Raw genomic sequence first — 288,358 nt, 5'->3', positions numbered from 1 at the left:
CCCCAACCTTCTACCTACTGTCTGAACTCTGCAACCATTGAATAAAGAGGTGGTAGTTGCTGTTTGGGGCATTTAAAAAACATATTCTATCAATTTTTATTTTTTTTCCCCTAGGAAAGAAGTCAAAGTAGAAATCTAGGGCTTTATTGTTTTCTTTTAATCATGAAAACCTGTAAATGTTTCATATTAGTTCATTGGGACTTGTCAGGTTTTGTCCTCAAATTCAAAAATTTGTTACTTTACATGATTTCTGACTTATAATTGGTGGGAAAGTATCAGGGAAAGGCAAGAAAAATTTGCAGCTTTCTAAGGTGAAGATCAAAAAGCACTGTTTAGAAAGATGATGTTGGCAGTTTTGAACTCCTGATGATATAAGATCAAATACAGTAGGATTTTTTTTTTTAATTGAGTATGAGTTTTCTTTTCCATTTATTGGTAGGCACAGAAATTTCTCATGAAAGTTGTTTGGTCTGTGAACATGGGGAGCAGACCTTTCAAATAAGGACTATTTCTGAACAAATGCTTCTCAGGCTGTTTTAGAAATGACTTTCTGGATTTCCTTGAAACCTTAACATAAAAATATCTCTCCTGGCCATTCACCAAAGTACCTGAAATTTCAGCCTGTTGGGGGTTGTTCTGTCTCTATTTTTTGATCAAAGTGGGAGTAAGAGGTTCACCAACTGGTTTGTTAAGAACAATATCTTAACAGCTTTAAATGTAACCCTCTTAGGTTTTTTAGCATTTTACCTTTCTGGTTAAGACTAGTTGCAATTCATGCCAAAAAATGCCCTGCTAGCATTGAGGCTCTTGTTTCACTGCTTTATTAGAGCTTGAGCTACATGATTAGCCTGAGGGATAGATTCACAAATAACAGCTGCTCAGCTGGGGTGATTCCTTAATCCATGCCTCTCCCTTTCAGAATCAAAGCCATACTGAGGTATGAGAAAATTACCTCTACCCTACAGAGCTCCATGGAGTGACTAGGGAAGGGAATAAATGGCCATGTCTCTACTGGAAATCTTGTAGAGATTAAGATGAGACAACTGCACTTTGCTGATGGAAATACTTTCTCTTGACACATTTAATCTAAATTATTTTTTTCATCTTTATGCAACAAACTTAAGCTGTCTGGGGCATTGGAAGAAGCAAGCCACAAAAAATAGCTGTAAGCAAGCTGCTATATGAGCAGTACCTTGGAAATGCTGAGAATGTTTTTAGGTCTAGTTATTGTGCATAATAAAATTCATCTATCTTCCTGTTTAGGAAATCCTGTGAATGTGCTGCATTCATCCATTCCTACCTCTCTGAAACTTTTTTCATATATACTTAGCAATATTTTTCATAAGGAGAAGTATAATAAAATATAAAATATGGAACCTGATTGTTTCCTTATTTACTATGGTACAAATAGCAGTAGTTTAACTGGGCCCAGGAAACTTAAACCTCAATTGATGAAATCACTCTGGAGCTATTGGTTGCAGTAGAAAATTACTGATTTATATTAGTTGAAAAACTGGTTAAGTGAAACTGAAGTGGTATGAAACTATAGTAAATGAGAAGAAAATCAGTACCATTTGTATGTTTTCATACCTACTGTGATTTTCTGATACTGCTATGTGAAATAATGAGTATCTTACAGTCAACAAAGTATAATCTGATGGGGAAAAAATTTCTGTTTTCTAGCTGTAATGAACAAAATTCCTTTAATGCTAAGACCTATCTTTTCTATCTGAAAGGTTTTGGATGTGTTTGGGATATATTTTGAGACAATAAGAACTATTGTGCTGTTACAGAAAGACTTTCTGTCCCTTCACCACCTGGGATTTTGAACACAGATCCATAAGGTAAGTAGGGCTGCATGAAGGGGTGAAATATGAAATTTAAAGGAAGAAAAACTTGACTTAATTCTTGGGCTATGGGACTCATGGGTGTATTTACCCTTCCTGCACACAAGTGTTTTGGTAGATAACTGAAGCTTGACAGGAAGCTGAGGCAGCAAATGCAAGATAAATGGTTCCTATAAGAGCAATATATCCAGTACTATTTTTTGAATTTTAAAGTGTCTCTCTCCTCCAAACAAATTGTTATTCTTATTGTCCCTTTCTTACTCTAGAGGTCTGTTTCTTTCAAAAATTCAGAATACAATATGCCACTGCTAGTGACATAGTGTTTTGTTTCTTCTAACTGTACAGAACAGTATTTAGGGAGAGTGAATCAGGATTCTGCCCTTCCTTTTGCATCATGGAGGGAACATCTGATTTGTTTCCCACCAAGACTTCACTCTGTATAGCTATAAAAGTGGTGGAATTACAGTTGTATTTCATTTATAATGCTTTGAAGCTTTGCACAGCTCAGTCAGGCCATACCCTCCATCAGCTTGAAGGAGGTGGGTAAAAGCTAGCACACATCTGTAGGTCTGAGGTGTGCTTACAGGGTCTGTGAAAGGCACCTGCAGAAGTTCACAGTCGTGAAAGGGTAGCCCACCAGTCTGACTCCCTTTTACCTCTTATACTTACTGGTTTTATAAAAGATATAGCTTCTGCCTACGCACCTCTCAGTGTCAGTTGTCTTCATGGTAGATACACAGGTATATCTTTGCTTCCTCAAGATATATTACAATTTTAATAGCTGACTTATTGATAATGTTTTCTCATTGTATTCTACTGATCCTCATTGATTGCAAGGTTTGTTTTTGTTTTTGTTTTTTTTAGTTTGAAGTGAGTTGGAGTTTTTTGCTGTGTTCCTGTCTCAGGAGCAAATTCAGTGTTGTAATAATACCAAGGTCATGGGCTCAATACCCTAAGTGGGCCATTGACTTAAGAGTTGGACTCAATGATCCTTGTGGGTCCCTTCCAACTCAGAATAGTCTGTGATTCTGTGATTCGCTGTTTGTGATTCTGTTTGCCTATTTGTCTTCTGGTGCTCCATTACTTTGGTTGTCACAGCTTGGTGCTCAGAGATATATATATGCCTCACTGTCTGTGGGTGATACTCCTTCAGCTAATTGCTTTTCCTCTGACTGAAAGGAGAGCTTTAGGTAACTAAGTGCTGCCTCAGAGATGCAAACATTAAGAGCTGAGATCATTCTATTTTTAAAATTTCATTGCTCTGAATTGGCGCACTGAAACAGAGGAGTCTGAAAGCGATGCTCTGGGCTCACAGATGTCAGTGGGAATTTTCACATTGCTGTTAAGAAGGTTCAAGACTCCTTCTCTGATTGCTCAGAAGGATTGCTCTGTTTGCTGGATTTCAGGTACTTACCCAATGAGGCCTTGTTTAAATATAGATCTGTTCTCTAAGTGCCATTTGTTATAGTCAGGCATTAACAATAGAGAGACATGGAGCTGTTGCACAGCTTACAGAATGCAGCTACCCCTTGCCCTGCAGCAGCCCCCTGGGGGTCTGGATGGGCATATGGCAAGAGATTGCGTTCTACAGTGAAGCTGATTCACCTAATCCTTAAGTGAAGTAACACCACACAGAGCAGGCTTGTTTAAACTGCATATTTGTTTTTTACTTTACAGCTTACAATTATGGTGGAGCATATGGCAATGCAGATGAGCAGTCAAGGTCCAGACCCCTGGGATGAGTGTAGCTGCAGTCCTACATCGGGGAAACCAAATGACTTATGCCAGAGATGACTGTGGTCCCAGGAGCCATCTGCTTCCTTGCTGGGGAAAGCTGTGTTGGCTGCACAGAGCTGGCTGATCAGAGAAGCAGAGCCCAGCCCAGACACATAGTCAGCTTGGAAATGTTTGGAAATGCTTGGAAATGCAGGGAGTAGCACCACCAGATCTGCTTTTGAATGTCTGCAGTAGTGCCTAGAAGTAGTTGAATCCAGGCTATAAATCATTAGTTTGCTGCAATATCCTGGGCAAGGGAATGAAGGAAAACAATACTGTTGCCAGAATGGTCACATTTCCTCGCACTTCTCCCTGTTGCTCAGTGTGCTGCCATCCCATCTGGTCTAGGAGTAGCATGACAATAACAATAATAATGATAGTAAAAACCCCCTCAAATCTATGCTCTGGCTGGTCAAATTTGCATAGACAATTTGCATTTCAAAGCATATTTGCTCTAATACTTACCTTTCAAAGATCTACCTTTGGAATGGTATGTACCATTAAACTCCTACCAGGTGAAAAAACATGGCTTGGGTTGTCTGCCTGCTTTTTCTGCTGGAAAGAACTGTCTGTTAGCTCATTTTCTAGGGACAACTAAGTCTGCCATGGTTTTGACCACCAGAGCTATTTCTTTGTCCTCTGTTCACTCTTGCTACAGACATCACTCTCCTACCAGTATTTAATTCCTATGCAGTCGATGGACCACGCCTTGTGCCCCTTTCCCCAGGGGGTGTCAGAGGACACCAGTTGTGTCAATGTGCTGCCACTGTTGTTCAGGGCAACTCCACATTCCCAGTCTCAGGGTCTGATTTTCTCCACCTCCTGAGGTGGGGAAAGGAAGGGCCCTCAGGTGTTTCTTCTGCACTGTGTATGGCCTTACTACTACTTTACTCAGTGCAAATGGTTGGTAAGATGCAGGATAGTGTGACTGAGTGCAGCTGCTTTGAGAGGGGACATTGCAATATGGAATTTATCCTGTGTTTATCTAAATGGCAGCAACTGCTCAATGTCACTAAAGGACAGAGAGTGTAATTTTCAAAGGAGAAGGATGGAACGACTGGAAATGCTATGGAATAATGGGATTTGTATGGTGGAAATGTCTAATCCTTTTCATAATAAACAGGTTTATGAATGACAGATGTGGATAAATAATGAATACTTCCAATTCACTATCAAGGATTGAATGAGCAGAAGAAAATGCGGTTGCAGCTCTGACTGAATTTTAAACACTACTTAAAATCTCAGAGTTCAGCATGAAGAAGACCTATTTGATTATTTGCTTCAGTTTATGCTCTTTACTTCATTAGTTTTAAATACTTATAATTCTGAAAACACAACTAAAAACAGAGGTGGGCTGAGAACAAAGAAAGGCAAACAACTAATTAGATTTCATGCTTTATCCAAAGTGTTCTTTAAAGCTATTTCACTACGAACATTCAAGCACAAACAGTTAAGTGTTAATTGAGTTGAAATGAGTGTGAATGCACATATCAGTCTCGTCAGGAGAGACCTCAGGAATATTATAACCAGAGAGAAAATTAGTTTGAGAGGCACCCTGGGCCGGACGAGGTCTCCAATTCATATAATATGCTTGGGATTTGGGCACATCTGCTAAAGTCAGAAATTAGAAAAGGAACCAAATTTTTCTTATTAGGTCATCTACTCAATCTCCTTGTCAGCGTAGCATCTTTGAGATATTCCCTTCAGGGTTAACATTTCAGTGTTTTATTAATTCTAATTTGGGGATTTTATCTGCACTGACACAGTGAATAATTAACTCAAGGAAATCCTTGCTGAAGGTTAGCCTTGGAGCAAAGTGCCCAGTAGTGCTTAAAAGGGCCTGGATGCATTTGTAAAAGCATCTGCACCTGCGCTACTGGCAAATGGAACAGGGACTATCAATCTGGCACTACCTAGTCTCAAGACAATTATCTTAATGGTATGTTATAGCTGGATTATAAGGCATTTGTATCAGTGTCTAAAGCATCTCTCAGTTCACTAAGAGGCAGGAAATCAGGTTTTCTAACCGAGCTAATGTATGAGGTTTTCTAGGGTATCCGTCAGCAGTCTAGCTAAACTGTCTGTGTCAGTGCAGCAATAAATATGAATGCAATCATGTTAAAGGTTGCACAGCGTGATTAAACCCGCTGCACGCTCAGCACAAAAGATGTCCTCAGACCAGTCTCGCAGTAGATAGGTCACATCTGCCATGTGCTGCAGCAGGGAATTATAGAGAGGATCCCTGACCGGGGTGAGCTGCTCCCGACTGTGTGCCTCACCATAGCTAGGGCAAGGTGAAGGGCTGTCCTCACACCAGTAATTTAAATGATGTCAGGGAACTGTTCTACAAACTGGAACTTGATCATTTGTGCTGAGAAAATACTAGCCCTTGTCACTGTTATGGCTTGGCTCAAATCAGCTGTCTCTTAAGTCTCCCTTGGGTGTGATTTGGGGAACAGCATGGGACAGGATCCTCCTTCACAGGTGGTTTAAATGTGGCCACCCTACTCTGCAGGGCAGACCCAGGTTATTCTCCAAAGGCTGAGAAACCACTCTGGGCACATGGACATGGTGATGCAGGTGTGGTTTAGGGTGTACCATCCCCAAACCTGCAAGCAGAGAACTCTGGGCTTGGGTCCAGCTCTTGCACTGCTCACAGCAGGCTTGGAGCATCCAGGAGCAGAGTGTGCAAGAAGCAAAACTTATGAGAGTTCATAGGAGGATTTTTGGATGTGCTTGCTGTCAGGACAATATTGCTACCCTCGCATGCAAGGTCCCATGTGGCTAGTTCCTGCCTCTTTGTCTTTTCACAGAGCTTTTCACACTTGCTTGCCTGCCACAGCAATCCACATCACCCTCTCTAATCTCTGGGTTTGTACCCATACAGCTCTCTGTACCAAAGAAAACTATAGCATTGTTCCTTTGCTTTTTTCTATAACCATGCCTGAAATTCACCCTTTCCTAAAGGCAGCACAGTTCCCATACAGAAAAGTGTAACTCAGTAGTGAATCACGTAAAAATAATTAATTACAAAATATATAGTCTGTGTATTTGTGTATGGATATGAATGTGTGCATGTACCTCCTCTTCTCTCTCTCTCCACATACATAGATTGAGAAAAACATAAGTCAAAAGAGAAAACCTAACAAAATATTTGAGGTGCTTCCATGGCCTTCCTCTCCCATAACAACTGAAGTCCTAAAAGATTTTGGGTCATTATCCCAACAATACTTCTGTGGCATAAGGAGAGGCAACAGGTAGGAAGAAATACCAATTGGTGAACGAATGAGAGTAGATCCAGCTTGCCCAAAGCCTCCTCACCAAAGCATTCAAGTGGTGTGTGATTGACTCACATACTCCTCAGTGCTGTGACTGAATAAACAATTATAATAAAAAAAAAGAGCCACACATCCAGAAGATAATATTTTACAGTTCATTTCAAGGGATTATATTGGAGATTTTTGTTGAATAAAACCCTCTCAAACCTAACGTCATATAGACTGATGTGTAGGACTCAGGAAAACAGTTACCACTGAAGTGAATTAGGATTTGTAACCTGGACCACCTACAATTATTGGACTGAAAAATGTCCAAGTTCAGTTTTCAAAACACTTCTCTTAGAGTAGCCTGCATGCCATATGTCTGCAAATATTGCCTTCTACAGTACGTACAAGGAAATCCAACAGCCTTGGAAAGCTCATATTTCATTTGATGCTGCTGCTGTGTTTATAAGAAACAGAAGAAAAATAAGGATCTGATGGCAGAATATGATTTATAGCTCTATGTGTAGGAGTGGGATGAAAACCCTGCCTCCTGGCAGACAGTTCCTTGTCCTGCATCTTTCCAGTCGATTTCAACTCGGAGACAAACATCTAAAACTAGTGGAGCTAGAGTTGACTGAATTTTCCATTTAGTAAAGTGGCCAGATAACCTAAAAATGATTTTTGACTGAAGAATCTAGGAGCAGACAGAAGCATTTCTGTTAGCCTTCTGCATTTAACTACGTTTTGGTTTTGTTTTAGGCTGCAATTGCTGACTTTCTGCAGGGCTGACAGAGATGTAAATTCAAACCAGCACCCTGGATTGGACACTTTGCATGTGAAACTGGCATAAAATCTCAGTAAGAAGCAATCACAGAGAATTGGAGTTGCAAACTGTGACAATACAAGTCTCTAGAATTCACTGAGGTGTGCAGCCTTGAATCTCTGTCCAGGACTGAGAGCAGCTTACACCAGATGTGATATACAAACCATCAGAGAGGCTTTATTCCCAGTTTTCCAATGGAAAAAGTGTGAGATACATAATTTTATATCAAATGCCCAGTCTTGTTCTCAGCAGGATGATGTTAATTAAATGGTTTCAGACAGGACAAGCCACTTGCAAGCCTGATTTTTGACTTTACACGAGATTTAAGATCTAGCACCTCCAAAGTTAAGTTTTTAAATATCTAAGACATCCAGAACACAACTACCTTCAAATTACTTCAGTGAGAGTTACATACTTACCTGCATTTAAAGATCTGTCTGAAGTGATATATAGAAATGGGATTTCAGTTCTGAAAGTTCTTCAAATTTTTAAAATCTATTTATTTTTCAAACTGTGAACCATATAAATGTGGTTTGGCAAAACTTTGTCATAAAACGAAATACAAGGATAAATTTGGATTTTATTTTTTCATACTTTCCAGCATCAGTGGTAACTTCAGTAATTGGATATGGTTTGGCCCCATTCCTAATTCTGACACAAAGCAGAAGATACAAACCCATGAACATTTTTAGAGAGTATAAAAGAAATCAGCTACACCAGTGTCTGCTGTACAGCAGAAAGCACTGAAGGGTCTTTTACAAAACTATATCAGGTCTGGAGGAGGGAGATATGTTTTCATGACTTGTAATCCCAGTTACTGAAATATGAGAATTTCCTTTACATTTTTTGTTCAGGGCCAGAATCAGTGACTCTCACATGACCGTGGACATGAACAACTACCTATGGGTGAATAGAATTGTTCCTGAGGATCAGCTGAACTGATCTTTGTAGGCTGTGGTACAGTCACTGCTTCCCTAAAGTATAAGAATGAGAAGTTTCTTTTGAAAGTAGTTCCCCAAATTGACCCAGGGATACGAAAAGCCTGTCATAGCATTGTCAAAACAGAATAGAAATTAACTGCTCAACCAACCCAGACACCATTTATCTTTATTATTGGTGCTCCTGGTGCCTCGAGCACCAGTGCAGCTGTGTATGAGATGCAGAGTACAAGGCTTTGTCCTGTCCTTATACAATGTAACTAATCAACATTTCAAGATCATCAGTCACCAGAAGTCTCTGTTGTCAACTAAATCTGACCCTGCTTCACAGATGATGTTGTTGATGGTAGCTGATCTCTGGTAAACCTCTGCCTAAATGACAGATGCAGTTATGCTTAGTGGGGTAAGCCACAAAACCAAAGACGTAAATGACTTGAAGATAGAATTGTTATTTTCCTACACTGTGGGGTTTTCTGTAGGTCAGGGCGAGGGCGTGTCAGCATGGACACCATGGGTCAGCCTCAGGCTCACTAAGAGGCAGTTCATGCTGTAGCAAACCCCATGTATAAGGTTGACTGGTGCAGAATATGTGGAGATGTTTCCACAAGTGTTGAAAACCCTACTCCCACCATCAAAAATCCTCCTACACAGAAACCCTCAAACATGCAAGCAAGCAAAACAGGGGCAAAATAAAAGTAACTAATATTTAATATTTTGTCTATTTTTTATTCATTTAGAAATAGAAAAAGATTGCTCTAACATTGCAACAAACTTTCTGTGAATATTTTTCTTTGTATATTTTGTATTTTGTTTCCAGACAAACAGTACACCCTTTAATTAAAAAGGGTGGGAAACACTGTCCTGAGGTCAAAGCAGTGATAAAAAGTGCACAGCTCTGGATTCTGTGATGAAACGCAGGTCCTACATCTGCCAAAAGCCTATGTGTGATATTTGGCAATTTGCTTTGCAACTCCCTGATATATATGGTTATTTTTCTTCTTCAGTGTTTTGTTTATATACTTGGGACATCAGAGAAGCAATGAATTGCAAGTACAGTCTCATGTTTAAATAGCTGCAAAAAAATTAATGCCTGGCATTTGAGCCACTGGTCTGAAGTCAAATAGGTCCAGCTTTTTAACAGTATCCTAGTTCTGCAAGCCGGGACCAGTTTTTAATGGAGAACCTTTGAAAATATAGATAATGATTTTTGAGAAGAAGTTTTTATGCAGATAAACTATAATTGATTACTCCTGGCCTTGAGCTTGTTGAACTTTCAAGGGTGTCTTCAATAATTGCCAAAGGTAAAACACTGACCAAAAAACACAGATCAGGAAACAATGTCACCATTAAAATGACAATATCTGATTAAATGACTAAGTGGTTCAACTCAGACCAGAAAGGGCCTGAAAAATAAATAAATAAATAAATAAATAAATAATAAAAAGAAGGAAAAAAGAAAATATCTCAAATTTTCTTATTGCTGTTGGAAGGTGTCTCATCTTTTTGGTTTAACGCGAGAGCTCTCTGCCCCTGGAAGATTCCAGAATCACCCACTGGCATTGCTGAAGTGAAAGTCAAGCCTGCCTTTCCGTTAAAAATCCCTCTGCCTCCCTCCCTTCTCGATTTTCCAGACTTTTTCTGCCCTGAGTTTTATAACTCAGCTGTAAGAAATTGCTTCTGGCTGAATCTTGGCAGCTAAACTCTGATTTCAGGCCAGGAATGATCCCCCTCCCCTTTTGATTTTCAAAACCCTTTTCTTTTGGTCAGATTTGAGGCACAGAAGAGCAGAGCAGAGAGGGAGGCAGCATGGGGCGTTGGGCACGGGAGCTGGCTGGCTATGGCTGCTTTCATCATGCTTCAGAAGTTCTTTATTTTTCCAGCTGAATGAAGGGTGATTTCTGCTGGGATATTTTCGTGTATGTGTTTGTATTTAAGCATAAAACGGCTGAGTCATTTCTTCTCAAAAGCAATGTTACTGTGTGAGTCTCCTTCTTCCTTTCTGGTTCTCCTTCATTTTTCTTTGTGTTACAGTTAAAAAGGAAGGTCCAAAATAACACACTCCTCTTTGGGTCAGCAGAAACAGCTTCACAAATACTTGTGTGTGCATCCAGAGTGCTCCAGTACTGCTGGAGCTGAACAGAAGTATTGAAATGAGTATACTGATACTGTTGCAACAGCACTGACATACTAAAGACCTTGGAGTACTTTAGATGGTTTTCTTTGGATTGCAAGAGTGTTTAAAACCCCAGACTAAAATCACATCTCATTGTGTGAAAAGGCAGTGAGAATAAGTTCTAATTTAAAGTCACCAGCCTAAAAAAAAGCAACCAAGAGACAAAACACAAGGTGAGAAGATTCAGGGGCTCAGAATGACCCCCATAAGGTCACCCAGTGACTGTTGGCACCTTTAAGCCTCACTGGAGCAACATGGGAGGCACTATACTGGTATGTATTTTGTGTTAATGTTATATTCATGACTATAGTGTTACAGGAACGTGGCCGCTTCTGGAAGGTGCTCACACAAGGAGAGGCAACATTGATGTTAAAGTTGTCTGTGCAGCCTCTTCTCAAACACTCCATGTGTGTGTGCTGATTCTATGCCAAGCCCCAGCAGCTGTTTTTTGTGCTCTGAGCAGTTTGTGACCCCAGTACTGAATGTGCACATCCAGTCTTCATGTGACTTGAAAATACCACTTTCCTCTGGTGCTTCTTGGAGGATTTACTAGAAGGACATAATTGTCCAAAGCCTGTTGTAACACAGAGCAGGGTCCTTGAGGATCAGACTCATGTGTCAGGTTGGTCCATAGTGTGGTAACTGCTGACCTTAAGTTCACATGTTCCTCTCTAGACCTGAGAGTGTTAATCATAGAATCACACAATGGTGTGGGTTGGAAGAGACCCTAAAGATCATCCAGTTTCAACCCACCTGCCATGAGAGGGATGCCACCCAGCTGTTCAAGCCCCCATACAACCTAGCCTTGAACACTTCCATTAAGCCACATATCCAAATAAATTGCCAATTAATGACCAGTTGTGAAAATATAGGAATCAGTGATTTCCTACATGGTGTCAGAGGACAAGGGACAAGTCCTGCTTTGCTGGATATGTGGTTGTACTTTCCACAACTGTAAAAGTATCTTTGCTGCTGCTTGCCCAGCTCTGTCCTGTTGTCTCTGTAGCTGTTTCCTGACATATGAGTGGGACTGCTGGGGCATCAGCCTTTGTGCCCAAAACTACACCTACTCCCTGCACTGAAAATGATCTCTAGGGGCCCCATGAAAAAAATAGTATGTGGTCATCTAATTAAAGCTTATGCACAGTGGGGCCAATTATGGTTGCCCTGGCAACTTTGGTTCTGGTATTTCCAAACTTCAGGCTTTGGGTCTTGGGGTTTGTTTGTTTGTTTCCCTGTGCTTGTAATCGCATCGTCTTTCTCCTCCTAAACATCCCCATGGCTTCTGCAACCTCTTATCCTCTCAACTCCCACACCTTCTCCTCCCTGACACTTGGGCATGGAGATACATGTGGTTCTTGTTTCCAGTCTTTGGAGCCATAAATATCTGGGGTGGAACTGGAGAGAATAGTTTAGTCAACTCCTGCATGTGCTGCCCAGGGCACAGCCTGTGTGGAAAGACCCACTGCTGAATCCAGCTGACGCAGCAACTGTGAGAGGAGTGTGTGCAAAAGGAGATCTCTTAGAGATTTTCATGGAAAGCAGCAGAAAACATTGTTGCTCTCTCAGTGGACTCTGAGTCAAAAACTCTGCTTCTTCCTGTAAGGGAGGATGCATATCCCTCAAATGTGCTGGTTTGAAGGCGAACCAGCACAGGAAATGAACTCACCACGAGAGAGAGATTATAAGTCAGACCTAAAACTTAATAATAATATTACAATAAAAACACTGACACAAAAGGGAAATTGCTTTCAACTCACAAAAACCCAGCAGTACAACCCAGTGTCCTGGGGCACAAACCCAAGGGGGTTTGTTTACCCTTGTGCTGAGACCCCTGTGGCTCCCTCAAGTCCAGAGCAAAAGGAAATGAAAAACCTGTTGGTGCAGGCAAGGGCTGTGGTCTGGGCGAGAGCGGTGATCTCCTGCTGTAGAGGTCCTGCTGCTGCTCTGGATCCGACGAGAAGTTCCCAAAGCCTTCTTACCCACCACTTATGTACCCTCAGGGAGCACCCAGTCCCTCCCCCTGGGCGGGGACTCACACAATGGGTGATTAACTCTGGGAGCCAGGGGGTATTGAACTGTTGATGGCCCATTAGCAGCTCCGCCCCCTCAGGCTGGGTGTGAAGGTGATAATGACTCCCTGGGCAGCTGCTGCTAATGGCCCATTGTCCTTGGGGAATGAATAGAGGGGGTAGAATACACAGCTTTGATCACCCCCACACAGTGTCAACTGGTCCCTCCTGCTCAACTAGGACATCAAACCACCACCATAGCTTGTGGTTTGAAATACCCAATTAAAGGGACTTTTTTAAAGGCACTTCTGCTTGAAGCCCTGTATGTAAATTTTCCCATATATTTGTTAATTCATATCTGAAAGAATCTATTAACCTTTTCTCTGTGCAACAACAAGATCTCCTGCAGACACAAGGATGAATGTAGCAGATATTTTAGTCCATATAGCATGCTTTGAAAAATGAGATATGTATGAAGGGAAGCAGATTATCTACACTCTCCTGTGAGTAGGCTCAGGGACCAACTTCTTAGAGCTGTCTCTTAGTTGCAGAATCACTCCATGATTGCAGTAAAGATCTCTGAAGTCCTTGCTTTTGGAAGAGAGAACTGTTGAAGACATGAGGATTCAGCCTGGATTTATCCAGCCTGAGTTTAGGCACTTTGTTAATATGCCTACCTTAGGGTCATGGTCATTAATGAAGGCTTCCTCTGCAGACAGTGGAAGTATCTTCAGAAAGTCATTGGATTTACATCCCGAAGAGACCTTTGTCTTCTCTTTAATGGTTGCACAGCTTCAGCAGCTGATTCAAGTGCAACTGTTAAATGTTTACAGAGTCCTCCTGCACAGCCTATGTGCTTGAACAGTGAAGGGGAAGGCAACCTGGAGGGAAACTTTGAGTAGACACAGCCACACAATTGTATTCAAAGCATGAAGGGAGTCATCCCTGTGGACTGAGATTCTTCACAGGTGATACTTTGTTCATTTTGCTTTTTGCTCAGAACTGTTTGGCTTCTCGCTAGGAAACCTAGCCATCTTGGAAAGCTGGACGGCCAGCCTTGGGCCTCAGCCGTAGTGAGTCAGGTATCAGAACAAGTCTTAAAAGCAAGGAAGTGTTTAAAAAAAAAACAAAGAGAGAAAGAGAAAGAAAAGAGAGATATGGTTGTATGTTCCTGAGTTTCCTTCTGATTTCTGAGGCTTTTTGGGTTTGACTATGGCTCATGTTTTCCAAGCCTTGTCTTGCAACAGTGAGATCTGGAAACTTCATTTTCTCCAAGAGAAAGCTGAGATTCTTGTGCAATGAATGTTTTCAGGAGCAGGGTCTTTAAGAAAAAAAAATGCAATAATGTGAGATGTAATAAAAAACTTTGAGGTTGGCGGTCTTGCAGGAGAGATGTCAGGCTGTGGGTCTGTGAGAGCAACAATAATGAGCGAAGCATAGAGTGTTGGTCTGAACTTGAACTCTTGTGCTTATACTAAGTTGAGCAATGTATCTTATGCCAGACTGGGTGCATAAGAATGTTGAATTTGCTCTTTTTCTATGTATTTAAGCTCATGAATTTTCCTTCACATCCAATCCAAAAATCTCAACAGTGTTTTTGATTATTTAAAGGAGAAAAAATTGTCACTAAACCAGTGCTGCCCTATGTGGGCAGCTCAAAACTATTCCTTCTCCCTTATTAATTGGCATTGGCATTGTATTTATTGGATGTGGTTTTAATATCCTTTTCCCCTTTCTTTTTTTCCAATAGTAGTGGTCAAATGAGCTATCCTCACTGAGCTCCTGTGTCACTTGTGGGTGGAAATTTACAGCTTCTGAGACTGAGACAATGGGAGAAGAATGTCGAGATGTCACTAAGAGGTCATCCTCATAGGAATTGCTCTTATCCCCAGAGCAAAACCAGAACTGTCCCCACATGTGACCTGCTCACCTTTATCCCTAGCCTGTTGCAGGCTAAATTCCTGGTGGAAGGAGAATAAAAGGAAGAAAATGTAGTAGTTTAATGGGATTTAATCCTTCCATAAGCAGTGGTCAGTGCAGTCAGACAGGAGAGGCAGTGATGCTGCACAGACCCCATGAAGTTTGCATCTGCGTCCACCCCTACAATGCAGTACATCTCTATTAACATCTCTTCCCTGGCCTCTCTCAAGCTGTAATTGGTAAAGAGCACTTTAAACGTGCTCCAACTGGCAGTATAATTCTACTTTTAAAATATTGGATGATGCAGCTCATTTGTGTATTTTGAACAATAGTACCACCAGATCTCTGTGATGCAGTCATCATCACCCTGTACAAGAAGAAAGGAGAAAAATCAGACTGCTCAAATTACCGAGGTATTACTTTGCTCTCCATTGCTGGTAAAATCCTTGCAAGAATACTTCTGAACAGATTAGTACCCACTATTGCAGAAGATCTTCTACCTGAAAGCCAGTGTGGTTTCAGAGCCAATAGGAGCACCACAGACATGGTGTTTGTTCTCAGACAACTGCAAGAGAAATGTAGGGAACAGAACAAAGGTCTCTATGTAACCTTCGTTGACCTCACCAAAGCTTTCGACACTGTGAGCAGAAAAGGCCTGTGGCAGATCTTGGAACGTTTAGGATGTCCCCCCAAGTTCCTCAAAATGATCATTCTGCTACATGAGGATCAGCGAGGACAAGTCAGATATGGCGATGCACTCTCTGAGCCCTTTCCAATAACCAATGGTGTGAAACAAGGTTGCGTTCTTGCACCAACTCTATTCACAATCTTCTTCAGCATGATGCTCCAAAGAGCCACAGCAGATCTCAATGAAGAAAACGGCATCTACATCCGATATCGTACCAATGGAAGCCTATTCAACCTAAGGTGACTGAAGGCCCACACCAAGACCCTGAATCACCTTGTCCGCGAGCTGCTTTTTGCTGATGATGCCGCCCTCGTTGCTCACACAGAAGCAGCTCTGCAGAGCTTAACATCCTGCTTTGCAGAGGCTGCTGAGCTTTTTGGGCTGGAAGTCAGCCTGAAGAAGACGAAGTTCTCTACCAACCTGCACCTCAAGAAGTCTTCCATCATCCTCACATCACCATAGGCAATTCAGAGCTTAAGTCAGTCCAGCAGTTCACCTATCTGGGAAGTATCATTTCCTCAGACGGTAAGATTGACAAAGAGATAGACAACAGGCTAGCAAAGGCATACAAAGCCTTCGGAAAACTCCATAAAAGAGTCTGGTCCAATAAACCCCTGAAGAAAAGTACAAAGATTAGTGTCTACAGAGCCATTGTACTGTCTACTCTCTTATATGGGTCTGAATCCTGGGTCATCTACCGCCACCACCTGCGGCTTCTCGAACGCTTCCATCAGCGCTGCCTCCGTTCAATCCTAAACATCCACTGGTCTGATTACGTGACCAACGTGTCTGTTCTTGAACAGGCAGGGGTCAGCAGTATCGAGGCCATGCTGATGAGAACGCAGCTGCGCTGGGCAGGGCACGTCTCCAGGATGGAGGATCACCGCCTTCCGAAGATTGTGCTCTGTGGTGAACTCGCCACCGGCTGCCTCAAGAGAGGAGCCCCGAAGAAGAGATACAAGGACTCCCTGAAACAACACCTCAGTCTTGGCCATGTTGACTGCCACCAGTGGTCCACTCTGGCCTCCAATTGGGATTCATGGTGACACACCATTCACGACGCTGCTGCTTCCTTTGAGAATGCACAGAGAATCAGTCTTGAGGAGAAAAGACAATGCAGAAAGAACCGTTCCTTGCCAATGTCACCTAGGGAGACGTTCCACTGTGCCTTTTGTGACCGGGCCTGCCTATCCCATATCGGCCTTTTTAGCCACCAGCACGCTTGCAGCAAGCGTGGGTAGTGCCCTTCTCAAATCTTCGTTCGCGAAGCCTAGCCATGATGATGAACACGTGAAATTGTAGATGCTTTTGAGAAAAATTACATTGTGAAAAAGCCTCAGAGGATCTCTTCATGATCATTAGGGTTGAATTGTGGAAGGCAGAAGAGAGAAAAAAGGGAAGGACAGTAAGTAATGGACTTTTATAATGTTATGACTCATGTTGCCTCAGAGGTTCTGTTTTCAGCTGGTGCTGTGTTTATCATTATTAAGTTATTTTAGTATTCAATTTGGAATGACTTCTTATGGGGAATTTGGGCTTAAAATTACCAGGCTGGTACCCATGAGATATGTATAGAACATGCAAAATATTAAGAAAAAAGATCCAGTAATGAGAATAGAAATGTTAAACTAATGTAGAAGTATTTTTTTACCTATGTTAAACCTAAAGATAGAAAAAGACTTGGGAATTTATTAAAAAAAATCTCATTACCTAAAAGACAAGATACCCTGCTTGAAGAACAGTAAAAATTAAAAAGGAACAGATTTGGAGCTTCTAAAGGAATAAAAAAGCCCCAAACCCCAAATAACACACATAGAAAACCAAAACCAAAACAAAATACCCCCCAAAATAGCTACTTCTTCCCAAAAAACCCCCACAAAACAACAAACCAAAATAAAATCAAACAACCAAGGAAAAACCTGCTCTGAAAATTAAGAATACTAAAACGTGAAGTCCTATTTCAGCCTAGATTTATAAGGAATGCCTTGCACTCGTTCCACTGTTTACTCCCTCTACCTCATTTCTGATCTTAAAGCAAAGTTTTTTCTCTCTCAAAGAATCTAGTTTTGTGTCCTTCTTTATTATTTCACAGCATGTATCTCCCATTCTTTGGTCTCCCCTCTGGAACGTCGCCTGTAAATTTTTTTGGGGAAATGGGCTGTCTCTCATTATGTGCTATACACACTTGAGTACCACAGACCTCCAGAGGGTCTAATTCCTGCCAGATTCTTTGCTGGTGGCCCACTTCTGATTTCAGTTTTCAGCTCAGGACTTCATTTCTTGTTGTAAATCCACTTTCTGAAACTATCCTCAGGCTTTCTGGGAGTTTTGCAGCCCCACTGATGAGGGGTGAAGGTCAGACTACAGCCAAATGGGAATGAGAGAAGGGAAAAAGCTGGAACAGTACCATGGGAGAGGCTGTAAAAGCTGTACAAAGGGGATGGGAGGAGTGAAAATGGCAGATCTTCCACATGGGACATGATGTTCTTGTCCATCCTGTTCCCTGCTTAGCAGAAACTACCACCTCTAGCACCTCCCAGATCCTTCTCGGATGCAGCAAATAATGACAGTAGCAGTAGTAACAGAAGCAGTAACAGCAGTAGTAGCAACAGTATTAACAATAATTTATCTTATTTTCTCCTTGAGCGAACACAAGTGGGCTTTCACTGTCATGCCTTCTGAGGACCTTCTTTATATTGTCTTCACAATAAGTCTTTGTGGCCCCTCTTGTCTGTCAATCTGTCAAGCAAAGGCTGCATCAATGCTAATAACAAGGTTGAAAGTAAAGAGGGGAGCAATAGCTCAATTATCATTCCAGGCACGTGGTGTAATTGTGCTGTTGGCTGCCAGCCATGTGGCCCTGGTGGATGCAAACAGTGCTTTCCCTCAGCAGCCCCAGCCGCGCTGTTTTCATACGGGCTGGAAAGGTCAGAAAAATCAATTAGCAATATGGGATGTTAATGAAAGCCAAGACCAAATACAACTTCAGAAACACTTTTCTGAAAGATTAATGTAGCTCTAAAAAACAAATGGACATCTGTGTCATTTTTCAGAGCTGCTTGTGTTTGCTGCTTCTACTAGAAAAAGCCAATGTTCTCTGTTCAGCAACACTGTCTCTTGGCTGTCATAAAGTCATACGTCAGATGGAGATTGCTGAACTTCATGTTGTCCATACAAAGTCTACAAAAGTTATTTCATTTCCAGCTGAGATGGAGTTCAAGAAGCAAACAGACACATCAAGTTGGCTGGAGACAGAAACAGAAACAGAAACAGAAACAAGAAACAAGGTGTGAGTTCAGAAGTCAGCCTCCATAGACACTGTGATGTGCAGGTCTGCCAGCACTGCCAGACCTCAGGGTGAGTGAGGGACCAGACTGACACAGTTCAGGTTTTATAGTTAGACCAGTGAATAAACCTCAGAATTCTGAGGTTTATGAGTTATGAGTTCAATTTAGTGCTACCTTGGGCAAGTCACCTTCCTTTTAGTGATCTCTATTAGCAATCTGTGACAGAGGCACTGTAAAATTTAATTAAGTGCTTCACTATCCTACTGTCACAGATGCCGAAAACTATAAAGTGTCATTAAATTAATTGTCATCTGGCACATCACTCTTTAAATGGTTTAATCTAAATTACACTTCTTCTTTCTAATCTAAATATTTTATTTCTTTTATGCAGGAACACATAAAGTAAAATATAACATCGCTGCCCACAAACCATATTTAAAATCATACACATATATTAGATATTCATACTCTTTTCCTCACTGTTTCCTTTTCTTATTATAAGGGAAATGATTTAGAACTTCAAAAGATATTTGACTTGTCCCCTGGGCACATCTCTATATTTACATACCTAGTTGTATCATTCAATTAGAGTTCTGCTTTTTAATAGATGTTTTATATTTTAATGCCATGAACACTAACAAAACCACACTGGGCAAAATGACAATTTATAATGACTCTATGAGAAAACAATACTACTTTTCCTAGGCTGGGAACATGGTGGGTACACAAACCATGTCCACTCCAATGACATCTGTACCACTTGCAGATCATGCTGTGCAACAAAGGCAAGAAAAGTTGCCACCCAGCTGATGTGCTCCTTCTTCCTGGTACCCTGCAAAGACAGGAAAAAAAATCACTTCAGTTATTTCTGTCATTTATTTAAGTAGCTGGGAGTATTATTTCTACTGAAATGAGAAAGGAAAGATCATGTATGTCGATCATGGACCTATAAGGACCCAAACACAAACCCCAGCCTTTTAGGTCCCATCAGGCTGCGCAATGGTTGGAAGTGGCCATATGAGAAGGAACCTTGTTCTCAAATGTGGGGCCAACAAGCATCCTGGAATGGCCTAGAAGAAACTTGGTTAGGGGAGAGTTTCATAGGAAAATCATTAACAGTTATCATTATGTGGAGGTTATGAGTATTGTGTCTGCTTGGAAATCTTTTTCAAAAGAATTCTTTTCCCTCTTATTTTTATTAAGGAAGTATGGGGGGGAGAAAAAAATAAAAAAGATTTCCCATGTCTTTGAACCTCTTGATTATCATTATTCAAATAGATCACTGTTCTCAAGATGCTCAACAAGAGCAAAGCTGTTTTCTAACTCAGAGGCCAGAAAATTATCATTAGGAACACACCTCATTTCTGTAATGTAGGGACAGCCATGATAATTTCTTTAAAATTATGGTATTATGGCTGGGGAATAAGCAAAAACCTGTATGTGACAGCTAATTATCTTAACAGCATTTGAAGTTAAACTATTTTTTCTTACCAATCACACACGTACAAAAAGAGATCATCAGACTAGGGAAAGAAATGCAGCTATAACTGAAAAGAAAAAAGGAGGAGAAAGAATTATACCATTTTCACCCAGTAGAGTACAGATTGTCTGTATTCTTTGGCAACCACAGTGCAATTTGGTTTTGGTAAGTCCAGTAAAACAATTGTTCCTTTAACTATAGCAAAGAGCAATTTACCATTATCTGTTTCCTAAAAGCATTGTATGCTGAGTATCCTGTTCCATTTCCTGTCAGATATTCACATGCAATTAGATACAAGCAATGGGAATGTAATGTAAAATGGATATTTTGTTCTGAAACATGGCACTATGCCTATGCTCTTCTCCGTCTTCTTGAGCAAAGTTCAAGTGCCAAAATGAAAGGCATGTTTAATGCCAAAGGTGATTCAAGTTCAGGCCAAAAATAATTTCAGACAACTCAATTCTGAATTATTTTCCTTCTAAACATTTTTTTAGGGGGAAATGGAAATACTGCCAGGTGTTTGAGGGTGAGATGCTAACAGCAAAACCTCTTGCAAGCCTTACAAATATCAGCTGCTGTTGTGTACAAAGTCCTCCCTATAACTGTGGAATTTGGAAGAGGAAGCCAACAGAACAGCCAGATTTACAATGTACTTGTGGAATTTTCCAGAAACTTTAGTTTTCTTTAAAAATTTTAAAAAATGCTGTGAGAATGTTCTTTTCTTCTAATATTTTTGCCTGGCTTCCAGAAAACAGGTCGCACACAGAAAATGTATTTACTGATATTAGGTTTTGTATGATTGCTACTTCAGGAAGACAGCCTGGGTAGCTTAAACTTGAAGTTAAGAAATTATAAGTTAAACATTTGTATGAAATTATGTACGCAGAAAAACAACATTTGTATATTTGAAGAATCTTGCTTTTCTTGTATAGCATTGCAGAACACCCCTAAGCCTTTTTTCTCTTCCTTTTTTTATTTTTCTTTTTCCCTTGTTAGACAGCATCCAGTTATTTCAAATGGCTTCTAAGGTAAAGCAGTTGCTCACAGTGATAATATTTTGAACAGCACGTCCAATAGAGATGAAACATGAAGCCATGGACTGACTTCCCAGCCCATTCAGTGTGAATTCTTGGATAAGTCCTTCCATCTGAATAGTCTCAAACAACAGAATGGTCTTGGAGGCAGGGATGTGATATATGATATAAGTTAACCCTGATCCTTGGAGGGCCTTCAAAATTAGATTTGATAGCACTGTGTTGGAGTAATGAAAAAGAGTGACATACCAGTGGTTTTGGCCTTAACTGTTAAAGAAAGCCCCTTATGAAGGTGATACATTTGAAGTTTTCTGACCAATTAGTTCGAGCTCTGTGCAATGGAATATTTCAGTAAAAAAGTGGCAGGGAGAGAAGAAAATAAAAAGACTTTTTTAACAGGTTCTTCTCTGGCAGGGAAAAGTGAAGTCTTTTGTTCACATGAAAAGGCTGCTACTCATTTTGTCTGAAATGCAGGAATATCCAGAATCCAAAGACTGCACTTCTTGATTACAGACAAGTATGGAAAAGAAAGGTCACAGAATCGTAATGGATAAATTACTCCTCTCAAGGCCTTTGAAGACAAATGTACTTGCAGGCTTCTTGGAAAAGGGTAAACCAAGGAGTCAGAAGACCAAATACAAAATACTAAATGAACATAAACTAGGCATGAATGGAAGGTATAAGGGCAGCAAGAAAAACATGTTCTTGGAGTAACCACACCTTACAGAAAAAAACGGACATGGTTACGGTCTATGCGCGGCTGTTTGAAAAAAGTGAAGTCTGAAATCAGCTCCAGATATCATACAGTTGTGAAGAGTAAGAAGACAGTGGGGATTTCCACCTGCTGATACCTCAGAGCCCCAGGATTGGCACCAGGAATCCTAAAGGAGGCAGCTGCAAGGACAGTCACTTCCTAGAGGAATCTGTCTCTGAGGAGAAAGCCATGGGGTGCAGCTCTGTGATAGCACAGACATGTACTCATTCTGATTCTCTTCTGAGACAGCTGCACCTGACCTATCTCCATCAAGATGTGGGGCTCTGTTTCATGCTATGCTGAGCCAGGGTGAAGATGTAATATTGAGCACTTGGGATCCCAACAGCCCCAGTGGAACCAGCCAACTTTTTGGATCCAGCTTGTCTCTGCCTGGGTATTGTGAGTATTTCTACTTCTCTTAGATTTACTGTCAAAGAGTCTCAGTAGGGAGACCTGTGAGAAAGCTTTATAAAAATGATACATGAAAGAAAGATAGAAATCTATTCACCAAAATGGAATAGTAAGTATGAAACAAAAATTCATTAAAAATATATGACCAGAGTAATAGGACTAGCTTTGTTTTGGCATTGGCAGCCTGCAGAAAAAAGAGGAGGGAGAGAATCATATTACACAGATGAAAAGGAAGGAAGGCAGAAACTGGATTAAATAGATAGCTACACACTTTAGTTCTAAGGATTATCATTGAATACTATACAAATCTAAGAACATTAAAAAACCAGGAATGCCAAAAGAGGCAGTTGGATAATGCAGAATTAACTAAGCAGAGAGAAAGACAAAGACAGAAAAAAACACTTCATAGGAAACTGAAATATGTGTGTGAAATCTGCTGACTTCAGTGAAATCAGCATCTGGATCTCCTTGCTAAGAGAGAAGAGATATGAGCAATTATATGGAGACTCTACACAGATTACATTGCACTGTTGTTTTCAAACTACTCTGGCACAGTCCTGAGAATTGTTTCCCAGGCTTTTGAGAGCTGAGGCCCCCTTCAGAAAGATGCAGCCACCCACATCCCCACCTTGTAGCTCTGGCAGGTGCTGTGCCAGATGTTTTCCTATTGTCATCTGCACTACCCACTCTTTCCCTCCTGCTGTGAGAAGGGCTGGTGAACTGGTAAAATACTTCAAAATTGTGACACATGCTCTGATATATTTAGGGCAAGCAAACAACTAATTTTGTTTGTTTGCTTGTTTAGTGTTTTTTTTTAAGAAATTGTAAAATAGTCACCCATATTTCCTACATGGGAAGGCCTCCTCTGGCCTGACCTGGAGCATGCTAAAAGCCATGAAACATCACCATTTCTTCACTAAGCACAACACATCTCTCAGTGCCAACTGGCATTTCCCATTTCTTTTCTGTCTCCTGTTTGCTTATGCCTGTCAGTACAGTGGAGCAGAATCAATTCACATGGCAAAAAGTCAGCTCAGAAGGAATTGGCCATTAAACCTGGATTATACCTTCTGCCAGCTGATGGCTTCAGGATAACTTCTTTGGCCACAGTCGTTATTAGTTTGTCCTGCTCCCTGGTGCTTTGAATAAAGCAGAGGATTAGAGGGAGGCATCTGTGAAGAACTCAAGGCATCCTTTCGTGTCAATCTCTGATAAGGTGTTGGGCATAGCAGCCTCCCCTGCCTCCGGGATGCCTCTCAGCTTCCCAAACTGGGAGCATCCCGGGACAGGTTAACCATCCAGCAGCAAAGGTGGAAGTGATCACACACCCTATGTGAGAGTTGCAACCTTCACTCACTCAAGTCCAAGATATATGAGGTCATGGCATTAAATGATCTGGAAAAATAGTGTCTATCCTTCTCTTTTATGCCTCAGCAGAATATAGCACCCCTGTGCCCTTTGCTGTCCTCTCCTTCACACAGCTCCATTTACTTCTGAGCTTTGTCAGGATGGTAGATGATTATTTTCTTAATTAAATTGGAGCCAAAACCCAACTTTGTTCACATGGACAGAGAAGATTAAAAAGAACAATTGAGGTTAACAACACATTACCTCAGTGTGAACTTCAGAAATTAGCTATCTTGATTCCAAAATACCTTGGTAATTCTTTGAATGGATTACAGCTTCCTTTTAGGAGAGAAAACAAACCCAAATACTCCTTGGCTAGGCTTAACCATGTGTCACATTCTGTAGGCTCATGTTGAGCCAAAACCCCCATGTTCACTCCAGACATATTATAGAACCTAGTTAAATTTGGAGCTGGAGCTGAAGTCACTGTATGACTTTGAGCTGGTAGTCAAGTAGCCAAAGGATGAGGAGTGGGAGCAAGGCAAGTTTTAAAAGCTGCAGCAGAAGTGAGTTGTGAATCCAAGGATAACAGCACCCGTCCTCAGATCCCCTCTGCTGATGTTTGCCCCACTGCATGCAAGGCCAAAGTTAAGTTATCCGCCAAAATATTCTCCATGAAAGATTTTTGGCCTGGCATGGACTGCTTGGAGGCCGATAGAAACATTGCATGAGATTTTTCTGCAATAAAAGTTCCTAGAGTCTGTGTCTGGACAGAAAAAATACAGAGATGGTCTGAGCTTTAGGTATGTAAATACCTAGGGACTCCCATGGTAATCCTAGCATAGCCAACACCCAGCTTAATGTAACATGCTCAGCGTGTCTTAAGAAGAGCAGACTCCTTAGGGTCAACTACAATCTTCATCTTTATCCTTGAAGTAGAGAAGTAACATCCTTAGTCTTTCCTTGCAGCGAGTCCTTGTGATGAAGTGGCCCCTGAAGTCTTGTTGTCCGGGAGATGTTTCCAACCTGTACTCCACCTGTTGCCAGTGTGGCTCCCACAGCAGCAGAGACACTCAAGAGTCTCTGCATTGAACTCATCATGCACAACACGGTCAGTGTTCAGACCGATGGTTGGCAACAGTCAGAAATACATGCAGAAGGACATGATTGTTTACAACATAGCACAGGTCAGAAGCTGCAATCCAAACCTTGCTCCTGTTTAGCTCCATATGGAAGGATAGATAATGTTTTTATTTTGTAGAGTTCACCATTGAAATAAACAAGACAGGCAAACAGTGGGTAACCCAGATTTGATTTTATTCCATAAGTTAGGAATGACTGAATCTATAGGTTATCACATTTATTCCAAACCATTGTCCCAGATGTAAGGCCTCAGTGCAGTGCAGTAATTATTTTTGTTCCACTTTTGCCCATATAAATGTCCCAAAATATTTCCAGAAAAAAAATCAGTAGGCTTCCCTGTTAAGTTTACATTTTGATGAAATTACTTTTTGTTTTCAACAATTCACTCTGCACACCAAGCATCACTTTGAAAAGTTTCCCAGAATTCTGAACTCCTCTGTTCCTTCTCTGCCTCTCTGGTCCATGGTGTCCTGGGAAAAGCATGCCTGCTCTCCAGGAAGTTTTAGCTAAATAAGACTAGGCAATTTGAGGCAGAACTATGGAAAATTAGACTATCATAAACTAGCCCAAATAATTATATATAAATATATATATATATATATATATATATATTTGTGTGTGTGTGTGTGTGTGTGTGTGTGTATGTATGTAGATGTATATATGTATATATATGTATGTACACATATATATGTGTGTGTGTATGTATATATGTATATATATGTATGTACATATGCATACATACACATATAAAAACACACACACATATATATGTAGCTATATATATATATATATGTAGCTATATATAAAATGTTTACTTCATTCCTACTTGAAAACTTTGCCTATTTACCCAGGAGGCTAAATGATTCATTTTGATGCAATCTGCAGCAAATACTTGAACCTCTGAGAACTTCTTGAAAACTTAGTGGTATTTACAAACTTTTTCATAGATCAGTACTTGTGCTGTTTGTACTTGCTGCTGAGATCTCTAGTGGAGTTTTTACATTCTGGTTGATAAACTGCTTTGAAGCTCTAATTTCCCCAAAACTTAAACTTACATAGAAATTGAATGTACTGTACCTAAAGTCTGACACTGATGCCACTAATGTAAATTTTAGAGCCATGTTTGAAATCAATGAAATTAATGCTGATTTATTTTCATACTTGTGAAACAATAGCCAGGCATTTAGTTATTCAGTCTTTGAAGCAAGTAACTATTTAATCAGATCTTGCTGTGATTAAGTAGGAAGTCAGGGAAAGAAGGACTGTGTTTAATTTTCTGTTGCAATGGCAGCAATTAGAGACAGAGGCTCTTGAATAAATAAAAATTTATTGCTGACCTTTCATATACATATTTAAGACCCTTTCATGATTTAAAAGAAGTAGTTGATTTAGACCTAAATTAGAGTCTGTATTTTGACCATATCTGAAATACCTGCAATAAATTTTAAGCTCTTCTCCAATGTGCAAAGCAATTAACCACAATTTAAATTTTATATTTTCTTAATTCAAACACTTGCCTACGTGTCAACAACCTTATCTAAACACACACTTCTTCCTTTTTCTTATGAGTTTTCAGAAAAAGAGAAGGAGAAAGACTCAGTTTTCTGAAGAAAAGCAGTGTGTTGAATTTGGTACTGCTTAGTGACAATAATCTGAGCTGTTGCCCTTCCTCTGAGTTGTCATATTCCCAAGTGGGATCCTGGGCCTCCAGGTGTGGCTGCAGTCTGCTGGGAAGAGAGGAAAATGACTTTGCTTGCACTTTTGGGACCAAGCCAGATGGCAGAGTGACATGTGGGTCAGGCATGATGTGACAGCCAATGGTGCCTTGCAGCCCCTTAACCTGCCTCAGCAGCTTGGCCAGTCAGGGACTTGAGGACATGCTTAACTCTGCTGTTAAAAGTACAACTTAGGCATGCCCTTAGCTGTTCTGTTAACCTGTTTTGGATTTCATCATATGTTTTGCTAAATTAGTGTCTAAGATCTTTTGATTGTTGTTGGTAAGACATATAAGCTGTGCAACAGAGGCCCTGTCCTTTGAAACTCTTGTTACACTCCCTTCAAAATGATTAAAGGAAGTAACAAATGTCCAGACTTCTCCAGGACTGGGATTTTAATAATTCTTTTTGTTTGTTTTATATGTATATTTTATTAGTTATTTGCAAATGTATTTAAATTAATAAAGCATGTGACTGTACCATAATGATCAAGCCATAAATATTCAAGATGCTCATACTGTAGAAGACATTCAGCATGGGGGTGGAATTACAGTCAATTTTTATTTCAGTACAGGCTGACTAGAAACTGATGACATGTTGAGCATAGATGTTCACCTTATATTTCATAGATTGCCCCAAATTATTTCTTTAAAGTGAGCTGTTTGCTAGATAAATCTTTACCATCTCCTTGTTTTGACAATATTTCTTCAATGCTCCATCTGTCTGTCCTCTATTAAATTTACCAATGGAAAAAAAATCAGTAATCTATTACTCTCCTGAAGACCCTGTTGTTGCATTAGAAGGAAAAACATAATTACCTAGGTATGTAAGGGCTGAGAGGATGTGAATTTGAGATTTCAAAACTCCAAGTGCCAACCTATAGAAAAACCAAAATAGCAGTAGCACTGTGACAGTGAAAAATTACAGTGGCAATAACCAGTGTTTTAGTTTGTCTTTACTTGCAGGGTTGTGGTGGGCATCTCTGGCAGCTGTTAGTAAGGAAAGTGTAGTTTTCCCACAAAGACTTCCCCTTCGGTTGTTTTTTATCCCTTCCTCCACGTGTACCAGTACCCTTCACTCTGAGAACTTTGTCTGAGCAAACCCTAATGCTCTGCCCACAGCTCAGCTCTCTGGCAACACCCATTGTGGGGCAGAGGCAGCCTCTGTGCAGCTTCTGTCTGGCACTATCATCTCGTGACTGGGGGCATGTGAAGCAGCGTAACTGGAAATCAGACTGGCAAAATGACTGTTCCAGTCTTTACACTTCCCCTTCCTCCTCTGCTAAACCTACTCTTTCTGACTCAGCAACAGTGAGAACCCCATAACTGGGTATATAAATACACTTCTTCTGCCTCAATTCAACACATGAGGCAGTAGGAAACAGAATGAAAGTTTCAGATACTGTAAGCTTTCTATGTCCCCTTTCCTCCATAATCCAAAGCACTGAGTCCATAGATAAGAAAAGAGCCTGCTGGGATCATGGTGAAAAATATTCTGTTCATGCTGCTGTTCACTATGATACCTCAGAGAACCTGATGGATCATGTACTTGCAAATAATGTTTACTCCACCAATTACTGCTCACAATGTGGTTACTTCAGTAGCTATGGGTATAATGAAATGGATCTTGGTTAAAAAAAAAAAAAAAAAAGATCTGTGGTCTTTGTCTGCTCTGATTACATTAAGAATGTAAAACTTTGGAAATTTACCCACCAAAAAAGTCAGTTCACTCAGCTGGAGACATTAGAGATGTGCCAAACTCAAAAGCTGATTATCTAGCACCCCTCACTGAATGAAAATACATAAGAATTCTCTGAATTTCAACTAATCCATATAAGTACATGGATTCAAACCCTCACAGGTGTCTTCCACTGTGTTCTGTGTCTTTAACTCCAGTAGGTCAATGGCTGCATTTTCTGTCTTCATTGAGATGGCCATCTGCATCTCAGACCAGCCCCACCACTGGACCTTCACTAGTGTCCTAGTTGGATTTAGGTGGAGCTGGGATATGCCCACCAGAGCATGTAGAATCATGTAGCAACATTTTGGGTCACATGTTGCTGCCCAGGACTTTTTCATCAATGCACAAGCTGCAGGATATGCACAAGGTTGCTGCATGGTGGAAGGGAAACTAGACATGGATATAAACATGGACACATCTACAACACTTTCAGCATTCCATAGCCTCAATTAATGACATCTGGGGACACACACCAAGGCTAAGTGAGGAATAGCTACTCATTCCAATGACTACATTCCTAATGAATAAATAATATTTGTCCAGGAAAGGAAAGGGAGCTTGGCGGCGTCTCAAGTCTTGTTGTTTGGACTAGGGTTCATATTCCTACACCAATAATTATATAGAGAATGCAGAATAGCTCTTATAGAAGATACTAAAACATGGTCAGCTGAGAACAGCAAATGGGCTGCTAAGTTAGTCAACCAGATAACTGGGCAGCCAGGTCCAAATAAGTACTCTGGGTATGGATTTGGGGCTGAATGTCCTGACCTCAGCAGCTGCCCTAACAATAGCCTATTGGCTTTCCTAGAGAAGGGAAAACATCTCTCTTTCTCTTTGGCATTTTGACCAGAAATCCTATCCTACCATGGAAACCTTTCTTATGAAAATTTCATCAAAACTGGCATATTCCCAAGAGAAGTCTCCATTTCAACAAACTGGCATTTTCCAGTGATAAACCATGTTCCTGGAAAATGGCCAAATAACTCTACTGCTTGGCACCTGTTTAAGTTGCTAAATATTGGATCAAGTGATGCACATCACCATGGAGCACCACAGATTTCTTTCATTATATGATACTTGGAAAAAAGACCCTCTTTTGCAGTACCAAAGAGCACTCAGGGTAGGTTGAAAGCTTAGGGGTGATCAGGCCATTAAACACATGAAACTCCCACTGTATGATCAAAACTCTCAGGCTTTGGTTTCTCAAGATGAAGCACTGGCAACAATGCCATCACCCCAAGGTGCATCTATCCTTTCCGCTCTCATTCCCACATTACCCTTGACAAGTTTCCACACACTGTCTGGAAACTGCACTAGGGAACATAAACTGGTTTTAGAAAAATAATCCAACCCGTTCCCATGAAAGTGGGTTTGGTCACCATGGCTTCACAGACAGCTCTGCTCACACAGCTGAGAAAGTCTAATGAGAGGTCAGGATCAAATGCAAGTGGGAAAAGGGGCAAAGCAGACTTGCAACTTGCCTTCTGACTGAAAGGCAACCAGCAAGCCTGCGGGGCAGAAGACCAAAGCTAAAAATTGTGACATTGCTTCTACCTGAAACAAGTAGTTGGTGTAAAGATCTGATTCAGCCTCTTTTTGCAGGCTGGATTAAAAACTCAGCAATGCTCACAGAAATTCCTTTTACTGACTTCAGAGGTTCTGGTCTCTAAATTATTCTGTATTCTACTCTATCAGTAAGAGCCAAACCAAATTATGTTTGCTTTTAGTAGAACAGAAATAGCAAACCCCTGAGGATATTTGCTTTTCTTCAGAGATTATGAAGATTTCTCACTCAGATGGAAACCTCAATGGTAAGATTCATCCTAATTTTATGTATCTAATGTCTTTACATAACTAATGATTAGGCATAATTCATCTCAGTTACCTGAGATATCTGCTTTGGATGAGACAAAAGGCACCCCAGGCAACATTGATTCTGTTGATTCTCTCTCCTCTGACCATTACAGATGAATCCTCTCCCAAGCGCTGTAAGGAGAAAACAACATCTCTTCACAGACATGTTAACATTTGTGCCATGATGCTCCTAAAAAATACCTCAAGGACTCAGATGGCATATCTTTGAAGGGATGGAGCATGGCTAGCCTGAAATGCTTACTGTCTCTCTGTCTATGCACACATATACACACAGAGCTACATAACTGGTAGATACTTCACTACAAAGACAACTCTTTGAGCCTGACACCCTGTAGGGTCACTTACGTGACCGCAAAGTGAATGCTTCCTCCTGTTGTGAGCTTAACATCTGCTTAGCACAGCTGTGAATGGCCAAATTTAGTACAGGGTGGTGGAGAACTGAGTTCTTAAGGGTTTTGCTCTCTTTGACTGCAGATTTTTTATCCCCTCAGTGCACAGCTGCAGCAAGGAATTTCCAACAGTCAATCAAAACATGTACTTAACCCAATGAAACTCTGAGGAGAAAAACATTCTCTTTGACAGTAAAATGCATGACTAACTGAGCACAGGTCTGACAAAATCATCAAGAAATCATGAGATATATGCATACAGATGAATCTGCTTCCTCCTTGCTCCCATTACAAAAGATACAAATCAGATGTAAATGATTATTAAAAAGAAATAATTCTGTGTGGCAGTTAGTGACTGCAGGGCCATTGGAAGCTAAAGTTTTTTATTTATTCCCTCAGCATATGGAAGATAAGCAATGTCACGGCAGGATATGGTGCTGTGGAAAGACCCCATGCCATTTCCAGCTGGTACCCTGAATCAATGCAAATTCATTGACCTCTCTGCTATGGCCATGAATGTGAGTTCTTGTGACATGGGTTCCTATGCACTGGAAATGAGCACTCTTCAGGTTGGCAGTCTGAAGTGTTAGGACACCCCACTGAGCAAGAAGTAAATCAGTGGCTTTTCCATAGTTTCTTCTCTCCTTCCTCAGTGGTGGGATAATTATAAATCACTGTTATTATCTTAATGACGTGTTGTTCAGGAGACGAGAATACTGTGAGGAGATTTACACTGGTTCTGGCAAACAGCAACTGTCTGGCCCACCTCAGGTGCTGGAGGCTGCAGAGACATGGCCTGGCCATTGAGAAAGCCCTCATACTGGTGGACCTTATGGTGGGTGAGTTTCTCATTCTCTCAGAAGTTTTCAGGGGCATCCCAAAATGCAGAAGTTAAGGTCTTGTAGATAACTGAAGGCCTTACAGGCTTTTTCTGCTCAAATAGAATGAATACTGAACAACTGAACTATCATTTTGGAACGTTACCACAGAAACCAACAGGTTTTGGGTGTGGGTAGGATAGAGATTTTAAAAGACTTTTTTTTTTCAATACTTTTATCACTCTATTTAAATTTGGGCCAATAAGGTAAGTCCACAGTAGTATGTCTGCAGAGTGCTGTGAGACTGAGATGAACCTTGTGCTCTTCTGTACAAAGGAGACATCATGGGAAAGTAAAAAGCGAAAGGTCATTGAAGAGTAGGCAAGGTTGGGATTCGTGTTGTCTGATTATGGATGTGGCACTTTCCTTACACCACACAGAGGTCAACATCTGAGTAAGTCCTTGTGTCCTGACAGATTTACTTTTCAAATCTAATACCTGTTTCCCAGAAGGAATCAACTGCTCTGTTGAAATTCCAATTTCTTTCTGCTGACTACAGAGAGAGGCTAAGCAGTTCACCTGCAGACATCTGCTCTGAAGCCCTGACAGTAGCCAAGGCAGCATTTAATATACCAAGTGAGCCAGGAGAAGCAGCAGCTTATGGAGAAGGGAAAAGGATCTAAGCTAACACAGTTGACAGGACTGTGCTGCAACATCATCTTTTCACAGCAAGAGCTTGTTCCATAAGAATGTCCCACTCTTGCAGCTGAAATAAATCTCTCTATAGCTTTCTGCAATGGTGTTGATCAAAATGTCAAATGAAGGAAAAGCTGTAGTCTGTGGGGCTCACAGAGTCAAATGCACGGTCACTTTCTGCCCATTATTTTCTGCAAAGACTCCAAGCCAGGACTGGCTTATTTCCAATTGGGAATTTGTAGCAGTTGAGTCATTGCTGCTGTGGGTAAGTCTCAACCTGAAGGAAATTCTTTTGGGAAGGAAATCAGTGTTAGTAACTACTGAAAAACCTCAGTCTCAGCAAAAATGAAATCTAATTTCCGTGAGGAAAGCAAGGGTTAAACACGTCATTATTCCTTTGTTACATTACTTTCTTTCAGACTCTAATTTGTCCTGCCCTTGGGAACAGCTGAATGCCTTTTCCTTGGAAGTCAAGGCAAAAGATGTGAAAATATGAGCATAAAATGAAAGGCTCTTCAGTCAAATGCTTAGTTCACAGAGAGAGGGGAGTACATCCCAAACATATAAATATCTAGGAGACCTCCCTAATATGCCTTGATATGCTGTTGTACAGATCTATCAAAGGTGTTAAAGAGGCAGCTAAAGTGAAAAGGAAAATCCTGAAGTTGAGTAAAGTAAAAGTCACAGATGAAACCTTATTAACACCTGTCACTTAGAACACCTACGTCAGAGGAAGAAATTGGCACCTCTTGACACGAATCCCACGTGTACGAAAAGCAAGTAATGCACAAGAAAAGACATAAAAAGGGATGAATATTAAAGCAATCACTCAAAGGAAGGATTCATCTCTTGCTCTTAACTACGCATGAAGCAAAAAATAAAGTGCCTATAGAGAAATTTTATAGGCAGAAAAGCAGCTGAGTACGCCGGGGACCAGAGTGAAAGCATGGAAGCTGTGAAGAACAGATGAAGAACTCAGTTTGATCAAATGTGGATGATTAAATATCAGTGAACTGAGAAATAATGAATACTTAGATGAGTAATGGGCTAAACACTGATTAAGCACCTGTTTAGAAAGAAAACCAATCATTTTAAAGTACCAACAAAAGGAAAGAGACTGAAATCAGAGCAGTGACAAATATTGCTGTGACACAAAGACCCTACAGTACTCTGGTTGGATAGATAACAGAGGTAAATAACTTACAAGTAATGAATTCAAGGGATGTGAGTGTTTGATTCTCTCTCTTCTTCAGTACAGGTCAAAAGGACTGGAGCTTGCAACGATGTTGATGGAAATGAAAGGACCAGAGGAGAGATAGGGAAAAGGAGAATTGTTCTGTCTAATTTCCTGTGAGGTGAGGGAACACATAGTGATGAGCTATATAGTCATCTTTCACTGTTTTGCTGCTCTGTACAGGTGCAGTAGCAATACTGATCTCTGCTTATCCATTAGCTTTTCATGTCTATAAATTTGCCATTGCCCCTTGCTGGCAGTAATGATCAAGTGTCTGAAATCTTTCTGATCTCTAACAAGACTTTGCTGGTCACCCCACTTTGAATGGCTTATAACCCTCAATATAAGCAGAAATATCGAGTCTGGGGACCCACAGCCTTCGGGAATCCACTTTTCCAGCTTACCTTATCTATGTTTGCTGGACTTCTCCCTCATCCAGCCTGACAGGGCTCACTTTCTCCTTACCATGTGAGGCCAAGGATGAAAGTCTGTATGCCATGTGTATGTGTCTGTGTAAAGCAAAGGCGGGGACTGTATGTTTTTCTGATGGGAGTACAGATGCCGCAGCCTACTCACTTTCCCTCTCTTCTCCTCTTATACTCCTACCCTCAGAAGCAGCTAGAAATACTCCAGAGACTGCAATAACCTACACTGGCTGGGAGTGATGCCAAAATGGCTATTGGCTGAAGGTTGCTGAAGTCTGCTTCAGCCTGGCCTTTCATACCCTCTGTTTGACCCTCCTAAGCCCTGGGGAATTAGTACCCCTCTGAGTCCCATTACACCATCAATCAAAGAGTTCCCCACATGAGGGTAAATCTCAACTGGCCAAGGAGAGCTGGAGGTGAGGCAGCACAAAGATCTTCCTTCACTCCCCAGTGGAGGCTCTTAATTTTTCAGACTGACTGACTGCTTGTATACAGAGTGAAATGCTCAAAGTGACTACTTCCTGGGATTAAGAATTAAAAGAAATAACTAAACAGAGAGGCAATGTTAGTGTGCTTCTGCACCACTATTAAAAACAGTTTTATGACCTGAAAATGGTACACAACTGATTTTGGCAGGGATCACTCATCTGATTTATTCTGCACATAAATGCATCTGTCCTCTTACTTACAGCATTAGCTGTCACCATGGGACTTTATTTCCTTCAACAGATTTTTGGTGGGTTCTTTAGCCTAAAAATAAACAAGCTCTCTTGGGTTTGTCTCCTCATATCCCATGTGCAGGTTGCCACATGATTACTGCTGGCTGTTTGGAGATTTATATTCCAGAGCTCTCTAAAAACCTGCCAAGTGGCAGAATGAGATTGGAAGCCAACAGATGAATTACGGAAGTTACTGGATGCTTCCAAAAAAAGGGACACTGTCTTCCATAGAAACATGAAACCTGATCTTGCTTATCCTTTTATGTTTGATACTGAAATGATCAGCTCATTGTGGGGTACAGGACATTTTACACTGAGGCTCCTCTATTGGCCAAGGGCCTCAGGACCAACTCTGTTGCAAAATATTGTGAAAAAATAAACTGATCTGAGTCACTTTGTGCACACTTGTATCAAATATGGAAACTCATTCCTTTTTGTATGCACCTTCAGGTCCGTCAGATTCAAAATGTTTGTGCTTGTAAAATGTGCTACTAGTTCCACAACAGTCTAGCAAGAGAGTTACGTCACTATTAGAGTCCAACTTATGAATCTAGGGGATTTATTTTTTTAATTACTGAACTTGCAGAATTGGATTACAACAAGAACTCTGAATCACAACATGACAAAAGAAGTCCAGACCAGAAGAGACCTATGGAGATCATCTAGTCCAACCTTCTATTAAAAGCAGGTTTAGATTAGGTTATCAGGGCCTTGCCAAGTCAAGCTTGTGAATATGTCCAGTGAGAAAGACTCTGTTGCTTCTTTGGGCAATCTATTTCAATGTTGAATTGTTCTCCCACTGAAGATATCTTTTGTATCCAGGAGGAATTTCTCCAGAAGCCAACTGTGCCCATTGCCTCCTATCTTCTCGCTGTGCAACCTTGTGCAGAAAGTGCCTTCATCTTCTTTGTAACTACCATTAAGTACTGGAAGATTATGATTGGATTCCCACTAATGTCCCCCTCTCAAGGCTGAACAAACCCACTTCCTTCTTTCTATCCTGCTGATGACTGAGACTGGTTCAGATTTTTTAGCAGCTCCAAGAAAAACTGCCTTTGTCTTCATTTCTGTTCTCATCTTGACACTTACTGGTCATGTAGGGTCAGGCAGAAAACACAGCCATGCATGAATATGCTGCAGAAAGTTATCTGTCTCCTGCTTTATATAGCCTGAGGCAGCTTTGCAACAGTGATGTGGTCACAGCTTCTTGGGCTGTAGATCCAGCTCTAAGTCATGTACTCAGGTCTCTGAGGCAGCCAGGCCAGCACACAGCTCATCTGTGCTAAGTACAGACATGCATTCACGCTTAAAGTCCCTCCCTTGGAAAGCTGGTTTAACTGATCTTTTTAGAATGCTTAGGCCATATGGTTCTGATTATTTATAGAGATAAGAGTGTGTATTTTTCTCTGTCTAAAATAACCAGACTTAGGGAAGGAAGATGCTTTTGTGTAAATTATTTAAAAATAGGAGAGCTGTTAATCCCTGGAGAAAACCCTTGCTAGTGTTGGACGCAGTTCCAGGAAGCCCCTGAGATGACAGGACATGGGGCCTGTCTGCTCAACCATGCTTCAACCACCTCGTTCTACACCCTCAGTGAGACCACCCTGGCTTCTCCCTCTTGGGCTTGTACACATTCCTGCAGAACAGCTGATGAAAGGCAGCTGCAGGATGAATATAACTCATGGCCTTCTCTGTTGTGGGTTCTTTTCTCCCCCTACACTCTGAGTTTTCAACATCTCTTAAACTCTCACTGAATGGGGCTCTAATGAGGCTGGAAGGCTGAAGTCTGACATCTGTGATTGCTCAGACTCATCTGTTTCATGGATTCATGGTTGAAGTTACCATGGTGAAGGTTGCTCTAAACTGCCCAGCATCCTAGGGCAAGAGGAACAGTGTGGATATATGTGGTGAGGAAATTCAGGTTTAAGATGGGTAGGTCTATCTGAGGTCTACACTGCTGGATGAGTGGCCCTCTAGTATGGTTGAAGAACCATGCCTCTCTTCTTCTCCCTGTCTGTTTTGAGGCTGATGTCTTAAGCAGGGCAAAGTATTACCCACAGCTCCTTGAAGCCACCATATTTCCTCTCCATCTCTCCCACCCTTGGCTGGCTGTGCTGCATCTTGGCATAAGCACAGAAGGCAGTTAGACCATGGTTGCCTTTAACTGGGGATGTTTGGCGCTTGTCTGTCCTAGAAACTGTGTCCTCCAACTGTACCTATGCCTGCGAAGGATTTCATGAGGTTAAACAAACTAACACTTAACATCTCGGATGCAAGTGTGAGCATGATGGAAAATGTACATGCTGTTCATTCTGGTACAAATAAACAAACAATTAAACTTTGAATTTCTCCTTGGTTATGGCATCACTGCTTGTGACTTTGTCTTTTTGCTGATGCTGAGCAAAAAAACCTGTTTATAAGATTTATATTTATAGAGAGTTCTCTCCAACAAGGATTTTCTATGGCACAATTCATAACCCTTCTTCACCCCTTTCCATCCCCAGTCTCATGCTGTAAGAAACTGTTTCTTCAGGGTGAAATTGTGAGGTGACCAGCTATTTCTGTCTCCCTGACATTTTTCATTACAATCTTCCTCATTCCCCTAAACAGTTTGTTTCTGAGTGTCAGCATTGCACTATCTCTTTTATGACAGTGGAGGAGATCTGACATTTAGCTGAGCTTTGCATGGGTTATTTGGATGTAACAGAGCAGTGAATTGTTATTATTGATACTATTGTCATTTTCTGAAGGTGCTCTGGGAATGCAAAAAGCCATCACTCTGCATCCATGTTTCTCTCCCGTGGTATGTGTTATTTTGGAAGACCACTGTCTCATTCTAGCTCCTCCCAGTTTCACAGAGGATCCAGACTTATGTCCCATTTAGATCTTCATATCCTACAGGCTTTTATGCTGCACTATGGGAGTACGTCCCTATTTCATCCTCCCAACAATTCTGAAGAAGGGAAAATGCAATTGCACCCATGCTATGCATGGGGACCTGAAACATAAGTAGATCCTATAATTGGTCTTTGATTGCACACTGGAAGTCTGTGAGTCTGTCAAGAGCTTAGCTCACATTTCCTCTTGGATGACCTCTGGATGACCTCTTCATCCCTGAACTACCTTCTTTCAGCCTACAGCGACCTCAACTTTTGCTTCTGTTTCTCAATCAGTGTTTCAGAATTCAGGTTCAAGAGTTTTTCTCTGGGCTGCAGTACAGACCACTGAACTGGCACACGCATAGGGAGGTGGCTGCCAAAGAGGGGGGTCCAGAGCCTCTCGGCATCTTGGTGGATGAAAGCCAGCCCCAGCCACATGGCACTTTCTTCCTGTGCTTTAGAAGCAGGGAGGCGGGATTAGTCTTTCTCACCTTGCCTTCAAGTGTCCAGCAACACGGAAATAATCTGGCTCATGTCTCACGGGAAACCAGATCCCCTTGTGCATCCCATCAGCTGCCTGGATTCAGGTCCAGCAGATGAGTGCTGCACCACATCACATGCATAATAATGATTGATATGGTGCACAGAAGTTTTTAGATAAAAATCCTGGCATGTGGCTTGATCTATGGTAGAAGATATCAAGAAGTGTTGAATCAGGATTCTTGGTTCATTTGAAAAACGTTGGTGGGGAAACAGTTCCACTTGCCACCTTCTCTTCCTCCAAAGGGCCCTGTGATTAATTACTGACTGATAGTCAGGAAAGGAGGTTTCTCTGCTGAACAACACCTAGATTCTATTTGTGTGATGGTGGCAGAACTGGTGTTACTGTTTCAAATCCTCCTAAGGTATATATTAATTAGTAGCTATGGTGAATTCCAGAGATCCAGTGTTCATTCCTGACCCATTTCTCCAACAAACGGATGTCATTGGAATTTCTCTTGGGAGAGTTTAAAAAGCCCCAAACAAACTAAGCCTTCAAAGCAGTGTGTTCCATGTCATAAGGGACAAGATGATTTCTGTGGGAGTCTGAGAGTCAATCTGGGGCTGAAAGAGCATCTCAAAAATAAAGATATTCCCTTGAGATGTCCTCCTGGTTACCTTCTTCTATCTCAAATAATTCCTGATTGTCAGAAATTGTCCTTTTTTGTTGTTGCAGTTGACTTCAAGGACTCAGAAGAGTAAGGAATTTTCCTCCAGGCAAAGAAAGGTAGCTGGAGATTTACCCATGTTTTCAGTGGAAGTACACTAAATCCATATGAGTACATTTGGAAGCATTCTCTGTTGGTTTTGGACATGAAAATAATGAAGTTGAGCTTCCTGTTTTGCAAAAAAAAAAAAAATAAAATCTAATGAAAGAAAATCTATTCACGGAGCCAAATTTGGATTTTTCTCCATTTTCTCCATTTTTTTTGGATTTGAAGAACTACGAAAGGCAGGTTAATTCCAGCCCAGAGAAAACGAAAAACCTGAAAAACTTTTATTCCACTCCCAACTAACTATGAAAAAATATGACTGTCTTGTTTCAGGTTTGTTCCAAATACATTTACCAAATTCTCGTTTGCTCATATGTTTTGCAATACTTTTCTCTCTTGACCTTTTTTCTCTGTAGAACTTTTAAAGCCTATCACTAAGTTCAAAAGTAGTATGGAGTCCTGCTCTCCTCAGAAAAACCTCACTAATTTTACTTAAAAGCTTCTGTTTAAGGGTTAGTCAACTTAAGGGTCTGCAGGCTGGGAAGAAAATATATGGATTTTACAGAAACTACAACAGCAGGTCAGGTTAAAGCTGAATTTAAGTTCTGTGAAATGAAGATTCAAATCAATAGAAATATTTCCATATTAAGCATTCCAATGAAAACAATTTTAATTGGATTTATTCCCTTGCTAGGTTTATTAGCCAAACACTGCATCATTTTGCTAGAAGAGCCAGATTTGTTAGCTTCCAGTAAGTTTCACAGTCTATTTGCATTCTTTATGTGGAGTGCAATACAAAAAGTAAGTATGGAATGACAAAAATGAAATGCAAATTAAGTTTTAAAAATTATTTTCTGTGAGCAACACAGAAATGTAAATGCACTGATAAATATGATCTCAGGGTTGAACGTTTCCCCTGCTTAATTTCAATTCAGAGAGGAATTGCTGTATTTTTGAATTGCATTTTATGGTTGATGTTTGCAATGCTATCCCTGGTGCATAATACAAAGGAGTGTTAATTATTTAATGATGTGTACAGACAGTGGGAAAGGGAAGAGTGGAAAATAAGAAAAATTAGTAGATGGAAACAAAGGCAGTAACTTAATGTAAATAATGAAACTTGTAAAACTGTCTTAAATAAACTTTGGGATTGCCATAGCAACAGAAGACAGGAGCATGGCTGGGCAGCATCTCCATCCCCCTCAGAGACAGCTGCTGCTGAAGGGAAGTGAGTGTTTGGGATGAGCTTTGCAGAGGGTTTTTTTGGGTTGCTTTACCTAGAAGGTTGGAATCTGCTCTCTTAGCTGCATATGCCTTCTAGGAGATGCATAAATGTCCCTTCTGGTACTCACTCCTCTTCTTTGGCAGACCTTGGATGCTTCCCAAACAGTGACTGCTTCCTGGAAGACAACTGTCTATGCCAGTCCTGAGGAATGATCTTCCATATCCAATTCAGGCTTAAAGCCAAAATAGACCTTCACAGCATGTTGTTTCTATACTTAGACCATAAATATCATACCAGTGCCCTCTCTCAGACCCTGAACCATAGCTAAGATAGAGTATGAGTGACCAAATCAGAGAACCAAAGAAGGTGAGGTTCCAGCAATGCTATAAGACTGCAGAGGCAGGAATTGATTGTACGAGTTGAACCTGCAGATTATTTGTGTTTCAACATGGGTCTTGAAAGCTGACTCTGTAGATGATACTGAAAGTCACCATGGTAATGAAGCAATTTCCATTTAAACAGTCCTATAGGTTAATGCATCTTCTACTGAAATTGCCAGGGGATGGGTTTTTGTCTTCAGTGGAAGCATGTCTAGATCTTTATTGCTTCATAGAATTTTTCATACATATTCAAGCTTAGGAGAATTAAATAATTTTTATACCAAGTAGAAATAATAATCAGTGAAGGGGGCTTAAAATTCACAGTACATAAGAAAAGATGGACCATTATAACTTATTATAAAGTTCTCCTTATAGCCAAGCCCTGGGGTTCAGTGCCATTATATAATAAAGCCAGAGAAGCTCAGTAATTAAACTCTGCCTCCCCAACTCCCTGAAATTCAGATGGGAAAAATGCAGGAAGGGATATGATTCAAATGATGATGGGAGGGAATGGTAATAACACAGAGTCAAAGAGAGGTCATTCTGAAACACACCTTGGGGACAGCAGGTGTGATAATAAATTATCTGTATATACTTCTTCAAGGCAGGACAAGAGAGACAGAGAGGAATTCCAACAAAGAGTAACTTGCACATGGCAGAGCCTGCCAAGCAATAAGCTGCTGATTTAGGGCCCATTCTTGGAGGTGCTCCATGCTCAAAACATCTACAGACTACTGAGCAAACAGGGCCAGACTTGTTAATGCACTGTAGCTCCTTTCCCACACTGGTGCCTTTTCAGCATGGTGCATCAATCTACCAGTGACTGGAGTGGTTCACCCTGTCTGGTGCAAGGCACTGAGACACAAGGTGCCCTTGGGGAGGTTTTGGATCCACTTCTAGTTACATACCTACACTGAAATAATCACAGTGCCACATAACCTGTATAGTGGTCCATGGCTGGACCTGATCTCCCATTACACTTGGGGAACTGCAGTAGTCTGCCCTCCCCAGCTAATCCAGGCAGGAGGGTATTTTGTCCCTTGCCTTCCCTTATATGGTGGAGGGTAACTCAGGGAAGGGATCAAGGGTTTGAAGTACACTAAGACTCATGCTGCCCTCCTGTGTGCCCTCAACCTGAGAGAGAATAGCACAGAAACATGGTGTTGCAGCTGCTAACAAAGACCTAAGACTGCAGTAGCCTGACATTTTCACCCAAGACTCAGATTCAATCATGCACACAAACAGGCTCATCGCTTCTCATTTTATCCTCCTCCAATGCTTTACAAACCAGGTATTGAAAATCCATGTGTGAATTGCATCATTTTGAAAATTGTGTGGAGAACCCTCCAAACAATCATGAGAAACCCAATCCAGCATCAATACTTGGTGAACAGACAGTTTTATGGCTACAGCTTTGAGGCTTTGGAACAACAAAAAAAAAGTTTTTACTTATAGCAATTGCTGCAGTTGAATGTTAATCACCCCAGACTATAAGTTTTGTTGACATTTGTAGACTCTGAAATTATGTGACCTAGATTCTGCATCTCCTTTTATTCACTTCAGGAGTCCAGATTTAAGAAGCAGATCTCTGTGACACTTTAATGATCTGTAATTTACGCAGAGGGATTGGAGACTCAACAGACAGCTTTCAACATTGCATTTTTTAGTAGGAAGTTTTACTGTGAAATCCTTCTTTTGATCCTGTATCCATGTGCAGAAAGTGAGGGTAAGATTGAATCTGAAATGAAAATCAGAGCACAATTCTATCTCTCCTCCCCCACTATACTTTGTTTATGGAGATGTCATGGTATACTCAAATATAGCCTTCTACTTGTTAACACTTACAAAATACATCTCAGCTGAGGGAAAGTGGGTAAGTTGCCTGTCTAGATTTCTGAAAAGAAGAAATTTTACAAACATAGCTAACCTTCTCAAAAAGATACATTTTGTTTTTGGTCAGAAACATCAGTAGTTTGTTTCAATTTTCTTCGAGAGAAAGAGATTATTTAAGAATTTTGTCTGCTCTTTCCTGCTTGAAGGTTGTAAGGGGCTATGGAAAGAAATAAGATCTCTTTAGTTAAGTGATTTTACATGGGAATTAATGGTGGTCTTGCTGTCTAGGGACAAGTTTAATTCACTATCAAGCATTGATAGAGAAGTCAATGGTCATGACATACCTTAGAAATTCCTGCCTGAAAAGAGAGTCTTTGCCTATAAAGCATGGAAGAATTATGTTCTTGAGGAATAGGTGGTCATCTTTATATATATCAGAAGTAGAGACCACTTCCATGACACCCAGATCCACACAATAGCACAGCTCAGGAACTGAGATTGTATCACAAGGATGTGGAGTAAAAAACAATTTGGAAAAGGAAAGAGAAGAAAATGATGTCTTGATGTGGTTAGATAGAAGACAACAATATTTAAGAACTAACTGGAGTACAGGTTCAAAAAAAATGGAAAAGAAAATAAGTTCTGCCTAACTCAAAATGGGCAACTCAGAAAGTAGCTAGGATTGCCCAAAAGAGGACAAAAGTCTTAGAAAATTTGAGCAGTTGCTTGCAAAGAGAAGAGTAGAATAGTGCAGCAACTTTCCAGGAGAATGCAAGCAAGCTTTTAAATACAGATGAAGCCTGATATATGGATGGACACTCCTCTTGTAGTGACCTGCAGTATAACTGGTGGAATCATAGGAAGGTTCATGACACAGATCCTGGGAGACATGGCAAATGGGATGAGACATCCCTCTTGGTTGCAGAGAAGAAGGATGATGGGGAAGATAGGGAGACCCTTTTGGTTCTGCAAAGTTGGAAGCAAAAGGAGAAAGAGGAGACACTTTTCATCTCATCTCATGTAGCCATTGTGTGGTTACATATGATTCTAGGTCAGAGAAAATGCTGGAATATGTACAGATTTGAAATACTAGAGTGTAAAGATGTTTAGCAATTACCTCTTCTGCCTGTCTTTCTTTTGACAACACAACTGCCTTCTTAAATATCTGTTTGCAATATGGGAACACTAGTGGCAAATCTTAATGAACTCTGTAAATTGGTTATTAAATACCCTTGAAGGTCCATAAAATCATGACCTTCCAAACTCAAAAGAAGAAAGTTCATGTGGTAGTTTTGGCCTTAGTTTTAGCTAGGCCTAGATTAGGCCTTAATTTTAGTAGGCCTCAGTTTAGCAGTCCCAGATAGTCTTACGTAGATTGGAGGGGACAAGCATCACCTGATTTAAGGAACCAAAGAGATATTTCATGTCATCTGATGTCAAAATGGTATAAAAGCAAGTGTAGCAGGTGCTTAGTACAGTTCCTTCATGGATACTTGTCTGGGAAGGACATATTGGGTTGTTCTCCTGCACCAGGCCCCACTGCCGCTTGCTGCTATGTTATAGAAGGGAAGTAAAATGTTTATTCTGATTTTTCTGTCTGTTTAGGTCTGTCCCTTGGGAGGCTGAGCTCTTTTGGGGTGTTTTTGTGGGTCTGGGTGTTGGAATCTGTATTAGTGGGTGGGTGACTCAGTGTAGTGTTATTGTTTCTTTTTACCTTTGTATATGTGGGTTATATTGTAGTTTACTTTTAATTTTCCCTCTTTCTATAAACTAGTTAAGTGTAAATTTAAGTCCTGGAGTTTTCTCTCTCCCTTTTCTCGGTAGGGAGAGAAGGGAGCTTTTGTGGCTTTGGTTTATACTTGGCATTTTGCCAAAGAATTCAAACCAAAACTGTTTGTTTGTTTGTTGGCTTTTTGGTGGTGTTTTTTTTGTTTGTTTTTATTTGTTTTGAAAAAACTTCCTGCAGGAAAAAGCACCTGTGAAACATAAACATTTCTCTAAAGTAAAGGACAGGAAAGAAATGGGAGCTAAAAACCATAAATGTAAGTCACAAGTTTTAAAATAAGTGCTTTGTAGGAAACCCAAAGAGCCAGTAGAATAGCAGCAGTTGCCAGCATTGTGAACAAGATGTAGAAATATTTTAGGGGAGGAAAGAAAAGCTAAGATCTGGTATACGTAGTTTACAGGATAAATATGTAAAATCTTGCAATAAATTTATGTAAAATCATAAATAAAAAAGAAAAATTATTCATCAGATATTTCTATTCTGAATTTGAAAGATACAAAACAATGAAGAAAATCTGAGCCCAACTGATGTTGTGGATGCAAAAAAAATTTTACTATCCATATCAAAAGAAGCTGTGAAGCAGCATTTGATATCAGACTTCTTCAAATAAACAAATTAAAAAATCCCTTACATTAGGAGTCAATAAGGGCTGAGGGAAGAATTACTCAGATCTGCTGTGGTTAGTTGGTAATTCATCTTGGTAAGTAAGGCAATGCTGTATCATGAGATAATCCTCTTGTGAGTTCTATGTTAAGAAATAAAAGAGAGAAACCAGAGAAAATCAGTCAGCCTGATGTTCCTTACAGGCCAGACAGTGGGGTAGTAAATTCAGGACTCCGTCAGTGAAGAGTTAGCGCTTAAGAAGGTAATTGACGCCACGCAAAATGGTTTTAATGGAATGTACATCTTGTTAAACAAGTCTGTTATCTCCTTTTGATAAGTTTGGATGATTAAGATAGCTGTGCTGAGGATGTACCTTTGGATTTCTCCAAGGCACTTCACTTAATACTGCCTGACATACAGAATGAAATCTTGCATTAAAGGGAATCAACAGGGCACAAAATAGATGGATGAAAAACTGGCTTACTGACAGAACTGGAAATGGAGTTGTTAACGTAGTTGTTCCTGAGTGAGGGCATTGGGAGAGGACTTGTCTGATCACCAGCTCTTGGTCTGGTACCACGTGATGTTTCGTCACTGATATAGCAGGTGAAAATAAATATTTGCTGTTTAACACATGTTTTGAGATGGATGATTGGAATGAGATGGACGAGATGGATGAATGGATGAGATGGAGATGGTCTGTTTCTTTAGTTTTCAACCAGAAAATTGAGGTTCATAAGGCTTGATTTGGTACAAGGACAGTAAGGAAAGAAATCAAATGTCTCTGCAGGGTGTCGCCTGATGTCCTGAATTCCTGTGAAAATAGACATTCAGAAACAATTTTAATGGAGAAAGACAGATGGGTTACCTTTACTAGAAGCTTCTCTGTGCACACCGGAAGGTCTGCGCACACATGACCAGGGATGTTACAATTTTATAAGCTCTCTAGCAATTTACATATGAGATATCTATAACCAACCACGATCCTCTTCTCCTTTAGTGTCCCACCCATTGAGGTCTTCAAAACTACCCCTTGGAGAAGCTCCAGAACTTCAAGGCTTTCTTCTTGTGTTTTGTCTTCAAGTTACATACAGGTGGTTTCTCACAAACATCATGGCCTGGGCAGGGCACGGAAAAGATTCAAAATCTGTAAGAAAGGCCCTTAGTATCTCATCTAACAATGTGAACAACCTAGTGGAATCCATGTAACCTATATGATTCTAAGAATCTAGAAAAACACACACAAATCCTTAGGCACCAAGGGGACATACAAAAGAATAAAGAAAGCATATTTGTAGGGGAGTGATATTGTGTGGTTCCTTAACAAAATATTTCATTCAATTGATCTAACATCCTTCCAAAGTGATATGGAAATAACAGCAGTCCAGATGAAGCCAAAACTTTAGCTCAGAACTAGGAAATTAAGGTTTTAGGAGCACAATCTATTCAGGTTGTTCAAGAGGAAGTGGGAATGAGGGATGACTTAAAGCATTTTGAGCCTTCTACTCTAAAAAATTATGTTAGAATTGAATCCTCCTATTTAGCTGAAAGGTGAATAGACTGGAGTTTTGGGTGTATGCTACAACGGGCTGATACAGAGAAGCATCAGCACTTCTGGTTATCCCTTTCTTGCACCCATTTCTGCAACAGTGGCTTATCTCTGATGTATGAAGAAATGCCAATCATCTTTAGTAAATCTCCAAGAAAGTAAGTGTCTTAGAAGGAAAATAACATGCCTTTGCTTCTGAACAGTCATGTAATTATTATAATCCAACCCTGTTTTGTAGTTATAGTTTACTACATTGTTTAATGTTTATAAAGCAAGTTGGAAGTAAAGTGCCCACTTTTATTACTTTGCAGAACCTAATGATTAGAAATATTCACACAGTCTAGTTCCAACAAATAATTGTCTGGTTTGGGTTTGTTTGGAATAAGTCAATCCTAAATTATTGTTATTTGCGCATCAAAGAATTTTCTCTTCATGTTTTCAAGTGATATCCCAAGCACTATCATCCTGTAATAATTTAGCAGTATGGCAAGGCTAGACTGTAGCACTAAGGAAAACACATGGAAGCTTTGGATAATGCCACAAATAGTATGTGGAGAATACAATAAACAAAATTCATCCTCTCTGCAGTGACTTTTTTCAAGATTTACTAACAGGAACTCCTGAAACTGATATATTACTGGGGATACCAACAGTGATTTAAGGGACCAGCAGGTTAGAAGGGACCATTTTCTCTTCACTGCAGCTCCACTTGGCCCTTTTGACTCAGTTAGAAAATGTAGAACTGTTATATTGCCATTAGTATTTTGCTTTTTTTTTCCATCTAGTATCAACATTTTTCCCCTTAGAAAACAGACGTTACCACACATGGCTGCTTAGTTAGTAAAGCTATGGGGTTTTTTTCAGAATGGATGGTGTCAAATAATTGTGCATGCACATTTTATTCTCTGAATTCATTATCAGGTCTTTATAAGCATCTTCTAATTTATTACTGCAGAAATAATTAGAAATTAGAAATATTAAGGCTCATGGTGTCTTGTCTCCTGGTGATAATATTTCTATTGTGACCATCTTAAAGAAAAGTTGATAGCTTGATACACTGTATGCTACAGAACCTAATTCCCACTGATTTCAGTGGGAGCAGGGTAGCATCAGTTGATTCTCACTGATTTGAGTGGGACGTTAGGAGCTGTCTAAATATGAATTAGAAACCTAAATACTTTGCTGTAGAAGGGACTCAAGGAGTAATAAAATGGATTTCTTCTTTAACCTGGGAGCTCATCAGCAAGAAAAAACTAAGGAGAAAAAAGACTTGTGTGTAATAATCAGATAAAAGCTGAGCAGAAACTACAGATGTAATGAAGGTGTGAAGAAGGCAAAGGCAGTTCTGGAATGTCTCAAGAAAAGTATTTCCAGCAGGGAAGTGTTAAGTTGTGCTTTATACTGCATAGTTCTCATCACCCATTTGAGAAAAAAGATGAGTTTGTACTGCAGCAGTCACAGAGAGAGGTCATGGTGGTGGCCAGGGAAGGGACAGTTCATCACTTGAAAAGAGGCTGACTGAGCTGAGAGCTTGTCTAGCCTTGCAAAAGGAAGAGTGAGAAGAGATATGACTGTTGGCTATAAACACACCAAAGAGTGAACACCAGGGAAAGATCAGAATGAATTAATTTGAGGAATATAACTAGAAGAAAAATTAGGGACCAACTGCTTATGGATAAATCTGTCTGAAGTTAGAAGAGTACTCCTAACTTTTGCAGCAATTTCTGAGATTCTGCAAGACCCTCCAGTTGCAGTAATGAGGAAGAAAATCCCTCTTCGTGTTTTTGGTTTTTTGTTGGTTGGTTGTTTTTTTTTTTTTTAATTTGAAACATGATAAGCTTATAAACAGAACTTGATCATGTGTAGCAGCTGGGGATGAGATTTGGCCCAGAAGATTCTTCCCCCTGCTCCTAGGGAGTTTTAAGGATTTTTTTAAACATATGATTGTCTCAAGCAGGCAGGGATTTCCAGTGGAGACTAATTCCTGTCAACATTTTTTATGTGACAAGAACCTTGGTCAAAACAAAGCTTGCCACTATCTCCAGTGTCAGCAGTTTAGGGAGATGTCTCATTTTTTTCTGGGGTAAAGAGTCATCTCTGTGAATGACTGAGGAGTGTAAATAATGGTCAGTGCCATTTTTAAAGTCTCAACAAAGATGCCACTGCAAGAAGTAGGACAAAAGAACAAAGAACAAGTATGAAGCCAGTTCTTTTGCAAGGTATGGGAAAAAAAGATGTTCACTCTGCATGTCCCTTTGGGATTATTTATCTTGTGAAAACCTGGCATTTTATTTCAGTATTTATTACTGATTTTCCCTGAAATAATCAATACTGAATCTGGAGCCCAAGGTGAATATGCTGGTTTTGGCTGGGATAGAGTTAACTGTCTTCACAGTAGCAAGCAGATACATGGTGCTTTATTGCCAGCTAAGGTTAAATCATCATAGTGAGATAAAACTTTTTTGTGCATTGAAACAGTCTCATGGCCATCATTCTGTCCTGCTGGCTTTTGTTCTGTTATCTTGGGAACATGTCAGAGAGTGGTCAAGTCAATCCTGGCTTCTGGGACAGCTCTCTCAGCTTGAGAGACCTGTGTGTGCCCAGAGGGAGTCTGCTGATATCTTAGCAAGCTGAATACAGCTTGTGAAATCTCATAATTTCCACTGAACCTTACAGTGCTCAGACTTGAGCAACTTCAGTGCCTGTGAAATGAGGCTTTAGGCAGATTTGTTAATGACCTTGAGAGATGGACAATACTGGAGCAGCACTGAATGAACAACATTTTCCATTTCAATGTCTTTCACCCTGCAGAGCACTGCTTTGCCATCATCTCTTTGTTAAAAGAGGTAGACTAAGGTACAGTGGCAGCTTGCAAGAGCCTTCTTTAATTAAAAATAAATGTTCTGTATGAAGGTATTGTGCTGTTTGTTTTGTTGGACACATCTATCCACTCCCTTCAGTAATTTTTCTCATCCTGAGCTGCAGCTCAGGCTGTTCAGCTTCCAGAACCTGAAATTTGCCTTTAGGAATAACAGCCAACTAAATTCTGTGGTATTCATTGCAGGAAAGATATTTACAGAAGTTGTTCATGGTTGATCATATGATCCAAGTATCCACTAGAGGCAATGTGCCTGGCCACTTTATCTATATTTAGAAATAATGAAAATCCCATTTTAGTCTAGAATTATTTCTTAAGTCACACTCTTGGGGTCCTTAGGCAAACTAGACACCTTGTGCTGGAGTCTGTACATATGTAATGTAGGAGTCAGGAGTCTGGCTCAAAGGCTTTCATGATCAAAGGTATAAAAATGTGAAAGTGGGCCATTGAGGCTGGTAATTAGCTTATTCTCTGAGCTGTGCTTAGGTGTTCTATGAATTCCCTACTGTCTGTGAAGATCTTAGGAAATGAGTCCTGATTTGATTCTTTAATCACCCTCTCTGTTTCTGATGCCAGAGTAGCTGCTATAGCTGAAATCAGGTGTCTATTGCAGCTCTACATGACTCTGAATGGGGCTGTAATTGGAGAGAGATAAAATGAGATTCATCTCACCCTGCATTAAACACCTACACAGTAGAGCACTGCCCACCACAGAGGCAAGCCCTGCTTCTTTCAGTCATTGAAGATATATGGCATCTTTAGGGCATGTCATGCCAAGATAGATACCCATAGAAGACCAGGCAAAACTCTCCCTGAAAGTTCGCATTTCCCTCTGTTCACTCTAAATGTGTCCAGTTGTTGATATCCCTGCATGTGCCCTGGTTTTGGCTGGGATAGAGTTCATTTTCATCTTAGTAGCTGTGACAGTGCAGTATTCTGAATTTAGTGTTGACAGCACACTGATGTTTTAGTTGGTGCTAAGTAGTTCTTACCCTGAACTACTCAGTGTCCCATGTTCTGTCAGCAAGCCAGTGCACAGAAGCCCTGAGGGATCTTGGACAGCACAGCTAACCTGAACTGGCCAGAGGGAAATTCCAAACCGTAGAACACCATGCTCAGTATATAAACATTCCCATAAACTCACCAACGCAAGAGCCATGTGCTTACAAACAGCCACTGAATGGCTGGAAACAATCTGTGCCTCATTCCACCACTTGGAACATTATGCTGGGCATTGAAAATCAAATTTTAGGGAGACATGGCACCCCAGAAAGAAATGAGTCAGACAGTGGGACAAATTTCCAAAACAATCTCGTAGACACTTGGTGCTCAGTGAGTGTATCCTAACCCCCACCATGCACTGGTCTTCAGGAAGATCCAGTGATGCAAAGGATTGTTAAAGACTATTTTGAAAGCAGTGGGTGGTGGGACCTTCAAACTTGAGGATGCACATTTAGCAAAAGCCACCTGGTTGGTCTACACTAGAGAATCTGCCAATCAGGCTGCCCCTGCCCAGTCAAAACTTTGACGTTTTGTAGAAAGGGATAGAATTTCTGTAGTGCCCATCAAAAATATGCTGAGGTTAAAGCACAACAGTAGGGGTGTCCTTTTCTCCAGGTAAACTGTGTGCTATGGCAGGGTAGTATTCATCTTCAGTTTATTCCATGATGGCAGATGCATTTTGCCTTAATTCCTTATAAATGACAGGTTTTAGTGACAAGGTGATCACTCATGAGGAGATGAATATAGCTCTTGAATGGGCTAGAACTTCTGTTCATGCTAATGAAACCACGAAAGTAAGACACTGAGAAACAGGCTAGAAATAACAAGCAAAAAAAATAACACAATGTATATCAGAAAAATGTTAGTTGCTTTATATAATGTGTGGAAAATAGATTGAGCACAGTCATTATGATGATAGAGGACATATAATTTGATCAATTTGATCAATTTGATATTATCAGCAAATAAAACAAAGTAGAATTGCAGTTAAAGACCAAAGAGGTAATTGAAGCTCTTTTTAGCTCTTAGAGACTTTGCTGTAACTGGACTGAGTGTATTGCATTAAGTTCTAACTACTTGAAAATAGAAGGCATTCAGGAGAGCAATAAAAATGATTAGGGGCTTCAAATTACTGACCTGGAAGAAAAGATGAGGTAGATTAAAGCATATCCTTGGAAAGATGAAATGATGAGCTAATTGCTCCACAAAGAGCTACACATGTGGTTTTCCATACCACCCAGAGCTTCAAAGGACCACAGTTTAGATGAATGCCAATTCTGATATGTTAGTTAGCAATGTAAAAGCAGTTAAATCCAGAAACACAAACCTGGTTCATTTCTGATGTCTTAAGACACTGAAATGTTGCTTTTAGCCACAAACATAAGGGCTGGAAAATCCCTTTGAATTTCTTCCTTCAGCCACTTCTTTTCCAAGTACTTGGTGCCTTTCTTTCAGGACAGAAACTCAGATCAAATTGGTGTAACACAATGCTTTCAGAATCTTTATGCAATACTGGCACAAATGATTTGACTCTCTTCAAGGCCCCTTGGGCTAACTTTCTGTATATGTCAATAGAAATTCAGTGAATAGACTGAAGTGAAAATATTGTCCTGAGCAAAGAAACTTTTTTCACATCTCTGAGTTTGTCACTGCTCTATTTTGAGGTTTAATTGCCACCCAGAGCATTTGGATGACATCAAAAGTCAAAGTATTCATCTGTAAATATTTCACCAATGCCAGTGGCAAGAGTCTCTAAAAATACACAGTAGAGGACAAAAGGCTCGAATTGAACATCAAACTTATGTCTGAAAATGCAGACAATCCAATAAATTAATTTATCTAGTGACAGCATTGTCCTGAGCATTGACCAGCCTGAATCAAACTGGAGGACTAGATATTGTCACTGTGCACTCTCCCCTGCAGGAGGTAGGAAAGTGCACTGGTAAGTAAATTGCTCTTCTGGAGGGTGAGCAGAGTAGGGCCAAGAACTTGAAACCAACTATGGACTCTTTGAAGCAGGAATTATTATTCACAAGAGCGGGCTGTCATAAATAAACTAAACCACATCAAAGCTGCAGAGTTATGTAAGCAACCAAACATACCCTTGACTGTTCAGAACCCACAGGATCTGGACTGGCCAGACCTGAGCCAAAGTTGCAAGTGCAAACTTAGGCTACTCTTAATGATCACATCATGTTTAATGATGATGCAGGAAAAAGGAACAAATTAGGCTGCATTTTACTGGCATGGTGAATCCCACCTTTAATGTAAATCAATTTTAGATGAACTACTGGGCATGTACTCATGTAACTGACGAGTTCATATGATTTAAGCAAGTGATTTTGCAGAGTAAGCATATGGCTAAGCAGTCTCTGAAACAGAGATGCTTTCCTAGAACATGATTGAAATCATAAGAAAAAAATATTAAGACTGAAAAGAAACTCTGAGATAAAATGATCTAATCTCTCTACCAGATGCCATAAGATGCCATCCATTGGATCCTGCATTGCATGTGTGCTTCTGTGGAGACCTGGAACACAATTTTCTTCTTGATTTAAAGATGTCCCATGACAGAGCTCCGGCCTTGAGTTAGTTATGCGAGTGATTAGTTATACTGTCAGAGCACTAAAAAGTGCCTTATTTCAGCAGTTGTTCATCACTCTGATTATGAAAACAAAGAAACTGCTGCAAAACCCTAATGACTTTTAGGGACAAAATTATAGGTTCAGAGGAATTGCTTGAACAGAGCCCATTAACCTACATCTCCCTTCCTCCCTCTCACTTCCTCTCTCGTTACACCTTTTGAAATCATTAACTCCTTAGACTTGGGTCTGTTCTACTTGCTTTCGATATAAATCACTCAGTTTGCTTAGGCCAATATAGTAGTCATAGCTGATATTAAAGATGAGGCTCGGGATCATACTTCTAAATCATAAAAGAACCCTAAGAGAGGAATTATATCAAAGAACATTAATTAATGTAATAGCAAAAGCCTTCTGAGCTCCCAGTAACAGCCACCAAATATGTCACAGCTTTAGCCTAAATGTGACCCACATTGGACTTGTTGCCTATGTCTGCCATGTGGAAAGCATGGTCTTCCAGGCTTCTCCCAGGTAGTTAAAATCCAACAGTGTTCTACAAATTTGAAATATCAAGTCATATCAAAGACTCTAAAGCCACACAAGGACTGCACTGCAAACATTCATGTTAGGAGCCCACATTTTCACAGCCTGCCAGCCTGGTATCTTTTACCTGTGCACACATTCAAAAAAAGACAGGAAATCTAGTAAATGAACTAGAGTTGGACCAAGGGTTGGACTCGATGATCTTGGAGGTCTTTTCCAACCCAATCGATTCTATGATTCTATGATTCTATGAAATCATTAAGGAGGCAGGTGGAAGGATAATTACCAAATAATTCATTCATTTTCCAGGGGTGACAAATTTGCTGGTAGTATCAGCAGATAGATCTCCCCTGCAGTCCCCAGTGTAAAGCATACTGCCAGTGGTTGAAAACCCAGCATGTCACTGTAATTCAGCATCTTTAAAATGACAACTGCCCTGCAGTATTAGTACAGTGAATAACAAATAATTCTCACAAAGGAGGAATAACAGAGTCCTTGTATAAATGTTACCCCTGAGCTGGCTGCTCTGCACTGTGTACGCTCTATGGACCTGCTTCTATTTGTTGTTTGGAGACATCAGCAGAGAACCTGCTACTTTTCTCTTTGGAAGAGGACGTGGTGAAAAGCCTGGCACCTGTGAAGTCAGTGGGGATGTTGCCAGGATACCCTCCAAGGCATCAGGACTGAGTGAAACAATGACCCAGTTCTATCAGCTGCGTCTTTGTAGGTGATCTTCTGACAGAAACTGGCTTAAATAAATGTACTGGGTATCAGAGGGTCACTGCCAACACTGTGTGTTTCAAAAGTGACCTTTAGCACTTCACCAGCTGAGTGAGCTGAAAATGGCCTGGGTGACTCACCTGGTGTTTTCGAAAAACACAGCAACAAATTTTTAGGATAACGGAGAGACCCAGTTTCCCAGATCATCTCTCCCCCTTCTTTTGTCTGGAGAAATTCAAATAATTTTAAAATACCAGTAGAGTTTTCTTAGATTAACATTTTTTTGTCTTCACACAGAGAAGAAATCTTTAAACTGAATTTGATAAACATAAATGCATTTACAGAGATTTTTTTTTATTTAATACTCTCTTCCAGCTCATCCATTCCTTTCCTGCTCTGCTCTTTCTTTTTACTTCAATTTCTCACAGGATTTCTCCTTTGATTCTTTCTCTGTTCCTCTTTAAGTCCTCCCCAAAGTAAAGATTGAACACAAAAGTTCTAATCCAACACTTAAAATCACCAAGCTGACAAGAAAATGTTCTGTGAATGCATCAGAAATATAAAGAAGGAAAGTGCATCGCACCCCACCATTCAATGGGAAGAACAAAAAAAAAAAAAAAAAGGAAAAAGACTGCAGAGAAGACTGAAAATAATTGCCATCTTTCCTTCACTCTTCTCCCCCAAAAAGATTACTTGTACCTAGTAACATGACAAAATTAGTTTTAACCAAAAGGCTGAAATGCAAACAAGATCAGGGAAGGAACCAAAAGTCATAAAATAGATGTTACAGCTCAGCAGGACCTGATAAAATCGAGCAGATTTAAGGAACTAGCCAAGACAGCTCTGAGTAGTTGTCAATGATTATCTTTGAGAACTCAGCAAGGGCACTGTGGCCCCAGAGCACTATAGAAAGTGTATAGCATTTCAAGATCAGCTACTTTAACTTTGTTACCCAGGTAGGCACCAGAAAAGATTACTGAATTCTTGATTTCTACAAGTTTGTAGAATAATAAAAAGATGCTTAAAGGTGCTTCCTTCTCCTTATGAGTGAGCCTCAAAAGCAGTGAGTGCAGGTGTGTCAATGGCAAATTGGGCCAAATTAATCTAATTTCCTATTCTGAAAGAGAATTGGAAAATTGTGGAGACACAGAAGAGGAGATCTGTTTAGTAAATTACAGATCCAGCTTTAGGGATGCTTTTCATGATCTCTCAGTTGACATTAGAATTTAGACTAGGTGAAGAGTTTAGATCCCTGACAGACAATGTTCACTAACACAGGAATGGAGCAGGACAAATAATGGGTTGTGTCAGTCTGTTCGCCTATAATTTTGCCTTGTTAAAAGGGTCCTAAGTTAGAGCCTAGAGTATAAATGAGGACAGTGGATCTAAATACAGATTGAGGATGCGAGAAGAAAGGGGATTTTTACAGTGAGAGGTTCAGAACAGCCCAGAATCTGGGCTCCTGTGCTGGCTATTATTTTTGTGAGTCATTTGATGATGAAGTGGCAATGTGCTCAAGACAGTTAAAGAGACCTTGGCAGAAGATCAGATTGGAAAATAGTTTGGATTGGAGTGTCTGAAAATGACCAAGTGAAATTCAGTGAAAGTCAGGATCCAGGTGCTTTACTTTGGGAAGGAAGATGGACAAATACAAGGTGTCTAATACCTGCATTAGTACAAAACTGCCAAAAGGAGTATGGTGAATATAGGAGATCACAAACTGAAATTACGTTAAAATGGGACATTGTTGCAAAAATTTTCTTCTGAGAGGAATTGAGCAAGGTTTTGGATATAAGACCAAAGACACATAACTTTAACAACAACCAGAATAATTTAAAATAAAGATACAGGCAAAAAAAATCCAAATGAAATCTACAGGAACAAATGAATTTTGAAAAGGCTGGGGAAAGTGTGTTAATCTAGAAAAGAATAGGGTAAGTCATTTTCAGTCAGTCTGCAAAACAGTGTGACAAGGCCAATGTCATCACTTGCGCTTGTCGTAAGATGGGAAGAAATCAGTTCATTTTAATCAATTTAATCATCAAGAATAAAGTAAATTACATATTAGGAAAATATTTCAAAATATGAAAGATGCATAGCACAGGCAGATCTTATGGGATCTTCTTCAGTGACAACTTTTAAGAGGATTAGGACACAAACTGTTCACAAATGATCAAAGCATAAATACCTTTCCTTAGGGTAAAATAGTTCTTTTGACCCTATATGTCCATGAATGCCTGATCGAGTAATGAAATGGATTCACTCATCCATGCTGACTGCACGCATGTAAAACGTTATCAGGATGTGCTGAAGCAGGAAAGGGGATGGAGTGGCTGTGGTGTAACATCAGGAAGGAACTGACTCTGGCTCATAGAGATAAGAATTGCAGAGCCCCATTTCTTGAGACTTTAGAGATATGGTTTGCATAGTGCAACTTGCTCTGTTTCTGTAAACATCTTGTTGAAGCTATTGGATTGGGACTGAAAGAAGTGCTTGAAGAAGTTATATTGAAAGTTTAATAGAACAGCAAAAATATACAATTCCAAGTGATAATTTACATAAACCTTGAAAGAATGAAGGAGATGGAATAGTGCAGTGTGGGAGAAGACCCAGGATTAAGCGCTGGGCCTATGAGAATGTGGACTCTCCGATTTCTATTGCCCCTAATGTTAATAGGTTAATATCAGAGGTTTAATTAAAAGTGCATCATAAACATGTCCTCCCCATTGTATTTTTCCCTAGTCATTCCCTGTCCAAGTTTCTTCTTCCCATAATCCCCTAGGGTTCCTTTCCTGCCATTTCTCCCTATTGGTTCATTGTGAAGTTCCACTCCTACACCCCATTTGTGCATTTTTGATCCTTCATTTGCATGCCTTCCAACCAATGGGAAGCTTAGCACTGCCCCTTGTTCTAGAAACTTCCCTGCTGAGCCCATAAAAGTGGATGATCCCAATAAAGTGTGCTTCTTCTGCCACTGAGCCTCCTGGTGTCAGGACCTCTCTTCTGGGGGGGATTGGAGGGGAGGGAGCCTTCCTTGGCTTTGAGGGGCTAGAGCTGAATCACGCAGAGCTGAATCACACAGAGCTGAGCCCCTCAGAGCAGAATCGCTCACCAACATTTGGTGGAAATCATCCACCAATAGTGCAGTACAGAAGAGAGAATTAAAACAGCGGGCTTATGGCCATGAGCTGGCTATTAGGAAGGATCCAAAAGGAGCCACATTTGATGTCAACATTTCTCTATGATAGTCATTCAGAAGTTAATAAACTTTGGCTAATGATATGAAGTGGACCCAATCTTTCCTTAGAGATGCAGTGTACTATTCCCTAGTACACAGCTTTGCCCAGCACTCACATCTAACGTTTGAGTTCTTGATCCTCTGTGTGTCTTGACTATCTGGACTTCATTTTAGTGAAAATTCAAAATAACTTTGAAAAACCTTTTCAAATATCTGTTTGTGCTAAAAGCAAACCTGGAATTTTGTAGTCATTCCTTGAGGTCAGTATTGCAGGCAAAACAGCTGCAGTGCCCATGGCTTTCTGAGGGACAAGAACCTGTTTAAACACCATCATTCACCCTTGCTGATAACATCTATGGTCTTGTGATCGTGGGTCATAAGAAGGTATATAGAGATATGCATATTTTAAGCAATTTGTCACGGAACAATCTAGAATGAATTTGGATCTTCTTACTCCAAGTCTAGCTCTGGTTTTAATTTTTCATCTGTTGCGAAATAAAACACATCTAGATTTTTATAATGACTTTCCATTCTAGCACAGCATCAATGAAAATCCTTCATGACTGCGCTCTATTGACCTAAACTTGTCAAAATGTTATTTCTATTTCATTAACTCTGAAGGCACCCTTGTAAGACTTCTATTTCAAGGTAATCTTTGAAAGCAATTTTAAATCCACACTCTTCTATTCTTGAATATTTTTTCTTTCTCTGATGATTACTAATGCTGGCATAGGCTTTACCTAGAATTAAATTTATGCAAAACCAGCTTGGACACTCTTACTTTAAACCTAAGGGGACAGTACTCAAAGTCACTTTCCTTCTCTTTCCACTGTGCAGATTAATTAATTTGTGTCCACAAAGTTATCTGAAAATTTTGGCTAGTGCTGTATGAGTGCTAATGTTAATATTATGAAGAATTTTCTTCCTGGCTTGTTTCAATAGACATCAATGTCAGAAAAAGAATCCAGCGAAATAAGTGGCCAGCTTGCTGGTATTCTGAGACAGCTGATTAGTACCGGAGAGGACAAAAAGGCTAACTGAAGTTTTGCTGAACACTTTCATTCTTCCATCATTATTGACACCTGACTGACAACTATAAAAAAGGTCTGAGAATAAGTGGAGTATTTAGGTGGCTTCTGCATGCCAATGTCTCACATGAGTAGAGCTGTTGATCTTCACCTTCCATTTTGAGGTATGGAAGAGTAACTTACAGTTTCTTTATCACAGTAATCTTTTTCTATCAGCAAACACTGTGCAAAGGGATAAAGAGTGTTTCTATTAGTCTCAGAGGATTGGAATATAAGTGAATTATGGATCAAAGGAGAAGGGAGATTCCACCATGATGCTTTCATTGAAGACCTTCAGTGGGAGAGAATTGTGGAGGAGCTAGGTTGCTCCCACAGCTTTTCTTTACTTAAGGAGATCCTTGTTTCAAGCCATAGACAAGTTTTATGGGTAATATGTTCTAAGTCCACTCAGAGGTGTATTGTCCAGCAGTGGTCAGCTTCAAAGACCACACAGTCTGTGGAGCAGTGGTGGAAAACAAATCTCCTTGGTGTCTCAGCAGCGCAGTGCTGATTCAAACAGCTTTGTTAAAAATAAACCCGTGAAATCTTCAGTGTACAACCTACTGAAGAAAATCATAGATGCTTTATTCACAGGTAGAGCTCATCCATCAGACCTCACAAGTATCTAACTCTTAGAGTGCACCAGACCATATGCACTAAGTCACGGGACTTGAACAATATGCTGGTTTATGTAATGTTTGACCTGGGCTGTTTTCTAATGTTGTATATTCAACCATGGCCTTCTTCAGCCAGAGGCTTTTACCCTTCTCACTGGGATTATCTGTGTTGTTATGTTGTCTGGTTTTTGTTTATTCTGTTTGACAAGCAAGACAGTACTTAGCTGGTTGGAAACCACCCATGAAGCAGGCATACAACAAGATGACAGAGCACAAAGGCTACTAGCCCTGACTTCTCTTACTTATTGACCATTTCTTTGTATTGTATTGCTAATTAGCTGATTGGCTTATAAGTTGCTTCTACACTTAACAATGCAAATCACAAATTTGGTATATGTCCACATATACAATAGTTCTTACTGTTTCAAAAAGCACATTAAAAGGTCAGTTAAACTCCAGATATTCTGTTTCCACTAGGCCCTAAATTGTGGGTTGATTCCTGTCCATATTGGACTTCTCAAAATTTAACATTACACAGAAAATCTGTGTAACCTACTTTCTTATTGTGGGGTTCCCCCAATGAATAGGTTTGCTCATTGCCAAACTTTCACAGCCAGGGATTCTCTTAACACAGCTTTCCTTTATTTTCGTGGCACATCAGCAGCTGTGCCTGAGCCCTGTGCCCCTCTTCTCCACTGGTGAAGCAGCACAACCTGCACGGTCCCTTTCATTGGGAGAGATGACCTTGGGAGGTCTGATAAAGAGACCAGTGTGAGTCAGGAGCCTATCATGAGCCTCATGTTCAACATGTGAGGATCTGCAGGTCTGTTTTAAATGTCTATGCCTTGGTAGGAGCACTGTTATTGCATGTGCAATATTTGCCACCTAATCTAAGAGAGCTGAGGAAGTTCATTCTTCCTCTGATCTTATCAGTCGGTCTGAGGGAAGACAAGTCCTCTTCTCCAAACTTAGTTTCCCCCTTTGTGCTTATATAAACAATTACTTTTCCATTTATAAACCTAAGTTCTGCACTACTAAAGAGCCTCATAGACAATTCTGGCTTATATTTTCCTTGGATGCAAATGTGGTTGCCCTCATGTAAGGTCTCCAGGAAGCTCTTTTATGTGCAATATGGAACACAAAGAAAGAACATTCTGTTGTTACTATTTATCATCAAGATATTAACTTTAAAAAGGTTTTAAAATATCAGCTTTAAACTGGCCAAGTGATTATTATATTGCTGTGAACCAGCAGTTGGAAACAAGGGACAGAAAGGAAGGAAAACATTAGAAAAAATAATAGAATAACTCAGTATTGCTTTATACAAAGAAAAATGGGCTCAGGCTTGTCAGTGTGCCATTTATTAAACATTGTCTTACTTTGCTTTGCTATTTACTTCAAATGCCAAAGAACCTCTGAACTGGCGACGATGAATGGAAGTTTTCTGGCATACAGCACCACTGAGTTTAAAAGGAGTAAATGTGATCAGGCCCAGTAAAATACACTCCCCGTTTCATTGTATGCAGTCTCTCTTGTGTGTTTATTTAACTTCCCTTTAGTTGTACAAGACAGAAATTATGAGATGCAAGGCTACCTGGTAACCTTCTTGAAAAAACATGGCTATTTTGACCTATCTTAGCAAAAATATTGCCTTCAAAACAGATCCTTGGCTTAACACAACCCTTGCTTTCAAGGTAGTCCAAGGTCATAACAACAATGCTTAAATATTGTATGGTGAATTATCTTCAAGCTTAGAAGTATTTTGCAAAAGAAAGATTCTTAAAATTAGTAAATTTGTTTTCAGATGGGGACAATGAAGAAAAAGTGAAAGAAGTTTCTTTGGTAAGCTAGTCAGTGACAGAGTCAGGAATAAAAATTATTAGCATTATAATTTGAGGTGTCTTAAACATCAGCAGGCCATAAATCTCCTGAAAGGGATATTAAAATTTAATTTCAAGAGAGCTATGAAGTTTTATGGTAGCAGAAGAGTAAGGAGTTTCTGCAGAAACATTACCTTGCACTTTGCACTTAGCAACAACTGGTTAAATGAAATCTTTGGTATTTGTATATGTTGAGTCATAACAGACTTGCTAAAGCTTACCTTTTCCTGAAACTATTTAATAGATGTTCGGGAGTAGCTTGGCCAAGACTTGATGGGCATGGGCTGCCCTCAGGAAGAACAGACTGTCAGAAGGCTCTTGACTGCTGCTATAAGCAACAAATATCACTGGAAGATGTTCTCTGTGTCCAAGAGAGTCTTCTGGAAATGTATGGCTATGATGCAATAACACCCCAAATGCACGTGCTTGTACTGTGTTATTGTGGAAGGAGCTGCAGCTTTGCCCTGCAAAACTGAGGTGAGGACCTTTTCAGTGGGATAAGCATCTGTCCAGAATAGTCTACAGAGAAATGAGAATTTCTGGTGTGAAGTTAGGCATTTCCTAGATAAGGAGTTAGTACTCAGAGCCTTCAGCTATGAAAACAGCTGCTTTCTTCCTGAACTGTCTGAAATGGAAAGCATTATAACACTGAGAATTTAAAGCTACAATTAATTTGCAATTAATAGATAACACCCTTCTTACACTCCACCCTCCAGTCAAGAAATCAGTGGAAAAACTGAGTGACTTAAGTGGCTTAAACCCATGGCACAGGGATGGAGTGCAATCAAGACATGGTTGGGATGTCGTCATCCAAAGCCAAGCATTTGCTGAAGGGAGCAGTAACAGGTGTAAATGCCTGGACCAGGCAGGACCGTGGGAGAGGAGGCCTGAATGTGTGATGGGGACTGCCATGGAACAAGAACCCTGGGAGTACTACCCTGGTGCACCCTTTCCCACTCTAGTTTTCCCATTCTTCCCAGTGGTGTGGCAAGCATACAGGCCACAGTGTGTTGATGGCTGTTGGAGATGGAAAGGAGCTTTTATTTCCAAATGTGAGCCCTTGTAAAGTAAGAGGGCACTTTCTATCACCTGACTGCAGGGACCAAACCCTACTGACTGCTGTTTAAGCCCTGTTACTTCTATGTCATCTCACATATCCCAGAATGAAGGTGTCTATGCAGTAACCCAAAGGCCTGCACAACATTCAAGGCTGAAGCTTGTCTCAGCCCATGTTACATCCCACAAGGCTAGTACAGTACCACAGATAAATGACACTTGGCCACCTGATGTTTAATTCCAGGTTTAAGCAGTATTTGACAAACCTTACCAGAAGCTGACAAAAGTGATTCAGCCCTTCTAGTCCTTCTATCAGAAAACAGGTTCTATAAAATGCAAGCTGTTTCTTAAAAGGGCCATTTTGGATGGCCCCGTTTCAGAGAAAGGTTTAGGTCTGAAGAAGTCATCTGATAATCCCTGTCCTCCACCAGCTGTCAGCCAGCCTCTGACAGCTAAATCTTTTCAAATACTTAAATAGATGTTAATCGACTCTTCTAAATCCCAGCTCTTCAGTCAGTTTAAGGCAACTCGGACATCAAGACTGTGCCAGGCAATTGCTGTTGCACTTTAACACCTTGCTGAGTCACAGCCCTTAAGAAATTGCTGTATTACAGGGAAAACAGCTTAATTGCATGTGATCTAAGAAAAACCTTACTGGTTGAACTTTCAGTTTTCAATTTTGCTGAATGCCTCCTTGTTCTTGAATGGGAACTGAAAGAAGAAGCACTCTCAAACTTCTTTGGATGGTGTATCTTGCCAGGAATTACTTTACTGGGGACACAGAGGGTCTGAAAGGCACCCAGCTCCTTTTTGGCAGTGGCAGCTGCACCAGTGGCCAGAGGCTGGTGAATGTAACTCTTAGTGTGGCCATACAGGTAGCACTTCATCCAGCCTGGGCCCCCTCAAATGAACAGTCCCTGATTCCTTATCATCTCTTCAGACTAGGTTTTGACAAAAGCAGAGACTGCAGTTGAGGGTGGAAATTTTCCTTGTTAATGAGGTGAAGAAATAGGAGAATTCATGGTTTCCTTTCATCACAGGAGGAGAAAAAGAGCACTTCTTTCTGAAGACCCTCAGCTGGCCTCAGACTGTTCTAACTATGAAATCTATTTGTCTTTTTTTTTCTTTAAATTATTTATTCAGTCCTTAGGAAAATTGAATGACTGTCATCAGAGACTTTAAAAGTATCCAGGCAGATCTCTGGACTGCTCCATGAAGGCAGTGAATTTCCTGCAGGAGATGACAAATCAGGCTCATATCAGAGCAGGTGCCAGGTCAGGGCTGCCAAGCACTACGTTCCTCATTGCTTGCAGAGTGCTCAAAATTTAAAGGTGCTAAGCAAAACTTTGGAGCAATAACTTGCCCTTCAGCAAGGTAGGAGGAGATACAAAGAGTAGACAAATTACCCAGCCCATCACTTTCACTGAGGCAAATCTGTGATCTTGTGTTTATCTTCCGTAAAGATCACCTTAATGAACAGTGACTTGTGGTCATTTTGGCTTGTGCTGCACCTTTATCCCCTTTCCCTGCCCTTATCATTCTTATTTTTCTTGCATAAACTGAAAAATCAGGTTTTTCCTTAAATGTCCTCCAATGTCATCTTGTGACTGTAGTTCTTGTCCTCTACATCTTTGTATTGATTCATAGTAGCTGGTAAATTGAGATAGTTTTATAATTACCTGATTTAGGTACTATGGATGAAACCAGTTTGTAATGACAACATTTTCCTGTATTATTTTCTCTACTGGAAGAAGAATTTTTTTTTAATTTTACTTTCCATATTGTCAGTTCTATTTTTGAACAAAGATAGATATATGCATGCAGAAAAAAAATCCTTTTTTTTGTTTCTGATAAAGCACTGGGAGACATTGGCACCAGTGATTTCTAAAACTCTGCTGTTCTGGTGTTGACAGCTTATGAATGAGGATGTTACTGAACAGAGATGTAAACAAAAAAAGATGTCAAGTTAAACTTCATAATGGTTAAAAATCAGGAGAGAAAACAGAGGGCAATTCTTAAAAAATTCAAAAGGGCAAAAATGTGCAGAGAGGAGAAATATTACTGTCTAGCTTCCAGGATTGCAGTAAACCAAGTGATAAAATGCAAAGATACTGTGTCATTAATATGAGGTTCCAAGTACTTCATATAATTTTAATTAATAGCTCACAGAATCATTGTAAACCAGAAAAGTAACATCAGCATTTCCTATCTCACATGGACAGGTGAATTCAAACGTTTTTTTGTCTTTTTAAGGAGGAGAGAGAGATGATAGACACAGGTCTTTAATGTTTTATTTTAAGAAGTTGTGGATGCCTCATCCCTGGAAGGGATGGATGGGGCCCTTAGCAACCTGGTCTTATGGACGATCTCCCTGCCTATGGCAGTGGTTTTGGAACTAAATGACCTTTAAGATCGCTTCCAAGCCAAACCATTCTATGATTCTTTGGTTCTGTGAATATATAAATTCCTGTTTCCTTGAACACAGGGGAAATTAAATGAGCGATAACATCCTTACTCTCTGTTCAAAACCCATCCCAGTTCTTAATGTCAGGGTTCCTAATTTTCTCTCTGTAATAAGCTCTTGGATTCATCTGCATGATCCTTCACTGTTTTTTATGCTCTCAAATTTCTTCCCTTGACCCCTCACTTTACTCTGCTTCTTGCCGTAACAGTCATAGAATCATAGAATTGTAGAATGATTTGGGTTGGAAGGGACCTTTGAATGTCGCAGCAAGGATATTTTGAACTCTCAGTCAGGTGCCTCAGAGCCTTGTTCAGCCTGACCTTGAATGTTTCAAGGGATGGGGAATTTGTCACCTCCCTGGGTAACTTGTGCCAGGTTTTCACTTTCATTGTAAAAAACATCTTTCTGATATCCAATCTAATCTAACCTCTTTCAGTTTAAAGCCATCTTCCCTTGTCCTATCACTAAATGCCCTGATAAAAATACCCTATCCAGCTGTCCTCTAAGCCTCTCCAGATACTGAAAGGAGGCAATAAGATCTCTCTGGAGATTTCTGCCAATTGAACAGCCCTAAGTCCCCCAGCCTGTCCTCACAGAAGGGCTGCTCCAGCCTTCTTATGGTCTTTGTGGCCTCCTGTGGACCTGCTGGTATGAACATCCTGGTATGAGAATCAGTGAAACCACTTGAGTACACCTTCTTTTGTTTCATACAGTGATATATTTAGGGTGGACCTCTCACTGTTGTGTGTTTTTATTTCCATAAGGAACTTAGCTGTTCCTGTCAGTAGCCTATATATGAAAATTTGATGAGACCCTGTGTTCCTTATCTGGGTCAATTGGTTTCCTAAATGCATAGATTACCTGTGAGGTTTTTGGGTTTTGAGTGGCTTGGAGAGATATCCCAAAAATCAGGATGTCAGCCCTTGGAAGATCTTTATTCCTAAACAGTTCAGTTTTCCCTGCTTCACATTGCAGCACGCAGCTTCAGGGGCTCCTGGATACTGCTGGATGTTTTCTGCTTCTTCACATCACTCCCAGACCATTTTTTTTTTCCTGGAGCCATCAGATAGAGCTTTCTTAGCTTCTTCTTGTGCTCTCTGCCTACACTGGAGAATGAGGTCAAGGGATACTACAGGTCCTACCCAACTGGTTCAGAAAGCCCAAAGTACTCTTACACATTCTTTTATTCATTAACTCAGAAGGCCAGTCTAAGACAACTGAAATGGAGCCCGAGAAGATCCTGGTGCTGCAAAACTTTGCTATAAAGGCTTTGGCATCTGCAAGAGATTCTTTCTGCAGGGCTGCAGGGCTGTTGCTTTGCCCCCTTCTTTAAGGCAGTCTTGAGGTCAGGCTGACTTTGTACTGGTGAATCATCTGTGTGCCCCCAAAGGGAAATTTTGACTAAATCAGATGAGATGAACAATTTTTAGGCCTGCCAAAAAAATGTGTATTTCCTAGGGACAATGTCCTCATCTGAATGATGGTCACAAGGGGACAAATTCTTAAAACAGGAACAAGAAAATGTTAGGTTTCTCTTCCATCAAATAGCACTCAGACACCCACCTTACACATGGGAAAGCACTTTAGGATTCAGGTAAGGAGGACAAACCACGTATTACCTCTTCTTAAGCCACTGCTATGGCCATTAAACCACAAATCTTCCCAGTCTCAGCCTGATCACTTGTTGGGTTTAGAAGGATCTGAGGTACACAATGGGCAAGGTGGAGCAAATGTTTGCCTAAATGCTCTTTTCAGGGCTCACATATCTCAGAGCTGCACATTTTGAGAGTACAGCTGAGTAGCTATATAACCAAATGTAAATGAGATGTTAATTAAGTAGGAGTAGGTAGGAGAACTTGTCTCTTTTCTTGTAAATTCCAGAAGCAGGTGATCCACTTTACTTCAGTAATGCCTTGGCACCTTCTTAATTCATCATACCCTCCCCTGTGATGAAATTACTGGTATTACACAAGCTCAGCACCTGTGAAAATGTGAACCAATTATTTTTAAAATCCAGCAGTGAGTGTCTATCAAGGAGCTTTCTGACAACTGTCTGTTGTTTAGAAAGACTTTGTGTGGCACAATAATTATGTCAAATTGTCCCAACTCTTTGCAAAGACACAGCATACAGATATTGCTTTAAACATGTTTTAGTAATGCAGCTGATCACATTCCCCTTCCCCGTGGTGCTCTCTGGGGATGCTGGAACGGGAGGGAGATGACAGTGAGATGCAAGTACTGCTGTCAAGGCTCAATCCAGCTGAGCTGATGCCAGCAGTGGTGTCATCCACCATGCCTGGAAAAGTCATATGAATAATTATGAAATAATGACAGAGCATTTCACTGCTCAGAGGTGTTTGTTTGAGTGTAACAGCATGGTGTTTTTGGAAAAAAAAACTTTTCTCACTTTGTCAGGGCTTGCATGGGAATGAGACTTAAGAAAAAGACATCAGTGTTTGCCTGCTGATAGCTCATAAACAGCCCAGGAACAGGGGCAGCACAACCAGATGGAGGGCAGAAAGCAGCAGACACCAGTGCACGGTCTGATGGACCCACCTCCACAGACACAGCTGGCAGCATCCCCAGAGCCTGATTCCTTTGGGTACTGGGACATCCCCCGATTTCTTGTAGCGGGGGCTGTGAGACTTCCCGCTGTGCCGATTGTCTTTTCAAGACTTCCATCCATTCCTGGCAACAGGCAGGCACAGGCAGCTGCCTTACAGCCTAGGCTTAGCAGAGCAGCAGCAGCTCCTACGGCGAGCCAAGGCTGGCTCCTGCAGCTCTCTTGCGAGCCCTAGTGATGGCAGGACCTACCTGCAGACAGACAGGACCTTTGAAACACAGCCCTCTTCTACCAAGGAGCCCTTGCTAGGAAAAACAGGAAAAATGCTTCAGTCCTATGCTCAGCAGGTTTCTTTTTCCACTTTTCTCCTCTCCTTCTCTTCCCTGATAAGACTGAAAGACCAGATTGAACATCACCAACCTCCACAACGGTCTGGAGAGTGGAGAGATTTGTGTTGCATTTGTCCCTTAGGCAGAGATTAGAAAGGGACCAAGACAGAAATAAAAAGGGGAAGGCAGAGATCGTTGAAATAAGAATAAATATTTATTCATACAACATCCAACATACCCAGACATTTGCATTCAGAAAGTTATGGACCTGGTAACAGAGCCATTTAGCAAGGACAGGCATCCAGCTGCTGTCCCCAGTGGGCCTGCAGTTCCCAGCTGAAAACCTGACTTTATACTACACCTCAGTGTGGAAACATTGTGACACTGTAACAAGGTTTACCTGTTCCAGACAGCTTTTATCCTGGTTTTTATCACATGTTCACTTTAACCATTAGAAACTGGGATCCTGAGTACTGATACACACATGCCTGATATTGGTGACTTCTTTTTTAAGTAATGCTTTTATAACTGCAATTTTGCTTTACAAGAAAGTTAGATTCAATGGAAAAAAACAAATACCTAGTGGTTTGTATTCAAGTTCATATCTGTAAGTAAATGATGAGACAGAAAGCAGAACATGTGACATGTTTCTTAATTCAAAGAATATCTTAATGTACTGTCTCTGCATTAGAGCATAATTACTTTTTAATAAGAAATCCATAATTACTGACTGGAAGATATTGCTAAAGAATATATCTGTTTTGTTCATGCTTCTAGTGAAGGTGCTTCTGTCCTAAACAGTTCAGTTCTAAAGACAGCTTATGTATCTCTTCAAATCCAGCACCAGTCTCTCATTTAGTGAATTGTTGAGAGCTGTCAGGATATTGTTTCTGGACTTTCTGTACAACTGACATTTAATTCAAGCGTTTTCTCTCCCATCTTATGAAAGTAGAATAAACATGATAGAAGAAGAACAGAAACCAGAATAAGACAAGATTCTGAAAGCAAGTGTGTGTACATACAAACATACAATGACACTAATAATTTTTTATTAATCTTCAGGAGTTATTTTAAATCTTCCTCATGTTACTTGTTGACATGAAATGGATACATTTAGAAAGCAAATTGGCACTTGGTGCAAGTTCTGGTCTGGTGCAGTACTGACAATTATGTTTATCACAGGATTATAGAATAATTTAGGTTGGAAAAGACCTCTAAGATCATAAATTCTAACAGTTAACCCAGCACTGCTGAGTCCACCACTCAACCATGTCCTTAAGAAACACATCTAGGAATCTGTTAATTATCTCCAGGGATGGTGAATATCTACTTCCCTGGACAGCCTGTTTCAATGCCTAAAAACCCTTTAGGTGAAGAAATTTTTCCTAATATCCAATCAAAACCTCCTCTGTGGCATCTTCAGGCCATTTGCTCTCATCCTGTCACTTGTTACCTGGAAAAAGAGACCACCTCCCAGCTGGCTACAACCTCTTGTCAGGGAGTTGTAGAGAGCGATGAGTCTCCTTTACACCCAGCTAAACACCCACAGTTTCCTCAGCTGCTCCTCATCAGACTTGTGCTCCAGCCCCTTCCTGACCTCTGTTGCCCTTCTCTGGACATGCTCCAGCACCTCAATATCTTTCTTGCAATCAGGGGCCTGAAACTAGACCCGCTTGAGGTGAGGCCTCACCAGTGACAAGAAAAGGAGGACAATCTCTGCCCTGATCCTGCTGATCACACTATTCCTGATACAGGCCAGGATGCCATTGGCATTCTTGGCCCCCTGGGCACACAGTGGCTCATGTTCAGCTGCTATCAACCAGCATCTCCAGATCCTTTTCTGCTGAGCAGCTTTCCAGCCATGCTGCCCAAAGTCTGTAGCATTGCATGTTGTTTAGGACATGTAGCGCTGGGGCTGATGTGATCCAAGGGCAGGACGTGGAACTTGGCCTTGTTGAACTTCACACAACTGGCCTCAGCCCATCCATCCAGCCTGTCCAGGTCCCACTGAAAAGCCTTTCTATCCTCCAGCAGATCAACACTCCCACCCAGCTTGGTGTCATTTGCAAAATCACTGAGGGTGCCTTTGATCTCCTCATCCCAACCATTGGTAAAGATATTAAATAGAACTGCCCCAAATACTGAGTCCTGAGGAACATCACTAGTGACCTGCCACCAACTGGATTTAAATCCACTCACCACCACTCTCTGGGCCTGACCATCCATCCAGCTTTTTACCCAGAAAAGAATGCACATATTCAAGCCATGAGCAGTCAGTTTGTTCAGTAGAATGCTATGGAAAATTGTGTCAAAGGCTTTACTGCCAGGTAAAGTCAAGTACACAACATCCACAGCCTTTCTTTCACTTACTGAGAGTCACCTCATCAGAGAAGAGGTTTCATTTAGTTAATACCACAACAGGACAAGTCCCCCAGACATTTCTATGTTTATATTTGTACCATAATAACTGAGATAAGCATTTGGGGGAAAAAAGGTAGCCTGAATTAAATAAAGCAAACTTCTCAGTCTTCTTTAAATAAATAGACATTTTCCATCTGGCTAGTACTAGGTCTGAAAAGGCAGTTTTTTTCATGCAAGACTTTCAGAACTGCTAAGTCTGAAAGTTTGGAGTTTCCATCTTGTTCTCAGCCAGCTTCTTTTTCATTGGCAGTGTCTGGGCTAACTGTAGAAAGCAACAAATCTGTTCTTCCTGGATTTTTAATTGCCAGTCTTCTAAAAAGCTGTCTGGCAAGGGTACTGAATTTATCTTCAGGAATGAAATCTAAGTAGTTTGGAGACAATACAGTAGAATAAAGGCCTCATTTTTCTTTTAAAACAGGCAGCAAGAGGTTTCTCACTGATTTAAAAAGGAGGAAATCTGGATCTAAGTAAAGCCCTGGATATGTTTCATCTAGGCTTACACACAAGTGTCCAAGTAGACAACTCATCATTTCAGGAAAAATCATCCAGTTTACTGCAAAGTGAATGTGAAAAGAAAACCAATGAGACAAAAATATCAACTTCACTGTCTGTCAAGATGATCCTCTTTATTGCCATGACCATACTGTGCCTTCCCCTGTGATAAACCTGCTCCTGGTTCAAATCACTCATCTGGGATGCTCAAAATAATCTATAGACATTCATTTTATCTCTCAAAACCTGTATGTGGAGAGCATAAAATAATGGGTAGGGAAAATGGGGAAAGAGAAATGTTAAATTCTCAAAGATATTTGCCTTCTCATCCCTTAAACCAGTGGAGGGAATCCTTGGTCCTGGTTCCCAGGTGCTCTTTCCAAATAATCCCATTCTCCTTACAGAGGGATAGTTCCCTTCAGGTCATATGAACAATCTTCAGCGCACAGTATCCCAGTTAAACATCTCCTCAGGTTCTCAGTCAGCAATTAAAGGGAAGGCAAAGCACTCCAGGTGGGTCTGGGTGAGGGATGTCGTAGTCCTGCCTTGTCATAAAGGGTTGACAGAGCCTGTGACAGCTTTCAGGGTTGAATTAGGTTATTGTCAGCATTTGGAGAAGTAGCTGCTCACTTGGTGGCCTAGTTTAGGTGACAATGGAATAAAAGAGGTTCAAGTCCTTGTTCTTCCTTTCTGCAAGTCAAACCCGAAAACTTCTGTGAAATAGCAACAAAATGGACATTAGCAGGTAGTATGAAGATCTGCTCATAAAATCAGCCAGTAGTTTTAAAATACCCGTTGGCTCTGTTCCTCTACTGGAATTCATCTTCTACTAAATTTAAATCTGACACATACAGTTTGATTTATTATATCACAGTTTACTGTAAAAAAAGTGTCTTTCAAAATATGAAATTGTCGTAGGTTTGGCCTAGCTGTGACCAACCCTGGACTGGTCCCCCTTCCCCCTCCCAGAAACTTTCCCAGCAAAGGAAAGGAAAAAAAACTGAAAAGACACGAACTCAAAAGAAACTGAACTGAATAGAAAGAATAAATTATATTTTCTAACATTTACAACCACACTGTATACACAGTACGTAGGATCCCACCCCCAGGGGAAAGGGAAAAGGGGAAGAAAATTGAGAAGAAAACAAAACCAAACCAAAAGACACAAATGAATCAGACAAACACAATTAAAAACCTCAAGGAAGGGGAACAAGCATGAAACAATCCCACCCAGGACAGGAGAACCACCAACAACTGGAGGGATCAGACTCCAGCCTCCCACCAGCTCCCTGGCCCAGGAAGGAAAGCCCCACACAACCCCTCCTCCCCTGCTACGTGGAAGACACGTGTGGAATACTTGTAACTTCCTTAGATACAATGGTTACTGAGGAAGCCATGGGTCAAACCATTACAGAACTATTGTCTCAACTGCTCCTGTTATCACCCATTATTTTGGCTATCATTAGCATAAGTCTTTATGTGTTTATGATAAGCTATGTCATGAACTTCCAAGATGCTTTGTTGTGCAGCATTGGTCTTAAATACATTTTTCATATTCTCATGTTTCACCCAGCAATTTTGAGTGGGTGATTAGATTGCTACCCCAGAGCATGACTTTTTCCCCCCTCAAATAAGAGCTATTTTGGAGTTCTGCATTTTTCTTACTTTACCTCTGAGTCAGGTTTTCTCTAAGAGCCAGATGGCTGCTAAAAAGCAGGGATGCCTGTAGGTGGTCTTTATGATTAATATTTTAGTTGATTGGTGCAGCTGCTTATTTGATGGCCAAATAGAGATTATGTGAGGGTACAGTAAACATGCAATTAACTAATAAACAATGACTAGAAATATAACCATACAATTTTAAAATTTGTTTTCATTTTGATCGGCTGTTTATAGCAGGAACAGGAGCAAATGGCTGTATAACACATATCTTTTTAAAGCTGATAAAGTATGTCCTTTTATAGTTTCAGTCAATAGATTGAACCAAGCTGGTATTCTGAAGTCATATTTGTAAATTAATCACAAATAATTAACAAGCTGTAAACCACTTTCAGATGTGAGAAGTACTGTGTTAATCCACTGACTGAAATAGCAGGAGAAGGCTTATTTTACAAGTAGATATTTGCAACTTCATATGAAGGTCGTGAATCAGATTAGTACCTCTCCTGGGCACAGGCAATCCCTCTCTGGAGCATCTAACAGCTGCCTAGATGGGATCTGCAGCCAACTGGTCAGTCCCATAAGTGGGCAAAGCAACACAGAAAGTACTAAAGTGCTACAAGGAGAGAAGGAGTGAAAAATGAAACAGATGGGATACAGTCATTCCATCTCACTGGAAGATTCAAGACAGAAGCAAAACAATCAACAATAACAAATTGCTCTTTGGAGCTCTAAATGAATCTCATTCTGCCAGATTGCAAAACATAAAAATTATACTACTGTGATATACTTAAAAAAATCCAAAACAACACAAACCAGATTTCAGGAATGAGTAATCTTAATCTGTATGGTTAAGAATAATGGTATGTGTTTTGTTTATATAACCCCTCATATTTTTAATTTAACATTCAAAATAATTTTTAAGAGTATTTGCAAAGGGTTTTCAAGAAAAAAAACCAAAACAAAACAACACAGCAATTAATATTTGTGAGTGTGGTAGGCTGACTCTGGCTGGACACCAGATGCCCACCAAAACTGCTCTGTCACTGCCCTTCTCAGCTGCACAAGAAAAGAGAAAGCCACCTGGGCATAAATTGGCTCATGATCAGCCACTGTTGACCAGCACCCCAGGTCCTGTTCCACTGTACAGCTTTCCAGTCACTCTTCCCCCAGCCTGTAGCACTGTGGGGGAATGTTGTGACCCAAATGAAGGACCCAGCACTTGGCTTTGTTGAAACTCATACAACTGGCCTTGACCCATCGATTCAGCCTGTCCAAATCCCACTGCAGACCCTTCCTACTCTCCAGCAGATCAACACTCCCACCTAGCTTGGTGTCATCTGCAAACTTACTAAAGCTGCCTGTGATCCCCTTGTCCGGGTCATCAATAGAGATGTTGAACAGACCTTACCCCAATACTGAGGGCTGCAGAACATCACTTGTGACCATCTGCCAGCTGGATATGGCACCATTCACCACCACTCTCTATGCCTGACCATCCAGCCAGTTTTTAAGCTGGTGGAGCGCACCTGTTCAAGCCATGGGCTGCCAGCTCCTCCAGGAGAATGCTGTGCAAGACAGTATCAGAGGCTTTACTAAAGTATAGGTAGCCAACATCCACAGTCTTTGCCTCATCCACCAGGTGGGCCACCTGGTCAAAGAAGGAAATCCTGTTGGTCAAACAATATCTGCCTTTTCTAAACCCATGTGTCTTGGTTTAATAACAATATTTTCAGGAGGCGAGACCTCTAATGAGCTAAATCCTCCTTTTCTTTCTTCTATTTCCATCCCCTCAGTACTGACAAACTAGAAATTATGAGGAGTCTGATTAAAGAAGGGAAAAGAACTATTTTACTAAAAGTGGAAAAAATAGAAAAACCCAAAACACCTGCCAACAGTAGCCAAAAATATTGCCTAGGTACCTCAGTCTCTTAGATTAAAACAAAATCTGGAGGGATATCTTGTTCTAAAAGAAGTCCTATGCAACCAGAGAGGTAGTGTGGGTTCCAATGTAGCAATTTTATCCCTTCTCCTGAATTTCTGGGATGCTTCACTTCAGGGACCCCGCTTTTTGGCAAGTCCTGAGATGCTGGGGACAGTCCCTCCTTGGTTCAGCTAGGATGGAGTGTGGGGGTCAGTCCCCCACTGTTTGAACCACATGATGACATGAAGAAAATTACTAAAAATCTTTTCTATTTAACTGAAACTACAACGCCATGCTTGTTGGGCCTGATCCCCTGGTTATCCTGTATGTGCCTGTTACACCCTGGTCTAGCTTTACAGAGTGTACACTTTAATATTAGACTTCAAGAGATTTTGCCCACATGAACTTTAGCAAAATCTTTCATTCTTTGGTATCTTGAGTTCACATCTGGAGAAAAACCACACACTTTTCTCTGAGATTTCTTTTAATTTGGTGAGAAAATAGGCATTTTTGCAAAAATGGTTTTATAGAAATAACATGCAACTTCACAAAGCATTGCAACAAACTGCTGAGACCAGCAAGCATTACTACAGTAGAGAACCTTTGTTAAACCCAGAAAACACAAAACCTTACACAACTTAAGTAAGATATCCACAACTTACAGAAAATAGGTGTTTAAGTTATCCACAAGATGAAAAAAAGTGTAAAGGAAGAGAGATTAGGAGAAGAATAAACAGAAAAAAGAGGAGGGAAAAATATAGTTACTACTCAGTAGTCACACACTGACAGCTTTGAGGAGAGGGGGCTAGGGCAAGATGGAGACTTTGTGCATGCCTCCTTCTAGGCAGGACCTTTGGTTCACTGACCACTCAAGTATCCTCCTAGACAAAGTGAGGGATGCTGCACCCAATAAGAGGCTCTGGGGAGTGTGGTATGGCCAGGCTACCAGGTATGACAGGTCTCCCATGCCAGCTCCATGCCATGTGGCTGAAGACCTTGGCATCTGTCTTGGCTGACCACATGGACACCAGTGCTGGAAGCTTAGTCCTCTTTCTCAACACTATCCCAACACTGTCCTCCACTCCCAGGGTGGTTTGAACTCAATAACTACAGTGCCACGTGTTGGCACTCAAGATGATCTGCTCCATAACCTTCCTGGTTGAATCTGACAGGACTGTAATTCCATGGATCCTCCTTCCAGCCCTTCTTGTAGATGGACATTATATTTGCTGACCTGCACGGTGAGCTAGGACTCATGACAAATGATGAAGAGTCACTTGGTGAGCTCTCAGTACCCTTGAGTGGATCCCATCTGGCCCCATAGGCTTGTCTATGTGAGTGTCTATGTGACTCAGAAGGTCACTAACTACATCCTCCTGGATTACTGGGGGGTCTATTCTATTTCCTGTACTTGTCTATCAGCTCAGGGGACTCATTGCCCTGAGGATATCTGGTCTTTTTGTTAAAGACTGAGGCAAAAAAAGGCATTGAGTTCTTCCCCTTGTTCCTCATCCTTGGTGGCAATATTCCCCCCTCATTTAATAAAGCATGGAGATTTTCCTTTGCCCTCCCTTTATTGATGATGTGTTTATAAAACACATCTTTCACAGCAGTGAGTAGATTGAGTTCTAGCTGAGCTTTTGCCTTTCTAATTTTCTCTCTACATGACATAACAACATTGTTTTACTCTTCCAGAGTTGCCTGACCCTTCTTTCAAAGGTCATAAATGCTTTCTTCCCTGATTTCCTGTGAAAGCTTCCTGTTCAGCCAACCTGGTCTTCATGCCCTACAGCTCATCTTTTGGCACAGAGGACTGACCTGCTACTGCATCTCTAAGATCTCCTTCCTAAAGTATGCCAAAACTTTCTGGACTCCTTTGTTATTAAGTACTTTTTCCAGGGGACTCAACAGACCAAAATCCTTCTAGAAGCCCAAGGCAGAGGTTCAGTTAACCCCCCTCCTTACTTCACCAAGAATAGAAAACTCTATCATTTTGTGGTTGCTATGCCCAAGATAGCCTCTGACCACCACATCTCCCACCAGCCCTTCTCTGTTTATAAACAGCAGGTCTAGCTGTGCACCACGCCTAGTAGGTCTACCTATCAGTAGTGTGAGGAAGTTCTCTTCCACACACTCCAATAATCTCCTGGACTACCTCCTCTCCACTGTGTTGAGTTTCCAGCAGACACCTGGAAAGCTGAAGTCCTCCACAAGAGCAAGGACTAGGGATCGTGACACATCAGCGTGACTTATAGAATACCCTGATTGCATCTGCACTGGGATCAAATCTTTTGGAGTATAAATGTAGCCACTGATACTCCACATTTCCTTGCATGTCTGGGCTAGGGCACTGAGCTCAAGAAACCACAGAATCAGAGCCCTGACGTTGCTGCTGAATGAACTGGAAATATCCATTGAATATGGCAGCACAGATCTCACTCTGAAACCCATTTATTTTTTTAAGCAATGACTGTTTCTGTTCAAATTTGCAAACTGCCAGCTTTACTGGAGGAGTCCCTTTCTTGGATATTCTTTAGCTTATCATTTTTCATGGCATGTGTTGCATTGCAACAGTAAAATGTTATCTCGAGTACAGTGTTCTGTGGGTGCTCTCCTGCAAAGTGAATTTTTCTCATTCTCAGTTCTATTGTCAGTTAGCAACCAAGAGGATAATCAGTGAAATTCTAAATATTATCTTGTCAAGGAGATCAAAACACAAAATATTAAATTTTTGAGGTAAATAACTTCTTTTTCTTTTTTTTTTTTTTTTTGCTTGCTTCAACACCTCACAGTGGCTGAGGTGCAAAAAATTGCTTGCCATAGTGAATTTATACTGCAATTTAAGGATCTGAAAGATGACTCCAGGGATGGATGCATTTTGATACTCTTTAAGTCAAAAATGGTCCAAAGAGACATGAGAGTGAATCTGCTGCAGACAGGACTATGGCCTAGTATTACTAGTAATATTCTCCTGCTATTGTGTTGTGATCCAAGGTTTTGTTCATGGAGATCAGTGAAACTTCCACTACTGGAAGGATTATGTAGAGAATACAGCCAGATTAGGTGTGAGCAAGAATTTTAGAGAATAGAGGTATAACAGTACATAGGGAGTTCGGAAAAGGAGTTGGAAGAATTGGGTCCCACTCATCATTATTGCCTTGCTTTTCCAAGAGGCAGAGTGTCACAGAGGATGCTTCAAAATGGAGAGGGTTATTTATTCATGTTGGAAAGAAAGGTTTTCAGTGGTTAATTATGCTTTAAAACCTTCTGGTTTATTTCCAGTCTGAATTTGCCTGGCTTTAAAAAAGACTGAGTTCTGTCCTTTTCTGTTACATTAAACAATCTTTATAGTGGTCATCTTTTCCTCATGGAAGCATTTATGTTCTGTGATTGAATTATCTTCTCACTGGCCTTTTTTTATGCTTTTCTGTTGACTTTCATTAGTCTCTCCCCCTAGTGCTGCCTCTAATCTCTCCTTAGACTGTTCTGGAACCTTTGTTTCTTAGAAAATAAAGAAAAGGAACAAGAAAGATCCCAAAAACTTTGCCACCAGTGGAATACATCATTTTCCAAGTGCAAACCTTAGCACTGGGCTCAGTATCATAACACTGAGTTCCTCATGCAAAGGTGACATTTCATTCCTTTTCCTTATTGACAGTTCCTTTCCACAACTGGGAATGAAGCTTGGTCTCTTTAGTGATTTATTACAAAAAAGAGTCAGTGTTCAACTGGCTACCCTTAGGGAACTGAGATGCCTTTTTTAAAAACACAATTCTTTATTAGGAAAGTGCATCTCAGTCACTGTGATGAACCATAATGCAGTCTGTGCTAAATAACATATTGCAAAAGTCCAGCTTGCATATGTTCTAGATCACACTACATAAATAATGTTTCCTTTTATAAACTTACCAGGTTTTGGGTAATTCTACATCTTTGTTTACTGTTTTATCTTTTTTCTTGGCTAATAACAATCATAGACTATAAGGTTAGAATGGACTTCAGTAGGTCATCTAATCCATCATGCTGAACACAGGGAAATGATATCTAATAAAAGCCCCAAGCATGTGAGGTTCCAAGACTGTCTGACTGAAGACACTCCAACTTCACGGTTCAGAGCACACAGAGGCAGGGGAAGGCACAACCTGTGTTTCCACCCGCCTGTCTTGAATTCTTGTCACGGGTGACCAGCTGCCTCTTTACAACTGGATCACTGCCTGTCCCCAGCAAGGTCTCAGCTCAGGCTTTTGAAGCTGGAGGCCTTTGTTGACCTAATAGCAGCACAGGTATTGACTGCCACTCTACTGGGATTTAAGACAAACAGCAGCCTTAAGATATCGCTCCTATATTTCAGAAACCAGTGGCCCAAGCAAGCAAAGCTTGCCATGAAAGGAGATAGTTAAAAAGTGGCACTAGCTGCTGCCATGGAGGACTATGTTGGCATCACAGCAGAAGGCTGTGCAGGGGCATTGCAGCCCTAGGCCATGCAACTGAAGTTGATCCTAATATTTCCTGCTGAAATCCATATGGCTAAGCATAACTGGTTCTGATAAAGTTGTTTCTTATTAAATAGGTAGAAAATGAACAGACAAAACCATTTCAGAACATATCTGTAGTTCAGAATACCTTTAAATAAAGAAAAAACAAAAGAAGGCATTTCTCTCCATTTTCAATTTCATTAATAGCAGTTAAGCTGCCTTCAGAAGCCCTGAGGCCTCTGTGAAGGAAATGTTGCTGTCCCCTTTCTGCAGACTGGGATCCAAGAGGCACAGAGATAAGCTGAGTTATGGGTGTCACACAATCCTCATTAAGCATGTGTGTTGTTAAAAGACCCACAGATGCCTGGCTTTCCTTTCTCTGCACTGCGTAATAGGTAACTCCTCCATTTATTCAGAAAATACATAGTGTTGCTGTCACCGACAAATGATTTATTTAATCTTCTACTTCTAGCCACATGAATGATAAAATTAATCTATATATAAGAATTTATGGGACAATGTCAAGTGTAAGATGGTGTTATGGTGGAAAACTGAATTCCAAAATGTTTTCCTGATCACTTGACACAAGAAGCCTGGCTAATAATTTTCTTTGTACTTGATTTCTTGTTTTGTTTTGTTTTTTTTTTTCCTGTTGCCTAACTGGGATTCTAACATCACTGATCAGGAATTAAAACTGTGCTTAAAAATTTCAAGGATCTCTGACTAAAGTGTTGATGAATTACCCTAAGCTGATATACATCACATGTCAACCTGAATTCTTCTTGGGATGTAGTTGTCATGAAAGGGACATGCAGCGTTAAGCAATTGCATGCCTCTTTGCTTTTATCCAGTCTTCTCACTTTATTTTTTGCTGTATATTCAGAAGCATGGGACCTATTCTGACCTCTTCCTTCTGTTTTGGAGTTTTAAGTGATGAGTTAATCCTGACTGGATAGCAGGTTCCCACCAGAGCAGCTCAATCACTCCTGTCCTCAGCGGACAAGGGAGAGAAAAATAAGACAAAAGTCTTGTGCATCAGATAATGGCAGGGAAAGACCACTCACCACTTACCATCACAGACAAAAGACTCAACTTGGAGAAATTAGCTGAATTTATTACCAATCAAATCAAGGCAGGATAATGAGAAATAAAACCAAATTGTAAAATATTTCCTCCTCACCCCTCCCTTCTTCCTGGGCTTAATTTCACTACTAGTTTTCCTTCCCTCCTCCCTGCCAGAAGCACCAGGAGGCAGGGAATGGGGCCTTTGCTCAGTTCACCACACTGTCTCTGATGGTTCTTCCTCCTCAGGGACAGGACTCCTTACACTCTTCCTCTGCTCCAGTGTGTTGTCCCTCCCAGGGGCCACAGCTGTTCTTCACAAACTTCTCCTGTGTGGGTCTCTTTCCATGGGGTGCAGTCCTTCAGTGACAGGCTGTTCCAATGTGGGTCCCTCACAGGGTCACAAGTCCTGCCAAAAAACTTGCTCCAGCATGAGCTCTCTCTCCAGAGGGCAACAGATCCTGCCAGGAACCTGCCCCAGTGCAGATTTCCCATGAGTATACAGGCCTATTCCGAAGAGGGATCCTCCATGAGCGTCATGTGGATTCCTGCTTTCCCATGAACCTCCATGGTTGCAGGTGCACAGCTTCTTCAGCATGGGCTGCACCACAGGCTGCAGGGGTATCTCTGCTCTGGCACCTGGAGTTGTGTCTGGGCTGTTTCTCTCCCATACTCTCACTCCTCTCTCCTGCTGCAGTTGTATAAGTTTTTTCCCCCCTTCTTAAACACATTATTCCAGAGATGGTACCACTGTTCCTCATGGGCTTGGCCTTGGCCAGCATCAGGTCTGTATTGGATCCAGTTGACATTTGCTCTATCAGACATGAGAGAAAGCTTCTGGCAGATTCTCACAGAAGACATCCCTACAAATCCGTCATGCCAGCCAAAACTGTGCTACACAAATCCAATACATCTTGTTTCTCCTTCTCACTAATTTTCTTATTCTGCCCATCTTCAATTCTCTTTCACCTCAGTTTTGTCACCTTATTGTATTGGTTGCTCCTTCTCTCCTGACACATGACAACTATTTTGTTACCCTATTTGACCAGGTCCTTACCAGATCAACTGAGGGAAAGGTTCCTCCCAGTGATGATTGAGTCCAATAACAATTAGGGCACAGTCTATTTTCCCGACCAGGACCCTGGGTTCTTTACCCATGAACTGGTGGTTCTAACAGGCAGAATAGCATAATGAATCACCAGGAAGAGCTGGAGAAGGAAATCATTAGTGAAAAGTAAGTGCATCACAACATAACAAGCCAGCAATAGAACTATTTAAACCCTTTGGCCATTTCTGTCTTTCCATCATTTACTGAGTCTGATGGGCTTACATCCTTTGTGTGAAGTTGTGTCTCCTCATCCTCTTTTTTACTCTTGGCAGCATCTAGAAGCTTCATAGGTCAACAGGTCCTGGAAAACCATGATTAGCCTGCAGGTGCTAAATACTTATCACGTAAAAGCCAAATCAAATAATCTGTACACCTTCCTACTGATTGCCTTAATTGACTCCTACGGTGAAACAATAGGAGCAAATTCTGTGGCTGCTGTCCTTTCCTCAGCATGACAAACACACAGTGAAAAAGCAACATGGGAGCAGATATCAATAATATTACAGATAAAAGGACACAGCAAGTCGTGAAGGGTCCACATGCAGGGACAAACCTTATTCCTGATTATATGACAGCTGCATTTTCCTCAGGGTGACCCATACTCCCACCAAGCAGTACTTCCTAAACATGGTGGGAAGCAAACCTTCCCTTTTGAGATGATAGTTTGATGCTTTTTTTCTTGCCTTTTAGTCTGTCATCCTGTAGTGCTTGTGATGTTGAAAGCTGGGATGAGAATTTACACATTCCCTGTATGTGCATTTATGAACTCTAAAATAAATAAAAATTGTCATTTCTGTGCCATTGGCTGGGGCCCACGAATTGGCTGAATGTTGCCTTCATTTATAGCAGCATCAGTGAAGGAAGCCAATATGAAATCTCATAAACTATTTCTGTCCCCTTTTGGTAATGGCTGAACAACAAAGAAAGAGCAACTGATGCTCTCACATTAAACATTTTGTTCAATATTTAAACATCAAGGCCTAAATTTTTAACATGGTGCAGAAAGCTTCAGCTGTAGGGCTCTGATGGAAAGTAACAGGAGGCATAGAGCTCAGTGCCACTGCACCACATTTAATATTTATCCCTAAAGGCTTCTTCTGCTGCTGAAGAGATTTGAGCACAGTGCACTAGCTAAGGTTTTTGAAGGCATTCCAGTATCACCTAGCTGATTATGTGGTTTGAAAAGAACATATTAACTTTATGCCTTGCAGTGCATATGGGTTGGGGGCGGGGGGAGCAAAACTGTTGTGCCAGTCTGCAGGGAACAAAAGATGTTTGTGAGATTTAAAGAAAATTCACAGATTTTAGTTATTCAATCCAGCCTAAATAATTTAATATACTAATCTGACACAGATAGATAAAAGGTAAAGGAACAAACAGAGCCCATTTATTTAGCATCCTGTATTTTTAGATCTTGGCTGCAAAACATCTGTTATGTTATCTTTTATTTAATCTCTTTGTGCCTATGCAACTTCAGTCTTCAGGTTTTCACTCTTTGAAGAAAGCTGAGCTGGTTTTGTATTCCACACAATGTACTTTCTCCTCTGCACTTCCTGGACCATGCAATTCATTTTGGGGAGGAAAACCTATCCTCCTTACTATCCCCCAGAATGTTGGGATAGGGAGAAAGAGGGCTGGTGTCCTTCATGATGGCTCTCCAGCTTGTGATGCAGCATTGGGCTTGGACCGGCAGTTTGAAGATGCAGAGGAGCACAGAGCAAGGTGAAGGATTGTCTGTGGGGTTAGGGTGTAAGTGGGAGGGTAGGTGAGGAAGTTTGCTGTTGTACTGGTATAAAGATTGTGTGTTCTCCTGCTTTTTCTTTTACCTTACAGGAACAGCGTGTGAGAAGTGTGACTTCCTGTCCTGTGCTTTTCTTCCCCAAACTACTGAGAGAATAATCTTCATGGTCATGGAATACTTACCTGGGCACACCTCAGGCATAATCTCATAGTATTGACTATTTACAAGTCTGGTCTTAAAGCTGCATTCAGCACAGCAGGCACAGCCCATTTGCCTTATATTGTGAAAGATCCCATGGGAAGCCTTGCTTAGCTTTTGTTTTCTTGGAAGTAACTCATCAAAATTACCTTGTTTCAAACAATTCTTGGCCTATGTTGTTGAGACCAGTGCCAGAAGAGTTGACACTTGCAGAAGGGTGAAGTGAACTTTGCAGTGCTACAACTGATTAATGAGGTGTAATAATTAAAACAGTATATGGGCTATTATCTAGTAACTAGCTGAGCTAGTGATCTATCAGTTAAGAGATTTAGGGTTTACAAATTTCCATGATCTGATTACGGCTATCTGCGGTTTATTAAGTGACAATTAATGACAGGTCTGAGATAGCATTTATAATTATGATGAATTTTCAGTATAACAATTAAAAGTAACAAACATTAAGGCATGTGCCAAGGTGGGAAAGGGCATTTAGAGGATCTACTTACCACATAGTTTTTAACCAGACTATTTCAGAGTCTAGTTACTTTACCATGATGCTTATAATACTTTTAGACATATGAGGTAATGGATTCCTTTGTGGTCCCAAACATTAATAATTTAAAATGAAAGTACAAGTTTTCTGTAAATAAGTTGTCATGTTGAAGTGTCCAATCCACAATGCCAGGGAAGTACTACAGTGGTAGTGGTAGTCAGACACTGAGTGGTTTTCCAACAGAATGGAGTCTGTGGGACTTGTCCCCACATGTTGGGAGGTTATATGAGCCTAAGGTGGGAAGGGGAAGGCTGATCCCACGTGCAGGTTCCAGAACAAGACTTCCTTCCCCCTGACTTACTATCTCCCCAGTTGGCTATGCCTCCAAGACAGGTCAGCCTCTTCATCTTTAGGTGGAGCCAAGTGACTGCTAAGACATACCACTAATGTTTCAGTCTGACTCTATTATGTATAGAATCTGATACAATAATATTATCATTATCTACAGTGACAATGCTTGCAGCAACAAATCAAGAGGAGTATGAGCTGTAGTCTGCTGCTATGGTAGAGACTTGACATGGAATCTGTCAAATAATGAATAAAAAGCAGTGGGAATCAGATTATACCTCTGCAGCTGCAATTTTTAAATCACTGCTCACAACTGTACAATGTGCTTTATTTCATTTTGCATATGGTATTCCCCATAGGATCCCCTGAGGAACTGGCAGTAGGAATAGGGTTGGGCCCTGTATATAGTACTGTGGTAAAGCTTTACTGAGCATTTGTAGATACATTTGTTATTTGTGAGAGCACCACTTTGTTTTGGGACAACACAATGAACAGCACTCCTGCAAAACTTTACAGGAACCTAAATGAAGGCAGCAAGGGGTGTGCTGCTGTGGAGGACAGGCTGGTTGAAGCTGGAATATTTCTATGGCTGATGTTGCCAAACTTTCATTGTTCTGCAGTCACCTCTCTGCAATGACCAAAGGCTGAAGAATGACAATAGCAGTGGAAGAAAAAACAAACCATGCACAGGCTGCCACTGAAAAATGTGTGTGTGCAACTCAAGAGCAAAGTCCCCTACTAAGCCCATTACTAAATTATTTATCTGAATTTTGATTGCTGTGGTTGGATTGAGTGTTTTGGCTCAGCCATAAGTGCTGAAAGTGGTTTACTGAATGCCCTCAGAAGTGCTCTGGGAAAGTGGTCATGATACATTGCAATTCCTCTTTTGCTCCTGTCATTTTCTGCACAACAAATAAGTTGCTGTGTTCCTTTCTGGTGAGTAGCATTTCACAGGGGTGGAAAATCACTACAAAGTGGAAAATTGCTTTCTATTTCATCTCCAAAGTTGCAAAAATGACCTTCCAAAATGAGGTTTTTCCTGGCCTCTTGAAGTCAGAATTGAAAGTAATTTTAAAGGTTCTTATATAATGATATGCCACTAAAATATTTTTCTATTAATTTTCATTTATTACTTTCACCTAAAATCAACCACATAACCAATCAGTCGAAAATTGTGTCACAATTTCCTCTACAAGTTGAAAAGGTGTGACTGATTTGAGGGAGTGCTCCGAGCCAAAGTCACCAGAAACTGAAAGAACAGCAGAAATTTAGACAGATGGTTACTCTTAAGCCACATTTTTATTTATAAAGGGGTATCTCTCAAAACTAGATCTGATAGCCATGTCGGAAAGGTAGGCCATCAAGTACAAAGGAGAAAACAGCCCTAACATATGATCAAGGGCTGTGGACCAAACGTAGAACATCAGTCAGAGCTGGCAGCAAAGATTAGGAAAACCTCTAGCTGTAATATCTTGTCTTAGAGCTGCTGGTGTGAGATGTGGAAATTTTTATTGGGAAGGTAATGAACAACTCAACCCTTAAGGGAATAAAAAAACTGCAAATTTTAAAGTAATTTAGTCACAGTTCTGGTGAAAGTTTGTTCTTTGGACTCTGTAACTACTTCATAAAATTTGCAGTTCATTTTAAACCAAGTTCATTTATTTGTTTTACATGAGTTTTTTAACAATAAATCATAACTTCCATCCACAATAATAAAAGTAGTACTTCTGCAATCATGAGCTGGATTTGTTGATTTGTCATCAAATTTTAACCTTTTTTTCCTTTTCTTTTTCTGAAGGTGTTTTCAATAACTGCAACAACTTGTTATTACCACCACGTGTAAATTCTGTAAGATACTTATCTGTCTCTATATCACTGGACAAAAATCACAAAAACATTGAGATGGAAAGACTTTGGTACTAAAATAGGATCAAGTGTACCCAAGCCATTCCTGGCAAACAGTACTGTAGGAGAAAACACAGAATGTGGGCAAAGTTGTGATGAATATAAAGACAGAAGTTAAGCCATTGTTCTGATGAGGGGTTAAATTTTCACCATCTCATGGGAAACACATTTTTATATCTATATAGCAGAGAAAAGAGTCAGTTATTTCCTAACTCCAGCACTTGCCTGTTCCAGTTGATTGCAATGGACATCTGGCACATTCATTTCTCATGGAAATGCAAAAGCTACTCCTCTTATTATTGAAGTGTTTTATTTCTCTTTGTCTCTCAGCTTGTGTAAAATTATTTAGCTCAGTAATTGTATTATCTTTACATGTGCTTTTATTGCATTTAGGGCAACATTAGCCAAGTAGAGCTAGTGAAATTTTACCAAAATTTAATATCCTAAATTTCACCTTGCATAAATTAGGAATTTACATTAGGTTCTGAAGGTGAGTATTTTCTGAATAAAACTACCATTCTTTGTAAAAAAAGACATTAGTATACTACCTGTATGTTCTGTAGTATTGCATAAGGCATTACCTTCATAAAATACTGAGAGCAAACTGGGATTTGTTTCATCTGGAGATGCAGCAATGTCAATCACGGTTATCTTGATTAGATGGCAAGACAGATAATTGCAGTTCAAGTGAAATGTCTTTGCTGATTGCTGACTATGTAATTGTGAGGGTTTGATGAACACCCTGGCAGGAGGATCATTAACTCTATGCAGTTTTTACAGGGTATTAAAGAAGTTATAGGTATATGGTTTGCAAGCAGTGGTGTAGAAGCCAAGTTATTCAGTTTTGTCATGATGCACTTCGAGGAGCTTTCATCAGGTAGCCAAAACATTACTAAATGGCAGATTTGTAAATCCCACTCTGTGTGGGCTGTGGGAGAAACTTGTATTCATTGATTTGTAAGGACTGGACACCAGATCTTTCTTCTTCGTGTATGTCAAACTGACACTGCAAAAGGTCGGAGGGAGTTTTCTATGAGCCAGAGCTGTAGAATGTGAATTAGAGGCTGATCCTGTGAGTAAGGCAACATCTCAGGCCTTAGGTCAGTTATGCCTTTCAATACATCTGCTGTGATCTTTCTCAAATTAGGCTTTTCATACATTAGAAAACTGCTGCATGGCCTTAGAAGGACAAAGGTGAAAGGAAACTAAATCTCTTTTGGGGATTTTTATCCTGGTTTTAATGAAGAACTGCCCCCCTCGGTTTTGCAGACTGAAATCTCAAGTCTCCCTTTAACACACCTGTGCCTTTTTGGAGAGTTTGACAGATACCATAAACTAAAAATCTTTCTATCTCTGGGCATGACCTGATTAACTTTAGTTTGAGAAGCAGGATATTTTTAAACCACATTTTACATTTCTTCTTGTCAGTGATGACAATTCATTATGATAATGAAGGTTAATAGAGAGTAACTCTTTCCCAGCAGCCATGAGAGATAATTTTTAATTTTCTGTCTAGTATCCTCATGAAAAATTTGAATTTCCTTTGAATGACAGACATCATATTAATAACAATGTTAAAAAGGGAGTTTCTGAAGAAAAGTACATTAATATCATCTTCAACATTAGTTATAGAATTAAACAAACAATTTGCTCAGTGAAAAGCAAAGCAGGAAGATAATGAATGGTTGTGTCTTGAAAAATAAAAGCTTAGTAGGATTTTATCATTCCCTTTTATTGAGGCCATTAAAGACTAAGAGGAGGTAGAACGACTTTGGAAGGCCTTATGTATGGACACTGAAATGCCGACCCAGCTCTCTGCAAAGGATGAAGCCAGTCTTCTGACCTTGCAGTCCTTCTTGCATGGAAGGGCTAATCTCCTGTCCAGGATCATAGCTCAGAATTACATTATCAGCTACTCTGCATGACACTTACTTCCCCCAAATGCCTGGATGGTTTCTGTGGAGGGATTTATCTCTGTTTTAGCTGTTTACAATAAAGACTCCAATATGCGAACACAGGATCCCTTTTTAATCAGCAGAGATCTATCCAGTAGAGTCAAAGGAGTGTGGGATGAGATTTGTCACACTGCAAAGTGCCCACATTTGACTGGATGGGTCAGAACCCATACTCCATTGATTCACTATTGACTACAAGGGCATTTAAGCAGTTAGTCAAACAGTAGATACCAAACAGTAAGGACTCACTCCTTTTTTGGGGTCTGTCTTGCAAGGTGCCAGTCCATGAGTGAGCAGACAGATGCCTTCTGCAATAAACTCTGTTCCAAGGACTTCACTGTGCTCACTCCTCCCCTAGCTTTTTGTGCCCACTTACCCTATCACATCAGTTACACCTCTGGAGGTCTGGTGTTTTGACAGAGCAGACCTGCATCATGGCACACATGGGCTGACAAAGAGATAAACCAGGCCCAGAAGTCCCAAATAGAATTAATTTCAACTGGTTACTTGTGGGATTAAAAACTCTTGGAGTCAGCTACTACTAGTGTTGGCATTTGTATTGAATTTACCAATATTAAACATTAATAACAATGCAAGCCAGAGAAAGGCCTCAGCTGGTTTTAATGAGATAGGGGAGGAGCTTATTTAGTCTCTAAATGAGGGATTCATTCATGGTTCATATTCCTGCCAGGGGAAACCTTCTGTTGAAATAAAAATGAATCCTACTCAGGAACTGTCAATTACTGATGTATATCTCTAGAAAATGCCTGTTGTACAATTCTGTGAAACACAAGTCCTTAGTGGGATAGTTTAGGTCTCATTAGAAAGTCTTCCTAGACTTGATGTGCATGAAAGGGAGCTTATGTGTGGAGGCATCTAGGAAAAATCTAGAGAAGTATATGACATTTTCTGCAGAAAATTCCCTTGCTTTAAAGAGGAGAGTTGCACAGACTTTGTGCAAGGCTGAGTGAGTTCCCTGTGCTTGTCTGCTGATGGCTGGTTCTGAGCAGATGGCAATGGATATCTGATATATTTTTATAGCAGCACTATATTTGCTAATGCTTCCTATGTGGCAACAAAAGAATAAACTGTAACTGGCCAGGAGCATGAGAAGTTGCTGTTTAGTAGTTCAAAAGAAACTTCTGGATATAAAATAGCCACTTACGTATTCTTAACTTTTGAATTTGACCAGTGGCTCATTCTTCCTGTAAACCTATGTCTCAAAGCAGTGATTTCAATGTTAATTACATTCTCTCCTAATTAAAAGAGGTGGTTGAATTAGGGGTCTATTACACAGATCATTTCCTGTTCTAAGAATGGTAGAGATATGATTGTGCTGCTGTTCTTCAAGCCATCTAACCACAGGTTTGAAGTATTTTTTCTCACTCACAGAACTGGCCAAAGATCTGTATAGCCTCCTATTCCTGTGAATAAAGAGTTTTTCTGCTATCTAAAAGTCTAAATCTCTCACAGCCTAAATTTACTTAAGCATAAAGTCTATTAAAATCTGAGAAGAATACCTCGCAAAATGAATTAGGCCTTACTAGCCAAGCTTTTAAACCCTGCAGTTTGAAGCTAGGGGGAGACCTCAAGGCACAAACATCTGTCAGGTCTGTGCAGCTGTTAATGTGCAACCTTGTGGCTCAGGTGATGGAGACATCAGGGAGAAAGGAATAGTCTTTAATTTACTCTCACTTTTTCAAAATGGGCTGACACTGAGGTGTCCTGGTGTCATGCAACAGTGAGCGAAGGTCTGGGGAGGACAGAATCTTAGAGGCACCTGAGACAAGAAAACACCCAGAGTGGTTTGACAGCTGAGATGTGAGCACTCATGTCCTCAGGTGTGCCACACTTCTGAAAGCTGCAGATCATCAGTCACCCACCTAAAGGCTAAGGGGTCTTCTACAGCTTCTCAGGAGCAGAAAAGCAGCTATTGTGCTCTTTTCTGGAATAGTACCTCTGGAAGCCATGGCAGCCTTTTGTTCCCATGGGCTTGGTGTCCACATACAGGGCCCAGCTGCCCCATAAGGTATTACGAAAGAGGCTCTTCTCTTCTTGCTTCCCTTGAGCTGACACAGAGCCTGAATGACAAAGAAATATATTCATTGAGGTGAGCAACACCATAGCTTGAAAAGCATCAGACAATTGGGATAGCTCTGAAAATCTGGAGAATAGTGCACAGAAGATGAAAGGGAAATGACCCTATTGAATCCTATTCCTTAAACAGCACATAAAGTGTTGGGGGTGTTCTGAAATGAAGAAAATTCTGTCACTGTGTGCAAAAAAGCATGGGATATGCTTCAGAGACTTGATTTTTGACAGAATTATACTGCAAGAATTTGTCCTCTGCAGCTCTCCTTAAAGACAAAACAGCTTTGGATTTCAAGGAGATATTGTGAATGGTGTGTGAGTGCATTCCTACCCAAAAACATTGTCAAAATGTCTTTGCTGGCAAGTTGGCTAAAAAACATTGAAACTGTAGCATTTTTGAAGACATGGCTCACAGGTTACAGTTAGAGTCAATCTTGTTTAACACTATTGTTAATGATCTAAGAAGGCTGAGTAGGCTGCTTGTTAATAGGGTCCTTAGACCATTAAATTGAAGGGAAATGTGAATACCAGGCAAGAGAAAGCAATAATGATAAAATGACACAAAGCTGCTAGCAAATAACAAAATTAGTTTGGTTTAGAGGAAAAGAACCAAAATGACCCTATGAAAATTACTTTTTCTTTAGGCAGTAGGTAGAGGAATATTAAAAATTAATGGTGCTGAATGAAATGTAGAGACAGAAATATATCTATGGGTGTGGTATTAGTAGAGGTGGCAGGGTTTGAATCAGGAGGATGGCCTGGATGCTTTCTTTCTTTCTCTCCTATTTTCTAGGACTCTGCAACTTTCAAACAAGCTGCTACTGGATTTTTGGGTCTGCATATACAAACTGAGCAAAGCAATTTAGCTGAGAGGTGTCAGTCTCACCTATGTAATCTGAGCGTCATTGTACATAGGGCTGTGCAGTCAAAATGGTGAAGATTCAAAGAATGAAAATTGAGCCATTTGGGAAAATGGAGGGATTTTATATATATATATGTAAAACGAAAATGTTGGATGCTAAATTGACCTAGGTGACCAAGGTCTTGTAAGCAGTGGGTGAAGTTTCAGAGCAGACAGAGACACAGCTCTGCCACTTCAGGCATTGCAGTCCTCTGTTATGCAGGTCTCCCAAACACCGGGAGCAACTGAGAGATGGGGTGGAAAGGGGTCCTGGGCCTTTCATGAACAGGAGTTGAGGCCAAGAAGACCAATGGCATCTTGGCCTGTATCATGAATAGTATGACCGGCAGGACCAGGGTAGTGATTATCCCACTGTACTCGGCACTAGTGAGGCCACACCTCAAATCCTGTGTCCGGTTTGGGCCCCTCATGACAAGAAAGACACTGAGGTACTGGAGCATGTCCAGAGAAGGGCAATGGAGCCGGGGAAGGATCTGGAACACAAGTCTGATGAGGAAGTAGCTGAGGGAGCTGGGGTTGTTCAGCCTGGAGTAAAGGAGGCTCAAGAAAGACCTCATTGCTCTCTACAACTCCCTGAAAGGAGGTTGTAGCCAGATGGATGTTGGTCTTTTCTCTGTGACAGGACCAGAGGAAATGACCATAACTTCTTCCAGGAGAGTTTTAGATTGGATATTAGGGAAGATATTAGGGAAAATTTCTTCACTGGAACAGGTTGCCCAGAGAAGTGGTTGAGTCACCATCCCTTGGAGGTATCTAAAACATGTGTAGGGATATGGTTTAGTGGTGGATTTGGCAGTGCTGGGTTAATGGTTGGACTTGATTGTCTTTAAGATCTTTTCCAGCCTTAATGATTCTATGATTCTATGACGCTATACCCATCCTGAGCTTGTGTCCTTCCTTTCCTTTTAACCTTTTAATTTTGGAGCTAGGACTATCCTATACTCAACCTTATAATCATAGTGATTCTTCCAGTCATAATAAACTGCAATGTCATCCTGCAATTCATTATACTTTGAAAGATTCTGCTGTCAGGAGGTAAAGAAAGAAAAAAAGAGGGGCAGCAGAAATAAAAGAACAAAGCAAAGGCCTGGAAGTGAGATACATTATTTTCCCCAGTGAATAAGTGTATTGTTGATGTTCACAGACAAAATAATGTGGTGAATTCACATAATGAATAAGCAGGGCTGTCAGTATAGTTCAGCAATTAGGAATTGCTGCAAAACTCAATGTGTTGCTCATTACTGAAAATCAACAGGTCAGATACTAATTGTCATCACTTCCTGCTCTTGTAATTTATGTTGTGTGTTGTGGGTGTTAAAAATTACTGTGTGGCCAATGAGTGGAAAACTGTGATTCAACACTGGGTTTGCCCATTTTGCCAGAGTCTGTATGAGGGCATAAGAAAAAAAAGTTGTAAAAAATAAGGATCCTGAGGTGTTGACTTATTTTTAATACTCAGAACACAAGTTTGGTTAAGTTGTTCCTTACATTAAACACAAGGAAGATGATACCTTATAGGCTAGAATTTCTGCAGGTGTTAATTAATGTAACATCAGTAGATACAACAGAGTTGTATCCATTTGTACCAATCAGTGATTTACAGAAATTTGCATTGGCTTGCAACAGCGTCCTGATTCCCTTTGCACACTTTCCCCACATGTCAAAGCAATAAGTATTTTTGCTTTTCATGTTTGGACTGTTTGTTAATGAAATATATGACAGGCGGTGCATGAGTTTATTGAAGTGTCACTTATTTAAACCAACCTGTAATTATTGGAGCAAATTACTGATGATAACATTTGCCTGCCTCCATCATAAGGTAGTGCTGTTTCTTGCTGTGTGCTGTTAGGTGGTCAGAGGAGTTAAAGAGAGCTTGGAGTTCACATGGGTGGAGAGCATCAGTGAATTGCCAGACTATTTTGCACACTGAACAGCATTCATCAGCCTTAGAAAGGCACTCACAGCTAGTTATGTCAGGCATTACATGAACAAATAGAGCATTTTTGGCTGGAGAAAATGCAAACATTATGCAGCTTGGTCAAGTGGGCAGAGCACTGGCCTCAATTCAAAGAATGGAATTTTCTTGCCTGCTGTGTGACCTTGAATAAATTGGTTTGCCTCTCTGTGCCTTAGTTATCTCATCTGTAGAATTGCGGCTGTGTTACTGATCTACATTGAAAAATATTCGGCATAATTTGTTGGAAAAAGTATCCCAGTGATGCCTTTGTTATCTCTAACAGAACCTAGCAAGAGTGCTTGAAATTTTAGTGCCAAGGTCATGGTAGATGAATCCATTCCATTACAGTGATTCACCCTCTTGAACTGAAGCCCTGGCTCACAACACTTACCACTTTTGACAAGGTGTTCTCTATTGCTTCCTGAAAAATTAACAGGAAAGTAGCTGTTCTACATTGCTCCAGAATCATGAATGAATTGCTTGCTGACCAACTTTCCTATTCTGTCTACTACATGTTCTCTTCTAGGATATGTGGTCTCACCTTTTAAAGATTTTAAAAGTAATTCACTGAATTGACACAAAAAATGCTCTTTGTTTTTTCCAAATAATCACAGAATCACTAACATGTTTTGTAGTTTGTAGTCGTCCTGGATTTTGGAAGTCACATATATTAAAAACTGAGATACAGCACAGTCCAAAGGGAAGGCCTATAGTGATACTCTCCTCTGAAAATATCAGGGTGCTGATAGGGATCTTTGAAAACATCTCCTCAAGTGAACCCACTATGTTTCAAAATAGCAACATTTTATATAAAACTCTAATTTTTAGTCTTCTTTCAGAAGTGCCTGTGAAGTACCTCAAGGAACACACTGGTAGCATGAATAAGTCAGCTTGGGGGAGGGGGAGGTGGTTTAATCTCCCCAAACCATTCCCTTAGGACTGATATTTAGCATTCCCAAGGCACCCCAAAAAGACTAACTTGTCTGACTTGTATGTGCCAGCATCACCCTAAGTGAGTGAAAGAGGTGTGTGGTGGATTTACAGAAGAGTACTCCTTCCCCTACTTGGGTTAAAGATGACTCCAAAGCTTTTGTTTGGTTTTGTTGTCAGGCTATTGACAGGCCATGACCATGGAAAGAGACTTGATGCATCCTCTTGAAAACTCATGGGAAGAGTTTAGGGTGGTATAAACTGCCTGGGTTTCAGAAATATCAGCCACTTCTGGAAGATATGAATATCTGCTTGCTGTTTATGTGATTCAACCTTTGTCATCCTAAAGAGATAAATTTTAATGGAGAGAGAAAAAGAGGCAGAAGTAATCCCAAGGTGGCATATTTAAAGTGTCTGAGCTGATGCTGTTTTCAGCGTCTTAGTGAGAGACCATATCTCATTGCAAAGCAATGCCTACAGAGCCCTGCAGTCCCACAGGCTTTTATAGCACTGTTTCAGTGGGAGGACATAAAGACCTTCAGGCCTCTCAGGTTTATGTCATGTAGTCTGTGGATATTCTCCTTGACAGTGGAGCAAGCTGGAGGCAGCCTTGTCTGCAGCTCATCCAGAGATGATTGCATTATCTGCTATGGGCCACCCTGCATTAGATAATAATATTTGGTTACTCATAAATAAAGAGCATGTGACACCATTAGTCTGAAATTACAGGTATTAATGAACTGGTACTGTGAAAGGAAACCTACTAGTCGGTAAAATACTCAGGTCAATTTCTATGATTTACCACCATAAAGTCATGTTGTATGTTCATGGTGCTACAGGGCACCTTAAATTGCCTGTGAGTTTTGTCATTCCTATGGTTGAACAGTCCTTACAGAATCTAACTTATGACTCTTCTGGAGGGTTTTTGAGGATTTTTTGTTCTTCCCTATTTTGTATAGAGAGACTCTGTGCATGGAGAAGCGTAGTTTTTATTGTCATAATAATATCTGTGTAAATAAAATATATTTCTCTGATAACAAACAAGGACTTGCAGCATCTTTGTCATCAGCTCAAGAAGTTCCATAAGCCTATAAAACCCAAAATGATCTTTCTTCAGCTTTATTTTAGAGTTAAAACTGCATTTACCCTGAAAAATAGATATCATCTTGAAAAAGTCTGAATAGCAATGTACTTGCAAAGGTGAAAGTCATCGGTAATATGAGATGCATGCAGAGTTCAAGTGCCACTGAGAGTCTCAGAACTGAGGTCAAAAATCTCTCTCCTGCTTTCTGAAGGTGTTATAAGTTCTCTGCAGAGCCTTTTCTTGTCCAGGCTGAACCCCAACTCTCTCACAGCAGAGGTGTTCCAGCCCTGGGATCAACTTAGTGTGTCTCCTCTGGCCTCGCTCTAACAGGTTAATGCTTCCTACGCTGAGGAGCCCAGAGCTTGATGTAGCACTTGAGGTGGGGCCTCATCAAAGTGGAGTAGAGGAGCAGAATCCCCTCCTCAACCTGCTCCCTCTGCTGCTTTTGGTGTAGTCCAGGACATGGTTGGCTCTCTGGGCTGCAAGTGCACATTGCTGAGTCATAATGAACTGTTTATCCACAAAGGCTTCTCCCCAGTACTAATATTGATCCACTCGTCATCCAACCTGTACTTGGGCTTAAATTGTATTTACATAAAACCTGTGTGCACAATATATATAGGTATATGCTGTATACATGCATATATGCATATTTTGACCCAGCTCACTAAAGGAAAAATTGTTTCATATTGGTTTCACCTGGCCTGGATAATGTTGTTTTACTGCATGGATATTGGACATTTGAGCCGTTTCACCATACAGAGACTGGCACTTCTATGCAACCTTTCCCGTGAAGAAAATGCATGAAATAAAACAGGCTTCTTTCATAGAGACATATCTCCAGTCTAGGTGAATTTAGGTCGGGATACATTCTGATGAATCAAGCCTTTTATTTTTGTTCTGAATGAACGTTTTTTTTCTATTCTCCCACAAGAGGGCAGCAAAGGAAAATGGTTGCCAGAACCCAAGACAAAAACATTCAAGGACATTTAAGCGTTTAAGTTTCCTACTGTGTTTAATAAGACTCTGAAAATAACATTGTGTGGGAACTAGGCGAGCTTGTAGAAAGCCACCTGGCGAGAGAAAGAGATATTTTTTCAAATGTTCTCCAAGCTTCCCAGTCTATTGATAGCTTAATGAAGTTACTTGCTATTACCTTCAAATATGCTCTCTGATCATGTGATAATAGCACAGCAGCTGAGCAAGGTCCCCTGGGCTTCAGCGTCCTCATCTCTTGTGTTAATTGCTCTGTTCTCACAGAATTTAAGTGCTTTACCCCAAATTCCACTCTGCCTGTGGAAGCAGTGACACAAATTGGGAGGGTTACGCTTGAAGAACAACTTGTGGCAACAAAGCTATCTTGGCTGTTTTATCCAAAGATGTAACCTAAATAATAAAAGAATTCTGACTTTTTTTTTTGGGGGGGGGAGGGGGGGAAGGGCAAAGGTCCAGGCTTTGTAGTGATGGTTGTGGAGGTGTAGTGGGGTGTCTGTTGTTTTGCATCTTAACCCAGAGTTATTCAAGCAGAAGTCAGGGATTATATCTGGTTTGAGTTGCTGGGGGTGTGTCTGGGAACTACAGTGGCTGTGCTGAATGCAAACAGAGATTTAATCAAATAAGTAGTTTTGTGCAGCATTTTCATTCATGTGTTCTGCCATCCTACAGGCAACCAGGACACCAGCATAATTACCTTGAAAATATATGGACAACTTTTTCCCATTTTAAATCTTTCATCTTCTAAATAAATGACAAACAGAAGGTAGAGAAAAAAACAAAACAACTAGATAGGAAAGTGAAGCCATCTTTGCAGGGGATGTATTAAAACCTGGATATAGACCAAAATCCCATGTGTTTTGTAGCTTCTGGATGGCGACGTTTTCTGCTACCACTGCTGCCATATTGTACCTGACAGAAATCGTGCTCTGAGTGACACCAGGATACAAGTGAAACGGACAGGAACTCAGAGATAACTTTATTCATTCCAAGCAGCATCCCACTTCGTGCTGGTTGCTTCCAGTACATGCTGTAGAACAAGATGTGAAATGCAACAAGTGATAAGTGTAACCAAAACAATTGCAGTTTAGCTGAGGCTGAGAATGCAGAGAAACTATCACTTTTCAAATGTTGTCCAAGGGCTATTAGGCAGTTAAATGCCTCCCTGACATCCGATCCCATCAGATCTCGGAAGCTAAGCAGGGTCAGCCCCGGATTAGTACTTGGATGGGAGACCTCCTGGGAAATACCAGGTGCTGTAGGTTCTAGTCCTGAGGACTTCACTGTCACTGTTCAAGCTCGCTCGGCCGCGGCAGACTAACCTCAGGACTTAAGCGGTGGGGCCAGTTCTGCGCACGCTGAGCCTCACCTAAAATCCACTGCGCAGGCTGGAAGGGCACACCCACGTGGGGACAGCCCTTCCCAAATCTTCGTTCGCAAAGCTGAGCCACACACACACCAAGGGCTATTGGGTCTGGGAACAAGACCTGGTTATCCCTTTACCATGTGCCTGATTGCCAGAAGACCAACCCTGAGCATCTGCCCCAAGGGAAACCTGCTGCTCAGATAGAGAAGTGAACCACATCCCCACTGCTGTCTGAGGTGGATGTAGACATACAGAGATGATATTTTAACTGAGACTGAGGCAACTTTGGCTGCCTGGAAGGTTGTGCTAAAAAAGATTGTTACCTCTGTGTGCCTCTGTCCCTTACATTTTTTTTTCCTGCAAACTGTCCTGTTTCTTTTTTTCTAGTGAAACTGTCCTCTCCAGATTCAAACTAAAGTGATAACTAACCACAGTGCCCAGTCTGCTGCTGCTCACAGACTGACTGACACAGTCCAGTGCTCACTGCAGAGCATCACACTGTGCATGACTTTGAGCAGAAAGCTGAGTTGTGTCTGGGACCTGCTTACGTATCTGCAAACTTTCTTAGCATATCTTCCTGACAACAGAACACCATGGGTTTTTGTGATCTTTGGATCATGCTTCTGCTATGACTTCCAAGGATGGAGTGCATGGTCCTGTCCCTTCAGGTTTGCAAGAATCAACCCTAAATCTATTCCAGGGCAGGAAGGGATCTGGCCAATCCCCAGTTAAGACCAAAATAGGAGTACCCATGGGATACAGCTATGAACTCAGTGTAACACTTTAAAACAAAGGAAAATGAAATCTTTTTTGTTGCAGACTGAACATCTAAAATTGTAAGTACTGTTAGCTCCCCAGAGCTCTAGCAGATGGGTGAACTGGGAATGTTTTTAAGCCAACGTGCATCTCTCCAAGCAAAATGCCACTCTCCATTATTCTGAGTTGGAAGAATAATGAAAGAATCAATCAAATCCTCTAACAGTGACAGAAAACAGGCAAAAATCTATGTGAGTCTGTTTTGAGGCTCTAAGAGGATTAAATTCCTCAGGCAGGAACTCTTCTATAAAGGTTTGTTTATGGTGAGAAAGAAAAGTTTGACAGATGTGTATGGTCATTTCAGAAAAGCAGCCTTAAAAACCTTCTATGCTATCTGAAGTGACACAGCCCAGTCCTGTAGGTCTGTGTTAGAATCAACAACCTGAAATCCAATTTTGTGTCTGATACAAAAAGCTGGCAAACATCATACCAATCCCTCTGGTGCTTAGGGCTCTTCGTTTCCTTCCCTATTCATCCCATTTGTCTGCTTTGGTAGCAAGCTCCTCAAGTCTGTCATTATAGACACGCTTAAAGAAGTAGCTAGTGAAGTGATTATTGTAACCAAAGACCACTCAACCTTGCTTAGTTCCACCGTGATCTGTGTTTGTAGGATTTTCTAGTACAATAACTCATGCAGGAAGAGTTTTTAATATTAACCTTCCACTTTAACATTAGATATTGCTGGGTTATATATCAATACAAGGCAAAATTATGAAGCAACTTTCATTCCTCCCAGGGGTTGAAGTGACTTCCCAATGACTGATGGCCTTCGCTGACTTGAACCCGGTCTGAGGCTATGTTCCCTGATCAGGAACAACAGAGGTGCCAGAACTTCATGGGTTGCAATATATCCTGAAGGTTGTTTTAAGCAAATATGCTCTACTTTGCAATTGCCAAGAGCTGTCAGAACAGGTCCCCAGACAAAGCAACCAATACCTTTGTGGGGAACAATGATTTATCTGTGCAGCTTGAGCCTGGTGGTATTGACTACTGCAGCACCTTGAGTTTCATTGAGAGGGATAGACACACTGGACAGCTGTATTTCTGTAAAGTTCAGGGCTTACTGAAGTTCAGCAGGGAGATGTCTTGGGTGTTATTCTCACTGCTATTTCGATTTAGGTCTTCCTGACGCATCTCGCTGCTGTATAGGACAAAGATCCTAAAGCAGTCTTTGTCCCAGGCTGAAGAGTAACATAAAAAATGCTGAGGATTGCCAGAAGAGATAAGGTTAGAGAAATCCATCTGTTTTCTGTCTCCCTCCTTCTTATTTTAATTCCCATCTCATTCAAAGTCTGGAGTCATAGGTTAGTGTAGGTGGGAAGGGACGCTTAAAGATCATCTAATCCAACTCCCTTGCCAAACCCCCACATTTTTCAATTGATATGCCAAGCCTCTATTTTAGTTTGGATGCTGCAGCTGAACTGAAAATCTCAGATGCTATGGGTCCTTCCGGGAAACTGATGTGATCTTTGAGCAAATTCAGATGATTTCCATGCACTTTAAACTTTTTGCTCAGTTATAAATACAATAACATATAATTTTGGGTGTATCTGCATTCCTTGTTCTGGACAGAGGCTATCGAGCCTTAGAAGAGCATCTGATGATTGTTTATTAGAGGTCCACATCATTTAAGAGCTCCTGTTAAAAAATGATGCACTGTAGAGGACTGAAAACAGCAGACCTTTCTGCACATTAGCATTCTGTGCTGGTAAAAGACTGAGCACTATTTAAGGGTGTCACAGGAAAGTGAGAAAGAGGGAAAGTTGTTTGTAGCTATGTAAACAATGATTACACATAAATAGATCTCTCAGAAAATACTGGAAGGATTTCTCATACTAGTGGTTTTCCACTGCGAGCAGCATGACAGATTTACAGATGAATTAGACTGCAAGAGTCAGCAGATGTGATTGTTTTCCAGAGCCATTTTTTAGCAGATCCTAGTGAATTCCTCTGATTTTTTTTCAAGTACTCAGTTTCTAAAAGGAGTTTGCATTGTTCCTTTTTCCTCCCCACCACCTGCCAAGATGTTATTTGTTTTGGTGTTCATTGACTTGATGCCTTGTCTCCCATATTCCTGTGAATAGAGACACACAGAAGACAAATTAATGGAGAAAGATAATAGGGTTTTATCATGTAGAAGCTTCCAAGATCAAACCCAGGGGGTTTGACCCTTAGGTCAGGAAGTTACAGGGTTTTTATACCCGCTTTTAACATCCAATCAAAATTCTCATTTTCTCTTTAATGCCCACCCCAAAGTTCTGTCAATCTACAGATGCGGGGAGGGGAGGAGGCATTTGGGCCTTCTCCTGTTGTTTGTCTTCTGTTTTATTCCAGGTGTCTGTTCAAAACAGCTCGGCCTTGACAAGGCTTGGTAGTAGCTCCCAACTCGTGAGAAAGGCACTTAATATTCAGACTTAAAATCAGAGCAACTCAGCACAGACTATATGATTTTAAAACCTTCTAAAATTACATTAAATTCTTAGGCATCAGATTTATAATTGAGATGAGATACAGAAGCACCTTGTTTTCATGGTAGTTTACTCCAGATATCCAGGTATGAGCCTGTGTTTACCCATGTTCATGTTCTGCATGCAGTTTTGCATCCTTCCTCTTTCTGTACCTGTGGCAATGGAAAAAATTTCAATGAAATCCATCAAGGGTTCAGGTAATACCAAGTATGGGAATTTTAATCTGCTAAAGTCATTCTGTAAAAAGGTGCATATTAGTGTTAGAGAACCAAATTTCATGTCATGCAGCCAAGTGCTATAGCAAAGGTCAGATATCTGTTATAATCTGGAAACAGACCTCTTCAACAGTCCCTAATGTGCTTTGGCAATCACAGTAATGCACATCACACTCTTGAGGGCTACAGTCCAGCAAAAGTACAAGATTCAACATGAAGACTGCCAAGACTAGTCCCTGGAGTGGCCTGTCAATACTGGCAGAATGATGGTCATGAGGGAAAGTCAACAGCAAAGATCAGATTAGGAGAAAAATTCACAGGGGTGTCGGAGATGCCAGTAGTTACTTCATGCAGTTTGTCTTGGGAAGGAGAGTCCTGGCTGAGCTGGTTGCTGCTCCAGTAAAACTTTGGGGTCATTCATTCCTCCATTCCATGTGTTTGTGGCTGAGATTTGCATCAGGAGAGTGAAGGCCTGAAGGGATGACAGAGTCTTTGGACATATGTTGAAGGAGCTAAGTTTCCATGAATCCTTGAAGAAATGCAACAGATGTACCACTGAGGAAAGTATTTGCTGTCTTCTTGGTTGGGAGAGAAATTGCAAGACTGACAGACAGGGTCCAGGTCATAAATTAAAAGCAACTGAGGTCAGAAATAAATGCTAATTTTGCGTTGGTTTATAAAACTAATTTATTTAGACTATCCAGCCTGAGATGCTTTCAGTACAAGGTAACAAAACCAGGGACATAAAGTGCAGAAGGACTACGTCCATGAGCAATTGCCACGGTTCTGTATACATTATTCCTGCATCTCCTTGTGGCGGCATTGGGAAGAGGGTACCTACAAAAGCATCTTCTGGCTGGCTTGTGATAAGCAGGGTGGATTTATCCTGAGCGAGGCTACTCACTGCCATGGGAGTCAAAATTAGTAACTTGGTCAGCTGTGTGTACTACCTTTCCATCTCTCTGGATAATAATTTCAGATGCAAAAGAAAATGCTGTGTAATTTATACATGTCAGGCTATAAATGCTTTTTCCTGCTTTCAAACAGTAAAAAGTGATCTTCTGCTGTAGAAATGCAATCTTATGTTTTCTAGGTAAATAAATCTAAAAAATCAGATTCATGATTCCCCTGCAACCAGTCACACCTTAAATATTTTCACCTATCAAAGACAGAGGAGATAGGAGAGCTTGTAAATAAAGGTGTTTCTGCCGAAATAGCTTTTCGCATAGTTCAGGAACAACCACAGCAGAGCACAATGGAGACAACTTACTGTAGTGTGCTGCAGCTTAAACTTCAAACTGGTTAGAAAGCAAGGTCATGGTATTACAGACCTTGTACTTGGCATAGCAAACATATGACTGACAAACCCCTTAGTTGTGCTTCCTGGTATTTCCCATGAGCCACAGTGATTTCAGGACACATATGACAGGTATCCAGCAAATTCCTTTCCTGTTGTCTTAAAGAAGCCGCTTCTGTGCCTCAAAAGTACTATTCAAACCTGTTAGATGTGTTAGAAAAAGACTGGACAACCAAACCTGTGGGATAAGCTGCGTAAAGGCAACCAGTAGAGATGAATCATGGTACATGGCAATTCAGATGCAAATTGTTTGCTTATATAATTAAAATTTTTACTATTTTTTAACAGACTAAGAGGGGCTTGGGAGCACTAAACTGTTCTCCCTCCATTTAAATACAATTTGAAAATGTTTTCCCAAAATAACCCATGTGAAATCCTCAGTTTGTGCTCCTGAGCAGGATGATATGTCTTTAAGTCTGCCTTGCCCTGGAACTATCCTGGGTATGAAACACCTGGGTGGGCTTGAAGCAGTGTTAAGAGATCTGAAGTACAATGGAAACTGTGCTCCCTTCTCCTGAGGCCACAGACAAGAGAACAGTGTGACTGGGCTGTGCTCTGTGGTGAGGTGCTATTAATAATTCAGAGAGCAGAGACTTTTATTCTGCCTTGCCTTTGTGACTTTCCAGGACAAATCTCTCACCTCTGTCATTTGATGGGAACTGCTAATTCAAGTGAAATATTAGGATTTAACTTGCTCTCATGTTGGTGACAGATAAGAGTGCGTTTTGGGGAGGGAAGGGGAAAAATGGTTCTTGTCAGCCTTTGTGAGAAGGTTGAGAAAAGCAGATTGGAAATAGGTAATTGAGTTATTTGGGTGTTTTGGAAGGTACTTTCTGAGCATTTAATGTACCTACTTTTCTTCCCTCCACAGAAGTTCAGAGGAAGCTTTGCTTTCCATCTTTCCATTCTTCTTTTACTGCATCCTGTGTTTTCTATTCCAAAGAGGCTTTTCTTGATGTGGAAAAAAAGCCTCCAGAAGCCTTGTCAGGCTGAGTATCTTACATATCATGTAATATCATGTGCTTATATAAAAATGACAGGGAGAAATCATCATAAAAAATTACTTTTTTATCAAACCTTTCATTCATTTAACTCAAGGCCACCTTTCTGATTACAAGGAAAAGTACAAACATCTTCACTCAGCCAAGGTCACATAACTCAACTACCATGAACATTTCCTGAGATCTCACTAAATCCTGTGCGAAGAGACTCCTATTAAGAAACAAATGATCTTTCCCACTGGGTCTTACAACCTTAGAACAAATGCCATGGGGAATTATTGATCTGAGCAGTGGGGTAAATAAGGAGAAACAGGACAGTGAGAGGTGGTGGGGTAGGAACGGTGGAACGCAATTGGGGCGGTAATTCAGTTTCTTTCCTGATGCTTGATTACAGATTTTTTTGGTAAAATCAATGAAGTGGTTATGTATGTGATAGGGAAGCTAAAGAGCTGGGCGGAGTGTCTGCCAGTAAGCTGAGCCACAGGTTTGCAAAGCCTCCAGTGCCTTCACAAAGGCAGACATATGACAAACTAGATTTTTTCCAGGATCTGAATCAATGCATGAAATGGAAAAGGTTTGCCTTCCTCATCTTCAGTCAATACCTCAGTACTAGCAAGAGCTATGAAACACTCTCAGGCCCGAAGATTTTGCCTTTTTCTGGTTTGGTTGTTTATCTCAGGGGTGATGAGATAATGCCATGGATATAGAAAAGAGAAAGCCCAAAATATCCAACCTGCCTGTTGTGATTTCATAGATTGTAGAAAGTTCATTGTTCCCCATCAGTGGACTCAGGCATTTGTATTTGAATAAAGCAAAATTTCCACAAAGGTCTCCATAATCTTGTTGTGACCTCTTCAGGAGATAATAGATCCATTGTTATTCATGGTGTCTTGTTTCAGTGGTTAGGCATGTTTGCTGTCAAACATATGTATGTTGTATCCAATTTGCTCTTATTTAACTTCCCATCAGATTATAATGTTTGTTCTGCTTTTCTTCACTAGACTGAAGAGGTCTCAAGACATTACTATTTTTGGCCCATGAAAGTATTCATACACCGGATTAAATCAATTAACTTCAGCAAAACCTTCATTTCCATAAGCTACACTGCTTGACTTAGTTTTGTCACTGACCTACAACAGAATGTTTATGAACATATTTTTGACAGTCTTGGGTATCTCAAGATCATAGGATCATAGAATCATTTAGGTTAGAAAATACCTTTAAGATCACTGAGTCCAACCATTATTCCAGCACTGCCAGCTCCACCATTTCACTAAGTCCCAAGTGCCACACCTGCACATCTTTTAAATCCTTCCCAGAATGGTGACTCCACTATTTCCCTGTACAGTCTGTTACAATGCTTGGCAAACCTTTATGTGAAGAAATTTTTCTTAATAGCCAAGCTAAACCTATCCTGTTGCAGCTTGAGGCCATTTCCTCTGGTCCTGTTGCTTGTTACCTGGGAGAAGAGAACAATTCCCATCTGGCCACAACTTCCTTTGAGGGAAGGTCTCCCCTAAGCCTCTTTTTCTTCTGGCTAAACAAGCTCAACTCCCTCAGCTGCTACTCACAGGCCTCAATTTCCCAACTCTTCCTCTGGTCTGTTGTCCTTCACTAGACACTCTCCAGCACCTCAACTTCTTTCTTGTAGGGAAAAGTCCAGAACTGGACACAGGATTTGAAGTAGGGACTCACCAGTGCTGAGGAAAGAGAGACAATCTCTGCCCTGGTCCCATTGGCCATGGAATGACAAAGACTATTACAAAACTGTTAGCCAGGGCTGAAAGAACTTGACAGCAGAAATAGACTTAGACAGAAGACAAGTGCCCAAATCTGAAGTTATGACCTAGAGCAAAGGTGAGGATGACTGTTGTCTACATGTTGTGGCTTCCACCTTAAAGGAGGAACTCTGATTGGGTACCAGTTTCTGCTCCAAAGACAGATTAAGGGCTTTGTTTTACTAATTTCTCAACTGTTTTACTGGTAATTACTTAAATTGTGGAACATGGAGCATAAGCCACTTCTTCCCAGTGTGTTCATGCTAAGATGTAATACTTTCTGACACCCACGAGGCATAATTTCAGGATGAGGTTAAAAAAAGAAAGACAGATAATAGATTGGAGGTATAAGGATGCTTTTTGAACTCTCAATTAAAGAATACATAGTAGGATGTTGGCTAAGTGTCTGAAAGTGGAAGTTTGCATTGAAGCTGTTGCTATCCAACTTTTCTGTGTTGTGTGTTTGAAGAAGATGCTTCATGAGAGAGAATCCAAAGGTATGAATTGCTGTGCCTAACCAAGACTGGTTAATGTCAATATGCTCTGCACTGGAATACAGACTAGATGTGAAGGCAGCATCAATTGTGAAACTGTTCTAGGGTCAATGGGTGATAATGGCACTCTTAGGGCTCCCTGTAAGTTTAAAGCTGAAAATCAAATCTTGACTCTTGTCCATAAAGCTCAAAATAGCTTAGGACTTGTTTCATAGAGTTTCTTTATTTCTATTTTTTCATATAATTCTCAGGCCCATGGAAGTCCTTCTGCTCTCGTCTTCTAGCTCTAAAACTGATGGAAGCAGAAAGGTGAGGTGAATTGGTGCCTGAGGTCTCCTTGCAAATGGGCTGTATATGAACATTTCAGTTCATAGAGCTGAGTGAGACATATGTCTGGGAGGGAAGTATAGCTTAAGCTGCAATGGACACATGAGCAACCTGCTCTGAGAGAGTAAGGGAAGGTATGTTCTTGCTTAATTTTAAAGCATTGTTCAAGCCCCTGTTCTTGCCTTTCTCAGGAACACTGCCACAGGGACTTAGTTGGTGCCTCTCCAGTCCTGGTCTAACCCATAGAAAATGCACTGACCTCAGAGACAGGGATGTGACTCCTGATGCCTGGATGCAGCTTTAGAGCACTGATCCGGGCATATCCAAAAGAGGTAATCACTTATCTCAAGCAAAATTCTTGGTGATTTATAGAAACTTAGAAAACTGACAGCAAGTCAAAACAGTCTCTGAGATGAATGATGAAGAGGAAGACGCTGTTGTATTTTTATTTTTTAATTAATTGATGAGTTAATTAAAAGTATACTTCATATCCTGTCACTGTGAAAATATCCCTTGAAGTACCTCATGTCACTGCTGCTGGGAGTGAGTTTTGAAATCAAAAGTTATTTTACACACACGTCCTTTGTTTAGATTTTCAGCAAACCAGCTGAGACTGCTTCTTCTTTTCTCCATGTAGTAACAGTGGTGCCTTTTTAATTTTTTTTTTATTTAATATTACAAAGCTGAAAGAAACACTGATTTCAAGACCCTCAGAAAGTACATGGACTATGAAGCAAATAGGTGTTCAGTATGTCCATATTAACATACTTATGAGCCAGAAAAGAAACACCTTGAGCTGAGTGAGTTCCAGGTCAAGAGACGTAGCATGAGGTGGTATTTCATGGGAGATGCTGCCTAAACAGCCCTGCACATTCATGTTGTTTTCACATGAAAGAGCTGAATGAATCAGTCTCTGGATGGCTGTGTAACTCTAATAGCCATCACATATAAAAGAGCTTGGTGAAAAATTGACAGGAAAAAAATATTTTTTTTAAAAAAACTAGGCCTTATTTACTGAAATTATGTATACTGAGAAAATATTTTGTTTTCCCAGGAGAGATTATGACAGCATGCCTTAAAAACTGCAGTAAGTTTCAAGTGCCTGCAGATATGCATATTGAATTTCTACCCCTTCCCTCCCATCTGCCAACTGCTTCACTATCATATTTTCTTCCTTCCTTCAGCAAAGCACAGAGCTGGGGAAACCACAAACCCTTAACTGTGTCACAGCACAGAAAAAGATTGATGGAGAGGTTAATAAGTTGACTGTGCAATTATAATGATCACCATGTACCACTGATGCTGGTTAATGTGGTTATTGCCTGCCCCTCTGAGCATTTTGCTGCATGTTTGTCAAGTCAGCTGTGGAGCTGAGCTCTCTGCTCCCTGCCCTGCAGCTCCAGTGTGCAGCAACAGGACACTGGGCTATCAGCCACTTTGCTGTGCTGGGTATTTGCTTAAACTCCTTGACTCCCATTGCACTTAGGAAAGGCAATTGAAGTTCTGCTAATGAGAAAAGGATTGGATGATTTTTTTTTCTCCTGTGCTTTTCGAAATGTGAAAACAACTGGAGAATAACCAGCAATGGACTAAAGCTGAGAATGGATTTTTCCCTGTGTTTAAAAGCTATTTTTGAATCTCTTTTTTTCTTAGAACAGAGTTCTAAATGATATCACACTTATCATGTTGTTCTCAGCAGAGGTAAACTCACTGTTTTAAGTCTTAATGTGATTCAAGAGTAGATACCTTGATAGGTATTAGTACCTAAACTCTAAATTTCTGAATAGATATTATAAAAATTCATGAATGGTGAATTAATCAGGACTAAAACTCCTTCAACTGCTCCACAAACTCTTGCCATAGATATGGGTTTTTTTGCTAGAATATAAAAGTTGTGGTTGCAGAAATGCACTTTGAACAATATAAAATAATGATTTGGTACAGAAATGTTGTCCGGATAGTCAATGTTCCATCTGCTTTAGTGATTAAGAATGAACACTTCAAAGCTGGCATAAACTGCTCTTAGTGCAGTTGATTGTATGTTGCTTTTGAGAGAAGAAAGCTGTGGGTTTCACCCTGTTTGTTTAGAAAACATTTAAGTGACAAGAGGTTATGACATGGACCCTGTCAGAGGAACTGAGGCACAAATTTCTGAGGAAGCAGCTGGCTGCTGTTTGTGTCTGTGGAGAACATTTGTAGAAACAAATAAGGTGACATCAAAGACTATAGTCAGATTCTGCCAAGGCTTTCTCCTCCTAATAGAGAAAATCTATGAAAGCTCTCATTTGCAAAGATGGTTTGGCTGAAGAATTATGATATCAAGACAATTTGCTTTTATTAACTCAGGCATGCATGTTTCAAGGAATAATAACTAGGTATTTTGGCTTTATGGGTCCTGCTTGAATGATCAATTTTATCCTTTATGAGCAAGAAACCCTACAGACCATTGTGAGGGAAAGCTGAATACTCTAAAGTCCTGGAGAACAACTAGCAGAATGAGAGCGGAAATAATACCTGGTGTTCCACAGAAAACAGATGCTGCAATGAGAAATAACATTGTCAAACCTGTAAGGTCATCACACTTGGGAAAGGAAAACACAGTGCAATTGCTGGGGTGACAAATAACCAGCAAATGTAGACAAATAGTCCCAAGCAGGGATTTACCTGCAGCAGTCACAGGTGAAATTCCTCATTAAAGAATTACTCATGACAATGAGCTTATTTAGCAAACTCTTTATCTGGTCAACACAGACTCAGGCAATTGTTTTGGGGAACATAATTATGCTAATGGGGATTTTGAAAGGGATAATGGAGAAAGCCATCTATGATACACAGCAGGAGTTTTAGGCCCGTGTTAAGGAGCAGTGAACTTGCCCTCACAGCTCTAGTCTCCAATCCTGTTATCTAGTTAGCACCTTTCACTCAATGCTAATTGTCATTAGAGCAGTTGGCAGCAGAGGTAAGAATTAGAAAACCAGTTCAGCTGGGCTATTAACGTTTAGAGGACCAGGAGAAGTGAACCCATACAATAAGCTGTGAAGGAGAGGACAGTTGTTAATGAGCTGTTTAAACTACCCAAAGCTTCATTGTTTAGTGCCTCAAATACCACTGTAAATGTGAAATTAATTTAGCTGCTTCAGATGCTGTCACTTCCTTGTCTTCGTCTCCTACAGTGTCAGCACTGGTCTGGATGAGCTGAAGGGCTCAGCTTTCACTGCGTGGTATAAAAAATAACATTTGTGGGGATGTAGAGTGATCAGTTTGGAATGAGAGCCACATTTATTGGCAATATTATCACTGGATATAACATTTCACACTGCTCTTTGCTTTTGGTGTTCTGACTCATTGTTAAGTGATACAATTTTCTGTGGAATTTATTAATTCATTTTTATTATTTTCTATTTCTGAAGATGGCAGTCAACTGATAAATTTTACCCTTTTTATTTTGCAATGAAAAGCATTATTTTTTCCTCTTATGACAATTAAATACTCTAATGTTTTGGTGACTCTTTTGTTAGTAACAGCAGTATAAACGGTCGGAATCAAGATTTCCTAGCCAAATTGGCCATCTTCTAAAAATGAGGCTAATCTGGTGGTGATGCTCCAAAGAAGGCCCAGTTTTCATTAAGGATCAAGAAACAGGCTGCAAAAAGCAAGTCTTAGTATTTGCAAAGAACCTGTATGTTGCACTGTATTGTTTGAGTGTGGTCTCATCTGGGGATTGCTGTGCAATTACAAGTTCTGCCCTTCCATCTGTGATTTACTTTAAAGATAATATTGACCAAGACAACCCAGCTCCTCTGAGCATACAGACTTGATGAGAGGTTCATCCGTGCACTTTACAGCTCAGTATGAATCATGGCACCAATGAGAACAGGAACCTAAGTTATGTATTTACTCTTTCCAAGATGAAGCTGAGTAGCCATTCTCCTGAAAGCAAACTTCCTTTTGATTCAGGACTTGTAGCACTGAGGTGTGCCACTGTAGCATCCCATCAGTTTTGTCTCTGTGCTGGCACACAAATAATTTAGAGTATTCTCAGAGATGGCTTCTCCTCTTCTTGAGGTCATAAAATGAGAGCTTAGTGGTAAGTTTTATCTCCTGCTGTACTTCAACACATACTCATTTTACAGCCTCAGATAACCCTTGTTTTGGTTAGAACTCAGACCGGTGACAGGTTAGGAGCTAAGTGCTAGAAAGAGACTTCATCGAACTTGATTAGTTCCTTGACCAGGTGATTGTTTCAGCTGTAGGCTCCAGACACGTCATTCAAGGTGTAACTCTGTTGTCTGTTCATAGCTGTCTTGTGCCAGCCGAGGTACCACAGTGCATTTGAGCCCCCAAGGCTGGACTGAGAGACATGACATAGTGCCCACAGGAGAGCCTTGACCTCCTGGCTTGGGTGCAAGAGGCCAGGAGGACACCAACACACATCTGCAGTGCAGTCACTCACCTGTGAGGAGGACACCTCAGTCTATTATGAGTCCATAACCGGTGGACTCAATGACATCAGTGAGTTTAGGACAAGATTCATCTCTTGTCTCCCAGATCCTCACATCTGGGCACATAACATGCCTTACCATCCTTTGGCTCTATTGTCTAGGTTTTCCCTGTTGTTGTGGGGACCAGACAAATAATTTAGATGTGTGTAAATCTACTCAAAGGCAACTGAGGGTGAAAAGAACCTACTCAGTCTCCTTTTGCATTGCTTTCATCTGAAAAGTGTGGACAGTACTCCCTCCTTTTGCCATCATTAACTCCCTACACAATTCATGTTAAATCTCTCCTGTCAGGGGTTTATTCTTGTCCCTTTCTGCAGGTAGCTAGCACAGCAGAGTGGTGGCCTACAGCTACCATGTCTGGACATTCAGGGGTTAACCAAAACTGGCAGGAAGAGAAGCTGACACCACTGTTAAAGTGTCAAAATTTGAATCTCATCAAATATCACACCAGGAAAAAAAATCACACTTCTTCTAAAAAAAATTAAACCCTTTTTATTTGTATATTTATTTTTATATATAAAAGAAATACAAAAAAAAAAAAGAACACAAACAATGCTGATTATGGCAATTCAGGTTTGTCAGCCCCCTCTGCCTGGGCTGCTGCCTCAGATCCACCGGGAGTGAGCAAAGTCCTCCGGTTGTAATGTCCTTTTATGATTCCAGAGTTATTGTTCTCATTAAGAATTTGTTTCTGTTTTTGCCTGTTAAGAGACTGTACAAGTCCTAATACAACAGCTGCTAATGAATACTGTCCAGTCAGTTTCCTTGGTTGTAAGATTAAAGGATTTGGTTGAACTCTTCCTAGAAGAAAATATGTTTTGATTTTTCCTTCCTGTTCACTGATACCTTTGACATAAATCTCTCCTCGGTAGTCGAAGGCAAATCCCCGGTCCTTCAGGATCAGATACGTTTCTTCAGGCACTTGTATTCTGTCACTAACACCTGTGCTGTCCATTCGACTTGCTAAATTAACCGTTTTGCCCCAGATATCGTATTGGGGTTTCTTAGCACCGATAACTCCTGCTACGACAGAGCCATGGCTAATCCCTAATAATAAAAAAGGAAAAAACATTAAAAAAATTTGAGAAGATAAACCCTTATGCAAGAATGACTAAAACCATATTCACACTTAAGAATCAGATGAAAACTGCTTCAGATACACTTATCTCTAAGCTTTGTACATACATCTTTAAGGAAGAGATGTATATACAAAGAAATTAAGGGGAGAAAAAGCTGGAAAAGCTAGAAAGCATGAAAAGGAATATCCAAAGCATTATTTTATTAGACATCCATGTCAATGAAATCCCAGTACTTATGTGCCATCTCTACGTTATTAGCAAAGCTTCTGCAAACATTCTCACATAGTAGGAAAGATTTCTCTAGAAGGATCTTTCTGGATCTACACTTGTTGAAGGCAACCTTGTTAGTGCGATACAGTCAAGAAATTACATTCTTATGTTACATGAAGTGAAAATATTAAATCATTCTGTGAAATTATTGAATGACTATCTTGTAAGATTGTTGCACAAAATTAAGACGGGCAATACCTATTTTTTTTCTACAGCAGTGATTTAAAAGTATATTTGATGAGAGTGTAAGACATCTTTTGGAAAAGGATTTTAGTTTTTTAGTTTTTTTTAAAAAAGATTATTTTAATGTGATAGAATTATTTCCAAATACTGTTGCATTCATGCTCTATGAAATCTGTGTAAGTGATCCACAGTTATTAATAATGGATGTCTGTTCCCTGAGAAATCTTGGGAACTGAAATTTCTGCATTTGAAACTCTTAGGAAATATAGATCAGATAGTGGTGCTGTGACCCTCCATGCTATGACTGCTGAATATACTTCAGATTTTCTATGGTAGAGTTGTAAAGGGCATGTTTCTTCCAGGCAGTTTTTGGTTTTGGCCAATGATACAGTCAGCATGAGAAGTCACCAGATTTACTCCTGCTATGTGCCATATATTCAGACTGTTGTTTTATGTCGCATCCTACTAGCCAACCAGGGTATCTCATCCAGCATAATAGCTCCCCATCACAGCAATTCAGAGCTCCTGACACTGATCAGGTAGGAACTGAAATTCAATTTTTGTGCAAAATTGAAGTTCTACTCACAGTGTTTATGAGAACCTACTTTCACCCCTTTACTTAAAAAAAAAATTAAACAGAGAAATTAATAAAGGCCTATGTGAGTATCAGTCTTCGGGCTAGGTCTGGGCTGTGCAGTTCACTTTCTTTGTTACATCTATGGGCTCTTGGTCAGACTTGCTAAAGACAACAGCTTAACTCCATTCCCCATTCACAATTCACTGAAACTTTGATCTTCTGCAATCCCCAAGTCAGGGTCAATATTATGCAAATGGAGTACTTATTTCTGATTTTGCCTGGGATGAAGCCAATTTGAAAACAAAGGATACCGTATTTGGACTTTTTTATATTGTGCACATCCTTGCAATGCTCTTGGAGCACACTTATTGGAGGCAGATCCTTGCAAACAAAACCCCACTTTAATTCTCCTGTTTGAACCATGCTTACCAATACGGAGTTCAAAGTTGTTAAATGAATGCTTGTTGATCTCCTGTATGCTTTCATTCAGAGCTATGGAGAAGTCAGCCAGGGCACACAAATGTCCCCATTTGTCTTCACATTGCTGAGGAAAAAGTTACAGACCAATATGTTAGAAAAGTTCTTCATTTGCTCAGGTGGTACCCATCTCAGGTGGTGCCAAGTATTTAAATTTGGAACCTATAGGAACAGCCTCAACATACTAGATCCAAGAGCGGTAGGGTGTTACTAATAGTAATGCTCCCCAGTTATGTCACAGCACTTGTATACCTGGATGAAGAGAAGCTGGGTGTAAACTACCAAAGAAAGTAATGTCCTGTCAACAATCTGGCAGACAATCATGAGAATTAACAAGGCATGTGAAATCAATCTAAGGCTGAGAAAAAAAGTACAGACAGGATTGAGCTAGCTCAGGTGCCAAGTCAAAATCTAGTGAGAACTGGGAATGATGCATATAAGGAAAAAGTAGAACAAAAGAAGTGAAAGATGTAATTCTCATTTGCTGAAACTGTCACAGAGGAAAAGCACCAACTCCAATGCTCTCAGGGATGGAATAGTGACAGAAACAACAGGGCAGGCCAGGCAACCTGGAACTGGTTAAGGGAGAGATAAACGGCTCTTCTGTAGCACATTAAACACCTGTGCTTAGGTCAGCAAAGTCACTCCCTGCTCTTTCCCCTACAATTTGATTCCTACAGGGCGGTCAATATACAGATGGGGACTACTAGTAGTTTTTAGTCTTTCCAGACACCAACAGATCACATAAAGAGGCAGGGACTCTCAAGGGCATCAGTGGAGCAAGGACCAGCTGTGGGTTTGGCCCAATGATTGTGTGATGTCATCACATCTGTTCTGAAGCAAGGTAATCCTTTCTTCATATTTCCAGTTCATAGCATTACAATACATTACATTACAAAACATTGTAAGTCTCTCCATGGGCCATGCAGTCCGGTCCTTTACAGTTTTCATCATCTTCAGTGTTTGATGCTGAAAACGAGCATCTCCCAGGCATCACCCTGTTCTGTTCACACCGTGCTTGGGCTTTGTTCTTAGCCTCATTTCGTTCACAGCATGCCAACATTCCTCAGCAACCCACACATCTTAGATGTTGACAAGGTGACAGATAAGTATGTATACCTAAAATATACTTTAAAAATACATTAAGCTCTTATAGTTCAAGAAAAGAGATGAGTTGATCAGTCTTGGAAAGGCAGTGAAGCGTTTCTTCCTTTGATTTTTTTACACCAATTAAGAGTCAAAAGAAGTGGTTAGGATCTGTGTAGCTATAACCGGCTATCTCCCTGATGTTCAATCCTTCTTTGCCCATTTGTACACAGAAGCATTTTAACTTGGAACAACCAACAATCCCATGCTTCTCTAGTTTTGAGGATTTCCAGCTGTCATCATTACTTGCTACTCTGTAGGTGGGAGATGCTCAGCTAGTTACACTCCATGTGTTTTAAAATGTATTCTAAACAAACAATGGAAATTTTCTAGTTTATAAAGCTCTTGCTAATCTGTCTTCTGCTTTTCTGGAAGTTGTGATCAGTGTGGGCAGATCTGCTTCCCAATCTGTGTCCCAGGACACCACACCCTTTTTTTGTTGCTCTTCCTTGGGGAGAGGTACCAGTTGCCAAAAAAGATAGATCTGAGCAAAACTGACTTCTCCTTGGATGTGTTTTAGAGCCTTATCTAACTCCTTTGGAGACCCTGTTTCCAGGCAAATTCTTGGGTGGAATTATGAATGGAATTTTGTCGTCCAACTTATCTGAGGTTTATGGCTGTGACTGTGTATGTGTCCTCTATGACTGATCAACTTGCTTTGTTTGTTCTTCAGTTGAACTGATGGTCTGCTTTCTTTCTGATGTCTAATTATTGCACTGTCTGTAGGTAGGCTGTGTCACAAGAGAGCACAAATGCAGCATTATACTTGCATAAGTGTGCTGTCACTTAACAGATCTCTTTCTTTATTGATTACTGGAGGTTGTCAGTCATGTTCCAGTCTGAGTTACAGTGGTAACGTGAGAGTCTGTCTGAAGATATAGATAGACTTCATCTAGATTCACACTGATGTGATTGAAAGGAGGTTGTTTTTTTTTTCTCCTATAAACCTAAATTTGAGGAAAGAATCCATATGGTTCTTGTTCCAAGCACAAGATGTCATTTCAATTCATCAAGAAGTTAAACTATTGTCTGCCAGAAGCCTCAAATGTCTATTTTATTTTATCAAAACAGCTTCAAGAACAACACAAAGATAACACTAATATTTTCTATTATGAATGGTCAGACTTATTAATGGAAATTATCTCTTACCTGTTTTTCAGGTGATAATCCTGACACGGCCATGTATGTGCTGCCAATTGTTTTAATTTTTTCAATATCTTGAAATCTCTCTTCACCTAGTAACTAAAATACATATAAAATAATACTGTTACTTTTGTAATTATTAGCACAAAATGTTTCTACAGATGTGAAAATGAATGTTTACACTTGTAGTATTTTCCAGTTGCCACCCAGTTTATTCTGGGTTCTGGTGCACACTGATCTGGGACTTTGCAACACCACCGACTCATAGAGTGCATTCAAGCGAAATTGTGCTGTTTGATAAATCCTATAATGACTAATATGAGACCTGCATATGCCAGCCTATCATAAATGCACCTGAGTCCTGCATTTCCTGAGGTATGATCGCTGAATATTAGTGAGGACAGAGTCTCTGTGTATGTATGTGTGAATACAAGAAGAGTTGATCCCTTAAAACTGTTCTTAAAACTCTTTTGGAGGAACTTGGTTTGCAAATTAAGTGCTGCTACAGCAACAATTCAGGTGATAAAACCAGTGTTCAAAGCCAGGCTGGATGGGGCTCTGAACAACCTGGTCTAGTGGAAGATGTCCCTGTCCATGGCAGAGGGGTTGGAATGAGATGATCTTTAAGTTCCTTTCCAACCCCAACCATTCTGTAATTCTATGGGTGTTAAGTAGATATAAAGATCTTGAGAATCTGGAAGAGGAAGAATAAATTTAGTTTAGTTGCTAAAGCACTGAGTAAAGTGGGAGTGACAGTTTGGTCCTTATTCCAAGTCTATATTTATGGTTTAACTTAAGATTTTCCATGAAATAGGAACCAGAACGACAATACGGTGCAGTATATGGGCATTAATCACCTCATCAAAAACTTTTAAAATGCTTATTGCTGTATTAATGCCAAATACCCCAGGAATCTTTGTGGTAAGCTGTATGGTCTCTAATAAATTTAGGTATCAAAATGGGTAGTAAGTCCTGGGAGAAAAAAAATCAGTTCATTAAAAAAAAAAAAAAGAAATTTCAAATTTCACTTCTAAAGGCTCAATGTGGGGTTTAAAGGGGAAAAAAAGTCTCTCTGTGGTCAGGCAAAAATTTAATGAAATATTTCCCCCTTTTTTTTGGACATTCTTGAGCATTCTTTTTCCATCTTGTGGCTGGAATTTCCTGTTCATTAAGGGGATTATTTCACTCAAAGGGAGAAACATACCACAGGCATAACATGAAATATCCCCTGCCATTGAACTAACCACAGTGTACGTCAGCTGCAGCGCTGGGGTCTTGGAAGCTTTGCTGTTCATGTACAGATATTGCACCATCTGTCTCTAATGGGAGGCTGCTCAGCCCTGAGCATAGGGAATACAAAGCCATATGGTTTAATGGCTCCCGTCCAAGTCAGGAAAGTCCAAAAACTTGACCTGCGTCTCATTTTCCTTCAAACTGCCAGAAAAGCCCATTATGTACCTTTCCCTCCTACAAGGGCAGCCCTTCCAACTGCTCTTTTAAAGAAAAAGATCATTTCTTGTAGCTCGCCTTTGTGAGCAGTGAGAGCACCAGGTGTGGGCAAGAGGAGAAATGGGGTTTGGTTGAAAACAGTCTAATATTTTCATTTCCAGATGGTTACTGGAAGAAATAGCAAATAGCACACTAATTTAAAATGTATAATAAATATCTAAAATTACACTTCTTAAGAAAGAAAGAAACTATTGGCAGTGAGGCAATTTAGAAGAAATGATCCCAAGTTATCTTTTTTCCTCGTTCATTATTGTTCCAAATTTCTTTTTTTTTTATTTTATTTATCCTTGCTTTATCTGGCATGTTTGATAGCATCTTTCTTCTTCAAATAACAGTCTATTTATAAATTACTATCTTCACAGTATGACAGGTTGATGGATTTTGATATTGGGCAAAGATATTCCAACTCTGTCCTAAATCAGCTGCTACTTGCTACAACATTTTAAATAGGCTGCTAATTTACTACAATAGTCCAGGGAACATTTTCAAGCCCTAGAATGTGATTTGTATCTGAAAAGCAACTAGTGGCTTGATGTCACAATTCATGCACAGCCAAGGTTATATGGAGGTCAGACCCTGGGTTAAGATGTATAAGATAGTACAAAACCTCAGTATTCCAGGAAGTAGGACACAACTGCAAAGTAATCAATCTGAAAGCAGGATCCAGTGTTCTGTTGAAATCTCTACTTATGGCAATATAATATATTAATATCTGTTGTCATACTCACTATGTAAATCACTGCAGGATAAAGAAAATGTGAGGAAAAAAACCAACTGTGAACAAGATAGCTCTTATTAAAGCACAAATCCCAAGTGTAACATTAAGAGAGGTAAATGATAAATTAAAGACGCTAGAAAGAATATGATACTAAAAAATATTCCTTCAGGACTCATAATTTCAGAAGTAATGTTCCGATGTTAATCTTTTGGTCCAACTTCTCTAAGAGTTTAGACTTGTGTCTTAATACTATAGTCACATAAAAAAACAGGTAATTATAAAAGTAGCTTTTCAATGTTCATATTTGTTTCTTTTTGTCAGTTGAGAAACCAACACCTCTCATTCTGCCTCAGCTGAGAGGAAGAGTGGATAATTTGGAAATCAAAAGATTTGTGAACCACAAGGGAAAAAAGCCTGTGTGGAGGCTGTTCTTTGAGAAGAGTCAGCCACATACTCAGCAAGACTAACATTTGGACCAGGTTCCCCCCAGGGCCCTAAGAAAGACCTAGTCACAAGCTGCCTGCTCTGTGGGCACCTACCCCATGCAATTGTCAGTGGCAGGTTCTGTTCCACCATTCACTACTTTTTGTTTGACTGGCTTGTTCTAACATAAATCCATTAGATGAACAGCAAAATAACAGACCCAGACTGCAACCCTACTGTTTTGCAGTAACAAGGAAAACCCTCTGAACAGAAGAAATAAGATTTTATTATTTTCCAGATTTTCTGCTTGTGCACCAATCACATTTTCCCAAACAGGTCAATTTGTATTTTTACAGCTGCTTTCATTCAGAAACATCATCTTGTCCCTATGGACAGATCATCCTTAATACTGTTATCTCTGCAAGGACAAGAGGGGACTCACAGTGTAGAATCTGATTTGAGCTTAGGAATTCAATTCAGTTGTCTAAACATTTATGTCTAGTGTGATCTAGAGCACACTTCCCTCAAAAACCTCCAATGGCTTGCTCTAGAACAATGTAAGTTTTTTTATAGTGTAGCGTGGGAGCTGATAATCCCAAGTGAGTTTCTCAAATCACCTAGGATATGTCAAATGGAACCAGGTGCCCATGTCTTACGCTACTCTCTACATTAGAGTGTCTCTACAGAGGTGTTTGTGTTGGTCAGGAACAAAGTTTTCCCATGGATAACAGATCTATTCTGCTCTCAAGCTGCACATCTGCATTTTATTGTATTGAGGCAGCAGACAGTCTTGGCAAGGAACACAATGAAAATAAGGAATAACAACATCATGTTGTGCCAGTCAACAGCTAAATGGAAAAATTGCCAGCCCTGAAACACTGTACCCAAAATTCCTTCTGGTTCTTTTTCCATGGGTAAAATTACTCTCTTTAATTGTTCTTTCTGTCATATCACTTTTCACATTTCTTAGACAGAATAAACTAATGACATGACCATGCTGCAAGTAGGTTAGCAATCAGCAGGGGATCACATAATTTCATTTACTACCCATACCAAGAACATATCTATTCTTCAACCAAACATGTCTGGGACATAATACAGTCCCTAATTAGGTCCTTTATTAATTACAGTGCAGGTGTTAGGGGCCCGAAAGTAATATTGTGTTAGGGCTTTAGATGAAAACCTTGTCTTCAGTAATTACCACAGAAGCATTGAAATTTTGTTGTGAAGATTACAGGAATGTGCATGACAAAATATTTTAATGCAAAGACTATTGCTATGAATTAATTTAAGTTTGAGTGGTAATCATTTTAATCAGATCTGGAAAGGAAAACAAAACTATTAATCAAGAAGCATGCTGACAGCTGTGCAAGATCTCAGAGGTAAGAGGTAGGTATTTATACCCATAGGGAAAGCAGTGCAGGAGCTTAGCAGGTGACAGAGTTCTTCTCATGGGAGTGTAATTTTGTTTTCTACTAAAATGCACAGGAATGCAATTCCTGTGAATTCTTCCATTTCTCACTAATAGTTTTAGTATCGCACCAATTATATGGATAAACTTTCAATGTCGGTGTCTCTCAGAATTTGGTAATCTTTACCCTGATCCAGCTTTTATGAGCAACCACTCTATGAACATTCCCCATGCAGGTGCCCAGGATGAGAATTCACAGACCATTGGTACCACATTTTCTGCTTCCCTTTTCTGTCTGGACCATTCCAGTCTGGCACACAGACCCAATCTCAGTGATAAGTAGAGATGATTTAAATTCTATTTCTACTACGTGGAAGCTCATGAGAGCTACATACTCCTGAAAACTGCTTGCAGGTTGAAATCCTCTGTACTAGGTAATTTTGGCAGTATTTTTGCACCTTTTCTGATTTTGAAGTTTTTTCAAAGCTCTTTGTTGGTTGGTGCTTTGTCTCCTTTCTTAATTCCTCTTGGGCTCCTTGAAAGGCATGATACCACCTGTCTAAGCTTCCTTACTAAGTAGTTAGCAGAGTATCCAATATGAAGTATGGAAATAGCTTCTGACTTCCTCTTCACTTACCAGGTTTTCTTTGTGTCCACCTAGGAATAGCTACATTGGTAGTCTGACTTGTCTTCTCCTGTTTATCTAATCCCCTCTTCAGCATCTTTTCTAAAATTAATTGGACAGGATGTCAAATAAATACTTTTTATTTTCTGTTTCCTTTCCATTTAAAAAAATAAAACCTCCCTTCCCACTGAATTCCTCAGTAAAACAAGCAGCTTTACTCCATCTAACTCTCTATAAAATCCCTCAGCAGACAATTCTCCTCAGTTAACATATTACCACCATGGTGCATTTTCTGCCCAACGTTGGCTTCTGATCTGTGTGCTTCACATTTCACTTGACACTATTCTACCTCTAACATTCATTGAGTCCATTCAACCAATACCTTCAAACCAACATTTTTATCTGTTTGCATTTAGACCACTGTTTTCCAGAACTCCTGTAAACATGTTCATGCTTCCTTCTTCTACAGAACTAAGGCATTTTCTGCTTCTCAGAACACTGGAACAGATTGGTGCTTTTACTTAAGGTTGTTTACACTTCAGTATTGCTTTCAGTCTTTATCTCACTAGGTCATTCAGACCAATGTTTGGCAAGATGTAGAGCATGAAAGCAAAACAGAAGAGTGTAATTGGAGCAAAAAAGTAAATCAGAAAACTATTGGGAGCAAAATAATTACTAAATTTGATACTTCAGGATATCATTTCCTATTTGGGAACTCATTGTTTAAGCAATATCAGGTTTTCTTTATTAGCTGGTATTACCTCATCAAAATCTGCAATGATTTCATTCAGCAAACGCAGACATTCTACTCCTTGGTTATTCATCTCAGTCTGAGAATAAAAGTCAGCAAATCCAGGAATAGAAGCAAACATCACACCAACAGCATCATAGGACTGAGAGTATAACTCCTAAAAGAATGATGAAAAAAAGGATCAATTGAAGTGGTAACATAAGGAAGAAAATATAATTAGCTGCAATTAAAATAGTTTTGTTACTTTTTCCACGCATTAATACCTTCATATCTGATGTTGGCATTAGTATATTAAGTGTTAGCCAAGTTCAACAGGAGGAGGCTGACAGCTCTTATGCTTTTATTGTGGCCTATGTGCAGGGTTTGCTCTTTCTTTGAAAGCCTGCTCCTTCTGCTTTTCAGGTCAGGGGGCTACACCACCAAAAATGAAATAGAAAGTTCCCTTTTGATTTATAAGACAAATGACTTGAAGAAATGAAGAGTTCATTTGCAAGTATGAACTCGAGAGAATCAAACACTGTTAGGCAAGTAAAAGGAACGTAATGTTTGCTATTTATTATTTTTTAAGTCTATCTCAAATTTTTCTAATTGACAATACATTTCTAACTTTTTTTATGGACAGGCATAAGATGGGAGCATTTAAAATGTCTAGTGTGACCTCTTGATTAAAAAATACTCTCAGTTATCACATTTTCTGGTGGATAATTTGTATTTGAAACTACTGCAGCTCTTTACAAGTTTGTTTATTCACAAGTTTACAGAGAGCCCTTACTCTGGTAAACTGCAGTTCTTCTAAGGTGACTGTGGAGCTCCTTGATTGCCTGGCTCTGGAAAATGTTCCTGCTATTATGATTTGAAAGGAGGGAAAAACAGAAGTGAAGGTGATAATAGGGTTATTGGGGATATAAGCAGCTTATAAAGGATCAGTCACAGAAGGCTATTAGGATACCATATGTCACGGAATAAACTACTTTAGTCATATAATTCACTCTGGTAATGAATACAGATGGATTTATGGAGAGGTCTTTGCCATTTCATATCTGAAAATGTGAACATCATCTCTGAAGTTAATTTTCAGAAACTAATTTCAGCTTTAAAAATTCCAAGGACAGAGCTCCACCATAACTCCTGGTATGCTTTTCTTTTGGCTAACATACCACCTCCTTTGATTATGCATTCTCCTTTGATTTTTTTTTCTCTTAGCTTGAACTTCTATAGTTTTACCCAATGGTGGACACTTCCATTTCTGTTTGGGGACTTTTCTTATGTCATTCTGACCTGAGGTACTTTTTTCTCAATGTTCTTGTTAGTGGTTTAAAAAAAAAATTAGTTCTTTGTTTTCATGACAAAAAGATTTATTGCTGGTTGCCAAACATTTGATGTGAATACTCCAGGCTCTTCTTCTTCCTTCATCCTGCTTTTCCCTAGAAAAGCATCCTGAGCCCCCGGCCTGCACTCTGATATACTGTTAATGCTACTACTTATTGAGCTCAACAAAGTGTCCTACAGTAAAAGTGGGGAAATTATTTCAGTTTGCAAAGTCACTGCAAAGCCATGATTGAGAAAACATGATTGATTCCTTTCCTGCCCTTACACTTTCTTTTGTGGAAAAAAATCTTTAGGGTCATGGAATCCATATTCTATGGATAGTCTTATTCTCTTTCTTAAAACAAAAGATAATACACATTTTGTGGATGCTTATGGAAGATTTGACAATATGTGCTAGGAGAAGCACAAACACAGGCATACACTTTCCTCAGATCATGAAGACAGAAAACAACTGGCTGAGCCTTCAGCTGCTCTGTATTTCTATTTTTGGAAATAAGCATCAAGACAGAAATAATGCATCCACGAGAAAATGCTACACTGCACATTTGGGAATTCATTTTTTGAGAGCAGAGAAATTAACTTAATGGCCAGACATGAACTGCAGGATTGATTGTACTGAAATCTGGTAGATGTTACAGTCTGCCAGCTCATGCATAAATCATCCCCAAGTATAGTTACTCTGGAAATTGCCTTACAAAAAGCAGGGGTGGTGGAATTGAATTCAGTGGCAAATTATTGAAGCATCAGCCGTGAGCCATGGGGCATCTGCTTGCTTCTGAAGATTATGCATGTGACTGTATGTGAATGAAAGTGTAAGATAGGAAATTTATTTCCTGAAAATCCATAATGCAGATATGCCAGAATACAGTCATGGTTAGTGTTGGGGTCTTCTCTATTTGCAATGAAACATTTTAAGCTGGTTGCTTTCACACACACATTTTCTCATGTGCAGAGCAGTGTTTATGGCAGTTTAATACCTGCAGAGAGTAAAATTTCTCAAGAGATTGATTTCTAAAGTGCCTTTTCTTGTAGCTTCTCACTATGCTATCCTTCCCTAGGTGATACTTGAAATCAGAACACAATGATTTCTCATTGTGCAGTCTAATTTAGCTGGCTACATTTATTTCCAAAATGTGCAATCAGAAAATCATGGCCTTTGTGTGTTTTTGCTGCACAATGAAAGATATGTCAGCACTGAAATATGTGAATCTTACAAAGTACTTTCCCCTCACAAAAGATAATTCTGACATTATGTGAGAAAATTCCAGTTTCATCATACAGTAGACTTTATTTACAGATAATATTATAATATGTATTTGACATTTCAAATAAGGAGTTATTGCTACTTCAGAAATAAATTCTGGACTTTCCTTTATCCCTCTTCAAACTTTATCTTAGGAATATCCAGAGACACCCTTATCATGTTTTTCTTTTTGTACGGCAATCACTTTTTAGAAACAAAGCCACAAAAAATATTTCTGAAATGGATGTTTTGTTAACTGCCATAAAGAGGCAATTTAGGGTGATATGAAATGGCAAAAATGTTCCTTAGTGTCTAAAGATATGAGAGCCTCAGGTCTGTTGCTGCCTGTTTAATGAATTTCTTTCATAATCACCGGCAGGGCTCTAATACTTCTGCAACACTGGACTGCTGTAAGTTTGCACAGACATTCTGTTAAATTCACTCATCTTTTTCATGAATAATAGATTTTCACAGATCCATAGGTTGGAATGGACCTTTGAATGTTGTTAATACAGTTTGCTTTCAAAGCAGAGCCAATTAGATCAAGACTTTCATGGCCTCCTTCAGTTGAGATTTGAGCTTGTCTCTGTCTTCACAGAATCAGAATTGTTAGGATTGGAAGGGACCTCTGGAGATCATCCAGTCCAACACTCCTGCCAAGGCAAGGCCACCTGGAGCAGGTGACACAGAAACACATCTGGTTGAGGGTGAAATGTCTCCAGAGAGAGATACACTATGTCCTTCCTGGGCAGCTGTTCCGGTGCTCTGCCACCCTCAATGTAAAGAAGTTCTTCCTCATGTTGAGGTGAAACTTCTTCTGCTTTAGTTTAAGGCCATTGCTCCTCATCCTGTTGCTGTGCAGCACTATAAAGAGTCTGGCACCATTTTCTTGACATCCACCTTTGAGATTTTTCTATGCATTGAATAGATTCCCTCTCAATCTTCTCTTCTCCAGACTAAACATGCTCAGCTCCTGCAGTCTTTCCTCTTAAGAGAGATGCTCCAGACCCCTAATAATGTCTTCTCTATAAATACTCATTAGGTAGCTGGAGACAATGAGATCATCTTGCAGCATTTTCCTCAGAGTTGAATGATTCCAGGTCTCTCAGACTCCCTTCATGTGTTATGTGCCCCAATCCTCTAATCATCTTGGTAACAGCCTGCTAGACTTGCTCTAGTAGGTCCACGTCTTTCCTACTGGTGAGTCTGAATAAGGAAACATCACTGCAGATGTGAACCTAGAACTTTTTCTTTAAAACATGATTTTTTTTCAGTGTGGATCAGAGACCAAATATTGATAGTATTTGTGCAAAGAATCCTATTGAGAACTAAGTTCAACAATTTCCTAATAAATCAGCTTTTCTTTTACTAATTAGACAAAAAGATCAGAAATAAAACTGAGACATACTTCATTATCCCGATCCTTCTCCAGGAAGTGACGGGCAACGTGACTGGGTAAAATATTCCGTAGCATGTTTTCGTTGTGCTCCCTTAGCTCCTTCATTTCATTGATTTCTTCTTTTGCTTGAACACGCCACAGAAAATCCAGCCTTGCTGTATATTCAAGCTGTAGTTCCAGAAAGGAAAAAGAGGCAAATATAAAACCTGACAAGATAAGAGTAGAAATTGTATTGTCATCCTGGCAGGCTGCTCCTGCCATGTAACTACCTTCAGTGCTGCTGAAGATCTTTGAAAGGATTTGATTTCCTTGCCAGAGAAAGAGATTATTCCCTTGCCTTATGTAGAGTGAGACTCACAGAGTAATCTTGGGCAAAATAATAATTGTCATATTACTGCTATGGTCAGTGGATACAAAATGTCACAAAATTATTTTCCTTTTAAACACTTCCAGATACTGGAATGAGACAGGAGATAGGTATTGGAAGATACTGGTTTAGATATGAAGTAAATATGTTCCCCTTTTGGTATGTGTTCTCAAATTAAATAAATTTAGTGAGAAAACAGAATGAGGGCAATAGCCCTTGGCAGAGATGTCCTTCTCAAGGATAAGTATCTTTCAGCAAAACTATATATAATAGCCCAATGGACTCCCAAAGAGGACTTTCAAATCTGTGGCACCAAAATGACATAGTTATACTGTTGGGACATGCAGCTATTTGCGGGTATAGGTGTCTAAAAAACAGTGGAAAACATGCTGTTTGTCAACCCCTCAAATACTCTGTCCCTGATGTATTGTGGGACCCGAGTCTGCAATCATAGTTTAGTCTGTGCACAACTGCAGTGCCTGATACCTACAGATACAAACTGAAGTTAAATGGTTTTCAGTGCTCTGTCTATGCAGAACAATAGCTGTGTGCAGCAGAGCTTTTATACATGTCTAATGCATATATATGCATTGTTTATATCTATATATACATATAGCCATAAATGCATATTCATATATACGTGAGTGGCAACTGTCTGCTAGCTGAAGCAGGGAACATGTTGAAGCCTCATGTTGCTTGCCTGAGAGGCACATGTGTGTCAGCACATGGACAAGACCAACACTGGCAGAACTTTAGTGTGCATTACACTGAAGAAGAGTTTTAAACAGATTTTAAGGCATCTGATACTGTAGCAAGCACAAGGGGTGACTTATTAGGCTACAGTGTTATTGAGAATGATGGAAATATACCCATAGTCAGTAAACTGAAAGAGAAAATATATTTGTGAGGTTTGAAATTCTGTAACCAGAGGTAACATTCGTCAGAAAAACATATTATGCCAGCAAATAGATGAATTTTAGTTTTGATAGACATCGAATGGTTTGCCAAAAGGTGCTGGGATTAAGGAATTGTTGGGGTATAATTCATGTATCGAGCTAAAATAAAGGGCAAACCTGCAGTGGGTGGGAGTGACTAAGAGGGGATTCAGGCATTGTTTAGTGACTCATCTTGGTCACATTTTCAGTTAGTGGCAGTGATGAATGGCAAACTCTTCAGATGAAAATGCAAAGCAAGGGAGCTTATAGGTTGACTGCACTCCAGGGAGCTTTCCTTCCTAAAAGCTAAAAGAAGCCATGGCTTGATAGAAATTTCCAAAACGTGTATGCAAATTGGTCATGATTTACTTGCCTCTGTTTGCTGTTGCCACCTTGGTAAACAATCTCTTTTCTACTACTATGTTGATCTTCTATTTTGTGACTATTAATTCCCTTAATTAATGGCACAAAAAAAAACTGCCAAGAAAAAGTATCTTTAAAGAATTTTTTCAATATTTTTCAGTTTCCTTCCCCTTCCTTTTGTGCTAGAACATAGAGCCCATACTATATAACTGCCTTTTATCTCTATCAACTAACTGTGAAGAGAACATTGACTATAATTGTGCAAGTTCTAATGGTATTTTACAGATTGACTAGAAACAGGACCTGCTGGTGAATTGTGAGTTCTTTGATGCTTCAAGATATTTAATGTTACTACAATAAGAGCTTTGCAAAAAACTGTGGTACAGTTTTTCACAGCTGCTCTACAGGGAAATGTCACATCTCTAAGCCTAGCTCAGAATAGCAGCAGCTAATCTTTACATTTTAGATAATGTCATTCTGGTTATTTATGATCACATTGCAACATGAAATACTTTTCTTGCATCATCCGTGGACTACTGAGATGACACTGTCAGCTCAAAGAAAAAAGAGTGCTACATATGAGGACTGAAAATAGAAAATGTTAAGAAGATGCTTTTCTAGTTCTTATATTTGCTAAAACTAACAAAATTATAGAGTTGAATTTTGGCTTTACTGTTTGTCTAAAGAAATATTCCTGGGTACAGTGGTGCAAAGCAAAATGAGTGCAACATTAATCTTGATATTTTCCTGCCCTAGTATGTAGCACTATGAAATACCCCTAATTCCAATAATGAGTGAAGTAAAGAGAGATGTATTACACAGAAAGCCTAACACTATATCTTCCACATGCTGCACAATCTATTCACTCTTCAGATCATTGCTAATGCAAGGAAAGCACAAGGTAAGAATCAGAGTTTGAGTGGAAACATATTCTTTCTTAGAGAAGGAGAAAGGAGAACTTATACCCTAAAGGACACTTTCAATGACAAAAAAAACCCAAACAAACAGACAAACAAACAAACAAAAACAACTCCACACCAAAACCCCAAAAACCAAAAATCTAGATAAAACAAGCTAATATTCATTCTTCACTCCAATAAAGTCTGAATATAGAAAAGATAATGAAAAACCTGAAGCATAACACCAGAATTAGGAATGTCTTCCTCTCTTTTTCTCTTTCATTTGGAACCATCTCCTCTTCACATTTCCTCATTCCCCCTCTGTTTCCCAAGCATGAAGAAGGTTCAGAGGATTATGCTTGTTTCAGATAAATTGCTATGTAGAGAAGTCAGTTCTTCTTCCCTTCCACAAGGCTCTACAGAGTTAAGATACACCCCTGACATCCAGTGGTTATTGAGTACAGAGCGATCTGTGCCTGCCCTAGCAAAGTTCATGTCTTTCTTTGTACCAAAGAGTCCCAGAAATGGAAGCAAACCAGTCAGTCAAGAGTTGCCTACACCTGAACAGTCAGCTGTGATCCACATGCAGATCACAATCTAAACAAAAGCAGAGAGGTCTTTCCCCTCTATTTTAAAAGGCCTTTTTTTAAAGTCCAGCTGGGGTGGAGAGAGGAAGGACTGAGTCTGCTGTGGGTAGTTTCATTCCCTCTTTCCAACTGTTAAAACTTCCTCTTTTAAAGCCATGGCAGAAGGTTTTGCTCAGGGTTAAACATTAGGCATTGTGTGTTTTCAGTAGGGATGAATTTCAAGGAGAGAAGACTGTATATGGTATTGCAGTTTGATAAGACTTCAGGGTATAGTTTATGCTCATAAAAAACGTCCTACTTTAACTCATTAAAAAAGACAAAGCAGTAAAAGAATACATTTTACAACAGATTAGGTCTAGCCTCAAAATTATCTACAACACTTCTTTTCTGTGTTTTTTTTTCTCAAGTTTAGTTTGCAGAAACACTGCTGTAAAATATACATTACTTGTGTTAAAAGAAGGGATGTGCCTTCAGATGAAAGTGAATTTCTAATAGGGAATTAGTCTATGATGGCATCTAACAGTAACACAAATACTTTTAATTATGGGTTTAGCAGAAAAGACTCTTGAGATTCATTGGCTGAATCCAGACCAGATTTTAAGAAAACTCTGAGTCTAATAAGCTGGTATCAACACCTTTTTCTCTAATTTAATTTTCAATTTTGAGTACAAAAGTTGGGATTAACTTTTAATCACGATGGAAAAAGAGCTATAGTTAGCTATTCAGAAATAGAAGATTCATAAATTTAATCTTGCGAAACCAATCTTTTTTTGGTAAATATGCCTAGAATGAGGCTAGTTTTAAACTATGCTACTTCAGAATATTTTTGCAGTTTGTGAGATGCAAAGTTGTGCTGGAGGACAGCTTATTGGATTTAATGTGCTCCTCAATTCACACTGTGGAAGAGTTTGGGTTTTTTTCATATGGTCTGGATGAAATTTTTATGCATATATTTAGTTGGCAATTATACAGAGGCCTTTAGGTTAACTCTATAATAAAAGACTTAACAATACAAAGAAATATTCCTGGGCACTGCCATTGGATACTGTTATATTCATAGAGTGGCCTTATGAATCATTTGAGAGAACATGCAGGAATAGCACATCTCAGGGACTATTTCCAAGGGCAGTTTTAGTGCAGTCACCCTGTTTTAAGGAACAAGAAAGATTAACAGAATGGAAAAGAACCTGTGCTCTACTAACAGGCCTCTGGGCTGGAAAATACTTTTAAACACCTCAGCTCAGGTTTTTTTAGTAGACAGATGTTTACACCCAGAATTTGGATCCTGAAGAGCATTGTCTGGATTCTACCTAATTCTTGCTTTACCCAAACTCCTCTGATGTTGTCTTTCTTAGTATTTTAGCTTATTCCCAAGCCTGAGATTTGTATCTTGGCATAGGGTAAGCATCATTGTGAATATTTTAAGGCTTATCACAAATTTGGGATGTTTTCTTATTTTTTCCATATTTTTTGTAAGTGGACTTTATGTGTTGATTAAGAAATGTCACAGTACATTGCCTTCCATCAAATTTAAATCTGGGCACAAAAAACATTTCATCATTTGCTTTCCTTACCCACTCACTCCTCATTCTCTCAAAAAGCAGATAAAAAGAAGAGAAATTATTAGAATATTTAGATGTGGGCTTCTTTTAGCTCTTCTGTGGAAGGAATGGAGGCCTGGCACAACTTACAAAGTTACTGTAATAAAGTGTATAATACTGTCATTCATTACAGTGTTATTCCTCTTACTGCGTCACTCTAAGAGGATTAAGAAATGCTGGTATTAATGAGCCTAATGCTCTTGAGCAAAAATCTTTAATCAAGTTGGACAATGTCTAAAGGCAATTATGCTTGCTGCTTGCTTTAATACAGTGGTTCTGTTTGTTTTGTATGAACAAAACCTGCCTCAAGTCAGCATGTTTGACATTCAGCATCCCAGAGCTTGAGAGCCAGAAATGCTGTGAGGAAAACACCCTGCTTTAGCGGGTTTTTGCTTAATACATTCATTATTGTAAATCTAAATTTGTCATAATTCCCTCTCCCTGTGCACTATGCATGGATTCCTGATATATCCAGTTTTTCTGTTTCTCCTCAAGTATATCAGGCCTAAAGCTCTGATGTCCTCAGAACCTGGTTATAGATTCATGTGAAAGGGTTCTTGCAAGTGGTCCATGACACAAAGGCATTAGCATTGGTGCTTAACCCAAATTTTCCTAATTTCCTCAAGTCTGTTGTTTTTTCTTTATGAACATCCCAAGTTATTTCATAGAAGTTTTATTATTTACTGTTTGTTATTGCTTTTCTGTACTTAGATTTTATGCTTAGTCAAGTGCACTGAAGCTGTGAGGTGCCTCCTGAATTGCACATGTGTCTAAAATGAATGACACCCCAATGGTTCCTTCCATTTCTATTAAAAAATGGAATATAATGTGTGTATTGTTGAATATAATACTGCACATGTTCTTTAAGAATGGTGGGTAGTGTCAGATGTGGGCTTTTTTAATCAGATTCTGCATATGATTTATTAAATTGTGAAAGGTCACATGTTCAAGTGGATAAAAAGGCAGTTGGTATTTTGAAAGTAATTATTGTCACATTCTGTAATTGCAAGGGATAAAAGGAATGGTTAAAACAAATGTTTGCATTACCTGTTGACCATGATAAAACACGGCTAAAAGGAACATTGCCATCAGTAGTAAAGATGCCTCCTTTGTACCCAGGAAGTCTGTGCTGGAAAAAAAAAATCCAAAGTAAAATACAATTATTGATTTGTCAGTGTTGTAATTGTTCAAAATTATCATTTCATAAGTCACCATGATATTCTTTGTTGTTCTTTAAAAAATCCACTGTATTTGAAAAATTAGCAATAATTAGTTCAAGAGAACAGGAGTGTAATTGCAGTGCTCACTGTTTGGAGACAAATGTCTCAAAAAACTAAATTGTAGCCCACAGGAGGTACACAGAAGATGATGAGCTTTCTCTTTCAAATGTAATGTGCAATCTGTGTGTCAGTCGGTCTCTTCGTGGGAGCTTGGTGAAGAACCATGAACACCACAGCCCATGTGAAGTGCAGGAGGTGGGATCTTGGTGGGGAAAGCTTCAGGCTGAAACTGGGAAAGAGAAACTTCCAGGTTGTGAAAGTAAAAGCCCAGTGAATGAGCCTAGAGATAAAAGATGAATCTCAAGGCAGGAGCTGAAATTAATCATCTTCATATTGTGAGAAAGGTTTGGAGAAGATGACAGGAAAGAAGCGTGGATTAAAAGGGAATTAAAAAATTGCAAACAGATAGGACTGGCTTTACTGAGCCATCAAGGCAAGAGCAGAGATGTCTGCCTGTGACAGGGAAAGTAAAGAAAGCCCTTGCAAACTCAAGGGAAGCAAAGGACATGAGCCGGAAGGTCCTGACTGTATGAAATCTGAATGAAATCACTGAGGTTCTGTGTGTGGACCATGAAGAAAGTGTGACAAAATAAGGTGAAAGAGGCTCAAAACAGTAATAGAGTTTTAAATATGAGGAGAAATTACAGATAAACAGATGAAAACAAAAAAGAAAAAATTATCTCTGTATGTCAGGGTTTTTTTAAAAAGCTTGTTTCTTGGGAGAAACGGTATAAATGAAGAGGTTGGGGAACGGGTAGTTCCAACCTTACAGTAAAACAAAAGTGAGAAAAAAAAATTTGGAGGAGAATTGAACATGGGTACTTTGTGGTTATTTTGTTGAAGGGAGAAGAGATAAGATGAGGAATTTTGTTAAGAGGTGGTGAAATCTTGAAGTTTTGAAAAACATTAATAATAAATGAGAACTAGAAGTTGGAAGAGACTTTAGGAGGCTCTTTGATTTGCCTTGAGATCTAAGAACAAAGCAAAGTTCAGACACTGAATCCTTTTTCTGTAGTCATTTTGAAAAAAGTATCAGATGATATTAGTCAGAGAAGGACTCCTTTATCAGAGAAATTGGAGAGAGAAAGAGCAGAACATGATGGAGGTTCAACCAAAAGGAAACTTTCTTGTGAGAGAGATACCTGAATTGATTTTGTGGTCTTAATGAAGAATTTACTGTGAGAAAATGTGCTGCTTATGGGATGAGTCACTAGTATGGAGCAAAAGACAAATAGGAAGCATCCTTGTCATCTACAAATATGTTGGAATTCAAATGTTTCCTATTTTGAAGTTGCCCAAAATATAACCTCCAAAAAAATACATTTCAAAAGGACCTCTTGTGCTCTGGCTAAGGTCAATAGCCTTAAAGGTCTTAGTTATGAGCTCTCCTATTGCGTGTTGTGATGATGTAGCTAAAGCCACAATAAATAGATGGTGTTTGGAGGGAATTGCAAACCCTTTTATTCAACTAACTGCTATAGATAAAAAAAAAAACAAATAAATAAGTTTTTGGGCACACAACCTTGAACCTCATGCTCCCTAGTGTAAGAGCTGAAGTTGATATCCTTGTCCTGAGCGTGGAGCATCTCAGGTGATTTCCCTGTCCTGGGCTGTTGGCTATTCAAGATGATATTCTTGTCTCTTTCTTCCTCTTCTGTGATAACAGTCACTAGAGAGTTTCACTGACACATGGAATAGAGACTACTTTGAATTCTCCAAGATCTTCTTTGCCATGCCTGGTTAGTGGTAATTATCATGATTTCTTCTTCTAGTTACTTAGACAAAGTATTGCTTACTGCTTTTTGCCATAATTAGCTGGGATCTGCTGTCAATATGTGGATATGCAAGTAGAAGGATAACTAGTATTAGAAAAAGGAATTGCACCCCAAAGCTTTAGTACCTTTCTACTGTAGAAAGCTAGTAGGGAAAGATATGCATGCAGGGCCTTACTGTGTGTAAAGATGTGGCTGTTATGAGAACTAATTGTACTGCAAATCCATGTTTTTCTGTCATTCTGAGGATCTTTGGCATGTGCTTACAAGCACAAGCAATTGCAATAGTAAATTGGTCAAGTATCAAAGAAGTGTTTTTCTGAATGAGCTAAATCACTGCTTCTCTAGATTCAGTTACTGCCACACTTACTTCACCTCTGACTCTGCAAATTATCATGTCTTTTCTGTCTTCCTCTTCAATTCCTCTTGTTGGGAGGAAGTCTGGGAGGAGGAGTCTATCCTTCAAATACTTGTACAGAACAGGGTCATCTCTATGTTCCTTTATATCTTTCACAACTGGACATTATAGTTTGGTTTTATTCAGTTAAGGCCCTGTTCCCTAAAAATTAAATTGTTCACTCCTGTTTTCTTAAACTGAGGTGAGAGTTTGTATCTCTGGACCTTTCAAGAACAGAAGCAACCAATGTATATGCACTGCAATGCATATTTTTAATCAACATTGATAGACTATAGTAGACATAAAAGACAAATCTTGTTCAATATTCAAATACCCCCATGAAATGAAAATTTTATAAACAGGCTTGAGAAAGAATCACATTATAAATTGTTTTGAATTAGTCATTGCCTCTTGCAACTATTGCTCCATATTTAATTATGGGGCTATCCAATACACATATAGTCTGGCAAGACTTGACCCATTACATTACAAAAAAGCAGTTCCTAAAGGAGGTTGCAAACACTTACTCTCCATTGTGGTTAAAGTTGTCATATTGCAGAAAAAGGGAAGCATAAATGGTCTCAGTCAGCAGAGAATAGATGGCAATCATGATGAGAAGCACTGCCAGTTTCAGGACAGAGTTGAGACGAAGAAAGACTGCACAAGTCACCATTGCCAGAACACCAGTGAAGACAAAATACTGAACAGAAAACAGCACTGTTTACTTTCACTGATTAGTGACTATGTATTTTCATAACTATCTACATAAATAATCAAGGGATGTGAAGTATAGAAAAATTCTTTTGTCTTTCAGTGCTCAGCTAAATCCTCTTAGAGTCCAGGGCACTTTGAAAATAAGGGGTTTGCTAAAATGGAATGTGAAATTACAAATTCTCTATTTCGCATGGCAGCTACATGTCATCAGAAATCCTTCTCTCTGCCTTTCTAGCATTTTCATTGCATTAGGAGGGAAATGGCATCCTCTATAACTAAAAGAGGAAAGGGACAGATGCTGTATGCAGTAGTTTGCTAATGAAAAGTCAACTGAGAGAAATCAATTTATATTCATCTGGGTTCTGAACTTCCACAAGACACACATTAACCAGGATAGGAAAGTCCTATTCCTGCTTTAATTCTTTTCCCATCCTACTTGAAGAGAGGATGAAGCCACAGCTCTGGGCAATTTTTTTTAAAAAAACAACTTAATATTGAAGATTTAGCTTGGTTACGTCATTCTCTTAAAATGTGATGCTCGGCAATTATAATCATATATCATTTTCTAATCTCTTCATTGTGCCTTTTTTCTCGATGATTAGTCATCTGTCAAATGCAATCCATGCAGCTGATACTGGACAGAGAGAGACAGTCATGGTCATGAGCTGTTCAGATTTAAAATAGAAACATCAACACCCATGGCCCAAATGTAGTTTAAATTACCTCCTATCACACAGCTTCAGGAGAGATAGTATTCAATTTTCTGAATTCAGATTTTCTTTAGTACAGTTTCTGTGTGGGAAAGTCTGCATCCCTGCTGTTTAGAGCATCCTTCTGGCAGTGTCATGACACCACAATATGAGTCTGTAAGTAACATGCTTTTCTTATCTACACATGACCAACTCATTGATTTTGCTGCCTGCTTGCTCATCTTAGAGAGGAGTACCTTTTCTTTGCTCCTAAACCAAACTTAAAATAACCACAGCAGACTGACTGCTGGTTTTGCCACATAAGAAGTTTTGGTCTCCATTAGACTCATACAAATTAGGTAGTTTGTTTTAATGCACTGAGGTCATTGAAACACTGCTGGATATGTTTTTAGCATAAAGGTTCTACATGAAGTTCAAAGGTTGAATTTTCATTTTAATGCCCCATCAGATCATAAGATTAATTCCTTCTGTAACCAGCATCTGCTTTTGCTATCAGTGTATGAATAGATGGAAATGTTCAGCTTCACAGTGTTGAGGTCCCGGATTCCACCACAAGTACACAGGTCATCTATTCCAGGTAATGGTAACCTTTGTGGATCTATGCCTCACATCCAAAAGTATCCTCAGAAATACCTCAGGACAGGAACAGATGTCTGTAAAAGAAGCAGATGAATTGAACGTCTGGTTCTTCAGGGCTATTGGTTTGTCAAAATCACACCATAGCTGTGAAGAAATAAAACAAAATCAGGGCTATATTGTTCACTGGTGACTAATTGCTTGTGTGACTGGCTGGGTTCAGGGATGGAACAGGCTGACCCACTGCTCTCCATTCCAGCTCCCTAACTGGCACCAAGGACTGACTAAATGAACAGAAAGAAGACATATTTTGGGGACAAAATGGAAAGGGAGGAGCTATTCATACTGCAGACATTCAGCATCTTCATAGCCTCCCAACACTCCCTTGTTATCAAAAAGAAAAGATGAGCTCTTCTGGGAGTTACAGAGGACTGATGTTTGGCTCTTAAAAATTATCCTCTCAAAATGCTTAGACTTTGTTATAAATTATAGAGAAAATTATTTAATTGGCAGCATAAAATTATATTGCATGTTGGCTCTTATCTGCAAGCAGTTTTAATCTGCAACATTGTTCTGTCATCCTTCTGGATGTGGGACATCTATTTTTCATTTCCATGGCATCACACAGAATTGATTGTACCAAAACATAATGTGGTCCCAGAACCACAACTGTGATACTTAGAATGAAGGGAATGAAAATTCATCCATGATACAATGGTTTTGTTCATACAATACTACTTTTGCTGTTATGACCTGCATTCATGTTAATGGTATTTCTAACAAAGTGCATTAAATATAAATGAAACAGCAGTGCCAAGTTGCAATATATTGTGGTCTTGGAACAGAGAAAAAAAAAACATTAATCATTTCATATTTTGATGGTTAAAGCAGACAGAGTCTCCTGTTGCATATATTAATCCAATCTGGATATTTATACTAGGTCATTTCATCAACCTGGTAGGTACAAGCTAGTTCACTGGTCTTTCTTTCCATCAGAGCAAGAGTATTTATTTAATGAGGGCCAATTTCTTATAATTAAATTTTAATTAATTTTGAACTTGGATCACTTTTGTTTGTTCTTTCAGCAATTCAGTCATGTCTGCAATGCAGTCATATTAGCCAGGCTGGCTGTGGAGTCTTCTGTGACACCAGATAGTTAATGGTACCTTCTTAAAGTTTATGAGGTGTACAGCACCACTCTGCAGGGCAGAGTGTCTTAAGAACTACTACAGGTGTTTATTTTTAAAGACTTTCATGATCAGAAATTTTATTGTAATTTTATAACAATAAGAATGCACCTGATGTAAAGAACCACAAGACTCACTCGCCCCCCTGGTAAAACCAAAGTCTTATTGCACTTGCTAGAAACAATCTGAGTCTCAGACCCCTCCAACTGGGTGAAATTGAACTCAGTGGACACATGCAACTGCAAGACAGAGATGCATTACCTTTTCTTAAATGCACACAGGTCCCTCCAGGAAAAACTATTATTATGGAAAGTTTTGGACATATAAAATAATGAGGTTGTAAGAATGTTGTGATTTCCTGCAGAGGTCAGAGCTCAGTGACTCAAGTCATTTTCAGTCCACATATGTGACAATAAATATAACTGCTTACTGCTTTATAGAAACCACTGGCATGATTGTAAAAAGTGTTCCTTTTCTTTTGACTGTTTTTGGATTAGACATCCCAGAAGATTTCGCAATCTTAAAAAATAATCAACAAGTCAGGGGAAAATCTCATTATCACATACCCCAAAAAAATTTGGCATGGATAGTCTGATAGGGATCACCTTGTTCCAAGAGCAATATTAATTTTACCAAACTCTTTGCTGGAAAACCTGTGTTAAATATGATTTAAAATCCTCTAAATTCTACAATACCCCTTAGTGATCTTTACTGTAATGTACCACCACCCTTGTCTTCAGGAAGTTTTCAACCCAATTGAACTTCCTGCCTCTTACCATATATTTATTTTCTCTGTAAGGATAGAAATCAGTGGCTGCATTCTTCTTTTTCTGAATAACTCTCCTATCAGTGACTACATGGCATCACTAAAGAACCCAGACAGCTACTGAGTCCTCACATGTTGGCCACCTGAATTAATTTGAGGAAGAATGACAGTACTAGAGCATAATAAAATCTTGTGTCTGTTAGCAAAAGCCAAGGAAAACCCCTGGAATACCAGACCTCAGCATGTATACTCTAATGACATAATAATTATTCTTTTTAATTATTATTGGATAATTATTGTTGCTGTTTTGTTGTCTTAGTTGCTACTATTATTATTGTCACTAAATGCTTTACTCTTCTCATTTAGAAGGAATTAAATATTTATAAAGAATAATGTTCACATGAAAAAGCACTGTTACATCCATAACCAGAAGATGCCCAACAAGAGGAAAGAGTGATGAAAATGTTACTTTTAACCTATCAGCAAGGCATTTACCACATTCTTGGCTCAGACATCAGCACCTGACAGGTTGTCTGACATTATAATCTGCCTAATTTATGCAAAGCTCTCTCATGTAGCCGAATACATGAGAATAATCAGGGGTCTATTGGAGGGTTTTTTGAGTTATTATTTTAGCAATTGTTTTAAAATATTTTAGTAATCTAATTTATGGGAGAACTGTGAGATGATCTGAGAACTTCTGAGACAACAAATTTAATGACTATAAGCATTACTTGGAAGCCTTTAAGAAAGTATATCAGCATGCCAGAAGATTGTAAATGGTCTCCAAGGGTGGATATGTTGAACAGAAAGTAGAAAAGTTGTATTAAAAGTAGATTATACTCATGAGGGACAAGTAATTAGATATTTCAGAAATTCATAGGTTAAGTAATGAATTGAATTTCCTGAAGCTGTGATACTTTGCCTTTTTTATTATGTAAATCATAGCTGGCTTATAGACTCATTAGTTTGCAAGTCCTGTAGCAAGCTTAATGATTCATTAATCATCTTTTCCTGTGTAATATTCCTTCATTCCTTATAAGCTTACAATATTGATGATGGCTCCAAGAAAATTAATCAGAATGGATGCAAATATAATGACATTCCTTGCTAGGTAGGTCTCATTAATCCAGCAGCAAGTTTTCCGCAGCATTAAGGGTAAACATTTGTAATCCTCTGCCGTAGTGATCAGCACAAGAGCGGAGTGCAGCATAATCAGAATAGAAAATTGAATGACCATTGGTATCACCCTGAGGGAAATAAAAAAAAAAGAATATAACATTAAACCTCAGCACAATGCCACTGCAAATAAAAATTAATGTGTAAACAGGTAAGGCCAGGAAAATCAGTTGTCATAAATCAAAGACAATTAGTCTCAGAAAAAAACCCAGAGAGAGCGAACTTTTGTTCATGTTGTAATTGATTCACATGATTTCTTGCTGAGAAACTGTTGTTGAACAAGCAAGCCAGAGAAATAAATCATTACTAGTGCCTCTATATATCAATGTAGAGTCTGTGTTGCAGGAATGTCCTTTCTTTTGGGACTCAGTTGCCCCTTAAGTTCTTTTCAGAGCAATATTATTGAGCCTGTAGGATCCTTGCCATGTGTGTATGAGCTTGTTCCCACTCAGACTAGTTTGGGGGCAGTTTTAGTAGATTATTATTTTGTATGCATCACATCACAGATATCTTAAACTCATACTATACTGAGGGTCATGTTCTCTAAAGTGAGTACAGTAATGCAGCTTGTTTTCCAAAGTCAAGATATCATAATTACAGAAAGGGAAAATTCCCCTCATTTTAATTATTAGTGGGTCAACTGCAGCTGAGAATCTCATTGGTTTCTAAAAAAGTAAAAGGACTAATCTGCTGTTTTCATTGAAGTATTTGAAGATATAAAGCATATGAAAAAGTGTTCTATAATCCAAATGTTTAAATAAAATATTTTGTTTGGCATACCCTATAAACTTTTTTCTTGCATATGTGATCTTTAATCAAGTATTTGTAAGTGCATACAAGAAGAGACAGTTCAATTTCTTTGAGCATACCATTAAACCCCATAATTTTTTCTAGCCTAAATTTCATTTTTTTCCTATGTTTATTCCTTTTCATTGCTTAAATCTGGGACCTGAAGTCAATCAAATATCTTATGTGGTTGGAAAACGCAGTATTTTTTTTTCTTGACTGAGAAGAAAGCACTCAGCACTTCACAAGTCAAGTTTTTTTGTCCCCCTTGTCTTTCTTTGTCTCTTTTCCCAAAGATCAAACCAATGCAAAAAGTAACTCCACTTCTCCTTCAAACCTTCTCCCTCCTCGCTCTACTTTCCCTTGCCTTTTTGCTATAAGAATGATTAAAATTGAGGCTTTGAATTAAGTAATTCAAATTTCTAGTAATCTAGTTGTATATGTGCCAGTATTCTACAGTGATTTAATCATGTCTCACAGAAAAAATTCTTTGAAAGTAGACTATCAGGGTGCTCTAGGGAGACGTCTGCATTTCCAGACTGTAGGTGAGCTGTACTCTCTCATTAATACTTCTGTAAATGTGTTTTGTCCTACTGAAAACATGACGTTTCAGATTTTGCTATAGATCACCCATCGGTCTTCTCTTTGGGTAGGATGCAAAGCTATTTGTACACTTGTGCCCTACAGGAAGACAAACTTAGGGGTATAAAGTGGAAACAGAAGTGAAAACATCAACATGGCTTTTCTTTGTTCATTTTTCAGTAGGTCAGTCAGATCCACTCCCCGAATCTGAATGGACTTTATCTCAGCCTACCTGAAACTCCCCTCAATTTCATGCTACTTGAATTTGGTTTTAGAAGAGCAAGTTCTAAACTCATACAGATCAGAATTCAGATCTGTGGTTTGAGCCTTTTAACTTCAGCTTTCAATCCATAAAGTTTCACCATAATGTAATAGATTTGTAGCCAAGGAGAAAAGGAAACCACACTGGTCATGGCAGGAGAGGATACATGGACATGGCAGGACAAGCTTGAAAATAAATCTGTCTCGGATCTCACATTTCTCAGCTCTGGCCATGTTTGCAGGTAATGGATAGAGTCCAAAACATTTGCACTAAGGAGACACCAAGATGTACTGGGTATTTTATGAGAAAACTGAGTACATCTTGCTCACCATACTGATGTTAGCAGAAAGTAACTTGGGGAAACGTGATAAATTAAAATGTTTATATTCAAAATGAACTGCTTTTTTAAAAAAAAGTAGGCAAAGTCAATATATATGTGAGAAAATGTTGGTCATGTTGGGAGAAAAGACATAACAGGAGGCATATTTGTCAAACTAAAAGAGATTCACATCCAGAACTGTACTGTATGCTTTAGCTTGTTTAATTTTAAACATTAACTTTAAAAGAATGATCTTACTTTTAATGCCCTAGCTGTTATTATAGAAAATCATATACATTAAATCTTGTGGTGTTTTAAAAACAATATTTGCTTAAAAACTATTCCTTTCTGGTTGATCCAACAGACAGTGACTACTTTAAAGTATCAGGATGGAATAACACGCAATTTGCTTCAAATGTTCTTGTCCATCACCCACTAAAATTAATCTAACTAACACAGAAGTATGATCAACATATAAGATTTTTTGAAACAAAATGCAAGCCTCAGAATAATTTACAGTAACGCAGCTGTGGCTTGTAGTACAGTTACTACTCTCAGAACCTCAGAATGAATGAGATTTGCAGTGTAGGAGTCCAGAAAAGAAAATGTATTAAAAAGATAACAAACAGGAAACAAGTCTATTGCTGACAGAGTTTTTAATTTGGAAAATGTCTGAACTTACAGAAGATATACATGCATAAGATTATAATTTTTTCATAGTACTAAACTATATTTTAAACATATTGAAATAAAATGTGAAAAATATCAACATGGAAGTTCTGTTCCCAGATGAATTGAAATAAGACTAATTACACGTTAACTTCCACTGAGAGCTTCCATGTGGTAATATTAGCTTTGACACTGTTCTGATGATGTACCATTGGTACAAAAAGTTATCTTCACTTGGGTCAGCATTTCACTCCAACAAGATTTGTCAGAGTTTTGTGTGAGCTGAATACAGGATACTTTAGGTGCTTCCTAAAAAGTCCCATGCTCTCCAGCACCTTGCCCAGAAGTAAAGTTTGCCCTTGAAAGAAGGAACACCATAGCCAGGAAAAACAAACTGTGTTATGAAATGAAGAGTGAAGAATGAAGAAACAAAATTTGGAGCAGGTGAAAGAGATTCATCTAGTGAAACTACATTTTGTGGGAAGAGTCTCAGGACTTGCTGGGGTTCCTGAGGTTACCAAGAAGAGACACAAAACAATTATGTCTTGAGAGCAGCTTCTGGCTGTGCAAATACACGAGATTCACAGAATCATAGAATGCTTTTGGTTGGAATGGACCTTAAAGATCATCTTATTCCTGCCCCCCTGCAATGGTTAGGGACACCTTCCACTAGATCAGGTTGCTCAAAGTCCCAGCCAGTATGACCTTGAATATTTCTAGGGATGGGGCGTCTATAGCCTCTATGGAAAACCTGTTCCCATGCCTCAACACCCTCACAGTGAAGAATTTATTCCTAATATCAAATCTAAATCTATCCTGTCCTATTGCTACATGCCCTTGTAAAAAGTCCCTATCCATCTCTCTTGTAGGTACTGGAACATCTTAAAGGGTCCCCCTGGAACCTTCTCCAGGCTGAACAACAACTCTCTCAGTCTTAATAGGAGAGGTGCTGCAGCTTTCTGAAAGACAAGGGAGAGACTGTCAATAAGCCCAGGAAAAAGAAAGACAATATGTTCGTGGAGAACTTGTCAAGGGAGTCGAGAGAGCTCAACAAGAGAGCTGTGTAGTTTAGGATACAATTCGTTTCAGGGCACAGAAGTGTCATAGATTTATGCAGATAGAAGGCACCTTGAGATTACCTAATTGAACCACTCTCCAGTGCATATACTTTCAACCCGGGTATAGACACTGCACTGACAGACGGTGATGTGAGATCAATTCCTTTGGTCTCCCACAGTGCAGCAGCATTCTGCAACAGCCTTCTTGCTTTACAAAGCCAAATGACTGAGATACGATTTGGAACTGATAGCTTCCAACTATATCTCAGATATATATAGAAAACCTATATATGCAGATGTAGCCTACCAATTCTGCTGACCTAGCCTGACCCAGCTCTAAATGAAACCAGTTTAAGGTCTTCAAAAAGATTAGGATCAAGCCTCAAGAGTCAGGCCTGAGGACACTAAACATGACTTCTTATTTTGGACTGACAGACTATACATTTAAGAGCCATGCTATTGAATTAAGGTACTATAAAGGGAGTATCTAAAGACCTAAATCTTGGATATAAACCCCAAATTTAGCATAATCTGCTCAGGTGCCTGAAAAAATGTAGCATTGTATTTGTTCACAATAAATAGGTAGGCAACAAAATTTCTTTCGCTATAGCTGTTCAATTGAAGATTGATGGTTTTGTCTCTTTTCTAAGTCTTCTTGATTTAAAAACAAAACTGAAGTTGGCACACTGTGACCTTCTAGATCAATCCAGTATCTGTGATAAGAATTTATTGGCAGTGTGCTGATAGGATAAAGTAGAATACATAGGCAAAGTCAGAGGAATTGGAACAAAAAACTATAATACTATTCTGTCCACAAACTTTTCTCAGAATTAGGAAACGTGGGTCAGACCTCCCCTTCATTCAAGAAGAGATTGAAGACCAAATTATTTTCTATTTAGGGGTTCCCTTATTGCCAAGGTCAAGTGAATTTTTAAATAAACTTTTGCCTTCCCTCCTCCTCATGTACAGTCCCAAATCAAAACTTGAGCCAGAAGGGAAACTTATGTAAAGCAAAAAATGCAGGTGTTTAAATGAACAACACTTTGAAATCTGTATTTCTCCCCTCACAAAAACAACCCAGGGAAGAACCGACAGAAATATGAGTAGTTCAGCAGTCTACTCTAGTATGATCTATTGCCTCTATGAGCATATAAAAAGTTCATTGCAGGAAATGAATGAAACTCCCAGGCCTCTCAGATGGAGAAGATGAATCACTGCAAGGTTGGCAATTTAACATAATGGTTTCATAGAGTATAATTACAGTACAAATATGGCATTAATTTATCTCACTTAGAGTAATTTACCCAACTCAATATTTCAAAGAACAAAAACTATTGCAAAGATTTTTAAATTCAGTGATATGTCTGTCCTGTCAGCAATAAAGTATGAATGGATCAAATGTTTATGCTTAGGGAGATAGATATAAACAGAGATAAAATTCTAGAACTCCCATACACATTAAATTTCTTTCTATTGATATGTGATACCCTTCTTTAACACATAGACAAAGACAAACTACTCGGGAAACTCCCTGAAGAGCCTAGTAGGATACATTTATGATGATTTTATTAATGTTTTCTTCCATTGGATTTTCAGAAATAACCAAATAGTCAGCTAAAAAAATATTCACACAACTACTTAAGCAAATACAAAATTTCATCCTTGTTCAACTGAAATCTGAAGCATTCACTGAAAAACTTGCATGTATTTTTAGGAAACAGGTAAGATACCATGAGGGGTTTGAATTACGGTTAGTTCTCTCATGGAATTATTTCTATGCTTTTCCACTGTGGTACTTCTCTGATTTCTGCCAGAAGTATAACAAATAATCATGCAGTTATCCAAAGACTCTCTGAATCCAAATCCTGTCTAACTTTGTGATAGTTGGTTCTTTTACTCATATCTTAGTTTGCTTTTAGAACCAGAACTGAGGAAATTTGATCTTCCAGATTAGTTTCTACTTCAATATATTTAAGCATATTGAAACCTTCTCACTCAAAATCCCTATCCTGTCATTTTAAAGTTACTCATCTGTTGACAGGCATTCTTTTTTAAAAACTGAAACACATTTTTTGAAGCAGAGTATCAGAATTTGAAAATCAAGACCAAAATTTGCCTTCTTAAACCTTGTCAGTGATCTTCAGATCCTGACAGATCTTAAAAACTGCCACAAAACACCCATGTGGCTCCAAAGCTTCTTTCACAAAAGGGAGAGTGGTAAGTATCCTTTCCCTAAATATCTTCCCAGGTTCAAGCAAAGAACCTTTAAGGGCATTCTTGAGGCCAAGGCTATACTTTTGTTTATAAACCTCTGCTGATCTTTTCCAATAGGAATTTATCTAATCTTCTTTTCAATATATTTGCATTTGCAGTCTCTTTAACATTCAGTGACATAAAGGTTCATAGGGAAACTACAAGACTCCTGGGAAGACAGGAAACCAGGAGGTGAGAGAGCTGCAAGCAGTGTGATTGTGTGGCTCCTTCCCCCTAACTCCAGTCGCATCAGACATACTTACAAGAACTAACAGAGATGAATCTGTCTAAATCTGTCCAGTTATATCCAGTTCTTCTCCGAGGACACCCCCTTGTCGCGGGGGAGAAGCTTGCGTGCCCTCATGAGGTTGAGAGCTATGCTGGAGGTGGTTTGTGCCGCCGGTAGGGTCTCCCATGCCAGACAGGTCTCAGCCCGTCAGACAAAGTGTGTCCACGGGCATGATGGGCTCGCTAGCCGTCTGGCAATCATCCTAGGAGAAGGACAACTCCAACCCCAAACCCGGGCAGATGGAGCTCGCTTAGCCCTGTAAGGCCATCCATCTAAGAGAAGGATACTCTAACCAAACCTACGTCCTGAGGTATTCGCTGTCACCGTCCAAGCTCGCTAGGCCGCGGCAGATGAACCTTAGGAGTAAAGGGTGGGTCCAGTTCTGCGCATGCTGTGCCTCACCTAAAAAATCCATTGTGCAGGCTTGAAGGGTTCACCCACATTGCAAAGCCCTGTAGCGACAGGTGAGGGTCGAAAACGGCAGGTGATAGGAAGCAGCTGGAAGCCGCAGACCCAACCCTGCATGCAGGCGGTTCAGGATATTGGTCATTAGAGACTTGACCCTGGAGATGACAGTCTCTTGCGGCAGCATCCTGGATGACCAAGCAGCCTTTTCTAGGGACAGCACTGCTTGCTCCACACGGAGAGGGGCCTAGCAAAGGTGGCCTAAACAAAGCTCATCTCCACACCCGGTTGGATAACCGCGGCCAACCGGCATCTTCCATGCGATCAAACAAAAACAAAGATATTTCAAAGGCATACACCTGCCTGCAAAGGTCTGCTCAAACTAACACTCGCATGTTGGAACATCAGAACCATGCTTGATACTGGGGATAGTGGACGTCCTGAGCGTCGTTCTGCTCTAATTGCCCACGAACTGTCACGGCTCAACATTGACATTGCTGCTCTCAGTGAAGTTCTTCTTCATGAGGAAGGCAGCCTTAAAGAACATGGTGCTGGCTGCACACTCTACTGGTCAGGCAAACCCAAAACCGAAAGACACCTTTCAGGAGTTGGCTTCATGATTAAAAACTCCATTGCCTCCAATCTTGAAAGTCTGCCGACAGGTCACTCCGATCGCATTATGTCCTTACGCCTCCCTCTACACAACAAGCAACATGTTGTTCTTTTTAGCGTATATGCCCCAACTCTCCAAGCTCACCCAGCGGAAAAAGACAAATTCTACACAGACCTGCGCCGCCTCACCCAAAATGTTCCTGCAGCTGATAAGATCATAATCCTTGGTGACTTCAATGCCAGAGTAGGTAAGAATTCTGAAGCCTGGAAAGGAGTCCTGGGCAAGCATGGCATTGGAAACTGCTAGAGTTTTGTGCAGAACAGCAGCTCACCATCACCAACACTATCTTTCAACAGAAAGACAGCCTGAAGACAACCTGGATGCATCCTCGATCCAAGCACTGGCACATCATTGACTATATTTTAGTACAACAGAGAAATGTCAGTGATGTCCGTCATACTCGAGTGATGCCATGTGCAGAATGTCAAACAGACCACCACCTTGTGCGCTGCAAACTTAACCTCCACTTCAAGCCCAAACCTAAGAGAGGCAGCATTCCAAGGAGGAAGCTCCAAGTCAGCAATCTTCAAACAGCCACAGAGAGACAGCTTCCAGGGAAACCTTCAAACTAGACTTAAAGATAAACCCATAGATCCCTCTCCGGAAGCGCTTTGGCAACATATTAAAAGTTGCATCCTGCAGTCCTCTGAAGAGTCCCTAGGGTTGTCCTCCAAGAAAAACAAAGACTGGTTTGATGAGAACAATCAAGAGATCCAGGAATTGTTGAAGAAGAAGAGAACTGCTCACCAAGAACACCTTGCTCAGCCATCTTGCCATATAAAAAAAGCCGCCTTTCGTCTTGCATGCAGTAAGCTCCAACAGAAACTTCGAGACATCCAGAACAAATGGTGGCTCGACCTAGCAGAAAAGACACAACTATGCGCAGATTTGGGTGACCAAAGAGGATTCTATTGGGCCCCTGAAAGCAGTGTACGGACCCACACACCAGGTTCAAAGTCCCCTACTCAGTGCAGATGGTCAACTGCTTCTAACAGATAAAACCTCCATCCTGAACTGATGGTCTGAGCACTTTCAGACTCTCTTCAGTGCCAACTGTGTAGTCCAAGGCTCAGCAATTCAGCACATTACACAACAACCTGTGAAACAAGAATTAGATGCAGCCCCTACTATGGGAGAGATACTCAAGGCCATACAGCAGGTGAAAACTGGCAAGGCAGCTGAGGTTGATGGAATTCCACCTGAAATCTGGAAGCATGGAGGTCAAGCACTCCATGTCAAATTCCACGAGCTTGTTGTGTGTTGCTGGGAACAAGGGGAACTACCACCAGATCTCTGTGATGCAGTTATCATCACCCTGTACAAGAAAGGAGAAAAATCAGACTGCTCAAATTACTGAGGTATTACTTTGCTCTCCATTGCTGGTAAAATCCTTGCAAAAATACTTCTGAACAGACTAGTATCCACTATTGCAGAAGATCTTCTACCTGAAAGCCAGTGTGGTTTCAGAGCCAATAGGAGCACCACAGACATGGTGTTTGTTCTTAGACAACTGCAAGAGAAGTGTAGGGAACAGAACAAAGGTCTCTATGTAACCTTCGTTGACCTCACCAAAGCTTTCGACACTGTGAGCAGAAAAGGCATGTGGCAGATCCTGGAACGTTTAGGATGTCCCCCCAAGTTCCTCAAAATGATCATCCTGCTACATGAGGATCAGCGTGGACAAGTCAGATATGGCGATGCACTCTCTGAGCCCTTTCCAATAACCAATGGTGTGAAACAAGGTTGGTTCTTGCACCAACTCTATTCACAATCTTCTTCAGCATGATGCTCCAAAGAGCCACAGCAGATCTCAATGAAGAAAAGGGCATCTACATCCGATATCGTACCAATGGAAGCCTATTCAACCTAAGGTGACTGAAGGCCCACACCAAGACCCTGAATCACCTTGTCCATGAGCTGCTTTTTGCTGATGATGCCGCCCTCGTTGCTCACACAGAAGCAGCTCTGCAGCGCTTAACATCCTGCTTTGCAGAGGCTGCTGAGCTTTTTGGGCTGGAAGTCAGCCTGAAGAAGACGGAAGTTCTCTACCAACCTGCACCTCAAGAAGTCTTCCATCATCCTCGCATCGCCATAGGCAATTCAGAGCTTAAGTCAGTCCAGCAGTTCACCTATCTGGGAAGTATCATTTCCTCAGACGGTAAGATTGACAAAGAGATAGACAACAGGCTAGCAAAGGCATACAGAGCCTTCGGAAAACTCCATAAAAGAGTCTGGTCCAATAAACACCTGAAGAAAAGTACAAAGATTAGTGTCTACAGAGTCATTGTACTGTCTGCTCTTTTATATGGGTCTGAATCATGGGTCATCTACCGCCACCACCTGCGGCTTCTCGAACGCTTCCATCAGCGCTGCCTCCATTCAATCCTAAACACCCACTGGTCTGATTACGTGACCAATGTGTCTGTTCTTGAACAGGCAGGGGTCAGCAGTATCGAGGCCATGCTGATGAGAACGCAGCTGTGCTGGGCAGGGCACATCTCCAGGATGGAGGATCACCGCCTTCCGAAGATTGTGCTCTATGGTGAACTCGCCACCGGCTGCCGCAAGAGAGGAGCCCCAAAGAAGAGATACAAGAACTCCCTGAAACAACACCTCAGCCTTGGCCATATTGACTGCCACCAATGGTCCACTCTGGCCTCCAATCTGGATTCATGGAGACACACCATTCACGACGCTGCTGCTTCCTTTGAGAATGCACGGAGTCAGTCTTGAGGAGAAAAGACAACGCAGAAAGAACCGTTCCTTGCCAATGTCACCTAGGGAGACGTTCCACTGTGCCTTCTGTGACTGGATGTGCCTATCCCGTATCGGCCTTTTTAGCCACCAGCACGCTTGCAGCAAGCGTGGGTAGTGTTCTTCTCAAATCTTCGTTCGCGAAGCCTAGCCATGATATCCAGTTATAAAAAAGTCTTTTTTTTTTCTTTTTTGGTGTTGCAGTGATTGATATAGCAGCAGAAATCTTTTTGGAAACTAAACAGGTTCCATTAATAAAATCCATAAATCTTGTACATACTGAAGAAAAAATAACAAACAAACTAAAACAGCTACCAGAACTGAAGAATTTTTAATGTGTATTGGGGAAGAACTATAAAAAACTAAGCAAACCTACTACCATCAGAGCAACATAGCACATAAGGAACAGCAGAAGATCTCAGCACTTTCTCAGTTGAGAATTACAAAACACACTGCTAGAGAGAGTAGTTGCCTGCCTGCAGCTGACCATCACTTTAGCGTCCTTAGGCATGAACTCAGTGAATCATGTCTTCCAGTGATAACCCAAGAAATCTTGCTACATTAGTGTAACACAATAAATGTCTTCTTTCTTATACAAATAAAGTATTTTCAATGTTTTTGTACAGTCAATCACAAGTTAAGGTTCATCTGAGTGTTGAAAACTACCCGAGAATTATGTTTATCTGGGCATTTCCATTTTAGTACTTCCTCTATCAAAGACCAAATGGGACCAGAGGCTTCTTTACAGTGGCAGTCCTGTTCTAGAAAACTGACTTCAGTCCTTGCACACACTTTTGCATGCTCGTTATTCAGTAGTAGACAAAAATGCCAGTTGCTGAGTCTGACCCTGTGAAATGTGGACAGAGAGGTCTCATCTATGTCAAATTTTTTCACTTTGATAGGAAGATGTTGCTTGGTCAGGCCCAGGGAAAAACAGAAGTGAAAACAGATCTACCGGATCATCTCCTTGCTTCTTTAATGGCACAAGATTGCTCTCCCCAGGTGGGTAATACATTTTATCAGCAAGAAATGAAACAGTACAATTTTCTCACATAATATATATGAAACAAAACCAAAAGAATCACTGATACCCAAGGTGATAACCAGTCACAGAGTAAAGAGGTACTGTTATAAGTCTGGATTACGTTTCACATGTCAAATTCTTGTGGCCTAAAGTTCCCACTTTTCTGATAGGAATTTATCTAATCTTTTCAACATATCTCAGTGGTTGTTCTACTTGAAAACATAAAATCATAATGATAGTAGGTGCTGCTCCCTCACTTGGAAACATGCAGCTGCAGATAATGTGACACAAATGTAGTCAATATTGTAAAAAAGTATTACCAAACTCTTTTGGGGAACAACCAGATTTTATTGGTTCATTGCACATCAGTTCCAGAAATGCTATCCTGCTGTCTCCCCAAGATATATAGAGCGGTATTTCTGTATTTACCTGGAAGAAGGAAGTAAGCTTTGGATAGCGGTGATAAATACAAGAACAATAAATGCACACACCAAGTTTGATTTGAATACTTCATCCCGCATTTGAGAATACTAGAATAAAAATAAAGAAAAAACAGAAGATTAAATTAGCTGTTAACCCATACAATAGTTTCATAAAGACTAATGCATATAGGAGGCACTGGGAAAAAAAAGTAGCATAAATAAATCAATAAACCTGACTTTTTTTTTAATTAACCACAACAAATAAATTATTAATAAGCTGGTAAAATATTTTAACCAAGAGACCAAAACTTTGCAATTTGCAAACCAAAGTTTTTCTACTTCATTCAAAATTATTTACTTTAAAAATTCTCAGGTAGATATTAAGGACTTGTTGTGCTGAGAAGAATACTAAATACTTCATCGTTTAATAAAATACTTAATAGTAAGCTTCTTCAGCTGAAGAAAAACATTGAAGCCATCTGTGACTCTGCATGCATGATAGCACTGAGATGTCTCTCTGCTGGCCAAGTTGAGACCACTGTTTGATTTTTTAAATTTCTTTTTAAAAGAAAAGTACATAGTTTGGACTTTCCATGACTCTATGGAATATGGTCATGAACTCTGTATCCTAACTTGTTGAGGGACTGCACAAAAATTGGCAGTATGGACATTCTTCAAGGAGAAAATGAAGACATTATTATGTAAAAGACTGTTTGAAGTGCATTATTATTAAGATTCATTGAAAAAAGTATTTTCGTTCAGCATATCACACCACTGAAAATGCTAGTCTTTTTTATGGGAATTCTTGAGAAAAAGAGTAACAGATACATCCACAAACCACAGTGGATCAATTAAAGGGGAAACATTAACCAAGTCATCATCCAGTTTTTGTCATTGATAATTCAGTTAAACTCCTTAAATTTTTTTTACCACAGATGAAGATTAGTCCTAGACACATTTTTGTATTTCTGTTTATCCTATATGGATACCACTAAATTTTCTCCTTCTTATGAGAAATCCCATAGAGGATTGGCCTGGTCATTTTTCCTCCTCTGAACAATAACTCCATTTTACTTAAACTCTTGGAGTTTTGAAGAGGCTAAGAGTACATGGGCAGAACAAAAGGAAATCCGAGTCAGAGATATCAGATACCAGAACTTTTCTTCAACAACTTAGAAATAGGGCAAACTGCTGTTCTAAATGCCTAGAAAACATTAGAAGTGATTAAAAGTAAAACCAATTAAGAAATGAGTCAACAACAAACATTGAGAGAGTTCAGCTATGAGCTGAAAACTTGCTCTTGAAGGAAGATGCTATCTAGACTTCAGCTATGTTCCCAACATGGACCTTTTGTAGGGACTTAATCTCAGCTATGAACATCTGGTCAAAACAGTCCTGAGCTCCTGAAATGGGAAAAAGGATCTTCTCCTCCCATTTGTTAAGAGATGCAGTTTATTTGTTGATGTCCCTCATTTTGATTCATGCTCTCCTGTGATTATACTTTGTGTCTGCTGCTGACTGTATCACTTTGACATTATTTTTGATAGTGGTCACAGGCAACTCCACTTCACTCTGCTGCTGGAAGCGCAGAGTCACTGACCCTGATTTCATATGCAGGAAATGTGACAGTCTGCGTAAATAACAGACCAGGGGTTTGAGTTTTTTTTTTGATTAGGAAAAAAGAAAGGTATGTTCCTTAAAATATAACATGAAATCCCAGCTGTTTCATAGGGAAATTATAGCAAAATAAACAAATGAAGCACAAACATAGAATGGCCTGCTGTGTTGAGCATTATGTCAAAAGGATGGATGTTATGTTCTAATCAGTAACAATATTGTGTTGAGAAATTGTTGGCATCCCTAGGCAGCACTGACATAAATGATAAACGTGGTAGTTCTGTAGCAGTCTACTGCTTAAGGACTTGGAGAATTAATTGAAGGACTCAAGGCCCTTCAAAAAGCATAGGGAGGTATATAGCTCACTAGAGCCATGTAGAGTGGTAGGCAGAATTGTGTTGTAACCTGACCTTATCTGCAGTGGAAATCTTCACTGCAACATCCCACAGACCTACCTGAGCTGGCATAACATTCTTGTGGCATAGTGAAGGCTCACCCTACTTCCTATGGTGCTTGAGCCATTCACCTGCACTGTTGGGATGGAGATGTTTACCTACTGGCTTGCCCGTCCATCTGGCGACAACTGAGCTTGTGTAAGGAAGGCAAAGTTTCCTCTGCTGATAAACACAGCGTATTTCCCACCCTTTCTCTTTTCCCAAAGGTCTTTGAAAGGGGAGCACTGATATTACAATAAGCTTCACATGTTCCCCTAGAGAAAATATGGACTGGGGAGGAAGGTTTTTGGTCTTATCCTCAGTGCTGCTCTGTGACTCAGATAGGGCCTTATAGATGAGAATTAAGACCATGTTTTTTTCTTCTTCAGAGCAATGATGAAAAAATTTCTGCAATATAGGAGAAGGACAAAAGATGTATCAAGAAGTCCAAGACAGGTGAAGACATGAACTGAGGAGACCAAAGCTTAGACACAGGTCTAGTTGCTGACCAACAATGGAAAAGTTTCTGAACAGGCATAGAGTTTGCCCAGTATTTCTTGCAGACCTCCTTGCAACTGGAAGTTATTAGGTTGGAGAAAGGAGGCAATGTCCATATCTACTGGGATACAGCATGCAGGAAGAGCAAAATTGTTCCCCTACTCCTTTAATTTCTGTTTGTCTTACTCATCAGAAATTCTGAAACAGAGAAACTCAGATATTCAGGTCTAATATTTAAAATAAGAAAAACTGTACTAAGAAATTCAAAGCCCTTTTGATGTTTTCAGTGTGATCATCTCACAGAAAATACATAGATGCTTCATCTCCAAGCCCAGCCTGATTCACAATCCAGATACAAATATGAAGGAAGACTTAGAATATCTTTATTGAAATCTTTACATTCAAAACTTTCCTTAACAAAATTCTACCAGCATGTGAAATTCCCTGCCCTATGCTTTATTCTATAAGAAAGGACATGATATGGATATTTCCAAGTCACTGCTATTAAGGGAGATCATCATGATTATATCTTTTAATTATTGGAATCACCTGAACTAGTGTTAGATTTTCCCTATGAGCTATTACATATTTGGAAATTCCTACTATATTTTCATGCTGTCATCAGAAGTACTCTCCTCTGACGAGTTGTTCTATCTGCCTACATGCTATTTCTGAAAAGAACCTCTAGCAAAATTGAGAGTGAATTGTCTCTAAATGACAATGTCAAGTGATAAAGAGTGAAATAAAGGTTAGTAATGACTAGTCCATTTGGGCAAAGAATCTATAAAGTATACCAGGTGGGGGTTCTGCACAACTCCTATTATGAAATATGACAGAATTCATGTGGAAATGCACATACTGCCTTGAGGAGATAATCCATTCACTAATGTAACCTCTACAGCTTGCTGTAGAACACAAATTTGTTCTATCACCAAGAAGGACATAGAGCAATGAGGTGAGAGAGGACTGGGAAAATGTACCAGTGGCTTAAATTTCTGTGATATGCCAGCCATTTAAACTAGTGCAAACCATGATGGTTGCTAGCTCCACTGTTGTTTTGGACATGCTGGTTCCAGAATTATTTTGAGTTTTTTTCTAACTTTTGGAAATCTCAAAGGATACAAAACAGAAATGTCATTGCTAGTGTAAATTTGATGTCTGCAACTGCTTTATAGTGAAAAAATCCCAAAGTAACCCGGGCTGTTCAAACAGAAGTTCAGGATGACATTTAAGATCTATTCATGTCACCCCATGATCCCACATCATGGTAGTCATGTTACTAATGCAGCAGGAAGAAATAGAGTTTATTGTTCTTATGGTTACTCTCTTCTCTGCAATTTGAGGTACAGAACACTAACACAATTCTGATTGAACAAGGACCTCAGCTACTGGGTACTGGTTGCTCCTCCTATTATAAAGTCTGGGGTGACAGGTACTTACAGATAACAGAAATAAGTATTAGGCAAATGGTAGGGCTGCCTGAAAGTGTGATGGCTAAATGAGAGGGCACAAAGTTCCACATGGGGGGAAGTTACTTCACTTCAGAGCTCCCTCTGGCTTGAGGCTGTCACTGTGTTGAACGCAATGTTAGTGGCAGCAAATGGGAAGAGCAGTGGGAGATGGCAGGCCCATAGACACACTCCCCTCTGCCAGCCACACTGCAGGGAGCAGCTCGAGATGTTGGTGTAGAAGGTCAGGTAAACAGCTGCAAAATGTGAATGGCCAGGAAAAAACATAATTCCAGATTGAAAGGTTATGGATGGGGAGAGCAGAGGGGAAAAGCTGCTGAAAATGCTTTATGGGATTCCAATGCAAACCTGAGTTTGGCTTGTTTCCTAAATGGGCAGCAGGAAGGGAGAAAGTAGTAGTAATATAAGATAGAATGGGGAAAATAACTCCTTTCTGTACAACAAATAGTCAAATATTGGTTTTTTTCTTGTTTACCTGCAGACTACGGGTAAACACTAAGGTTATGAGGACAAACCTGTAATTACTGCACAGGCAAATGAGGAGGAAAGGGCCATTTCCCACACGGTCCCACAAGATATTGTTTAATCCACATCACCCTGTGTATCCTTTTGCAATTCCCATCATTATCTGAGCACTCCTGATGTCCCAGCACCCCAAACAGCAGTAAGGAGGTTGCTGGCCAGCAGATATCCAGCTGTTCAAGGTTGAATAGAGCAAATGTACCTGAGCAAATAAAGTAGTAGTTATATTTTTAAAAACTTTACTCCTGTAAATGTGAAGAAACAGCCTAATTTAGAGAACAAAAAGAAGATTCAGTCAACTTTACTGAAAAGATCGTGTGTTTCTATTGTCTTTATTTAGTGCCTGGAACTAAGACCTAAGCAAATATTGAATGAAAGCATCACTTTCCAAACATGGCAGCACATTTTTCCATTGAAACTGCTACCATGAGAAGCAAATGTATCAAACCTGCTAAAAATGTTAATTTTTAAATAGTGTTTTTTTTGTCATCCAGATGCAATTAAAGACTTCATCAATATTTTAAATCTGATCTGTGTAATGTGATGGATTAGAGCATGGTTATTTCTTTTTTTTCCTCCTTAAATTGCATTTAAATTGAGTTCTAAGCTTGTATAGTTTATGGCTGATATTTGTGAAAACTAAAATAATAACAAAGTTTATATTCTGGATATTGAGTCCCATTCTGGGTAGTGTTCCTTTACAGCAGCTCATGCTCAGACCTTCTTTTATTATGTATCAAAGTAACATTAGGTAAACCATTGATAAATTTGCTCATTCAGCAAGTTGGTTTTTAGCAAGCTGTTTCCTCCTTTGCACAAAAAGCTTCAGATAAACCATCTCCCACTCAGGGGGTTATATGCTACTTTGTCTAGGCTATTCGATCTTATTTTGTTATGTCTTGAAAAGACTGCTCATGACTTTTGGGGTCTTAGGCAGTAATTCACATGATATTGGAGCTCTTGGATTTCTCTTCCTCAGTTTCTCTGTTAGCTTTGAATGATGACTATAGTGAAAGAAATATCCTCATATCTTCTGATTCAGTAGATAATTATTAGTGGATAATTTGGCTTTAGGGATTCTACTTTGTGTCTCAGTATCATAAATAACCTCATGGAAAAATGGCATGTCTTTTTTCTGGTTTTTTTTTTTTTTTTTTTAATATTTCTTTTTCCTTCTGTAGGATCGATTGTTCAATAAGGGCTTAGATATACTTGAAGCAGAATTTTTCTTTTCCAGTTGTCTTGATAAAGGTTTCAACAATGAGACTTTCTGAGGACTAGTCTCCCATAAGTCAAGTGAAAATGTCTGTTTTCCAGTGGAGGTTAAAGTGATGATGGAGAAAGGACCCTCTATTCTTTCAACTCCTCATTATTTTTATTTCTTTTCAATCAAGTGCACATCATATTGCAGACCTGCTATTGCTGCACTCTAGTAGTATACAAGTCAATGAAATTATTTGAGATCTGCGCAACCTCATCCCATGACATCAGCTTTCAAGGAATATGCTCTCACTGCCTTATTTTTTTAAACTTGCAACTTGCATCTGGATGTAGACTGGGAAGGAAATTGGTGAGATCATTTGCTGTTGAGAAGCAGCAAAGACACAAAAAATATTTACCTCTTAGAAGCAGATTTTTAAAAAAGGATGTTTAAAACAGAGTCGAAAAGTTAGTGTTGACTTGAAAGAAATAGAGCACTGCCTACAAGACACTAGAGGGATTCTATGACTAAATGAAAGGAACATTTCTATCTAGATATAGCTATATTTTTACTAGAAGTGTCAGTTTATTAATATGCTCAATCATTGTTAGTGCCAAAGTAACCTGTCATCTGACAGTAAACTGCTTGTAGTCAACAGCAAGTGAAACCCGGGAAACAGATGTTTTCAGAAGGTGAGTTTGCTCAGTCTGTGTATTTTCCAACAATGAAATGCAGTCATTGCAGCATTATAACACCTGTACCATGACACTGTATGTTATGAACTCTAACACAATCCCAGCTACTAAGAACCAAAACAAAATGAAAAAGAAAAACAAAACAAGAAAACAAACAAGGCAAGCCAGAACCTACAGCTTCTCTACTTCAGTGAACATTTATTACAATCTGAGTTGCCAATAATGCAGCTACCAAGACCCAGCTACCTTATGCTCCAGGCTGGAGTCTTTAAACATCAGTGAAAAAGGCTTGATATGCTCTCTTCTCAATTTATCGCCACTCCGTAAGTCGATGGTGTGCTCTATTCGCTTGTTAATTTCCTCAGGCCCAGACTGGACATGCAAAGCTTGTGCAAGATGGTTTGGAAGCAGATTTATTGAATTTCTTGTTAGGGCAGCCAGAGTCTAGGGGAAAGCACATGCAAACAGAATAAACCTGCTGGTCCCCTTGGGTTAAAAATGCAATGTTTTAGATCATGTTGCATTGCAAACCATTACAGCATTCCATGCAATTCATTCAATGAAATCTACAGAAGTGTAAAATAATGTCTGTTCCACTAAACACATACAGTACTTTAAGGTGGTTACTTTATTGCCTTCTTTATCGCACACTAGGAGATTTGCTGCTGCAGTGAGCTCTAGGGCTGTATTTCCATCTCCAAAGACGGCTGTTTAACTATTAGAGCATGCATGAGGGGAGTAGTTTTAATAAATAGGAATGGAAACTACAGAAAACAAAAGTCACAAAACAAAAGTCACAAAACAGGAGTAATGAAGTTTTTATTATCTTAGAGTTACTGTATGTGAATAGTTAAGGAACAGATTAGTTAGTCAGGAGCGAAGAAGGTGACACATCTGATTACTTTAGCATGGGTTTTCAAATAATATATTCTTCTTCACTACTGGTATATGTCAGCCAATCTCAATTGCAGTTAGGCTATATGATTTAATGTAACTGTAATTCATATTATTATTTTTAAATACTGTCTCAAAAGCATTATTCCTTTGGTATTTCATTGACTAATCAAAAGAAATAAAAAAAGAAAATACTTTTGCACAACTTTGCAAAGGAATTCTAACAGAGATAGTATGAAGGGTGCTTCACCTTCAACAAAGAGTTAGGGTTTGCTTTTATAAAAAGAATAACTCATTCCTGTTTCATGGTATCATTTCATGACACAAACCACTGTGAAGCAGCTCTTTCCCAGATGAGTAGTAAAATAAACTCTACTAGTCATTTTCCCAAGGGTTAAGAAATGTCAATTAAGAGAAAGGATTTGAAACTTCATACATTATAACATAAGACATTTCAGAATTATTATGGTTGAGAAATACACTTTTTCTTGAGAAAATTTATTCTATAGGTCATTGCTGGAAAGACCTTCAATTATATCTCCTACTGGACATTGTAGAAGCTGGGGTGTAGGACGTATTGTCACTAGATATCCCTGGAAAGCCAGTTTTTTGGATCATGGGATTATGTACAACAAATGCTAGAGGAAGGTTTCCCTCGTTCATATTCAAACTATAGTCCCCAAATACTTTCTGATGAATCTCGGAGTGTATATTAAAACACAGGAAGGGTCTTATGTACCCATTGCCAAATCCCAAGTGACAGCTTTCCTTACAATCTTGAAATAGAGTCCATTGACTCCATAGTCACAGATAATATTTCGTATTCCATCTCTTCATCAGTAACTTAAGACTCCAATATAGAGGCAGAAAAGGACATCCAGATTTAAATATTCTCTCTCAGCAAAAAGCAATTTTCCTGTTTGCTTAGCAGAAAAAAGGACTTCAATCACAAATGTCTGGAAAACTACTCTACTCGAATCTTTCCTTCTTCTTTCTATCAAATCAGTATCACAATATTTGGAGAACAAAATGGTATCAAAGAAAATTTTCTCATACTAAAATTACAGATATGCTTGAATCCATATCTTAACCTTGGAGAAAACGGTCCATTTAGTCAAATGGATAAATACTATATTATTACACACTAAGACACTACTTTAGTTTAGGTAGTCCTATCTCTTTTTAAAATGAACTACGGAGAAAAATTCTTATCAATTTTTGGTGACTGAAATGGCATAAGTAGATCTGAAGTCACTGTTCAAGGATGAGATCATGTCAGCTACTTTTATATACATTGATTCATGAAAATTAGTTTCATCATTCTACTTCTCCACTGGAAACAGGAGTGGAGAAGGTCCCTAATGTTTTAATTGGGCAATGTGTTTTATTTATATGAGAAAAATAATCTCAGTTCGTCTTAATAAACAACTATATTTTGCTTCAAATTATGTTTTAAGATTTGATTGATATGAAGACTTGTCTTCTGCCTGAATGTATGAAGTGTTTTAGAATTCATGGTAGATGAACATGACATAATATCACCACCATGGTTATGGTGCCTGTGGTATTAGTACAAAAATAGACTCTGAGCTTGCATTTATTTTCAGAAAACAACAAAGAAATTCATATTTGTGAATCATGGAGTTTTCTCTGCCTCACACCCATACACATATGTAAGAAAACTGCTGCCCTGTAATTAGTAACAACAATGAAAAAATACCAGGCAAATTATTGTCTCAAGAATATATTCTAAACACATTTTTTCTTTGTATCCCCCTCTTTTCTCTGCACCTTTTAAGACTGTTATGCCAACATAAAGAAATATTGGCCTCTCCTACACTTTGGTGAACAGCTGTAGGAAAGATAGGGTTGTGAATTCTACAATGAGCTTTTGAAGTTTCCTGGTGCTGACAATAACCAGTCATCATACAGGAACAAACACAAGGTTCTGTTAGGGAAAAGTCTAGACAAGCTTGCATTTGAGACTGAAAGAGGATGGATAAAAACAAACAAATAATAAAACTCCAACAGTAGACATATTTTATAGAGATTTTGAAACATTATCTTAGATTAGATTTTCCTTCCTTCCTGCGAAGTTTTCCTGCAACAAGTCCGAGCATCCTGCTCTCAACAAGGAGGGAAATTTTTAATCAGTATCATTTAAAAAACTCAAGGAAGTTATATATATATATTTTTTCATACTACAAACACCAGGTTTTGGAGGCAAATAAGAAAATGCAAGGTCACATATTTAAAAAGACAGGATGCAGGGAGGATTTAGTTCAAGAGGAAGACACCTAAATGAGAGTGTCTAGGTGTTCAGTGTCTAAACTTCTAGTACTGCCAATGTACACTCCAGATGCTTTCAGTTGCCCAGTGATATGCAGCTATGGTTAGCTGAGATGCCCTGGGGTACCCTGGACAACTGTCAGGAGCCAGGGGATGTGGTAGAAGACTTAGGAACACCATGTGCTTATGGTGGGTGGTGGGTACCAGCTGCAATAGGCAGCCACAGTCTAGAAGCTGAATCAAACTCTTGCTCAGCATGTTTCAGCACAGGTATTCAGCACTACCAGAGATATCAGTCTCTTCCCTGACTTCTAACTGGTCCAGTTAGGTTCAGGTGAGTCTTTTATAGGCCCCTTGTCATACAGACATCTTAGGCGCCCTAGAGCAACCCCAGTGGCATGAAATCCTTATGTTTAGGAGATGAGCTGTGGGAGGGAAAAACACCTCGAGTAGTCAGTAAATAAACAAATGCAGGTGCCTTGTTCTCAATTCCACCCTTTTGTTTAGACTTGCCTGTCATCTTGGCAGTCTTTTAGTATAATTTTTGTACCGATTTTTAAGACCATTGCAACCACTACTAAAATATGCTTTTTAATATGCTTTTTTTCCTAATTCACATCATTACAAGCCCATCACCAGACACAGTGACCGTATTACGCTTTCAGCTACTTCTTTTGTAAGGCACACAGAAGAAATCCAACTTTATAAGCTATTAATTCATTTAAGAGGGGGGTGGCCTTCACTCTCTTGACATAAAATAACTTCTGTACAACTTCTTTTGATTTAATAAAGCCCTGGCCCTTATTTCAATAATAGAAATATCTGTATTGGACATCTCTGAATTTCAGAGCAGGCACTTGCATCCTTGGCTTACCTCATCATTAGCGGCAGGGCACACGGTGCTAAATGTGCAGTAGACAGATGTAGCTTTTGTTAATATCTGTGACTGCCTACATAAAAAATGGATATTCTGTTCCTTACTCATATCAACATATCTTCAGTGTTTCCTACTTCAACATAAACACTGACTTAGGCTGCTCATAGAATATGAGTTTGAGATAATGAGTATGGATTGGGATGAATTAGAGCTTGATATGAGAACAACAGAGAGTTTGCCTTTTCACATGCTTACTAACATAACTAGAGCTAAAGTTAATATACACGTGATCAGATTTGCTCAAAATTTGTTGTAACATATTGGGTAAAGAAATAATTTAAATGCTATTGCAAATATTCAAACACACAAAGTGATTCACTGTTGGGTTGCTGCTACTAGGATTTTCAAAGTCTGCTGCTGACAGTGACCTTTAAGCTGCATAATTAATGTTATTATGTGCTTATTCTGACCAAGAATGACACACACCTCTGCAAAAAGCTACTATATCCTAGAACAATTTAAATCTATAATCTGAATTTTGAGCTGAAATATATTATTTGTAAGCAGTACTGCCTATTGTCTCAACTTTAAATTGAAAATTACATAATAATTGAATCATACATGAAATAACAGATTTTTAAAATCCTTTCTTCACCAAAAAGCTTATTGTAAAGCTATGTGATATAAAATTACATCTATTTACAACACAAACCCAAGTTCTTAATAAAACAGCAAGAAACTGTTCTAAAAAATGAATGGTTTATTGCCACAAGACAAATATATGCTTTAAAGAAACTGTTTAGCTATGCTTATTTCAATTATTTTTGTGGCCTTTTTTACTAATATGGGGCAGGAGTTGCTCAATAATTGAACAAAAACACTAGTACTTTGTTTCATTCCTTGTCTTTGTTAGCATCAAGGTCAGGTTTAGATGAGAAAAACGATCAATCAAATGACAGCCTACACCACACAGATTTTTTTGAACTACAGAAATTGGAACGTCTTAAAGGGAAAGAAGAATAAAGTGAAAGAGATCACAAGATATTTGCAGCAGCATGCACCAATACCTCTATTCTTAATGAAACGAGAGTATAGAGACAGGTCAACAAAATACAGAGAATACTAAAAGGCAGTGTACATGCAGATGCACAGATGTACAGAACATATATAAAACAGGTGTTTTATATAACAGCAAACTATGCCATGCTCAAGTTCAGTTTGAAAAGACAAAGACTGCCATGGGCTGACTGATTGCGAAATTTTATCACGTTTGAGTACATTTGTAAGAAGCAGAAGACGGTTGACAAAGCAAGACCTCCACACAACAGTGCTTGAGGTTCAATAGACAGTTCAGATGAGTAGGAATAAGGATGTGCAGTAGAGGAAAGGGTATATCATGTCATTACAGATCCCTCAAAAAATGGAAGAAAACTTCAGCTGACCCTGCTTCATAAAGACTCACCAATCTTTCAAGTGCAGGGATAAGAGTGGAGTCTGATGACATTTTAACCTTTCCATCTTTAATTCTCCTAAGCAAGCAGACTTCACAAAATGATTTCTATTACTGTACAAGAATTTCCATTTTGCAAAGTGCTGGCAATTAGCCATGTAATGCTTTCGGGCAAGATCTTATCAGGAGCAACCGTCATTATCTCATATTTCTATTGAGGTACACATGACCTTAGAGTCTAACTCATCTGCTAGTGAACTTTAATTATGTCTTAGAGTATGAGGTTTTAACATTTTTTGTTAGAAGAAGTGAAAAATGCTCAACCTGTTTTTACAAGGTGCTTTTCAAAGATAGGTATTTTCTCCTTCCCTCATATCACAGATCACAGACTATTTAGAGTTGGAAGGGATCCACAAGGATCATCGAGTCCAACTCTTAAGTCAATGGCCCACATAGGGGATTGAACCCATGACCTTGGCATTATACAACCAAGTTTTAACCAACTGAGCTAATCCCAGATATCAACATCTTGTATTGTCTTCTGGCAAAATGTCCTTTCCCTCATCCCTTTACTTGATGGCACTGCAGTGCAGCCATCCAAAGAGCTATACACTCTGACTAGAATGTTCTAGTAAGTTTAGTAATATTAGCCTTATTTTTAATTTACTTTTTTGTGAACTGATTCAATAAAACTAAACCGTGCAGTATTTAATTTCAGTTGGAAAAGAAAGACAACCCCCAAACTTCTGGTCCACTGTCATTTCCCCAGTTTGGATACATGACTTTTTCTGCCTCGAAACAATTTTTTAAATCCTCTCCTGTATTACAGTACATGTTAGAATAAAAGTTAAAGATGAATTTTTCTCCTCTGAGGCCTCCATTATTAAAATGCACTCAAGCATGCATTCATACCTGATGACATTAAAGGAAGTTTGACTTACATTTTGTTTTCCCACTATGTTATCAAATGGAAGTTCAGGGCTCCAGGATCCTTCGGTAAATGTAGCTCCACTGTTTCTCCTGTCAGAGGAGCTGACAGCCTCTTTCACAATATCTTCAGGCAAAGTCAACAGACTCTCCTCAGGTTGTTTAATTAAATAAGTCTCAATGTTATGTTTCCTTAAGAATTCATTACGCTCTTTGCCATGCCCTTCTTCAACTTTATAATCACCATTCAGGCAGTCCAGAGTGGCTTTGGAGATGTGAATTCTCCTGCGTAAGTGAAATAAGTAGTAGCAAATACTGTTTGTCTTCTAGTACACATAGGTAAGGAGTTTTTGAACTCTGCATAATGTTTGACATAATGGATAAATAGCAGGGTTTCTATTGTATAACATGATTTCTATAGAGACAATTAGAATAGTGTATTCAAAAACAAGAACTTCATTTGAGGGCAAGTACTACCAAGACATGTTTATTTCAATAGTATCTCATGAATGGACAAAGTTGTGACACAGTAAAAAACACTTTGACATTCACACTTGATACCTTTACTCACATTAATAGTTTAATGGCAGAAGACCCGCCTGAGTAGAATGCTATTCAGAAAATTGGTACTTCAGGTAAATAGGGTGAGAGAAAAATATATGCTATACATTAGACAAGTTTATGTGAAGCTCTTTAATTTTCTTTAGTTACCTCAGGTGGATTAGACGGTTGAAATTAGTGGTCTAATTGCACCTGAAGTAAACTATAGAAAGGCAAGTAAAGTAATAATTTTTGTTAAGACTAAGCGATGAATTCAAAAAGCTTTGGCAAAAGCAAAGTTGAATGTATGAGCTCAAATTTTGAACAGCATGGTTGGAATTTGAAAGTCTTCTACCTAAACATGGAGGGTCTTTCTTATTTCTATTTTTGAGAAATCTTCAGGTTCATACATATAGGGTAAATTGCAGACACCTGTAAAACACATGGTTAGCCATGTTTACCATGTAGCATCATAAATGCAGTAAGAGTTGCTCATTAGACATTTATCTAACTCAAGAAAATAGATGCAGTGATTAAACTGGCTCATTTTTTAAACTTTGGATGTATGGCACTTTCTGAAAGACAGACTTGATACAGATTCCTAAAATTCAGAGTCAGCTAAAATTCTTGATCTCTTCTTAATGACATACGCTGAGGTGCTTTTCTCAGGGCCTGGAATTTGGCTTATCTCCTGTGAAGGAACTGGTCCTACCATGCTCCTTGGGAACTTCCTTCTGGAACTTAAAGGATGCCACTACAGTGTTAAATTGTGCAATATAACATACCAATAGAGTAAAAGACTATAAATGCATATATTAAGCGTTGCCAGAAAATAAAGTGCTAGTTGTCTTTAAGCAATGTGAAGCACCCAGGAGTATCCAAATTAGGAACAAACTGTGTCTACGTGGAGCATTAAATGCCAGTATCTAGTTAAAAGAGAAAGCTTTGTATCCAAGCCATTTTTGTAACCTGTCTCAGCTTCATTTGTTTTTCCCAGGTTTTGTATATCTTTCTGTCTCTGAAGTCATGCTGTTTTAATGACCATAGCAATTATCACTATTTTATGGTCAAATACCAGTAAAACTGCAACAAAACCCACTAAAAATATTTCTCAAATACAACAAAACTATTGGCCTGTACTTTAAAAGCAGAGTATTTGACATCTCAGAAAGATAATAGCTCTTAAAAATCCAAATAAGCCAACTTGATTTAAGTACTAACCTAAAATTAAAGAAATGGAAAAAAAATAAAAGAAGAAAGTGATACTTTAGTTGCCAGGGTGACTATCTTTGCTTAGTGGCAACTAATATAATTTGGGAATGTTGTTTTATAAAACCCTGAAATAAGGATTCTAGAATGGAAATGATAACAGCATTAATCACTGTGAAGATAGCTACTGATGCAATATCCTTAAATGGACCAAATATTAATAAATAGTTTGCAAAATATTAATAGTAGAGTTGGTAGAGTAAAAAGTATTTTCTAGTTTCATCTTCTATACTGCTTGCTTAAAAAAAAACCCTTAAAATGTGTAATGGATAGACATCTTTCTAGTTTAATACTAACAGAGTACACTGGGAACATGAGTATTGAAGTCAAAAAGTATGGCCTGTCCTGTTGAAAAGATATCAGGCCTGAAGTATTAGATGATGCCTGTCCTTGAAACATCCTAGAAAATTTATTAGATTTAATGTAATTCAATACCATATATTAATACCTAGGTACATCAGGCAAAGACTAAGAAGATCAGAAGAATGTCACTGAAATAACATTAGGATCTTACATGGTTTCCTTCTCAGGTGATGTGGACACATTTTTTATCTCTCGAAAACCAGACTGTTTTTTTCTCAGTGCTCTTAACTGCCTTCTTCCATGGCAGCTGGGCTGCTGGCTTATGCTCCTTCATTCATGGGCACTCTCTCCCCACATCACCCATGCTTATGAGGTCTCAGGGTGACATGAAGTCATGGAGGACAAGAGCTGAGCCCCTTCCTTCACGCTTCCAGGCTGGGTGGAAAGATCTTCCTCATGCTGAGCTGCCTCCCTCCAGTGTGTCCTCGGGAAAGGACTGTGGTTCATCTTTGCTCTTGTTTCACACTATGGGAGCAGGACTGCTCATAGCTCCAGGGAAGCTTTGTTGATGAAGCAGCTCTGGGAATGACCCCAGTATTATGACAACTAGGGGGATTTGAATGCAGGCAGAAGTGAGAAGTAAGGAGAGGCTGAAATGAACTTAAATGCTCTGCTAAATCTACTCTGCGCATTAAGAAACTCTGATGTAAATCACTATTTTAAGGGACTTCGTGAAATGCTGTCACATAGAGGTTTTGGTTTGCTGGCACACTGATACTCAGGAGTGGAAATCACTCTGCTCTGACAGACTGAAAACCAGCCAAGCATTTTATCTACAGTACGGCTGTGTATTTTCCCGGTTATTCATTAATAGCTGTACCACTTACACACATTAAAAGCAACAGACTATGCTTTTTGCAGGTGTGTGTAGTGATACTTCAATGATCCATTTGCTCATGTTAACAAAGCAACATCTTGGTCATCCAGGGCTATCAAGTGGGATAAGCAGCAGGCAACAAAATTTTTTTTCTGAAATTTGATACACTAGTGACATATGCAGAGTACAGAAGTTTTTCTTAAAACAAGCAGTGTTTCATTTTCTGCTGATTCCAAAAATATATATTAGTATAAAGGTTTACAATGGCTAGGACTTTGTAAGTGGCCCACATTTGTAAAATATGAAACAAATTTCCTTCCAACTTCCTCTGAACATGACAGCTCTGGCAGATCCTGATGTGTGTGTAGGGAGTACAGCACATGACTCAGTTTTGATGTCTTGAAACCTCTGTCATTTCAGGTGACAGCATCACTTAGACTTTTTCCACATAAAGAGGTTTGTTGCTATTAACTTCTAAATTCCACGGCCAAAGATTGACTTGTATAGGTGATCTTTTGCTACATATTTCACCAATGGAAGCTGGAGCTTAAAATGAACAAAATATTCCTGCAGTCACTACTGATGCTTCAAATTTAAGAATTGCAGCTTTCAAACTAGCATGATATATAGACCATTTCAGGCAGAAATACATTCTACTTTCAAGTGAATCAGTCACATCAGACACTCAGACTCCAAAAGACTAGGCAGACCAATGGAAAACCATGTATTTTCACATATAGACAGGCTGAGAAAATTATTCTAAAACATCTACTAAAGCATCAAATTATTTAAAAGACTACCTTGGAAGCCTGCTGTTCATAACAACTTGTTATTAGCATATTGACCTATGAACACATAATTCTTCCCACACTTTGTCCATTATGAAATAAAAGAAATTATAGCCTTGTAGCTCGTAATAGCATTTGAATGCAAAAGACAAGAGAATGAAGACTGGAAAACCTTTGAAAACAAAAATCTATCTTTTTCAGGAAATCAGGGCTGGCAAAGAAAAGTAAATATTTTTGTCTTAATTTTTCCAGTGCCTTTTCAAGCTGACCATTACTACTTTTTTTTGATTATAGCCTCACAAATACTTGCCTACAGCAAAATAACAAAAACAAAAACAAAAGGGTCATAGTTGATGGAATAACATAGTTCAGTTAATCTGTTGGCAAGCTTAACAGCGTAATGTGTTAGCAATGTTTTCTGACTGTGGGAAATACACATTGCCTTACCCAGGAATTCCACCTGACTCGAGTTTGTTTGCGATATCCACGTCCCATGACCAGACATCAAACTGCCACTTTCGCAGGCCCAGCACTCCACATAGAACCGACCCTGAGTGTATCCCTATTCTCATGTCAATGTCATGCTTTGTTCTTGACCTAACATATCTGTTAAACAAAACACACAAAGAAAGAGAAAAGATCAGACTTAGGAGAGTACATGGCATGGTTTTCCATATCTGTTAGAAAAAGTCATAATGTGAAACGATGGCAATTTGTTGTACAGTGCAGTCTGTAAAATGGAAAGATATCTTGCTAGGTAGCAAAGTACAGGTAGTGATAAAATTACTCAAAAAGCCATTTTATCATAAAACACTTAATTGCATGCATGGCTCAGTGGCACTCTTATTATTCTGGTCAGATAGAAAGAGAAAGATAGGGAGAGAAAAAGGTGTTTGAGTGAAAGTGTTTCATTGGATTTATTGATTCCTTTAGCTTGGAATTATAAAAGACAATTCACAAACAGTATGAAAACTATTTTCATTAAACCTGTGTATACTTTTTCAAAAATGTTATTGCATTGACTGGTATTTTCCAGAGTTACTTTTTGTGCAAAGATTAATTATTTTCAGTAGATTTGACAAGAACACCATTTGCTCAGTTATAATAACCATTTGAGATTAAAATCACTTTCTTTCATTCTGTGTGGTGGCAAAGACCATTTCACCTCTCGAAAGTAAACACATGTGGGTATATTTGTTAACAGTCTCAGAAGAGGGACTTTGCCCCAGCACTGTTTTCACCTAATACATTCTTATAAAGGGAATGTTACTATGTAAAATAGTGTCTTCCTTGTCTAATATGAGACCTCATATATTGTACATAGCCAAAGGCACCTTATTAATGTCTTAGACTCAGGAATTCTTCCAAATCAACATTGAAATACACTAGCACATCAGTGATAGACACCATTAGGAAATGGTTGGGCTTGACAGTCTGTGGTCAGCCTCTTCTTCCAGGCAACTACTGAAGGGGAAATGCCTTCAAAATGTGCCAGGGAAGGTTCAGGTTTTATATTAGGAAGAAATTCTTCCCTGAAAAAGAGTTCATCTTTGGAATAGGCTTCTCAAGGAAGCAGTGGAAAAACCATCCCTGGAAGTGTTCAAAGAATGAGTAGCATGTGGCACTTTGTGATATGTTTTAGTGGGTGTGGCATTATTGGGTTGAAGGTTGGACTTGATGATCCTGGATGTCTTTTCTGACCTTAGCATATGATTCTATCACCTTGGGAAGTTCACAACTAAAGTAATTTAGCTGTATCCATTTGAATTACAAAGAGACCACTTTTCCACTTCTGTCTGTGTGACAATAATTATTTGAACCAGAAATAGTATTAGTGTTTGTGTTCATAAATTTTGAATAGTGTGTTCAGGGTAAGAAAAGCATGTTGTTACTGTTGCCCTACAAAAAAATGGTGCTGCTTCCTCTGTAAAGAGTCTCAGTTCTATGGTCATTGAAGTCAACAGAAGTCCATCAAGACCACATCACAGAGCAGGCAAAGAATAAACAGCTCTGTTTCTCAACTCTGAAGAAAACTACCATTGACTCAGATGCTTCAGTCATGACCTTGACAGATCCTGTCTAGAGGATAAAAGGGTAAATTGCTTACTGCATTTATTTCTTGGTCTTTCATTGTTGCAATGGAACATCAATCCAGTTTGCAAAGGGGAAAAAAAGCAGCAAGAGTTCTAAAATGGAGAGAAACTAGTTGTATAAAAATGTGTAGAATTGAAAATAAGCAATTAATCTTTATTTCCCTTTCCTGCATATTATGAAAACATGGAGAAAGACAGACATATGATAAGTCCCAGTGGAGTTGTTTACCTACAAAAATATCCGTTCATCATATCAGGAAGCCAACATATTTCAGACTTCTAAAAGAAAGAAATTTTAAAAACTGAATCATAAAATAATAAAAAAACAGGGCTTGAAATATCAAAATTGAGCAAACACCTGTTTCTGAAAGATGGGATATGTAACAACTCCTCCACACTGAAATGCTCTAGGTGTTGTAAGAATGGCTAAGACAAGTGAGACCACTGTGATTTGTAATCAGTTTTGAAGAGGTTTTATATGTTACAAAAATATCGAAACTAACACTCTTAAATGTCAGAGGAATTATCACACAGCTCCCCACATGACTATTTTCCCAGTCTCCCTTTTTCTTTTGTTCAGATTAAGATAATTATTTCTCATTTTATGTCAGAATTCCTTATCTTGAAATACAAGCTTATTGTATACAGAGGAATAATTGGGCTAAAAGCTTTTCATTGAAAAATGCACTCAATGAGAGGACTTCAAGTTTAATAAAGTGTTTTAATAGCATGTATTTATGTAATCTTTCTCTGCACATAAATGAACACACACTCTATTTTGCCAATTTACATTTTAAGTAATATAGCATATAATTGCTGATAAATACTAGTATTTAATATTGGACAAATGCCAGCAATGGGAAGTCATCAATGGCATGAAATTTAACAAGTCCAAATGCCAGATGGAGTAACACCAGGCATAAAATTAAACTGGGAGAGCAGTGACTGGAGATCAGCCCTGCAGAAAGGGATCTGGTTGGGTAGCAGATCACCAGGAGCCTGCAGTGTGCCCTGGCAGCTTCGAGGGCAATCTTATCCTGGGGTGCATCAAACACAGCATGACCATGTGGGAAAAAGGATTATTCCACTGTGTTCAGTGTTGGTGCAGCCTCACCTGGAGCCCTGTGTGCAGTGCTGGGACCCAGTAGTTAAGAAGAATGTGAAAGTCCTTGAATGCATCCAAAGGAATATATCAAAGTTGGTGATAGGGCTGTAAGGCACATCCTGTAAGGAGTGGATGAAGGCTCTGGGCTTGTCTACTTTGAAAAGAGAAGCCTGAGTGGTCACCTCATCACTCTCTACTGCTCCCTGAGGAGGGGAAGGGAAGAGGGATGTTCTGAGTGTTTCTCCCTGGGATCTGGTGCCAGGATGCATGGGAATGGCTCAAAGTTGCATTAGTGGAGGTTCAGCTTGGACATTAGGAAACATTTATTTACCAAGATGGTGGTCAAACTGTGAACTAGGCTCTCCAGAGAGGTGTCAATGTCCCAGACCTATTAGTGTTTAAGAGGCATTTGGACAAGTCCCTTAAAAACATGCTTTAACTTTTGGTGTCCCTTGAATTGGTTAGGCAGTTGGACCAGATGGTCACTGTAGGTGCCTTCCAACTAAACTAGCCTATTCTATTCTAAATTTTAAATACTACAAATTATAGTCTCTTATGTGTATCATATACAAACCATCACATGCAGATCTCATTGGAGACACCAGGTACAAGTGACAGAGCAACTGAGCAATGAACCTCTCAATTTCCTGAGTGTTCATTAAAGATTGCTGGATTCTAACTTTTCCTTTGCCATAAAAACATGACCATGGCAGAAAAGGCTTCAACATCCTCAATCAGCCACATAGGACTTCTGTATTTGTCCAAAACCTCATATAGCTGTGCTGTCCACAACTTCTCCTGCATGACACTGCAGATACAAATCAAGGACCCATCCCCCTTGCCCTATCTGCTATTTTTCAGAGTTTCCCAGGAACTCTTTCTGTGTGCTGCTCAGGTGATAATAGATCTCAGCTCTCCATCAGCAGACAGTGTGGATTTGGCTCACTGTCTGCACCCTTTGGCTGAGGGACGTTCTGCATGTCTGCTGTGGTGCTGGCGCAGCTATGGGGCCTTGTCTTTGCATCCTCCTCTTACTTGTCCTGCAGAGCAATGTGCTCTTATGTTGATAGGTGAGAAGCTAATTGCATGAATGGAGCCACAGGCAGGCTAAAGTATATTTAAACAGCCCTGTCTAGGGTTGAATCAAAGCACAAGAGTGATCTAGTCTTGCTCATATTACTTTATTATTTGCAACCTAAGACAGAGCAGAGCTGCGGAAAAACTGCTGTGGAAACATTAGTCTTCACTAAACTTTTGTTGTAAGGCATTGAACAGAGAATGAACAGTTGTAATTTAAAAATGAGGTGATTGATTAATATGTAAAAACACATGGAATTATAATTATTCTTTTTCTTTAAAATTTGGAGTGATGTAGGGTAAAATAGATTTCTGAATTGTGTGAGAAAGGGGACTTCATCATGGTCAAAGCCAATTCTCTAACAACCAGACTACCATGTAGTTTAGGAGGTCGTGTCTATATACAATTAGAGGAATAAAGCAATTAAAACCTTTGAAACCACAAAGCTTGGATCACCAGGGTAGTTCTAATATATTGAGAAAAAACTACTCATAAATAATAGCATGAACTAGATATTGAAAATAATGAGGAAAGTTTATTTTGCGTAGGTTCAGGTGTTCCACATATTTTAGTTCTCTTAAATTTATTCAACTGTCAATGAGACTTCTAATTAAAGAAGTGTATTTGTTTCAATTACTTTACAGGCTCTGCAAATACTTTGACAAAGTGTATGCATGAGGCTGTATTATGGATGATCTATAAAGAAACCCTGTTTAGCTCACAAATGGATGGATATCTTACCCAGGAAGAGGTAACTCTGAATGATGCTACTCATGCCATTCATCTCATTTCAGTCTAGTCAGTGATTAAAAAAATAATTGGTTTTAATTGGATCTTGGTGTTTCCTTCTGGTCAGCATTCTTTCATGGGTATTTGATTTTTGTAGTATTAAGTAGAACCTCTCCTATTTGCATGTAGTAGTTGAGCCAAAAGTCAGAAATCTGCTTTTCAACCTGTTCTGTAGCTGTGTAAAATCTGAATGCTCTGGAATTCACACCTTACAGGTTCAGATCATGACACACTGGCTACATCTGTGCTGACCAGTTTTACTGTGCAAGGTTCTGTCTATGTTTCAAGATACTTAAAACAGAGATGGAATGTTTCTTCCCTGGTCAACAACCTCTCTCACCACCTGTTCCCAGATTTGACACTTTGCATGTGATGAAAACCATATCCCAGATAATGTGAATACATCTGCCTGTGTTTGGAAGCAAAAAGACTTTAGAGTGGAGTTGGACACTCTGTTTAACTCCCTGGACCTCTTTAGTTTATCCATCAGGTCACAGACACTATCATCCTCATGCAGATGTAACAGAAAAGTCTATGCATTATGCTTGAAGTAAATAAGGATCTTAGCTGACCCTGTGTGGAATGATGGATAGGGTTAAACCTAAAGGGGATTCAGAATTTTAGGGTAAAAAGCAGCTGCAACTCCCTGGATGGACTGATGTCGACATGCTCCCCAATTCAATGATAAACAACTGCTCAGAGAAACTGAACAGAGAGTGGAACAAAGCGCAGACTACATGGCCCCCCTCCATTCAAATCCCAGCTGAATGGGAGAACATTATGGTACCAACACCATACAGTACTTTTCTAACAAGGCAGAATGTTATGCTGCTCAACCCAAAACCCGTTTGAATCCCTTTCTTAGGCACCAAGCCAAAATCACCACCTCTCTTCCATTAGGTACACCAATCAGAAATAAAAATTATTTATGACTAAAGCTACTCAAACTCCACACAAACATGAAACAGTATAAAAATAAGTTAGGCATAGGAGAAAACTGAGAGAAGACCTCCACTCATACTGCTGGGGTCAGTCAATGGGCTGAGCCCAATTTCTCTGTCTCTCAGAGAGATGCCTTGCATGAGAAATATACTCTATGTGCATTAAATACTGCTTCTAGGATTAGAGTTTTTGTTTATGTTACCCCATAGCATATTAATAAATTGCTTTGTATTAGAATTTGTACTTGCTTCATATACGTATCAGTAGATTGTTCTAAAACATATTTTTGCAGCAGATGCTATCACCAACAACCTTCAAACCTTATTAATCTGTCACAGTTTGTATTAATAACAAGAGTTATTCTGTAAACTATTAAAGTGAGTCCTTGCAGTTGTTGGCAGGACCCACTGAGTGGTCTCTGCTCTACTGAGACCTTTTTGAATCTGTTGGTGAAGGGTCTCATTATGAGATGCCAACAGACTGTCAGACACCAGAGTCTCAACTTTCCTGGGAGTACCTACAGGCAAAAATCTAAAGTCTCACCTTTCACTCTGCTTTAACCAGAAGCATGGACTAGTGATCTCTTGATGTCCTCTCCAAACTGAACTGTTCTATGATCATGAGGTTCAGTTGCATAGAGAACTTTTTGGTTGGACTCAATAGAATTATGGAATTTTCTCAAATGAACCCAAATGCTTTTTGGTGATGACATGAGAGAGTAGTTGGTGAACTGAGGTAAGCGATCTTTTCAGTGTGACTCTGGGCACTTTGTCCTGCTTGTGAAGGAGATATCCATTATTTTAAAAAAGCCAGGTAACTACTGGCACTAAACTACTGGACAGTTTGAACAATACAGCTCAGGTAATATTATTTACAGGATGTAACACTTTGTAAAGAAACTTTACACAGGGTCAATTTACAATTTAAGGCAGATATTATCCCAAGAATCCAGATAAAATAGCTCCAGAGTGAGTTTACCTTGGAATTAGAGCTGGAATCCTATGTCAGCAGAAACTATTATGTAGAGAAGTGTCATATTAAAACTTATTACTAATCACTTATCACTAATATTACTGACTTGCTCCAAGTTGAGACAGATACTATAGCAAAATGGGCAGAGTTACACTGCTGAATTCCTGTTTCTTATGTCAGTCTGCTCTGAGAGGCAGGAAAAGAGTATAGTACAAGGGACCACACACAGTATTATTAGAATTCTGTTTTTTCATTAGAAAATTATGTTATGAAAATCTATATAATTGTATACACACGAGCATATATATATACACACTTCTATGCCATTTTATGAATATAGCTTTGGTTGTATTTGGTGCACATTCAAAGGAAAGAGGTCTCAGGAGTACATGAACCTATTCATCTCTACCTGGCTCAGTTCATGTAATCTAATAGCAAAACCAGGAAAAAACAAGCTGTCCTGATCCTCTGTTCATTTACAGTCAGTGGCTGAAATAGACACATGCAGGTGACAATGTGATCACGTCTCTGCAAAACCAGTTCACTCTGGGAACTGTCTGAAAAATGCAAGCTGAACTTGTGAATATCTTGCAATGTCCCTTTCCACCACCAGACAAGCATGACAGTAAGCATTAGTTTCTGGTTTTGTGAAGACTTATTCTCTCTTCTGTGAATCAGAGCTCATTGTGTCCTAGGCAGAGCCTTGTACATTATAGAAGAAATAATCTGTGGAAGGAATCCAGACCTGGATCAGTGATATTGTTATGTAATTACGTAATTAAATAATCATTTACCAATAATGGAATAAGAAAAAAATTCCTGGCTCTTTTACAGCCTGAATAACTTCTTTGACAATCATTGATCATTTCATGATTTTTGTTAATACTCAACAGATGAAGTTAAGCGCAGTCTTTTCATTCTAAAGACAGAAAACTTGCCAGGTCAGTCAGTGAGATCTGAGAAATAATTTTGGTGTTTTGAGATACTTTTGGCTTTAGGTTTGGCTTGGTTTTTTTTAGTTTTCCTTTTTTGTTTTTTCTTTCTCATGAATTTATCTTAATATTGGTAGTTAATTTCAGACTTTTAATGAAGACAAGCTGTTATCTAATTTCTGGAGTTTAGCTTCTATTGTTTGCTGGGACTATTTATTTTGTCATAGTAAATATTCTTTCAGCTGGTGTTTTAGTGGGAAATAATCCAACAAATGGAACCACTCAGGACTCCTTGATTTACCAATCAAATATACCAGCACAAAGGTTAGTTTGAATTTCCACTGTTATATGTACTGTGCAATTTCCATTGTCACATCCTTAGAGTGAGTCCTTGAGGAGCTGAGTGCCACATAATCTCCCTCCCCCTCTCTTAACAGTCACAGAGATTTTAGGAATAAGGACATTTGAGAAGGTGGTGTTATCTCTGACACCCACTTAGCTTGGGTGATAACTGTGAAAATGAAACACTATCATCTGATGACTAAACATTCCACTGGTATCTCATTTCTACCAACTGTCAGTACAGACAGGCGTTAATAGAATAAAATTGAACACAGAGTTATGCTGCTTGTGAAAAGATACTAGAACCAGCTGAATAAATGAACGTCTCATGAAGAGCTTATTCTTTTTATTTTAATTTGCATTTCCAGTTGCAGCTAATGAGAATTTATAGGATGTTGGGTTTTGCAAGACAGATGGAGTTAGGATTTTTTTTCATGCACAAATATGATGGAGCAAAGCTGCCTTACTTTGGAGTAAATAGCAGATTTCATGGATCCTTCCCATAGTTGAAAGTTGTCTTTCAATTGTTCTCAACCATTAAGGGAGCAAAGAACAAGAGGAAAGATAGGAATAACAATAATAGCTTTTCTTTTACCAGATTAGTAACAAAGCACAGTGATGTAAAAAATCATCACAGAGAAAATAATGATCTTGGAATATTCTGTTGAGTTCTGAAGAGTTCCTTCCATTTGCAAAGAGAGAACTGGAGCTGCAAGACTCAAGTATAGATCTTCAGTATATGAGCATAAAATCAAGTTGTAGAGTCTCAACTAACAATAAATTAAAAATTTAGCTGTATTGATATGAGCTGCATGAAAACTCTCAGAAGTCCCTTTTGAGACAACCTGTCCATGTAGATTTATTTTATATGGACAGGTAATGAGTGGATTTGATGTTCTTTTCCCTTTGACCATGCAGTCACCAAGGGGACTAGAAGAACAATTCATTAACGATGCCCTGAGGTCATGAGGGTTTTGGGCACTGCCTCATGAGAAGTGTTAGTACTGACCAGTGCAATGTTACCAACTACCTGTTGTCAATGGAGAGAACTCTATGTCTGTATAACTTTAGTGTAGCTGTTGAATCTGAAGGATGGTTTCTCATGTCTTGAATCATCTCCCTATTATTTTAGATGTAAAAAATATTTATTTTGTGAAAACTTCAGATGAAGGTAAAAAATTTTATATGCATCAAAATTTCATTTCCAGCAGGTTTCAAACATGATAAAATTCTACAGGGATCAGTGTCATAAAAACTCAGTTTTCTAAAGAGTTTGGTTATTTTTTTTCATTTTAACAGTGAAAGATATAGACTTCTTTGATTCTAATTAGTAGGCTGTAGATAACTTGAAATTCTCTAAGAAATGTAGACTTAAGTATTTCTAATATTCCACAGCAAGATTGCTTCTCCCTGTGAACTATATAAGCACACATTGAAATCAGTAACATAAGACTGCCATAACATTGAAAGGCCTGGGGAAAGAATCATGCTCTTTGAATAGACAGAAATTCAAATACTGGAATTATCAAATAAATTGGAGATAATCTGAACTGAATTAGTTTGGGATGGATGACCCAAGTCCCACTGGACTTTGGTTTCATGGCTCCAGCTGACTATAGCTGTCATTTAAGATACTAAAATTAGAGCATGATTTCTACTGGATTACTGCCTTTAAGACCCAGTTCATAAAAGGGCACAGGGTGTTATTGACTTACTTCCACACGTGTAAGGTGATGCAGAGAAATTTACTGCCTTGGAAGAAGAAGGACTTAAAATGAGTTGGCTGCAGGTAGTATTACCAAGCAAATGCAAAAGATTTGATGTGTGTCTCCAAGAAATTTTAACAATGCTGATATAGTTTTTTTTCATCACTGTGTTCTCTAGTTCATGTTTCACTTTCACTGTGGGCATTCCAGACGCAAACTATTGATTACTTTGTGCAATGTTTAGTCTGTGATAATTGAATTCAGCCTTCTTAGATATCATTGTTTCATAATCATTATTCAGTTACATTTTCCATTAATTAATTTTAGTCAAATTCGTTCTCTATTAAGAGCTCAGTAATGTAGCTGCAGTATGCATTAACTGTCTGATGTATATCATGAGACAGACTCAGATTAAAGGGGCAAAGCAATCTGAAAAAGAAGCAGATAAAGAGATTGGACAGCAAAATATTCACAGAAAGAGGAGAATGTTTGTGTTAGGTAACACTGTCCGACAGAAAACAGCAACAGAAAAATGATTTGTACAGAGAAAATCAGGAACTTTGATATGTTCTATGATTAAAAAATTACATGGATTAAAAAGATGAGAAAACCTCTCTTGGAGCATTAGATGTCTGCCACTGTCATCGTAACTCATTGGACAAGTTCTACACATGGACTACTGAAATGTGGTTATTATTAATTGTAATTGCATCAAAATGCAATAATCTATCAGCAACATAATTATATTTACATGATGGGAACATATCCCTTAATTAAAACACTTCCAGTGCTTGTGGATTTAAGCACCAACCTAATTTAACAGGTAAAATTTGCTCATCTGGCAAATCTCAATTCTTATGTGTTTGTCTATGAGCTAGTTTCCAAGCTAAAGGATATCCACAGCTGCCTATTTTGTGTTTAGATTATTGTTTAATTTTATTAAAGGGATTATAGGAAGAAATTCAGTCTCCTCCTCCTCAAACTCCTATGAATTATGACAGTACAAAGTGAGAACCATGAAGAACTGTGAAACCTCTCACTGGCAAGACACACACAGCTATTGTGTTACATCTCTGAAGCAGCACAAGTTAATATAATCATTCAGTAACTGTTCCTATGTGTTATATAGATCAAAAAAGTCCTGCTTTTTCCACAGTGATAATCCTGAGCTTTCTGAACCAACATAAGAATTACTTGTCTAGTAACAGCATTCTCAGGTAAGAAGTTCCGGACACTGGAAGAAACAATGAAACAGGAAGAATGGAAAGAATAAAAAGCATTACCTGATAGTTTTGATCATGCTGAGCCCCATTTCAACACAGCAGTGTGCATGGTCCTGGCGAGGTTCTGGCAGCCCCGACACACAGTAGTAACAGTCTCCGAGGATCTTTATTCTGAGACAATGATGTTCCTAAGCATAAATGTATCAAAGAGAGGGATAATATTTGTGGTTATTTTTTATAATTTTAATGTGAATGTGAAAATGGTTGAAAAATTACTGTATATCAAAAAATAAAAATAAAAACCAACCAAACAAAACAAACACCCCCAATCTCCTTTTTTTTTCTGTATGTTTCTTGATTATCATTAGTATAGTTTTGGTTTTGAAATAAAGTATTTTTACATTTTCAGAAATAAAAAGATATCCTGATATTTCTTTTATGTTAATCAGAGATGTTCTTGCTGATAGGGAGAAAGGTTTCATCAGAGCTATGTGGAAGCTAGGCTAAGGATTCAGAAATGCCAGCTGACATAATGAATAACACAATTTAGACCATATTCCTCCAGGTATCTTTTCTGCCCCCTTTTTACACTGGAAGTAAATGAAAATCTTCTTTTCTCCCACTGATAATCCCTTTCCAGCTAAAGTTTCCACTGTCACACTCAAGGATTCTCAACAGCTATAGGAGCTGACCGAGTTTCTGCATGTCACCGTTCTCAAAAAAGGTTTCTTTCACTAGGTTCATGTTGTGGTGAAAGGCTGTTTCTTTGGCATCCAGCAAGAGACATCCTTTACCCTAGGAGCAAATATTGAATTTAATTTTAAAAATATATATTAACAGTATCAGTACATACTGAAACAGCATATTACTGTCTGATTTGATCATTATTTTAGAAGACCATTTTCTAGTGATCAGAAATACATGAGTTGCTGACACTGTTAGCAAATTTTGGTCCATGATTTGTGTTTCAGCTTTTCTCTTCTCTCTGGTAACCTGTGGTGGAGTCTTCAGTGATCAAAGGAGTCGGGATACATTAATCACATTGGTAAAGAAAATTTTGGATAGGGTATAGGAGCATATGTGAATGCTGGCTCTGCCCCAGGGATTGAGCATTGTCCAAATAAATGAAAATACAGGTCCCATTCAAAGTTTTGCCTCAGAAGAATGAAGCTTTGTAGCCAGCCTCAGGCAAGTCTTTAGCAATCCTGGAGTGGCACAGGGAACCTACACACTTGTACCCAAAGCTTTTTCTGAAGTCAGCTGAAGCTTTAAGTGTGCCAGTGAAGGAAAATCTGCTTGGGCACAGGGCCAAAGTAAGCTGATTCACCCTGAAATCTCCCTAAACCATCAGTAAGAGCTGGCTGTGCTTGAAGCTTTGGTTAAGTCTCCAGCTAATACCAGTGCTGGCTTGCAGAGTGCAATGCCTTGCTATCCAAGTTTCACACAAGATTACAGACTGAATTCAGGCTTCTAAAATGTCAAAATTCATATGTAACTCCCCCCTTTCCTCACCTCCTTCTCTTCAGCCCCTCTGCATACCCACAGAACTGAACACTAGCCATTCTTCATATGAATGCAACTGAAATTGTATATCCTAAAATCCACCATAATAATAGGGTGTTTTTATACGTTTCTTCCTCAATGGAAAAAAAATTTAGAGATTTTCACCTATTTTTTTACTATAGACTGAAACTATGAAACATAAAAGTTAATTGACAAGTAAGTAGGACTCAATTGCATAAATCAGTGTATGTCAAACTGTTAATGGGCTTCCTTAAGCTTCAGTCTTTGTTCCCCGGTTAGACAAAATGCAGAGAGATAAAGATATTATAAATCAAAGATTCTAAAGATCTTTGGATTTTCTAATAGTGCCATTCAATTGATTTGTGTTCTAAGGGATGTTTGCTTTTACATATACAAAGTAAAAGGATAATTTATAATATCATATCAGTTTGACTGAGGTGTAATAAAGCAAAAGGCAGCACTTTCACTGTATTCAGAGACACTACAAATACATTACAAATAATAACTTCATAGTAGAATAGAGGGAGGAAATTCAGTCAATTTCTAGGAAAGATGAAAAGAATGGAAGGAAGGAAGGTACATATCAAGTATTATCATGTTTCATGTTTTTAATTACACTTTTACATGCTACATTTATCATGCACCTGTAGAACCTGCCTGTTTGATGGTGTGGGAAACAACTATTAAATGAGAATCTAATTCAGCACAGTTAAAAATCATGGTCCACAACTGAAAAAAAACTTCAGCTTTTTGGTTCTTAATACCTCACTTAAACTGGCTGAAGTTCTCATTCCAGTAAAAAGAGAGGAGATTTCTGTCAGTTCACTGCATGTCTGAAATTCAGAACAAAGCAGACGACTCCAGAATAAGAAATAAGAATCTTAATGCATGACAAGACCTGATTATTTGAGTCTGCTGTATGTAAATGTGAATGCATGTATGTGACACAGGAAATCCATTCAGCTGCACATGACTGTTTGCTTTTTTTTTTTCTTTGTCATGATATGTCACCTCACTCACTTGCCAAAAGCTCAGGAAGTCATCTATCGAGTGAGATATCCAAACGGAGATGACTGTCTATTGGTGTCCATATGCCAGCCAGCAGTCAAGCTTGCCACTGAAGTCAGAGGAGAGCCAGGCAATGCAGTCAGGGAAGCCTAAAAGACTTGACGGGGCTTCAGATCAGTTGTCTGTACCTAAACTTGTGGTGTCTTGGTAAGACACCTGGGTATGTGAAACACCCACATAGGAATAACAAACATGATGTAAGATTTATGTCCTTCTGGAACAGTGCTGGGGTCAGGCAAGGTGACTCTATTGACACAAGAAGTCACAAGGAGCTTTTAAATGGTTTTTTTCCTTCCTCTTTTCTTCCTCTTAGTCAAATTGTTAGGACTGTAAAATGCAAACTGTGTTACAATCTGACTATATTGCTTGTATGCTTTTTATTCTTCCCTTATTCTTCCCCTTATATTTGTCTCAAAAGTAAACTCTTTTTTGTCACTCAAAATATTTCATCTAGAGGAAGATAATTCAAAAACTGCTAGGAAGGACAGTGGGGTAATGGCATGTGCCTTTGGCAGAGAATGCCTGCATGGTCTTCTGAGATCCCCTCAAATAGCTCAGTAGTTCAACCACATCTACAGTTTAGACTGGAGGCTTAGTAGGACTGATTGTACTAGTGCATTAAGGCCAGATTCATGGCTAATGTTGGTAGCCATGCTGTAGTTTTAAATAGGGGACTGAGTTTTGTAAGGACCTACCCACTTTCCAGGGGTATGAACTGATATCATTAGCAATCAAGATCCCACTGCAGAGCTCAAGCCCACTTCCTAAGATCACCTTACTGCAATGTTATCTAAGAGTGGAAAGTTGATATTAAATGCAAATTAATGAAAAATCCAAACATGTAGGAAGAAACTGCAAAATGAGTAAATTATTTAAATAAGAGAAAATGTTCATACAGGAAATTTGATACAGGAAATGTTTTTCACTATAGTGTTAAAACACTGTTGTGAGGCTATTATCATCTTCTCTTTAATTTATTTTATTCATCTTTCCTTTTTCATAACCAATTCCAGAAGATGTCCTAGGGCATGTAAATGACAGCTGATATTATACAGACATTCACATCAGTATCCATCAGCCTCACACCCCTTCCTATACTCATTCATTAATAATATTTACTGAAGGTATCAATTAACTTCCCAGCATGTCACAAATAGGGGTTGTTTTCCTCCCGTATTTGCAGCTTTTCGTTTGCTGCAAGTGGAAGATTAAAGGGCCTGATTCTGCCAAGATCAATTCCATTCAGAATTTTTCCCTGGGGAATATTGAGCAGAACCAAACACTTGACTATTTTTAATAATAATTCTAGATTATTTCAGTGGCAATTGATAAGAAATCTTTTTCTAATTCAGCTTAATCCAGAGCAAAAGAAAATATGCAGATTTTTCATAAATTATTACCTCATATGTGGTGAATGATTTATGTTTGAGCTTATTAAATACACCCCCAGTGATTGGAAAGGAAGCAAAGCAAATTGGCAAGAGGTGGAGCTGCAGAAATGAGTTGCTCAAATATCAAGTTACTGAAAGACACAGTCAGAGACTTCATTAATATTTCTTTTTTCCTTGGGCTAAATTTCTGACAAGGGGAAAAAAGGGATTTTGTTTTATAAGTTATGCCACTTTTTCAATTCTGCCTGTGGTGAATTAATCACTTCACCTTCTTTTGAAGGGAACCCCATAGGGTAGTGAACAGACCACAGAAAAGTCCAAATTATTTTGCAATTTTTGTAATTTTAAGCAAAATATTTAGAACATTGTTGATGAGAAATTACTGAGGTTGAATTACTGAACAAAGAGATGATACACATAAATTGCCTTTTAAAAGGCAGGCAGAGTGGGAGGAGGCAGAGGCTTGGCCTTTGTGTACAATAGCTCAGTTCCTGAAACATTTGCCAAAGGTAGAGGAAACCTGGATAAAAACCTTCCTCAGCATGAATGGAGTCTAGGCCAAAGCTCTTAATCAGCAGTCTAGTTTAGGGTGGGTTGGAGAGACAAGTCCTTCCAAATTCCTTCTGTTGCAGCTCTGTCACTATGGAAAACAGCTCGGACCTTGAGAGAGCCAGATGGAAGAGAGTTCTCAAGCCTGGTGATATAAGCAAAAAGGAGGACTAGGTCTAGGACCCAGTTGCAAGAATTGTTTCTATTTTTTATGCATGTAAAGCAAAAAATGTGGCAATCTCATCCCCTGTCTGAACCAGCAAATACTTATATATGGCCCTATGTCAAACACTTTCTATGTATTTTAACACATCATGTAAGAAATGCTTTTTCTATTTCTCTTTAGAATAACCTTTGATGGGGTGGTTAGAACTTCTCTGGCCTGACAGAAAATATGGGTTTGGGGTCTCTCATGGTGCAGAAGGAATTGAGGAATGCGAGTTTTATGTGTTATATCGGCACCTCTTTTCCTTGCCACACTCTAGAAGGACGTGTGTCTGGTGAGCAATTTGTGTTGCCAGTTAATGTTAATTAGGAGATTATGCCATGATTTCAGAGACAGAAATCCCTATTAGAAAGATTCAAGGTGTTCCTTTCTAGATAAGGCAAGACCAATTCTGGAGGCAAATTCTAAATCAGGAATTTCTAAAACTTTTGTTAGCTCAGGTATATGGGGCCCTGGTCAACAACATCTGAACATGAGCCAGCATGTGCACAAGTGGCCCAGAAAGCCAGTGGCATCCTGGCTTGTAACAGCAATAGGGTGACTCACTGCACCAGAGAAGGATTGTCCCCCTGTACGGGCACTGGTGGGACTGCACCTCAAATTCTGGGTTCAGTTTTGGGCCCCTCATGAAAAGAAAGACATTAAGGTGCTGGACTGTGGCCAGAGAAGGGCAATGGATCTGAATCACAAGTCCTATTAGGAGTTGCTGAGGGAGCTGGGGTGCTTTAGTGTGGAGAAAAGAAATTTGAGAGGAAATCTTATAGCTCTTTGCAACTTCCTGAAAAGAGGTCGTAACCAGGTGGGCTTTGGGCTCTTCTCTCAAGTAAGAAGCAATAGAACAAGAAGAAATGGCCTCAAGTTGCACAAGGGGAAGTTTAGATTGGATATTAGGAAACAAGTGTACATCAAAAGGGTTGTCAAGCACTTGAACAGACTGCCCAGGGAAGTGGTTGAGTTGTCAGCCCTGGAGCTATTTTGAAGATATGAGACATGGTTTATTAGTGGCCCTAGAAGCGTTAGGTAAATGGTTGAACTCAATAATCTTAGAGGTCTTTTCCAACCATAATGATTCTATGATAAAAGATGAGGTGGAAAATAACCAAGAATATACTTGAGAAGTCTAAATTTCATTCAAATCCCAATGTAGTCACAAAGTCAGGCTTTTTTTTTTGTTTTTTTTTAGGATTGGATTTGCATAAGTCTCAGTTTCTGAATCACTGAGATATCTGAAAACTTACATTTTATTTAGGCTATCATTTTCATCTGATTTTTTTATTAAAAGGCTCATACTATTGCTTCTAAAAGCATTTTGTGGGCTAGGGTTTTATTTGACTGTTCAGGTCTTTTGATTGGTTCTTTACCATCTGAAATGCTATTACTTTAGTGTGAACATTGCTTAATGGGGTTGGTTATTCATTAGTATTAGACAATTAATTATTGACACTGGTTAGGAGGTAAAACACCCTAGAATTTACCACTATGAAAAGAGTATTCACTCCTTCCCTTTACTATAATTTGATATGATGTCCTTACAATGAACTAAGTACTACATATATACTCTCATAATCCAGTTAACTCTGCTTCTTGATACAGTAACCCAAACATACACATTTGCAGAAATTCACACCCTTTTTTGCTAGCTTATCTATTTAAACGGGCAGGATGCCTTTTAGGGAGTCTCTGGAGTACTCCAGATTATATGGCTGAAGATAATTTCACCAAAGAACAAAGCACTACCAGCTCAGAGCTGAAATGTGATCTGGAACAGTAAAATACTTCAAGTGGAGTGTCTTTATCAAGGAAACAAAAGAACCCTCAACACCCTCCAGTCTTCCTTCTTGATAGCAGCAGGTGCAGGTATTGTACTGAGGCTATAGGGTGATGCATCGTTGTGGAGCCTCGTAGTTAGGTTGGTTTCCACCCCTGGAAACACTAGTCACAAGTAAGAGTGGTAATACACTGATGGAGGAACTTTTGGCAGCTTCTCTGCAGCATCACAGGAGGCTACTTAACCAGGGTTATAAAAAAAGACCACCTCTCTTAGAAAAAAATCCAAACAAAACAAAATCATCACTTCTTTAATTAGCTCATTTATTTAGGGTTTTACTTTATGTCACTTTTACTCTGTCACATCTGCAACTGAATCTGCACAGAGTTCAGATGTATTTAGAAATATGACAATTTAAATTATAGTATTGGCTGACATCTAGCACTGCAGAGAAGGCAGAGGAAAAGCAAACATCAAAAATAACTATTATTTCATCAAAGCAGGACCATTTTTAGGCTTAAATATGTTACTGAATGTCACCTTATTTCCCTTCTCTCCTCAAAATTACTGCCTAAGGAAAATACTAATATTAATTAAATTTCTATTTAGGCCTTTCAGTAGATGGATATATAAGGAAATGTTGTCTTCAGTTGTGTTTTATGCAAACTTGTTTCTCTTCCTTTCTAAATGTAATTTTTTCTCTTTAATAAGTATAAATCTTTGACAAATATCATAGAGTGATTAGAAAGGGGAAGTAGCTGTACATAACTTATTACAATTCATTCCTATATGAAATACTGAACTGAGTTCTAATTTTTATTCAAAGTGCTCTGTGCTAATGATACAGATATGATTTTTTTAAAAAATTAATTATATGCACTGACATATGCCATAATAATTGATGTAACCTAGGGAAGATTAAAAAAAATTAAAATCTCAGAGCTCTCATTACTTCTGCATTGCTTAATAAAGATTAAAAAGAGAAACAAGAAATGGAGCCAAATTACGTTCTTCAGTAAGCTGTGAAATAGTGTCTTCTTTAATATTATATGATTTATATAAGATGTTAGAACATATCTAGCAATCTTTTATATAGTAATATAAAGTAATACTTTTATTTAGAAGTAAATAAGGATTTATAAGGATTTTTCCTTAAAATCTAAAGAAACAGCCTCAGGCTTTCTGCAATTGACTTCTTTGCTTTGATGGTAATTCTTAGCAAAACCCGAGTTTGAGTAACAGTGTCTATTATAAAGAGTTATGATAACTCTGGCTAAGCTGATTAAGAACCAGTTAAGTGATAGATCTCCAATCTAGAAGTGAATGTGTAATCTTCCTTAGTGGAAGATCCTTCTAGGGAGGTCTTGAAAAGGCCACTTTGCAAAAGGCTTGTAAAGGATTTGTAGGCAAGTAAGATATCATTGCTAATAACATTTGCAAAAGGAGTAAGACAAGTAAAATGAACAGTTACCATGCAGACATGGTGGTCACAACACAACAGTAAGACCATAAACCCCCCTAATAATGTTTTTCGGTACAATAGTGTTATCACTGTATGTTCAGAAACATGATATTTGGACATTGATCAGGGAGAAAGAGAAGAGGAGGAATGGCAATGATGATCTGCATCCATCACACTAGTGGAGGTTAGTCCAGAAGCACTTTTGCATTGCTTTAAAAGGGATTTTGAAAAAGTGGAGGTGTTCCCGAAAACTAGTCATCAAAACTGTTTGAAGGAATAAATCTTGTGGTGTAAAAATCTTGTAATGAGCTTTGACTGTTTCTTTTATCAAAGGAAATGTGAGATGCACCTTGATCAAGGCATGCAAATGCATACCCAGAGAAAATCAGTGTCTACAAGATGGTTCTTTTGTCTGAAAATAATAGGTCATAGCAAAAATCAATGGATGTAATTCCAAGACAGAAAAAAATAAAATAAGAAACAAGCCACACTGAATTGACAGTGAGAGTCTTAAGGCTCTGGAACAGACTACCAAGATATACAAGTATTTCTCCATCTCTTGGTACCTTCAGATTATGACTAGGTATTTTTCCAAAAGATACACTTTTACCAGGTGGAAAATCTTCATAAAATATGAGTTGGTTAGGTTGATAGGATTATGTAATTCACAGGCTTTAAAATCTGGGACAATGACCACAAGGCAAAAGTTAAGTTCAATGCAAGATTTAGACACTTTCATTTTTGACTGCTGGCCCCTCTCATAAAAGTCTTCTGAGGAGTCTTGGTTTCCTATAAAGTGTAGAGGGAAAATTCATCTCCTTGTTTTGGATAGAAACGCCAAAACCCTATCTAGGGAACCAAGAGAGACTCCTCTCTATTGGGCATCTGTTTTGTCAGGATATCAGGCAAGTTTTATAACATTCAGGTCTCAGAAGCCACAAATAAGGAACACAATCAAAATGCCTTTCTTTTTAACTATATTTTAATTAGCCCTGGTCAGATCACTAATCTTTGTAGTCAATTCTGTTCAGTCTCTGCAGTGATTCTTCCCAATGTCTCTCACTTTTCAGAAGATTGTTCTAGACCAGTGGACTGGTCTAGTTAACAATGTGCAGATGAAAAAAGCAAATTCCCAGGCTACAAAAACAAAAGCAAGCAAACAAACAAACAAACAAAAAGAGCATGAAGGAGCCTAGAGTCTTGAATTTAGGGACTGGGACATTTATTTGAGAGGTGACTGCCCTGATGAAGCTTTGCAGACAAAGAAATTCTGTCTTCTCAAACTGCAAATTTCTGGGTAAGAAATTCTTGGTTATGTAACACAGACTGATATATTCATTACTGTTTCTTTAAAATAGTCACCTACATTATTGAGATACATTCAATGTTCTCCATAAGAATTTATGAGTTTAGGACTTGAAGAGAAAGATTTCTAGAATGTTTAAGTAGGATATGCATGATAAACCACAGAGAAGGGAGAAAACTAGACATTCAAAGAAGCAAAATTTTCAGTTCTCATAAAATAAAAATACCAAGTAGAAAATGGCCTTCAAGGTTAAGTGGCAAGTGAGGGAGGATTCTCTGGATTAGACTTTCAGATGTAAATGCCTTCCTTGCTCATAAATCCTTTGTTGGACCTAGTCCTTCTATGCAAAACATCTATTGGTTAAATATAGTTTATGGAATAATTACAAAATATAGTTAATGATCCTGAATGCAGCAAAAATTGAAATAGGAAGGAAGACAATAAAGCATTTTATTTACATATTCTTCCTAAAATATTTCTGTAACATATACACATTTAATCTGGTGTAAAATATGTTTCTTCAGCTATTTCTGTCAAGTCATACAAAAGCAGACATTACTCATATAACCCTCCTAAAAGACAGGACTGAGGCAATTCTTTCACCCTGTTTCCAGTGTAGATCAGAGCTCATGAGGGGTTTCTGCTTGAAAACCAAATGTTGTAGGTTGCATTTAACAACTTGCCAGTTCCCAGGCAATGGGTGATAGCATTACTCTATGAGAAAACAATGCTATTTGAGATTAAAATAATTGATCCAAAAGAACTTTGAACAATTATAGAAGTCTTGTCTTTCTTGACTTCAATTTTTAAGCTCGGAGAAAACCCAAAGGGTCTCATTTATGTCCATGCAATATATGTACAAATACCCTGTAATGCTGAACCAGATATGTATAAAAATCAGGCAGGAATGTAGATTGTTATGTCAGACTGACACTCCATGATCCCTTAACAGTAAATTGATAGCATGGTCTATGATATCAGAATGCAATTCCTATTTTTCCATAGTAGGTGCCTACATGTGGTTGGATAAATATTAAGATAAACTCTATTGAATGTAATTCATTGCCTTCACTTCATAGCCTTATTAGTCACATCAGGTGTTGACACCTGACAGTCACAATAAATGAAATTTTGACCAAAGAACTTGAAACAGAATACAATATGAAAGCCTAGCAAAACTGAGCATGTGCTCTCCTTGTATTTTTGTGCTTTGCTTTTTTTCTGATCAGTGCTAATTAAGTAGCAACTAATTTGCTTGATGTAATATTTTTTTCTGTTGTGTTTCACTAATTTCATTGCTGAATTAGATAGAATCCAACCTAAAGATCGTAAACCCTGCTCATAACTAATCGTTGCAATGATTGTGGGGACCATAAATGTATAGGTCTTTTAACCTTTCTCAGTTCACAGATGAAAAGAAAAAATGAAATTGTGGTCTTAAAAACAAAAAAAAAACAAAACCAAAAACCAACCAACCAAACAAACAAAAAACAAAAACAGGAGAAATAAAAAAAAATTCTGACAAGGACCAGAAATATAAAGCTTTCTTAAAATTGTAGTGGATGATCATATCATTATTGGTCCAGCAGTACAGAAACACAAAGTTCTGATGACTACCTCAGCTTTCACTTGTTTTCAGAAATCATCACTTTTGATAAAACTTTTCAGTATCTTCCAACCTCAATGGGTGTATAAAATCTCTGTGGGGAAAATCTGGATGAACACTGCTCAAGGTGATCAGAGGGTATTTCCCAAAACTCCCAAAGACAGAACTGGTTTTTTTTTTTTTGCAAATAGACTGTGTTTAACTCACGTGTGCTAGTCGATCAAATCTGGCAAAGAGTTCATTCAGCATTCGGACCAGCTCCTGGGCTGACAGAGTTGTGGAGAGGTTGGTGAACCCTTTAACATCTGCAAAAAGAATGCTAAAAAAAAGAAAACATTAATATTACAGTCTGTTTCCTTTGATTCCTGAAAGTCCTAAATTACTTCCTAGTAATTTTCAAGTGGAAGGATCATTTTACTACCTTTGAAGTCACACTACCTTTGCCCTAGACTTCTGGAGACTTTGGAGTACTGAATAGAGATAATGAAGGGATTAAACAAATAACACTAAGTTTGAGAAAGAGTTTTACCAAAAAGGAAAGTCATGCACTTCTGGATTTCCAACTATTTCAAGAAGATATAGTTGAGCCTTAATAAGTACAGTTGTCCTTCGTTTCTAGTGAGAAGCCCAAGGCATTGTGTACCCTCTAATATAGAGGGCTCTATAAGCCGAGACACTTGACACTCACATGTCTATTTGTATCTGACGTTCTTTGAGGGTGAATTTATGTACAGCTGGTTTTTTTTTTTACAGGGAGTTTGATTTCAGCAAGTTCATTTTAGTGTAATTTTCAGACAATCTATGGGCCATATAAGACTCAAAACCTAGGGTTACAGAGAGATTCATGACAGTCTTGATATATACCAGACTCAGGCAGGTTTTATTGCATTAATTTTAGACATTTGACAGAAGTATCTGAGTTAGAAGTATAGTGCTCTTTTTTTAAGGTATGAATCTTTAAATGGATAATTCCTTTTTCATTCCATTGACTTTACAGGGAGCCCAGCGTGATCATACTTTGAGGTTAGGTGTATCAAATTTTGTGCCTGAAACTGTGGTGGAATCTAAGATAACAAGCAAGCTGCAAATAGAGCTTTACCCTATATTTTAACATCCAGTGAATTTTTTAGCCTTTTGGCTATTCACTGTACCTACAAGGACCACAGGTGAATATAAAAAAACATACACACACATAAAGTCTGTGGTATGCAAGCTGTCACTTAGACCATTGCATGTAATAGCTCTATACTTATTACATGAAGAAAGTATTGCTTATGTTAAAAAGTAATAATGTTCAAAAAGACACCTATAATTCTGGCACAAACTGGAAATAACCAAAATGAACCTTGTTAGCACTTGGAAGTCAACTAATAACTGCTGTTACAATCTGAGTAGCTGAAGGTTTTGTTTCACTTTAGCTGAAGACTTGTGTTGAACAAGACCACAGTTTGACACTGTCTAAGAATTACTAATGTACCCAATAATAAACACAGTAATGATGAGGTTGACCACTGATAGTACAACTTATTTCAAATGTATGGGCTGGTAAGGATTTGGGTGAGGATTACACAAGAGTCTCACAAACTTGATTTTTACCAATGAGAAAAAATAAAATTAAAAGGTAAACTACCAAGCTACCTGAAGAGGAATGAATAGTGATAATATCCTACATTTATAAAAATAAGATTTTCTATCTGCTAATTTCTATACTTCTAATTATCAAAACAACAAAAGTTTCTAACTGGATACTAATTTAGAATATTCATATAACATTGGTTTAGTCAATGTTCATTACTCAACATTTAGGAAAAAAATAAGGTGAAATATAGTTTTAGAATATCTAGTTTCCAGCAGTGTGTATAGAAGCCAACCAGTATTTGTACTGTAAAGCATGGAGAATCTTAATTTTAAATCTCTTTCAGGCATAAAATATGTTCTGATTTTTCACCCCTGACTACAATCTTTTTTGATTCAAACAAAAGGGTCATATTCCCCCTATTTGGATTTTTCTACAGCAACACTTACCCTGGGAATGAAAAACATTAATGGTAGACATTTTAATTTAGTGCAATTCAAACTTTTTGTGAGGGTCCTTAATACTTTCAAGCAGATTTAATAAAACAAAATATTATATCTGAGTTACTGCATAGTCACAGAAGAAGCAGATAATCAATTTAGTCTTTTGCAGAAGTGCAAATTTTGTTTATTGAACTTGTCTAGGCAAAGTTAAATTTGTGTTTCATTGAAAGTCAAAGTACATGCTTTCCTAATATTTTATCTCCTATCACATCCAAGGATGTTTATTTTTCACTTCCTTCAATGATGATTTAAATGTTGCTTACTCAATCATTTGTCCCCTGGTTTGGAACAAATTTATAGCAAATTTATGCTATTTGTTTAACAAAACATTCTGGTGGTTGGGAACCACAATAAAATCAGGAGTCTGTCCTGTCATAATCATTCTTGAGTAAATGTACAGTTAGGACTTATTACCTTGAGTAGCACCTCACAGGATAACTATCACTTTCCTGCTAATTTTGGGAAAGCCAAAATTTAAAAAGGGAATAAAGAAAGGAAAGGGGATTAAGAAAATAGTAATAAGACTGATTGAATGAAAATGGCTACTAAACAGAGAAGCCAGATAAAAAGTCATCAACTTTGAGAGCATCTTACAAGACTCCATCTCATTTTTCATTATGTGAGGTGTACTAGTAGGTTGTGACAGAATATACGTCCATATTTAGGCAGAGATCTCCTTTCTGTGCAACCCTGACCATAAAAAAGTGAAAAAAGACACCAATGGTCCAGACTCAGAGTTCAGTTCAAATGGATCTTGACATGGAAATGGCATTCAGCCGTTCTGATAAGCAATAGAAAGCACCAAAATGCTTCTCTGCTCTGGGATTAAACAAGGGTACACTAATTTTCTAATTTATGAATTACTAAAGCAACAAAAAGGAAATGCTCAAATGAGTAGTTTAGCAGCATCTGAGACCTCAAACACTAAGAGAGGCTACTCCACCCACCTGACATTCTCATAACGATGAATGTAGATCTTATGAAACTGATGTTGCAAGTGTTCATCTTCCACATTGGTCATATCATTTATCATTTCCAGGACTACAAACCTTGGTAAAACAGAGAGCACCAGCCTTTCCTAGAATGAAAAACAAAAGCAAAGTGTCCATATCAGTCTGAATTGGTACTTCACAGTGCCCAGTTTAAAGAGCTGGATACCTGGTAATTTAGGGTGTGACCTTCTTTTCTAAAAATTCTAGCTCAGACCATTTGTGATAATTCACCTTACCAACCTGAGTCCAGAGTCTAACATGCCTCTGGACTGACTGATTTAGGTAAGGAAAAATACAAATAAGTTCATATGAAGCCATTCAAACTGTCCCTCCCTACTACAAAGACTGGAGAACATATGCAGCATTTCTTATGAGTTTTATCTCTATCTCAGGGACACTCAGGAAAAATTTGAGACAAGTTGACATAATATATGATTATATATGTGCACATGCTTACTTCTAATATCTTTAATGTAAATTAGTAGAGTATCATGTATATCAGCTTATTATTAGTATGCAAACACAGTATATCAGTGCATATTGGTGTACCTATAATTCTAGTATTAGTGTATAAGGAGATATACACATATATGTGCAAGTGCTGTTTTCCAGCCCCTTCATAATATAACTAATCACAGAATTTTCACAGAATTTCAATCATTCAACCCACAAAGATCATGGTCTAACAAAACACATGTAAGTAGACCCAGGCAAGCCCTGAAAAGATAATCAAATGCCTTCATGAAAGCCTTAGATCACCCCCTAAAAGATGGTGTCACCCCAAATTGTATGAGTGGCCAAACCTCATGAACAAAGATTTTGGGAAGGGCTCTCCCCATGTGAGTGTGCCCTTTGAACCTGCACAGTGAATTTTTTAGGTGAGGCACAGCGTGCACAGAACTGGCCCCACCATTTAACTCCTTATGTCCATCTGCCATGGCCAAGCGGGCTTGGACAGTGACAGTGAAGTCCTTGGGACTGTCACAGCCCCCAGTACTAACCAGGGCTGAGCCTGCTGAGCATCCAAGATCTGATGGGATCAGATGCTAGGAAGGCATTTAACTGCCAGGGGTAGACGGTCCCTACTGAGACTTGAACTCACAACCTTGGGATTCGGAGTCCGGAGTGCTCTCCATTACACCACAGGACCGCCCCATCACCCCAAATTACTCTGAGACAAAGCTAACAGTTTTTCACTTAACTGGTTCTTTTGCTTTACAGGATTGCAAATAGTGAAATCTTAGTGAACTAAAGAAGAGAACATAAGTTCTGCAAGCTATTTATGAGCAAATTTCAGAAAACATTGTGGGGAATAGGATATATCTAGAGAAAGCTAGCTATGAACTCCCAAATCAGGCACATATGGAAACTGCAGAAGATGTAGATGAATAAAATTCTCCCAGGCAATGCCCATGAAGGAAATACAGTGCAGTGTGAATATCTTCCTCTGTTTTCAAAGCAGTTTAGTGATACTACTGTGGAGAACACACTTATAGAGAATGGCATGAAGCCGTGTCAGGGGGGGCTTAGGCTGGATATTAGGAAAAGGTTTTTTCACCCAAAGTGTAGTTGAACACTGGAATAGGTTCCCCAAGGAAGTGATCACAGCACCAAGCACCAAGCCTTACAGAGTCCAAGACGTGTTTGGACAATGCTCTCCTCTGCCTTTCTCTTCTCTCCTTTCCTCTTCTCTCCTCTCCTTTCTGTCAGACAAACTGATGTTGAGTTTGTTGTAAGGCAACTTGATATTAAGAAGATATAAAATAATCTCACATTATCCAGACTGTGGGTTATATTCCTTCTTGAGGGTAAAAAGTTGGTCAGAGAAACAAGACAGGCCAAGGAGTGATGATAGATGGAATGAGAAAGATATGCAAAACAATCATTAAAATAGTTATTTTTATGCCAGCAGGATTCAATGCCATGGATGAAATGTAGCTATAGATGAAACATTTGAAAAAAAATTAAGGAGTGTCTCCCTAGGATTCATAGGAGGTGACATCATGCTAACTTTTGCAGTGTAGGTCATGAAGAATTCTCACACTGAGAAGTCTTTGTCAGTAGTTAGTAAACAATCCTCAGTTACAATGGAAACACACTGCAGATAAACACCTCCATTTGTCTAGATGGCAGCCCCAGCTGAGGTGAACTGTACATTTGCTTAAGAAGGGAAAACACATGCTGCTAATTGCTTCACTGGAACAGAGGTGTGTTACTCTCCACTCTGAGATGGAAGCTTTCTGCAGGGCTCCTGGCTGCATAACATCCTAACCCAGAAGATGAAAGAACTCAGAATCTACTAATGTTTAATACTTCTTCTACAAACCTTTACTAGATCAAGCACTGCCTTTTGGAGAGATAGACAAAAAATGATGTGAGGCAGTGATGGCTGATATAGAGCAGGTGGTGAACTATAATGCAATGAGCTCATCCTTTATTCTGGTAAAAAGCCCTGCTCAGACTTTCCATTTCCCCATTCAGGCTGGTACTAATTTTAGCATTTTGCATTGTCTTGACGTTCTTCAACCCTTTCCATCTGGGAATTCCGCTATCATCCACTCTTCTGTTGTGTAAACACTGGATGTGATGCTTGCAATAGCAAGAAGAAAACCAGTCCCTCAGGAGGTCCTTTATACTCCTGTAAAACCAGGTTTCACAGGAACATCTAGCCACAAGTTAGCTTCACTCACAAGCAAATGTCCCATGGCATCTTAAGATGGCATGCTTGGGAAGAGCTGCTGATTGATGTTCTAGGAACCAGAAATATTTTTAATATTTTCTGTCCTTAAACCTCCTATAACAGAAGGCACTTAGGCTATATATTCTCTTGTTCCTTCACTATTCAGATACATAGTTCAATATGATCATATAATAAATCCACTCTCTGAAAAAAATTAGATCAGTCTTTCAGGGAGTTATATGATTAAAGTCTTCAATGACTTCTTGTGGAGGTACATTTAGAATAATATAAATTTTTTTCACTGTAAAAAGAAATGTTATTTCCTACCTTATCTATATAAGAAGACAAATAGGAATACAAATTCAAAATGAAAAGGCGATAAAAGAAAGCAAAGAGAAATTCTAGTTATTATTGAACTGTTTATGAAATCTGTGATAAAACAACATAAAAAAATGTAATTTCTTCACAATTATATGTTTTAAATGAAGAACGTACTTTTTTTTTCTAATCAGAAAATCATGTGTTCCTTATTTGCATTCACTTAAGAAGGTATTAAACAATGCCTCTAGAATATTTATTTAAAATAAAACATAGTTGACTTGGCACATGTTCACTAAGCCAAGAAAATGTGCCCAGCGCATTTGATATCTTAACCTTCATGCTACTCATTAAGGTAAGTGTTCTTGTCTGCACATAAGATCTGGTAATGACCCATAAAACCGAGGTTAATTAGGGTAGCCCTGCAGCAGCCCTCCTCCATTAGCACTGCAGCATGTGATGAGCCTTTGTCGGATCACAAGTGAAGGTGCATACACAGCTCATATCACATATGTATGTCGTGCTGTGGAGCACTAGAAGAAAAACAACTTTTTATTGTGTATGTGTGAGTGTGTTTGTATATATGTATATATATATACACATATATATATATATATATGACACTTCAGCCACCAATCAGTTCTCTGATACTGAGAAACTCAAAGGATGGAAAACTCTTCCCTCTATTGGCATTAGCAGTCTCTTGCTGCTCTTACACCGCACTAAGTAGGTGGTGGGGATGTTGAACCAGGCCCTTTTCCCAAATTGGGAACTGAGCGGTGGACTCTAGTGTGGATCACTTCCATCCTTTCTTTTCATAAAACTGATGCTTATGTTCTGTGGATGAAGATATGCCCTCTTTACTGGCCTTTCAAAACACTTGGCTTCAATCCAGCAATTAAAAGAAATTCTTGCTTACTCAAGAATAAGTGTCAGGTCACTGTTCCCTTTACATAAATATCCTTACCACATAACTCCCCTTTAAACTTGTTAAATACTATTTTTTCCGTTTGACAGATGTATATCTTGTGGCACAGAAGAACAGCACAAATGTGAAGAGGTCATGTGCAAAAGAACAGTAGCAAACCCAAAGAAAAATCCTGAGATTTTTTTTGAAGTCTTCTGTACCTTACTATTTGCATGATGAAAGAGTCCTCACATTTCTAGTTAGTGTCTCCTGGAAGGCATTTTCAGAGCTGGAGTGAAAGGGATGAGAAGAAATATCTTCCCTTTTCCAGACAAAGGCCTAATAAACAAGTATATTGAACACTAGGGTGAACAAAACTGCATTACCCAGTTCTGTTGAAAGTTTGCTAGTTGAACAATGGGCTAAGTGAAGACCATTCAAAGGTGAGCAGCAATAGCAGTAAGTAGTTTCAAAAGAAACAGAGATATATTTGCTCAGGAGAAAAGGCACAGAAGAAAGAAGATAGCAACAAAGGGATGCCAGAAAAGAGCTGGTGAACTATTATCCTAATAACCATTCATGACATGAATCAGCCCTAGTCTTTAAGACCAAGCAGTTGGAATTTAGACTAAATAAATGAAAAAAAGAACCTTTAACCTGAAGAATAATCGAGGTAAATGTAACAAATTGATAGTAGGATTCAGGTCCTGATTCAGACACCTGAGTTTTGGTGACTATAGCATACGTATGCCCAAACTTCCACTTTATCCAATGAATCTGGAGACATACTTAACAGATAATGTGTAAATAACTCCTTTGGTGTCACTACAGGTCTCTCTGGGTTCTGTTGTCTGTACTGACTAGATCTCAGCTGACGATAGCAGGAGCTCAAAGGTGTAAAGGTGTATGGTCACCTAGTTTAGGAGATGTTTAAATATGGGGATGACTCCTACCCAATCTACTCCTTCAGGAAAATTTAGGAACAGTGAAACAAATTCTGAATTGATAGAGTAAATGAACTTCATGAGTCACACATGTCTAAATAAAGTCTCAAGACTGTAATATACCATTGACACTGTCTCTAAGGCTCATTTCTTGTACTATGCATCTGCAATAGTCATTGTTTTTTGAAGAACTTTGCTGTGGTCTGCATGCACCAATCCCTTGTGACACTCACACTGAAATCAGCAGGTATCAACAGTGCTTACAACCCACAAAAATAGCAAGGCACATTCACAGAGAAGTGGGACGTGCCCCTGATGAATAAATAATGACCTTTTGTGCCGGTTTAAAGGTAAACTGGCAGGAGAAATGAACCCAACATGAAAGAGATTATAAATCAGAGTTACAACTTAATAAAAATATTACAATAAATGCAATGACACAAAGTGAAATTGGTTTTAACCCCCACAACCCAGAAGTATAACCCAGCACCCTCAGGCACAAACAGAATGGTGTTCATTGGCCTCTGTACTGAGACCCATAAGGTTCCCCTAAATCCAAAGTAAAAGGAAGGGAAAAAACCTTTTTGTGCAGATGATGGTCTCAGTCTGCTTGAGTGTGGTCATTGCAGTCCTGTTGAGGTTCTGATTCCTCCTCTGGATCCCATGGGTGGTTACCAGAAGTCCCCAAACCCCAAGATTATATACCCTCAGGTTCAGGTGGGAACACCCAGTACCTCCCCCAAGGCAGGGAGTTCCACAATGATCATGTGAGTCATGGGGCATTTTTAGAATCGTTGATGGCCCATTAGCAGACCCGCCCCCTTAGGCTGGGTGTGAAGGTGCTAACAACTTCCTGGAGGGGAGTTATCGCAGCTCTTATCTCACAGGCTTCTTTAACACCCAGCTTACATCCTGGGGGGTCAGGTGTGCCCTGGGCAGCTGCTGCAAATGGTCCATTGTTAACAATTCATGAGAAATTACTTAGAGGGTTTAAAATACACAGCTTTGGTCACACCCACACAGTGTTAAACTGGTCCCGGCTTGCTGAACTAGAACACCTTTGCAACAGTTTTTGAGAAGAGTTAATTAACCAGTGTGTAAGGTCCCAGTCTTGTGAATAAAAACTGGAGACCTTTCCACTGGGGCTGATCAAAGAGAGCAAAACATCAACAAGCACAAAACATCATCAAGCAATTTGGAATCTCCAAGAGATAGCTAAGAGGAAGTTCAAACTCCAAAACGTTTCTCTGCAGGTTTTCTGAGGGCATCACCTCTGCGTGGTCTGCAGTCTGCATAAGCTCCCTGCACCAGCTCCCCTTAGATGGCATAGATTTTCCTTTGTTTCACAACACCATTATTGGTGATGGCTTTGCCAAAGGAGGAAAAGCCCCTCTTGACTGACAGGTCAGTTCAGGTTCTGTTCTTCCTCTTCTACACACACTATCAAATGCATGAACCTACATATATGTTGTGGGAGGAGGTCTTTGGATTAGGAAACAAGTAGCTTATGGCTATTACAAAGATGCTACTGTAATACTGGAGTGAGCTTACTCCAGAGTTGTTTAACTTGACAGAGACTCTAGAGAAACTGTTCCACATTTCGTCTTGATTTTTAAGTATAATTTTTCCAGAACCATCAAGCTTTTCTTTAACAACATTTACAATTAATATTACAGAGGCTTTATTGTCTCAAACATTGAATTTAATAGCATGTGAAAAGGGCCATTGAGAGCAGTGGTTAGCCTTTCTGGGAGACATGAGCTTTTATTACATTTAAGGGAAGTAGATAAAAATGGTATTGTTTCCTACTGAAAAACTGACAACTTTCAGGATAGATGTAATTATTGTAAATGCCACTCAAGAAAATGGGAATTGGCCCTTCTCATCATGACGAACACTTTTAAAAGGAAATTCTTTCCTTCTTACTTAGTGCACAATGGACAGTCTATTTGCAGCTATTCTTTTTTGTTTGTTATCTAGACAACGGCAATTAATTAAAAAATATGACTGTAACTACAATACATAATACATTCAGACTTTTGGGGTTATGAGGCTGCCTGGTAGCTGTTACTACTTCCTGCTGCAATGTCCGATATGAGCCATACCAACTATGTTTTATTTTAATTCAGGCAATTACTATTCCAAATCATCCCATCCTTGGCTGCATGTTCCATTTAGGCATCTGCTGTTTTTGAAGAGAAACAAAGGCAGATCACACAGGAGGTCTTGGAGTTCTCCTTTTGTTTAGCTATTGGCTATGAAACATAGCTAGAGTCTCATTCAAATTGATAACCCTGTGTTTATGAGAGTCATGACTTTTTATAATCAATTATTAACTGAAAACTGTTGCAAAGTTTGTGGTAATGCAAGAAGGAAAAAACTTTTCCCACACAATTCCTGTAGAAATGACATGTTCAATTGTTTCTTCAATACTAATGTTCAGAACAACATAAGACAATATATGTAGCAGATGCTGAAGGGAAGGACTTCAAGATACTGGTGGGTTTTGTTTTGTTTAAATGGTGAATGGTTTGAAGACTCAAATACCTGAAGCTGCATTACAAAATCTTGCCACAGTTTGATGACTAACAGTCTATTTCCAGGTGTAAAAGGAGGTTTGTTTTTTTTTTTATCAGCCAGTTGGCTATGTAAGGATATCACGATCTTAGTGCCTGCTTGCCTTGAAACACTGGAGAAGTAGAAGGCTGATTGCAGGGCTACCAGTTTGGCTTTTTTATGCCTTCCCGGTATCATTTTGGCTTCATAAATACTTAGCTGATCCTGTAGCATTCTGGGAAGTGGTGGAGCTACCCTCCCCATCACTTTCTTTGGCATGATACCAGTTACTGCTGCTGTGTGCATATTTTAATTTTTTTAAAAAATGCATTCCTCCTCGAAATATTTACAAAAATATTTAGAAAAATAATTTAAAAAGTAACTCAGTTGACCATGTTGCTGACTGTAGCCAGTGATTACACTATACGGCACAGGTGCAAATAATCAGCTCATCATAAGGCCACATGAGCAGCACTAACTTATGCAGCAGTGGGTGCGAGCACGTGCCTGGGGATGAGAGCTGCAAGGGGCAAGTCTGTGTTCTTTGATAGCAGTGGCCAGATGTTTAGTCTGCTTGGTTACATCATGAAACAATTCCCTGACAGTGCTTTGTTGTTTGAGCTGTCTTTTAGCTTAGGCAATAGGAACTACAGGTCTTAAATTAAGTACTCTCAAATTAAGTGTCTGTATTAAGTACATGCACTCATTAATGATTCCAGATCCTCTGGATCCTAACACATGATTTTTTACCTCCTGAATGAAGAGCATGCTGAACTTAGATTTCATTGTGAGACACAACCATCTCACAAAGAGTTGTGGTAGAAAGTAGGAGTTACAAAACACTTTGTATTACCATCCTGTCTTGTAGACATAAACATTTATCACAGAATCATGGAATGATGTGATTTGGAAAGGACCCTGAAGATTGTCTAGTTACCACCTCCCTGCCATGGGCAGGAACACCTTCCATTAGACCATGTTCCTTAGAGCCTCATCCAACCTGGCCTTGAAAACTTCCATGGATGGGACATCCACAACTTCTCTGATCAACCCATTTCAGTGCCTGGCCACCTTCACAGTAACAAATTTCTTCCTAATATCTAATCTCAACTTACTCTCTTTCAGTTTGAAGCCATTCCTCTTGTCCTGTCACTCCATGTCCTTTTCAAAAGTCTCTCTCCATCTGTTTGTGGAGGGTGATATAACGTCTCCCTGGAGCATTCTTTTCTCAGGGTGAACATTCTGAAGTCTCTCAGCCTGTTTTCATAGCAGAGGTGCCTCAACTCTCTGATCATCTTCATGACTCTCCTTTAGACTTGCTTTAACTAGTCCATGTCTTAGTCATACTGGGTTCTCCTGAGCTGAACACTTACAAATGATACAGTCCAGCCCCACAATAATCCATTAGACATGTCTAACACATGGAAAGGAAAATTTTATGGTTTAGTAATTTTGTTTCTTCCAAATGTCGTGATGAGTTTTCTGTTATTTATTCTTTATTAAATAATCATAGAGGAGACAAATATCCAGAAGAATAAATATTTATATGGAAATAAGACACATATCTCAACAAAAAGCTTTATACTGTCTCCTGGAGTATTGGCTTCCATAAATTTCAGTTAGTTTGTGCAGGAAGGCTGGAGTAATAGCTAAAGATCAGAAGGAAGACAGACACAACTAGTGGGTGCTGATTCCATAATGGTATAATTTTAAGATTTTCCTTGTTTTGCTGGAATAGAAAATATGCCCAAAACAGCTCCTACAATCCAATTATTCTAAAATATCAGAATGGCCTCATCTGATTTTAATGCTTGTTGTGCTATACTTGAGTACACTTTCACTTCTCTAGAACCGCTTTGACTTATCTGCTACTAAAACTTCATTTAATTCTCCTGCACTGTTTTTATTTACTATTAATTTAGATGTCTCTTCTTCTATTTTATTTCTTTTTTTTCTGTTTCAAAAATTGCTAGACAACTTCAACAAACTATGCATTTTTCAAGCTATTGCAGCTAATGACATGGAAAATGTCAGAAAGAAAGCTCTCATGAAATTTATTGTTCTGCTTTATATGACTAAATCACAGCAGAACAACAAGATGAATAAGAGATACAAGGTCATTTATTCTGGTCAAAAAAAGGGATACACATTGTCACATGACAAGACTCCAGTACTAAACAGAACAAACTGGATAAAACTTCATTTCTGTAGGTGGGAGCAATAGTCACTTTCTGAATATCAAATCCCTTTTAACAGTCTTGTACATGTGCATTTGAATACTGATTATATGAAAGACCATCCAGCTATTTATAAATGTTAATCCAACTATTTTATCTTACCTTAAATTATCTCATAAATGGCATCACTAACTTTACTCTGTCTGCCTTGGAATTGGTACTGTCTATGGCCAGATGATTTAAAAACATTATCTGGACCACAGAGTATTCCTAATAATTGCACATCCTGTAAGGACATTAATTTTAGAGTCCTCCTACAATTAGTTCAGGGCACTAAGGAAAGTTCTTTAGTACCCTAAGAGTTCTGATCCAGAAGTAGAAAGAAATATGACCTTACAATTAGTAAGTGTATACAGAGCTCAGGACAAGCACTAACCTGAAGAATTTGGAGCCTGAGGTTCTTCATTAAGCAGAGATGTCAGAAGTGTCTCATCACTGTAGGGGGCTGAAACTATTTCAGTCCCTTTACTCATTTCTTTGTCCACTTCCCTGACACATCAGCAAGTGTCACTAGTCAGTGACAGTTATGATAATGGCTTTTTTTTTTCTTATTAGACACCTCCCTCTGCAACAAGGAGCTGAGAATACTGAAGGCACAGGCCACCAAAACCTAATCAGTCCCATTCATTATCAACCAGCACAGCATTTGAATAGCCTGGTTTAGAGATCAAAGCACCACACAGATTTTCAGAAAGGAGTTTTATCCTTAGTGAATCCAAAATCCATCTACTAGGGAGGGAAAGGAGAGGTTTCCTTCTCACCAGTTTCTTCCAGGGAAAGGTCCCATGGCTGAAGACGTGATACTCAGGGATTATCTTTCCCCTGTATAAATTGTAGTTCAGGGTTTGATTCCCATCCCTCTAGCATGGGCTGTAAATCTCTTTATTCTCTTTCATTCCATGTGACCACTTCCGAGTTGCAAGGAATGGGAGAGAAGGCAGTGGATGATTTTTATCTTGATTTTACCTTAGATTTGAAAGGAAAATATGAGGGTTATGCTCTGATGACAAGAAACAAATATCAGCAGCAAATGTGAAAGAATGGCATCTAAAATCTGACATTTAAAATGTTTTGGTTTTTACTGCAAATGGGTTAAGAAATGGGTTGTTTTGAGACAAGATGTAGCAAATGTACATACTGGGACCTACAAATGCAAAAGTGCATGTGAACATTGGTTCCCCTATCAATAATAATGTCTGCTAATGGACATAGAAAACAATATGATATGGATTGTGAAGAACAATATAAACTTTGCATATTCCTTCACTTGTTGGATTAACCAGTATGTTATACTTTTAGTTTGATTCTCCAAGTGCTGAAGAAGCAAGTCAAGAGATATTTCCATGGGGACCACGGTTCTTTAGTAAAAAGAACTAAGGTCAAAGACAGTCTAGATAACTGTGAAATTTCAGAGGATCTCACATTCAACAAAACCATTCCTATAAAGAAAAAAGCTGGATACAATGCAATATCTAACCACAGGTTTAAACTGATTTTTCTTAAATGTGAGTTTATTGTTTGCCTGTTAAAAATAAAGTCCCAATTATTGTGATCATAATTTTTCAATATGAAGCATTTAAAACTACTTTTACAAACAGAGATCATGTACTCTCTAAAGTTAATTTTTTTTTATTTTTAAACTAAATCTCAACTTTGTATTCATACCAATTTAGAGAGCTTTTACTATTCTTACCACCATTATATTTACATACATTCATATACATATACATATGCATATACATACATATACATATATGTGGCTTTATGGTGTTTAACCTCTTAAAGTGTCATTTCCAACCCCAGTCCAATCTGCTCTTATTTTAGAGGTTGCAAAGTACTGATGCTTGATTAAATTCTAGATTTGTAAAAGCTTGATAAACCCTACATAACATGTAAGCTGCTTTAAAAAATAAAATCCCAAACCAAGCCAGAGTTCATCAATCTGCAGAGAGCTTCTTATAGCTCTTTAAAAAGATAGAGACTGTTGCAGAGAAAAGTGTGGAAAAAATCTGCTTGAAGTAGAGATAGAAGGAAACAAATGGTCAAACAGAACAGTTTTCTAATGGAAAAAGCGATTAAGACAAGATTACAGTTTTTTCCAAAGACAACAGGAAAGACTAAATATGCCAATATCAGATTTTTCTGAAGACTAAGGGCTGTCTTCTCATTTTACAGCCCTCATACCCATTAGAAAGACAGAATGTGTGCTCATACTTAGAGAACAAATCAACTCCTTCCTCACCTGGACAAATGGTACTTTTGGGTGGTAAACTTTAACCCTTTATGGAAATCCAATGAAACAGTATTCAAGCTGTTTTGATTTTCAAAATGAGCTTTGATTGGATTTGAGGAATCCCTTATGAGAAAGAAATTACCTAGAAAGTAGGTGTCCAGGAAGCCAGTGGCAGGACTTGCAGGAAGGAATTTCCTGCAAGGGTATTCTCTTAGATGACTCTTCTCACTAAACCATACAATATAGAAAACTTTTTTCTTCTTGCTCCCCACTGATCTGACCAAACCCATAATTAATACTTGCAGATGCCCATTTTCATCCCATCTTGATGGAAAGCATCCCTAGAAGCCCAGTGGACCACGTGTGATACCAGCCTAGACCTTCTAATCTGAGTACTCCTTGCAAAACTGGAGGCAGAAAATGCTTGTTCCCCACCAACTTTCTTATTTGCTCCTTCCTCGAGTCTTCAGTTCCATTTCCTCTGTCAGTGAGTTAGAGGAGCAGGAATATTTTCATAAGGCTCAAGGAGGCCATTAAGAAGGAGTTTTATTTCCGTATAAGAGAACCTTCTCTTGCTGAAACTTGAGATTATGGCTACAGAGAAAGGAGTCTGTTTGCTAAAGATTGTGTTGTAGAGTGATTTAAACAATACATCTAAAAATCCTAATGCATTGTGGCTTTAGTACATTCTAGCACTAGATAGAAACTCCACTGAAACTGCACAAATGTATTGCTGCAATAGAATATTTTTTTTCTATTTGACTTGTTAGGATTTGAAAACTGTAGGATTTCTTTCTGGTGAGAGTTTACTCCCTACCAATAGCTTAGCAGAGCAGTGGCAGGGCAGCTTTTCTGGTGAGCTCTGAACACCAGGTAGAGTTTTCTTTTCATGAATGATGCATAATCTGCTCCACCAAAAACAAGAATGAACTCCTCTCCAGAGGATGAATATAAACATCAAACAGATATGGACTGATTTCTCATCTCAAACAACTGCAAAGGTCCCTCTTTCATAAGATGCTATTAGGTGCTCTAAATTTACCAGAAATAATGCAAATAAAATGTTTCAGAGGCTATATATTGGGTTATTTTGAACATTAGTCCATACCACAGGTTGTTTATGTTAGTACAATACAGCTGAACAACCTTGCCTAGTTTGAAAGCAACTTCCCACCCATATTGCTTTATCCAGGCTTCCTTAGTCTCCCTGGTCTGGAGAGGTCTTGGATAGAGAGTAGAAGTGTGGCCATAAGAACAGGAGAAGTCTCTTAATTATGAGTAGAATGACTTTTCTATGAATAGCTGTCCTATAATGTTGCAATCTTGTTACAAGATAAGGTGTAAGGGCTGCACTGATTTTTATATCCTTTTAGCTATAATAACTGTAGCTATTTAATATCTGTGATTTCCCCTGTCTAGTCCTTTTAAGGCTCTATTTCCAGATTCAGTTAGTTATATATAAACCTCCTGGCACAGTAATAATTTTCAGATATGTATAACTTGGCATATGTATATGTGGTGGAGGAAAAGGCAGTCTCATAGTTATCTGAGAGACTCTTTATAATTAAATGGTAGTATTTCAAGGCTGAAAATGTTAAAAAAATTTTAAGTGAAGATTGGAGAAAGAGCAGGTTAGGACAAAAGACCTATAATCATAGAACCATAGAATCGATTGGGTTGGAAAAGACCTCTGAGATCATCAAGTCCAACCCTTGGTCCAACTCCAGTTCATTTACTAGATCATGGCACTCAGTGCCACGTCCAATCTCAGTTTAAAAACCTCCAGGGATTGTGAATCCACCACCTCTCTGGGCAGCCCATTCCAACGCCTATTTACTTTCTCTGTAAAGAATTTCTTTCTGATATCCAACTTAATTTCCCCCGGCAGACTTTAAGCCCGTACCCCCTTGTCCTATTGCTGAGTGCCTGGGAGAAAAGACCAACCCCCACCTGGCTATAACTTCCCTTCCCTAATACAAATCTAATAATTTGTAAAGTCATCAGCATTCAATATATTTCCGATTTAATATGTCAGTCATTTACAACTTAGGGATTTTGCATCAGGAGAAACAGAAATGAAAGAAAAATTTAATGCAGGTTCCTGCTCTTCATTGAGGCAATTTCACAGTATTTTCACAATGAGGGAACTTACATACATGTTTTTGAAAGGTTTTCAGTAGCTAATTAAGGAAGTGAGCTAGTTCCTATTTTCATTGCCCAGATATGATGAAAGCAAAATTACCTGCTGTGTCTTTACAAGAAAATCAAGGTTAAAAAGAAGACAATGTCTTTGAAGTGGTTATTAACTAAGTATAGCACTGGCTGTCAACATTTTTCAAACACATAGATATCAAATGAAAATACTGACCCAAAATTTCAAACAAGTAGTGGAGTTACGATACTATTGGAATAAAGTGAACTTATGTTTGTTTCTTATTCATAATTGCAATGTGTAGAAAACAAAACTGGAAGACATTTTATGGCTGCTGTATTTGGTTGTTTGATGTAAATACATCTCTTAAGCACAAGCTGCTAACTACAATTCATTAGAAAATATTTAAATTCATTATTTTATCTATAACTGCTGTATTGAGACTGTTTTTACATCACATTTTGCTGTTCTACCTTCTGCAGCTTGCTTCTCTGATACTTCTATCTTTTGATTATACAGTCATTGTGGTACTTATCGGCAGTGAAGTCTCCATTAACTATCTCAGGCTCTGAAATGTTTTACCTATTCACCAAAATTCTAATTGTTTAATGAAAATTGGGAAATAAGTAGACACAGATGTTCCCTCAGTTTCATAGAGTGCTGGAATTTCCAAATGGTGTCACACAGATAACACCACACAGTTAAGTGCATAAATATCATTAGCAATGACTGCTGGAGTAATACTCCTTTGTAGCCACACTACTGTTCACTTTAGTAATAATTAGACTTGGAAATTTCATTGTAATTGAAAATGCTAATATGTACTTTACAACAACCCCAGGTGCTTAAAAACAAAACAATAATAATAAAAAAATCAGATCCTTGATGGTCTGAAAATATTACTTAAAGTCCGGGCTTTCTGAAAGAGTTGTAAAAATTTTATGTAAAAGTCTTGCTGATGGTAAATGGTGATGGGGAAGGAAGGATGAAAAAGATGTGGGAGTTTTATTGTATAGACTTTTGGAAACCTGGACACTGGAAACCGAGTCACTTAAAAACTAGAGACAGGTTTCCCTGAACCAGCCAGGCATGAACAAGTCTTCTCCGTCATCCAGGTCTGCACTTTTCCTTCCCATGTAGTAAGTGAATGAATGGAAATTGGCATAAAAGCTGAACTTGCACCTGAAGATATTTTCTGTGGACAATGAGCCAGCAGAGCTAATTCAGATTTACAGAGACCATAGGCCCAGACATTTCTGATCAGCCAAAAGGCTTTGACTGGTCAAACTGGAAAACTTCACAGCAATAATGAAATAGAGCAAGGAATTCTTGAGCCCTGAAAACTTCATAAAAGGGAGATACTGCTGGAAAACAATGAAACGTGGAAAACACAACATCACATCTAACTGTCCAAATTTCAGCTCTGAGTAGCATGAAGAACAACAAAAAATTTTTCACCCTCCATGGATTTTGGTGGTTTCACCTTCTATTTTCATTGCACTTTATGAAGTGATGGCAAGTGAATGAATGAACCTGCTTTCACTGAAAAAAACCTCAGCTCATCTATATGAAATGTATCTGAAAATACAGAACAAGGTCTTGGTTTTCACCACAAGACAGAAGCTGATACAGTAGAAACTTTATATTTGTATTCCAGAAAATCTGCAAATACTCATTAGAGGGTTCTTAAAAAAACAGAAATCCTTACTTATTAGTAATATTGTTTCCTTGTACAGATTCACATTTCTAGTGGCACCTCTCATTTTTTTCTAAAACACAGAGCATAAAATGTGTGGCTTACATTTGGGTGGCTATTTAGGCATTGCACAATACTGCATAATGATAGCAATAGCATTTATAGTCATTAGAATGACATGATTAGAGATTATAAATCTAAGGGATATTGAGAAAATGGAAGGGTCATTTTGAGAGGGCAGAAACTTGATTTCTTAGTTTTAATAATGCACGGTAATGAATAGAAGTATATCTGAAGCATTTATATAACTTCTGTGATTATAGAAAATTGGAACCTTATTCTGCAATTGCTTATGAATAAGCATACCATTCATTGCTGTAGTTTTTAGCTTATGCTGGATTTTTCTTAGTTTAATTTTATGGGTCTTTTCATTTAAACAAAGTAAAGACAAAACTGGACTTTTCAGGGACTTATCTGGCAAGGTGTCATACTTCATATGATGCGCCATATATATGACAAGTCAATACAATTGCCCATCATAATTACCTATTATTTTCACTTTAAGAAGCTGCATGGGCATGAAAGAAGCCTTGGGAGATTTAAATTGTCACCCATTACTATACAAAGTAGAAGTACCACCCTCAAAAGCCATAAAAAACTTGACCCTGCCATAAGAAACCTTTAGTTTAGATGGTTTATGAGAAGTGAAGTTGAAATTAACTGAAGTGGAAGAGAATCTGGAAATCACAGAATCATAGAATCATAGAATCATAGAATCATAGAATCATAGAATCGATTGGGTTGGAAAAGACCTCCGAGATCATCGAGTCCAACCCTTGGTCCAACTCTAGTCCATTTACTAGATCATGGCACCCAGCGCCACATCCAATCTGCATTTAAAAATCTCTAGGGATGGTGAATCCACCACCTCTCTGGGCAGCCCATTCCAATGCCTGATTACTCTCTGTAAAGAATTTTTTTCTGATATCCAACTTAAATTTTCCCTGGCAGAGCTTAAGCCCCTGCCCCCTTGTCCTATTGCTGAGTGCCTGGGAGAAGAGACCAGCCCCCACCTGGCTAGAACTTCCCTTCAGGTAGTTATAGAGAGTGATGAGGTCACCTCTGAGCCTCCTCTTCTCCAGGCTAAACAACCCCAGCTCCCTCAGCCTCTCCCCATAGGGCTTGTGCTCCAGTCCCTTCATCAGCCTTGTTGCTCTTCTCTGGACTCACTCCAGCACCTCAATATCCTTTCTGAACTGAGGGGCCCAGAACTGAACACAGTACTCAAGGTGTGGCCTCACCAATGCAGAGTACAGGGGAAGGATCACTTCCCTGGTCCTGCTGGTCACGCTATTTTTGATACAGGACAGGATCCCATTGGCCTTCTTGGCCACCTGGGCACACTGTTGGCTCATGTTGAGCTTCCTGTCAATTAGTACTTCAAGGTCCCTTTCTGCCTGGCTGCTATCCAGCCACTCTGTGCCCAGCCTGTAGCACTGCAGGGGGTTGTTGTGGCCAAAGTGCAGGACCCGGCACTTGGCCTTATTGAACTTCCTCCCATTGAAATCAGCCCATCTCTCAAGTCTATCCAGATCCCTCTGCAGAGCCCTCCTGCCTTCCAGCAGGTCAACACTCCCTCCCAACTTGGTGTCATCAGCAAATTTGCTGATGATGGACTCAATCCCCTCATCTAAATCATCAATAAAGATGTTAAACAGGACTGGACCCAATACAGACCCCTGGGGAACACCACTGGTGACTGGCCACCAGCTGGATGCAGCTCCGTTCACCAGCACTCTCTGGGCCCGACCCTCCAGCCAGCTCCTAATCCAGGAGAGGGTACACTTGTCCAGGCCATGGGCTACCAGCTTTTCCAGGAGTATATTATGGGAGACAGTGTCAAAGGCCTTGCTGAAGTCCAGATAGACCACATCCACAGCCTTCCCCTCATCCACCAGGTGGGTCACCTGATCGTAAAAAGAGATCAGGTTGGTCAGACAGGACCTGCCCCTCCTAAACCCATGCTGGCTGGGTCTAATCCCTTGTCCACCCTGAAGGTGCTGTGTGATTGCACTCAGGATGAACTGCTCCATAACCCTGCCAGGCACGGAGGTCAGGCTGACAGGCCTATAGTTGCCAGGGTCCTGCTTGCAGCCCTTTTTGTGGATTGGGGTGACATTGGCGAACCTCCAATCATCTGGGATAGTTCCTAGAATTATTGCCTGGAAGAATTACAAAAATGAAGATTATTCTATTTTTTTCTGCACATTAGCTCTTCAACCAGATTTTTAGACATTTTCAGAAGCCATAACCGTTGTCCTTTACACTCGTTTTTCACCTTTTTTTTGCCTCTTCACATAGTAGAGCTATTTTCTAGTATGTCATAGAATTAGTTTAGTTTGGTTGATCAGGATTTAATCCTTGGTTTTTAAAATGTGATATGCATTAATGGGTAATAAGATTTTTGCATTCATGTGAACCACAGATTCCATGTATCGTGAAATGTATGCCTTCACGATAGGAAAATGCCAGCAGTCACTGAATGACTGCCTGTGTACTGATCAAGTGGCATGAACAAGGTGCTAAAAAGAAACGGTCACCTAAAACATGACCTTGCCAGGCCTCTTAAGACAGATATGTTTAAAAATTTTTTAAGTGAGGTGCTACTGCAAAAGCAAAGGGGAAAAAAAGAAGACTGAGAGGGAAACAGGCTTTTCATACCTCTAGACATTCCAGTCTGGGAATATTTTGTTAATGTTGTCCCAAATACAAATGAAAAGTTTAAAAAATTATAAAATGTATTTATATTTATATGGGTGTGCATAATAAAACATCTTTAAAGTAAAAAAAAATCAAATTTTTCAAAATTTCAAAAATTTGTACTTGATTTTTGTGTTAGTTTACTATTACATGGATTTTTATAAGAGATCTAACATTTTGTGTCTTGTCTGTATTTTTCTCCTGTGGGCATTTTCCTTGGCTCAAGTTCATTTTCCCTTATGCATTTCCAGTCATATGACATTTGTGGCACACTACTTGGTTTGGTTATAGGTGAGTCTCAGCTTCAGTGAGGTAAATCTCCAGGAAGTTCTGCCCTCAGGGAATATTGCAGCCCTGAAGCCTTGCAAGGCACTGGGCCAAGACAAAACGCACAGTTCAACATTGACTGATTAAAAACAAATATTTCAGATCCAACCACTAGTTCCCCCTCTCCAAAAAAAATCTTCCCACACAAATGGAAATAATCTTTCTTCATTTTCCTAATAGAAAATACAAGTTTAGCAAAATTGAGTTTCTCAGAACCTTTGTCTTTGTACAAACTTCATTTCCCATGAAAAGATAAAATAAATCTAGTGGAAAATCCTCAGTATAATGTGGAACAAGGAAACAAGGCAAACTGTTGTTAGTGTTTTATAAAGTTTTTTTGCTCTGGAAAACGATGGCCAAAATAAAGATTACAAAATAATAGTTTATAAAAGATTAGACAGGAAGAAAAAGGAAAAAAACCAAAATGCATGAAAATGTGAACCTACAGTTAAAATGAGAACTGTTCATCCTAGATAACATCTCTCTAAGCCTCTTCAGGCAATGGCTTCAGAGATTTTCAGGCAGATGTACCTAGCATTACTCAGCACAGTCATGCCTTCATACTGAGTCATTACTCTAAAAATCTAGAACAGGACATCTTCCTAGAACTCTGTATAAGAGTATGACTTTCAAGGGGCAAATTAAATAAATTTGAGAATCAATATACATATTTATGCAAGAAGGCAAAATAAATAGCTCAATTTGAGAATAAGGTCATATTTTATATATATATATGTTTTATCTAGATGTTAATGCAAAATTTTAAACCACAGGTGAAACTTCTGATATTTCAGTGAGAATGCAAACTATGTATAACATGCTACATCTCATTGCTACTCCCTTGGTACAAAATAATAAGCTGCAAACTTATTTTTATCCAATACCTCTTATTTTGAATTAGAAAAGATGGTGTATCTGAGAACAACCATACCTGTTCAGATCAAAAGTTCACCTAACCCAATATGTTAATGCACACAGTGGCCAAAAGTTGATCATATCTTTTCAGACAGGGTTTGAGAACAGAGAAAGCATATAGTGATGCAGTGGCCTCCCAGCTGCAAAAATTCATCTGTCAGCCAGCAGTGATGCTTTGTATTTTCTTTGTCTAGAAAGGGTTCACTTTATGAACGTCCTTTGTTTTCAATCTCACAGATTCACAGAATATTTAAATTGGAAGGGACCACAGTGGGTCGTCTGGTCCAGCCTCCATGCCCACACAGGGTCATCCCAGAGCACATGGCACAGGATAAAGTCCAGATGACCCTTGAATAGCCTTCATTTGTCTAATACAAGTTTTAGTATCCACAACACTCTGAAACATAAAGTTCCCCAGATTAAACCCTCTTGTGTAAAGAACTACTTCTTTTAACACCTGCCAGTTGCTGTTTTGTTTGATGGCCTCTTCTATGGGAAAGGACAATGAACAGCCCCTCTCTATTCATCCTAGTTTCCAAGGGAAATCTTTGAGATGTCATATCAACTCACCAGCATCACACACCAGCAAAATAAAAGCTCACTTAACCTGCATAAATCAGGTGGAATCACATTGGAGTCAGCAAGGCTACAAAAGCCCAGTCTTGTCTAATTATCAGTACCAGTTAATACAAAAATAGGATTGTTTCTCCAATACCTGTCGCTGGTTCTCTGTCTCTAGCCTCAGTCTTGCCTCTACACATCTTCTGGTCTCCAGGAAGGCTTGACGTTGTGCTCTGTCTGACAGGTAGCTAATGAAGATTCCTGCAGTGTTCATGCACATAAATAACACTGCCTGAGCCGCTATCTGCAATAAACAACAAATAGGACTTGATTAGACAGGAGAAGCAAAAATATCTGTTTAAAAGAAGAAAGAGAGAGAGAGAGACTGACTGTTCTGTAGGCTGCAAAAATAGCAGTTAGGAAAGTTTACATAAAAGAATCTCTTAAGTAGAGGCAGCAAACTTGCAAAAGTCTCTCTGCCTTGAGGATGAGACATGCAGCCTTTGGGGGCATTAAACTGTAGTTGAACCACAAATGATATTTCCAAAAACTGACTCACAGAGCTTGAGCATGAATGATTACAAATGTAATTAACAATTTGGTTTTTACACTGCCTCTTCTGCAAGAACAACTTTGTGATTTGTTCCATGGCTTAGTTTGGGAAGCAAGCCATGTTAAGGAAAACAAAGAATGTAATTTAGCTAAGATACTAGTTATTGTCTTATTATTGACCAAATTAAGTAAATTTATTTTCAGTTGATGCCAAAGCACGAATTTACACAATCTGAATTCTGAACCATTCAACAGGGGACGTGGAAAGGATAACCAAACTCTTGCATAGCCAGTGCCTGTATATACAGGCTTTTTCTTTGTTGAAGTCTATGTAAGAGCTGAATTAATTTTCCTTGTAGAAGGTGAATCATGGCTTCTTCCTTTTCCATAAGAACTCAAAAGAACCAAATGGGTGTGGATCCTTGGACAGTGTAAATTTCAGTGGCTTGTTTGTCTTTCATTGATATCTCTACGTGCTCTGCATGTTGGTAAGGCAGGGCACATCAACACTATTGAAGTGAGAATTGTTTGAGAAAGTGCATAAGAAACTGGCAATATTTGACTGCACTAAAGACAGGACAGACTTGGAGTCTCAGCACTCTATCCAATATCTCATCCTTGTTACTGGTGAGATTTCAAAGGCACCCAGGCTCTGATAGTTATGGTTGATCAGGTTCATAACAACACCAGAACTACCACACCAAAACAGATCAGGTGTCCATCATTTAGGATGCTGTCTCTGGTAGTGGGAAACTGAGAGTGCTCAGGTAGAAGTACAAGAATAAAACAGAAGATAATGCATACAGGAGTACAGCAAACATTCAGTGACTTTTTGTGAAAACCATCGAACACTTCAGCAGTCTGTGTTTGCAGAACATTGTGGGCTAGACATTGCATTTTCTTACTACTATTTAATATTCAGTCTTCCTAAAATCCAAGTGTTGTTTTTCCTAATAGAAGACTCCCTAATCTCATTGTGATGCTTTGACTCAGATCTGCAGGTCTCACTCCCCACAGTCACATGGGTCTGAAAGTGAGATCTGATATCAAACCAAATGCATCTGGCAGAAACTTCAGCTTTGTATATTCCCATATTTCGGAATCTGGAGTATTGTTCTACTATAGTACAAGGAATTTGCAGTTTATATGCCATGATTAATTAATAATGCATATCCCAGCTCCAGATGAGGTTTTGTTTAACCTTTATGCGTAATAGATGTCTAGGTAAGACTTGTGAGAAGTCAGAATGATTAGCATGATCCTTTCATCTTCCTGGTTTCCAGGATCTTGTGGTTTACAGTGGGATGTGGTATACTCTATACATCTGCACAACTTATTCTGATGCCTTTCTCCAGTTAATTGTACATTTGGCCCCTGTGAAATTCAATAACAAATATTTTTACAATTTAATTAAGCATTTTATGATAAAAGTCTTTCCTTTTGTTTGCTTTGGTTCTCAGCTTTATCATTTCTTTGAGTGCTGCATCATGCTTATAAATAGTGACTTATCATTTACAATTCATTTGCCTCACCATTCCTGAATTTACTGATTTAAAACATAAGCCCTTATTTTTACTTTTTAAAAGAGAAGAATTTGAGACTCTTTAGTCACTCTGTTTATCATTATTCCACCTCTGTGCTTATTGCTTTTTCCTTGTTATCTACCTTACTCTGTTTTACTGGAGACAGGTTGCCCTGGACCAGCCACCTTCCCCCAGACACTCTCTGCCTTTGCTCCAAAATAAATCAGAGAATTAAGTAATTCAGCTGTGAGATAACTCCTTTCTGGTTCAGGCTACTAGGAGATGTATGATAATATGACATATATCATGATGATATTATATCAATATTAATATTGATATGACATGATATTAATATTTTCAGAATTGCATTGTTCAGCAGGACAGCTGAAATCAGCTGTGGGTGGCTGGAGGAGTCAACCTTTCATACCTTTTTGACTGACTTTTAACTTTGACATGGATTGATAGTCAGTGTTCACACACACTAGAAAAGTGGGAGTAGGGGGTGAAAAAAAAATAAAATCCCTTCAGAACATCTGAAGTGTGTATTTAAATAGCGAAAGCAATGGCAGGGTGCTCTCCTTTGCTCACAAATTCAATTGCAATTTCCTCATGAGCCCAGTTCAGTCAACCAACTCAGGACTACTGCCACTCACTTCAGCAGATCTCCCTAGAGTAAATGCATTAGAATTTGGCCTTCAATTAGATTTCATGAGCACCTAATTTGATCTGCACAAAAGGAATAATGGAAAACATGTTATAGGTAAAACAATAGCCTATGCAGAGGCAGAATCTGCTTTTCTTACACATAGTCTGATAGAAACCAATCCAAAGAGTAAAGCACTATGGGTTGCAACACATACTAATCAGTTAATCTTGTTAATAAAAGAATAAAAAAGACATATAAGACTTGAGTCCCTCAGTGCTACTCCTTTTTCCCAGAGCTAATTCCAGAAGTCTTGAAGTATCTTCGACAACCTATCAAGGCTACAAGTCAGGGCAGACTCTGATTTTCGATTTACAGAGTTTTATATGTTTTTTACTGACCTGAAAATAACCAGTGCTCACACAGTAGGGCAGCTGAGGCATAATGTGAAAAGAAGAAAATATTTTCACAACATTTATAAGTCTATTTGTACCTTGCACAGCACTCAAATAAGCAACAGTAGTAGACACAGCAAGTGATCTAAAGACCCACAAGTGATATGTTAAGTGATATGATAAGTTTTGATGTTAAATAGGGCTCTGGGGAGGTCTGCTTCTTGAATATTTAAAAAATGCAAAGACACCCATCACCGTGCTGCCTGGGAATATCTGTGTAACAGGATCATCACTGTCCCTGCTGAACCTGCAGTTGCACGTAATCACATAATGGGATGAAAAGAGATAAAGGAAGCTACTTGACAAGATCATTAAGGTAGTTAGATTCACAGAATCAGAGAATCATCAAGGCTGGAAGAGATCTTCAAGAATCCAAGCCCCATAATCACCCCTAAACCATATCCCCAAGTGCCACATCCAGACTCCTCTTGGACACTGCCAGAGACAATGACTCCACCACCTCCCTGGTCAACTTATTTGAATGCCTAACTACTCTCTCAGGGAAATATTTTTTCCTTATATCTAATCTGAACTTCCCTTGGTGCAAGTTAATACCATTTCCCCTTGTTCTTTCACTTGAGACATGGCAGAAGAGACTGATCCCCAACCTCTATACAACCTCCTTCCAGGGAGCTGTAGAAAGCAATGAGGACCCCCCCGACCCTCCTCTTCTCCAGACTAAACAATCCTAGTTCCCACAGCCCACACAGGACATATTTTCTAGACCTTTCAGTAGCTTTGTTGCCCTCCTTTGGACACACTCCAGCATCTCAATGTCCTTTATGAAGCAGCTATTAAAATTCTTACTCCAAAACTCTGCTCTTAATTTCTCACAGAAGATGATTGAGCAGAGAAATCACCTGTCAATTAATTTTACATTTATAAAGTATTCTCCATAAAGGTACACCCGATCCTTTTGCAAAATCATTGTGAAAACTAGTCAAATCCAAAGGATAGGAAGGGAAAGGATGCAAGTTAGACAAGTAAACTTAGTTTAAATTTAACAATACACATTGATTCAAATAACTTCATGTTTATCTTTCACTCATTATATAAAAAGGGCTTTGTCAAGACAGCTGAAACCAAGACAACATTTTGAGTTAATTTGGAAACGATCAGATTTCAAAGAAAGAGTTAAAAGGTACTGGACACAGCTGGTCAGGAAGAAGCTATAATCAAAGTAGGTACAATATAGTAATGCAAGAGAACAGGAAAAGGAAAATTCTTTAAAAAGATGGTAAGGTAGCTCCTAAGTCTGTTGTGAAGTTGTAGAGAGTCATCCAGAAATAGTTTTTCAAGACAGAATTGAATGTAGCTCAAGAAACATGAGGTTCAGAAGAGTACAGGTGAATCACAGGGCTAGACACAACAGCAATTTGTAGGCATTTCTGCTATTCAGAACACCTAATTGAGTTGGCCTTTATTTGCAGTTTACACAGAATCCTGTGCATTTATGAATAACTGGGAACAAATTAAAGAAGGGTTTACAAATGCCAGAAGTTTCAAAATTTCAAAAATCATAACTGAACTGTGTTTTAGTTTCACCATGAGTTTCTGTTTTGAAATGTGCAATTGTTCATCAGGGAATATACAGCCATAAGGCCAGCCATTAATAGATATTTATGGAGTGTATAGTGATTGACTGAGTTCAGCACTTCCAAAGAACCCATAACCTAAGGAAAAGTGAATATTATGAACATTCAACATACCCAATAGATTGGAAATATGTTGATTGATAGCTGCCCCTAAAAGACAGTAATTGCCACAGGCAATCTTTGTAATAAAGTTGAGCCAACAGCAGCATACATCCACATGGAAAGCACAATGGAGAGAGAAAAGAGAAGACTGATAAAGTTTAGAAACAATTCTGAAAGCCAGAAGGACACTGAATCTTTGTATTGCTACCTCAGGTGCAGCAAGACACCCTAGTGTGCTCTGCAGAAATAAATCTATTATTAACCTCTTCATCAGGTGATTTTGTTCTGCTGCATAGAAAGAGAGCAGTACTGGGTCTGATGTCACCAAAACAAATGTGAGAAGTAAAGAAATCATTCTCAATGTATTCTCTAGCTGGACGTTCTCAGGCCAATCAGTCCTAAAGAGCAGGAATTTCATTAATTCCTGGAATGAGCCAGTGTGAAGTTATTTAATTGTTTTCCTATTTTGCTTTATAATTTTGGATTGGCTTCAAAACAGATTAGAGTAGTTTTTGTCTGCTTTGGGAAAACTGGGAAAGTAAGAGCTGTTGTGCTTCTATAAGAGTGTTTTCAACATGTGCCACATAAAACAACTGGTTGCTATGGTAATTATTATCGGATAATTAGGAATGGAGAAGCATTTTTATTCATCATTAGTTGTTTAACTAAAAATAGAAGGTCACCACAAGATTGGCTTTTTATAATTAAAATGTCTCAGAAAACCTATTGCCCTGTCTCGGTTTGAGGGGAAAAACCAAAATGTTTTACCCACAAGCAGGGGAGGGGCTTCCTCCACAATAATCACACTACTCTTTATCAAATTTAAGAAAAGGAATTTTAATACAAGAAGGATAACTGCTATATATATATATATATATATGTAAACAGACTAGTGCAACCCACTTCCCCAACACCATAAGAGAAAAAAAAAAACAAACAACAAAACCCAGCAGGTTTTCCTCCGGGAGAAAAGGTTATACTTAAGTGTCTTTGTCACAGCTCGGCTGGCTGCAGAGTGAGTTTCAGTCCCTCTCCAGCGAAACAGACGAGCAGTGGGCTTTCAGATGGACTCAGTCTCTTCCCCCTGTGTTCCCCGTCCAAGAAACAGCAAATCCAAGGCAGGCAGCAGCACGGCAGGAAAAGGTGGTCCGAAGTAGGCAGCGGCAAGACAGCCAGGGAAAAAACCCCAGCAGTAACCAGCAGGGCAGCCTGCCTCCTTGGAGTCCCCACTCCCCCCTTCCGCCGAGCCAAGACTGAGCAGAATATCCAAAAAAAAAAAAACCAAAAGAGACAAACCTGCCCCCACCCCAGCGATCGCAGTTAACTGCTTCTTTTGTTAACCGCTGGCCTGGGCAGTTAAGTGGCAGGGGAGAGAATTTACATAATAATCCCAAACTACAACATTATCCACCCCTAAATTCTCTTCCATGCCGATACTCTACATTAAACTTAAATTTTCTTTCAAATAATTAAGTGTTTACAAATACAGTAATATGAGTCGTTTACTCAGAGATAAGTTCCCCTTGAGGTATACATCGTGTCTCTCCATCTTCCTGCATCACCCACCAGGTGGAACTAGATCCTTGAGCAAAGACAACCCCACGAATGGGTTTGCCTTTGCCTGAGGCAGGGTTGATCTAGACTGTTTTCTCCAGCATACCTCTCAGGTGTATTACAGGGACTTTGTCTCCATCTACAGTGTGAAGGGGTTTTGATTGGGCAGGGCCGGCTCGATTGACAGAGCCTCTAGTGTTGACTAGCCATGTAGCCTTTGCTAAGTGTTGATCCCAGTGTTTGAAAGTCCCTCCACCCAACGCCTTCAAAGTGGTTTTTAACAGTCCATTACACCGCTCAACTTTCCCGGCAGCTGGTGCATGGTAGGGGATATGATACACCCACTCAATGCCATGTTCTCTCGCCCAGGTAGCAACTAAGCTGTTTTTGAAATGAGTTCTATTATCTGACTCAATTCGTTCTGGGGTGCCATGTCGCCACAGCACTTGTTTTTCCAGGCTTAGGATGGTGTTCCGAGCAGTGGCGTGAGGCACTGGGTGTGTCTCCAGCCACCCTGTGGTTGCTTTCACTATGGTGAGCACATAGCGCTTGCCTTGGCGGGTCTGTGGCAGTGTGATGTAGTCAATTTGCCAGGCCTCCCCGTACTTATACTTATCCTAGCGCCCACCATACTACAGGGGCTTCACTCTCTTAGCCTGCTTAATGGCAGCACATGTCTCGCAGTCGTGGATAACCTGAGAGATAATGTCCATGGTTAAATCCACCCCTCGGTCTCGTGCCCATTTATAAGTGGCATCTTTGCCCTGATGGCCCGAGGCATCATGGGCCCATCGAGCCAAGAACAGCTCTCCCTTGTGCGGCCAGTCCAGATCTGTCTGTGATACTTTCACTTGCGCAGCTCGGTCTGCCTGTTGGTTGTTGAGATGTTCCTCATTGGCCCGATTTTTGGGCACGTGTGCGTCTACGTGGCGGACTCTCACAATCAGCTTCTCTACTCGGGTGGCAATATTTTGCCATATATCGGCAGCCCAGATGGGTTTCTCTCTGCGTTTCCAATTGGTTTTCTTCTATCGGTCTAACCATCCCCAGAGAGCATTGGCCACCATCCATGAGTCGGTGTAGAGGTAAAGCTTTGGCCATTTCTCTCGTTCAGCAATGTCTAGGGCCAACTGCACGGCTTTAAGCTCTGCAAACTGACTTGACCCACCTTCTCTTTCAGTAGCTTCTGCAACTTGTCGTGTGGGACTCCATACAGCTGCTTTTCATTTGCGATTAGTCCCTACAATGCGACAGGAGCTATCGGTGAAGAGGGCGTAGCGTATTTCCTCTTTTGGCAATTGATTGTATGGTGGAGCTTCTTCCGCACGTGTCACCTGCTCTTCCTCTTCATCTGCTAGACTAAAATTTTCACCTTCAGGCCAGTTTGTGATGATTTCCAGGATTCCAGGGCGATTTGATTTTCCTATACGGGTGCGCTGCGTAATCAGGGCAATCCACTTGCTCCAGGTAGCATCAGTGGCGTGATGTGTAGAGGCAGCCTGTCCTGACAACATCCACTTCAGCACTGGTAGTCGAGGTGCCAGAAATAGCTGTGCTTCTGTGCCAATCACCTTTGAGGCGGCTTGAACTCTTTCATAGGCGGCTAGGATCTCTTTCTCTGTGGGGGTATAGTTGGCTTCAGATCTTCTGTAGCCTCGGCTCCAGAATCCAAGTGGTCGGCTTCGAGTCTCACCAGGCACCTTCTGCCAAAGGCTCCAAGACAGGCCATTATTCCCGGCAGCGGAGTAGAGCATGTTCTGTATGTCTGGTCCTGTCCTGACTGGTCCAAGGGCTACAGCCTGAGCAATCTCATGCTTAATCTGGTCAAAGGCTTGTTGCTGCTCAGGGCCCCAGTGGAAATCATTCTTCTTACGGGTTACTAAGTAGAGAGGGCTTACGATCTGACTGTATGCTGGGATATGCATCCTCCAGAACCCTATGGCACCCAGGAAGGCTTGTGTTTCCTTTTTGCTGGTAGGTGGAGACATTGCTGTGATCTTATTGATGACTTCTGTTGGAATCTGACGGCGTCCATCCTGCCACTTTACTCCCAGGAACTGGATCTCTTGGGCTGGTCCCTTAACCTTACTCCGTTTGATGGCAAAGCCAGCTCCTAAAAGGATCTGGATGATTTTCTCTCCTTTCTGAAAAACCTCTTCTGCTGTGTCCCCCCACACAATGATGTCATCAATGTATTGCAGGTGTTCTGGAGCCTCACCCTTCTCCAGTGCAGTCGGATCAGTCCATGACAGATGGTGGGACTGTGTTTCCACCCCTGGGGTAGTCGGTTCCAGGTGTACTGCACGCTCCTCCAGGTAAAAGCAAACTGTGGCCTGCACTCTGGTGCCAGAGGAATGGAGAAGAACGCATTAGCAATGTCAATAGTGGCATACCACTTTGCTGCCTTGGACTCCAGTTCATACTGGAGCTCCAGCATGTCCGGCACAGCGGCACTCAGCGGTGGGGTAACTTCATTCAAGCCACGATAGTCCACAGTCAATCTCCATTCTCCATCAGACTTATGCACAGGCCAGATGGGGCTGTTGAAGGGTGAGTGGGTTTTGCTGACCACCCCTTGGCTCTCTAGTTCACGGATCATCTTATGGATGGGGATGACAGCATCACGGTTCGTTCGGTATTGCCGACGGTGCACTGTCGTGGTGGCAATTGGCACTTGCTGTTCCTCAACTTTCAACAGTCCAACAGCAGAAGGACTTTCTGAGAGACCTGGCAATGAGTTCAATTGTTCAATCCCTTCTGTCTGTACAGTGGCTATTCCAAAAGCCCATCTATGCCCCTTTGGGTCTTTAAAATATCCATTCCTGAGGTAGTCAATGCCCAGGATACATGGGGCGGCTGGACCAGTTACAATGGGGTGTTTCTGCCAATCTCTCCCTGTCAAGCTCACTTCAGCTTCTAGCACAGTCAACTCTTGAGATCTCCTTGTCACTCCAGAAATAGAAATAGTTTTTGAGCTCACATGTCTTGATGGCATTAATGTGCATTGAGCGCCAGTATCAACCAAAGCCTTATACTTTTGTGGGTCTGATGTACCAGGCCATCGAATCCACACAGTCTAATAGACACGGTTGTTCCGTGCCTCTACCTGGCTAGAGGCAGGGCCCCTCTAACACTGATCTTGGTCATAGCGGTCAGACCCTTTTCTCGATGAGTACACCTGGGAGGTGCTCTCCTGTGGGTCAGATTCTTGCCCGTGGGAAACTGGGACTGCACTTACTCTCACTGACCTTCTTCCATTCTCCTTCAGTTCTTGTACTTGGGCTGCAAGGGCACGGGTGGGTTTCCCATCCCACCGTCCCATGTCTTTTTCATGTTTGGCCAGGAAGTACCACATCTCAGTTCGTGAGGTCTGTCCACTTCCTCTGGCTGGGGGGCGTCTGGCTCTGACTTCAGAGGTTCTCATTCGCACTGGTGCCACTTGGAGACTTTCCCTAATTTCCTCTCTGATCGCTTTTACTTCTGCAGGCAGCGTCTTGAGACTCTCAACCAATGTCTCTACAGCAGAAATACGGGCCTGCATTGGGCTGTGGGTCATGCTTTCATATATCCGGAGCTTATTTGCTACAGCGCCCACTGTTTCATGGTTCTCTTCCCTATACATGGATGCCAGGAAATCGGTGTATTCAGCTGGCCCCGAGCGTGAAAGGTCCCACCACATATGTGGTGTGCATCTGACCTTGTCAGGGTCATTATTGGCTTGCCCACCTCTTCCAAAAAGCACGTCCATCATTGCCATCTTCCTCAGACGTAAAATTCCTTCTTCCATCGTCTTCCAAGTCTTTCTAATATGATGTTCCTGCAGGATTTCTCTATAAACAAATTTCTCTCTTACACTCGTTAGAAGTCGTGCCCAGAGTGAAAGGGGCTTTGATTCCCTCACGAACACCTGTTCAATAGCCACATCCTGGGCCAGAGCCCCCAAAAACCTGGCTTCAGCACCATCCAGTTGTAAGGTTTCACCCATAAGGTCCCAAACTCGGATCAACCAAGTCAGGATGGGCTCACCCGGGTGTCGAGCAATGTCTTTCCACAAACTACGGAGATTATCAAATGACAATGACTCAGTGATGATCTCAGGCTCTGGGTCTGCTTGCTGTGGAGGTGCAGCAGCCTCCTCATCGTCTGCTGGATGGTCTAATTTGGTCTTATATTTCCTTTTCTGAATAGGGGCAACTTCCATAGGCTTGGCCTGTCCTCCTGGTTTAGCCTCATCCTTTTCTCCCTTCACTGTGGCATCAGGGGTTTTATTCTCTCGCTTTTCCCCCTTCACTGGGCTAGGTTTCTGAATGCATTCTGGAAAAACCCTGGCCCTACCTTCAAACATTCTGTAAGCTGCAGGGATACAACCCTGCAGAAAAACTATAAAGAGCAAGATATCTCTGGCATCCAGGGAGAATTTAAACATCTCAAAAGCTGTTGTAGCAGACTTGAATGGGGAATGGACAAAGGGTTGGGAGAAGAGATTCCCCTTTGTTCCTTCCCAAGGGTCCGTACTATTATCACTAAATCCCCAGAGGTAGCAGCTTAGGTTGCGGCAGGAAAACAGCCTGGAGAGCACCACCCACATGACATCCAAAGGCATCGAATTCATGGCACCATAAATCCAGAGTAAGAACTCAATAATAATTGCGGCTATTTGAGTTTTGCTCATTGATTTGTTGATAAGACTTAAACCTGCCGCTCCTTTTGGCATGAATTTGTACCAACAAAAAGCCAATATATTATACAGAATGGTCCTGATGAACCCTAAGCTCAAGACCCACATGGTGCCACAAAATAGCAGTTATCCTTCTTTGTTTACAAGCCCCACGTTGGGCGCCAAGAAATGTCTCGGTTTGAGGGGAAAAACCAAAATGTTTTACCCACAAGCAGGGGAGGGGCTTCCTCCACAATAATCACACTACTCTTTATCAAATTTAAGAAAAGGAATTTTAATACAAGAAGGATAACTGCTATATATATATATATATATGTAAACAGACTAGTGCAACCCACTTCCCCAACACCATAAGAGAAAAAAAAAAAAACAACAAAACCCAGCAGGTTTTCCTCCGGGAGAAAAGGTTATACTTAAGTGTCCTTGTCACAGCTCGGCTGGCTGCAGAGTGAGTTTCAGTCCCTCTCCAGCGAAACAGACGAGCAGTGGGCTTTCAGATGGACTCAGTCTCTTCCCCCTGTGTTCCCCGTCCAAGAAACAGCAAATCCAAGGCAGGCAGCAGCACGGCAGGAAAAGGTGGTCCGAAGTAGGCAGCGGCAAGACAGCCAGGGAAAAAACCCCAGCAGTAACCAGCAGGGCAGCCTGCCTCCTTGGAGTCCCCACTCCCCCCTTCCGCCGAGCCAAGACTGAGCAGAATATCCAAAAAAAAAAAACCAAAAGAGACAAACCTGCCCCCACCCCTGCCCCCACCCCAGCGATCGCAGTTAACTGCTTCTTTTGTTAACCGCTGGCCTGGGCAGTTAAGTGGCAGGGGAGAGAATTTACATAATAATCCCAAACTACAACAGCCCTCTCTCCCTTCTCCATCATCATCTTGCTTGGGTTTAACCAAGGGAAAATAGCACGCTCATATAAGAACTGATCACCAGGAATGAACTGAGAGTTGCATGAGAATACCAAAATGCTCTACTTTGTCTAGAGTAGGAACATCTGTTACCACAGACTTTACCCCTCTCTTACTGCTGGGCTGCAGCAAGCCTCTATCTCCCACTGAGAGCATGGTTTTATGAATCAAAGCCCTTGGCAGAGAAACTAATAAGTACCTGTTTCTTTGTACTGCCTTTTGCCCACCTTGATCCCTCAGTATAGCTTCCCCTTTGTCATGCCAGTTCAATTATTTGTGGGACCACACTGTGAATTATACCAGGGAACTTAGCCAACTTAAAAAAACAAACATTTGGCGTTGGCAGTGATTTTCATATCTAGAGCAGTCGCTGATTAAGTTCGCAGCACAGCCTCCACAGGAAGAGGAAGCACATGAACGTTCATAGCTGGCACTGCTGCCAACTCATTAAACTGAAATAATTTCTGCCTTATTGTTAAATCACCTTGTAAAGGGTGTTTTTATTCCTCAGGTTTGCTCATTCTCCTGTGTCTAACTGCGAAATGCCAATGACCATAGGAAAAGAGTGTTTTGTTTGTTTTAGTTTGTGGGTTCTTTTTCATCAAATTTTATTGGAAACCAATCTGGCCCGTGAAGGTGCCCAAACAGATGCCATGACTTTCCAGAAAGCTCACGTGTCTCTCATTCTCTATATTCTCCAATGAAGAAGTACAACAGCTGTTTAACTCCTACTCACAGCTGGAATGAGTGCTACTCTTTTATCTGTTGCACATATACATACTTTACTGAAAGACAGAAATACACCATACCACTGAGAAGACAGGCATAGAAAATAGCATAATGTCATGGCAAATTTCGGCAAACACACACCATGATGGCTACGAGCAGTGCTCTACCCCACCCACCCTTGATTTGCTAAATGTGAAAGAAGCCATTTGTATCAGTGTCACCATCTGATTTAGAACTGAGTTTTGTGGTTCAGCTGTACACAGCTCCCATGGGAACACTGGCTGATCCTTCAAAAACTCAGATCTTATTTATGCCTCTAGAAGAGCTGAAATCTTTTAACACACCTGATCTTCTGTTTTCAGGGAGGACTTCACTATGTACTTAGAGACACAGTCTGGCCATTAAGGTGCATGAAATCTGCATTCTACAAACCAGGTTGGCCCTATCAAAACAGGGTGTACCACAAGAAATTAGTAAATTATTTTCAATGAGAACAAGTGGTTTGAGACAGCTTTTGCCATCCTACTGCAGAGTATCCTAACATATCTATTGCTCCTGTGCTGCTAATTATTTAGAAAACAAAAACCGTTTTCCCTCTGAAAAGTGACATGTTTGCAGAAAATCAATTGTTCCAGTACAAGACACAACTTGAAAATATGTATCTTTAATATTCAGAAGAAGAGCCCAAATTGTTATTAGAAAAAAGAGCTATTTCTTTCTTGTTCTTCCTCTCATTGAACCTATTACAAATGTACAAAATTGAACGTCTGATTAAGTTGCTTTTAGGTAGCTCAAACCATAAAAATTTGGTATATCAGCTACAAGCTAGAGCAAGAATTGCTCAACATAGTGTGGTACAATAGACCTTTCAAGAAAATCATATATCATATCATATTATATCATATCACATCATACATATAAGGCTGCCAGAACTGGTGTGATGCCCAGTGGCAGTTAAGCAAACACATAACACTGTTAGTGCCATTCCTCAACCCCAAATTTTCAGCCCATCTCCTCTAACTCCCTTTGAGTTTGCCTAAAATTTAGAGTTTAGGAATAATTTTAATAAACAAAAAATCTATTCTGGGACTTTGGATAACCTTTTCCTGCTGCTTTTCTTTTTATAAATGTTAAAGTGACTAGACATGGTGGGGACAATGTCAGTGTCAGGATCATAGCTCATGCATACAGGGGAGTGGACAGGGATGGATAAATGATCTTAATCTTTTAGTAACTGTTTTCCATGGCTACAGGGTACTTTTCTGAAATCTCTGACCCTCATCTGGAAATTGATCCTGAACTACTAAGTGAAATGTGGTGTTCACGTTTCCTGTTCACTGAGCAGCACAGCATTCTTTTGTCATCATTTTACACACAGGATGCTATTACCTGCAGATACCTAAAATGTTGCTATTTAGAGAGAACAATCTTAACTTTTTGATATGAATAACCCTCTCCATTCAGTGTTTTCTGTTTGCTAGTTAGGTACCTTCTTCCTCTACTCTGAGAGAGCTGAATTATCATGTAATTAAAAGGAGAAATCTAAAGACAAACCTGTGCTGTCTAACCAGGACTAAATCCTGTAACAACATACAAAAAAGAAGGCATAGCACAAATGCATGCACGAGAAAGTACACAATGGAAGCAGCCTGTAGGAGTCACAGAAAGTTAGGAAATGAAGTGATAGTGTTTCTCAGCTCGCTGCTCAGAAGGGAGTGCAAAGCAGCTGTGGAGTTTCCCTTTCTGCACTTCCATATTTCAGACTCATAAAGTTCTGTCTGACTCTAAAATTTTCCCTTCACTTTTCCATTACTGATGATACTAAGCTGGAAGGAGCTGTTGACCCCCTTGAAGGCAGAGAAGCCTTGCAAAGAGAATGGGCAAATTACAGGACTACCCAATAATCAACTGTATCAAATTCAACAAAGACAAGTGCTGGATTCTGCACCTGGGACAGGGCCGTGGAAAGGGACCTGGGGCTTCTGGTTGATGGCAAGTTGAATATGAGTCAGCCAAGAGGGTCAACTGTGTCGTAGGGAGCATCAGGCCAAGCATCGCCAGCTGGAAAAGGGAGGGCATTGTCCCATTTTGCTCTGGACTGGGGTGGCCTCACCTGGAATACTGTGGCAGTTTTGGGAGCCACAATATAAGAAGGATAAAAAGTTATTAGTGTCCAAAGGAGGGCAACAAAGAGTGGAATCCATATGAGGAGTGGTTGAGATCAATTAATGAGATTGAGAGGAGACCTCATTGCAGTTACAGCTTCCTCATGAGAAGAAACAAAGGGGCAGGCACTGATCTCTGGTCTCTGGTGACCAGTGACAAGACATGAGCAGTGGTATGAAGCTGAGTCAAGGGAGATTTAGGTTAGATGTTGGGAAAAGGCTCTTCACCCAGAGGGTGGCTGGGCACTGGAACAGGCTTCTCAGAGAAGTGGTCACAGCACCAAACCTGCCAGAGTTCAAGAATTGTTTGGGCAATAGAATCAGAAACATGGTGTGGTTCTTGTGGTGGTGTTGTGCAGGGCTAGGAGGTGGACCTCAATAATCCTTGTGGATCACTTCCAACTCAGAATAGACTATGATTCTATGGTTCTATGCAGAAGTTGACCTCCCTTACCAGATGCATGTTTACTGTTCAAAAAAACCCCCAAAGTAATTATGGTTCAATAGAAGTCATATTCCATTTAAAGCCACTATAGAAATTAATTACTTCAAAAAAAAGTTACAACACCTAAACAAAGATTTATAAGAAATTAATCTAAAATGGGGAAGTACACTCACCACATCCTGGATATTAAGAATCAAAAATAATGCCTGGCTTGCTTTTTTTTTTTTTTAATCCTTACCAAATGTTTATTTTCTTCCATTTATTATATGCATGAATATCTGAATTGTAACTGTGTCCCAATAGAGACATACCAGTATTTTGGGACCAGGCATTAGACATCATCTCAATGACAAAAATCTCCAGCTGACACCTAGTCTGGAAAAGTCTGAGAGCATCATTGAGTTTTAGGATGATCCTAGAAAATAAAAAATACAATGTCTAAAGAGAAAGTTACTTTGGGAAATTTTCCTCAGATTATCACAGTAGTTCTACCCAAGTCAATGCAAGACAGCCACAGCAGAAGAACCCTAGTAGTTCCCATAATAGATTATGCAACTGATTAGGAGTAAGGTAAAAAAAGAAAGAAAAATATCATACCTGTTTTGTAAAGCTGGAAACAGTTTAACTACATTTTAAGGAAAATAGAATTATGTAGTGTGCATTTCCACTAAGTGGGCTTGGGGTGGTGTTCTGTACAGCTCTTTCTATTCCTCTGAATAATGGCCCTTATCTAAAGATGTCATAATTGAGTGAGCAATATTTATGTTTGTAGAGCTGACAGCTGTTCATCTTTTCTGACATACCTCATTGATGTTTTCATCTGCTCAAATGTATCCATGTCCCAGAAATCAGCTGCAGGACATACTCCATGTCTCTTCCCAATGGAACTGGCAATTGTCATGCTTTGTGTGCAGGTGAGCCTGCTTTGGTGCATTCTACACAGCTGTAACAACAGACTACACAAGAGGAGCTTTTAATTTTTCTTCCTAGCTAAGGTAGGCCAGATCATGTGTATTTCCCTCTGAATTATCAAGCTGAGGCCATAGGGGGAAGAAAGAAGCAAGATTCTGCAAAACATTTTTCTCTTTTGGTATTGCAATGGAAAAAGGAAAGTAATAGCAAAACATAATGATCTTCAGAGAATCACAGAATATGCTGAGTTGGAAGGAACCCACAAGGATCATTGAAGTCCAACTCCTGGCCCTGCACAGGACCAACCCTAAGAGTAACACCATGTGCCCGAGTATCATCCAAATACCTCTTGAACTCTGTCAGGATGGTGCTGCTTTACTGGGGAGCCTGTTCCAGTGCCCAACCACCCTCTGGGTGAAGAACCTTTTCCTGATATCCAATCTAAACCTTCCCTAGCACAGCCTCAGGTCCTGCCACTGACCCCCACAGGGAAGAGATCAGTGCCTGACCCTCCTTTTCCCCTCAGGGGGAAGTTGTAACTGCAATGAGGTCCCCCCCTCAGTCTCCTCTTCTCCAGCTGAACAAACCAACTGCCCTCAGCCCCTTCACCATCTTTGTTGCCCTCCTTTACTCTTGGACTCTTTTTCAAGAAATAGACAACCTTATGAAAGCCACTCCAGTCCATATGAGAGTGAGACTAATACCTACTAAGAAGGGAATTGGTTTAACTGAAAGAGTACTGAAAATACTGGTAATGAAAAATACATGAGGGATATAACAGTGTTCAATGTCCTTTTCCAAACAACTTTTGTCCTTCAAAGTCTTCTACACTGATGGGAAGCTCTACTGATCAGCTCTCTATGTTAATCGGTGATACCTGCTGGCAAACAATCATTCCCTACAGCTGTTCTTTCTAAAAACTATTCACCAAAAATAGAAAGAAAAAAAATAGCCAAAACAGTGCTGAAAACAAAAGCTCTTTATAATCAGCATGCCAGCATTTTTAAAAGCAGGACAATGACATGGCTAACTTTTCCTGACACAAATAGGCTTAGATTACCCAGATTTAGCTTAAGGTTTGCTAGCCAAGAAATTATATGGAAAATGTCTTCTCTCTCCAAATTTCCCATTCTAGCTTCTCTACTTCCATTTGAAATTATTTCTTGAAAAGTGACCTGAAAACTCCAATAAAAGCAATTGATATTATCTATGTTTATTTTTCCCCTTGGTATCTCCTTTTGTTGATGACTGTGATGATCTCCTGAAAACCACAAAAAACCAGAACTCAGTAATTCCATTTTTAGACTCCTTTCCTACTAAACCTTGAAAAATCCCCAAACAATCAACAAAATACACAAACATCTATTTTTCAGCTATCCCTGATGCTAATGTTGGGATGTAAACATGAGACCTGCCTTTACTTTGGAGAAATCTTTGGGAGGATAAAGGTAGTAGGTTTTAGTCTGACTGAAGTGTACACAGAATTTCAGGCATCTTTAACCACACTGAGAAACAGTGGTGATAGGACTTTGGGAGACCACAGGTAATGCAGAGCCCATGAAGATATGGATGAAATTCCTAGGAAAACCTCAGGATGGTTGGGATTTGGGCTATAGGGCCCAGGAACCTTTGTCCTCCAGAGGTGAGCTGAACACAACTTAGGCACAGCGGCAGACATGAATCACTCAAGGTCAAACAGGAATTATATTCATATATAATGTGACTTGATATTTTCTTTACATCTGCTTTATCTCAAATTTTTTAAACTATCTGGAGATATCCTGAACAGAAAAAGGGAAGGGACATGGGAGAAAATGGAAATGTACCAGACAAAAGCCATGAGAGGTTACAACATTCCAGACTAGCTGGATTAAAACTTTATCTCAGAGAGTTAGGCAAGGACAAACATTTTCCTTTGTGAAACCTGTGGGTGTTATTTTGCTATTAGTCACAGTGAATGCCTCAGTGTGGTGAGCTAGAAGAAGTTAGATGAACATCAAAAGTACAGAGAGTTGCTGTGGGAAAGAGCTGATTCAGTCCTTTGGCTGGCAGAATACACCCCAGACAAATAACGAAGGATTAGATTTCTCCTGACTCTTTGCTAGCAGAGGAGACGTCTAGCTCAGGATTCATTCTGCATCAACACTGGTGTGACCTAGGACTAATTTCTTTGAATACAGTGGCTTATTCTGGTTTAAAACAAGGATGGGATTAATATCAAACCCTGATATTTACCATGGGCCAAATTCTCCTTGCCTGTCAATACAAACCATGCCTTTGTTTCAACTGCTTGTGTAAGCAAGAGAAACAGAAACTGGACTGTTCATGGAATATTAAATAAATGACACAAGACAAAACTGCTGTCTCTGATGTTGACTAATCCTGTCGATACCAGGGAATGCTGCAGGAGACTATTAAATCTTGATGGACATAAACTAACAAGATGGTTTACATTGTGACAGCTGTGTATAGTTCATCAAGGGTTTGATCTAATGCACAGTCATGAATGACATCCACATTTTTGCAGTTTGAGTTGTTCAAAGGCAGGCACTCTGGAGCAAGGTCAGTCTTAACCTGCTCACACAGAAGCTCATTGTCTTCAAAGGGCAAAACAGTGTTTGGCCCTAGCATTTAGCTCATGGATCTAATATTTAAACCAATATAGCTGCAGTCAGGATACATGAACATTACTCTCTTAGGACCACTCAGCAGATCAGAGCTTAAAAAGAAATTGTGTATGGCCTGGACATGCTGGCATATGAATACTAAGACTGAAGATGCTCCATTTTGTGGCACAAGAACTATTCCAGAATTTCAGCCAAGAATTAGCTGACAAAGTTAATAACAGTTTATAACAGAAAGCAAAAGACTATCAGTTTTATGAACTAATCTTCCAATTGGTTAATGTTTTTGAAAGCCAGACAGCTCTAATAGTTTGATCTATGAGCAGGCTTAAGGAGAAAGGTCACAGTTAATAACAGGGTGAGACACTTCCTAGTGTTTAATGCTCAATCCAGAGCCCACTCTGTTTGATGGAGATATGCCTCCTGGCTCTGATGGCTTACTAAGCAGTTTCCTCCAACAATCTTGTTTTGTTAGATATCAGAACATCAACGAAACAAAGCATTTCAGTTTTCCTAGAGAATCACTTATATCTCCTTCTTGATAACAAATTTAGCATTTTTTCCCCTACAAGCATGAAATTAGTTCTTATAGAGTAAGTTCTGCTACTCAGCCACTCAGCATTGGTCAGCTACACCCTTTCCAAGGTACATACAAATGATTCAAACTGAAAAAAGTTAGATTTTTTATTCTTAAAGTAAAATAAGACCCACTATGGGTGTTACACATGGAGAAACATTGCAAGAGACAAGTTATCCCATGAGCCTTTTTAGTGTCTAGGGTGGATAGATACATAAATTTAGAACCAGGACTCTTCCAACTCTTAATGATGTTCCAGCTACTCAGAAAGTGTGAACAAATCTCTGTATTTACTTATGTATTCCTATGTTGTTTCCATTCTTTTCATGTGCACCATATCTCTAAGATAAGTTCTAAAGCCAGGCTGCAGTCACACAGATTTCAGAGACATATCTTTTAAAGTACACAGGTACTTACATGTTTCCTTAGAGCAGGAAAACAACCAGGAAAATTCTTATTCTTTGTAATTAAGTCACATATGTACTATGAATTTATATAATGAACAAAATCTACAGTAGCAATGCTCCTCTGAATATCCTTAATATATATATATATATATATATATATATATATATATATATATGAAAAAGAAACAAATCAGATCATGTTTATGACATAAGCAGAGGAAGATTGGAGGTCAAATAAAATAAGTACCTGATGACCTGAAAAATACTTTGCACTGGGCAAAAATGGCCCCTACTTATTCAATAGATTTACTCTTTTCTACTTCTTCATCTTCGAAAGGACTCTATTGGCAACACAGTTCTTTCAAAAGTTGTAAGCCTCTTGGAAGAGACAATAAGATTCTGTTCTTTATTTCATTATCACCAATATTATTTGCTAATGGTTGATCCAACATATCCTTAGCAAACCACAGATATAAAAACCTGAAGCAGTGGCATTTCAGGCTACATACATGTGCTGGTTTAAAGGCGAACCAGCGGGGGAAATGAACTCACCACGAGAGAGATTATAAGTCAGAGCTAAAATTTAATAATAATATTACAAGAACAACACTGACACACAAGGGAAATTGCTTTCAACTCACAAAACCCCAGCAGTATAACCCAGTGTCCTGGGGCACAAACCCAAGGGGGTTTGTTTGCCCTTGTGCTGAGACCCCTGTGGTTCCCCCAAGTCCAGAGCAAAAGGAAATGAAAAACCTGTTGGTGCAGGTGAGGGCTGTGGTCTGGGCGAGAGCAGGGATCTCCTCCTGTCGAGGTCCTGCTGCTCCTCTGGATCTGACGAGACGTTCCCAAGGTCTTCTTACCCACCACTTATGTACCCTCAGGGAGGACCCAGTCCCTCCCCCTGGGCGGGGACTCACACAATGGGTGATTAACTCTGAGAGCCAGGGGGTATTGAACTGTTGATGGCCCATTAGCAGCTCTGCCCCCCTCAGGCTGGGTGTGAAGGTGATAATGGCTCCCTGGGCAGCTGCTGCTAATAGCCCATTGTCCTTGGGGAATGAATAGAGGGGGTAGAATACACAGCTTTGATCACCCCCACACAGGGTTAGCTGGTCCCTCCTGCTGAACTAGGACATTATCCACCCCTTATTCTACTCCATCTAGTCATTCCCAAATTAATCCCCTTTTTACCTATATATATATATATATATACACATATATACAATAAAACATTACAAACTCTTCTTGCTCAAAATTAGGTCCCCTTGTGGTACACAACGTGTTTCTCCATCTTTTTGCATTACCCACCAAGTGCAACCAGGTCCTTGAGCAAAGACAATCCCTTGGATGGGTTTGCCTTTGTTTGAGGTGGGACTAACCCAAACAGTCTTTCCTAACATACCTCTCATATAGACCACAGGGACTTTATCTCCATCTACAGTATTCAAGAGTTCTGATTGGGCAGGACCAGCTCGATTGATGGAGCCCCGGGTGTTGACCAACCAGGTGGCCTTTGCCAAATGCAGCTCCCAGTGTTTGAAAGTTCCCCCACCCAATGCCTTCAAGGTGGTTTTCAGCAGTCCATTACATCGCTCAACTTTCCCGGCAGCTGGAGCATGGTAGGGGATATGATACACCCACTCAATGCCGTGCTCTCTGGCCCAGGTGTCTATGAGGCTGTTCTTGAAGTGGGTGCCATTGTCAGACTCTATTCTCTCTGGAGTGCCGTGTCTCCACAGGACTTGTTTTTCAAGGCCCAGGATGGTATTCTGGGCAGTGGCGTGAGATACGGGGTATGTCTCCAGCCATCCAGTGGTTGCCTCTACCATGGTCAGCACATAGCGCTTGCCTTGGCGTGTTTGGGGAAGTGTGATGTAGTCAACTTGCCAGGCTTCCCCATACCTGTATTTCGACCACCATCCACCATACCATAGAAGCTTCACCCACTTGGCCTGCTTGATGGCAGCACATGTGTCACAGTCATGGATAACCTGTGAGACACTGTCCATGGTTAGATCCACCCCTCGGTCACGAGCCCATCTGTATGTCGCATCTCTGCCCTGATGACCAGAGCCATCATGGGCCCATCGAGCTAGAAACAATTCACCTTTATGCTGCCAATCCAGATCTACCTGAGAGACTTCAATCCTGGCAGCTCGATCCACCTGCTCGTTGTTACGATGCTCCTCATTAGCCCGGCTCTTGGGTACATGAGCATCTACATGACGGACCTTCACACTCAGCTTCTCTACCCGGGCAGCAATGTCCTGCCACATCTCAGCCGCCCAGATGTGTTTCCCTTTGCGCTGCCAGCCAGCCTTTCTCCAACGCTCCAGCCATCCCCACAAAGCATTGGCCACCATCCACGAGTCAGTGTAAAGGTAGAGTCTTGGCCACTTCTCTCGTTCGGCGATATCCAAAGCCAGCTGAACAGCTTTCAGCTCTGCGACCTGACTTGATCCACCTTGTCCTTCAGTCGCTTCTGCAACTCGACATGTAGGACTCCATACAGCTGCTTTGCATTTCCGGCTTGTCCCTACAATGCGGCAAGAGTCATCTCTGAAGAGAGCATATCGCTTCTCCTCTTCTGGTAGCTGGTTATATGGTGGGGTCTCCTCAGCTCGTGTCACCTGCTCCTCTTCTTCTTCAGAGGACAATCCGAAACTCTCACCTTCCGGCCAGTTGGTGATGATTTCCAAAATCCCAGGGCGATTAGGATTTCCTATCCGGGTTCGCTGCGTGATCAGAGCGATCCACTTACTCCATGTGGCATCAGCGGCTTGATGGGTAGAAGGAGCTTTTCCTTTGAACATCCAGCCCAACACTGGTAGTCGGGGTGCCAGGATGAGCTGTGCCTCAGTGCCAATCACTTCTGAGGCAGCTCGAACTCCTTCATAAGCTGCCAGGATCTCTTTCTCAGTTGGGGTATAGCTGGCCTCAGATCCTTTGTATCCCCGACTCCAGAATCCCAGTGGTCGTCCTCAAGTCTCCCCAGGTACTTTCTGCCAGAGGCTCCAGGATGGGCCATTCTCCCCGGCTGCAGTGTAGAGCACATTCTTTACATCCTGTCCTGTTCTGACTGGCCCAAGGGCTACTGCATGGGTAATCTCCTGTTTAATCTGCTCAAAGGCTTGTTGTTGTTCAGGGCCCCACTGGAAATCATTTTTCTTCCGTGTCACAAGGTAGAGAGGCCTTAAAATCTGACTGTACTCAGGGATATGCATCCTCCAAAAGCCCACGGCACCTAGGAAAGCCTGAGTTTCCTTCTTGCTGGTCGGTGGGGACATAGCTGCTATTTTGTTGATCACCTCTGTTGGAATCTGGCAACGCCCGTCTTGCCACTTCACTCCTAGGAACTGAATTTCCTGAGCAGGTCCCTTGACCTTACTCCGTTTAATGGCAAAACCAGCTCTTAGGAGAATCTGGATTATCTTCTTTCCTTTCTCAAAAACCTCCCCTGCTGTGTTCCCCCATACAATGATGTCATCGATGTACTGTAGATGTTCTGGAGCCTCACCCTTTTCCAATGCAGTCTGGATCAGTCCATGGCTAATGGTGGGACTGTGTTTCCACCCCTGGGGCAGTCGATTCCAGGTGTACTGCACCCCCTTCCAGGTGAAAGCGAACTGCGGCCTGCACTCTGTTGCCAATGGAATGGAGAAAAAGGCATTGGCAATGTCGATGGTGGCATACCACTTGGCTGCCTTGGACTCCAGCTCATACTGAAGCTCCAGCATGGCCGGCACAGCGGCACTCAGGGGGGGTGTGACCTCATTGAGGCCACGGTAATCCACCGTCAGCCTCCACTCTCCACTGGACTTTCGTACTGGCCATGTGGGGCTATTAAAGGGTGAGTGAGTCTTGCTGACCACCCCTTGGCTCTCCAGCTCACGAATCATCTTGTGTATGGGGGTCACAGAGTCTCGGTCAGTGCGGTATTGCCGACGGTGCACTGTGGCTGTGGCCAGCGGTACCAATTGTTCTTAAACTTTCAGCAGTCCCACAGCAGAAGGGTCCTCTGAGAGGCCAGGCAAGATGCTCGGCTGTCTGATTTCCTCTGTCTCCACAGCAGCTATGCCAAAGGCCCAGCGCAGTCCCTTTGGGTCTTTGAAATATCCATTCCTCAGGTAGTCTATGCCAAGGATACATGGGGCTTCTGGACCAGTCACAATGGGGTGTCTATGCCATTCCTTCCCAGTCAAGCTGACTTCAGCTTCCAGTACAGTCAGCTGTTGGGATCCCCCTGTCACCCCAGAAATAGAGATGGATTCTGCCCCGATGTATCCTGATGGCATCAACTTGCATTGTGCACCAGTGTCCACTACAGCTTTGTATTTCTATGGGTCTGATGAGCCAGGCCACCGAATCCACACAGTCCAATAGACCCGATTGTCCCTCTCCTCTACCTGGCTAGAGGCAGGGCCCCCCTAGTTCTGGTCATGGTATTCACTGCGCTTTCCCTGTGAATATGACCGGGAGGCTCCTTCAAGAGGATCGGGCATAACATCATCATTCCTATACTGTCTGGAGTCTTGCCCATGAGAGACCAGAGCAGCCTTCAACCTTGAAGAATTCCCTGTGTTAGTTGTGCCTCTTTGCAATTCACGTACCCGAGCTGCTAAGGAAGAGGTGGGTTTTCCATCCCACTTCCTCATATCTTCTCCATGCTCATGGAGGTAAAACCACAGATTGCCGCGTGGAGTGTACCCTTTCTCCTTAGCTGGAAGACGCCTGCTTCTGATGGCGGAGACTCTCGTTTGTTCTGGAGAGATATGGAAGAGTCCTTCCTTAATCTTCTCTTCCAGTTCAGCCAGTTTTGTTTCCACAGCTGAGACGTGGGCTCGTAATGGAGCAGTGACAGTGTCTTCATAAATCCTGAGTTTGCTGACCAGTGCGCCCACCTTGTCTTCTCCCTCTCTCCACTGCAATGTTGCAAGGTAGCGAGAATACATTTCTGGCCCAAGTCGTGCAAATTTTAACCACATCTGGGATGTGCACTGGACACCATCTGGACTTTTAGGGAATCTCTCATCCTCTGAAAAGATTATCTCTAGTACGGGTAATTCCCTTAAGCACCGGATACCTTGTTCCATCGTGTTCCACTGTTCTTGCTGTACGTGGAGGTCCTCCTTACAAAGATATCTCTCTCTCACGCTTGACAACAGTCGCCCCCAGAGGCTGAGAGTTTCCTGTCTCTTTCCAATGCCCTGATCAATGACAACATCTTGAGAAAGGGATCCCAGCTGCCTTGCCTCACTCCCATCTAGAATTGTATCATTGGCTGCAGCATCCCAGATTCGAAGTAGCCAGGTCAAGATGGACTCATTTGCCTGTCGTGTGAACTCTCTCTGGAGCTCACGCAGCTCTCCCAGGGATAGGGACTGGGTGATTATTTCTGGCTCCATTTCTTCTGCTTGAGGTGAAGGTCCTGACTCGTCCTCGTCATGCACTATACAAACTGATTTGGTCTTTGATTTTCTTTTCTGGACAGGGGCAACTGTTATCGGTTTCTGTTGTCCTCTCTGGCTCAGTCATGGTCTGGGCGGGCATGGTGCTGGTTGATGTATCTCCCTTCCTCTCTGGCTCAGTCATGGTCTGGGCGGGCATGGTGCTGGTTGATGTATCTCCCTTCCTCTCTGGCTCAGTCATGGTCTGGGCGGGCATGGTGCTGGTTGATGTATCTCTTTTCCTCTCTGGCTCAGTCATGGTTTAGGTGGACATGGTGTCTGTGGATTTGCGCCTTTTCTCCTCCTGATGATGCTGTACCACACCAAGCAGTGTGCGGTAGGCAGTGGCCAGGGCCCAGCAGGTTGCTGTGAGCTGCACATCTCTGGGACTACCAGAGCATCTTCCTTTCACATAGTTTAGCATTTTGGCAGGGTCCTGCAGTTGTTCCGGGGTGAATTTCCAGATCATTTGAGGAGAGAAGGTCTCCAAATACTGGTCCATATCTTCCCACTTCCCGTGTCACTCAACATCATCCGCTCCCAGGGCAGGCCTCCAGCAAGTCTCCTTAGAAAGCCCAGTTCTGACCCTAAACATGGTGTATGCAGTACAGAGGAGACAAAGCAACACTAACAGCACTAACAGTAAGATTATGCTGTCCCTAACATCAAAAGGAAGCTCAATATTTTCAATGATTGTTGTAGCAGAGGTCAAAAGGTGGAAGTAACCATCTCCACCTGTTTTCCCCACAGTCTGGGTGCTATTTTTAATGAGACCCCAGAGGTAACAACCCAAACCAGGACAGGCACACCACACTGAATATACATTCACAATGAAATTCATTGCTTCTAATGTTATGACAACATAAACATAGTATATTAATAAAGCAATTTTGATCCTACTCCCTGGTATTAAAGAGAGCATCAAAAGAGGCACATGGTTCCCCATGTGTCGAAATATGAACAGGCCCAGATACACCATCCACATGAATACATCAAGCAACATGGTAGTCAGGGAGTTTGTGTATCCAAATACACAAAATGAAATTGTAATTCTGACTTCTCTCTCGTGGCCCCACGTTGGGCGCCAAAAGATGTGCTGGTTTAAAGGCGAACCAGCAGGGGAAATGAACTCACCACGAGAGAGATTATAAGTCAGAGCTAAAATTTAATAATAATATTACAAGAACAACACTGACACACAAGGGAAATTGCTTTCAACTCACAAAACCCCAGCAGTATAACCCAGTGTCCTGGGGAACAAACCCAAGGTGGTTTGTTTGCCCTTGTGCTGAGACCCCTGTGGCTCCCCCAAGTCCAGAGCAAAAGGAAATGAAAAACCTGTTGGTGCAGGCGAGGGCTGTGGTCTGAGCGAGAGCAGGGATCTCCTCCTGTCGAGGTCCTGCTGTTCCTCTGGATCCGACGAGAAGTTCCCGAGGTCTTCTTACCCACCATTTATGTACCCTCAGGGAGGACCCAGTCCCTCCCCCTGGGCGGGGACTCACACAATGGGTGATTAACTCTGGGAGCCAGGGGGTATTGAGCTGTTGATGGCCCATTAGCAGCTCCGCCCCCCTCAGGCTGGGTGTGAAGGTGATAATGACTCCCTGGGCAGCTGCTGCTAATGGCCCATTGTCCTTGGGGAATGAATAGAGGGGGTAGAATACACAGCTTTGATCACCCTCACGCAGGGTTAGCTGGTCCCTCCTGCTGAACTAGGACAATACATGAAACTGGTTCAGACTAATCCATCAGCTTCAGTACAGCAATCATTATAAGATCGCTTACTTCTTTGAAAGAACAATTTGCATCATATCCAGAATTAGGAGCCAGTATAATTTAATTATAGAAAGTAGGGCATGACAGTACCTTGACAGGTCACTTAACCCATGCTCCAGGTCCTGGATATTTCCTAAATTATGCTTTAAAAAATGCTTCTCTAAACTGTTTAATCATACCTCAGGGTATGATTAAACAGCCCCCCAAGGAAAATGAGGTTATTGCAGTTATTGTTGTTCGGTTGTTTTTGATGTAACTATTCCTTACAATTCAACACATCATCTCATGGTAGCTATAGATGAGACAGGAGAACAGTTGATTTCTTTCTCTCTCTAGCAACTCCTTCCATATTTGAAGGCTGTCAAAGCTGTTCCTTCAGTTTCCTTTTCTCTAAAGCAATTATCTATCTTACAGAAATAGCTAAAATGAGCAGAATCCACTGTGACTGAAAATGGTTTGTTTAAAAACCATCAGTTCTCCATTGGTAGAAGGTTAGTTTCTGGGTTTTTTAAAAGAAAGATAGTGTCAGTTGCTCAAGAGATTGTTCTAGCATTGATAGACAGACTGCCTAAGGATGAACCCACCATGAACTTTCTTTGACAGGTAAGACTGCTGAGAAAGGCAGAGAGAGAACATAGGACACACACAGGTATATCAGATACCTCCAAACACTTATGTAGCAATCTGAAACAATGGTCAGGATTGGTAGAGGAAATCTTTTTGCTGCTGGAAAGAAAGAACATATATTGCTGATATTCTTCAAACTTTCCCACCTGTAATATTGAACAGACCACAGACATCTAGCAGGTGGCAGCAGAATTGTTTCCCAAAAGAAGAATGGAGCATGCATGTGTGTGATGTTTGCTATAAGCTTGTGCTCTGGGAGTGGTGATGTCACTAGATGAGAATGGGGAAAGCAAGGTTGCTCCTTTGAGCTTTGGACCATATAATAGTGATAAGCCCATAGAACAACTCTCATGAAGAATTGATGTGTCAGGTCAGCTGATGACATGGTGGACTCATAGCATCAGGTTTATGGTGGGTCTTGATGACATAAAGTGTCTTTGTCACCCTAAATGGTTGTATGATTCTATGATACAGACCTACAACTAAATCCCTCCCAGTATTTGAGACCAGAATAGACTGAAGTGTGTGCAGAAAGCACACAACACCTGTGTTAAACCAGGTCTCACAACGTGAACACAGGAGCTGTTTCTTGCACATGTCCATGTGACCACATTCAGACTGGATTTAGAGGTGTTAGTTCTGTCTTCCAGATCCTCAAAAGATCTTCCTGTGTATGGACTTGAAAGAATACATGTACTGCCATCACAGAATAATAGAATAAATGAGTTCAGAAAGGACTTCTGGAGGTCATATAGTCAAATCTGCTTCCTCAAAGCAGGATCACCTGAAGCAAATTGCTTAGGGTCTTGTCTAGTCAGATTTTGAATATTTCCCCAGACAAAGACTTTACAGCATCTCTAGGCAACCTGTTATAGTGCTCATTGACTCCTACAGTAAAAATGGTATTTTTATGTTTAGGTGGAACTTACTGGGTTTCAGTTCATGCCCATTGACTCTTATCCTGTCCCTGGGCACTGCTGAGAAGAGTTTGCCTATGTCTTCTTTATTAACCACAGCGATATATTTATACATAATTGTCAGATTACAATCCTCCACACTCCCCCATATTTTCTCCTCTCCAGCCTGAATAGTCACAGATCTCTCAGCTTTTCCTCATTTGGCAGCCCTTCATAGGCCTTCTATGGACTCACTGCAGTATGTCCATGTGTCTCCTGTACCAGGTAGTCCAGCACAGGGCATGGCACTCCAGATGTGTTTCAGTAGGACTGAACAGAGACAAAAGATTGCCTTCCTCAACCCAACAAGAATGTTCTGCTTTAGGCAGCACAGTAGGCTGATGGCCTTCACACTGCTCATTTATGGCCAATTTGTGTCCACTCAGTTCCCCAGGGCCTTCTCTGAAGAGCTTCTTTCCAGCTGGTCAGCTGCCAGTCTGTAGTTGTGCAGAAGATTATTACCTTCTAGGTACAGAATGTTGCATTCCCTCTCTTCTGAACAGAGCAGGGGAAGGGTCTGAAGCACAAGTCTTATGAGGAGTGGCTGAGGGAGCTGTGGGTGCTTAACTTAGAGAAAAAGAAGGCTTAGGGAAGATTTTATCACTCTCTACAACTACTTGTAAGGAGGTTGTCAGAAGGTGGGACTTTTTCTCTTCTCCCAGGTAGTAAGTGACAGGACAAGAGGAAATGAACTCAGGTTCTGCAGGGGGAAGTTTACCTTGGATAATAGGAAAAAATTCTTTACTGAAAGGGTGGGTAGTCAGACATTGGAACAGGCTGCCCAGGGAAGTGGTGGAGTCACCATCTGGAATTGTCAAAAAGGCATGTGGATATGGGGGTCATGGTTTAGTGGTGGAAACAGTGGTGCTGGGTTAATAGCCGGAATGATAATCTCAGAGGCCTTTCCCAACCTTAACAATACAATGATTCTATGATTCCATGATGTTCCTGTCAGCCTATTTCCCCAGCCTACCAAAGCCACTCTGAATGGCAGTGTAGTCATCCAGTGTGACAGTCACTCCTCCCAGTTTTGTGTTGTCTACACATAAGAATATTGAGTTTGCTTGGAGTTAGTGGGTCCCACAAGGTAGTCTTAAAACCACTAAAGTGATTTAAGGAGTCCCTTTGCTTGTGGAATATTGAAATTCTCCCTTGCTACCTTGCTGTACTTTTCAGTTCCTAGATTGCTTTGAAAAATGGGCTTTAGGCCAGATGACCATCCTGGGATTAATTTCAGTGATCACCTATCCTTCCATGGTTTGGAGACCATAGGTTTAATACAAAGTCTGTGAGAAAATTTGGGGGATTTCTCTGTGTGTATATGTGTTTATGATTTGGATTTTTAATTATTTCCTTATTTTGTAGCATGCTCGAGCATTTTCTTTTTTCTTGTCTGAGATTCCTTGAATTGTCATTATATTGTAAAGGCCACTAAGCTTTGACTAAACACCTTGCAAGTCCTCTTAAAATCTGCAGCTGCTGAATCTATACTGCTGGTAGCCTGAATATGACAGTTTGATTTCCAGATTATAGTTTAAGTTTTTAATTATAGTAATTAGAAAAAAAATCCCTTAATGGTGTGTGTCTTTGCCATTTTTAAATTACATCCATAAACCATCTTTAGATAAGCACAAACTTTAGGAACAAAGTAAATATTATTTTGACTTGCAAATGCAATTACTGAACCTGAAAGTAAGTTACAAAAATGGAATAAAGCATGCAATTTCACAACATTCCTTTTGCTGAGTGTTTGCATCAACATAATACAAATATATGTAAATCTATGAATTGGTTTGAACCTTTGGAAATTTAAATATGGGACATTATTTGATTTTTTAAGCTATATTAGTTGCTTTGATATTAAAAAAAATCGACCATGTTAAGTTAAATTACAGAAGCTTTCTGTTGCAGAAGAAAACCAGAAGTGACCTCAAATACTCTTCCTTCTTGTATATAATCAGAAAGGTTCTTAAATAAATGTACTTGGATAGACCATTTGTAAACTCAGTAAGGAAGTTAACATGTTCTGGTGTCATGGAAAGCAATCTGGCCAGCAAAAGTTCTGTTTACTGCTCAAAGAGGAAAAGAGCAGCTACCTTAGAAATCTTTGTACCAAATTTAAAGGTCACAGGCCATTGAACAACGTAAACTTATACCCATATTTATGCATGTGAGAGTTTTTCTTGAGTTTAAAAAAACTGGCATAACGTTAAGATGCATTCTTTTACACTCCTTCTCCAAAGTCACATTACCTCTGAGACTTCTGTCCTTAAATCTTTTACAGTTTATTTTGATTGTTGATGAGATTTGAAGTAACTGAATGCTTACGTTAGATATTCTACTATGAAGTAATAGCAAAAAAGAATGGCTGTCATCAGAAAATGTGCATAACTAACCCTTTAGAATAACTAGATAAATGTAAATTTTTACAGGAAAGAAAGTAATAAGTCATTGGAAAAATAATTTCCAAGCAAGAAGAGTTATTAAGATTACAAGATTATTATTATTATCATTTTGTACTATCACATTGAAAATGAGAACACTCCATGTGTACTTCTGTCATTTCTTACAGCCTCTCAGGTGACTAATGGAACATAGCAGACAAAAGCAATAACATTAGCACAAATGAAATACACGTAATAAATTCTTCTCTTCCTATTATTGTCAACAAGCTGCTATTACTCTCAGGACTGGGGAGAACATGAGAACTGTCATAGCATCAGTCAGAGTGGCATTTGGCTACATTTTGGAAATGTCAACAAATTTTTACAGTAATGTCCTTGGGCAAGATCCATATGACTCAAATTCTGCCTAAGTCTCAAAGAAGAATTTTCACTGACTACTCTCAAGGAATTTCAGATCTTGAAAGAGTCTCTATAAATCTCTCCAACCATTTTAGGGAATACTGCTCCCTTAGTGCTTCAAGAATAAGTTACTAAGACCACTAAGATCATCAAGTCCAACCTATAACTCAGCACAGCAAAGTCCACCCTAAACCACGTTCCTAAGTGCTGCATCTACCTGTCTTTTAAATCCTTCCACAGATGGTGACTCAAACACTTCCCTGGGCAGCCTGTTCCACTGCTTCACAGCCCTTTTGATGAAGAAATTTTTCCTATTATCTAATGTAAACCACTCCTGAGAAACCTTAAAGCCATTTCCTCTTGTCTTGTCACTTGTTACCTGGGAGAAGAGGTGACCCCCACCTGGCTACAACCTCCTTTCAGGGAGCTGTAGAGGAATAAGGTTTCCCCTGAGTTCCTATTCTCCAGGTTAAATACCCTCAACTCCCTCTGTTACTCCACATCAGACTTGTGCTGCAGACCCTTCTCCAGCTCTGTTGCCCTGGACATGCTCCAGCCTCTCAATGCCTTTCTTGTAATGAAGATCTCAAAACTGAACACCGGATTCACCAGTGTGGTCTCACCAGTGCTGAGTACAGGGGGATAGTCACTGCCCTGGTCCTGCTGGTTACACTATTTCTGATACAGACCAGGATGGCATTGGCCTTCTTGGCCACCTGGGCATGCAGTGGCTCATATTCAGGTGGCTGTCAACCACCACTCCTAAGTTCTTTTCCACTTATATGGCATCTACTTTAACATCTCAGCACAGATGGATCTTAGAGTCACTGATGATAAGGTTGAAAAAGAAAGAATAGAATAGAATAGAATAGAATAGAATAGAATAGAATAGAATAGAATAGAATAGAATGTTTCCATTGGATGGGACCTATAACAACCATCTAGTCCTAATGTCTGGCCACTTTAAGGGCCATCAAAAGTTAAAGCATGTTATTAAGGATATTGTTTAAATGCCTCTTAAACACTTAGTGAAGAAATGCTTCCTAATGTCCATTCTGAGCCTCTCCTGGAGCAGCTTTGAACCACTCCCAAATGTCCTATCACTGGATATTAGGGAGAAGAGCTCAGCACCTCCCTTTCCTCTTCCCCTCCTCAGGAAGCTGTAGAGAGTGGTGAGATTACCCCTCAGCCTCCTCTTCTCCAGACTAGATGAAACTAGTCCTCAACTGCTCCTTATAGGACATACCTTTCAACTCTAAAGATAATTGTGTGGAACCAGGTCTTTTCATAAAGAATAAAGTTATATGCACACATTCCCACTGCATTAAATGTATTAATTTTTAACAAAAATTTTGTATGGCTGACAGAAGCCAATGCAATCTTCCTCTTTTGAGTCATTGTAGAAGACACATGATGGCACATTTTACAAAAATCGCAAAACTATTGGACATATTAGTCACATATTACAACAACTGAGAAAGGCAAATTTTCAAGTCAAATGAAGCTAAGAAACATAAAATGATGTGTGTGGATCAGCACAGGCCAGTGATAAATATAGTGACGAAATGGGCATGGTATTCATTGCCAATCCCTAACTGAAATCTGTCGTCAGTATCACTCCTTCCTCCAAGAGAGCATGCATATCTGCACATTAAGTTACACTCATACTGAGCACATGTGTCATGATTTCCATGTCAATTATAACCCTCTCTAGTATGCCTATGAAGATTATTAATACTAATAAGCATTAAAAAGACTTTCATATACAACAGAGAGTCATAGGATAAAAGAATGTGTGCAGTTATTTGTAGTTATTTGAATAACTGCTCTGAGATCTAAGTAATTCCTTACCTGAGATGCTTGCTCCAGAAATAAAAACCAAACAAAAAAAACCAAACAGAAAACATATTCTGCACAGTTTAATATCATTTAGTTCTTCTGTGCCTATTAATTTTCCTGGTTATTACAATTTCTTCTTTGCATACTGATGATAGTTATGGATAGTTATAAGTCTTCTGCTGTAGTAGACCGAAAGAAAAGAGCACAGAATAGATAGCTCCATCCCTGAGTATCTCTGAGGTACATGAAACTGGAGACTTTGAACAAAGAAGAAGTAATAAAATGCCTGGAGATCTGATCCCTCCAAAGAAACAACCTGATTTTCCTCATTAAGATTCTGACACTGTTGAATGCTTCCATTGATTTCAGTAAAGAAGGATTTCTGCAATTTATTTTTAAGGGAATGTACTATTAGAACAAAGGAAAGTAAAATATAGGAAAATACAAAACAGTAGAGTGATGATTAAATCAAAATAGAAAAATAAGACTGAGGTGAAAGAATTCAATAATTAAACTCACTCAAACAGTATTTCATTTATGCCAGAAGGTACTGTTCTCTAGATTAAAACTAAATGCATCATATAAAATTATAACACTAACATCATCCTATTTGGAAAAGTACAATTATTTGGTGGGGTTGTGTGAAAAAAGCACCTTGTGCTAGTTATCCTTTTTTTTTCTTTTTTCACTGATATGCTTCAGCTGCTTCTCAGACTGCAGCAATGGTTAATTAATGAACTCAGCAGCCTCCCTCTCTCCTCTAGGGCTAACTGTGTGAAGCCTTGCAGCAGAAGCTGGCAAATGAAATAGCAGCACTTCTTAAAATAGTTGCTAATAAATACAGCTTGTGTGATGAGATATTACACTGTCAGCCAATGGCTGCCTGACTTTGCAGTTTGCCCTGTGTACATTTTCTGATGTTTTTTGTTCTAGATTAGGCAGCACCACACTGGTATCTCTGCCAGCAGACCTAGGTGTCTGGAGAGATAAGCATGACAGAGCTCATTCCAAGAGATTCCTGGAGGAGCAGGATGTCCACTTTTGTGTTCCCTTTAAGAAGAAATGTGGATTCTGAGCAACAGTTTCTCTACAGACAGTCCTGAGAAGTCATCTTCTTGGTTCACCTAAAATCCTAATATCTACAGGATTCTGTTTATTACACTCACTGGGTTTTAAATCAGGGCCTTAAATCAAGCTGTTGGGAGTATGTAGCACTTGGGAAATGCCAAGTACTCAGGACTTTTTAAGCTTTAACCCTTTGATGAACCAGGTCTCTTTTATCCCTGGTTTGAATGAGTGAGGCTGCTAACAAAATGCTCAAGGTTCACTGCAGCACTAAACCAGTGATTTGCATTCATCTCACTTCTTGGGCCAGATAGAAACTCTACAGTCCTTTCTGCACTGGAGATAGGTACAAGCTGCACTGCACCAGGAACAAAGCAAGTGAAACAGTTTGAAGGAAGGATGAGATGAACAAAAAAATGTTCAGCAATCACAAAGCAAGGTCCTTGTGCACCTCATTTGCAAACACATGACTACTACTAGAGTTTAATCCAGAAGGCTATATTGAATGCCACCATGCTCTTATACATCATTACACAATATGCAAGGAGGCTTTAATGTCTCAGACTGAATATAGCTGGTGTGATGAATGGGAGGACAGATAGCTAGAATGGAACTATGAAAGACAGGGAGTATGTATAAACTTCATTTTTCACTATGATTTAGAGAATCACTGTCATGTTTCTTCCACCTATGTGTTTGAGCTTTTCAGCACTTGAAAAGGAGGTCCAAGATTCATTATGTCAGAGACTGGGGACCAGACAGTACAATATGCTTGTTTGGACATGTGCTCAATAACATTGTATGAAGCACTCAAATGTTCAGCAAGGACAGCTCCAGAGATGAATTCCATGGTCAGTTGGTTACAAAGTCAGAATTTTTTTCTTGTCTTTCCCATGCTGAATCTTAACATTTATCTTCCTAGAAGAACAGTTGCACTAGGAATGGGGGAAGGTTTACTTTGGAAACTCTCTGGTGAGGTAAGAGAGACAGATTTCAGTCCTTCCTGGGGAAAAGAGGATGTAAACCTTGGTCTGCCACATCTCAGGAATGTCTTCATCACCACATTTGTTACACAGAGGAAGAGCACAATAACCTTCTCTGCTGACTGACATCAGGCAGGTGCTATGTGTGTAGTACAACTGCAAAATGTGTTCCAAGCAAAACAGAGTTTGCTTTCTGGGGAGTCTGCCTGGTAACTTTGAGTCATTGAAGCACTTCATGGAATGCACAGAAAGAGAAGTGCAGCTAAATGCAAGAAGACTACGCTTAGGGAAATGTGATCATATATTCATAGTCTCAGAATGGCTGGAAGAGCCCTCAAGGATCATCTGGCCCTGCCTTTCTTAACAAAAGCACAGTCTAAACAAGATGGCCCGTCCCCCTGTCCAGTTGAAGGAATCCAGCAATTCCCTGGGGACATTATTCTCATTGTGAAAATCTTTCATCTTGTGTCCACTCAGAATCTCCCCAGTATTTACTTGTACCCATACCCTCCATCTTTTCCATGTGACTCCTTGTAAAAAGGGAGTCTGATCTTCCTTGTTGCCATCTTTTAAATACCGGAGCATGGTGAGAATGTCTCCCATAAGTCTTCTTTTCTGAAAGTTGAACAAGCCCAGTTCTCTCAGCCTTTTCCCATATGTAAGGCTTCCCCCTCCTTTGCCCATCTTTGTGGCCCCTCTTCAGAATCTCTTCAACTAGTCCACATCTTTTTTTGTATAATAGGGACCAAAATTGAAGACACTGTTTTAGGTGTGGTCTGGTAAATGCTGAGTACAGTGAGATAATGACTTCTCAGTCTCTGCTAGGGATTCCCTGGTCAATGCAGCCTGACATCCTGTGGGCTTTCTCTGCCCCAGCTGCACACAGCTCAATCTTATTGAGCTTGTTGTCCTCCAGTACCCCCAGGTTCCTTTCCACAGAGCTGCTCTCCAGCCAGGCAGACTCCAGCCTGTGCTGCAGTCCTGGATTATGTTTTCCAAGGTGCAAGACCTTCCACTTCTCCTTGTTGAACTTCATAAAATTCTTGTTAGTTCACTCTTCCAGACAATCCAGGTCTTCCTGTTCTCCCTTCCAAAGTGTTGTCTTCCCTACTCAGTTTATGACCATGGACAAACTTTGCAAAGGCACACTTGATCCCATCTTCCTGATCACTTATGAAAATATTAAGCAGTGTTGGGCCCAATATCAGTCCCTGAGGACCCACTTGTGACAAGTTGGCACTTTGAAAAGCAGCCATTTGCCACCACCCACCAGGTGCCACCTTCCAGTCTGTTCCCCACCCACTGCACTGAGCACTTCTCTGGACCATAACACATCGTGGTAGCGTGGTGTTACCAAGGGACCTGCAGGGATGGAGTGTCAGACAGGAGCTGAGTAAGGATTTTCAGGTTTGGAGTTTCCATCAACCCAAGTATTAATTTGAAAGCATAATTCCTTTCTGTTTAATAAATTTCACCTTTCACATGGAACACTCTAGTTTATCTCATGCCTAGTCAGATACGCTGGAAATAAGGAAAATGTAAAGAGGAGTCCTACTTAGTACCTTCTCTGCCCTCTGAAAAGAAATTAACTCCTTGAACAGTTCTAGTTTTGCCTTCTCTTTCCTGTTGCAATGGCATCACTGAAATTGTTGAGAAGTGCAATAAGATGCTGCACTGTAGATGTTTGTACCCTTCAGTGTTCTGTATAGACTAATAAGGATCATTCAAACATGATCTGTTGCTAATTGTCAGCTCTAAGTGATCAATTAGCACTGGTGTATGATTACTTTGCATTAGATGTTGCTGTTTTGGTGTCTCTGCCTCTTTCTAGGCCATGAGAAACAAGAAGCAAGCAATAAACAAAACCTTAAAAGCAACTCAGAAGTGTTCTGACAGCAGAAAAAAAATGTCACATCAAATCTAGTAAAGTGACTTTCACTGAGAACAAGTACACTAGTTGTTGTAGGCTGAAACTCACTGATAAAAGCAGGTTTCATTCATAGTTTTACCTGAGTTCCTACATTTTGGAGACAATTATCAAATTGTAAATATACTTAGTGCATTTGCCCTACTTAGCACAACAATGATGTAGCTGCTTCAGAGAAAAGTGTATTCAATTCTAATCAACTTATGCTGTGACCCACAGATACCAGTCAGGTGATATTATAGGATATAAAAGTAAAACAGTTTGTAATCCAGTGTAAAATCACACAGTCAGGTTGCCCATGACAGATTATGGCAGAAAAATGAATAGTAAATAATGCTACAAAAGCAACCATGAGAATAAAGTGGAATGTTTTGATTCTAATTCTAAAATGGTAGCTAACTTTGAAATGTCCTTACAATTTTCAGATTTAATAGATTTCCACAAGCATTTGGCAGAAATTTGGAAGAGATGAGTGTGTTTTGTATATACTCAAATACTGATATATACGATCAGATTTCGGAAAACATGTAACTGAAATACACATGCAAAAGCTGTCAGTTGTCATTGTGTAATTATACAGATTTATCTCTGTAGGACTCCTTGAGACTTCATGAATTCATGAATTCTGCTTTTTCCTCTAGTACTAACTCTGAGAGAGGGTTTGGGGAAAAAATAAGCAAGAAAAATCTCCATATTAATTCACAGAACTGCCTAGGCTTGGAAAGACAGATGCTAACAGAGGGAAAAGAATGAGTTTATCTAGTTTTAGTATTACCCACTTCAAGGTTATTTCTAAATGTGTCTTTAAAGTTTTATTATTTACTGACTCTGATAGAATTTGCTCATGTGCGTGAAGAGTGCAAAGGCAGAGGATTAAAATCCAGAGTTTGTATGTGGCTTACATAATATCAAGTCTGTCAAAATTCACATCTATATTATCATCTGCCTATGTTGCATAACACAAAGAAGCTCTGAGTTGTTTGTTCTTCCCCATATGCCTGAAACACATATATGGTCTCAGAAATTTTGGATTTTATCCATTATTACCAAGGAAAAAGTAAGAATTAATGCAATACAAATAACACACTCATTTTGGGGAATGTCAGAGGCAAACATTGCCCCCAGGATGGTATCTGGCCAGGCACACAAATCACTGCACTGCACTTGTTTACCAGTAAGATCTTACATTTGTCATTTGCTTCCTGACACAATCTTGAGTAAAGTCAGTACCAGCACTGCTTTTACCTAAGTCGTGATATCAGTTCCTTTTACATGGTCCCTCCGCCAGCTGAGCAACAGCACATTCCTCAGCATTTCAGGGTCAGTTGGGTTTAAATGTGGTTGTATCTCCCCAGAAGCACTTAGCACTTGGCAGAATTGAAATTAATGAGTCTACATTTGTTTTGTTGGTTTTGTTACTTTAAGAAAATCTAATTTCAAGTCAGTCCTTCACCTTTACCTAGGATGCTGGTTCAAATTTATTTTGAGATGCAAGGAAAGAAAAATCAGGTGCTCTCTTAAATGCTACTGCAAGAAAAAAAGGTGAACAGTGAGCATTATTTGCATTCATGATAATGCATGCTTTGTTAACTATGAAATAGCAGAACCAGGCAGCAGTACTGCATGCTTGTGTTCAGCATTACTAATGGTTCGAGGAGCTTGTGACCATACTTATAATGAAAACTAATATTAATTAAGTGGTTAATGGAAAACAGATCAAAGTACTCAGTTTCCCGCTTGTGTAAACTGCTGCAACTTTATGAGTTTAGATGGACTTACAGCTGACTTATACCTGCGTGACTGAGAAAAGGATTGGAACCATTTCACTCATGAATGTTGTTGGGTAGAGTACTAAACTGACTCCAGGGTAGAAAATTCTTTCTGTCTAGAATTGAATGCAGTATTTTCCCTCCATGGAATCTTGATCTCATAAAAATCAGTGGAAAACCCACTATCTGTACCACTATCAAAGTTTTACCCTCTGCTTTTTCCTTCATTGTATATTTTAATTCCTGGGTTTGGTCCAGTGTAAGCATCTGTCTGCATCCTGAGGCATAGCAAGATGCTCACACATATTGCTACATAATCAAATAGTTCATTTAGTCTTGTAAGGCTTCTTCGCATGAAAGATGGGAAAATAAGCCCTGTTACAAGACACCTGCAGGGAGGAGAAATCTGTGTTCATCCAAAAATTTCCTACATAACCTTGATGACATAGTCATTTAAATTCTTTGTGTTCATCTGTAAAGTAGGAGTTATATGTTCTTCATCAGCCGTTAAAGCCTTCATTCACCAACACTTGAAAGGGCTCGGCAATTCTCCGGAAAAACTAAAGAAAATGGTGCAACACTACGAAGTGCCAAAGCAGGGCTGCGCCTCCCCTCGGGCACCAAGTGCGGCTTCCCGGAGCTCCCGGGACGAGACCTGAACAGCCCCGCGAAGCGAGTGGGGAGGTGCAAGGGGCGGGTTGGGGGTCGAGGACACGGTCCGTCCCTCTGGGGCCGCTGGAGGGAGCCCCCGGGCCGCGGCGCCGCGGCTTCAGCACCGCGCGGAGGGACAGCGCCCGGCGGCCGCTCCGCGCCCCACGCATCCACCGGACTGCAGGGAGCGGGGCCCCGACCTGCGGGAGAGAACCGCGGCGCGGGGAAGGATACGGCCTCTCTCGTAGTGGGTGGGAGGAAAGGGCCGAAGCGGCGCGTAATTGAGCGACGTTAAGTGGTCCCCGGGCAGGCGGGAGCCGGTGTAAATAAGCACCAACGTGTGACGAGCTGCGCGGATCCTGTTAAGGGGATTTATATATGTAGTTCATGAAGGCAATCATCTGGCTGGTAATCTCTCATTGTGCACCGCTCAAAGACAGTTCATTCACACAACTGTCTGCAAAATGAAGATATTAGTATCTCTCCTGGGAAACGTCTGTGGGAAATATGTGTGTGCATGTGTGTGGACCAGCTAAACAGCTGTGATACTGGTGCGTAATGAGATAGCAGCGCATTACTCATAGCTCCAGGAGAAGACATGGAAGTAAATTAATAAATCAGCATAACTCACACAGCTATTGACCCAACACTATTAGCACCAGCAGTGCATGGGAGTAGGACACAGCGCGCGGCTGCAGTTCATTCATCAGCATGTTACCAAGAGCTGGGGAATGAGTCTACACAGCCCAATTATCTTACGTCCACAAGGCTCAGCCAGGGTAGCTTTTCCTGAAACAGGGTGAGCCCAGTTACTAGGAAGTAAGGTCAGACAGCCCAGAGCTAACAAGTGCATAGAGTTAAGGGGATGGGCATGGTGGGCAGGGGTTTCAAGAGGGCCAGGGTCTAATGAATATAGATGTGTCTTAAGAATTTTAATCATCAAAACTTCCAGGTTCAAGATCAGTCACTTCTCAGCTGCACATCCCAGCACTCACGTAAACAACATCCCACCAAAATCACATTCCTCTGTACCCTCCCTCCTTTTGGGATTATCTGCGAGTACCTCCACTCCCTTCTCCCCGGAGCCAAGTGGAGATGATAATCTGCTGTGAAATATTGGTAGCACAGAGCTGTGGCAGTCTGGGAAGGGAGGGGAAAAGGGAAAAGCAAGAATCCCCAGTATTAAATTGTCCTGGTTAGCCAGTGTTTTCTTACATTGAAGGGATATGGGGAGTTTGGGGCATTCTCACTTTTCCATAGAAGAAGCCATTGGAGTGTTGTCAGGTTAGACCTTGTTTTAACTCTGCAGACCCTATCTTGCCCACAGCCTCTCAGTTGTTTGCACCACACACCACTGCACCATGCAACCAGTACTCTGTCCTAGGCATCACTTGTAAGGATGCAGCACAACATTTGCCCTGTGACTACCAGCAAAAAAGTCTTTTTAGTGTCCTTCAAAGACAGCCTAGGATCTCACATCAAAGACGCCATGGGAGCTTTGCCCTGGTTTCACTAAGGTTTCACTGGTTTCTCCTTGTAAAGGAGCTTTTCTCCCATTTTCCCATAGCTCAGATCAATCTGCCCTTCACATGTAAGAGTACCAACTCTCCCAGCAGATTCAGAGTTAAAAGTCATGAGCAAGGAAAATGGGAGTAGTAGGAAAGTTTAGCCAAGACAGAGTCATCTCAAGCCCCAAACCACTTCTGGAAGTCAGAGAGGAGAATGAGAAATGACACACCCTTCCCACTTGCCCCAGGAGCTTCTCTCTCCAAAGTTACTTCAAGGGACAGAAATGTAGTGAGTGTACAGGGAGAGGGGACAGAGTGGTTTGGAAGTGGCCCTACTCCCAGCTTGATGAGACACTGGGATGGGAAATGGATGACAGATGAGGGGGAGACAAGAAGCTTTCATTTTGCCTATGATCTCCCCTCCACGTAATGAACTTCTGAGCACCTGATAGTAAGAGAGAGGAACTTTTGGGACACCCTGCACCTTCTCTCACTCAGGGTGATGGAGAAAGAGGACAGTTCCCACCCTCTCCTCACCACAGTACCTGGTTGAGGGAAGTCACAGCGAACCTGGGGATTACCAGCTGCATGACGAGCTGCAGGACAGAGGTGATCAGCCCAGCCAGGATGGCCCAGGTGAGTGGCAGCGGGAGCATGCTGTAGGTTGCAAAAAGTGTGAAAAGCACATAGCCAATGCCGTCCCCAAGAAGGCCACAGCCCAGGCCTGCCGCCAGGATCTGTGTGGCCATGGCCACCCAAGTAACAACACCACTGTATTGCAGGTAGGTGTACGAGGTCGTGTCCTTCCTGACCACCACTAAGGCACAGATCACCACCTCGATGCCTGTGAAGAAGCCCAAGAGGATGCCCTTAATAGGGTCCATGGGAGCAGAAGCCAGGGTCAAGTGGAGAAACAGTAGGGTCAGCTTGGTCAGCACATCCAGGATGTTCATGACCACTTCAGATTTGCGCCGCTGGCCCAAGAAGTAGCGCTGGTAAAGGCGCTCCAAGTCCCGGGACTTGAAGGAGTTGTGGAGAGTGGGGAAGATCACGCCACGATATGTATAGCCCCAGTTGAGGAAGAAGTCAGAGTTGCTGGGGGCACAGTCCAGGGGCAGAAAGCCCAGGTCCCCACTGCTGCTCATGCGCTCCGGGAAGACTTTGGTGCCTCCGTTGTTGTGGCGCTCACTGCTCAAACTCCGTCCGGCCGACTGCCGCCGGAGGTGGTGGTGGTGGTGGTGCGGCGGGTGGGGGTGGTGGTTGGGGCAGCAGGTCTCCTCGGAGCTGAAGCCCTTGCCCCCTCCACTGCTGCTGCCGCCGCTGCTGCTGCTGTGCTCCTGGATGAAGCGCTGCTCGGTGATGTGGCGCACGGCCGTCTGCCACAGCAGGCGCTGGGGTCTGCCGCTGCCGGGGGGAGTCCTGTTGATGGTGTAAAGTTCATCGCTGTCGCTCAGGCACCGCACCTCCGAGAGCTCCATGGTGGTGACTGGCGGGGGGCAGAGCACCTGCGCGCGGGGCGGGGAAGGGGGGGGCGGGGGGGGCGAGGGGCACACACCGTCTTTGGGGAGGGGAGCAGGGGGAGGGATGCAACCGCGGGAGAGGAGGGAGGGGATGACGGAGGGCGGGTGGCGGCGGCGGGGTGGCGGTGCGGAGATCACATTTATAGGCAGGTCTCTGGGTCTGGCGGCGCGGCTGGCGGCGGGGCTTGTTGGCCGCCGGGGTCTGGGGGGCGGCTGCGCTGGCTCAGCGCAGGCGGCCCGAGCCCCGCGCCCGCTCCGGCTTCCGCGGCGCCTCGAGAAGCCTCATCCTGCGGAGCCCGGCGGCGGAGCAGCTCCAGAGCCCCGGTGGGCTGCGTGTGAGCCCTCCTCGGGGCGGTGCGCAGGGAGGGAGCAGAGCCGCAGGTCCGGAGAGGAGGAGGAGGGAGGAGCGGAGCATCTACGGGCGCAGTCCCACTGCCCGGTGGGCCACCCTTGGCCCCATCCAGAGCCTGGAGGCACGGAGGGGTGTGGGCAGCCGCCTTACAGAGCCGTTCACTGAGGGCAGCTCCTCTCTCCGGGGATCCCGGGGCTCCACTCCGAGGTCTGGTTCCCGGGAGCTGTTCTAATTCCCGCGGCTGCGGTCAGCGGCAGCTCTGCGAGCTCGGGCAGGAAGGGAGAGGCAGCCAGGTCGCGGGCATCCTCGGTCACGGCGCCGCAGCCGCCGGCCGGGGGCTGCCCGCCTGCGTACCCCCGGTGGCGGGGCATGCCCCGTAGGGCGCGCCGCCCGGGATCACGGGGCGTCTCTGCCCGGGGCGGGCTCGGGGCTGACATCCATCGCAGACTCTCGACTTGCTTGGTAACGAGAAAAAAGGAGGCGAAAAAAAATAAAGAAGGGGGAAAAAAAGTCACACCAATAAACAAATCTAAAAAAAAAAAAAGCCGAAAGAGCGGAGAACGAAAATCCCGCCCTCAACTCAGAGCTCCGGGAAGCCCGATGGGAGCATCCCAACTTCTCTGCGGGTCGAAACAGGGAGTGCTTCGGCTCTGGGGCTTCCCTGTCGGCAGGGAGGAGGAGGAGCAGGAGAAAGGGGCAAGGGCAAGACGCGGGGAGTGCGGTGCCTGCAGGGAGCCGGCGGCGGGTGCTGCCCCCGAAGCCGCGGGGCCCAGCGCGGCGGAGCCGCTGCCGCCGCCGCCGCCGCCGCCGCCGCCGCCGGCGGAGTGGAGCTGCGGGCGGGCGGCCCGGGAGGAGGCAGAGCCCGGCGCGGTCAGCTGATGCCCGCCACGTCGGCGGGGCTGCCCGCACCCCCCCGGCCCGGTTAAAGAAGCCGCAACCACGGCTCCAGGAAGGGGTCAGTGGGCGAGGAGTGCCCTAGAGCAGGTCCCCTGGTCCGAGGAGTCTCTTACAAGCGTCACTTAAGTTTCTCTGAGCTGCATTTCTCTAGGTGTCCCCGACTGCCCCGCAGTGCCTGACAGGTGCACCCATACCCAGTGCTCAGTAAGATCTGATGCTGCAGCCAGGTGTCCCTCTGCCCCAGCACAAGGGAGAACCTCAGGCCTTGCTTGAAGCCAGTGCTCTTGTCCAGGTTGGGGGAGCCCTGGGAACCCCTCCACCTCTTCCTGGGTGAGTTCAAGTCCTCTGAGAAAGGTGCTGCCACTGCCAGGACCAGGGCTCTGCCCACCCTATATTAAGTGAGTGTGTGTTTGATGGCTCCTATCCTGACAACATTTACATTAAAGACACTAGTGATATAATGAAATCTGTCCCATGCACAGAGCCTGGAGTTAAAGCTACTCCTCATTCCACATGTTGGTAGATGAAATCGCTCCTGCTCTTTTTCTTGTGGATTTACTTATGCCAGAAAACCTTGGCTGTGTTGTGCACAGCGGCACAGCCCGGAGAAGAGGAGGTATCTGTCTTTACCTTTGCCATGCCTCCTCTGCCCAGAGTAAACCTTGTTAAAGAGTCTGAACACTGTCCTGGGGGAAAGGCAGTAAGACTAAGGCAAATTAAGGGAGAGGTGTTTTCTTTGTGTTTCAAAAGACAAGAGTGTTGCCTGCTGAATTCTTTGAGATAAATGTACAGCTGTCTTCTGTCAGCTGAGGATGTGTGTGAACAGAAGCACTGCCTGGAAGGGAGCTGTGCTACCCCTACTAGGAGCTCTGGCTTCTGTTGGGAGTTGGGGTACTTGAACATGGCATGTGATGCTTTACTTCCAGTGGGCCTGAACCTCCATGAACACCCCTGCAGCTGTCATTACTTAATTCACCTTAATTGTAAGGAAGGCTTGGAGATTTAGGAAGAATTTCGCTGATTGCTTCTGTATTTGCACAACAATAGATTTGGGAGCTCCAGCCAAGTCTGTATCTCATGTGTGAGGCAGGTTTTGTACAGATATAAGCAGAGGAAATTCTTGTTCTCAATAGCCCAGATAAGGAAAGAGCAATGTTTTTGTGAACAGGGATGGGTCTTTCCTGTGTTTCAGCATGACCCTCATAACCTGGAAAGGGTTAATACTAGTTTTACTATAATAGCAGAGACACACATCCTTGATCCTAGATAAAACCCATAGAGATTGCAGCATTGCTTCAATATGAAAATGTTACTATAAGTGGGGAAGTCTTATATAATGACTTCTATAATTCCTTTATACAAGAAATTATAATTCTTAGTGGTATTACCCCAGAACTCAGAAAGAAAGCATCTTTCTCATTCAGACAGCTCAAAAGAAATCATCCTAAATCAATGGAAAAGGAAAGAAACATGTAATACAGCGTAAGGAGACACTCATTCAAAAGAGATAAGAAACCAAGATAGGGAGCTCTCAGTTCCCTAATGTTGCTGTAATTACTGAATCACAGTGCTGGAAGAGTCCTTGGTCTTATGGCAGAATGAGCTCTACTTACACCACTGTTCCTGTGATAGAGACTCTGTACATCTCCAGGCAGTCTATTTTTATGCTTCTCCATCCTTATCATTTTCATATCTAACCTGAACTTTCCTTGCAGCATTCACTAAGCACATCACTTCTTGTCCTGTCCACCATGAACAGGGAGAACAATTATCCTGGCAGTAGTCTAAACATAGTTAATAAATATCTCTTCCATTAATTCCCTCTTTTCCTTCCCAATTCTTTGGCTAAATAACATAAATAACCTAATTTCTGTAGTTTCACACCCCCACCCCCACCCCATCCTCAAGAGTCACATTTTCTAGGTCTCTTTTTTTTGTTCTGTTTTTTTTTTTTTTTTTCATGATTTTATTTTCCTTCCCCTCTGAGATGCATACAACCTGGCTTGGTTCTACAGTGGAAAGTTGTCTTATGTCTAAGACTACATTTTATGAACTGCACTCCTATTTATACATCCTGTGAGATATCTGTCATCCTCCCATCACAGACTTATCCAGAACTGATGACCTACTGAAACTTTGCTGTCCTCAAGGCCTGGGCAGGTGTCACTTGCTCCATATGTGCATAACAGCCTACATGAAGTATCTGGCATTTGCCCTTGCTGGAATGCATTGTACTTTTTCTGTCCTGTATGCCCAATTTGAAATAGAACATGTTGAATACTAAACCTGTCCTCCTCCATGCCAACAGCCCTCCCCAGATCTGTGCCATCTGTGTGTTTGGTGAGCCTACTCTCTCTTCAGTGGTGATGGCAAAGCAGTGTAGCACCTTTAGGTAACAGATGATGTGCTCATTTCTTGCCTGTATGTCTGAATCAGCCACTGAAGCACTGGGCACCTTTGTGGAGGATTACCAGGAGAGGAAAAAGTCTTTCAGAGCACAGGGTCTCACTGCAGCAATGTTCTTAGCTCTGCAGAGCAAGAAGGAAGCCTGACCATACTGGAAAGCAGGAGAGGAGTGAGCCTGCCACAGCTCTGTTTGCCAATGAAGGGTGGATGAGCTGAGAGTCCAACAGGGTAATTTCATACACACCTCCTAAGTCCTCTAAGTCCCAAAAGGGTTCAGTTGGCACTAGATTAGTAATGTGCATTATTCAGTCTTTGTTGCTATTCGATTTTCTCTTTTTTTCTTTTATTTTAAGAGCTAAATGACTTGGCAGTGTCACAAAATCACTAAAAGCCATTTAAAAATAATACTGTCACTAGAAGGCTTTTGAAGGATGAAATCAGGCAGAATTCATTCCTCTCCTGTCACCTGAAAGTTTATATCACCCTTCTCTTCTTCCCCCTCTCTACCCACAGCAGTAGCATTTATGTACAGTTTAATGTTATGATATTTAATCATGCAAATAATGATCTCATTCACTTTAGTGGGACTATTTATGTCCTCAGGATTGTGAACCTGGCACTGTGCTCTCCAAAGCACTCGAAGGTTCTCCAATAAACATGACTTCAGTGTCCAACACACTATTAAGGAACACTTGTGTTATTATACATCTTCCTCATTTAAGTACAGGTTTGACAAAACAGTTTAAGAAAGGAAAAGGGAAAAATTGACATACAGCCTCTGGATCTCTTCATGTACACATGAAATGTAAAACTTTAATAATGATGGAAATGACAGAATATGAGCAAATTGGGCTGAATTTTCTCCTTATCTGTGTGGTGGTTTGTTGGGGTATTTTTGTGTGCTTTTGTTGTTTGGGGTTTTTTCCCCAAAAAACTCCTTCTCTTTTTTCATATTCTTCTCCTTGGCAACAATGTAGAAATTCCAATAGGTATAAAAAAAGAAAAACAAAAACACACCACAAAAACCCTCAACAAAAACAAACAAACAACAAACAAAAAACTTCTGCTATTGAGTTTTCTTTTAAAAAATGCTTTTCTCAAATGAATGCTTGTCTCAATATGATGTCTGTATGGAAGCAAGCACAAGGCATAATGAAATGGATTGAAAATTGTGACACTGTATAGTAAAAGCATTCAGACTGATTAATAAAGGTCATGCTAAAAGGCTTCATGGACTAGAGGATCAGAGAGAAAGAGGATGAGGACACATAGCTTAACAGATGATGAAAACAGTCAACCTCTTGGATGATTTCTCTCGGAACAGTAAAAATACCAATGAAATCTTTTAAAGTTTGCAGATTTGCAGGCAATGAAGGTAAACTATCGCATACCACAATGATACCACAAGGCCTGGGGAAATAAAAGCCAGAAAACAAAAAAATCAGGTTAGTTATAATATAAAGAAGCAGCAAGAACTGTCCATTTAACTGTCCATAGATTTAAACTTTTTTTTAAAATTTGTTTGGGTTTGTTTTGTCTTTTAGTTTTTTTTGTTTTGTTTTGGTTAGTTTTGGTTTTTTGCTATGAATACTACTGATACTCCATGTTATGAAGCAACAGTTCCTCAGACACAAGTAAATTTCTTGTCACTCCCTCCTTTTACAGATACACATATCCACCTCAATGGGCCAGAAAAAGGTGTAAGCATGTGGATTTTATGCAGGAAAAAAAGGGTTTGGAGATGGATACACACCTTTTAATCAATGATTGGAGCTGTGTTTTTCTCCTCTCTTTTCTAAGTTCACTCCTTCCTCACCCACTCAGCTATTGCTCTAGTTTTCAAAAATGGATTAGCAGCTGTGACCAGTGCAAGTCTTTTATTTGTGACTCTGTGGGCACTGCTACCAACCAGGAATACCTGTTTTGTACTGGAAAAAAATGGTCTGTCTGTACAAAAAATTGTTGCAGTATTTCTGAAAACTAACCTTCAGAAGGCATTAACAAGGTGGAAATTTTCAGCTCTTAGCAAAAGCCCTACATTTTTAAGACAGTGAATTTAAGTTTCTCATGTTCAAACAACTCTTTTAATTTTTTGTTGTGCATGATAGTGTTGTTGTTTTTTTGCTTTTCTTGTTTATTTTATTGTGTTTTGGTTTGGTTTTTGTTTCTCTTTTTTTTTTTTTTTTAATAGAGATGAAACATGGCAGAGTCCTTAAAACAAAAAAGGCAGATCAGAAAAGACTGCTCTGTTTCCTTTTGAAAGGAGGGCCTTTATCTGCTTTCAGAATCAAGTGCGTTTTCTATAATTTGAAAAAAAATTCCTTCCCAAAACAGAACTGTTGTCCTTCACATTGCTCTCTGGACCACCTAGAAGTTTCTCTCCACCCTTTTACCCTTTCCCAACCAGATTTCAGAGAGCAACTGTTTGTTTGCTCATCTCTCTCCTTTATGCACACCATCCCTCTCCAGTAATGCTGTTAAATCCCTGGAGCACCTGCATTGCTGAATGAATCCCACTTTCTACAAAGCAGTAGATGGTTCTTGATACTTTATGGGATTCCACTAAAGGAAATATTCTTTTATTTTAATTCAAAAGACATTTGATTTACATGTTAATTGCAACAGAATTTAAAAGAAAATGAATATTAAATTAATCTCTAAAGTGAAATCTTTATAATCCACATCAAACAAACCATTTACAAACATTTTATTCTTGATTTTCTGTCTGAAGCAGCAAGTGGTAGGAGCGATAAGTGAAGCTACAATTAAAACTAATACTAGAAAGGAGACTTGAATTTGAGATGTTGAAAAGAAACTAAAAACATTTTAAAAAGCACATAAAGCTGTTCCATATAGCTTTTTCACTTGGAATAATAATTCTTAGTTCAATGTAAAGGTTCTGACAATCAGATCTCAAAGTTCTTTTCTTTTTACAGGATGGAGATGTTTCCTGTGGATGTATACAATAAATCTAATTAGGTTGAAAATAGGGAAATGTTATATTGTATGAGATTTTAAATCCATCCAGATCAGTATCCTGCAGTTACTGTGGTATAAGACATATCCTAAAAGGAAATCCCCCTGTCAGCCAGATCAAAGGGAGGAAAGTCTGTTAGGATTGTGTATGCATGTGCTAATGTGCACATATTAAACCTTGGAACAGGAACAAAACTTAGAAACTCTCATATTTCCAAGGGAAAGGAAATTTCTTATTTTTCTTCTCCTCCTTTTTCTGTCTGGAGGGAAAGAATTCTGTTCAAATTTTAAACAAAATATGAATCCAACTGTTTGGCTCTTGAGAACTTCTTTCTTTACATTGCAGTTTCCTGAGCCAGGGAAGCTGGAAGATCTGGGACTGTGCCTTGGGATTCCAGGCATGAGGTTCAAGGATGATAAAGCTACAAACATGTTTGGAGTCTGGACTGGAGAAGACTTTCCCCATGTCATCTTAGATTCAGAGGCTCTAAGTTGAGTTCTCAAGCAGCTCTTTAATGAGCTGCCAGGCTGCCAGGCAGGTTTAGGAAAGAACCTGGCTTATGTTTCTGAAACATTGCTTCACCAGATACCTTGCATATGTGAATGCTGGCATGCAAATAAGCACAGGGTTTAATTCATCTGGATTCCTAGTCAATACTTTTCCCCACAAACAAAACTCATGCCCTACACTTCTTTATCTCCTTTATGAAGGTTTCTTCCATTAGAAAATGGAGAGTATGCAAAATAACCCTTTAAGTGACTTGCTGTATGACAGAAAGAGCACTGATGCCTGGTGTGCTGGTATTAACAGTGATTTCTTTCAAACTGAGCTCCCATCATAACTGAAGCATGTTAATCTGCTCATTGCCAGTCAAGCTGGGATGGTAGGTGTTCTTAGACAATATGTTTAGGAGGAATCATTGACTCATGACAATCTTTAGTCATTCTCTGAAATGATACTATTAATGTATATGGGCTCAGCAAAGTACTTGTTTCTCCATCCATTATCTTGTTTTTACATTCAGTTACATCTTCCTTGGCATAGGGGGAGGATAATAGATTCATATTTGAGCAGTTTATTTGATATTGCATTTCTCTAAATCACCAAAACCTGTCATTTTCTGGTGTTGCAGGATTTGCTGTGGAAGATTAAATCTGATTTCTTTTTGATAGCAATGGCAGGTTCTTGGCGCTACAGAGGAAGATTTAAGGCTGATCTGTAGGTGGTCTACCATACACATGAGATTAATTTGCTCTTCTATTACATGAATAGAAAAGACAATGGCAGTCTTAAAGCCTGCATCTACGCTGTTTTCAGCATGTGAGCTTACTTAGAGCCAAGGAGAACATCACCTCGTTGTCAGATAATACAGGGATCTACAGAACACCCAAAAACATTTTCCAGGAAACAGGCTTGGAGATTGCCTGTTACACCTATAGGCCTCTAAATCCAAGTTAAACAGCTCTGTATAAGAATCAAACCACAGGTAATATTACTACTATTAGTCTTATTTACAGTGGCACCAGCAGTAATTTTCACAGGAGATGTTTATGTCTACTCTTAGTTGTATAGGGAAGAACACAAAATTCTTGGTTCTAGAATCACAATGGGATACAAAATATCTTAAATTCCAGCACATCTTTAGAAGGAAACTCCACGCTGTGTCACACTCTGCTCTAAGCTTTTTGGCAGCTTTTTATTCAAGAATTTTCACTGGATGTTTTCAACATACAGCAGCTCAGAAATTTTGCTTTAGCAGTAAAAGAAAGCTGTGGTACTGTTGCCTGTTGATCCCAAGTGTTACTCCAATACGGCTCACATCATAAAATATGAGATGCCTCTGAAATGAAAGCCCAGTGTTTTTGTTTTCTTTAAGTTTTTGCATATGATTTTATCTTTGAATTCAACTTGTGACTAAAACCCCATTGCATAACTCTCTATACAAATGTTTAATAAGAACATATTCATGGTTTCAATGGATTTGCAGAGTGGGATGCACCATTTGTACATAATGAAGAGTCATATGAAATTAGAAATAACAAGAGAAATATGTGTGGCAGGAATAGCCTTTCCATAACAGTTGGTCTCTTCTGAGATTTCTGGAGGAATTGTGGTGGGGAAATATTTAAATATTTAGGGGGAAATACAGTAGCTTTCATAATTTTTATAGAAGCTGGCAGAGACTTAGCAGGAGCATGGAAAAGTGTTGAAGCTTTAGTGCCACAAACCCAGGACAGAAAACAGAGATCTTTTTCCAGATTTGAACTGAGAGTTGTCCAAAACTATACCAAGAGTAAATGTACTTATGGTTGTTCAGCTTCTATATTTTAGCCATCTAAATTCAGAAAGTCTTAACAAACATCCTGGTGGACCATTTTGTCCATGTACATAGATTGTTGACTTTGTTTAAGTTCAGTAGCACTGCATTATTTACACTTTAAAATGTCTACCAGAGGTAAAAGCCTGTATGACAGAAAAAGTGCTGTACTTACAAAGTACCGGGGCAAACAGTAACACCAAGAGTTGAAGGGCACAGCCAGATTTAAAAATAATATTATCTAATTCAAGATATGATCGAGAAAAACAAAGAAAAGAACAGAAGATGTAATTCACTAGGGGCAAGTGGAAGGTACTGTATATAAGCAGAAATAATCAGTTACACCAGCACATGATGGGGAACAGCTGCTTAAATAGCAGTTCTGCAAGAAATGATCTGGGGACTATTGAAATTGAGCCAACAATGTCATGTTGTTGTAGGAAAAACAAACTTTGTGGTGCATAAGCAGAAAGGTAGTGTTTTAAGACTCTTGTAATATTTTTTCCACTCTGCTCGACACTGGTAAGGTCACAGCTGAGTACAGTGAGGGTCAGAGACTTTCTGGGTGATGGGTACAGGTAACAATCCCCTGATGGGGCTGTGCAACCCCTTCCCAGGTCATCAGACAGTTCTGTGAGGACAGAGATTGGGCTGAGGCTGAGACATCAGCCTGCAGAGCTGGGGACTGTCATCTTATAGCATTGCTGGGGAAGGGACTGATGGCCCTAGGGTGGGCTGGAATGGAGTGCTGGGCCATGGGCAGGGCTTGGGGAGGCCCTGGAGAAGTGGATCAGGGAAAGTAAAGAAATATTGATGCCTTCAGGGGCTGGGCACCAATTTTGGGAAGTGCATATCAAGAAATACTGGACCTTCCAGAAACAGTTAAAAAAAGCGTGATATGAGATGCAGGGAATGTAACCAGCAGGAATGTTTGAAAGTAACACTTGTTTGGCAGTGTTCAGGTTCTGCCTTCAAATGTCACCTAAAAATATTAAAGAACAGTAGAATAAGAATAGCAAAGAAGTAAAGCAACACAAAGTATTAATGTTTTATAACTGTAGAGGATATTACTATTTAGGTATTTCTATCTGACCAATACATATTTCCCTACAGAAAGAAGGCATTCAAGCTGCGTTAGTGATTTTCTGAAATGTGGTGGATATTACTTAGATGTGATGACACTTTTCATCACCATATGTAAACTTTATTTATAATGTATTCTTGACTCATATTCACATTCGCATTTCAAAACTTGATTTATTCCATCTTAATTTAAATTGTACATATAGCACTATGGGAGAAGGATAAGTTAAGAATTTCTTTTTAAAGGAACATCAGCTTCTAGTGGCTCAATTTTAACAATTTCTGCAGCACGGGGAGGAATCATTTTTTTATCCTTGATGGGCTCTTAACTGTTGAAATGTAGCTATTCATCTCTGTTTATTTCAATAACTCAGAGTCATAGATACTTGCACATTCGCTCTTATAATGCTTTGTATTTTTGCAGACCGCAGTACTTTGTATGAACTGATCATGCAAGGTCACGTTCTCATCCTATTGAGACTCTTCACTCAGGAGAGAGAGGCTGACTGAAGTTTAACCACTTCTCTTCAGCTCTGTTTGGCATAGGGCCAGAGCAAACATAGTCACCCATCCCTGCCCATAAGGATTCTAAAACCCAGTAGGCAGGACTCAACCTTTCAGATGCAGTGTGTGTCTTCATATATTTTATTTCTCGCAGTGTAGCAAAACGAATGACCATTCAGCCAGACCTCTCTTTGCTGCCCCTCATTTGCTGTAATGGTTCCTTAGGAATGGCAGAAAGGCAGATGTTGTGAACTCATTTGTTCCCAAGCCAGCTCCACTGACACCTGTTCTGGTCTGCTCAGTATAGAAAAGTTTGGCAGCATCTTACTTTGCTGTACTCTCCTGGGAAGCACTATTTTCACCCAAAGAGTCAATCTATTCCACCTTGCCAGCTTGTCTCCCAATTTATTTTTATATAGCCATGGGGTATCACTGCTGTGCTGAACTCCAGGTGCCTGAAAATATAAAGTTTTGACACTGATATCATTGAGTGGGTACTGCCATTTCTGACATTTTATGCTCTGAAACTCATTTACTTGGACACTGTAGAATGTGCCTCCCATGCAGGCAGTGCCCATAACCAAACAAAAGGGCATTTCAAAGATAGAAGAGCTTTTGCTGCCTCTTTGCAAAGTAAAAAACAGAGTCAATGTTCCCACATATTCTAAACTTTGAAGTCAACAAATGTCTTTGACTTCCACATCTGTGTTTCAGGCTGGCTCCTTGCTGAGGGCACTCAGGGAACGAGCCACTGGGGTAAATCCTAATCTAGCATAGAACTTCAATTTTGCCTCCTCCTTTTTAATGTAGAATGACATTTCCCGCAGAAGAAGTATCTGAGTATTCCCATTAAACTTCTCCTACTTCACCCCAGGATCATATGGTGGATGTTATTTTCATTTTCATGGCTTTTCAGAAGTTGATGGTGTGGTGGGACCAAAACACACAGGGAAATTCTCACTCCAAGGGTCTCCTGAGTCATACAATGATTCCAGTGTGAGTACAGAAAAGCAGAAAAAGAGAATAGAAGTGATAGGACAGGGGGTGATGGAGGCACTGCTGGATTGGAAAGATCTTTGTCTCTTTGAAGAAGCCAGCATTCAGAGCTTCACAAGACAAGGAGTTCAGCAGTATGTACTTGTGCCACATTGCACAAAGTGAAAAAAGAAGCTGTTGTAGTTTGGGATTATTATGTAAATTCTCTCCCCTGCCACTTAACTGCCCAGGCCAGCGGTTAACAAAAGAAGCAGTTAACTGTGATTGCTGGGGTGGGGGCAGGTTTGTCTCTTTTGGGTTTTTTTTTTGGATATTCTCCTCAGTCTTGGCTCGGCGGAAGGGGGGAGTGGGGACTCCAAGGAGGCAGGCTGCCCTGCTGGTTACTGCTGGGGTTTTTCCCTGGCTGTCTTGCCGCTGCCTACTTCGGACCACCTTTTCCTGCCGTGCTGCTGCCTGCCTTGGATTTGCTGCTGGTTGCTCGTACCTTTCTGCTTCTTGGACGGGGAACACAGGGGGAAGAGACTGAGTCCATCTGAAAGCCCACTGCTCGTCTGTTTCGCTGGAGAGGGACTGAAACTCACTCTGCAGCCAGCCAGGCTGTGACAAGGACACTTAAGTATAACCTTTTCTCCCGGAGGAAAACCTGCTGGGTTTTGTTGTTGTTTTTTTTTTTTCTCTTATGGTGTTGGGGAAGTGGGTTGCACTAGTCTGTTTACATATATATATATATATATATAGCAGTTATCCTTCTTGTATTAAAATTCCTTTTCTTAAATTTGATAAAGAGTGGTGTGATTATTGTGGAGGAGGCCCCTCCCCTGCTTGTGGGTAAAACATTTTGGTTTTTCCCCTCAAACCGAGACATTTCTTGGCGCCCAATGTGGGGCTTGTAAACAAAGAAGGATAACTGCTATTTTGTGGCACCATGTGGGTCTTGAGCTTAGGGTTCATCAGGACCATCCTGTATAATATATTGGCTTTTTGTTGGTACAAATTCATGCCAAAAGGAGCGGCAGGTTTAAGTCTTATCAACAAATCAATGAGCAAAACTCAAATAGCCGCAATTATTATTGAGTTCTTACTCTGGATTTATGGTGCCATGAATTCGATGCCTTTGGATGTCATGTGGGTGGTGCTCTCCAGGCTGTTTTCCTGCCGCAACCTAAGCTGCTACCTCTGGGGATTCAGTGATAATAGTACGGACCCTTGGGAAGGAACAAAGGGGAATCTCTTCTCCCAACCCTTTGTCCATTCCCCATTCAAGTCTGCTACAACAGCTTTTGAGATGTTTAAATTCTCCCTGGATGCCAGAGATATCTTGCTCTTTATGGTTTTTCTGCAGGGTTGTATCCCTGCAGCTTACAGAATGTTTGAAGGTAGGGCCAGGGTTTTTCCAGAATGCATTCAGAAACCTAGCCCAGTGAAGGGGGAAAAGCGAGAGAATAAAACCCCTGATGCCACAGTGAAAGGAGAAAAGGATGAGGCTAAACCAGGAGGACAGGCCAAGCCTATGGAAGTTGCCCCTATTCAGAAAAGGAAATATAAGACCAAATTAGACCATCCAGCAGACGATGAGGGGGCTGCTGCACCTCCACAGCAAGCAGACCCAGAGCCTGAGATCATCACTGAGTCATTGTCATTTGATAATCTCCGTAGTTTGCGGAAAGACATTGCTCGACACCCGGGTGAGCCCATCCTGACTTGGTTGATCCGAGTTTGGGACCTTATGGGTGAAACCTTACAACTGGATGGTGCTGAAGCCAGGTTTTTGGGGGCTCTGGCCCAGGACGTGGCTATTGAACAGGTGTTCGTGAGGGAATCAAAGCCCCTTTCACTCTGGGCACGACTTCTAACGAGTGTAAGAGAGAAGTTTGTTTATAGAGAAATCCTGCAGGAACATCATATTAGGAAGACTTGGAAGACGATGGAAGAAGGAATTTTACGTCTGAGGGAGATGGCAATGATGGACGTGCTTTTTGGAAGAGGTGGGCAAGCCAATAATGACCCTGACAAGGTCAGATGCACACCACATATGTGGTGGGACCTTTCACGCTCGGGGCCAGCTGAATACACCGATTTCCTGGCATCCATGTATAGGGAAGAGAACCATGAAACAGTGGGCGCAGTAGCAAATAAGCTCCGGATATATGAAAGCATGACCCACAGCCCAATGCAGGCCCGTATTTCTGCTGTAGAGACATTGGTTGAGAGTCTCAAGACGCTGCCTGCAGAGGTAAAAGCGATCAGAGAGGAAATTAGGGAAAGTCTCCAAGTGGCACCAGTGCGAATGAGAACCTCTGAAGTCAGAGCCAGACGCCCCCCAGCCAGAGGAAGTGGACAGACCTCACGAACTGAGATGTGGTACTTCCTGGCCAAACATGGAGAAGACATGGGACGGTGGGATGGGAAACCCACCCGTGCCCTTGCAGCCCGAGTACAAGAACTGAAGGAGAATGGAAGAAGGTCAGTGAGAGTAAGTGCAGTCCCAGTTTCCCACGGGCAAGAATCTGACCCACAGGAGGGCACCTCCCAGGTGTACTCATCGAGAAAAGGTTCTGACCGCTATGACCAGGATCAGTGTTAGAGGGGCCCTGCCTCTAGCCAGGTAGAGGCACGGGACAACCGTGTCTATTGGACTGTGTGGATTCGATGGCCTGGTACATCAGACCCACAAAAGTATAAGGCTTTGGTTGATACTGGCGCTCAATGCACATTAATGCCATCAGGACATGTGGGCTCAGAAACTATTTCTATTTCTGGGGTGACAGGGGGATCTCAAGAGTTGACTGTGCTAGAAGCTGAAGTGAGCTTGACAGGGAGAGATTGGCAGAAACACCCCATTGTGACTGGTCCAGCCGCCCCATGTATCCTGGGCATTGACTACCTCAGGAATGGATATTTTAAGGACCCAAAGGGGCATAGATGGGCTTTTGGAATAGCCACTGTACAGACAGAAGGGATTGAACAATTGAACTCATTGCCAGGTCTCTCAGAAAGTCCTTCTGCTGTTGGACTGTTGAAAGTTGAGGAACAGCAAGTGCCAATTGCCACCACGACAGTGCACCGTCGGCAATACCGAACGAACCGTGATGCTGTGATCCCCATCCATAAGATGATCCGTGAACTGGAGAGCCAAGGGGTGGTCAGCAAAACCCACTCACCCTTCAACAGCCCCATCTGGCCTGTGCATAAGTCTGATGGAGAATGGAGATTGACTGTGGACTATCGTGGCTTGAATGAAGTTACCCCACCGCTGAGTGCCGCTGTGCCGGACATGCTGGAGCTCCAGTATGAACTGGAGTCCAGGGCAGCAAAGTGGTATGCCACTATTGACATTGCTAATGCGTTCTTCTCCATTCCTCTGGCACCAGAGTGCAGGCCACAGTTTGCTTTTACCTGGAGGGGCGTGCAGTACACCTGGAACCGACTACCCCAGGGGTGGAAACACAGTCCCACCATCTGTCATGGACTGATCCAGACTGCACTGGAGAAGGGTGAGGCTCCAGAACACCTGCAATACATTGATGACATCATTGTGTGGGGGGACACAGCAGAAGAGGTTTTTCAGAAAGGAGAGAAAATCATCCAGATCCTTTTGGGAGCTGGCTTTGCCATCAAACGGAGTAAGGTTAAGGGACCAGCCCAAGAGATCCAGTTCCTGGGAGTGAAGTGGCAGGATGGACGCCGTCAGATTCCAACAGAAGTCATCAATAAGATCACAGCAATGTCTCCACCCACCAGCAAAAAGGAAACACAAGCCTTCCTGGGTGCCATAGGGTTCTGGAGGATGCATATCCCAGCATACAGTCAGATCGTAAGCCCTCTCTACTTGGTAACCCGTAAGAAGAATGATTTCCACTGGGGCCCTGAGCAGCAACAAGCCTTTGACCAGATTAAGCATGAGATTGCTCAGGCTGTAGCCCTTGGACCAGTCAGGACAGGACCAGACATACAGAACATGCTCTACTCCGCTGCCGGGAATAATGGCCTGTCTTGGAGCCTTTGGCAGAAGGTGCCTGGTGAGACTCGAGGCCGACCACTTGGATTCTGGAGCCGAGGCTACAGAGGATCTGAAGCCAACTATACCCCCACAGAGAAAGAGATCCTAGCCGCCTATGAAGGAGTTCAAGCCGCCTCAGAGGTGATTGGCACAGAAGCACAGCTGTTTCTGGCACCTCGACTACCAGTGCTGAAGTGGATGTTGTCAGGACAGGCTGCCTCTACACATCACGCCACTGATGCTACCTGGAGCAAGTGGATTGCCCTGATTACGCAGCGCGCCCATATAGGAAAATCAAATCGCCCTGGGATCCTGGAAATCATCACAAACTGGCCTGAAGGTGAAAATTTTGGTCTAGCAGATGAAGAGGAAGAGCAGGTGACACGTGCGGAAGAAGCTCCACCATACAATCAATTGCCAAAAGAGGAAATACGCTACGCCCTCTTCACCGATGGCTCCTGTCGCATTGTAGGGACTAATCACAAATGGAAAGCAGCTGTATGGAGTCCCACACGACAAGTTGCAGAAGCTACTGAAGGAGAAGGTGGGTCGAGTCAGTTTGCAGAGCTTAAAGCCGTGCAGTTGGCCCTGGACATTGCTGAACGAGAGAAATGGCCAAAGCTTTACCTCTACACCGACTCATGGATGGTGGCCAATGCTCTCTGGGGATGGTTAGACCGATGGAAGAAAACCAATTGGAAACGCAGAGGGAAACCCATCTGGGCTGCCGATATATGGCAAGATATTGCCACCCGAGTAGAGAAGCTGATTGTGAGAGTCCGCCACGTAGACGCACACGTGCCCAAAAATCGGGCCAATGAGGAACATCTCAACAACCAACAGGCAGACCGAGCTGCGCAAGTGAAAGTATCACAGACAGATCTGGACTGGCAGCACAAGGGAGAGCTGTTCTTGGCTCGATGGGCCCATGATGCCTCGGGCCATCAGGGCAGAGATGCCACTTATAAATGGGCACGAGACCGAGGGGTGGATTTAACCATGGACATTATCTCTCAGGTTATCCACGACTGCGAGACATGTGCTGCCATTAAGCAGGCTAAGAGAGTGAAGCCCCTGTGGTATGGTGGGCGCTGGGATAAGTATAAGTACGGGGAGGCCTGGCAGGTTGACTACATCACACTGCCACAGACCCGCCAAGGCAAGCGCTATGTGCTCACCATGGTGGAAGCAACCACAGGGTGGCTGGAGACACACCCAGTGCCTCACGCCACTGCTCGGAACACCATCCTAGGCCTGGAAAAACAAGTGCTGTGGCGACATGGCACCCCAGAACGAATTGAGTCAGATAATGGAACTCATTTCAAAAACAGCTTAGTTGCTACCTGGGCGAGAGAACATGGCATTGAGTGGGTGTATCATATCCCCTACCATGCACCAGCTGCCGGGAAAGTTGAGCGGTGTAATGGACTGTTAAAAACCACTTTGAAGGCGTTGGGTGGAGGGACTTTCAAACACTGGGATCAACACTTAGCAAAGGCTACATGGCTAGTCAACACTAGAGGCTCTGTCAATCGAGCCGGCCCTGCCCAATCAGAACCCCTTCACACTGTAGATGGAGACAAAGTCCCTGTAATACACCTGAGAGGTATGCTAGGGAAAACAGTCTGGATCAACCCTGCCTCAGGCAAAGGCAAACCCATTCGTGGGGTTGTCTTTGCTCAAGGATCTGGTTCCACCTGGTGGGTGATGCAGGAAGATGGAGAGACACGATGTATACCTCAAGGGGAACTTATCTCTGGGTAAACGACTCATATTACTGTATTTGTAAACACTTAATTATTTGAAAGAAAATTTAAGTTTAATGTAGAGTATCGGCATGGAAGAGAATTTAGGGGTGGATAATGTTGTAGTTTGGGATTATTATGTAAATTCTCTCCCCTGCCACTTAACTGCCCAGGCCAGCGGTTAACAAAAGAAGCAGTTAACTGTGATTGCTGGGGTGGGGGCAGGTTTGTCTCTTTTGGGTTTTTTTTTTGGATATTCTCCTCAGTCTTGGCTCGGCGGAAGGGGGGAGTGGGGACTCCAAGGAGGCAGGCTGCCCTGCTGGTTACTGCTGGGGTTTTTCCCTGGCTGTCTTGCCGCTGCCTACTTCGGACCACCTTTTCCTGCCGTGCTGCTGCCTGCCTTGGATTTGCTGCTGGTTGCTCGTACCTTTCTGCTTCTTGGACGGGGAACACAGGGGGAAGAGACTGAGTCCATCTGAAAGCCCACTGCTCGTCTGTTTCGCTGGAGAGGGACTGAAACTCACTCTGCAGCCAGCCAGGCTGTGACAAGGACACTTAAGTATAACCTTTTCTCCCGGAGGAAAACCTGCTGGGTTTTGTTGTTGTTTTTTTTTTTTCTCTTATGGTGTTGGGGAAGTGGGTTGCACTAGTCTGTTTACATATATATATATATATATATATATAGCAGTTATCCTTCTTGTATTAAAATTCCTTTTCTTAAATTTGATAAAGAGTGGTGTGATTATTGTGGAGGAGGCCCCTCCCCTGCTTGTGGGTAAAACATTTTGGTTTTTCCCCTCAAACCGAGACAGAAGCCCAAATAAAAACTCCCAATTCTACTATGCTTTTTCTAGGAGAAGAATTTGAGGAAGGTATGGTTCAAATCACTGAAAGAAGTAGATGATAACTGAGGAAATATCAGAGAAATACATGACAAGTATGGCCTAAGGCAGGAACTGGAGCTAGCACCAAAGAACAGTGCTGGTGTTTCACTCAGCACCAGTCAAAACAGTCAGGCAGGTTTTGACCAAGGGTTTTGATTTTTTCTTCCCAAGAAAAGGCCGAAGCATTAGACCCTTGCTAGGAATATCTTTGAAAGCCTTTCTCGTTTTGACAAGAAATTCCTAACTCCAATTTTATTTAATGCAATATTTGAAGCTGTATCTTCAGATGTGCTGTGGACGTCTCAACACACAGGTGCTGGGACAATCTTTGTCTGACTCACTGGGTGTGGAACCACTTATCAAAACCCTTTATACAAATATCTGCTCAAAAAGGAGCACGAAGCAGACCCACACAGGGTGACTCCACTCTTTCCCAGCTGTGACTGTGCCTCACATTGAAGTATTAAGCACCAGGAGCTGTAGGTGAATACCTCAGTCATTCACTCTGCCTCTTGGAATGCAGGCTTTATTCACCTATGCTCTTGATTCAGATCATACAAATAGTCAGGATTACCAAGATGATTTTGATAATGTCTTATTGGAAACCACTTCCCTTTCTGAGTTCTTTGGATGTAGGAAAACCTGCTGGGCGCTCTCACAAGTTTTCCATTTATATTAGAGTACCTACCTCAGAAAAATAGAGTGACCTTTATGTTTTTTCCCCTTAAAAGTACAGTACAGCCCAAGGAATGCTGGATGCTCTGGAGACAGATGAATTTATATGCTTCATGCCATTAAACTTGGCAAAACTAACAGGGATTATATATGTCTTCAATGTCTTTTCTAAAATATAGCTTTGACGTCAGAGGTGTTTTCTGTCTCAAAAAATTGGAAAGTCTGGAGCTGTACTGCACTAGGCCTTTGATTTCACTTCAGTTACAAGAGTGGAATGCAAATGAATAATGCTAATGCATAATAATAATAACTTTAGTTGGATAAGTAGTAAATAGAATGATCTAGGCTGAAAATAAGTGGATTCAGCAGAGTTGTGGAATCCTAAAAACACCAGAGGCAGTGATTCAAGTCAGCAGATTAGAAAAAGAAAATGCCATTATCTATGTTATGGTTAATATATCCCACTAGTTTGAGAAGGGCTGGTTCTTAGGATGTGAACTGCCAAGGCAGAAAACATGTTCAAGAGACCCTTTGGCTAAATAGGACCTGAACCTACATAGCTCCATAGCTTGACGAGTTTCAGGTGAAAGCTGCACTTAAGTACTGGGAAGTGGGCTATGAGGATTAACTGAGTGTCCAGGGACAATGGAGTGAGTTTCTTGCATTTCTGCCTCATACTTTTAAGGAAGAAAAGAGTGATGTTTCTCTATTCAAAGAAATAAGGCTGCCAACAGGGTAAGAGAGCCCTCTGTGTTAAGAGAAGCAATTAGAGGAGGAATGTTTTCTACTTCTATAAAGGACTGGGAGCACAGAAGAGAAGTGTCTGGGTGAAGAAGTGTTGCACAAAGAAGGCAGGAGCAAGAGGATATCTTGGTTAATTGCTCCACAACATACAGTGAGGAGAAATTTGTTCTAAGGAATGCTTTCTCTCTCCTGAGATCTGTCAAAGCTTCTTGGAGTTGTGTCTGGGAATGGGCTGTTTAGTCAGAAATATCCTTTACTTGACTCTGCTTTTTTCCAGGTGTCTTGCTGATGGCAGCTTATGTGTGGTGACATGTGGGCATGTCATTCACCATAGTGGAAACACCATTAGGGACTCATATACACAGATTCTAACTTCCTTTTCAAGGCTGGAGCAATCCAAGGAATTGCACTCTAGGAGCCTTGTATGCATCTTCCAGTTCATGATATTTTCTGATTCCATGATCTCTGTCCTCTACCCCAATCAAACCATCTAGTGACCATGGACAGAGGAATCCACATAAAACCAGGAGCCAGCAGCCTCAAATGTATGGGATTAAGGATACCATGATGTTTGAATTGTATGTGGAAGAAACACTAACTCAGCCCAAACTATCCAAATATTTCCCTGTAGCTGCTTGTTGCAAGTTTATCTTCTTTAGTCAGTAATGATGTGCAGCCTGAGCTCACAGGGATAAGCCCTGTTATCAGCCTCCATGACCAAACTGGGAAAAACAGTCCTACAAGTATTTCTAAGGGTGAACTTCAAACTGGAACAGAGATGGGCTCAATATGTTTCCAGGCTTTTAAAAATTCTGGTATCAACTCTTGCAGTGGCTTAAACAGGTCTATTTTGACTGAGATCTAGAGACATTTCTGACTCAGATACAATCAAAAAATCACCCATGCTCTTTGTTTTCTCTCTTTGAATAAAGCATTTCTGTTTCCAGTTGCCAAATACAAAATTAATCCCATATGCATCCTCCTGAAGACGATGAAACTTAGCATGTATTTTTCTACAGCTTCATTTTTGACTGTCTGTCAGATTTACAAGTCAGAGATAAGATTGAAGGGAAAGTTTTGTTATTCAGTACCCTTCTCCACCATTTTGTTTATACCTGATTGACTTCTTGTTCCATTTTGCCCAGTTTTTAATGACTAAAATGAAGTGCTGCCTACCATGGGCATGTTTCTCTCCAACTAACAGAGATGACCATAAGCCTATTTCTTAGAGGTCAATCTACAGGTATTTTTGTTCTGTGTCAGTCTGTACCTTCTGTTTCACTTCCTCCACTATAAAATAACTCTTCTTCCATCTTCAGAACAAAATAACAGATATTCTTGTCTGCTGTGTATTTACCAATCTTTGATCAAGTAGTACACAACTTCTGGGGTTTTGTTTGCTTGTTTGTTTTATATAGTACAAGACTCCATCTTTCTTTATCTTGTTTCAGTAGGCATATTCCCTGGCTTTGAGCCCTACACATTCTTCAAGATCTTAAAACTGTGTTAAATATCAAATCTCTTAAGCATTAGAATACAAAGGACAAATTTAATTATATCCCTGACAGGGCTACCAACAAAGATCCTCCCATTTAGAGACCCTCCCTCCCTTTTCAACGGCTTCCTCACTGTGCAGCAAAGCAGGTGGAAAGAGTTTCAAGTTTGGGAAAAGAAAAGCTTATTTACCAAATTAAATTTATAATTCTCTTGCCTCCCAAACAGAGATTTATGGGGATAACTATACCTCTAATAAAATTGCCAAGGATAAGGATGAAAGCTGAATACATCTGTTTACAATCTATAATGTCCTGAATTGTAGGTTGCCTCTCAAACACATTGGCAGCACCTAAAAGGAGAAAAAAAATCAATAAATCAAGGAATGACTTTATCAAAGATTTAGTATGGTTTTATCACATTCTTGTGGATGTATTTTTTGTTTCTGATTAAAGTGGCTTACAGTAGGTCCAGAAGTAATACACCAGGACAGGTCACTTCTTCAGGACAACTCCATGAATTCCTGTAACTGAGGCTATGTGTATTTCCAAAATGTAAAGTTTTACTGTCCCATGGGGGTGTTCAGGTTCAGATGGCTTATTTGTTTTGTGTATGATTTAAAACTTATACATCCCTGAGAATGGCAGGAAACCCATCACCAGTGCTATATTTCAGTACTCACTCAGACTCCTGCCATATGTGGAAGTTGTTATGCCAAATTTCTCATACTGTTATTGTCTACTATAAGATTTAACAAATGCTAGAACAAAGTATTTCTTTATTTTCCTTCCCTGTGGGCAGTGGTTTCTTGATTTTGGATATCTTGGCTCATGTAGGTCAGGAAAACTGATGATGACTGCCCACAATTGTGCGCATTAGTAACATACACAATCCATGTCCCTTCATGACAGATAGTCTTCTAAATATTTTCTTTCTTTCCATATTGGAATACTTACATTAACCTTGACATGTTGTGTTATGGAAAAGCTTTTTCTCCCTTCATGTCATGTGAACAGCAGAATAGCATATGCCAGCACTGAGTAGTTATAAAGACCTGCTGGCCAACAGGTGCTAAATCTTTTTCTTCCTTCAGAAATGTTGTTCCTGGATTTCTGTAGTCTCAGAAAGATTGAATACATTCTGTTGAAGGACATGGGAATCATCCTTATGCAGACAATGCCATCTCTAACAGGACAGAGTGCCACAAGGTCTTGACATAGTGGACAGAGTTGGGTGCTGGTAACAGGGTTTGTTGGCAGTCCAAAATATGGTAAATGATGAACCAGAGCCATGGTCCCTAAAAGGGTTTCAGTTGTGAGAAAAGGCGATGGAGCAGGGGGTGGAACTAGAGATTGGTCTACAACAAGATATGGTTAATGGGTCCATCCAGTAGAGAGCCCTAAAGCCAGGGCTATGGGCCAGTTCAGCATATATGTGAGGGGTTGGGTCCATCCAGGAGCCAGACTCAGAGACTGGTACTTTTACGACAGCACAAGCAGGGACTGAGCTGAAGGTAGATGCTGGTCAGTGACATTTATACCTGTTAGTGCTCTCAGGGCTCTGATAATCCTTTTTTTGTTTTGTTGGTTTTTGGTCTGTCATGCTCAGCTCTGGAAGTTCATATCTTTTCTTTTACCTCTCCTTACATCACATGGAAAAACCAACCACTGAATTCAGAGAAGGACGGTGATTTTATAGGAACAACGACGGTGGATGGGAAAGAACCATGTTTATCCTAAAAGTCTTTAATCCAGTCCTCCTCATTCCTCCTCAGTTATGTGCTTCAGCCTCATGCTTGTTTCCATGTTACCGTCCTAATCCTCATTTTCAGAAACAGCTTGTGTTATAGTGGCACATTCTTGACTATGGAAACTGGGATGCTGACAGATAAACTTGTCCAGAAAGGGCAGCAGCTCACTTAAACTATAATCATGATGAGCCACTACATCAGCTTTTTAGAACCAAGGGAAGTATTTTGATTTGTGCTTAATTTTCAGCAAAAAGCCAGGATGTTCTGCAGAAATCAGCCACTATAAAAATTAATTTGCTTGGTAATCCAGGTATGTTTCTAATAAGTTGTTTTGATGTAAATTTGTCGACCAGCACCTGGAATAGTCTTATTTAAGACATGATTCTTTGAACATTTTAACATCAGGAAAAAGTAAAAATGGGATTAAAAAAACCAGTCTAATCCATAGCAACATGATTATACCAAAGTTAAACACTTTTAAAAAAATGCAGAGCTTTCAATTGGTCTTGCCTTGATGAAAGTTTTTGTAGGGCATGACTTGTTTTGGGCTCACTTTGTTGTAGTTCCTTTGAGACACAAGAAAAAAGCACAAAGTCCTGTTAAGAACTATAAAGTATGCCACAAGATGCTCTATTGAGGACACAACTGTGTTAGTGTAGCCTGTAATTTTAGGATCTCTTCCTGATAAACTTTGAAAGAAAATCATGTATGAAAAAAAGTCATCAGCAATAATAAATTGGAAACATGTAATATGAGTGAAGGAAGGCTGGAAAATGTCAAAAAGCAGTTTTAAACAGTTTAGAGCTCTGGAAAAGGGTAAAAATTGGTCACAGACTTTTGGACTTGCTTTTGATGAAGCTCTTCTCCCAGCTCATCATGTCTGATACCACATGCTCAATGTTCAGAGGTGCATACCAAGACTGCATTTGCACTAGACAGTCTGTAAGCCATACATTGGTGTAGCCAACAAGGTTCCCCCAAATGTCTGCCAAAGGGCAGAGAAAATCCTTGGTGATTTCTGCCACTCAACATCTGATAAGATATAGAAGTAGCTCTAGTCCAGATTTTAGATCATTAGTTTTAATGGTCTCTTCAGTTAAGATCCCACAGGATAAAAGTAAGTCTAGAAGAATGTCAGATACACACCTAGGAAATGCAAGGCACAGCAGACTAATTGGACTGAAACAGCTGCACAGCAGGACAAAGCTGCTTTGATGCGAGATAACTCCTTCCCATCACGGAGCAGCCTCTAATGTTTCCAGTTGTTCCTCAGAACTGCTGGCACCAGAACTGGCTGCTCGGCTCCTCCTGCACAGCCAGCATTGCAGCAACAGGAGCCTGGGAGACATTAGCATGGAAATGAGCTAATCTAGGAGTGGGGAGCTAGTGCTTTTTCATTACTTCCTCTGCCTTCACACTTACTTATTTGTGGCAGAACTGTGAGAGTTTCTTCCCCATTATTCTTAGAAAAGGACAGTAGAGCTTATTAGGTTCGTACATGTCACTTTCTCTTTTTTTCAAGATTTCTATTCTTAAAATCTCCAACTGTAGAATGAAAAAATTGTCAGTCTCCTACTCACCTTTTACCAGTCAGAAGCATATGTCAAGTTGTTTTGTATCATTAGTATCTTAAAGCCATCTTGAAGTTGGAAGCATTGCAATAGAAGTTGTGACTTTTCTCTCAGAGGAGCTTAAAGCAAGTGCTAATTTATTTGAACCAGATTTAATTCCTCACAGTTGAACTGCTACCTGTGGCCACGAAAGTCAGCGAACAAATAATTATAGAATCATAGAAAATCCTAAGCTGGAAGGGATCCACAGGGATCAGTGAGTCCAGCTCTTGGCCATGCACAGGACACCCCCATAATCACACAATGAGCCTGAGAGCATTGTCCAAGCACTCCTTGAACTCTGCTGTCAACAGTTCCCTGGGGAGCCAGTCCCAATGTCTAACAATCCTCTGGGTCAAGAACCTTTTTCTAATCTCCAACCTAAATCTTCCCCAACATAATTTCAGGCCATTCCCTCAGGTTCTGTCCCTGGTGACCCCAGAGAAGAGATCTGGTTTTGTTCCTCCTCTTCCTCTCATGAGGAAGCTGCAGACCATGATGATGTCTCCCCTCAGTCTCTTCTCCAGGCCGAACAGTTCAGGTGACCTCAGATGCTTCTCATACAGCTTCCTCTCAAGGCCCTTCCCCATCTTTGTAGCCCTTCTTTTGATTCTCTCTAGTAGCTTTATATCTTTCTTGTGTTGTGAGTTAAGCTTGCTCCTAAGAATTTTCCTCCTGCCTCCATGGGGGGAATAAACCTGACTCTTTACAATCCTTCAGATGACTTCTAGCTGTTGTGAAGACAAAAACTCTTCCATATGGCACTCTAATTGCACAATAAAAGTGATTTAATTGGAAATAATTACTTTGTTTTCAAAGTACCATAATTATTTCAGCCCAGAGCCAGCTTTTGGAATAGTGTCTTGTAAAAGTTCACAGATGATGAAGCTGTCTGTTTAATTTTTAACTATTGTCTATATCCTTCAATTTACCTACTTGGCATTGTTTATAATGCTTCAGGGAACAAAGACAAATGGGTGTTGGTAAGAGAAGTGAGAAATGAAATAAGGGCAGGGAAAAAATATCTTCAAAGAAAATATCAGAAGGCCTTGAAAGAACAGAGAAGGCTTAGGGGAAGTGCCTATTTATCTGTCTGAAGCCAAGTACACAGACATGTTGAGGGTTTTTTACAATATTGGGGATCTAAGATCAAGCAATAAGGGAACTCTTACAAAACATATCTACAGACAGTTTGAGGGGAAGCAGGAGCTGATGTAGAGGAGTAAGTGAGGCAGCAAAACGGCTAGTTGAAGAAGATATTTCAAAATGAGACCAAGAGAGGCAGAGGAGAAAGAGGAAGCTCTAGGCAACAAACCTGGCTGTTTGAGTCAACCAGAAGCATCCAAAACTTGTGTGAAGATTGTGAACTTCAGTTAGGCTTGATGACACTTTGCTCTTGGGCTAACTCTCTTCTCTAGCAACTGTTTGAGTAATTAAACAATCCTTCATTTTGACAAAGCTCACTTTCCTCAGCAGCTGGTCAAAAGTTTCCCAGAGGAGTTTCTTGGAGTTGTAACTGTGGCTGAGAGAGGCAGACCAAGCTACTAAGCAGCTGTACCTTGACGGAAATAAAAGAAAGAGTGTTGATTGCCTGACATAAGGATTTGAAAGGGACTTAAATGGTGTGATGCAGAGTATGGTTTATATCATGATGGAGATTTTTATTTTGGGATAGCTTTAGTTCAAGAGTTACTCCAAAAATAGCCCTGGCATACAGTGTATGCCTTTTACATCCAGTCATGAGATAGTCTAAAGTAAGCAATTCTGCTGCTGAAATACAAACTCACAAGTCTTTGAGATTACTTTAATGATCTAGGTGTGACTCCACATTAGCAGCTGTACTTATGCATCTTTCACCTGTAGATCAGTTTGTGGTGATGTCTCTGCATTTCTGCTGTTACTCAATACATCCAAGCTATGCTTTAATACCACTTCAGAGGCATGACCTCATGGATTCAATTATCCTGGTGTGATGAGAATTGTTAAGGTCATTCTGTTGTTAATTAATTTGTTGTGCCACATTAAAATAAGTGCCCCTAAGTCCTCTGCCTTACAAATTAGTGTGAGCTTCTCCACAGACCCAGCAGTTTGAAGTGTTTCACCAGCAAGCTAAATGACACTGATGTGCTGGGTTGATACATATTCTCCATGTCACAGAAGGGAAAGATTGCAAAAATGTTTCAGCTGTGTTTGAGTGCCTGTTGGAAACACTGTCTCTGAAATACCAAATGAAACACAGGTGCCATAAAGAGAATAAGTGGAAAAGAAAAGATAATTCGACTATGTTTGAAGAGCTCATGTGAGCCCACATGGTTAGACAGATGATGAGAAGCAAGAAAATGATTGTTTTTTAAAAACATGGATGAGAGTCTGGGAATCCACCTGTAGGGAACATCTAAATGTTTGACCCTACTAAGCAACTGACCATATTGTTTTTAATAATCTTTCAATGTAAACTTGGGGAAGTTTATTCACAAACATAATTGTAATTTCCATGGACAACTAATCATTGCTATTATAATCATGCCCAGCTGCAGCTGCCTGCAGCTAAAAATGGAATGCTGAATATTTTTTTCCTCTGTAGTTTGTTTTGGTAATTAAGATTCTGATAACTGGAGCTTTATTGTGACAGTGAAAAGTATGAAAGCTTTGCAAAGCTCACCTTGTGATCAAGCTTTAATCTGAAAAAATTAGCTCAGGGTTTACTGATAAGCAGGATTATTCCCCAAGTCCTCCACTGCTCTCATTTTTGTTTGACAGTTCTCTTAGGATCTCAGAATGCTGATACAAATGGCTGCTTTCATTATCTAGCAGCACTTCAGGCCTTCTCTCTGCACCCATTTACCTGATTTCTCTAATCAGCCTCTCTTCACAAACACTACTTCTTTTCCTGATCATTGGGAACTCTTTGTTCTTCAGTTAGGCTATAAGGAACATGAGAACCTAAAGAAAAAATAAATAACCATGAGTGTAGTTAACCACTGAAAGGAGGGTTCACAGAGATGATGGAAACTCCATCCTTTGGGATATTCAGACCTTTGACTGAACCCAAAATCAGGCTCTGAGCTGCCTCGCCCAAATTTGAAGCTAACTTTTATTTAGGCAGTGGTGTGGGACTAGACATTTCCAGGAATCCTTTCAAACCCAAGGTTTTCTATGATTGTGTTCTTATCCTAGGGTGTTTTTTTCCATTTAGTATTGAAATGCAGAAAGTGTCATTCAATATTTCATCTGAACCCTTACAGAGTTTTGCTTGTGGAACCTAGGAAGTTCTGAACTGATTTCAAAAAGAAATTTTGGCTTCAAATAGCTCTTTGTACACTTAAATGTTGTCTTTTGAGACCTACATCCCTGTAAACATATACAAAATCTTTATAAATCAAGTGGAAAATATTGCCAAACCAGATGAGGACACATCTTAAACCCATATCACCAAGAAGTGTATGCACCTCTTGAACATGAACTGAGCTGGTGCTGCCTCAGCACAGCAAAAATTCAACTCCCTATCTCTAGGAAAGGGAAATCTCTTCCTTTCCTCAGGAGCCACCAAAGACCAGTGTTGTTTGAGGTTTTGCAGCAACAGCGAGTCACTCGGTTTAATCAGACAAAACTGATTGATAAAAAGCCGAATGATTGAGAGTTTGGCATAGTATCAGATAGGTTCAGCTTGCATTTTCTCCTTGACCTTAAAGGTTTTTAAGTTATTTGCCTGTCAGCCTTGCGTCCCCTCCCTCTGTCCAAAGAAAGACCCTTGGTTCTAATAAAACCCCAACACACACGAAAACATAATTGTGATATTGTGGTTATAGCACAAAATTGGAGAGGGGAAAAAGGTTGGTTCTGTGCCTAATTACCGAAAACTACTTTTAAGTTTCATAACTTATGTTTCTGTAGTATCAATCATTAGGCAAAATACAGGAAAGTCTTACTAGAGTAGTAATAAAAAAACTATGCAATTCAGAATGCAAATCAAACACGTGATTATACTTTGCTCAGTTCATAGGTTGTTTGAAAGGCATAAATGAAAAGCTTTTGAAGCCTAGAAATGAGACATTAAGATTCAGCTTCAGTTCTTCCCATAATTTTTATTAAGAGACGACTTGAAATAAATGAAGATCAGACAAATTAATTTACATATGAAATCAGATCTGCTTGCAATGCTCTGGTATTTCAGCTGCAGATGAGATAGTTCTTTACAAAAGCAACAAAAAAAATTACAGAAAAAAGAAAAAGTAGTATCTTTTTGCTATTTCAAATGATACTCTTGAAGAAAAAATAAACAAGTTCTAAATCAAATAAAATCTTCTGCAGAACTCTAGATAGTTATGGCTACAAGAATATTATTCAAAATAAAGCAATAATAATGAAGTTTTAATTTTAATAATCTGAAAAGGTCAACTGATAATCTTGGAGAAAAATAAATGAAAGAATGATAAAACTGACTACATTTGTCAATATCAAAAAGTAATTTCAATTATTATTTTTTCTTTTAAATTTCAGAGAAACTTGAACTGTTTCAGAAATTAAAGGAGACTTCCTATGTTTGTTTGTTTTTCATGGATGATTCTAGTGAACATTACTGAATAATCTTGAGAGTAAGCACAAACAAATCCAGAAACCCGAGTATGTATGTGATGGAGACACAGAATGCAATGTGGGGAAAGAGATAGGATCTAGATATCTGAGTAACAGAGCAGGATGTTGCTAACTTTCATCCTTATTTTATATGGGATAATTGAAAAAAGTAAAGCCATTACTTTCAAAACAATCTATACTTTTGGATGCATATGTTTCAAGTAATTCTTAATTAAGATAGGGGTTTCAGAATTAAAGATCTACCTCATGTGAGTGTTTGAGTAGTTTTGGAGTTTGATCTTGCACATCTAAACAGTAGATCACCCATTCTGAGGCATCAGATATAATTAAAAAAATACCCAACAGTGTTTAATTTTTGACCTATGACCCTTCTTGGTGTTCTTAAACACAGATTGTTCATGGCTGCACTTCCATTGAGCTCATTAGCAGAACTCATTTTGACTTACATTCATACATTGACTTGCATATGGCACAGAAGCAGGATAGAATTTCATTTGTATTTTTTTAAATAGTAATTCAGAAAAATACCGTTTTCTCTAAATATGATCATTGTGTACAAAGTGAACATACACATACAAAAAACAACAACCACAACAACAAAGAAAAAAGATGCATTGATGCTTTTTTTTTCATTCATAGTTTACATTCTCCATTCCAGCATCAGAGGTCCTTGGGACACTTAGTGCTCCTTCAGTGATGATGAGTTTGTGATCCTATACCCTAAAGAGTGCCCAGAGCATTCTTTATTATTTTTCTTTCTAACTTAGACATTCTATCAAGCATCAAGTTCTGTTTCCCAGTGCAGACTTCCATTAGATTAAAAGCAAACAATTGTCAAACTCAGGTTTGTCTGTTTGAGAGTGATTTCCTATGGCCATGCAAGTAGGTCTGTCAGCTGTGACCCTTCCTCTTCCCTGACATGTTTACGTTGGCAAGGTCACAAAGAGAAACATAAATTGTTTGGTTTGAATGAAAACAATCAGAACATTTAAATCACAAACAGATCATAACCCAGTGACATGGCAATGGAAAAATCTCAAAGTGCTGCCCACATTTTTCAAATGAGATGTTGTTATAGTATTGATTTATGGGCAGTTACATTTCAACAAAAGAAAAGCTTGAAAATATCTGCATCTGGCACTGATTAGGGGATGTCTGAAGGCAGCTGCGTCTAATCCAAACCCCAGTTACATCAACCCTGGTAAAATACCTGTGTCTAAAATCATCATGGCACAGAAAGTCCATGTCCATGCTGTTTACTTTTCTTGCTCTCTAAAGAGTGACTGTGTACAGAATAGGTACTGAAAGTTTCTGCCCTCTGCTAGGTCCTAGAGGAGGTGCTGAATATCCCAGACCAAAATTATGCCGGTCTGAAGAATACAGGAATAAATACAGTCTGGGTCTGATACCCATTGATGTTCCCTTGTTGCTTTGTTGGGAAAGTAGCTATAGCCTATGGATGTTTCTTGCTGTGTCCAACAAAACTCCACTTTCCCTGGACCAGATTCGTTACAGCTAGTAGGCACTTAACTGAGTGATTAAATGCAAGGCGGGAGTTGAGATGACTTCATTTTCCCTCAAGGAGAAAGATAAAATCCATCATATGCAAGGTAGAAAGACAACACTGCTTTCATGGAGATAATTGTCTCTCCAGAATATATGGGAGATTTAGATTGACAGCTCCCTGATGTGGGTACACCTTGCTGATGCCCGCAGTTAACCATGATGCATCTGGGGCTTTTTGTTTCCATTCTTTCCCAAGAGAATTGGGAGATGTACAAACTCAATGAAGTTTGATGCTCAGGAAGTCATACTCCAGTATATTTTAAGTGTTTGAAAATAGTTCAAGCAAGATGTGCTCAGCGGAGGTATTCACATTTCACCATTTCTACTATCAGACTCAATTTTAAAGTATACACTTTTAATCTAATAAGACACAAAGCCTGATACCATCCAGAAAAGATCAATCCAGTCTCAGAGAGCCTAAGAAAATGGAGTGTTCATGCAAACTGATGATTATTAGCTGGACTTTACTATCAACATTGCATGAAATACATAAACGTTTAAAGCCAAGTAAGATTTGAATTTGCATGACTTGCTACACAACTGACCCACTTTAGGGTGGATAATGCAGTGATTTAATACAAGTAGAAATGCCTATTCTCTGTGTGTCAAAGCAACAGAGAATGTTTGAATACCTTCACTTTACTGGCTCATAAAGTTCAGGAATATCTTAATGCCACAGTTCAGTAAAATAATTTTTGTCCTGTACTTCAAATGGACAGAAACTGTATTATTAAAAGGTTGAATCAAAGCTACTTCAAGTGGCCCGTGTGTTTCAGGACCAAAAGGCAATGGAGAGAAGAGACATCTACCTGATAGTCTGACAGTAAAACACTGATAATAATAATACCAGTGCAATCACTGCTCGCACTGGAGTCCACAGCTTTATCTTCTAAAGAGTCACAGGGCAAGGCCAAGTGCCTTTTCCAATGAGAAAAGTGTCTGGACTGTCAGAGCTGACAGCTGCAGGGAGGGAAGAAAATTAAATCTCTTCAGTCCTCTTCTCCCAAAGTGACGTTGGTTTAGAGAACAGGGCAGGTGGGAGCAGAACTAAGTGATACCTGACACTTTGCCTTGGAGGAAATAAATGGGGAGTAGGAGTGGGGTGAGCACTGGAGTATCCTATTCCTATTTTGATGCTCTGTAGATCCTCTGCCTGATAGGTCATTTTTTTCTAGTTCTTCTGCCTGGCCTCCAGGAATCAGGAGACAGATAGTTGGAAAATACAAGACTTATTTAAGTAGCAAGATATTTTGAAACTGAAGGAAAAATAATACTATTGAGATTTTAATTCTTCTTCTGTTCTTACAAATATACAGCACACTTCTATGTTCAGAATGTCCCTTTTTTTACAAAAACAAAAGAGAAAAATAATCCTAGGAATCTGGGCTTCAGGAAATACAAGATATTTTGAGACAGGAGAAGAAAGACAGCAGTTGTTAATCTTATGCCCACATTGCAGATGTGCTACTGGTCCTGTAAGAGGATAAAGCCCCGCATTTCAGCCACAGCCACTAAGGCAGATACAAAGCCCATGAACTTGTACCTCTTCCTGATTTGTGGAGGCTAAGACCCTGGTTCTTCTGCAGTGAAATCTGGGAATGGAGTTTCTGGTACCCATTAATCCTCCTATTGAATTTAAAGTCTTTTTGGATTTCAGACCTCAGTTTTCTGCTGTGATCAATCAAACAGAATATCCCTCTATAAAGCCCTGCTGACATGACTCTGGGTCTTTTGAACCCTCCAAACTGAGATTCTCCACTCACAGTATCCTTTTGCAATTTTCTGTGGTCCTTTTGGCAAATCTCTTCCTCTAATAATAAGACAAGATGAAAACTCCAAGTAGCAGCTCTGGTTATTGTGAAATTATTGGTACAAAGACAAGGTTTTATTCTATTAGTCTTAGCAGTAGCCAGAAGAAAAATTATTGCTAGAGGGAATCCAGCACTACCTGTACTTTCCAAGCACACCGTGTGTAGAGATCACTTCCATTTCATATCAATATCAAACCCAGTGTAGTCCTTATCTCTTTAGAGAGTGTGGAAAAAAAGCAATTTCTTATTCTCAAAGCCTTCCTTTCTCTCTCTTCCATCTGGAACCTTCTTTGTGCCAGAATTTTTCTCATGCTTGAAACAAACTCTCCGTTCCTCTGGCTGACACATTGCCTTAAACCTCTCTGCATTGCTCTGCATGCAGCTTTTTTATGCTGTTTGCTTCTGGTAGATGATTTGCTGCCAGAAGGACCAGAGTTTTGGGCCATCCATTAAAATAACAAAACAATACAGAAGAAAACAAAGCAAAACCAAACTTCTAATTTACAAATAGATTAACTTTTATTCCAGTTTCATTCTGTGTCCCCACCTGCTAATTTAAGAGGAGAGACCTCTGAGAGAACAAGTATCCCTGTAGGTACAGCTGCTTCCACAGTCTTGACAACCTCAGGTGGTCACTAAAGAACACATTTCAAAAAATGAATTGTCTACTGAAAAGACCTGATGAAACATTTAATTTCTAGGGTCCTCACTTCTCCTGGGCCCAATCCTTTACTGCTGAATGCAGTGAAATACATGTTAGATGGTTTTGCATTTACCCAGATGACCACTTCGCTTACTCAAAGAATGCCCTGCACAAAGTACTGAGGCAGCTGGGAGGTTTGTCCCAAGTATGCTCCCTTCCCTGGAGTCCCAATGGGCACACATTCTGATTAGAAAAAAACCCAGCAAAACAACAAAACACCCCAGAGAGAAATAATAAAAAATATAACAATATGCAAGAGATCCCGTCCTTGATTTGTTCATCAAGTCCACATAACAATACTCATTAAAGAGATTGCCTGATACATTTATTATTTTCCCCCAAATAAAGGTAGGTCCCTTGTATCTTGAAATGTCACTGTCAAATGCAAAATATGCTATGAAATACCTGCAAACTTAGAAGGAACAACAGTTTGATTTTTGTTTTCATTGATTTCCACATTAATGTTAGTTGGCAGAATTTAGGCGAAATTTTCAAATAATTAAATAATTCTTACTCAGCCCCACTGTTTGGCTTTTTGTGTGGTTTGTTTCTTTGGGGGTTTTGTGTTTGTTTTTTGTTTTGTTTTTTTGTGGGAGTTTTGTGGGCTTTTTTTGTTTGTTTTTTTTTTAATTAGTTGTTTGTGTTCTTGGCTAGTTGGTTTGGGTTGTTTGTTTGATATTTTGTCCCCCAAGTAAGATACCCAGCTACATCCTTTTGACTGTCTCTGAGAATGATTTTCACCTCCATCATGCAGCCAAGATGCTGATGGTTGTGTTGACCTGCCACAGCCCAAGGAAAAGTGAAAACTTGTACCTCATTGCTTCAGAGAGGAATCAAATGAAACTTATTTAGACAGAGGCACCTGGGTCACCTTTCAAACAGCAGTGGAGGCTCAACAGCCACAAGAGTTTTAACTGAGCTTGTCAGCTGTGCTGGTCTCAGGTTAAGCTATCTCCCCTGCTGCTGTTGCTGTGGGGTTAAGAATAATCCATTTTTAAAACCACCTCGGGTGCTCCATGAGCAACTTTACCCTTTCAGTACATTACTGACATCCCTGGAAAGAGCCTCTGGCCAGAGATAACACCTTTCTGTGTGCCAGCAAAAGGCCACACTTGCCTATCTTGCACTGAGAACTGAGTCTGGTTTCGGAGCATTTTGTCATTCTTTGATTTCATTCTTGATTGCAAAGCATACTTACACAAGGCCAGATCTTAGTGTTTGGAGTGTTTATCCACTCTCCTGAAGGCCTAATTGCTTCTTAATCACCTCCTAATTGATTACTGTGGAATAGCAATTAGGAAGACTCAGACAGAGGATAATGACTTCAGGTGGGATATATGCTGGAAAGCTTGAGTAACACCAGCCATTCATGTAAATCAGTCTCTTAATAAACAAGTGTAAGGTTAAGACCAGACTAGGCAAGGTGTGATTTGGTGGGTGAAGGACCTTTTTCTGACCATGTGAGCCTTCAGTTACACCTGTCTTTGTGAAAAACTGGCTTCAACCACTCTTTCTAACTATATTTGTTAAACTCTGCCTGTACCACTGACTACATTTTCCTGTGGCCCTTGTCCAAGGCACAAAAATGAAGGAATAACCCTTGTTCCCCATGAAGTTTGCAGATTTATGTGTTGAGTTACCAAGACAAGAATGGAAGAAAACTGTCACTGACACCAGTACAAGGAGAGATGCCATTTCAGCCACTGAGACAGCTCAAACTGTTCATCCTCTACAAACAGAGGACCTCCAGGCTGGAGTGAAGGACCATGTGGATACAGCAGTCATTGATACTTACAGGGAGCTCTGCCTTGGTGAGCTGTTCACTTTTCCTACTGCATCTCTATGGCTGGGCTTGGGGGAAGCAGGCAGGTGCCCTGAGGACTGGAAGTCTTGTCCTGTCTCCACACAACTGCCAGCATTCCCATTCCCTGTACTTTTCAGAGGAGGGGAATCAGGTGTGAAAGGGGAAAGGTGGACCTGGGAACAAGGGGTGTCAGAAAGTGTTTCAGTTGTGCCTTTTTTTCTCACTGGTTGAATCTTTTGAAAGTGACAATGAATTTTTCCCCAAGTCAAGCCTGTTTTGCTCATGACAATAATTGGCAAGTGAATTTTCCTGTATATGTCTTAAAACATGAGCCTTTCCAATTTATTTTGTCCCCTGACCTACTGAGGAAGGGGACTGATGGAGCAGCTGGATTGGTATCTGGCAGATGGCCAAGGTCAACTCACCACAGTCACAGCCTCAGTCTTGCAACCTGAAGTTCACTGTAA

The 288,358-nt window shown here is 40.2% G+C and overlaps 1 protein-coding gene across 1 annotated transcript; it reads right to left on the bottom strand.

Moving 5' to 3' along the window:
- Nucleotides 1-109,512: 109,512 nt before the first annotated feature.
- On the bottom strand, nucleotides 109,513-252,962 carry ADCY8 (adenylate cyclase 8). Its single transcript, XM_071553831.1, has 18 exons — nucleotides 252,003-252,962; nucleotides 210,392-210,541; nucleotides 189,907-190,037; nucleotides 187,088-187,199; nucleotides 176,041-176,168; nucleotides 165,246-165,404; nucleotides 161,036-161,306; nucleotides 154,831-155,028; nucleotides 148,156-148,256; nucleotides 136,522-136,723; nucleotides 133,578-133,667; nucleotides 132,048-132,220; nucleotides 129,119-129,200; nucleotides 123,329-123,487; nucleotides 119,359-119,505; nucleotides 113,918-114,010; nucleotides 111,575-111,689; nucleotides 109,513-110,083 (listed from the first exon to the last, which is right to left on the bottom strand). The coding sequence occupies exons 1-18, from the start codon at nucleotides 252,933-252,935 to the stop codon at nucleotides 109,596-109,598; spliced, it is 3,732 nt and encodes a 1,243-aa protein (XP_071409932.1). The 5' UTR covers nucleotides 252,936-252,962; the 3' UTR covers nucleotides 109,513-109,595.
- Between the last annotated feature and the right edge of the window lie 35,396 nt (nucleotides 252,963-288,358).

Source organism: Pithys albifrons, chromosome 4 (assembly GCF_047495875.1).
Source record: "Pithys albifrons albifrons isolate INPA30051 chromosome 4, PitAlb_v1, whole genome shotgun sequence".
Classification (NCBI taxonomy): domain Eukaryota; kingdom Metazoa; phylum Chordata; class Aves; order Passeriformes; family Thamnophilidae; genus Pithys; species Pithys albifrons.
The sequence above is the reverse complement of the archived record's forward strand: the minus strand, read 5'-3'. Positions and strand labels throughout refer to the sequence as shown.

Coding starts and splice junctions, on each gene's coding strand:
- ADCY8 (XM_071553831.1), bottom strand. CDS start 252,935: ATGGAGCTCTCGGAGGTGCGGTGCCTGAGCGACAGCGATGAACTTTAC. Junction 210,542..252,002: donor CTGTGACTTCCCTCAACCAG/GTACTGTGGTGA, acceptor TGTTTATTGCAG/ATAGCGGCTCAGGCAGTGTT. Junction 176,169..187,087: donor GATTTGATCGACTAGCACAC/GTGAGTTAAACA, acceptor ATTTATGCTTAG/GAACATCATTGTCTCAGAAT.